At 44.1% G+C, this 267,538-nt stretch overlaps 1 protein-coding gene, 3 long non-coding RNA genes and 1 other non-coding gene across 11 annotated transcripts; 3 read left to right on the top strand and 2 right to left on the bottom strand.

The window, feature by feature from the left end:
• Window positions 1-22,869: 22,869 nt before the first annotated feature.
• LOC102550601 (uncharacterized) lies at window positions 22,870-27,660 on the bottom strand. The gene is made up of 3 exons (XR_597393.4): window positions 25,903-27,660; window positions 25,398-25,510; window positions 22,870-23,023 (listed from the first exon to the last, which is right to left on the bottom strand). It is a non-coding gene; the product is annotated as an uncharacterized LOC102550601 (long non-coding RNA).
• On the top strand, window positions 26,103-34,023 carry LOC108349057 (uncharacterized). The gene is made up of 3 exons (XR_001842454.3): window positions 26,103-26,321; window positions 31,964-32,069; window positions 33,510-34,023. It is a non-coding gene; the product is annotated as an uncharacterized LOC108349057 (long non-coding RNA).
• An 11,099-nt stretch (window positions 34,024-45,122) lies between these two features.
• Window positions 45,123-229,119, bottom strand: Arid5b (AT-rich interaction domain 5B). 7 transcript variants are annotated; one of them, XM_063279167.1, is made up of 10 exons: window positions 228,071-229,119; window positions 227,353-227,607; window positions 197,286-197,511; window positions 140,921-141,151; window positions 88,833-88,945; window positions 82,651-82,855; window positions 80,544-80,572; window positions 72,492-72,589; window positions 55,071-55,269; window positions 45,123-51,296 (listed from the first exon to the last, which is right to left on the bottom strand). In XM_063279167.1, exons 1-10 carry the CDS (start codon window positions 228,089-228,091, stop codon window positions 49,143-49,145), a joined length of 3,531 nt encoding a protein of 1,176 aa, XP_063135237.1. In that variant the 5' UTR covers window positions 228,092-229,119; the 3' UTR covers window positions 45,123-49,142.
• LOC134483791 (uncharacterized) lies at window positions 149,373-153,658 on the top strand. The gene is made up of 2 exons (XR_010060803.1): window positions 149,373-152,974; window positions 153,490-153,658. It is a non-coding gene; the product is annotated as an uncharacterized LOC134483791 (long non-coding RNA).
• Window positions 229,120-251,616: 22,497 nt separating the features above from the next.
• Window positions 251,617-251,697, top strand: Trnaa-agc57 (transfer RNA alanine (anticodon AGC) 57). The gene has a single exon. It is a non-coding gene; the product is annotated as a tRNA-Ala (tRNA).
• Window positions 251,698-267,538: the final 15,841 nt, after the last annotated feature.

Below are 267,538 nucleotides of genomic sequence, written 5' to 3'. Positions count from 1 at the left end.
TTAGGGGAAGAGTTGTGTCCTTGTATCAAAATATCTACAGGAGAGAAAACGAATAGGGCTGAGGAGCTGGCTCAGTGGCCATGAGGACCGAGTTCAGTCCTCAGGACTCACCTAAGTGGCTGAACATAGCCATGTGTGCCTGTCACCACAACGTTTGGGACCAGAGACAAGATGATCCTGAGAACTCACTGGCCTGAGAACTGACTGAACTGTCTCCAGTTCAGTAGGCCCTATCTCAAGGGATTAGGGCAGGGGGCAGTAGAAGAAGACAAGATTTCATGCTCTGGCCCCCTAATGAGCAGATGTCTCACACACACACAGAGAAAGAGAGAGAGACAGAGAGAGACAGAGACAGACAGACAGACAGACAGAGAGAGAGAACAAGTTTCCCTTTGGTTTTATAGAGCTTGGTTATCTAGTTGAAAACATTTTTTAACTTAGGAAGTTTACCTCAAAAGAAGAAAAAGTCTTGAGAACGATCGGTCTAAACTCAAGTATTAAAATCAACGGATTGTGTATGTGTGGAATGTAGACCTGTAGGTAAGAACCCTAGGATTGGACAGTTACATTCTGTGATTGGTTTTATGTCCCTCAGTCATTAATATTTTTTAATTATGTATATGGGTATATGTGTCTGTGATGGTTTGTATGTGCTTGGCTAAGGAAGTGACACTATTAGAGGGTGTGACCCTGTTGGAGTAGGTGTGTCACTGTGGACGTGAGCTTTAAACCCTCATCCTAACTCCTGAAAGTCAGTATTCTGCTAGCAGCCCTCAAATGAAGATGTAGAACTCTCAGCCCCTCCTGCACCATGCCTGCCTGGATGCTGCCATGTTCCTGCCTTGATGATAATGGACTGAACCTCTGAACTGTAAGCCAGCCCCAATTAAATGGTGTCCTTATGAGCTGCTTTGGTCATGGTGTCTGTTCACAGCAGTAAAACCCTAACTAAGACAGTGTCTGAGCACATACATGAGCGAGTACACTGAAGGCCAGAAGAGGCCATGGGATCTCCTGGGGATGGAGTCACTGGTGGTTGAGAGCCACTGCTTGGTTGCTGGAAGCTGAACTCACGGCCATGGTCCCTGCAGAGGCAATGGGTGCTTCTCAGCTTCCCAAGTTCTCTCCTTCGTCAGGAAGTTCTTGCGAACTAGGAAAGGACACTCACCACTTTCAACAGGCCTTGTCTGAGCTCATTAAGCGCCTCCTTCAATCCTGTGAGTGGATCCAACACGTTCTCAATAAATCACCCATTTAATTCTCCTCTTTGGCTTCTTCAATCCTATCTGGTTTCTATCCAAAGTAACGAAGGCCACCTCACACTACAGGGGTCGGTTTAAACACCACTTCCTGTCCGTCCTCCCAGATGGTACCCAGGAGAGTGGATCTCCTAGCGATGTTTTCGGGAGCCCTGTGGTCAGGTCGGTTCTACCCAAATCCTCCCTGCGACAACACTGGGCAGAGCTTGGGTCATGTTACTATGAGGAGTTTGGAGGTGTGTCCAATGGGCTTGCTCAGGAAGTTTGTGTCCTATACGTCAAGGGGGTTCTCTGTAAAGGGGAGGGTGGCTGTCCACCACCCCACAGAGGTAAAGCACAATAATATACATGAACCTGAGCTGTTCCGCTGTGTCGGACGCTAGCAGAGGCTCACTTGCTGGGTCCTGTCCCAAGAACATCAAGATGGCTGCTGTGGGTTCTCCAGATCAGAGAGAGACATCGGTAGCCATTCCTGGCCTCTTACCAATTACGAAGCTGAGAAAGTAAATAAGTGGCTTGTCTGAGGCTGCGTGGCTTAGTGAAAAACAGGAACTAGAGTCTGGTTTCCTCCCGTCCTACATGGGTGGCTCTTTCCACTCACTCTGCCATGCGGGTGGCAATGCCAGCTTTTCCTAGAACGGACATCCAAGGCTCGTCATGTCCAACATGGAGTACCTTCCTTCTGCCGTGTGGGTCCTGTGGATTAAACTGAGGTCATCAGACTTGGTGGCGAACCTCTTTGCTCTCTGAGTGGTCTCACCAGCTGGTGCTGGCTTTTTTTTTTTTTTTTAAATAAAGGAGAATGGAGCATTAAGTTGTACCCACATTAGATCCCTCAGCAGGATTGAAGTGATTACTTCTCTTCTTTTGTAGGGAAGGCCTGAGGGCAAAAGGCGACCCACGGGAATGAGCTAATTGTAGAGCACAATGGGCAAGTACCCAGGGAAGATCTCAGGTCTCAGTCTCTCTCGATCTCTCTTGATCTCCCCCCTCCAGCCTTCCCCCCCCACCACCTATTCACATACCCCCATGCTGAAGTCTTTCTTAAGTAGCCTATTATGAGACAGTAAGCTTAGCCCACATTTCTTTAGGAGAAGTAGAAGTCGTGGGCTATCCTTCAACTATGCTGGACCATCCCACAGAAAGCAGCGGCCCAGGAATTAATATTCTGTAAACCGTAAAGAGAGGATTTCCCCTTTAGAATTATTTCAGTCCAAAGCAGTCACTCAGGAGCTATAGGATGTTGGAGGAGATGTATCGCACACGATTCTCAACATTAATGGAAAGACTTTAAGTTTTCTGCTATAGATCTTCTGAAAGTAACTCAGCATGACGCTCCTACTTGTTGCCGGGGCATTTGGAGATGGAGGCCAATCTCTAACCTCGTGTGATTGCAAATTAATTGGATTGATTGATCGTGGGGTTCTGTTTCAGTGTCAGAAAAAAAAAGCACTTTCTATGATCAACAACTGGCAGTAAAATCATTATCTTACAATGTGCTTTTGCCCCACCCCCGCAACCCAAAACTGTGATCCAAAATAAAATCTTTCTTAGACTTTCACTAAGTAAGATCTGCATCAGAGGAGGAAGTGAGCGAGGAGCGTGTGTCCATCCACCATGACGCTCCGCCCACCTTACTCTCCGACTTCCGGTTGTTTCTTCCGGTATGCCTTTTACATCTTTCAGAATAGTTTTAAAGATCACTGATTCAGCGTTTTCCTCAAGGACACACTATCTGGGAACCCGGGTGATGGTTTAATGGATAAGAATATTTGCTGTAGAAGTGTCAAGTCCTGCATCTGGATCCCCAGCTCATGTCAAAAGCTGGATGTGGCCAAACAGATCTGTAACCTATTACCGCAGCTTGTGTAACCACCAGCCTAGCCCTTCTGTGCTGCCTTCCACGTGTGTGCGCACACACCCGAACCCACATTCATGTTACACACACACACACACACACACACACACACACACACACACACACACACACACTAATTAAAAATAAAACCTTAAAGCTATTTCACTTCAGCGCTCAGGAAGGAGTATACACGTGTACCTGTGTGAGTGAAATGTCAGCCGAGGCCAGAAGAGGGCGTCCAATTCCCAGGAACTGTTATAGGTGGTTGTGAGCCACCATGAGGGTGCTGGGAATTGAACTTGGGTCCTTTGAAAGAGCTTGCGTTGCTTTTAGTTATGAAGGGCTTACAAGGGAAGGTACCAGAATCTAGAGTGTTAGGAGTAGCCGGATGGCGTCATTCCCCACTAGTCAGCCCCAGTGACACTGTGGGACTGCGAGTCATGGCTGGAGTACTTCCTTCAGCCCCACTTCCCCTCACTGCTTCTCTGTGGAAGGCTCTCCGTTGCCCTCCACATTCACTCCTTCCTAAGATCTAGAGTTTCCTCTGCCAGTGTCAATGCCAATTCTTCCATTCTTTGTCTTACCTATCCATAAAAAAGAGCGCAAGCAGGACCTGCTGAGGAGCAATTATTGTAGCGACCATTACCTGGGTTATGGAGAAAGGCGCCTGTTTTTCAACTCCTTGCTGTCCAACTGGCCCCATTCAGTGAAATCTTGAAATGGATTGTAGAAAACTCACAAATGCAAAATGATGAAAGATTAAAATATATGTATTAAGAGAAGGAGCGAGGAGGGCTCGGGGGAGGGGGGAGGGGTGGGGTCCAGAAGGATGACTGACAGCCCTGGGCTTTTTTTCATGCTTAGCACATCTTACAAGCATCAAGCATCCGCCACCAGCTGGCCCTCAGCTGGTCAACTTGAGCCTGTTAAGACCCAGATCATATAAAATGGTGCCCAGCATGTAATCAACTCTATATAAAAATCCCAAGAAAACCATGCTCAATAAATGATTGCTACTTTGGCTATGATTAGCGCCCCAACCCCAGTCATTGTCACGTGGACAAGACAGCAGATAGACTGTAGGAAACGTACAACTTAAGGTTGGTGGGGAGTTAGCGGCCATGTATCACAGTACCCTCAATTCGAAATAGTAGTTGTCTTAGTTAGGGTGTACTATTATTGCTGTGATGAACCACCGTGACCAAAAGCAACTTGGTGTAGATAGGGAAAGGGAGGGTTTATTCAATCACAGTTCCATCAAAAGCAGTGAGGGCAGGAACCTGGAGGCAGGAACTGACGCTGAGGCCACGGAGGGGTGCTGCTTACTGGCTTGCTCCTCATGGCTTGCTCAGCCTGCTTTCTTATAAAACCCAGAACCACCAGCCCAGGCATGGCGCCGCCCACAGTGGGCGGGGCTCTACCAAAGGAATCAGTGATTGAGCAAATGTGCCACAGGCTTGCCTACAGCCCGATCTAATGGAGGCATTTTCTCGACTGAGGCTCCCTCCTCTCTCATGAGTATAGCTAGTACCATAGTAAACTAGGTAAATAATATCATTTCCAGAAACTGGAATCTCCAGCCACTTCTTAAGCCCCGCCCACACTCCCCCACCCCCCACCCCGTTAAGTAGCACCTTAAGTACTACAAGGCTTTCCATACTGAATTTCCTGAAACAGCGTTAGTGAAGAGTGTGGCAGATTTTCTATTCAGTGTCGGCCAGAGACTCTCTTTCGATGTTTCAGTGTTATTTGGGCGGTCCTTTTGTGTTCAGTAGCCAACCGCCCTGGTAAGTATCTTGACCGGGGGGGGGGGGGGGGGGGAGGGGGGAGAGGGAGATTATAACAAACCATTATGGCATTCAACGCTGATATTCCGAACACTCAGCTAGCTAATCCACCCACCGATAGGGTGAACTTTGAATTGAATGCTTTGAAGACTAAAGTCAAGTAAATCTTGATACAAATCAAAGGTTACAGAAATCTTATTTGACAAGAGACATGGGCAGGAATGCTAAAATTGAGGCTGTTTGGGGCGGGAGGGAGAGAAATACTCATTCCACAGCGTCCTTTAATGAAGAGTGACTGATCAAAGTGCCTCCTGGTGAGGAGCAGAAACGGGTCTTTTACTATTCCAACACTCACGGTGTTCCACCCACAGGGACATCCATTTACCCGCTTTGGCCCCGCCCCAAAGTTCCTGTGTGCTGGGTAGGCGCTGAGAACACTCAGTGTGGTTTTCAATGTGAGTCAAGTGAATGCGAGGCTGTCCACACACTTCATATTTCACGGAAGCCTTCCTAGAAGTGGAGGGGAAAACTGCAGTGAGAGCCTCCTTTAGAGAAGTAGAGCTGCAGGGCCAAGTGGTGCACGCCTTTGATCCCATCTCTGTGAGTTCGAAACCAGCCTGGTCTACACAGTGAATTCCAGGCCAGGCAAAGTTATATAGTGAGACCCTATCTAGAAATAAAACTAGAGAGTAGAGTTCTGTGTGGCGGTGTACCTGTAACCACAGCACTCAGGAGACTGAGACAGGGGGATTGCTGCACCTGCAAGGCTAGCCTGAACTACAGTCATTTCCAGACCAGTCTGGGTACAGAATGAGTGGCTGCCTTAAGAAAAGAAGAAAAGTCTATTTTATTTCCCCTTCTGAGTGAGATTCAAGCATCCTCCCTTGTAGTCTCCTCGGTATTTGGCTTTCTCTGGGTCTGTGGATTATAGTCTGGTTACCTTGTACTTTATGGCTAATACTCACTTATAAGTGAGTACATACCATGCATGTCATTTGAGGACTGGGTTACCCCACTCAGGATGATATTTTCTAGTGCTATCATTTGCCTGCATGTTTTATGGTGTCCTTGTTTTTCATAGCTGAATAGTATTCCATCCTGTACATGAACCATGTTTTCTTCATCCATTTCTTCAGTTGAGGGACATCTGGATTGTTTCTGGTTTCTGGCTATTACAGATAAGGCCGCTCTGAACACAGAGCAGCAAGTGTGGGAGAGGGGATGGAGAGGGGTGTGGTATGGTGGGGAGGGTTGCATCTCTAGGACATGCCAGAGACCTGGGATGGGGGAGGCTCCAGGGTATCGATGGGGGTAACTCTAGCTGAGACTCCTAGCAGTGGGGGATATGGATCTTGAAGTGGCCACTTCCTGTAGCCAGTCAGGACTCCTGTAGAGGGATAAGGACGCCAAGCCACCCACAAAATCTTCACCCCAAAATGTGTCCTGTCTACAAGAAGTATGATGGAATGGCTGACCAATGACTGGCCCAACTTGAGACCCACCCCATGAGCAAGAGTCAGTTCCTGACACTGTAAATGATACTCTGTTGTGCTTGCAGACAGGAGCCTAGCATAACTGTCCTCTGAGAGGCTCCACTTAGCAGCTGACTGAAACAGATGCAGAGACCCACAGCCAAACATTAGATGGAGCTTGGGGAGTCTTGTAGAAGTGTTGGGGGAAGGATTGAAGGACCCAGAGGGGACAGGAACTTTACAGGAAGACCAACAGAGTCCACTAACCTGGAGACTTCCAGGGACTGAACCACCAACCAAAGGGCTGGACCTAGACCCCCACCCCTGCACACACATAGCAGATGTCCACTTGTCTTCATGTGGGTCCTCCAACAACTGGAGTGGGGGATGGCCCTGACTCTGTTGCCTGCCCGCAAATCCTGTTCCCCTGATTGGGCTGCCTTGTCCGACCTCAGTAGGAGAGGATGCATCTGCTCCTTCAGTGACCTGAGGTGCCAAGGTGGGTTGATACCTGGTAGGTGGGGGTTTGCCCCCCCCCTTTTCTGAGGAGAAGGGAATGGTGGAGAGGTGAGCTGCAATTAGGATATAAAATGAATAAATGAATTAAAGAAGAAAAGGAGTGAAATGAAAACAGTGTCACAGCCTAAGAGGATGCACTCACTACCTTGGCTCATTCGATACAGCCATGTAGTCACGTGACTCAAAGGTGTGTGAAGTATGAAGCACCAATCCCAAGGCACCTGTGGGAAAAGTGAAGGTTTAGAGATGCAGTAACCGTGGGACACACTGTGACACACCCCATCTTCCATGTCGGGATGTTTTCTAGTCTTTGTTCTATTTTGTTTATTTTTGCTCATACCGAGCTGGTCCAGAATGAAGCCAGGATGATCCCTTCCTCTAAAACCTGGGTGTCTGCCATTCTGCCATTGATTTGGAGTCAGGGTTACGTGTTATAACTACCTTGTTTGAGAATTTAAGTTCTTGCTATTGCAAACCTGCTTGCAGTTGCTTGAGCATCGAGAAGATGTCCCTTGAATTTTAAATCCTCTGTGATTTGGAGAATCACCATGCCTCAGAAGCTCAGGAAGTAGCCCCCAGTTCCTGCTAATTCATTGGTCAATAAAAAAAAAAAAAAAACCACAGCATTTACTGTTCTAAATATTCTTCCATTAGATGTTATATTTAACTCTGCTGTCTTTCAGGTTTTCTGACTTTTAACCCCCCACCCCAGACTTTTATTAGGAAGATGTAATTTATTCATAACTTTTAAAAAAATCTGATACTTTTTTTTTACGATGTATTATTGCTTTCCTTTTGACAAGCGATCAGAATAAATAATCAGATTTGGGTTTTGGGGATCATTTCAGTTTGTAATAATGTGTGTTTACAAGTGACTGTCAAGGTGGGCCTCAGCTTTTGGTGGTGGTGGGTGTGACCTTTGACAATATGTGTAGGCAAAATGATATAACAGGAATGCTAAAAAGATACTCTGGGACAGCCGTTAAGAGCACTGACTGCTCTTCCAGAGGTCCTGAACTCAATTCCCAGCAGCCACATGGTGGCTCACAACCATCTGTCATGAGATCCAATGCTCTCTTCTGGTGTGTCCGAAGACAGCTACAGTGTACTCATATACATAAAATAATCTTTTTTTTTTTAAAAAGATACCTTGCTTCATCACTGGGGTAACATTTGTCCTCAGGAGGGCCGGGGGAAGGTGTGGGACACAATTGTTGGTGGCTTAGTGGGCACCAGACTTTCCTAATGGCACTGTATTTCTTTTTTTTTTTTTTAATTTATTTTTATTTTTATTTTTTTATTTTTATTTTTTTATTTTTTTAACTTTTCTTTTTTTTTCGGAGCTGAGGACCGAACCCAGGGCCTTGCGCTTGCTAGGCAAGTGCTCTACCACTGAGCTAAATCCCCAACCCCGGCACTGAATTTCTTAACCTGGATCATTTAAAGGAGAGGAAAGGCATTAGGGGAGGGGAAAGAGGGGAGAGGAGAGAAAGGAGAAGGGAGGGGGAGAGACAGAAATGGGGGAATAAAGAGAGGGAGAAAGGGAAAAGAGGGGAGAGGAGGAGGGAGAAGGGAGAGGTTTTGACTCGTTTAATATCCCTAGGGTGCAGGTAGCAATTACCAATTTTATTAAGCATTGGCCCTTGATTACTATCATGTTTTTCTGTGTGATAAAAGAGGAGGCATAAACCGAAGCAAGATGAGTGTTATATGGTTATTTGAGCATCGAGTCCAGCCAGCCTCTTGCTTTTGTCTTTACTACATGAGTAAACAACTCGTAGGTTTAGCCTACAGTTTTCCCCAAACTGAACCAACCAGGTCAATCTGTCAGCAAGAGACACAGCCGAGAGTCTTTGTTGCTAGTGGGAGAACGGAAGCCTTCCAGGAAAACCGGAGACTTTGGAAAGCCTACTCTGTCACCTGCCACAAGAGGCTTCCCGGTGTTTACAGCTCCTCCAGTGAGTGGCAGCGAGATTGCAAAATTTGATTCTTTGTACTGCCTGATGAAATGTTCCAATCTTTGCAAAATCCCGTGTCAGCCAATCACATGCTCCAGATTGCCCGTACATGAAGTTACAAAATGCTACATGATGCAAAAGTTCAAGAGAGAGTCTTGGATACTATTGTGACAGGACAAACTGTTCATGAACGTGACCGCACTGCAACCACCACCCCTTGTCAGCTTTTGGATTATGACCAAAAGCAATGGACATGTCACAGGACCAGGCTACTAAAGAGCCCTCTCCCCCTTTTAAGCACAAAGCTGGGTAAGGCCTCTGCTCCACATGGACTTCAGCCAAGTCAGCTTACCGCAACAGATTAAGTGCAAAATCAGACACTGAGAATCTGCCTGTTGTTTATTTTTAATCAAGCCATACATTAAAAAGATTTGTAAAATATAGACAGACATACAATGATGTTATTCTTCTCACATATTTCCAAGTTATGGTTTTGGCATTTCATTTTAATTTTAAGACATGTTGCAACATTAACATAGCATAGGGGTGGGGTTTTTGTTGTTGTTGTTTTTAAAGATCGTTTTATTTTTAAATACATGTTTGTCCGTGTATGAGTAGGAGCACATGGGTGCAGTACCCATAGAGTCCAGAAGGGGCACCAGATCTCTTCTGGAGTCCCAGGAAGTTGCAAACTGCCCGAAGTGGGTGCTGGAAACCAAAATCTGATCCTTTGCAAGAACAGTATGAGCTCCTAACTGCTCAGCCGTCTCTCCAGTCCCAAAGGGAGTTGTTTTTTATATTTCTTTAAAGTGAGTTAAAAATATTTTTAGATATCTTTGTTTCAGTTTCTAATACAGTAAATTGTTGACAGCTATTCGCCAAATGAACAAACATTCTCTGGGGACCCTCAAAGGAATCCTGGGAACAATGTTTTAAGGAGCTGCTATTTCCCATTTCTCAGACACCCTAAGTCTGCCTCCCTGATTCCCAGCAGCCCTTCTGTCCTTGATAGTTGTTATTTTCCTAGACCATGATCCTTTGCTTCTTCTTAGATGGGTGTGTGGTGGGGCCAAAGGGTCAATGGAGTTTGGAAAGTTGATTTTGACTCCACCGAGACTTACCTATTTTCTCTGTCGATTTGAGTAGGGAAGATTGCTGTCACTCCACGTGTACCAGAAAGGGCTTAAAATCCCACTGTCAGGAAGAACAAGGAGTAAATGTTGGTTTTCAGATGAGAAGAGAAGAAAGCGGATATGTGAGAGGGGAGCCCCGAGAGTCAGAGAGAAAACACACACCACTCGCATCCCAGAGATCTCATATCCTTGACTCCAGTAGGGGCCCAACTCACATGCGAGCTCTAAGAGAGGACCCAGTACATTCGGCTAGAGTGGGTTTCCATTGGAATCCTCTATAGCTAAAAAATAGCGGGCAGCCATTCAGAATCACTGATTGCTACTAAAGTGGGACACGAATGGCCCATTATCAAACGTAGTAAGGTTTATGCTGTGCTATACACTTTAGGGTTGGATTAAATCAGAAATATAAAACGCGTGTTTCCGGAAAATATAAGAGGCTATATCTAAATTGAAGCTGAAAAAGAAGACTTACCATGGGCTACACACAAATTAATTACTATCTTCAAAGAATTACAATACTATCAAACATTCCTAGCACAAAATTATGCTGAACAAAATTTAATCTTTCTGTGACTGTTCAAAAGAATTTAGGATCTTGTAACCCTCCCGGGACACTACCATTTTATAAATCGTACCAAAAAAATTCTCATTATTTCTGCTCTCTGGTAGTTTGGATTGAGGAGAAATGGGAATTTACTGTAATACTTTGAATTATTGAGTTCTGGGAGCTCCCAGCACTTCAAATATACATGCATTATATCACTTATCTTGCTCATGAAATTTACAAATGGAAACAGTTAGTAATGGGGTGGATTTTTAGATACAGAGTCTGTTCCTTGGAGTTCTAATGAATAATTCTTCCATTTGGCATTTCTAAACCGACACTGCCTTGCTTTTCTATTGCAGCATATAATATAATATACACGTCAGCTGATGATCAAATGGGCCTAAGGCGAGAAGCAAAGAAATGTGAACTATCATTTTATTGTATTTTAAAGTATATAGTAATCTGATTCCAGATTTCAGCTCATAAATGTTCCAATGAACCTGGATGATGCGATTTCTTTTCATATCAACGAAAACTCCAGCCTGACACCCTAAAAGCCAATACATTTGCATGTACTCCTGGTTTCCGTCAGACTAAAAATATTATTCGAACTGTGCATGAAAGAGAATGTTTTAATTTAAAAGATGTTTTGTTCTCGCCTTCATTCTCAAACCTGGTGTAATTGCACTTTCTATTTATAGATTAACTGTGGCCAAATATAATAGATTTAATATATAAATGACTCTTGCCATGCTTGCAAATATCTCTCTCCCTTAAAATGTAATTAGTTTCTCTCTGCTGCTAAAAAATTTAATGCACTCAAAAGCCAGGACTTATTTCTGCATCTCCTGCTGTTTGGGGAGTATCTGTCCTCCTGCTACCAAGCACAGATAATCAACCATGATCTTGGAAAAGAATTCCTCCCGTTAGGAAACATGAGTCTGTACTAAGTCTGATGTAACACATTAATACAGAGCATTCGGGTACATTCAATAGGAAAATGGCATTTAAATATTAATACTAGATAAATATGCTCTTTCTTCTGTCCTTGATAATTTATAAGTCATATGCTTCTAGAAGGAAGTAAATCATTCTTCGTTTATACCGTTGCTAGGAAACAGGCAGCAACACGTAAAACAAGGCCCGGCTTTCCTCCTTAGTTCTGACAGGGTCCAGTTTCAACCTCATTCTCTTGCTGCCTTCATCTGGGTCCTGACTGGTGCTCGATCCTACCGTGGTTTCCCGTATTAAATGTATATTTCTCCAACCAATATCTGAGGTGGTAATGTTCCAACAGTCCAAATGTCGATTACGAAAACAAACATTTGTTTCTCGAGCAAATGTTTTCACACAAAGGCATTTGATTCCCCCGTACTGAAGCAAACAAACATTTGCTCTAGGCGCTTAAGGCAGCCAAAAGTTCCCGCTGAAACATTTTGCAGGCTGGCTGGCTTTCGTCCCTGGAGCAGGGCTCGCTGATGTCCAAGGATGCCTGCGGGGCCAGTCGCTCGCCTTCGGAACCCTTCCCGGCACACGGAGCCCATTAAGAAGCTTAAACATTTTTAAAACACGGTTTGGAAGGCAGCGTGTGCTTAGTTGTGATGTCTTCATTAGAATATGTCTCGGGAATACTTCATGTGTTAGAACAAATTCAGCCCTGGACCTTGTGGTTCCAGGACCGAGTTCTTTGGAAGATTCACAAAGTCAGTTCACACATAAAACCTCTCGGGCAATTCGACGATCATCATTTATGCAGCGGCCCGTGAGGGCTCACTCGGTGAACGGTCCTGCCACTGCATTAACATTTATTTCCTTGACTATCTTGTAAATACATTTTATTTAAGTGCACATCCGCTTCTCTGTCGAGATGTGGCTTTCACAGAAAAAAAAAATCCTCTTGTTTCCGTATTATTTAATGCTTTTTTTTTTAAATGAATCAATATTTCTAGGGAAGTAATTTACTTAAATACATGTTCTTTAAGGCGCAGGGAAATTGATTCCTTACTTCTGCTCCAAAGACAGAGTATCCTAGCAACTGAGTCGAGATTGATTCTCTGGCTAGTTTTTCTAAACTGGAAATAGTTCCTAGCTCATTTAAAAACAAACCACCACGAAATCGTCTTAAGAGGAATGAATAAATGAATGAGGGAGTGAATGAATGAATGAGTACAGTGAACAAGGAGCATGCAAATACAAGGTGTCATTTTAGGAGTACTTAGTAGAACCTAGGACATTTTTGGATCTCTACCTGGTTAACTTACAGGAGGAATCTGTTGAATCTGAGGCCAGCTGGGGCTACACTGTGAGTTTCTAGGTCACTCTGGGAGAAAGGGTGAGACCCTGCCTCACAACACACACAAAAAAAAAAAAAAAAAAAAAAAAAAAAAAAAAAAAACAACCCAAGAATGCCGAACTGGGCTGGTTTGTTTGTTTGTTTGTTGTCAACGTGATATAAGCTAGAGTCATCTGAGATGAGGGAGCTCAGCTCAGAAAATGTCCCCATCCCCCTCAGATTACCCACAGGCAAGCCTTTGGGTGCTTTTCCTGGTTGATGACTGATGTGAATGGGCTCAACCCACTTCTCTGGGGACATATTAGAAGGCCAAGTATGCAAGCCATGAAAAACAAGCCAGTAAGCAGCCTTTCTGCACGCCTCTGCTTTAGTTCCTGCCTCCAGGTTCCTGCCTATGTTCCTGCCTGGCTTTGTTTTGTTTGTTTTTTTAAGGTTTATTTTGATGTCCTTTAGTTTTTAGCCTGCATGTATGTCTCTGTGAGAATACCAAAAGCCCTGGAAATGGAGTTACAGACAGTTGTGAGCTGTGGTGTCATGGCTGGGTATTGAACCTGGGTCTTCTAGAAGCTCAGCCAGTGCTCTTAACCACTGGGCCACATCTCCAGCCTCTGCCCTACTCTTTTAATTAAGTGCTTTTCATGATGAACTGCAACCTGTGACTTCCTCACCTAGTTGGTTTTGGTCGTGGTGTTTAGCAAACCAGTAGGAACCCTGAAAAGAACCCTTGTATGGGTTCCTTGCCTAGGCTTTATGTGAACAGGTAGATGCTGGTGGCCATTCTTGTGATGGTGGGTTTGACCTATATTGTGGCCAATGGCTTCCAGTAAAATAACTTCAAACAGAAACGGGACACTGAGGGCCAGGCAGGGCCCCTGAGATGCTCGAGCTTGCCTTTAGACTGAGTCCAAAGTATGCTTTGTTTTCCTGAAACTCCCAACCAAGAACAAAGAAGCTGAAGCCAGTGAAGGAGGGATCCACTGGAGAGAGTAGATACAAGTGTCAGCATTAGTCTTGTTCAAACTTTCAATGACATGGAGAAGACAGAGTTTAGTCTGAGCTGTGTGCAGGTGAGGGAGGGGCAATCAAGAAGCTCTTAAATCCTTTGGAGACACCTGAGCCTCTCACCCCACTATCCATCCATGGTCTTTATCTTGAAGGAGCTGCAGAAGGAAACCCATCTCTCTTGTGATTAGAGATCTAGGGAAGCCAAGAGTTCTAAGACCTCATTTTGTGAAGATGCTACTACTCACAGTGGCCACCAGGCAGCACCCAGCACACGCTGCACGGTAAGTAGTGACATTTAAAAGTAGAGATGGTTCAGCAGTTAAGAGCACTGGCTGCTTTTCCAGAGGACTTGGGTTCAATTCCCAGGAGATCTGAAGTCCTCTTCTGACCTGTGGTGTGCAAAGGTATCCACCCATACACATAAAATAAAAATGGAATTAAATCCCCCCAAGTCCCAAAATTTTGCCCTGCACTAACAAAATTTATACCCAGAGCATAAATGTAATGTTACCATCAATCATTTCAATATAGATACATATGGGAAAAATTGTATTTGATGCTAATTTTATTGCTTTTTCTTTGAGATCTCAGGTTTTACTTTCTCTTATCCTACAAAATTTTATCCTAATATAATTAATACTTGATTTTAAGTCTTTTTAGACTCACTCTAGTGGAACTTCCTGTTACTATAAATAAAAACAGAAACTGGTATTTCATTTCCTGTAACCAGTAAAGCTCTGGGTGTCTTAGAAAACTTTTCTTCAGAAGAGACTGATCAAGGCAACTCAAAAATACTTTTAAGGTTTTGTTATGAATGACAAAGAAAGTGAAGTTTGGAAATTTATTAAAAGCACACACGTGGGGTTGGGCATTTGGCTCAGTGGTAGAGCACTTGCCTAGCAAGCTCAAGGCCCTGGGTTCCATCCCCAGCTGGGGGGGGGGGTGGGGGGGGGTGGGGGGGGGAAGCACACACGTGTAATTGGAGGAGGCTTTGTGCATATAATCAGTGAGTCAGAATCAGCATGAATAATCTTATCCCCAAGCCCAGCCCATCCCAAGCACAGATCGGATGGACTGACCCCCAGAATTACATTTTCCCATTTTCTGTGCATGGCTGTGATTCAACTGACCCCGTTCATTTACATTTCCCATATAATCACCAACCATCAGGGGCATTTTAGAGGACAAAGGAGGCCCCACCCTGATGCTGGCCTGATTGGAGAGGGACAAGATGTCCCCGTCCCTGGTGAGCTTCTGAGAGTTCTACGGACAGCAATTTTGTTTTCTTTTACTAAAGCTTGTCTGTGACAAAGTTGCAACTTCCATTTCCGGCTGCAGCTTCTTGGCTTTCGGCTGTTTGCTTATTTAAGAGTGGCTTAAAAGCAAAGCTTTTGGTTTGCTGGGGAAACAACAGGAACAAACAAATGTTCTGTTTGCAGGGTTTAGCTGATGGAAATTATAACGCTGATTCTAGATCTCTCCGTCCATTTCTCTCTCCTAATTAAAATCAACCCAACTCACTAACAAAATAAATAAATATATTTTTTAAAGCGAGGCAATGGGGGAAGATGAACACAATTTGACAGTAGCAGGAAGCACACTGTTTCATCAGGCAGTGAGGTAGAAAATCTAGTCTCTGGTTACCAACACGTCCCATGAAAAAACAGCAAAGGAAAAACAATTTAGTAAATTCTATTTATTTTTCACAGCCAGAGTCACGATGTTCTTCCCACGGAATCGAGCCTTTAGAATCTTGATATCAAATTTAATAATACCAGAATCTTTCTTTTTCCAGAATAAATAGATTTGGGGACTCGGCCAGTGGAATTTTCCACTTCAATTAGCCACAGTGGGGAGTTTGCATTGTTACACAATTGTAATGAAGTTTAGTAACAAGCATCACAATGGAAAATTAATAAAAGCTCAGCGTAGCCCAGCCCATTCAAGTAATTGTCAATTAAGGCTACAATCAATATGGAGGCAATAGCTCATGAACACGGATGCTTGAGTATTTACTTCATTAGCGTCGCAAATCAATGTGACCATTTGGCATAAGCGCAGAAGAACGATCTCATAGATTGGAGGTACTCATAGTTGGAGAACAGGCAATCAGAAACAACTACGGGATCTGAGTTTGCATGTATGCAAATGCCAGGGAACAGCTCACTCCCATCCAGAGAAGAGGTTTCTAGAAGGCAGAGTTTCGTTCCAACCTGGAAGCTGGAGTCCTTGGAAATTATGGTGGTTTCCCTTTCTGCATGTGGGACAGATTATTTCTGTCTTCCTATTTGCCTCAAGTCCCCCGTAGATTGTAGATAATTGTTTCTGTTTTGTTTTGTTTGTTTTTCTGTTAAGGACATGGTTATAGAGCCAGTTAAGTTGGCTCCGTGTGCAATGCACTTGCAGCGGAAGGCTGACCCCTTGAGTTCAATCCCTAGAACTCATGTAAAGGTAGAAAGAGAACACACTCCATGAAGTCTCTGAGCTACACACACACACACACAGCCAAACATGATTGCTTTACCTGTCACCTCATATGTGAACCATCAGTCAGGAGTGATATTTTACAGTTCTGTTGGAGAGCCAGGAAATGGGGCATCCCAAAAGGAGGAGCAAACAGTCCCTGGATGAGTCCACCAGAGCCTGCACACATTTGGTAAGGCTGCCTGCTATGAGATGCTTTCTTCTTGGGCTTAAAATACAGATTGTTTGCTAGCACTTCATGAGGTCTCTCCCTCCACAAACGGTCCTCTCGGAGTCCCCCTCATCCAGCTCTAAGCAAGTTGCTTCCTTTTGAAGGTGTGTCAGATGCAGATGCTCACTGCGTCCATGATCTTCGGTTCTTTTTTTTTTTTTTTTTTTTTTTTTCTCGGAGCTGGGGACCGAACCCAGGGCCTTGCGCTTCCTAGGCAAGCGCTCTACCACTGAGCTAAATCCCCAGCCCATGATCTTCAAACCTCACCGGACACCTGTCAGCCCCATCTTGTCCAGGGTCCCTCTGGTGCCTCTCCACTTGCGAGCTACCATCATCAGTGAGCTGCTGGACAGAATTCGTCCTCAAGGTCTGCCCTTTGGCCCAGTCGCCTTGAAGGAGTGATGCTTAGACAGGCCGAGCTAACACTCTCAGGAGGGGTATATCAAGAAAGAGCCACTTGGAAGCCATGACTGCATTACTTTAGGGAGATTGTTCTTACTATATCACAGGCAATCCTTTTATGAGGACTACTAAAGACAAAGTCTTTGATGTAGCGTTAGAAAGACCTAGGCTTTTCCTGAGCCACTGGCTTCTTGTTATTCTTGTTTTCTCTCTCTCTCTGTGTGTGTGTGTGTGTGTGTGTGTGTGTGTGTGTGTGTGTGTGTTTTCTTTTTCTGAGACTCTAGCAAATGACTTTTTTCCCCGTCTTCACTGGGATGTAAGAGACTTTGGATTTTACCTTAACTGAAAAACCATTCACTGAGGGTCTTGTACAGATTCGTTTATTTTACTTCATGCATTATGAGTATTTTGACTAGATGTTTGTACGTGCCTGAGTGCCACAAAGGTCAAAGGAGACATGGAATCTCCTGGAACTCCGGCTGTGAATGCTTGTGAGCCACCATGTGGGTGCTGGGAGCCCAACCTGAGTCCTCTGCAAGAGCAGCCAGTGCTCTTAACCGCTGAGCCATCTGTCCGGCCCCTACCTGAGTATTTTACCCCCCATCTTAAAACCCGGGTTTACTGTATTTTCACATTTTCTTGATGAAATTTCATTAATTTTTTAAAAAAAGGTTTGTAGTTATGTTTGCAACACCAAACCGTCTTGGAGTCAGTCGGAGTATAAAGAACCATTTGCTCTAACGTTCACTAGGTGCTCTCTGCCCAGGAGTGGGTTGGTGGTGAGGTCCTCTAGACAAACCCAACAGAGAAGGTGTCTCTGGGCAGTCAAGAGCTCCTGGAGAGCCTGCTGCTGCAGCCTGTGGACCTCTAAGACGCAAACATCACCCGGAACACTAGACATTTGGAAGTGTGGAAAACACACACACACACACACACACACACACACACACACACACACACACACACACACACAGAGCGAGACAGAGCTAGCGGCTGTGGGGCAAGGGGTGGTCCCTGCTTCTCTTTCCATACTTCCGGTAATGGGCGGGGCTTCCTTTTGCGCTAAATCACCAGCTGCAGTGGCTTCCCACAAACGCCAGACAAGGGAAGGGCATGGAGGACAGACAGGGAGAGGGATCTTGACTCTCTGCCTACCATCTAGCTTTTTACATCACACTAAATTCCTCGTGTGGGTCTAGAGTGAACTGAACCTTCTGGCGACCCTTATTCCTACCTCCGTGGTCTTCTTGGCCTTGCTTCCCTCGGTCGGCCCAGATCGGAGCATAGTGGTTAAAATTCAAAGATTAAACAAACTCTTTGTGTTTGAGTCAGAAGACAACTTGAAGGAGCGAATTCTCTCCTCCTACGTGGGTCCTGGGTCAGCCGGCCTTGCCAACAAGCACTTTGACCCACTCACCAGCCCTACCTGGACATCTCAGTTCCAGGTCTTTAGCTCGCAGCTATCACTTCTTACCACCCCACTGGATGAATGGCGTACAGCTGAAAACGTCAACACTGCCAGCCATGGCTAATCACGGATCCAACAGCCCCAGTTTTTGCTTTGTATCACTTTTGGGGACAGCCATTACAAAACTGATCGCAAAGAGCTGAGGTTCTTGCCGAGTATAGTAAGTGGAATCTTAGAAGCATCTCGTGGGTTGGGGATAGCAAGGGTAGGAGGGTGATAAGATTTTGTCGGTCTCGTTTTGGGTGTTTTTCGTTTGTTTTTGTTTGTTTGTTGTTGTTTGTTTTTTTCTGTGCTGTGGAGATTAATTGGAATTGAAGTTTATTGTTGTGAAATATTGCAAGAGGTAATTTAGGGAAGCCCATACCTGTCCAGGAATTCCATTGCGATAGGAAAGGAATAGAAGAAGGCAGGCAGGGGCCAGCTAGTCAGGTTGCATTCAGTCAGGAAGCAATGAGTAGACAGGACTTGGGGCTAAGTTTATTTAAAAGAGTCAAGGCCTATCCCCAGTGACCCACCTCCGGTTCACCACAACAGGAGCTGTATTAAAGGGTCACAGTATTAGAAAGGTTGAGAGGTAAAAACATCACAACCTTTTTTTTTATTTTTAAGATTTATTTTATATAGATGAGTACACTGTAGCTGTCTTCAGACACACCAGAAGAGGGCATCAGATCCCATTACAGATGGTTGTGAGCCACCATGTGGTTGCTGGGAATTGAACTCAGGACCTCTGGAAGAGCAGTCAGTGCTCTTAACCACTGAGCCATCTCTCCAGCCCACATCACAACCACTTTAAGCAGTGTCACCAGCTGGGGACCAAGTGTTCAAACCCATGAGCCCATGGGGAACACTCCTCACTGAAATCACCATTTTAGAACTGCATCAACACCGTCTGGTAAGGACTTCTTAGACCAGTTGGTAATTTTGAAGAAGGTGCTGACCGTCGGGTGAGGCTTAGGTAAAGAGTCTCTCATTCAGATACAAAGTGATGTCCAGAATGCCCTGTGAACACAGCGCTAGTATTTGCAGCCTTGTCTCCCTAAGGGCAGAATTTCATTGTTTGTGTGCCCGTGAGAGTGCTGACATGGTTTGGGGTCTCCTTCATGAAACTCCCATGTTTATTATATACTCCTCTTTTTAACAGCTATTATCGATTGCTACCACCACTACAGACAAATCTAAATTTCATCTGTACATGATTTCTGGGTCTTGTTCATCTCTGTGTTCAGAGCGCACGTGCGCACACACACACACACACACACACACACACACACACACACACACAGAGTGAGGCTTGAACCCAAAGCTAAAGGCTTTATCAACTTGTTGCTGAAAATCCAGACAGATGTGCTTCCTACAGGAGGAGCCCAATGAGAAAGCAGGGGTAGTGTCTGCATTCTGGGACTCCCAGGCCTGAGAGAGATCGGTCTTTCCCTCCTTTTCTTCATCCTCAGGTGTTCATGGACCCTTGTATGGGTGTGGAGTGGGGCTGGGTAGCTGTCATGTCAAACATTTAATCACTGTCAGGGAAGAGCAGGTCGTCTCTTGCCTCTCCATGAATGCATGGAAAAAGAGTCAACGTCAACATTCACGAAGGTCTACCGAGAAAGGGTCAAAGCGACTTTCAGGCTGGGCAGAGTGGCAGAAGACCTCTAATGGCAGCACTTGGGAGGCAGAGGCCAGTGGATCACTGTGAGGTTGAGGCCAGCCTGGTCTACAGAGTGAGCTTAGGAATGACTCCCTGAAGGGTTACAGACTAAGACCCCTATCTCAAAAAAAAAAACAAAAAAACAAAAAACAACAACAACAACAACAAAAACCCCAAAAAACAAAAAACAAAAAAAACAAACAAAAAAAACAAAAAAGAAAAGACATATAAAACATTAGTACATTAATAATCACGTGAAATAAAAGACAGTATCAAAGATGTTTGATAGCATACATTTTCTTATATGCAGCACATATTTTTTTAAAAGTTCTCTTGCCTGCACATATCAAAGTGCACGACACGAATGCCTGACATCCATGGAAGCCAGAAGAGGGTGAACGAGCCCATGGAACTGAAGTTGGGGCATGTTATGAACTGTCGTGTGGGTCCTGGGAACCCCGAGAACCCAGGTCTTCTGCAAGAGCAGAGAGTACTCTTGACTGCTGAGTCAGTGATTTAGCACTAGAACATATATGTATATATATGCATGTGTGTATATATGTGTATATGAATATGTGCATAAATGTATGCATGTGTGTGTATATTGTATATATGTATATATGAGTATGCATGCATATACCTATGTGTACATGTGTATGTTTATAAATGTACACATGTATTATATATGCACATGTGTGTATATGCGTATATGTGCATGTGTACGTGTGTGTTTATGTGCTTATGTTTATATGCATATATGTATATATGATGTTACAGATGAAAATATAATATGAAACTATATGTTTGCACCAGTATAAATTTATAAGCACATGGTTCTTACTAAAACACACTCATATACACACATTGAGAGAGAGAGAGAGAATGGACACACTGAATGACAAGGGTCGGTAAACATTAACACCTGTTAACTCTGGGTGGCAAAATGGTGCCTGGGTTTTATTTCTATTTTCCATACTTCTCTATAATTTTGACACTGAATGTATGGTTTTCTTAGAATGGTATTTTAAAATATCACTTTTCTGTTTGAGGGTGGGGGTGGGGGCGGAAGAGTACCAGATAAGTACACAATGCTCAGTTAAATTTGAATTTCAGATAAATAACATTAGTTTTTAAAAAGTATACTCCCAGTATCATGTAACAGCAAATACTAAAAAGTATTCATTGTTGTCTAAAATTTGCAGTTTGCCTGGTGTTCAGGGTTTTTTGTTTCGTTTCGTTTTGTTTTTCTGGATCTAGCTACGCTAAATCCTGACAACTTTAGGGCCAGGGCAGCTCCTCAGGTCTTGGGAGAATTTTTCCATCCGTATGCTCTGTTCCCACCTCCGGGGAAGCTGTGGTATGTGTCTACCCCCTCCTTAGCAACCTCCAGGGTCTCATACTTCCTCCAAAGCTACTCTAGATTCTGGGGACCATGGACTGTGTAGCAGCCGGGTGCCAGCTGTCATGCTGTGGTAGGGGATACTCATGTCCCCATTGTGCTTATCATGACTGTCCTGCCCTCCTTGGTGAGGATAGCTCTCCTGGAAGCTGTCCAAATGCCCTCCTCACTGCTGGGCCTCTGTATGTACATAAGCTTTGTTTCTGAGGTACAGTCATGGACTCTCCTCCCCATCAGTGAGGTTCTAGCACACAACAAACACACAGGCAAGATGGAGGCTTTCTAAAATGCCTGAAGTCTCAGGATCAGGCTTTCTTACTCTGCGTCTCTGTGTCTCTGTCAGAGCCTGGGCTAAGACAGGAAGGTCTCTTTGTCTATTGAGAACCATGGAATGGAGAAAGCCACAAAGCTGACAGAATTCTCCTTGCTTCTGAGAGACTGTTCTTTGGCCTCACATTTCTGTCAGAACACATGTACATCCAGAGTGACCTTCTTTGAAGACCCTGGCCAGCGGCCAAGCACCAGTGTGATCCCTGAGGATCTTAATTCACTCACTGCCTTGCCCTCTGGAATAGCCGACGCCCTGGGATGACCCCAAGTAGAGACACCTGGGAGGTAACAACTGGCTGTGTAGTTGGCAACCCATTTGCCAGGATGCGTAAACGTGAACTTCCAAAGTGTCGGTGACTAACCAGAGTTAGAACATTGGGCTTTGAACATGCCCCTCAACTCTCCAGGCCTCTGTTCATCTTGGTGGCTTCAACCAGTGCCAAGAGAAAGGGTCTTTGAATGTGAGAGTCTCCTGATGTGAACTTTAGGGGTTTGTTGGTTGGGGGTTCCATTTTCTGAGCCACCGCCAGAGAAGCAGAAAGGTGACTTCATTGGCTGACTCTGGGGCGATATGGGAAGAAGACTGGAGTCAGCCTTCCCTAACACCTGGAGCAGCCGTTATATGCACTGCTATTCCTGTGTTTTGGAACCGCTCTCTACATCCAGGAAAATGGAGCTCCCAAGGGGTTAAGGGGTTATTCTTTTCTAAAGGGTTAATTCAGGTAGCAAGGGTAAAGCCAGAACAGGGAATGTCATCCAAGGAACTTGGCTACAGTATCATGAAGTTCTTTGTGATTAACTCGGAGCTGGAGCAGGTGAGGACTGTGATCTGTACGCGTGCGTGCGTGTGTGTGTGTGTGTGTGTGTGTGTGTGTGTGTGTGTGTGTGTGTGTGTATGAGGGGGAGGGTCTCTATTCTTTTGCTGTGACTGATCTACAGGCTAGGAATGTGAGGAAAAGCCCAACATCCACTTACTGAAGACAAATACCAGACCATCTCCAGGATTGTGTGTTCCAGTAGTCTCCTCACATCCCTGAAATACCTTCAAGGGCCTTCCCTCTGCCGCCAAGGTAAGAAAAGTAAAAGTTGAACATTTCAGCTACTCAACCAATTTAATCATTTCCTCAAGAACAGGATGTGGCAGGATGGTCAGGAGTGGGGAGACACGAGTACCATGTTTGCCTCTGTGAAGCCATTGAGAGATAAGCGGTATTGTGAATGGAGGAGACAGGAAGCATGAGTCAAGTCTGGAATGGAAAGAACAATCAAATAAATCAATTTCCTGTCTACAGTGGGCTCTTGCCATGTTGGGGCTTCTGAAGAACAGTCACAAGGAGAGTATTATGATTAAGAAATTATATTGGAAACAATGAATAGCTAGAGTCTTGTTAGGATATATATGTGTGTATAATTAGTATATATATATTAGTACATATTAGGAATATATGTATATTTTATATATTTCTATTTGTATGGACGTCTGGCATTTAAATGGTATTAGCTGTTCTGTTTGGAGACACCAAATCAATTTGGAGCCGAGAATTGTTCATGAAATGCATCCACAGAAGCCTTGACCTGTTTGGATAGTGTCAGGTTGGAGATCCCAGGAAGACTATGAGCTGAGGGTCGTGAACAAGTGCTTGGTTGAGGAAATGCCTCCTGAGGAAAACAGGTAAGGTTGTGGGTAGAGCAGAACAAGATCACCAAACAAAGATGCGAACCAAGAGATGGTCTGGTCCCATAGAAGAAATACGAGAAGTCCAACCTCTGGTGGGAGACCGCAGTGATGACCTTGATAAGGGATATGGATGGAAATCCGAAGTGGCTTCCAGCTTTGTCCAAATGCAGCCCTGGGTTAGGTTCCTAAAGGTCCCCATTGCCCCTCTCTTCATCCCTCAAAACACACATGCAACCTCTCTCTGGAGAGAGAGCAAGTGGATGACCCCAGTGGGACCAAGCCTGTTCTCTCCCATTCTTGAGACGAGCAGAGGAGTCCAAGAGGAGCCCAAGGCCGGGTTGAGAGAGAGAATTCTCCCTGAAGACAGAATAGGAGTTTGCAGAGGTTCCGTGAGCTTCTCTTCCCTGCACAGTGGGTCTGTCTCACTCTGAGGGCAGAGCTCACGCAGAGGAGCTGAAGTCTGACCTGGGGATGACTCAAGGCAGTGGTGGGCAGAGATACCTGGAGCTTACAGGGCACGGCTCTTCAGGGACAGCACGGCCTACAGCAGTCACTGCCTAGGTAAAAATGCCAAGCAGCAAAGGCTGAATGGAACTCAGTTGAAGAGTTCTTGCTTAGCATCCCTGAGGCCCTGGGTCCTATCTCACTACATACATGCACATGTATGCCTGTGCCTGCACACAACACACACACACACACACACACACACACACACACACACACACACACGACTACTACCACTATGGCCAAACTTCAAAACAGCAGGAGATGAAAAGGGATATTATTATTATTATTATTATTATTATTATTATTATTATTATTATTACATCGTTAGTAAAGAGCACAGGGCTCATTAATAGAGGACTTCTCCACAGCATAGCCAGAGGTTCTAAGACATAGCCACACTTTAGTTTTCCTGCTAAAACAAACACATGGTGAGAAAGAGAGAGAGAGAGAGAGAGAGAGAGAGAGAGAGAGAGAGAGAGAGAGAGAGCTCACACTCTGTAGATGAGGTATTCCAATATTGCCCGGGCTGACCCCCAACTCCTAGACTGGAGCAATCCTCCTGCTCCAGTCTTCTGAGTAACTGACATGACAGATGTGTGCCTAGTTAATTAAACGTATTTGCGAGTATGATGAACAGCCAAGCCGGAAGAAAATGGAATAAGATGAGATGCTCAGTTAAAACCAGAGAAGGTAGAAAACAAAATAAATCAGTAGAAGGAAAAGGGCCGTAATAGAAAACAGTTAGATATATGGTAGCCATTACGCCAACTATGTCACTAGTCACTTTAAATGCCATTAATCTAAATCCAAAAAAATAACCAAAAAAAAAAAAACGCCAGAGATTCTCAGATGGCGAATAAGAAATAAGACCCGGATACTGTAGGCTGCCATCAGGAACTACACTTTCAAATTTAAAAACACGCAGGTACATGTAAAAATACCAAAAGAGGGGTTGGGGATTTAGCTCAGTGGTAGAGCGCTTGCCTAGCAAGCGCAAGGCCCTGGGTTCGGTCCCCAGCTCCGAAAAAAAGAAAAAAGAGAAAAAAAAATACCAAAAGAGGGGCTGGAGCGATGACTCGGTGGTTTAGAACGCCTGCTGTTCTTGCTCAGGACCTGGGTTCGGTTCCCAGCACCCACATGGTAGCTTGCAACCTTCCCCAGCCCAATGTCAGGGGATTCAACGCTCTCTTCTGGTTTCTGAGGGCACCAAGCATGTAGGCAGTACTTGTACATACATACAGGCATACGCACATAAAATAACTTTTTATAAAAAGAGCAGAAGAATTGAGAAAGACGATTAAAAATAATCCACCCTCACCCCACCCCCAAATCTGCAGTAGACGCATTCATTTCTGGAAAAGCGAGATTGGAAACAGGGAGTTTATTATCTAAAATGGTCCCTTGTATGACATTCTTGAGCTTTCCCGTGAACATACCTGCTGTGTGTTTCTGAAACCGATTACCCAGAACTGGCACAGACTCCACGTTAGAAAGCAGGATCCACTACAGCCCCAGAAGACCAGACACCAGCAGCCGCTCCTCCTACTTCCTACCAAAGGCCACAAATCCAGAGCTTCCCACAGTCCTGTCCCACATTTATTTACCCCGCCCCTCCCCTACTTTGCATATAAAGAAGTATTCAACCTTCTGGTAGAATGGCTTGCCCCCTAAATGGTGACTTCGAAATTCAAACCCAGCTCTTCTATTTCAGAATTTATGACTTCTAACCGCTCGAAACAGGTTCTCCAGAGCTGATGCCCGCTCTCAGAGGCCTCCTCTTAGGGACTTTCCATCTCAGTGATGGAGTCACCCCCACCCCCACCCCCAGGACCCCTCACTCCGCGGCTTCTACCTTTGTCCTCTAGATCTAGCTTAGTTCTGTTGAAGAGGAGCTAAGCCTCAGTGAATGCAAATAGAGCCGGAGCTAGAGTCCGAACTGACCATGCTCTGTGTGAGGGGATGAGGGCCACGCTGACGAGCAGTTTCCCTGGCTCCAGGAGCCTGCAGCTCCCCCGACTCTTGTGAAGCTTGCCTGGGAATGAGCGCTGTGTAGGACCCCTTCTCTCCTGTGACTCACTGCCTTGTCCCCTGGCTCGTATACCCTTCACCTCTTGAGTTAATGCTTACATATTAAGTGAGGAGGGGGTGGGGCCTCGTTCTTTTGCCCCGGCAACAATTGTGACGTCTGTTTTAGTTACTGTTTCATTGCTACGGAGCAAATTATCTCACAAAAGCAACTTGAAGAAGGAAGGGTTTACTCTGACTCACGGTTCAAAGGATGCAGTCCATCGGCTGAGAAGGTTTAGTGGCAGAGGCTGGTCACATTGTATCTATTGTCTGGAGGCAAAGAAGAGATAAATGTTGGTGCTCCATTCTTTCTTCTTCTTTTCTTATTGAGTGGGAGACCCTAGTCCTTAGGATGGCACCACCTACATCAGAAATGGGGCTTTCTTTCTCTGTGGAAGCGCTCTCATAGACAAATCCAGAGCTGTGTCTCCCGATAATTCCGAATCCAGTCAGGCTGACAGGATTAGGCATCACGCTCAGGTTGAACTGTTGCAGGTGCCCTTATTAAAACTTAGCTGAGTGCAGGTGTGTATTTCTGGGTTCCCATGTTCTGTGCCATTGACTTTGGTGTCTAGCCTTGTGTCAGCCATCTTGTTCTCTTGATTATAGAACATATGGTAAGTTTTGAAGTTGAGCAAAGGAATAAGTCCTCCATCTTTTGTTATTGTGGTTGGTCTCCACTTCTTCCTCCTCCCTTGTTCCCCCTCTTCTTCCTCCCCCTCCTCTTCCTCTACTCCTCCTCCTTTCTTCCTCCTCTCCCTCCTTGTTTTAACTGTTCAGACTCCCTTGCCTTTTCCTTCTCAGCTGGGATCCCTCTGTCACTCCTACAGGGCTCCTTAGCTTACACTGTACTAGCTCAGAAAGTAAGTCTGGATCCAAACATCTCTGAGGAGAGGCCTCCTCAAGCGAAGAGCTATATCGTCTTTGGCCAGAAACATCAACGTTAAATTCTTAGTCCTTGAAATCAGAAACTTCTGAAGGACTACAGAAGTCAGTCAAGTTGACTGGAGATTCCTGGGCACAGGGTTCAGAGATCTGTTGAGCACCTCTGCTACATGTTTGCTGGGTGTGGGTGGAGTGAGAATAGGCCCCTTAGGCTCTTATATTTGAATGTCTGGTCCTTTGTTGGCATTCTTTTGGGGCTGCTTTATTGGGTTTTATTGTCTATTACCCTTCCAGCCTTTATTCCACTGCAATACCCTCCAATCCCCCACCCACCCAACACTATGTAAGAGAGAAAGAAGGTTAGAGCGTAAAGGGGTTGTAGATCTTTTTGGATTATATCCTGCTAATTAAGGATGCCAGGTTCTTTGGGGGCAAGTCCAGTATCCATCGTCAGGATATCTTCAACTAGTAATCCACAACAGCAAAAGGAGCAGCAGCTGCCACAGGCCCTTTCAGGCATCTGTCACTCGTACTCTCTCAAGAGTCCCCAGAATTCCAAACAGAAGCCATCTACTGCTGGCAGAAATCACACCTGTCTTAGATCTCGAGACAATCCTAGTTAGAGGCTGGGGACAATCTGAAGCCTCCCCAAATCCCACACCCGGGATTAAAATGGAAACATACTCACATAATATAACTGGGTTTTTAAAGAACCCCAAATCCTCACTGTTAGCATTCTGTCTAAGCTCCACCCCCACAGTTACCTGGCAACAGCCAGGTATGCCCGACACTGTAAAAGGGGCTGCTTTTCCTCTCCTCATTCCCTTGCCTCTTGCTCTTGCCCTTTCCCCCTCTTCCCCTTTGTCCCTTCTCTCGTCATTCCCCTCCCCCTTCCTTCCACGTGCTCATGGCTGGCCTCTAATCCTCTCCTCTTCTACTCTTCTTCTCTCATTAAACCTTTCCACATGGAACCATGTTGGCCCATTCTGGACGCGAGCCGAGATTTCTACCCCAACACTGACTACGGTCCCTAGTTGATCAAACTGTGAAAAGGATTAGGAGGTATGGCCTTTTGGAAAGAGGTGTGTCCCTAAAGATGAGCCTTAAATTTTCAAAAAGCCCACCCCAGGTTCAGGCTCTCTTTCTCTCTGCCTCCTGCTGGTGGATAAGATGGACGCTCTCTGCTGCTGCTCGAGCACCATTCCTGTCTGCCTGCTTCTTCCTGGTCACCCCCCAGGAAGCCCCTGATTAAATGTAAGCATTTAATTGTATAAGTTGCCTCGGTCATGGTGTCCCCGCACAGCCATAGAAAAGTAACTGAGACCCTGGTTGAGTTCAGGTTGGATAGCCAAGATTATTTCTTCATTTATAAAATAGATTTAGTATTATCTACTTTGGAGGTTTAATAAGACGGTGAAAAGGATTATATATTCAAAGTGTTTGCCAGAGAAGAGACGAGCTCTTAGTTGTATTGTTTTTAAAACATAGACTCCCCCAAAAGGCCCAGAAATCAGGAAGTGGGACTTCCGAGTATCGTAGAAGCCAGCATCTACTCAGGGCTGTTTGCTGTGAGAGGTTTCTACCACAGGGTTGGGTGCCAGAGACACTAGAGAACCAGAGGCAGGGTGAGCAAAGGAAAAGAGATAGGGCGTACTAGAAAGTTCTCAGTACGGAGAGATGTGGAGATGAGAAGATGTCATGTGCAGGCTTCAGAGTCGAGTCGGAGCTTAGCAGCAGTGAAGAGGAAACCAGCGCACTATCTTCCACAATCTGAGTGGTAACCCAAGTGACACCCGGGGAGGCTTGTGCCAGCACACAGCAGGGACACGAAGGTTTGGGTATCTCCCTTGAACCCTGTATTATCTAATCTCACACAAACTAGGACAGGAAAACCAGGTTTCTGTTGAGTTTTTATTACCACCTTCATTGATTTCTTGGTGCTTGAAACCGAGAGATCTGGCTATGGTTCAGCCTACCTTTGAATTTTTATATGGCCACTGCTGTGTGACTTTTTTCCCAGCAAGACACGAACAAAGTATTTATTCACCCTGGACAGGGCACCAACCGCCAACAAAAGAAATTATTCCACCCAAGTCTTCCCTGAAAAACCAGTGAGTTTATTTGGGGGTAACCCGCAGGAGATTGGTGGCAGTTTGAATACGAATGGTCCCCACAGACTCATGTGTTTGAATGCTTGGTTATGGGAAGTGGCACTGTTCAGAAGTGTGGTCTTGTTGAAGAAAGTCTGTCACTGTGGAGATGGATCTCCAGGTCTCCTATGCTCAAACTAGTCCCAGTGTGGCTCGACCTCTCCTGCTGTCACTTGTGGCTTGAGATATAGAACTCTCAGCTCCTTCTTTAGCCCTGCATCTGCCTGTATGCCTCCATGTTTCCTATCATGATGATAATGGACTAAATCCCTCTGAAACTGTATGCCAGCTCCGATTAAATGACAGTTTATAACAGTTGCTTTGGTCATGGTGTCTCATCATGGCAATAAAACCCTAATTTAGATAAGACGGGTGACAAAATAAGGCAGCAGCATCATCAAAACCCCTACCCCAGCCTGGGTGATAACTTAACAAACGCTGCATTGTCTCTGAACCTCTTCTCACTGCATTTGTGACCTCCAAGAGGGGCCTGGGCACCTCATAAGCTTCTGCACTTCCTGGGTCCTGTGAAGTTATAAGAGCTCATGCCCTCCCTCAAGGGGGTAATTTTTCTGGCTGGAGAGATGGCTCTTGATCATTGACTGCTCTTCCAGAGGTCCTGAGTTCAATTCCCAGCAACCACATGGTGGCTCAAACCATCTAACTGGGATTCGATGCCCTCTTCTGGTGTGTCTGAAGACAGCAACACTGAACTCATATGCACACAATAAATAAATCTTTTTAAAAAGGGGGTAGGGTGGTAATTTTTCCATTAGGAAAAAATGACTGCATTTCCCACATGAGCAATCTTTACACACTGGATACAGTAAGCTGTCAGCTACAATCCCTCCTCCTCTAGCATTTTATAGCTCTCGATACCAAAGCTGCCTAGGGTTTCAGTGTACCGCTAGTCTAAAAAGTCCCCATCCCTGGTGAAGGCTAAGCACATGGTGACTCATGCAGTACTGACTTACTTGTATTTCAATTGCAAATTGAATTGACACATTCAATTTCAATGTGTCAAGAAGGATTCTGAGTCTGTTATCTGTTACCTTCTGCAATAGTTGTAAGGAGACAATTGTGGAGGTCTTATTTTGGGCCATTTCTGAACTGAGTAAGAAAAATGTTCAGAGAATCAATAAACTAGCATACTTTTGGTCTCCTGGATAGAAGGGACACAAAGGGCAAAGACAGTTTAATCTCCAGGTGGTATGTCCCAAGAGACCCATCCAAGAGACAGGAGACTTCTCAGCAAGAGGGAGAGATTCTTGGTCCATATTCTCTAGACCGTGAGAAAATCCTTCGTGTCTTCCACTTAATTTCTGTAAAAAGTTCAGTGAGAAACGTATGCTCATTGTGATGGTTTGAATGAAAATGCCCCCCCCCCACTCCCCCCCCCCCCCCCCCCCCCCGCTCAACCCCAGGCTCAGAGGGAATGGCACTACTAGGAGGTGTGACCTTGTTGGAGGAAGTATGGTCATATTGGAGGAAGTGTGTCACCGGGGGTGGGGTTTGCGGTTTCAGAGTCTCAAGCCAGGCCCAGTATCTTTCTGTCTTTCTGCTGCCGGTTGATCCAGATGTAGAACCCTCAGCTCCTTCTCCAGCACCATGTCTGCCTGGATGCTGCCATGGTGATAACTCCAAGCCAGGCCCAATTTAATGTTTTCCTTTATAAGATATTGCTGTATCTATTGGGCGTCTCTCCAAAGCATTAAGACCCTAACTAAGACACTCACTTAGTCCTCTCTTGAAGTTGAGAGCGGAGAAACATTTGAGACCAGTCTGGTAACAGCAAGTCCACATCTCAAGCAACAACAACCATAAAGGGTAACAAGTAAAACGTTAAAAAGTCTTCAATTCATTAGACACGTTTAGTGACAAAATTACATATCTGCAATTTGTTTTTTGCAACACCATCACCTCTTTCTTCCACCTCATGCAGAACAATGATTGGTAACATTAAATGGAGCACTTCAATAGTTTTAAAGTCTTAAGTCCAGTGACATTTTCTGAAGAACCCTCACCGTCCACCTCCAGGACCTTGGTCATTTTCTACCATCTCCACTCATTTACAAACCTTTGAAGGTGAACTTCTGAGGAGCCACAATCTTAAGAACAAGCAAATGATTGACATGAAAGGTCACACAGCACAATGGTTAAAAGAAATGACGGGGTTTCCGACGGCCCGTCTCCATCTCTGCCACCCTGCGCTTGGTCAGCCCACTCTCTGGATTGGGTCTGTGGTCTTCCCCTTGGAAAAATGGGGGTGGCATCAGCATGTGCCGAGGAATTACCATGGATGTTAAATGAGCTCGCACACGGTGAACTGTGACCAAGGGCTAAGCAAAATTCACTGTTTACCATTGTTAGTCCGACGACAGGCTATTTTCGTTCTGAGGAACACCTGCCCCTGCCATACACACACACGCGCACGCACAGGCACTGAAAAAGATCAGAAGTAGGTGAAATGAGCACAAACTGCCCCAACACCTCCTGGATTGACCTGTCCAGATGCGAGCCTCCTCCCTGTATCTTTCTTCCCTAGACTCGACAGCATCTGCTACCCCGATGGTTTCCACGGGCCAAGAAGACCCCAGAGTGTGGGTCCGTCATGATGGAATTGTGGGTCTAAGGGGTTGGTTGGGAGCCAAGCGATTTTAGGAACTATGTTTGCAGCATTGTTGAGTCCCGGATAAGGGCTTAGTCGGGAGTCCTGCTGTGAGGGAAGCAGCTGGTTCCTCTGTTGTGCTGAGGATGAAGCCCCTCCTGTGCAGAACAGGGCACCCCTATCTTTCGGTTCGCTTTCTCCGTTGAACTCTCATCTTTTTAGCCACAGCCTCTCTCGCTTTCTAAAAATTAACGGCTACTTTTCTCACCTATTGTCCGACCCCCCCCTTCAGGAAGTCGAATGTCCTCTGTTTCAGTCGTGATGGTATTACCAGTGGTTAAGCCTGTGCCTGGTGTAGGAGGGTCTCCACAAATCCTTCCTGTGTCACACAAACACGTGTAAGTCTCTCCCCTCCTACCTCCTGCCCCTCCCACACAGTCCAGCATTAAAAATGAGAAAACTGGAGTGTGGAGAGGTTAATGTGGTGGTCAATATTGACAGCTGGATGCCTAGGAAGTGGCTCTCAGGACATACCTGTGAGGGGTCGTCTACACGACGGCTAATTGTCTCGGCTGCATTGACTGACATGGGAAGGCCCATCTTCATTGTGGGTGGACCATTCTCAGGGTGTGGGGTCCTTTGCTGGATTCAATGGAGAAAGCAAGTCAGGCCCTAACGGGTCTTCACCCATTCTTTGCTCTCTGTATCTGATTATGGATGTGTTGTGACCAGCTCCCTCAAGTCCCCATTGCTGTCACTTCTCCCAGGCATGGAACCAAACAGTCCTCCATTAAGTTGCTTTGCTGAGGGTGTTTTATCATAGCGTCAGGAAAACAAGCTAAGACATCAGGAGACCGTCTGTGAGTCAGCCTCAGGCGCGACCAAGGGCTCCTGAATTCTAGACGTCCAATGTGTACACTGGGATACGTTTACTATTCCGGAGAATGCAGGCATTTTCTTCCCAGGTTCCATAGATGAAATCCTCGAGAAGGCAGGCCCTAGCACCCCCATGCTCTGAGTCGGGCCAAGTTATACCCGTTCTTCACAGCACAGTTAGGAAAGTTTTGCTCTACCGAAGGAAGATGGACAGTAAGGAGGGTGTTAATGAGGTTGGTTCTTTGCTTTTCCATTTCTCAGACCAGGACATTCTTTTCCGACTCACCTAGGCCAATTCCATTTGGCCCAGGATTTTTGTCGCAGTCTGGTTGTAGGCCTGTATCCGGAAGTAAAAGGATTGCCTATGGTCCCTTCTGTTACCATTTACTGATGTCTCCCATGTGTCCTAAACGAGACTCAGCCTCATCTTGTTCTGTTCCAACTAAGACCCGTATCTTCCACGTCTTCTACATTTTCTCTCTTTGTTTAAAAGATCTATTTATTTATTCTATGTGAGCACACTGTATCTGTCTTCAGACACACCCAGAGAGGGCATCGGATCGCATTACAGATGGTTGTGAGCCACCATGTGGTTGCTGGGATTTGAACTCAGGACCTCTGGAAAAGCAGTCAGTGCTCTCAACCACTGAGCCATCTCTCCAGCCTGTCGTCTACATTCTCAATGAAAGAGTTCTCGAGTGCTACTGAGTTTGGGGGATTTCCTATTTATGTTCACTCTTCTGGAGAACTCAAATGTATGTGGGAGAAGATGTGGGGACCACTGTTTTTCCTCATGAAGACACAGATATACAGTTATGGGAAGGTGCCAGGTACACGTACAGTCCCAGTGCTGGGGAATCAGACACACGCAGGAACATGCCTTGCAGTGTGATAATGGGGTCTGTACTAATTCGTCAGCATCTGTTCCTTCTCAAATTCTGGGTTGATTTTTTTCCCTTCAGCTTCCTCTTTTCATGCAGTTGCTTAGCTGCTGTCTGAGGGTCCTGGAAACAGCTGGCAGCTTCGCTGAGTGTAGCGACTGCGTAGGACCCCACGTAGTACACTGAACTGGTACAGGAGCATGACCCAGTGTGAACTGGACAGAATCACCTTCCCTGGAAACAACACAAAGATCCTACGATGCAGGCAATGGAAGGGAGAAGACCCAGGTAGGATCATAAAACACATGCCTGGTGATCTGCCCAAAGCCTGAGGTGTTTAGGACCCTGGAGCTTGCCTGAGTGGAGGAAGGATGGGGTAGTGTGAGCCATCACCATCAGCCCTGATCAACAGATGGGGAAGAAGGCAGGAGGTGAGCCTGTATCTGGCTTTGTCATCTCCCTCAGTTTTATCTGTGGAGAGGAAATGCGTGTACAAACTGTCACGATACTCTTTTTAAAGCCTGATTTCCTTTTGTTTGTTTTAACTTTCCTGATGCTGAAGCCATGTTCTCTGATTGCTGTGCATGGGGCAAGGTGGGGGTGGGTGGGTGGTGGGGGTGGGGGAAGGTAAACTGGGGTGAGGAGCATCTCCCAGGAAAGTGGGGAAATCTTTAAGATTCGAGAAACTCTCCTGCTCTAGAAATGGCTGAGGGACCCTGGAAAGGTCCTCAGGGCTATTTCAATGTTATTTCTCTTAGTCAATATATTCCTGATATCTCTTTTAAAGTAGTGTGTGTGTGTGTATGAGAGAGAGAGAGCACACGTGCACTAGCACGCCTACCCATGAACACGCATGCTTTCATATGTATGGACATGTGTGTGTGTGTGTGTGTGTGTGTGTGTGTGTGTGTGTGTGTGCATGAATGTAGGTGCCTATGGATGTCAGAAAAAGCTAGAGTTGCATATGGGTGCTGGAGACCAAGCTTGGGTCCTCTGAAGGAGCAGTACACATTCGGTACTACCAAGCCATCTCTCCAGCCCCCCACCTCAACGCGTTATAAGCTTTGGGGATTTATTTAAAGAAAGAAAAGTACATCACTCCACTATATAGGCAATTTATTTTCATATGCTTCTTTTGCATGTGTTTCCATGTATATGGACTCACCTGCATATGTGTGTGTGTGTGAGCATGCACTCATGTTTGTTTGTATGTATATATGGATGTGTGTGTGTGATCATGCATGCATGTTTCCCTGTGTATGTACTCGTGTGTGTGCATGTGTGTCTATGTGTGTGACCGTACATGCATGTTTACATGTGTATGGACTCGTGTGTGTGTGTGTGCACGCATGTGTGTTTGTGTCTGTGCATGTGCATTCTTGCATGTGTGTGAACTCATCTGTATGTGTGGGTGTGTCAGCATATACATGTCTGTATCGTGGAGCCAAACTTGACACCAAAAGTCTTCTTGGAGCAAATCTTCCTTAAATATCGAGGCAGGATCTTTCGGTTGAACCCTGAGCTTGCCACATTGGCTAACACACCGAGCCAGATTCTCGGGGACCTTCTCTGCTTCTCAAGTGATTAGAGGCTGGTGGCTGTGCCTACCCGGCACTTACACTGGTACCAAAGAGATGAACTCAGGTCCTCAGCTTGCGTGGCCGGTGCTATACTCACTGAGCCATCTCCAACAACCCCATCCATTCTCATGTTTCAAGAAGTGACAAATTTATACAATAGTGGGGACTGAAAGATGCCTAGGCAGTTGCAAGCACTCGCTAGTCTGGCCCAAGACGTGGGTTTGGTTCTCAGCACCCAGCTATCTGTAGCTGTAGTTCTGGGTGATCTAATTCCTTCTTCTGTCCTACAAGGGCACCAGACACACACGAGGCAAAACACATACAATAAAAACAATAGCAAAATACCCAGTGATAGAACAAAGACTAGAATAGATATAAAAATGACAGCTCTGTGGCCAATGGAACCCACTGATAGGTTTTCATGATTTTCTGAACAATTGTCCTGACATATCTATGTGCGTGTGACTATCTGTCTACTGCTTCCTATAATCCTGACTGGGAAGGGAGAAGTCCGCATGCACGGTCATACCCTTCTTTTCCCCCTCTCTGTGCACAAAAACACTTCATTCCTTTTCCCGTCTGAATAGTAACACTTGAAAAACTGCTTTGAAGATTTATTTTATAAACATGAACGTTTTGCCTGCATGTATGTTTGTGTTTCATGACTTGGCCTGGTGCCTGAAGAGGTCAGAAGAGGGTGTTGGATTCCCTGGAACTGGGGCCACCCTGTAGGAGCTGGGAACCAGTCGTGGGTTCTCCCGCAAGAGAAACAAATGACTCTTAGATGACAATGCTAACTCTCCGTAAGGGAGCATTCTCCATCATGCAACCAGTGTCTTCTTGTGATTTGCTTTTCTTTGGGTTTAGACCAGCAGCACTTCCGTGCACACACATGTACATATCTCTTGATCAGCATCAGAATCTGTATAGGAAAGTTCCCAGTAGAGTAAGCGCTACCGAAATGGGGTCCTTTAAAATTAGATGAACTTTCTCCGATTTCCTTCCAGTAATGACCCTGTCTGTCATTTTGGCTTCAGCTAAGTTAAATTGTTCTTCATTGAGAAAAGGGCCTGTCACTTACTTTCTTGAAGTCTGAGGGTTTTTTGTTTTGTTTTGTTTTGCTTTGTTTTGTTTTGAAGTCTCTGATTGCTGTTTGCTGGCTTCTGTAATTACCGGTTGCTTTTTATTCTTACCATTTAGCAATCTGCTGTCTGACACCTCATCCCGTCCTTCCGAATTGGACTTTTGACCAATTCTCTATGTTATTTGCATGCATTCTTTTCTTAAGAGGAAGACAATCTTCCCCCTCTCCTGTCACATGACTTATGAAGTTTCCCCACCAGTCACTTTTCATTTCTCTTGGTTTAGGGCATAAGGATCACAACTCCAAGAGCGGTTTTTAATGTAATAGAATATTGATCTTTGTTTTTGAGGTGTCTATGTGTCCAGCCTCTCCTAAAAAATATTCCTTATTCCAGGAGCATAAAAACAGCCATTTGCTTTTCTCAGAACTGAATTTCTAGGGTTTTTTTTTTTTTTTGTTCCTTCGATGCTTTTTGTATTTAAATCTTTGATCCACTGGGAATCAATGTTAGTACATTGAATGAATAAGAAATCCAACTTAATTTTTCCTCTCCTAATGAGTTATTGATCCGGCCTCGTTAACTGAGAAATCTCCTTTTCCTACTGTTTAAAATGTCTCTCTTTCTCATATTAATCCTCAGATGGACCTGCTTTCATTACATGGAGCCTTTTTTCTAATATTTCTCACTCTATTTTTTTTCTAATCTAAACTATTTTCATGATTGGAGCTTTAAACCGACCGTAGCTGTCAAGCTGGGATAACTCTTTATATTACATTTCATTTTCAAGAATGTTCCAGATTAATCTTCATAATTGGTTTTATAAATGAACTTAATATTATTTTAACTCACACCAAGATGTGAAAAATTGCTATCTCTATTGGAATTTCATTCAACTTAAACATTAATTTATGGGGAAACAGTGTTTCCCCATTGGTCTGCAGTTTGTCCTTCAACTGAAGGCATTCAGGGGTCTGTTTATACTTTATGAAAGTCTTTACAATGAGTACTCTTCAAGTTATGTCTTACATTTGGCCCCTGGATTCTTTTAGTAGGTATATTGGGCAAGATCTTTTGCACAGTTTTGTGATTTAAGAAAGCCACTGATCTGTGTGAGTGCACACATGTATGTATTTGTGTATGTGTGTGTATGTGTATGCACATGTGTATATGTGTGTGTATGTGTGCATGTGTATGTGAGTGTGTATCTGTGTGTATGTGTGTGCACATGTGTGTATGTGTGAGTATGTGAGTGTGTGTATATTTATGTGTGCTTGTGTATGTGTGTGAATGTGTGTATGTGTGCATGTGTATATGAGTGTGTATGTGTGTATATATGTGTGCATGTGTGTGCATGTGTGTGCATGTGTGTGTGAGTGTGTATGTGTGTGTATGGTGCATGTGTATGTGAATGTGTATGTATTTGTGTAAGTGTGTGCATATGTGAGAGTATGTGTGTATATGTGTATGCATGTGTGCATGTGTATGTGAGTGTGTATGTATCTGTGTATGTGCGTGTATATCTCTGTGTGTGTATGTTTATGTGTGTGTATGTATGTGTGAATGAGTGTATGTCTGTGCTTATGTGTGTGCTTATGTGTGCTTATGTGTAAGTGTTAGTATGTGTGTGAGTATGTGTATGTGCATGTTTTGTATGTGTGCTTATGTGTGAGTATATATGTGTATGTGTGTGCCATGTGTGTGTATGTATATGAGTATGTATGTGCATGTGTGAGTATGTGTATGTGCATGTTTTGTATGTGTGCTTATGTGTGAGTATATATGTGTATGTGTGTGCCATGTGTGTGTATGTATATGAGTATGTATGTGCATGTGTGAGTATGTGTATGTGTGCTTATGTGTGCTTGTGTGTGTGTATGTATGAGTGTGTGTGTGTGCACGTGTGTGTATGTGTGTATATGTGTGAGTATGTGTATGTGTATTTATGTGTGCTTGTGTATGTGTGTGTATATATGAGTGTGTGTGTATGTGTATGTATGAATGTGTGTATGTATGTGTGTATGTGTACTTTTCCAATGTGTCTCCTCTTTTAGTGTTCTGATTGTTCCTCACTGCTTGTCTTGTGGCCCTCTTGTGTTTCCTAGGCTTAGCATACTCCATTAAATGATCCTGTAAGAGTGAGAATTGTCAAGTCATTGCATTTTGCCCAGCAACTCTGTTCTTCTGGAAGCCCTGCTTCCCCTTCCTGACCACAGCCCTGTGGGTTCTCAGTTCCTAGAACACCATGCTCTATCTTGTCTGTGGGACTTCATGGACCTTCTTTGTCTAGTCATCAGTTTCCTAGTCTCTGCTGAATAGTCACAGCCTTCAAAGAGTCATCCCTGAGCCCCAACTGACATGGAGGTCTCCCCTTGCTCTGTGTGACTGCCCTCATTGGTTGTACGCTTTGGTCACACTCATATCTTTAGACTCCAGAGTCCAGAGTATATAAGTAGGCAAAATACCCCTACATAAAGGAGAATTAAAGTATTAGTTATATATTTATATACCCACACATAACTATTAAATATTAATATTAAATATTAACAGTGAATATTAAATATTAAGATTAAAATACTGATGACTGTAGTGCTTTTAGCTACCCACCACAGCTAAAGTGATATTTTAATTTTTTCCCATTGAGGACAGCAATAAGACTAAAGTGTATCTATAAATTAAATCTAACAAAATAATTTTGAAAGTAATTTGGCAAAATGGAGTGCAGATGTGCCTCATGTGTCTGGAATCTGAGAAAGAACACGTTTAGGTCCCACTAAGCCATCACACTCCTGAGGACTGTGGGATTGTGTATGGATATCAGTTATCAGTTACTGTGTATATGTATATATGTGTGTGTATGAGTGTGTGTATATGTGTATATGCGTGTGCATACATACATATGTATCCACATGTATTCATATATGTGTATATGAATATGTGTATATATTCATACATTTATGTGTATGTATGTATATGAATTATATCTAGATGTATATAAATATCCATATATGTGTATATATATTACCTTTTCTTCCACAAGAATCTCCTCCATTCCTCTTGGACTACTCTTTCTTGTCTGTACCATATCTTTCTTTCTATGTTTATATATTTTCCTTAAACATATCCACAGACAGTATCTCTGTAACACATATCTCATTACTTTGTTTTTATCTCTCTTTTTTAATGTGTGTGTGTGCATGCGTGTGTATGTGTGTGTGCATGTGTGTATGTGTGTGTGTGCGTGTGCATGTGTGTATGTGTGTGTGCATGTGTGTGCGTATGTGTGTGTACATGTGTGTGTGCTTATGTATGCGTGCACACCCTACAAGGGTACACGGAGTCCAGATGACGACTCTGTGTGTCTTTCTTTGTCACCCTCCACATTATTCCTTCTAGGCGGGGTCTCTCACTGAACCTTGCTCGTTTGCTCCCCACCATGTTACAGGCATTTGTGGCCACGCCTCTCTTTTTAATAAAGGTGCCGGGGATTTGAACTCAGGTCCTCTGGCTTTCACAGCCGGCTCACTTAGCCCTGTGTTATGACTTCTTACTGACACTCTGCGAATGTTCTGGCAATGCATCTTTATTCATTGCACACTAACTTCTTGACAGTTTCTCAGAGTGGTGCATGGCTATTTTAAAACTCTTGGCTATTGCCTGTTACTGCACTTGCTTGCTGGTTTCCACTGTGCATTGAGAAGCTTTTGTGTTATTCTCTGTCCGATTTCCCCAGTGTGGAGAGCCATATTGCAACCGACACCCATAAACACACCTCGGGAGTGTTAGGGCTCAGCAGAATCCAAACGTGTTCTTTCTCAGATTCCAGACACATGAGGCACATCTGCACTCTATTTTGCCAAATTACTTTCAAACTCATTTTGTTAGATTTAATTCAGAGAAACATTTTAGTCTTATTGCTGTCCTTAATGGAAAAAAAATATATCACTTTAGCTGTGGTTGGCAGCTAAAAGTATTACAGACATTTTAATCTTAAATTACTCAAGTGTACTAAGTCTTCTTGTTCCTTACAGTAATTTATCTGCAAATACTTTTGCATTTTTTTCAGATGAGTAATCATATTATTCAAAAATACTCTTTCTTCATTTCTAAGCATTCTAAAAAGATTTAGTTTTGTTTTTATTAATGTGCACTTTTAACAAATGGGTTTTAAAGTATTTGCAAAGAAAACCAATAAGCCTCTACCAGACATGAAGTTATTATTATTATTATTATTATTATTATTATTAATTATTATTATTATGTATTTTTCCCTAAGTAACACAGCATAACGGTTATTTTATATGGTTATAGCATTATATTGTATGTGATATTATAAGTAATCTAGATGGGCTGGCAAGATGGCTCAGCAATTAAGAGCACTTGAGGTTGCTTCCCAACATTCAGGTCACACAGCTTACAACGACCTGTGTGACTCCAGCTCCAGGGGAACCAGATGCCCTCTGCTGGCCTCCGTGGGTACTGGCACTCACATGTAAACACTCTTTACACACACACACACACACACACACACACACACACACACACACACACACACACACAGAATTAAAGATGCATATATTTAAAAAGTAATTTAATGATTATTTCAAGGGTGCAGGAAGGCACATTCAATGACTACAGCTTGAGCTGTTTGTATTTGACTCTTACCTGTTCCTGGGGCGGGGAGGGGCGGGGTCCCAAAACCCTGGTTATACCGAGGGTTAAGCCATATTTGTCAAAGCTCATTCAGCTGTATGCTCTCAGTCTGTGCTTATCTCCTCTGCCTGCTTCCTTTGTGATCCCTAGGAGCCCTTTGTTAAAGAAACGAAGCCTTGGGGCTGGGGATTTGGCTCAGTGGTAGAGCGCTTACCTAGGAAGCGCAAGGCCCTGGGTTCGGTCCCCAGCTCAGAAAAAAAGAACCAAAAAAAAAAAAAAAAAAAAAAAAACGAAGCCTTCCGGTGAAGGTGCTTGTGCTTATTTTCCCAATAAAATTCACACTTGGAATTCGCTTTTCCAAATGGAGACTGCAGAGAGCAAGCTGACCCAGGGTGTAAATCATGAGTGGTGGTTAGGGTGCCTTTTCTCCTAGGAGGGTTAGGAATTTACCCTAGTGTTGTCTGTAAGATCTTCAGCCTGAAATCTTTAATTCCATAGGCGTTCATTGGTCCATTGATTGACATATGGGCTCAACCTAATTTTATTCCAGACGGAATTTCGTTTAGCATGATATTTCGTTAGTAAAATTTCTAGCTTTTACTATACTGGCATGTCTGGAATGAGCTCTCTTCAGTCACAATTTAATATTATTCCAATATACTTTGAATAAATAATTTTACATGTATGTAGTCACATGTTTAGGTACACATGCATGCGTGCATCTGTCTGAACGTATGTACATGGGAAAACATCTAGTTTCTAGTTTGCCGGTATCTTGCTAAGATTTCTGCCTCTTGGCAATGAGATGACAGAGGGGTCATAAAGAATGGTCTACCCATCGCGATTCCTCTGTTCTTTGAGACGGTTCTAAACCTATCCAAACCTGGTGCTTTTTGGTCAGGAAATATTTGCATGCTAACTAAATCTTTAATTCTACGAGCTTCACAGCCCTTGAGGAAATTTTGTTAGACTTTTTCCCCCCTTGGAAACAATATTTTTTAAAAATCCCAGTTCTCTCTCTGAGCTTAAGATTCTAATAAATTAAACCATCCACTGGTTCTGCTTTCTTTGCTAACACTGTTTATTGAGAGTCTCTCCTTTTATTGTTTTTCCTCTTCTTGTCTCATTAATTCTCAAATTGCCTTAGGACGATGAGACTTGGTGGTTTTTTGTTTTGTTTTGTTTTGTTTTTCTTGATTCAATTTGGGGAATTTTAGGACCGAAGACGGGGATGAGGCTTGGCCACCACCACAGGGCCGTGTGTCTCATCCTGACAGGTTAGCAAGGTCTCAGTCGAGCCTCGTTTCCCTCAGTTGTCCAGTACTAATACATCGCATGCTTTTCGTTTGTTTATTTTCATCTTTGTGGAAATAAGTATCGCATTCATGTCTCGGATTTTTATATGAAGGTTGAAGGTGAGTGAAGACCACCTCTGCCCCTCCCCCAATAAAAAAAAACAAAAAACAAAAACGAACCCCACATTTTAAGCAGCGGCCGTGGCGTGCGTGTTCAGGTCCTTAATTACTGCAGTCATCAGACATCAGTGAAGTAACAGGCCCAGGCTTGAAGAAAATACCAAAACATGGCTGTCCATAGACTTACTCGTACATGATGCCCTGCCCCACCCTGCGGGCCTCGATCTAGCTCATGGTGATGGTTCGCCCAACTCCATAGCGAGTGATAAACTGTCATGGAACGAAGTAGGGTGACTTGAATGTGGCCATATCTCGCATGCCACCCTGAAGGTCGGGCTGGGTTGCCAGAGGCCATTCCCGTGAGAATCTCCTAGTGTTTTCTTGCTCAGTGACTGACTTACTCATTAAACGAGAATTTAACTCCTGCATTTCGCAAATCCACAATGAAATAGAGCATCACCATTAATTAATTTTTTCTTTTGCCAAAAAAAAAAAAAAGAAAGAAAAGAAAGAAAGAAAAAGAAAAAAGAAAAAAAGAGGCACGGTGTCCGTTGCTTCTGGTGTTAGCAGCGTGTAGACACGGAATAGCTGCAGTCTAGCCAAACACACATCGGTCAACTGGCTTTTCTAGATCCTCCTCGACCCATCGGATAGCCTGCTACATGCGGCTTCTCAGACGTAACGGACAGGATTCAGCAGTCAGTGCCCTTGTCACAGTGGGCACATTTTAGGGGCTCCGTTGCCACACCGGCTGCGAGATATGAGATCGGAAAAGATTTCCACACACATTTCTACCACCCGGGGAAGTTGTATTGCACAGCCGCACCCCACAGTGGGTCAGTAACAGTGACTGCGGTGGGGATTCTGAGAAGAGACCTGAGTGACCACGACGTGGCTGGCCCAATGCCTGTGACTCTGACCTATACGCAAGGCAGCTGGCTGCAGGCCTGTGGCTCTGGAAAACATGATTAAAAATAGTGTCCTATTTCAACAAATGCTTCACCATGCTAATTCTGGTCACTTGCCCAGAGGTCTTCGAATTCAGGAATTCTGAATCCATGGACCGCAAATTAATGCAATTTATTTATTTATTTTATTTTATTTTTTTTTTTGTAGGTCGACCTTAAGGCTCTCTTCTCTTACCCCCTCCCCCCAACCCCTGACCACTGGTCATTTCCAACTCTTCCTCTTCACTTACACTTACTGTAAATAACTACTCAGACCCTGATCGCTATCAGCTGTAAAACATTTGTTCTCTTTGGCCATTTTCCTGGAATGCAGCATTAGGTATTTTCATTGCTTTGTGCCCCGAGTGAATCTTTACCGAAGGTATTGTCCCATTCTGACAACATTTACCAAGCAAGCCCGATTTAAAAAAAAAAAAAAAATAGATAACTTATCGTGACATTTCCTGTTGTGCTTGAATCTCATCTACAAAGACCCGGCGTGCCACAGAGGGATAGATGTTCTGCTGTATGCAGCCAAGCCACAGTACATGACCAGCGAGATATGGGTCAGAGGACCATGGGGCTAGGGGTCTTTCCCATTAGAGAAGGGATGGCAGCCAACGAGGAGAGGGTGGGGAATGTTGTCACAACCCTTGCTGGCCCCGTAGTCCATTCTAATGGGTAAAAAGTGTTCTAGGTATTGTCTTTTTATCTAAATGGATGAAGCCAGAGACATGGCATGCTTGCCTCCAAATTGTTCTCTCCCGTCTACTCAAAGCCCATTTGGATGACATGGCATAATCTCAAGCTTAAACTGTCACCAGAGTCCTCCCTGATCCTGTTCCTGCCCCTCCTGCCCTATCTCCTCGGGAAAGGAATCCATAGATTCTGCCTTGCAGACACCTCCATTCAACTACTGGCAAGCTGAGGAGGACCAGGGCGAGCCCACAGGCTTCCCGGGAGAGACCCCGACATCTTTATCTATGATGTCTACCCAATGGATGCTAACGATACAGACTTCCGGACCTGTTTTCCTGCATTTTCAACCCCTGTGCTCTGTCTTCCAAGTCCCTCAGAAGGGTGGCCAACCAGACTACCACCTCAGGCGAAACGGAGGCCACTTCTCTATTAGGCTGCTCTCCACCTGCCTGTACACAGCAGCTCTTAAGAGAATGGTGTCAGTGGGGACAACCCAACCTGGTGGCCTCCCTGCTTAAACCTCTTCCTTTGGCCAGGACAATGACCACAGGCTCAGTCTGGCCTACTTAGATGGTCCCTGCCATATTTAAACCTCCCCTAATAACCACATTCTTTCAGTGATGCCTGTAATCATACCCTGTAAGCTAGTACCCCGAGACCCTGTTCAATTACTTTAACTTTCCAGCCTTTGGGTCTTTGCATACATGGTCCCTGATGCTTAAATTACCCTGTCCCAGTCCCCTCTTAGTTAACTCATGTTTGTCCGGTCAGTGGTGACTTCCTCTTAGGTACTACATTCGTCATCCGACTCTTTCCCATCCCCCCACCAGAATGAGGTCACCTCGGGCTGTTACCCTTATAAGGGTCAATGACTTTTTCCAGTGAGACTTTTAGGCTCCACAGGAAGTCTTTTTCCATTTCTATTGTGTTCCCAGGTAGAAACAGCAGGCAATAGAGGTATCAAGACACATTTGTTGATTAATCCGAGAAACAGTAACTTTCTGTGACTAGCCAGCACAGGAAATGCAGACTTTTAGGAGCCCCCTGCAGTCCCCTCTTCCCACACCTCCACCCACCTCCCTCCCTTGCCCAGTTCAAATCTTGTCTCCACCATTCGTTAGTCAGATACTCTCTGGCAAGTGAAGACCCTTCTAAACTATAGTTTTCTCATTCGTCAATCAGCCATTAACTGTACGTAGGCGAAGGAGGCTTCTAGTAGGTTCCCAGTAAGTTGCTGTCATCATCATCATCGCCATCTCCAATTTAGAGACCGCTGCTGCAGCCACAAAGCTCCCCAAGAGACAGACACTCCCAAAGGAAACAGATAGTAACATTTTTTATTAAATATTACAGTGGATCAAAAAGTACAAAATATCTCTTGCCTGCTATGTGACTGGGAAACTATTGGCACAGAATACAGTATCAAAAGCAGTAATAAGTACAATTTGGAAAACATACAAAGTTGAGTGTTTATTGTTGGCTCAGCATTCTTCTGGTAGTGTTTAAAACTAAACGCCAAGGCTACCCAATAACCTCTCCATTGGGAAATTATATAACATCACTGGGCCAGGTTGCTATATACAAATATCACCTTACAGAGCATCAAGGTTACAGAGCTGGGGTTACTCAGAGTGTACAATATTTACAGCATGGGGAGGTTTAAAAAAGTATAAACAGCCAAGAGATTACGCTGCTATTTTTTTTTTCAGAGTCCTTTCCGCCAAGGGGAGACGAGCAGAATATCAATACATCGACAGTCAACACCAGAGTGGAGGTGCTCAAAGTCCCTACTCCAGCGGTGTGGGTCTCACTGGGGCAAAACCATTCCCGTTACTTTCTCAGCTCGGGATAATGAGTCAGATCAGACCCCACAGGACTTGGCTGGCCACCACCAAATGTAACTTAGTGGGACAACACGAGAAGAGAGATAAATGGTTCTCTTTGAAGGCACACTACATAAAATATATTTGTGGGACCACCTTGAAACGTCCATCAGACACACCAACACAGTGAAATACAGTACCTAAGGAGTCATGCACGCACCAGGTCGCAAAGCTGTGTGAATTCAACACTGAGACAAACCCTTCTATAGATGCCCTGATGAACAAGCAAAAGTAGGAACTTCTAGCTAGGAAATAAACCAGTTTGTCCTGTGGCAAATACTACATGTTTAAATCAGACATGTTCAGACAAATATTTGAAGCCTAAAGTTTGCTTGGGCTGTTGCGGTAATTTTATTTTTACTTTCTGTTTTATTTTTGAGTTGAATTTCCAAAAGCAAGACCCCTGAAGTTGCCTGGAAATGACATCTTTTTAAATATTATTTGGAATCTTCAAATCCCCAATAATTCACGGGCTTGGTGCATTCCGAATTGCAACATTTCTCGGAAGCCACACTTGGTAAATGGATTTATGACTCCGGTGCCAATTGGTTTCCACAATTTCCTTTAGAGAACAACTAATAACAATGGTTTGCTTGCAAAAAAGAAAGGCTTGTGCAATGCCATTCAATAATAAGGCCCCTTGAACTCAAACAATGCAAACAAAGCCAGATTTAAGACTTTTAAAAAATGTCCTTCTCAGGCAATGAGAAATTCAATGGTCTTTTTGAAAGATTTCCAAGATCTCCGTTTGGAGTTTTAAAACAAATAACACACCACTTCTACTGGGAAAGTAACCCCCGCCCCCAGGTCTTCGCATCTGTCCTGATGTTTTTCGGGTGGGGGGGTGTGTGTGTGTCCCAGCTCCCTTCAACAGAAATAGTGAGAAAAACAATAGCTGGATTATGTTGACATTGTTTGAAAATGGTGTGACCGAATTCCTACTCGATGGACACATCTCCACACTGAATCACCACACTGAGGAAAACAATTGCCCCATCTTGCAAATGGGTGAGCTTGTGGTGGTGGGGTATTTTTGTGTGGGGGCAGACATGGCCGTTTTTTCTTTGAGAAATGAATTCACAGGGACCATGTATGGATCCAGCCCATTGTCTGCTACAGAATCCCCGGTTCCTTTTCTCCTCTTCTGATTCTGTGGCTATTCAATCTAGTGTAACTTTCTCAAACTGCGTCCTGGCCAGTCTCATGCTGGCTGGAATTGAGACCCACCTCCAACACACGCACACACACACACACACCCTTTCTTGTGCAACAGCAGAGCACTCTACATGTGCACATGTGTGAGCTAAGTTATACTAATCTATCTATGGTCCTATTAAATATATAGCGTATATTCATATATATATATATTATTCCACAGGAAGGTAAGTAATTAACTGAAGCAAATGGAACTCTTAACACTGGGTCGCTACATTCTTTTGTTTCCACCTTTGGATAGCATGTTACTACATGGACTATTTGGCTTCATATCATGAGGACATTTCAATAGGAACGAGAGGCATGCATGGCTTTGCGTTAGAGCCGCGGGTTCACGGTCACTGGTTTTGATTATTTTTGTAGCTGAGTTACCTATTGAGAGATGTTGAAAACCGTCATCAAGTTTCATAGACTTAAATATGTCGGAGGTAAAGAGAGAGAGAGAGAGAGAGAGAGAGAGGGAGAGAGAGAGAGAGAGAGAGAGAGACTGAGACTTGGTTAACTATGGTCCTATAGTCTACTGGTGTCGGTTGGGGAAGAAGAGGACAGAGGGCTGGGGACCTCATCAAAGAAGCTTTCGGCAGGGCTGGACACAGATGGGAAGGACAATGTGTGCTAAGGCTCCACTCACTATGCGTAGCAGATTTTGTGCTTTGGGAGCAGACAGAATCGGTTGTCAAAGAGTGCCAGTCAAAAGACCCCCAAAGCTGACAGTATGGCCACATGGTGAAAAACTTGATACAAACCACCTTGTGGGTACAAATACTCATCAAACCCAGGCCCTAGGCACCCAACGAGGATGGCTCTCTTAATCACTCCTCAAAGATGTTACCCGAGAGAATCTTGACGATGACAATCGCCCTGTCCCTTGACAGGCCAAGGCCTGGCTGGGATGCCCAGTGGTCAGACCTTGGGTAGCCCCTCCCCCCTGCGGAAGAGTCACACACTATCCTTCCCAAGCCCCCTCTCTGCAGACCGTTTAAAAGGTGCAGTTCCAGCACCGGCATGAGTTCCTCTGGCTCTTGCCCTAAGTTTTGAAATTCCTAAAACCTCTCCTCAGCCCGTAAGTGGGTCCACTCAGTGGCTTTTCAGCTAACAAGGTTTTTGTGTTGTGAGTTCTCTGGTATGTAGGACGGGTTCACAGCCTAGATAAGGTGAGTGCAGTGCTTAAAGGTTTTCACATAATCCAATACTTCAAAGGAAAGCCTTTGGCTGCAGAAGCAAGCAAGCAACTCCTTCCACTATCCCACCAGGGAGGGACAGAATCCTCGAGGCGCAGACCCACAAAGGCACAGGCTTGAAACCAGCTTGTGTTCGCCAGGGGTTCCTTACAGTCTGTTCCACTAAAATCAGTTGCTTCAACTTGTAAACAATAACTTGACCACCCAAAAGCTGCTCAAAAGAAGATGCGGTGGGGGGAGGGGGGGAGGGGAAGGGGTTGATAAAATACACATGGACAACCAGGAGAGAGTCAGTCAGCCTTGCAAACAGAACAGAACAAAACGAACCAAAACGAAAACAGAGGGACCTGCGAACAGAAGGGATTCTGTTTAATTTAAAAAAACAAAACAAAAAAAACAAAAGAAAAAACAAAACAAAACCCAGATAAACAAACAAACAAACAGATACACAAACCGAAAATACCCCAGGGCAGGAACAAGAAGGGACCGGGAGAAAACACAACTACCTGTATATAAGTTAGGGAGCGAACAGTGATACGGGTAGCTTAGAGAAGCGAGTATATACAGTTTAACAGTGTTTCCTTCTCTGGATTGTTTAATAGTGTCAGAATGAAAGGTCTCTTTAAGTTTTACTGTACATTGCATTGATTGAACTTGGCGAGTTTGATGAAAAAAGACGGGCGTCCCCTGGTTATTACTTGCCAGTCTTTCTTGACCTTGCCTTTGAAAAGCCTGCCTCCCCAACTTTACTCTCCAGTCGCTTCCTTACCACCCAAATCTGATGGGGTCCTCTGCGTTCTTCTAGGATAGACCACAGATCCCTTCATAAGACCAATGTGAAAAGACAAGGACCTGGAGGCCCGAGGCCATCTGTGTTGGAAGGGAGGTCACAACTGGCCAGCCAGCCTAGGGTTGTCCCCGAAAAGGTAGGTACGTTCACCTCTATGGCTGGGACGAAACCTTTTTAGAAGGGATACTGACTTCCAACTTTGCAACCAGCCCTCCAGGCAGGCTCGGTGCATGGACCACACCGTTTGGGGATGCTGGGCGCGGCGAGGCTTACAGTTTTGTGCTGGGGTGTACGGATGACAGCTGAGAAGACGGGAAGGCGGCCTGAGGGTTGATAGCAGCTAAAGGGTAGATGCTATTGTGTAACAGGTCCCCGTAGGAACTTCCTACCGGGGTGGCTGCGGCCAAGTGTCTGTACAGCTGCTGAGAATTTGTTGGCGATGTAAAAATTCCTCTTTGCATCACAAGCGAGTGGAAAGCCAGGGGCTGCATGAGAGGAGAAAGCACCGTCTGGTTCTTCAAGTACTGCAGAGAATGGGAGTACCCGGCCGGGAGCCTGGAGTTGAGGCCTGAGTTACACAGGCTACCAGAATACAAACCTGGGAAGATAGGGGAGGAGAGGGGGACCTTGTGACCTTCCGATGCAGCCCCAGAATGCCCACTGTAGGCTGCTTTGTTGCCCTCGCTCTCCTGTTCGGAGGCCTTTTCTTTCCCAGAAGCCTCCTTGGCTGGGTCCAAGGGAGACACAGCCCTGGCTTTTTTCCCGGCGATCACAAGATCTAAATCCTCCAGACTGCGCTTTATGGGGCGAGCAGCTCCAATGTTCTGTGGGCTCATCTTCCGGTGCAGGATGGGATGGACCATGCCTTCCATTTTCCGGAAGTTCTCCAGTCTCACGTGGTGAGGCTTTCCTGACCTCGCAAGTGACTCGGGGTATTTTTTAGGGGCCGACATGGTCATGGGTGATACCCGGCAGGCTTTGGGATGACAGTCTCGGCTCTGGCTGCTGATGACCTGGAACTGGGAGGTGCCTTTGATCTCCTGGGATCCTGAGGCTGAGTGGGCCAGGCCCAGGACTTTGCTGGTCAGTTTATGTGGGTTCTTGGGAAGGCTCAGATCTGTTGGTTGCTCATCGGTAGAGGCTTCTGCCGCAGCCAGCTTCTTATCTTGCAGATGGAGAGATGCGAGATAATTGACGTGTATCTTCTCTGGGTGCTTGTGAGAAAGAAAGGCGCCGTTTTCCGATTCCTGGTACACGTCCCTAGCGGCATACTTAGCGGACTGTTCGTTATGAAGATGGTGTTCCGTGTGCCGGTAGAGGCTGTGCAGATGCGGGGAGGAGTAGAAATCGGCCAGCAAACTGGGCACGTGGGCGTGGGAGACTGCTCTTTTCTCCAACAGTTTATCCTTGCTCTCCTGTGCCTCTTGTTTCAGGATGTAGGAGTCCGCCAGGGAGCCGAGTTGGTGCTTGGAGAAGCCACAGCGGTGGGCGTCAGACCGGCTCAGTTTGTCATGCTTGAAGATGTCGTTGATGCTCTTCCTGTCTTCAGAGGCCTTGTTTTTGAAGCTCTGGACATGTTGGATTACGGATGGCCGGCTGATGGCCATGTGATCAGAGCTTTGGCTGTGGTGGGCCTGGGACTGGTCGTCCCTGGCGATAAGTTTCTTTTTGCTGATCAAGGGGGGTGGGGAGCCATAGGGATAGCTGCTGGAGAGGCTGGCCCCACTCACCTGAGACAAAAGCTTTTTCTTGGCCAGTGGGGACATGATACCAGGGTTGCCCCGGGAGTAAAGCAGGGGTGTGTAGTTAAGTCCGTGGTTCTCATTCATGGGGCCGGTCAAGTCTTTGTCTTTGAACATGTCAAATGATTGGACCACGAGGACCTTCGGGGTCTGCTTGAGGGCAGTGTGGATGTCGTCGCTGCCCAGCTGGTCCACTTTCACAGTGCAGTTGGCGATGTAATTAGCCATGGCAGGAAGCTTCTCTTCCTCGGCTTCAGGCTGGACGGCCAGTGGTTGCTCGGTGGTGGGGAGGCTGGAGAACGGTGCTCCCTGGAGGTCATTCTCAGGGCTCTCTGGAAAGCAGCAGGGTTTGGCTTCTTGCTTTGAGTCCATTTGGGCACTGGGAGAGGCAAGGGGCTGTTTGCCAGCCCCAGGGGTAGGAGCCGAACCTTTTTCGGGGGGCAAGGGAGGGCTTGGGAGCAGAGGGGCAAGGCCCTTATCTCCCACCTCCTCAGCTTCTTTCTCGCAGTTGGAACCTTGGTCAGTTTCATTGCCCTTTTCTGGGTCTGCTCTGGACACTGGGGCCCTCACTACAAGATCCTTGTGCCCTTCTGGTTTCTTCTTTACTTCTGGAGCTGGGAGAGGCTCTGGGACACTTTTCTGGCTTAACGTTTCTTCTTCCTTTCTTTGCTCTGATGAGACCTGGAAAAACATGGAAGGAGACAGTAAGAAGAGAACTATGCACACTGACACACTTCATTAGGAAACAAAGTATCATACACAGCAGTTATCCTTGAAGTCAGGCTTGTCAATCAATTTACCAAGTTTCTGTAAGGTTTTATTACTCCCCAATCATGGCTCTAAACAAAGAAATCTAAATTACAGAGACATTCAGGGAAATAAGCTTACTCGCTTCAGCCCCTTATGAGACACCTATCAAAACAGCAGAGTGACGTACTGACACATCAGATCACTGTTCTGATATTTAGTTTAATTCTAAGGTTGTCTTCTTGTCAAATCAGTCAATTACCCAAATAGGTTTTAAATTACATGTTGCATTTTATGATGCTTCTTATAAAGTTTTTTTTTTTTTTTGGTTCTTTTTTTCGGAGCTGGGGACCAAACCCAGGGCCTCGCGCTTCCTAGGTAAGCGCTCTACCACTGAGCTAAATCCCCAGCCCCAGTTTTTTTTTTTTTTTTTTTAACATCTTTCATTCAAAAATTGAAACCCCATGTCAATAACAAACAGGCTTACTCCTGGCCTTTCCTTAAGAGCCGTCCCTTCCTAAGGAGTTCAGTGGGATCCACTGGAAACCAGCTAAGGTTACATACATGGATTGTTTTTTAGAACAACACAGTGTGTTGGTCTTTTTAAAAGACCAAAGACATATGCAGATGGAAATGTGTACATCCAGGGATAGGGGATATTCTAAGTCCTTCTATGGTACACCAAACTCATTGCTATCAAAGTCACACACGAAATGAACACAATTCAGGGTAGCCGTGTCCCCTCCAATTCAGCTTTTCTATTTATTGAAACAAACTGTAGCCAATGGGATGGATACTTCCTGTTTATCATAGGCCTGGGCACAATTTCAGCCATTTACTATCGAGTCATATAAGCGATAGCTTTTATAAGCATTGTGATACAGCTGAAGAGCAAGGCTGGGCATAATAATGTCATGAAACATCTGAAGTGAGTTGGTCCCTACTCTTTGGCCCAGTCACATCACTAGAATGTTTTCTGCTGTGACAAAACCACCAACTGAATCATACCTTTGAGAAAGATTTAAAAACGTTGGTTTGGGGGATAGTTAGGAAAAGTACTTTCAAGGACTCATACCGGTTTTGTGGATGTTTTTTCTCAAATTTACATGAAGATAACCCTGCTTGCCAGGCATATGTAATACCCGACAGTCAGACCCTCTTCTCGCACAGGAACTATCTTTTTAAGTACTGACTCCATTCTAAGCTTATGCATTAAGAGACATAAAAATAAGAGGCTGAAAAAGATTGAACTGTGCTCAATCCTTCAAAGTTCTGTGACCTTGGCCTGGTACGTTGGAGTCTTGCATGTTTGTCTATAAACCTGGTTTAGGGAGGGATTTGAAAGTTAGGCCAACAAAAGAAAAAGCATTTGTTTCTTTCCCCCAAAGACTATGCTTTGTGAACTACCTGGGTCTCACTCTGTACTTTGTAAACCCCGAGGAGAGTGGATTTGACTAGACTCCTACCTTCCTCTTCACTGACTTCAGCATCTCAGGTAGAGAACATAAAAGCTACAATGTGGCATTAAATGCAACTCCCAAACCTGGCTCGTGGGTCCGCTGAATTCCCAACATAGTTCTGTGGAGTTGGTGGGCCTGGTTCCTACTGAATGTTTGCTTTCAAAGAGGTGGAGACAGCAAGACTTCATTCACGTGACAGAACCCACTTCAGGAAAGGGGATGATTGGCACTGGAATAGTTTTCCTTGTGGAGAACAGGGAGACCCACAGCTTTCAGAGGTCTGAGGGATTCTTTATAGCCAGACTGCTCACTCTGCTCTCGGAAATTGTCACCTCTTGAGCTAAGGGGCTCCATGGGTGGACTAAAAATCCTTCCTACAGTTCACAAACTCAGTTTTAAAGTTTGCCCACCCAGCTGGAGCCATTCAAAGGTCAGCTGGCCTCATGATCCTCCAAGCATCCGCTGGTGCTTTGGCTGTATTCTGTGCATGTGGTATCTCATAGAACCGACCAATCCAAAGCCCCGTGATAAATCACCAGAATCAAGGAGGAATGGAATGTAAGCCTTAACTTGGAATTTCCTTGCTTTGGGCCATTTCTGTTGCAAGCTTGCAGATGTTTACAATTCTGCAACATCTTGTGTTTTATTCCTCTTAGAGTTGCTAGAGCTTAAAAATCACGAAACTTAATAAAGTTCTGCCTGGCCCAGGCTAAGCCGGGTGGATGTGAGTTCAAGTCCTACCTGTGCTACAGCATGAGTTCAAGGCCAGGGTCAGCAACTTACAGAGACCCTGTCTCCGACCACAAAGTGAACAACCAGGCATGATTGTACCTGTAGAACTCTTTACTAGTAGGTGCAAAACCTGAGGTTCAAGGGTCAGTCTCCAGTAAAGTAAGGTATTAATATCATCTTTTTTTTTTTAAGATTTGTTTATTATATATAAGTACACTGTAGCTGTCTTCAGACACACCAGAAGAGGGCATCAGATCGCATTACAGATGTCTGTGAGTCACCATGTGGTTGCTGGGATTTGAACTCAGGACCTCTGGAAGAGCCGTTGGTACTCTTGACTTCTGAACCATCTCTCCAGCCCCTAATATCATCTTTTAAAGAAGGAAGCATCTGGGGTGATGTGTGTCTCTCTGTGTGTGTATGTATATGTCTGTGCTTTGAACTGGTATTTAATGAAGCTGTCTCTTACATGCTCATTATAAGCCTGATTTTTAGAGACTGTTAAAGATTAGTACCCAAATTCCCTCAGGGGTTGAATCCTAGAACACACTGTCTCCGAACGTAACTGCTGGTTTTTTTTGTTTTTTGTTTTTTTTTTTTTGTTTTTTGTTTTAAATGGGCAGCTGGATGTTTGATTATTCACATTGAAACAGAGCCCAGATCAGTCTCCTTGGCTGGCTGGCTGCTACCAGGCATGATTTCCACTGAAAAACAGGGGTTGAGGCTTCATTTCAAAGGTCCAGAAACTACCTATCCATATGAGAGATTCTGGGGAATCACTTTGTAATTTCCCCATAACCAGTATAGACTAAAGTTGTTGATAAATTGATCTCAACCCGAGGCTGTTGAATGAGAAGCGACCGTTCCTAAAATTTTGGAGAGAAATCCCAAGGAGACACCCAGAGATTTTTATTAGCCCTTGTTCTCTGATACCTACTTGCTCCCCTCTCACCCATTTCCCCCAAGCCACACCGAGTTCTTACATAATCTGGCTATGAAATGGACAAGAAGCTACATTGACTTGGAGGGAACCCAGAGTTTCGGGAGGCTTTAGTCCTGCTCCTTTGGTCTCCAGTTCTAAGCTGTTGCTGCAGGTTTTCTACAGGGAATTCTCATCTTTCTAGACACTTGTCATGGCCATAGTCACTCCAAGCCATGTACTGCGCCATTGCATCTAAGTTCTCAAGGGAAGGAAACGCTTTGGGTTTCTAAAAAGATTTATTTTAATTAATTGATAGATTAGAGTTAAAATTAATTAAGTGTGCATGCGTGTGCGTGTGTGTGTGTACACGTGTGTGCTGGCCAGAGTACAACTTTCCAGACAGAATCAGTTCTCTCCTTTTAAACCTAGGTTATTAGGCTTGGCTGCCCTCTATCCCTCCCAGAGGCTTTGAGTGTGATTTCTCAGACCAGCCATGAGGTTTTCAAAGAGCAGGCTGGAGATTTTAGGATCTGGACACCATGGAGGCAGAGTGTGTTCCCCAGGGCTGGCATACCAAAGGGTACAGAAACTCACCTCAGACGGATCTTGGGGTTTGGGGGTATTCTCTTTTTCTTTCTTGTTTTTGGCCATTTCCTGTTTGATGCGTTTGTTTCCCGAGACTTTTGTTTTATTCTCATTTTCCTGTGCATTATTTTCCTGTTTCCGAGGTTTGATTGGAGGCAGAGGCTTATCTTCTTCCCCCTTAATAAATCTTTCATACGGCAGGATTAACCTAGACAGAAGGCAGAAGAGATGCGTCATTAGTTGGCCAATTCTAGTGACATTATCTTATGGAGTTCAGTGACATCATCTCTGTGGAACTTAGTAACATCACTGCTATGCAGCTTAGTGACATCACTGCTATGGAGCTTAGTGACATCATCTCTATGGAGCTTAGTGACATCATCTCTATGGGGCTTAGTGACATCACTGCTATGGAGCTTAGTGACATCATCTCTATGGGGCTTAGTGACATCACTGCTATGGGGCTTGCTTCCTCTTATATAGTAGCTCCACCCTCGATCTATAGCCATGCATTCTAAGACCCCTCATGGCTGCTGACTGCCATTAGTACCAAGCTCTCTCTGTATCTTATACTTTCCCTAAGCTTAAAAACCTAATAATGCTTACTTCATAAATTGAGTAGAGTTAGAGATTAGTAGCCATAATTAATATCAATTAGAACAATTAGAACAACCGACTGCAGTAGTAAAAGTTACATACACATACGTAACTGTCCAACACGTCAAGAGGAATATTGGTTTTCAATGGTGGCTGACCACGAGTAGCTGAAAGTCACACGTAAGTAACTTGTTGGGTGGCCTCATCCCTATGTTGTGTATATACCCCAGAGACTCACTCGATGTAATCTACTCTATTAGTGAAGCTTGGTGATCTGGTCTCCTAAATACTCCCCTGAAAGACTTCTATCCTTTTGGTTCTGTGAGCTGACATGCCAAGAACACCAACGGAGGTAGCCAAGGTTGACATTGTCACAATGGTCCCTAGCACTTGGCTGAATGCCGGTGACATCAGGAAAAATAGTGACAGCTGCTGTTCATTTACAGTTAAGTCAAATGCTTATCAAGTATCCACCCTGTGCCAGGCACTGCTCCAGATACTGAAATCCAGCCATGAACCAAATATTCTGAGCCTCTGACCTCATCCAGCTTCTATTCTAAGACAGGCTAGGCAGACAGTAAAAACCATTCCGTATGATCTACACTACATCTTCTTGGATCATTGTCATCCTCACTACCACCACCACCACCACTACCACCACCACCACCACCACCATCATCACCATCATCACCCTCACTACCACTTTCCCAAGATTAAACAATGAGTCTAAAAGTCACGGCCCCTCTTAGACCTGGAGCTTGAATGTGCTTGCACCTCTGGTCAGAGTTTTCATTTTTATTTACCTTAACACGGACCCAGGAGAAAGGAATTGCTTTCATGAAACCCAACCCTAGGTTCAACAAATAGGTACCACTGGGGGAAAAGTACAATATATTATACTGGCTTTGACACCTCACCACTGCCACACTTTGCAGACCAGCACTTGAGATCGAAGGTCAAGAGGAGGCCTGCTCAGTTTGGCCAAGACAGATGGATTCTCTGGCCCTGGAGGGGCAGGTAATCCCATCCAGGAGATGGTCTGTTTTTTTGGGGGGGCGCGTGCCAAGTTAGAAAGGGCCTTAGCAAGAAGGAAGCCAGCTAACCACCAAAGCAAGGAAAATCAGAGGGCTGAAAAATTCCGAACATTTTAATTACATAACTTTTAAAAACAAAGTGCATAAAATTGCTCTAAAAAGAGAAACATCAAACAGCTCTGTTTTTAATCTGTTCCCTTTGCAACGCAGCTCTTGATCTGAACTGGGAAAGGGCTGATGTAATTAAAAGGCATGGGTTGCATTACAATCCGAGTTTTCGACTCCAGTGATTAAAGTTCTTCTAATGCATTTGGTATGATTAATGACTCGCCGTGGGATTAATACAAGGCTCGGCCTTAAAAATATGAACCTTAATACAGCAAACATAATTTGTTTTAAATACGACAAGTTGACTCAATGAAGAAAATGTACTTGGCTTGGAGACAACAGCAATCTGCTCAAATATTGGGAATCCTTTATTTTTAAACTAAGACACTCGAACCTCCTCCTCCCCCCACCCCACCCCTAAGAATACTGATTTGCAATATTTGTCGAGTATCTCAGAATTGGTTTCTGATTACGCAATTTGTCTCTTAGCTACTTAAATATACACCACCGTTCTGGGTTTCTCAGTAAGGACTTGGGGACATCTGAGACACCGACAACAAAATGCAAGGACATTGTGGAAAAAAAAAAAGTCAAATGCGGATTTACGGTATTTTAGGGCCCAGGTCTGTTTACCGAACATGCACAGACAAGGTATGTGCTGCAAAGAGGCACGGGTAATACTTTGGAGGCCTCTGTCGGGCAGCGGGCCAGCCACGAAGATCAGCATAACCCGTGGGGGAGAGTTCTCTTCAGATCCCATTACAGCCCGGGTTTAAACACGTTACAACTGCTAAAACTGGAAACAGCTCTCTTCATGTAAGACTCACTAAAATAACGTATGGTTGCCAAGTACCTGCTTCCCACCATAATATTACAGTGTGTTTATATAATAAAAGCAGAACTGCACAGAAGAGAAAGAAAAGGCAGTCTTGTTCATACTTGAATCTACTCTGTCTCATCTCTAAAGTCTCCAATTCCCCCCCTAACTCCCCCTCCCACTCCCCCCAACACACACCAATTCTCTCTTCTGCATTGTTCAGGCTGGGACATGATCTCTTTTTTAATATCGAAAAGTAAGGGATCTTTTTTTTTTCCCTCTCCCCAAACCAGGAGCAAAATGCATTGAATATTTTGAGCTGGAAAAAAAATGTTTTAAATTGATTTTAATGAAAACACATTTTATTGTTGGGACAGATAGGTTTGTTGTGCTTTTGTTTTGTTGCCATGGGAACCAAGGAGCTCAGAGGCCCTGGTATTCCAACGTTTGCCATTTGTGGTACCTCCCTTCCTCCGGCTCCCTTGTCTAATGGAGATGGTGACATCACGAGAGAGAGACTCTCTTTCTTGAGAATGGTGGTACAGAGTGTGAAGAGAAGGAGGAGGAGGAAGGAAGGAACACAGATTACAGGATTGGGGAGCCCAGAAAGACCCTCACTCTGGGTTCTGACAGTCTCGTGCTAACCCAGATCTCTAGTGTACACCAAGGGACAACTTGATTTTATCTCATAATTTTGCGAGTTCATGAGACTGGGCAGGATTGTCATCCCCGCCCACCTCCCATCATCTTTTCTCATTTAGACTCAAATAAGCAGTGGGCAAGCCTCCAGCAATACAAAATATATCTTCACTTTGCTGGTCAGAAGCCTGAAGCCAGAAGGCAGGAAATTAGGAATTAAATGTTTCTCGTATCTGGGAAGAGGCATGACTAAGGGTAAAACTGAATCCAAACGCAAGCTCTACTTGTTCAAGGCTTCCCGAGGGTGTGTGTGTGTGTGTGTGTGTGTGTGTGTGTGTGTGTGTGTAGATCAATTGAATGCATGTTTTTTTCCCCATTTCTAAATCATTGAAATATAATCAGAGTTGCTCAGAAGGAGAAAAAAAAAAGAGCTCCCAAAATAAAACAAGAAAGGCAGCAGTTAAACAGAAAAATGGATGAAATATGAGTTCTGAGGAGCAGGGCACATTCCCACACAGTCCATAAACAAGCCCTGCTTCGTACAGTGACTTCCACTTGTTGGGACTTCCTTGAGTGGGTTTTTTTGGAAAGTTCTTCTTCAGTCACGGGGCAGCACAATTACCCCACAGGATACGATCTTATCATCATCGGATTATTAGAAGTTTTCTTTACCGCGCCAGAGGACGAAAGCTACGATAGGTTTCTGAGTGTTTCAACATTCCACACACACACGTAATCATTAAAAACACATTAGCTACTCTGAGATCAGCATTGCCCAATACAGGAAGCTGCGTAGGCCTGTATCCTATAAAAGGATATAGGGTAAGGCCACATGCCTGTGCCTCTTGGAGGATCGGTTCTCAAATATTTGTAGCACAGCGAAGATTTAATCAGCTTCGAAAGAGTCCAGATAAAAAGCAAACATGTATGCGCCCCCCGCCCCCAAGAAAAATGTATCTATTACACAGAAGAAATATTTTCATTGTGCTTCAACTCAAAGAATGTAGGCTGAGTCTTGGGTGGGTAGGAGCAGAGAGAACGTGAAGAAATACACTCATTAGTAAATCTGTACAGACACGCGTCTCTGTTTGCATTGAGGTTAGAGATTGAAAGCTGGGGAGATAAATGGGTCTTTCTTGTTGTCCAGATTTCCTATTTCAGATTAGTAAATTGCTTATTTACGGTGCCGTTAATGGATGTGCACTAGGTAAGCCATCACGTATTAAAGGGGAAAAAAAAACCCCAGCTTTTCCTAGGCATAAGATTTGGAACAGCATGAGATTTTATTTTATTTTTTTCCCCAGGAATAATACAAGAATAACATTTTTCCACCTCAAAGCAGAAACAGTAGGGGAGCCTTTTGCTATCACAGAGATCCTTATTAAATTCAGTCACTGTGAAAAGACAGATTCCCACACCCCCTTGTTCTTCTTTAAAAGAAAAAAAAATAATAAGGAAGACCTAAAAAAAATCAACCCAAGTTAAAATTAACAAATCAATGGCATTATAACCTTGACTTATTAATGTCTGAGCCGGTAAATTATCATCATACAAGAAATTGCCGGCTGGAAAATAGCGTGGCTTCGCTAAATCTCAAGTTGAATAATGGCGCTCGGCACACTAGGTTTTTAGATGTGCCCCGTCTGATATTATAAAATATTCAATACATTGCTCTACAGCAGACGTCAGGGGTCAGCAAATCTATTACTGTAATGTAAGGAATCTGGCAAGTTGCCAACTCTCTCCCTTTTATTATTATTTTTTTAAACACTGAAGTGAGTAATTTTATATTTACTATGTCTGCAATCTTCACGGGCCTTACCTCACTCTTTCTCAAGACAGAAAGTGGCAGGCTGACATCAGAGAAGTATATATTGCAGGCCTTGTCATTTACCCTTTACACAAAAGAAGAAAAAGCCTTCATGTTTATTAAGTGACAAGCCCTACCTTCCCTGTCAGCCGAGGGACAGAAACAATGCCTGGCCTATCTCATCCTAACAAGTAGCCGTGACGTCCCCTGAATTGGAGCATATGTGCATGGACGGGCTGAACTTTTGGGCCAAAACATTTAGCAAATGGTGCTTAAGAGGAGAAATAAATGGCAAGCTGTCTATTTATAGAGAGCTCTGAGAAGGATGTTATAATAATGTCCGGAACTGATTCAATTTAGAGAATTAAGAAAGAGAGTGGGGAGTCTTTAGGGTGTGTCTGCATCTCAAACCTACCCCAGCTGGCTCAGGGACATGCTCGCAGTATTAAACCAGCCTTTTAAAAACTCAAATTTGAATAATTCGCTATGAATTTTGGAGCAGACCAGGTAAGGGGCAGCGGTGACAAAGCTGGCATGTACGGTAGGTTAAAGACATGATCGTCATTCCTCCATTAGCAGGGCTTCTTTGTGGCAGTAGAAAAGAAACAACATGTTTACTCCACTGGGGCTTTGGAACTGATCTGACCCCCAAATGGCCTCATTACATCTCTGAGTTGACGCTGCGCTTGATAAATTCTAAGCCTTGGCCAGACATTTCCCTTCTGAGCCAGAAATTGAAAATATAACTCTGCTGTGAAATATGGGAGGCAATCTTTCATCAAATATGGACCGGGAAAATTGCCTTTGCTTTGGGAAAGATCGAGGGTATACACTTGCTAAGGCACAAACGAGTACAGAGGCGCTGACCACAGGCACACCCTGCCCACCTCCTTGCCACGCGTGAGACCACACCTGAGGAAACGCCAAAACAGCAGTGTAGGCACCCGAGAAACAAACCGGACGTATGCACGTGCGCTCTGGGACCTTGCAGAGGATGGAGATTGTCCCTTCGATGGGGACAACACATTTGAAGAAGGATCAGGTCCTGACCAGGATTTTCATATTATGGTGTTCATTTTAGTAAGAAAGAAAAAAAGTTACTGTGTGTGTGTATATACAGGGGGGTTTGGAGTGAAACAGCAGATGCCTTTGACCTGGAGGAGACCTGCCAACACCCCCAGAAACGGCTGGAGTGTTCAGTCCCTGATAGGAGTCAACCGAGTGGGGATATGAATGTTGGGAATACAATATGCAACACCGGAGGGAGTTTGCCTAAGTTACTAAGAGCAGGCAGTGCTGCACTGGCTGAAAGGAAGTCCTTACGAATGACCAGACTGGGGTCCATGAGGAGACACCAAAAAGATACAGGGTCCATTATCTTCCCGGACAGAGCGTTAGCATTTGTCAGAAAGGGTCTTTTTCCTGGGAAGGACCAGAATGGGAGGGCTGGCCGGGACCCTTCAGGACCCTCCAGTCTCTCCTGGAACAGTAAGAGAGCTTTGTTCTCGGGCCCACTGTTATTTATGATACCCTAGGCATCGTCCTAGAGTGCCCGTGAACCAGAGTGAGCAGGAGGTAAAAAAAAAAATGTGTCATTCAGAGACCCTGCAAGAGGACGGCTTGGCTCCTGTCAAGGTGAGCCAGTGTGGAAGAGGTAGGTAAATGGCAGGTGCTCTGAAGTGGAGTTGTAGAGGCAGGATGGAAAGGCAGAGAAAAGATCAGATATGCTGTCTATGTATAGAACACAGGTCCTAGTCCATACCAATAATTACGTGCTGTACCACCGAGTTATACCCAGCTACAGGTATATATTATTAATTTAGTCATTAGAGTAGCAATAGCAGCCACCATATTAAGTTGCTATTGATACGAGCAGTTTTCATGGCTTCCCTTCAAACCTTACAGACAGAGCTACTCACGTGTGTATTATTTTGCCTTCATTTAATGCGTGGCAAAAATGAGGATCAGAACTGGATCAAGGTGTCTGACCGGTGGGCCATGAGCAATACACATCCGAGGATAACGAGGAATGTAGCCCAACACATTTGTAGATGACAAGGTCATGTTGTACCGTCCTTGGGTTGGACAGTCCTCAACTAGACAGTGGTACACAGGTCCGCTAGGCAGAGCTACCTGCCCCGACATCTAGATGGCCATCTTCATAGATTGAAAAATAATCTCTTTAGGAGATAGCCTAATTGATTGCACCTGCCCATGTTCAGAAAGTTCTAGGCTGCTATGAGATTGTCTAAGAGATCAGGGAGAGCCTTCTTGTCTCAGAGGCAACGGGCCCATGGAATCCACAGGGCCATCCCACAAAGGGTCAACATCTCACATCAGAGGCAACCCCATAGCTTGAGGGGAGAGCACATTCCTTCTCTGACATACAGCAAAACAGGCACACACACAAGGATGTTCCAGGATGGGTTGAGCTTGTTTATGCAGCCCAATCTGCTATAAACAGTAAGAGAGACACTGACGTATTGCTTCTCCACAAAATTTTCCCTCCATGACTTAACGTTAGTGGAGCCATATTTCCCATGGTTTCTCTAATAAGAGCTCTTCTCAGCTCAGTTTACGAGGCTTGCTCAATACTTCTGAGGAGTTCTCTGTCTAGACTGATATCATACCCGTGCCCGTCAAATGAAGACCACTCTGAAGGAACCTAGAACGGGATTCATGGTTGACTCCATGCCCCAGAGATTATAATATACACTCACGACAGAAGATGGACAGACTATAACAACCCTACACAGTGCCAGACAACAGAAAAGATGGTAATAATGATTCCTCTCAATGACTAGCTCTGACTGGCGTGGCATGGATCCATTTCAAGGGCAGGGGACACCATTTCATGCATCTATGAGCATCACTGGAGTTCTCAACATCATATGCATCCCACAAGTGATGGCAGGCAGAGTCCATAGGGCTATCACACTGCATCCCAGTGAGGGCTATCACACTGACTCCCAGTGAGGGCTATCACACTGACTCCCAGTGAGGGCTATCACACTGACTCCCAGTGAGGGCTATCACACTGACTCCCAGTGAGGGCTATCACACTGACTCCCAGTGAGGGCTATCACACTGACTCCCAGTGAGGGCTATCACACTGACTCCCAGTGAGGGCTATCACACTGACTCCCAGTGAGGGCTATCACACTGACTCCCAGTGAGGACTGTCACACTAATTCCCAGTCACACTAGAAGCCACCACCAGCTCCAGGGCTTCTGTAATCTTCACTGGTCTCTCCAGCATTCATGGACAAACTTTGTAACAACTTGTACCAAAACACAAGGTTCCAAGAGATTTTCAGTGTCCAAGCTAAAGATACATTTTAATGGTAAACAATTACATTCTTTTTGTCACCTGAGCCTTCCTTGCCTTCCGCCCCCAACCCCCACACCCCAGCTTTCTCTCTTGGAAACATGTTTTCTGGATTTTCAATAGTTCCTTTGTGAAGGCTTGTGTCTGTTAGTCTCAAAATTGAAAAGATGTTTGTACAGTGGCAGGCTTGAGAATACGGTTACTTAATCTTCATGATAAAACCCCTGGAGGAGAGAGAAATCATAAGCCTCTTGTTGTTTATTAAAAAAAGGAAAGAGGCTAAGACACATCATCTATTATCAATTTAAATTCACGGTTGATGGGAACTATCAGGAAAGTTTGGGTAGGCCTGGAAGAGTTTCTCGAGCCTTACCATTTAAGTCCAAATGGCAGGGTGGTGGGAAAAAGAGACAACAAATGGACAGAAAGGAGACAATAAAGACTTGGGGAAGAAGAAAGTGCTGTTTGGCAAGTCTTTCTTGAGGAGGAGGGCAGCAAAGGAAGTGGCCATTGCTTCCAGCACAGCAGACAGACAGGCTTGAAGAGTGAGTGCCTGCGGCTGTTTCTACAGTCAGCAGTGTAAACTCCAACTTCTAGTCATTACAGCTCAAACCCAGAGGCAAATTTAAGAATTTTTAAACAGACACTTTTCAGATGCTGTTGCTTATGCTTACCAAAAAAAAAAATTTTTTTTTTAAACTATGGGATCTGTTTTAGTTTCCAGGCATTGGGAAGTTACCAGGACATTTTAGGCTTGCTTTGAAATCTAAAGAGTGAGGCTCTTGGGAGGAAATGACCTGAATGGCCTGTGTGGAGAAATTCTTTACGGATGATAAAAGGTTACTCCAGTGAGGGAGGTGGACACTCACCACATTCTGGTCTGTCCAGGGAGCAAGCCTAGGGGACACAGGCAGGCCAAGAGCAGCTATGCTAACACAGAAACAAGTTGAGTTTGGCTCTTTGGGCTACTGTGTCAGTAAGGACCAGCTGGACCTCTAGTATTGAGGGGACAAGGAAAGCTTGCTTGGTGGCAGTTTTGCAGAGAGAGGAAAAGAAAGCGTCTGCCTACAAGGGATTCCCGTGAACAAGATGGTGGCCAGGAGGCAAATGCAGGTCCTCGGAATGGCAGCTCCACTCTGGGTGAGGAATGGGGCAATCTACCTGTTGAATCAAATCTCTGAGGGGCTCGAGGACAAAGGATCATTATATGACACTGAGTCACAGGCCTTAGAAATCACAACCTCACTCTCTACTCCTTAGGTGTGTTCTAAAAGGGACCGCCTCTATAAAGTTTAAATTCATTTTATCATCATGCCCATGGTGCAGAATTGGGAGTTACGGGAAATTTCGAGGGAGGTGATGTCCCACGGTCCTTGCCCAGAAAACAGTTTAGTTTGATGATGGACTCAAGTCCTAACTCTACCTCTCTAAGGTCCAGCTCAAATCCTAGGTCCCACAAGAAGACATCTTGCTGTGGGTGGAAACCTCTCCCCTCTCTGCTGCCTCTTTGCCTTTCTATAACACATCTGATTTCTAACGTCTTAACTATCTAAGTGTCTCCCCTGGCCCATGAGTCAGACCTCTTGATACTTTAGACAAACCGGGAGTTTCTGAAGCTTTTTAGTGGTTACTGGAGGCTGCTGTCCAGTGGGAGATCAGAAGCTATGCCTGCGTTTCAGGAAACCCGTGCTTCCTTAGCAATCTCTGCTGCCAATGAGACACTGTATCAAAGCCACCCGAGTCTGTGACCATGGTGGGAACCAGCACATATCCAGTGACCAGAGGACAGGGCTACTCTTCCAATTGCCCAACCTGTGCCTTGATGCTGCTTTGGGAAAATATACTAAAAATGAGTTATTACGGAAAATAAAAGTTCAAAAGACACATGCAATGCAAGCCCTCACTTTTCTTCTTCTTTCTTTCTTTTTCCTTTTTTAGCATATTCAGTGAAAATAAAATTACTCTGCTCCGAGCCAAAGTGAGTTCACAGAGCTTACCTGCAGCTGGCCTGGTTCACTAAGCTTTCTCGTGGGCTGGTAACAAATAGTTCACAGACTAAATGTCACACACTAAAGCAGCTTAGGAACCACATATACATATACTACATATATGTACACCACATATACATACACTACATATACATATACAAAGTTCTAGGGTCCCGTCTGTGACTTTCTCAACTGTGTGTTTCTTGGCCTGAAGGGTGTCAAGGATACACAGACCCATGTCTCAGGCATGAATGGAATGGGAACTCGCCTTGACTTCCTTTCCCTTGGCTTCTTGCCCAGTTATGATTAGCTGAGGTATTTTAGAACCTGAAAGATCTAGGGGTCTGATTTTGAGCACAGTGCTTACTTATCTTACTCAGAGCACAAAGCTTCCCCCCACCTTGTCCACCACACCTTCAGAACAGCACGGCAGACCCCGTAGGCTGCCATTCATTTTCTGCCCCTGACCTCTGGGTTGGGTGTGGCTCACCCTAAGTCACTCTACAGTAAGCATTTTGAGCTGCTTGGAGTAACTGAGTCTTGACCAAGGAACTCTTGGGGGGGGGGGGGAGGAAGCAGAAGGTTAGAATTTGAAATTGGACATTATGCATGCAAGACGGATGAAGTGTAAACGTTCATTTCCCTCACAGACAAATACATTTGCTTCGGATTTTGATTTTCCAAATACTCGGAAAAGCACACCACGAAGTACTTTAGCCTTGATGCTCCTTTTTAAAATCCCTAATAACGACTTCATGTGTTCCACACAAACAGAGCATGTAATTTATTCAAGAAAATTAAAACCAGTAATCTAGTATTTTGTATAAAGATCCCCCTTTCTTGTGCTTCAAAAAAACATTATAAAAAAACCAAGAAAATTTGCATATGAAAACAGCCTTTAAAATGAATTACTATTCCAGGAAAAAAAAAATCATGCTATGAAAAAAAAGCCCACAGAAGCAGCCATTTTGTTTTTGTTTCTTACCCGATTTAAAAGAGGAAAGCGATTTAAGGCATCTTTAGGGTTGGACAAGAAAGAAAAACATGGTCCTCAGAAGAGCCCTTTGCCCAGGAGAACACAGACATTTCCTGGCGTCCTCATCAACAGTAACTTAATCTATAAATCCCAGCAAGAAATGTCGAGAGCAGCCTTATTTCATAAGCTTTGCTGAGTTTGCGACAGCTACATAGCAACAGCTTCGCGCTGGGAAAACACGAAGCCTTTTTACATTGGTAATCATCTGTAACATGAACAATTAAATACAGTACTAATGGACTATGGCCAGGAGCCTGGCACTAATATTAAACACTGACAGAGATGAATAGGTTTAGAAGCAAAACCAGGCTGACAAAGACATTTTTATGAAGTGCTTGGACCTATTTTATTTTAAACCAATCAGAGACAGGTTTGGACGAGCAGGGCCCTAGTGACAGGGAGGCATTCACGGCCACTGTACGGCCTCTGCTCTGCCTTAAATAAAAACACCCACTGATTCATTTCCACGGCCCCTACTTTTATTATTGCACTCATTAATAAACCCAAAGTGCCCAGCTAATAATATACAAGTAACGTTTAATGAGGAACCGGGGTTTGGGGTCCCCCCCCCCTTTCTTGTAGTAAAACAAAAACATTTACTGGAATCGTGAGCCGCACTGCATAAGAAATACATCAGCAGTAGATAATGTGATGTGGAGCCCTCGCTCCCTTATCATTGTCCAGGGAAGCAGAGCAGGAGGGAGGAAGTGGGAGCATGGTACTCCCTATATCAGAATGGAAAGAATATAATTCTTGCCCAGGGAAGCAGCTGGGGAGATGGCTCAGCAAATATCAGGTCCTGAGCTCGAAACCCAGCAACCATGTAAAACCTGGTAGTAGCAGTGTACTAAGGACCTCGGCACTGTGGGTCAGAGACAGATCCTTGGGGTTGGCTGGCCAGCCAGCCGAGCCTGATGGATGACAAGACCCTGTCTCAAAGAATAATGTAGGGACCAATGGGATGGTAAGGCCACCACTCACTATCAACCCTGAGGACCTGAGTTTGATCCCCAAAACTGTCCTCTGACCTTCACACACACTTGTTGTACTTGAACAGGAACGAGTGCATGCATGCATGCAGACATGTATACATGTGCATGTAACACACAAACACAGACAGACAGACAGACAGACACACACACACACACCCACACACACACACACTCAGATAAGAAACGAGAGGCTTTCTGGAAGGCTTCAGAAAAGTCACCACAAAGTTCAGAGCTCTCTCGACTGCCCCAGCTTCTTGAAAATGGTGGCTGTGCACCAAAGCGGCCAGCCATTTTCTGTGTGGCCACGCAACTTGTTACTGATAAGGATGAATGGATCTGATAGTATGTATGGCTTTAGCAACAGGCCAGCCTCTTCTTTGCTTAAAGTCCCTGATCTGATCAGAGTACTCCCTCTGGAGTACTATCCTCTGGGAGAACCAGTGAAAGAGCAGACATTTGTAGAACTATGGCCCAGCCTTATTTCCACTCTATGGTCCTTGGGATTATTGGTGATTCCCTGAAGGAACTTTTCATGGTTTCTTTTTTATTGTTGTGATAAAAAGTCCTAATTAGAAGTCACCTGGGGTGGGGCGGGGGAGGGCTGGAGAGATGGTTCAGGGGTTAAGAACACTGACTGTTTTTCCAGAGGTCCTGAGTTCAAATCCCAGCAACTGCATGGTAGCTCACAACCATCTGCAATGGGACCCGAGGCCCTCTTCTGGTGTGTCTGAAGAGAGTGACAGTGTACTCATAAAAAAGCAACCTGGGGAGAAAAGAGTCTATTTGTCTTGCACATTTCGATCACAGTCTATCAGCCAGGAAAGCCAAAGCGAGCACTCCTCAGGAGTGGGCAGCCTCTGTGGCCTGAGTCCTCCTCATGAGTCATTAATAAAGAAAACTCCCTGCAGATTTGCCCACGGACAATCTACTGAGGGCAATTCTTGAAAAGAGGTCCCTATTTCCCCAGATACCTAATCTGTGTCAAGTTGCCAAAAATCAACCAGTACAATCATGATTGGTTTAAAAGAGTGGTCTGAATGCATGCATAGTCTACATTAAAAATGTTCTGCACAGTCTATATTAAAAACAATAAAACCACGATCTTTAAGTATTGGTAGCTAATGGTTATTAATTACTAATTGTTTGTAGCATTCTGACCAGAAGGCTGAAGCAGTCTAGAGAGCAAAACTTGGCTACTGAAGAAAGGTCAAGGGCTTGTTATCAGTGCAGAATTACCCCAGTCTTTAAGCTCTGCGCACTCCTGACGGTGTGTCCAGACAACAGTGTCACCCGACAACAGCAGAGCCACGGGTTCTAAGCTTTCAGCTGTCCCAGAAGCCTGTGAGCACTTCAGTGTCCCTCAGTGCCTCATACTAACACTTTAAGCCATCCCCTAACTACTGAAGCCACCCCCTTCTTCTCAAGACATGTCCTACAGTTGACAATTTAACATGGCTTCCAGTCTACTACTTGCCATCCCCTAACTCAAATGCTGACCAAGAAATCCCAGAACTGGAAGATTATATTATACCTCTTGAAAACTATAATCCAATGGGAGACCAAAAAGTTACAGAATGTCTAGTCTTCTCCTACAAATTCAGAAAATGAAAAGAAAAATGTAAAACCTTTTAATAATGGGTTGTCGTTGCTAGGGCTTCCAAAATTGACAGTTTTACATCGTTTGGGAATCTACTTTTCTTTAGAACAGGAAAATCATTCAGTGAAGTACATTAAAAGTATCTGGGCATTCCGGTCAAGACTGTGGCACTGACAAAACCTCTTAAGGAAAACACACCCAGGGGCTGGAGACACACTCAGCATTTAACAACACCAGCTGTTCTTCCAGAAGTTGTTCAGATGCCAGCACTCACATGATAACATTTAACTATCCATAACTGCTGTTCCAGGGGACCCAACTCTGTCTTCTGGCCTCTGTAGGATCCTACACACACACCAGAGGCAAAATACCCATGTACCTCATTAAAGAAAAATGAAACACACACACACACACACACACACACACACACACACACACACACAGACACACAGACACACACACACACACACACACACACACACACTATACTCAATCCTTCTCTCTAACCCCGTTCTTTCCTGCTCTTGATCGTGTGAGGCTCTGTAAAATCTACTTAATGACTGTGCCCATTTGCCAAAGCAGTGAGCAGGCTGCAGCCTTGTGACTCCTTTCGCCAGTTTTGTTTGTCACTGGGTCCCCTTAAGATGAATGGTTCCGAGTGCTGGGAACTTTTGAAGAGGAGAGAGTATGTTTTTATGCCTTTCATGCCATGATTTGATTAGAGGCTCCTAAGCCAAAGATATAAGTAGGTTATGGTAGCCTCCAGCACCGTGGGCAGAGCCCTGACTGGTGAGATATTGTACTGGGGATCAGCTGTCCAATACAGTAGGTAACAAGAATGCGTGAGCTTTGATGCTAAGTACTGAGAGAAATCACAGTCACATTTATATATGTGAAAAACAGTGCTGCCAACAGCGGTAATTTGAACATCTCTTACTGACGTTTAGAATCTTTCCAGATTACAATAGGGCCAGGGCAATCTCTTGGGAATACTCCATGGGAAATTTTCATGAAGTACTAAACCCAACTGGATTTACTTCAATTGTTCTAAAACAAACATTCTCACTTTTGTTAACTGGCTGCTTAGTTAAAAATGAGGAACTGCTAGACGCCCTTAGACGTCAAGGGGACATAACGAACACATACCGTGTCAAGAAGAGTTATGAAGGATGCTGTATATGACCCACAGTGGGTGTCATGAACGTAGGTCAAAGTCGGATTATCAATGGACCATGAGAAAAATAATCAGCAACTTGAGTATTATCATTTTAACTATTTTACCAGCATGCTCTGTTCCACTAGCCAGGTGTATCTTGCTTTCAGTGTATGCACGAACACTATGAAGGCACACACATGTATGCACAGCACACAACCACACAGTCTCTCTCTTCCTCTCCTTTTCCCTCTCCCTCCCTCCTTTCTGTTTGAACTCTCCAGCCCTGGATTTGAACCCACCATCCTTCATGAGTCAGATACACCTTTTCTCACTTATGTTCTTTAGTAAGGATACTTTATTACAACAACGAGATCCGTAATTAAGTGCAGTAGAGGATGAATTCTGAACTGGCCTCCAACACCAAGGACATACATGTGTGCACATGTATTCTTGACACCCACAGGCATGTACACACACCATTACTAACCCCCTCTCCACTACCATAGGGCAGTGCTGGCTGTAAGGAAGCTGGTAGAACCTAAATAAACATTATGTATGGACTCGTCACGCAAAGCACGCCCCACTCAGGAATTTGCTGCCACTCCTCAGCTTCACAGTCAGTGCCAGGCACACAGTCAGTATAAGCACACAGTCAGTCAGTGCAGGCACACAGTCAGTCAGTGCAGGCACACAGTCAGTCAGTGTAGGCACACAATCAGTCAGTGTAGGCACACAATCAGTCAGTGCAGCACACAGTCAGTCAGTGTAGGCACACAGTCAGTCAGAGCAGGCACACAGTCAGCGCAGGCACACAGTCAGTCAGTGCAGGCACACAGTCAATCAGTGCAGCCACACAGTCAGTCAGTGCAGGCACACAGTCAGTCAGTGCAGGCACACAGTCAGTGTAAACACACAGTCAGTCAGTGCAGGCACACAGTCAGTCAGTGTAGGCACACAGTCAGTCAGAGCAGGCACACAGTCAGTCAGAGCAGGCACACAGTCAGTCAGTGCAGGCACACAGTGTAGGCACACAGTCAGTCAGTGTAGGCACACAGTCAGTCAGTGTAGGCACACAGTCAGTGTAAGCACACAGTCAGTCAGTGCAGGCACACAGTCAGTCAGTGTAAGCACACAGTCAGTCAGTGCAGGCACACAGTCAGTGCAGGCACACAGTCAGTGCAGGCACACAGTCAGTGTAAGCACACAGTCAGTCAGTGTAGGCACACAGTCAGTCAGTGCAGGCACACAGTCAGTCAGTGTAGGCACACAATCAGTCAGTGCAGCACACAATCAGTCAGAGCAGGCACACAGTCAGTCAGTGCAGGCACACAGTCAGTGTAGGCACACAGTCAGTCAGTGCAGGCACACAGTCAGTCAGTGTAGGCACACAGTCAGGTCAGTGTAGGCACACAGTCAGTGTAAGCACACAGTCAGTCAGTGCAGGCACACAGTCAGTCAGTGTAAGCACACAGTCAGTCAGTGCAGGCACACAGTCAGTGTAGGCACACAGTCAGTCAGTGCAGGCACACAGTCAGTCAGTGTAGGCACACAGTCAGTCAGTGTAGGCACACAGTCAGTGTAGGCACATGGTCCTTAACACAACTTGGGGGATGGAGGAGGTGCACGGGAAGCGGGCAGATGGGACGGGACATGACTCCAGCCCACAGAGCCTTCCCCAGAGGCCCTGATGTATTCTTTCTTGGTTGTATCATCAGCGCTTTCCTGACACAGGTGGGCCTTATTAGAAAACCAAGCCATGCAGAATTTGGCCCGAGATTTCCTTGATGGAAAGAAAGCGGATCTATCAGTGAAGAAATCCTCACAAGGTATGGAAAAGCAGACCACGTAGACATAACCCCAGGCAGTGCTGCTGGGTTAAGGAATGCCTGGTTTCCAGGGCTCAGGCACACGGGAACCTCATGGCAACATTCCCCATCTTTGATTTCCAGAAGCCCAAATGGTTCCTGATAAATGGGCCTCCTGAGAACATCCCTAGCAAGACACACTTGCAGAGGCAGGGGCATTGCCAGACAGGTGGCCACAAGACAAAAACCTAAGTAAAGGCACACCTAATTTTAGTCTGGGTGACCAGAGAGCATGCTATGTAGAGGAGAATACCGGGTGTGTGAGGAGAGAGGAAGTTGGGGGATGGGCATGAGTGGGGGGGAGGTGAGGGAGTGGGGGGAGGTGAGGGAGTGGGGGAGTGGGTGAGGGTATTTTGTCTTCCTAATGGTCCTTTAGATTTCCCCCATCTTGTCTTTATCCCGAACCGTCTTCCAACGACGCAGTTTTAGTTAGGCCAGGCTTTTGCAGGCAATGGCTCCTTACCTTTCGTAGTGTCTGCGGGTACAAGTGGCCGCACTGGTGCTCCCAGGATTACCGCCTAACTCGTCGTAAATGTGTTTCCACTGACGGCGGGCTGTTATCTGAAAAGACGGCAACGAGAGATTCAATCTAGCATCGAGAGTGAGCTGTAGCGCCAGGGTCATTCATTATACACAACATTCAGAAGAGAACAGACAGCCCTGGACACCCGGAAACAGAGCTGGTGAGTTTAAGGGGGGAGAGGCAATGGCTTTAACAGAAGATCTCTCGCTTCACAATAAAACATGGCTTCCGACTTCTGATACTGCGTGCCAGCCTTGGCTAACTTTATCTAAGGCACCGTCTCCCTAGTTATTCAAACAGCGGTTGGCCCCCAAGGTCCCAAACACACACACCCTGCTCCTTCTATGTTATGTGACACAGTACAAAATAAAGTTACATTTCCACTGAACTGTATGCTAGTTCCCCAACTTAAATGGATCACAGTTGACACTGGCTGCCGGAAGCGGGAGGAGGTGGATGGCCAGCCACACTACTTAAAGAAAATGTTTCCCTCAAACACGTTTGTTTATGCATCTTCTGACCCTTTGGGCCATACAACGTGTTTCCTGCTTTATAACAAAACAGGGCACTAATAAAGCGATCATATAGATTAATGAAAGTGATAAGCAGTGGAAGAATTCACAGCCGTCCGGACAGTCTATCATCACTAAAAGGAAGCCTGAGTTCGAGGTGTGCCTATCCAATCTGTTTGTCTCTATTCACACAGAGCAGGGAAATGGGATATTAATCAGATCTCATGAAAACACACATATTCCCAAGGTGAAATGCTCACCGTGTACCTTATCGAGTTGGGTGTATAATATCAAAACAATAAACAATACCCTGCCCTGTACGACGTGGTCTCTTTTTATTTTTGCCCATAAGTTTTACTGTTGTGCATAGATTGGGATTTTGCAAAATGACAGATGCTAAGATCTGGACATTGATTATTTGGGGTGTGGGGGGGTGGGGAATCACATGGCTCGCCTACCGAACCTGAGCATGTCTGAGGCTAGGACAGGTTCTGACAACCATGTGCACATTTCTAAACAGTTTACGGCCATAAACCAAAAATAAAGAGGCACAATTTCTTTCCTCAAAAACTCCTCATGCCTGATACCAAGGCCCCTTTATTTAGACATCGCCCAGCAAGGTCTTCATTTAGATAAGGGGAGGTCACAAGGTGCACAGTAGGACTGCAGGAACAGCTAAGCACATCCCTGTAACCACTGCAGAAGCAGTTCCCACTCTGGTCATCTGTGCAAACAGCACATTCTATTTTACACTACACAGCTTGCATTTCTGTTGACTCTTGCCATCTCTCAGGGGACAGACACGGTTGGGACATGAAGAGACCGAGACTCAGGAAGGACCCATCACTTGTCTAAGGATACACAGTACAGTAGGAGCAAACCCTCATCTACCCAGTTGCCTTCCAGTACCCAGAGCTGATGTCTCTGTGCTGTTATCAAAGCTACCTCCCATCAGATTGATCTGAAAATACAGGCCACACCAGGCATGAAGGCTTTTTCCCCTGAGTTCTCAGCCTTTTGGGTTTGGGTCAGCAAGACTCGGAGAGTAAACTGAAAAAGTGCTTTCTGATTTGTCAGTCTCTCACATTCTGAAGCTAAAGGGTTCCTCTGTGCTGACCCTTTGTCTCTAGGTAGAACACAGGGGCTCTGCTATGCTGTTCACTACAGAGTCCTTTTTCTTGAGCTGTATTTCCCTGCCATCCCTTCTAGGAAGTCACATCAGATGCTAGAGATTTGGGACATGGCCATCTACCTATACTTCATCTCATTTTAGGACAGAGTTGGGTACAGAGAGTGATGGAGGTGGGAAGGAGGTGGGCAGAGGTCAGAGGTCAGAGGTCAGAGGTCAGAGGACAGAGGTCAGAGGTCAGAGGACAGAGGTCAGAGGTCAGGTGAGAAAGAAACAGATAAGGCTTTCAAGGCTCCTAGCTTAATGGACATCACAACTCCAGACAACCGCAAAGACTGAGCAGACTGCACTCAGGTGCGAGAACCAATCAGGATACACGTGACAAGCTCACTCTGAAGACCACTGAGAATCACTTTTTTCCTAGCATAGGTAAAATTAAAGGGTCTCCAAAAATCACAGCATGCCCCTTAGGTCCAGCACACATGCTCATGTTTTCCAAGTGACCTTTAGAATCCAGATGACATTTCAGAGGGGCACCAAACAAGTTGTCTATACCGCTGTTTGTATGAGAAAACGGCAGTAATGAGCAGAAATAAACCCAAGTCCCTCCGTAGTTTCACTGATGAAACTATTGCTTCAAGAGTATTTTGGGGAGGTGGTGGTATACAGAGATATAGCACAGTCAGTAGGACCCTTGAGTATAAACATGAGAACCCAGGTTTCATCTCCAGAACTTTCACGGAAAAGCCACCACAGGTGGTGGTTTATGCTTGGAACTCTAACACTGGGGACTTAGAGATGGGTGGCGCTGTGGGGCTCAGTGGCCAGACAGTCTAGCCTACTTGGTGATGTATAGGCCAATGAGAGGCCATGTCTCCGAAACAACAATGAGATCCCTCAGAACACCCAAGGACAAAGAGCCAGTCATCTGGTCATAAATGTGACCATGGCACTCACTCAGGGGCTCACAGCAGCTCTGGTCCCAGCACAAGACCAGTCCAGGATGAAGCCAAGCCGGCAAGATCGGCAGTGTTCTCAGACAGGTCACTGCACTCAGCGAGAGTTATAAGACAAAAACCCACCACCAGCAAAACAGAGCAAGCTAAACCAAAATAAAACACAAAACAGAAGGCGTGAAGTAGGGAGGGAGAGAGAGGAATGTTGGGGACACCTGTGGAAAGGAGGGGGGTTGGGGGGCCTGCGGGAAGTGGAAGTTGAAGTTGAAGTTAGGGGGTGGAAACATCGTGACCCATCATTTACATGTATGGGTCTGTGAGCGAGTAAATATATTATGTTCTCTTTGAAAAAAGGCGCAGGGCAACTAAGGACACACGCGCACACGCACGCGACTGCAGGACGGCCACTTGAAAGCCTTGGAGACTTTAATTTATCTACTTTTTAGATTACGAGGATAAAATCATACTGGGGTCTGGGGGGTCTAGTGAAACAGACGGAACTAGGAGCTTTTGTGGACTTGAGTTTTTCCCGGTGGCTTAAGAATGGGAAGTCAACACAAAGTCAAGGGATGCGCATGCGCGGGCGAGCTCCTAACGTAGCTCAGGCTGCCTGGGAAACAGAGCTTTGTCTGGGCACCTTGAGGTGGGGCTGAATTCAAGGAAGATGACTTTTTTATTCCTGGTAGTACTCCAGGAACTGAAGCCGTTCAAGACTACATGACATCATCTTTGGCCTGGACCATTCTGAAATAAGCCAAACGCTTGGTATGTTCAAGAATGCTAGGGACAGAGCCGGAGGATGTCTTCAAATTGATGTCAGAGCCAGAGTCTGACGTCAGAGCATAATCCGGCAGGCAGCCAAGTGCCTTGTCCCAGATGAACACATCATGGCGCTGCCTCATTGGTGGGGCTAGAGGGGTCTGGGAGCACAATGCTGTCGGTGCCTCCTTCTGTGCTCTGATAAATTTCTCTCGGCACCCGTTGTGCTAATACCACTTTCTCTCAGAATACTGCACGGGGCTTTCCACCAGGTGGTCAGTGAAGTTACCTTAAAAAACTACAGCTGATGTGCTCCCTCACGCTTCAGAGACTCCCCTGGTAGTTACTGCTTCCCCAGATGCACAGGAAGGACCCTAGCTCAGGGGCAAAGCGATATCCCTTTCTGGATTAGAAAGAAAAGACTGGGTAGAGGAGTGTCTAGCTGGAAGTCTGCAAAGAGCAAGCCGTTGCCAGCAGCCAATCAAAAACCCTCAAGATGCAGTGTTTTAGGGAATCAAATCTGTTAGATACATTTATGATCCCCAAACCTCAAAGCAGAGAGAAACTTGCTGTATTTCCAGTAAAGGCAGAAGAGACTGAGAGAATGGTACATCGCCAGCCAACATTACAGACTTAAAATGAAACTTCTGCCTCTCTCTCTCTCTCTCTCTCTCTCTCTCTCTCTCTCTCTCTCTCTCTCTCTCTCTCAAATTGAAATTGGAGGATTGTGAAGAACAAAAATGAAACAATCCATAATCCACAATTCAAACCAGAAGGTTTGGAATAGTTCATAACCACAAACAAAAACAAGCCAATTAAGATGTTCTTGTTCATAACCAGAGGGAACTCCAGAGACCTGGTTTTGGACAGTCATACAGTAACACGTCTGCAAGCTTGATGCTTGAATTTTGGACTGGTCCTGAGTATTTATATTATCAAATATCTACATATCAAGTATCTGCATTATCTATCCATTTAAACCTTTCTCCTAAATTCTTACATTTTTCCCCCTTAAGAATGAGATGTTATCTCAGGTTGTAACTGGTTGGTTACTAGGAAAGGTTAGCATTCTGACATGTATATGGGGTGGTAACTTGAAAGGGCTGGGGACGTATCTCAGTACTACAGTACTATGAATTCATTAGCCATGGTGAGAACAAACAAATAAGCAAACAACAAAAAACTTTAAGGACAAATTTCCAGTCTTTGATATGTGATTTTGATAGAGGACGTAATTGAAGACAGGTTCCATTTGGGACTATACTACAGCTGGTATTCATGGGCTGAAAGATGATATCAACATCACTCCTAAATATGAAGAAAATATCCTAGATATATGAGAAACTGCCAGGAATGGAAGGCACAAGAGACAGTAATTTATAAGTGTCTCCTCTCACCTATACTACTACAGACACTGTATCTTGGGGACATCCTGCAGGCAAGAATATGAAGAAAATACCACGATGGGGAATGCCACTAAGTTAAAATCTGAAAAATACAGTGGCAATTACCAGCAAGCTAGAACCGGAAGACCACCACCACAATGGTCTTAGAAACTATGCCTTAGTTTCCTTCTTTGTATGACAAAGGACATAAACAGAACAAGGATTCTTTTCCATGAAGAGGTCAAGTCATGACAAAAACGTTTTGTCAAGGTGCTATAATTCCTTTTACTCAAAATGGAAAGCTGCATCCAGATTTACCAGGAACTTTTCCCAGCATGAAAAGAAAATAACAGAAACATGGTGCCTGTTCTTGAGCCAAGGGAAGACTGACATTCGAAGATGTTCTAGGCTGCCAAACTAAAACCTCACTGAAAAAAAATCTAAGATTCGAAGTCAAAATACTCCAAGAAAAAAAAATGTATTGTGTACCTACCTAGCAGGGCCAAAAGTTTAGATGTAGATAGTAGAAACATAGTTAGGTGCCAACAGAAAGCCGGAAGTTAGGGAGAGAGGGAGGGAGGGGGATTTAAAAATTCCATTCCTAAGTAGACGGAGGGAGGACTCCCATTGGGTCCTTCGTGTATCCTCCAGATTATGCATCTCCCACCCATGCTACTTGGACATAAGGATTTAAGCTGAAGGCAGTTGAGAACACACACAAAGAGAGTCCCCACTCTTCCTTGTCCATCTGTCATTGGTACAGATTGCCTATGGAAAAGGTATCTTCCACAGTAAGAGAGAGAAGAGAAACTCATTCTTAAATGGGGTGACATCCTTTACCCTTGCTCCCTTCCCCAGCCTACTAAACAGTCCCCAACCCCTGCATCCAACTCCTGTTCTCTCCTGGGCTCGTTTTCTTGTCTTCATCTATCAAGAACTCTCTACTCAGTCTCTTGTCCCAGGCACTGGCCACTCTAGTTGCCCGACCTTGCTGTGACCAAGTTTATCCTATCTCTATGTTGGAATGCTCTCCCTAAGAAAGCCATGGCAAGGTGGATCCAACCCCTCACCTGCTTCTGAAGGTCACCTCAGAGCCGCTTTCGTCCAACACACTTATCCTGCAGGTCTCGTCAGCACATCTGAGCCTTGAAGGCTCCTTCCCTCATTTCTTTTTTTTTTTTTTTTTTTCTTTTTCTTTTTTTCGGAGCTGGGGACTGAACCCAGGGCCTTGTGCTTCCTAGGCAAGCGCTCTACCACTGAGCTAAATCCCCAACCCCCCTTCCCTCATTTCTATCAGGGAGATCACTTTGTTTCTACAGGGTGATGGTCTTTTCAATTTTTTTCCACCCATAATTTAATGACTGATTCTCTTTAAAGTAAGTGCCTTAAGGATCAGGATGGCGAACCTAGATCTTTCCTTTCTCCCGTGGTGTCTAACCTATGTCTCACATGCATATGATGGCCAGTAAACATGGTCAGGTAATCTGCTGATTTATGTTCATTTATTCATTCAACAAAAGAATCAATTCTATGAGTCCAAAAGTACTGCAAATGCGCCCCCAAATTTATCAGAAGTTTCTTCTATTTGTTCCACACCAACTTGGGAGTCTTGTAAAGATACAAGAGATATGAAGACAGGAAACACTGAATTCTGTGAAATCTGCTGGACTCTTCCTATCAGTTCACGGCATGAAGCTCTGGAGTTTGAAAACCATATTTCACAACGCTGTGCAAATATCATGTAACCAACCTCGGTCACAGTTCACCAGAGTGCAGCCCCATATTCTTCACGTTGTAAGATCAGCTTACAAGTAGAGGCTGAGAGGCTGACTGGTGAGCTCAGGAGACTAAGTTTCCATCCTTTCACACAGAGGAGACCTATAATTAGCTCAAGATTTTGCAGAACCATGAGCTATAACTGTGGCAGGGAGTCCATATCTTAATCCATCAACAGATTTCGCCAAGTTAAAAAAAAAAGCTATTTATTTTTGCACAGGGTACTTTTATAAAACAAATCTTGCAAATGAACTTGCATCTATGAAATGAACATTTTACATGTGTTCATGGGCTGGGTTTCTTTATAAACACATTTGCCCCCATATAGCAACCAGTTCACATATGCACGTCAAACCCTTTTTTAGCCAGAATTCCTAGCAGATATCTCAATGGTAAATATCAGATTATCTGACTCAAATAGCACTTTCTACAATTTCCTGTGCCCAGACTCCTACATCAAAACATTCTATTAGTTTCTGGAACAATATACGTTATATGGCAAGGATCACTGGATTGCGGGGTTGGGGTAAAATAAATATAATTTTCTTGACTTTGTGTCTGTTGCTTTCATTTTACTACAGTACAGAGGTCTCTCAGATTACTTCTTAAAGGAAGAAAAGAAATAATTTTCCACTCAATTGCCAGAGGAACTATACAACTTAATCTGATTATCGTGTGGGAGAGAAAAACATTCCCAATGACGCCATCTTCCTATGTCAATTAATTTTATTACAGATGTCGTCTCTCTGAGCTACGTTAATGCAGATCTTTCTCCCCCCCTCCGTATTTCAAGATCTTAATCTCCGTTTGTCCCTCTGATATTTTATTGGCTCAGAAATACACGCTGTAAAAATCCATGGCCATCAAATTTTCCCGTGGGCTAAAAATAACTCACTCCTGTCAGTTAGAATTAGCTGATAAAGAATGTCAGAGCCTGTTCTGAATAAATTTGATAACTTCCTGTTTATGTAGCAGTGACCCTTGTCTAATAAAGCTTCTTTTGCCCTAGAATGAGAGGAGGCTGTCCTCTATTCTATTCCTTAATGGCCAATCCTGATGACTTCTGAAAGCCTTTAATACATTTCCCATATTAGACATGAACAGATGTCAGGTAGGTTGCCAAGGGAGATTTCTTTTATGCAATCTTGGCTTGTCGGACAATCATAGACCTTTCTCAACATGGGAAAAAATTACAGACCCAACTAATTTCCCTGACAGGGGAGAGTTACATATGTTTTCCACTTGTAGTGTTTTACGACAAGTTTACAGTTTTGCCAAACCTGGAACTAATTGGGACCATTTCCAAATCTGGCCCAATAAACCCCCCAAAGTGTAAGAGCCATTGGGAAAGGCAGCCAATGATGGTGTGCTTGCTTTTCAGTTCTCCTCCATTTTGGCCAGAGACAGAGGGGTTGGGGGCGGGGGGAGAGAGTCAGATTGTGAAATCATTTCATTTAAGTTGCTTAAACACTTACTGTTTCATATCCTCCCAGTTTTTGAGCAGCTTGAAACATAGTCCAAAGGTTAACTGTTAGAGGGACAATAAGTATTTAGATAAGCATTGCATTAACACACTTTCAAGAAACGTCAATTCAAACATTTTGTTTTGTTTCTCAATGAGAAAGAGAAGAAAAAAAAAACAGTAACAACAACAAAAAAACCCAATCACCTCTATCAACAACAATAACAACAACAAAACGCAATCACCTGCACCCCATAGAGCTAAATTTCTGGGAAATAATTCACTCGAGGGGCGTTCAACATTATAGGATCTACTATGTTTAACCCTTAAAAAGTATTTCTTGAGAGAGGGTCGCAACACTACAGTGCCTGTGGACTTTAAAAACAAATAGCATCGTCTTGTTTGTCTTTTCATCTGCAAAGGAAGAGAAGACATTGGCAGGACCTTGGGGAATGTGTGGGAATTCAGAACAGGGGTGTGGGTCTTGCTCAGTTCTCAGAGAGAAGGCCTTGATGGCCACGCTTCCTCCAGATAAGATTTCTCTGTGATCAGTAAACAGTCACTTTAATATACAATTACTTTCTTAGACTGCTTGATAACGAAGCTGTATTAAAGGATTTGGCTGTATTTTTGCCAACATGTGTCTGGCATGTGAGTGTAGAAAACAGGCAGGTCACATGCCAGGCCTGAGTCACACAGTAAGGGGAAATAGCCGTTCACAGAGAAATGGAGTCATGGACCCACTTAGCTCCCTATCTGTGCCTGAGATAGCTGTGTGATGTTTGGAATAACTGTAACTTAAAAAAAAACAAAAAAACAAAAAACAACAAAAAACAAAAAACAAATCCCGAGTTTAGGGTTTGCGTGGTTATGCTGCCAAACGAGCTTGGCTCAACTGGTATCGAGATATTTTTGGTGTTCATTTTGTACTTGATACCTTGGAATGTGAGAATACTGGACTTCAAGTAATCCCTTGGTAAGGGAAAAGAACCAAATGGGGAATTAAACTGTCAAACGGCTCTTTGACACACCATTCTCGAGAAGCCATAGCGAGCCTTGTCCTGTTTCAAGGCTGAAAGAGCCTAGCCTTGGCCTTGCTCAGAAACATTGATAACGGGACAGAGCTCTTCACAGAACATTGATTTTACTTCTATTCCAAGCAGCTAGTTTTCAGGCAAACATTGTAATCATCTGCCGTTATGTAAGTTTATAATGGCTTCGAGTGCTCTCTTGTAATCAGCGCCAGCTGCTATTAGCTGTGTAAATTGTTAGGTAGAACATACAGGTTTGACTCTCTTCATCGGAATGACATGTGGCTTTAATGGGAAGATGCATTTGGAGAAAATACTATTTCAAGCTGGAGGGTCCCATGGCTTTGTGCACCAGTAAATCCAGACAAGAGCAAAATATACACTTGGCTGTGAACTCTGGGGGCAAGATCTTTTCTTTTTTGTTTTCAATGGAATTCTGCTCAAGCTATGAGTTGTGTCTATGCATGAAGACGTCTAGATGCACCATCCAGCTCAAAGTTGCTCCAAACTGGGATTTCCCTTTGGGTTTTTATCCCACATTTGCTGTGAATTCAGACTTAAAAAAACAAAACAAAAACCAACAGGTTTAGGACTAAAGAGGTTTTCCCCCCCTCTTTATTGGTCCACTTCTAAACATCTCCCTTTTAGAAGCTGTCCCTGAATAGGCAACATCTGTGCCTGATAAGGCGACATCATCGTCATTATCTCATAAGAAAGGAGTTGCAGACACTCTAGATTGACAAAACAGAAAACAAGAATCTTTCAGCACGGTCTATTTCCAGTCACCGTCCTCGGACGCCTGCCTATAAATATCGCTGCAATTGTCCCAGAAGGCAACAATGCAGCGGAAAGAGGCAGGGAGAAAATTCTTGGCTTGGACAATTTGTGGATCTACTATAAACAGAAAACACCCTGCCTAGATTAGGGTTTCAACATAATCACTAGTAGAAAAGAAAGAAAAAAAAAAAACAAAAAAAAAACAAAAACACATTTTTTCCCACTCCCCCCCCCGCCCCCGCCCGATGCCTTGCAATTTCAAAGAATCCGAGCAACTTTTGATATTTCAGAAACAAAAACAAGTATACTTACTCTGTTTGAAACCCAAGTAGGGAATTCGCTCGATGGGCGTTTTTCTTTCTTTCATGTATTTGTACAGGGCCACTAAGAAGGCTTGTTCATCTGCCCTGCACTCTTCGCCAATGGACAACTTTGGCTTTTCTTCACTCGAGGATTTTTTACAGTTATTGTGGTTATTTTTCGGCTTGGTCAAGGCTGACCTGGCCTCCCCTTTCACCTGGAAAAAAGTAGGAACCACAGTATAAACAAATCAAGCCCGGCCTCAGAAGGCTTGCAAAGACATATTTAAGGGACACTTGGAAGACAGCCTTGGGTAAGAACGGTCCTAGACAATTAGTCAACAGGCACAAAGCTCTATAAAGGAGCACACAGTGGGCCTTTGTGCCCTGTGGACTTGATGGCAAGTACTTGAGTCTACCAAGGGTGTGCTCTGAATGCCAATAAAACTTTATTGACAAACAGGTGTCCAGAGGGCCACACTTGGCCAGGTTGTACCAGGGCCCTTTGTATTCTTCATAGTACATTCATGTCAAACCAGAAGAAACAGTGTTGATGTTTGGTGAGAAAACTGCTTTGCCTCTCGACACATTTTTATCTTCCCGAAGGGCACCATCATTAATGTCACTGATGAAACCTTTCTTTCATAACAGCAGCCCGATACTTTATATATATTATATATACTATATATAACATAGTATAATATATTAGATAGACTTATTTCTTTGTGTAGATTTATCCTCTTCCTCTTTCTAGACACCTGGAAGAGCTCTCCATGCTGGGATATACCAGCAACGTCATTGCCATGTGTCATCTGAGGTTGATGACCTCATATGACCATGAATATTATATCTAAAAACAGACTCTTTAATGAGGACTTGATAGCTTTTCCATCAGCTTAGGATGGGATAGGAAATGTCTCCTTGCCAGAAAAGAAAGAACAGAGAGCAGCTAAAACCCCAAGTAGAACAAATGGCCCACCCTCTCAAACTAAGACATAAATAGAGGCAGATACTCCACGGTTCTTCTGCGCCGCAGGCAGACTCTGGAGCTTGGCTAACCTAATGTTCCCTGCTCTCGGCCATGTTGTACAGCGGCCTTTGATGGCTGTTAAATATAACACTGAGTCGCTGAGTTATTTTAATTGTAAAAGGGGGAAGTACAAAGGGTCAGACTTCGGGTTCAAATGCACCCGTGGGGAATGTGTACATTCCAGTGTTCTTTACGTCTCCTGGCTGACATCAGGCAGGAAGAGGGCAAGGGCCGGGGAACGTTGTGAATAAAAACGTCCCACAGATTCTACCCTGTTCTCTCTCTCTCTCTCTCTCAGACTTTTCAGCCTCCACCAATCCTAAGCAGATGAAAAGGTTTCTGTTTATTTATTGAGGGGGAGCACATCCTCTCTGAGAGGGCTTCGTTACCGCTTGTTCTCTCTCTTGAGAGCGCACACTGCTTTAATTTCTTCAGACTGGTCTCACAAGAATAACACTTTCTGGGCAAATCAGTGGGGCCACCAGAGATAATTCTGATATTTTTAAGGGGCTGTGGAAATGGGGTGAAGACGTTTTCCCATATAGGATTTTTACTGACAATGTCGTCCAACTTGTGCACTCTGTGACGTCATAGGAAGGCAGACATCCTGTGACTCTTGACGCCATTATCAATTTTCAGTGCCAAGCTTTAGGTTGATGATGTATGTCCTAATTGTTTTGGCTCCTGACACCGTGAAGCATCCTAGTGTTCATCTGTATTGCCTTATTGGTTTACGTTAGTACCTAAGCCCTGCTGTAATACCACCGACAGGTACTGCATTCTCTCGCTGGCCAGCCTTGCAGAGTAGCAGGCTTGCCAGCAAGCTCCAAGGAACCGCTTGTCTCTCCCCATGTCCCCAGCACTGGGGTTAGAAGCACATAGAACCGGACCAGCTTTCTTTTTTCTTTTAACATGCATACTCCAGATTGAACTGAGGTCTTCGCGCTTGTAGGACAAGCATTTTAAACACCTGAGCTATCCCCCTGAACTTTATGTGCACACCTCTCATGCAGTAAGTTATTATTGTCATAAGAACCTAGAAACTGAGGCACAGGCAGAAGAACAGGTTTAAATGTGTACGATGAACTTAAATGGTGGTCAAAACAAACAAACTTTCAAGTAAAAGGCACATCACATTTCCAGGCATGACACCTAGGGCCGAGAAATACGATTTAGCATATTTATATGTAACCCGGACATGATGACATCTCCTACTGAGAACTATGATTCCTCAAGTCACATAAAAAATCAAAACTAGATGGTATATAAAGCGTAAGGGCTTCTTTTCTTCTATTGGGCACCCAGCCAATCAAGAGCAAGAACCCTAGGCCCATGTGGTGCCTTTAATGAATGATGTAACCTTATGTGCTTCATTGATGCTGTGCCAGCCACAGGCACTGCGAAAGGTACTTGACTAGACCCATTTTACAGGAGAGAAAACTGAAGCTAACTGAGGCTCAAGATCTTTGATCCGTGGCTACTGAACACCTAAGTTTGGAGTTCTGGTCTACCTTACCTCCAAACCTCAACTATGTTCAGAGAAGTAGAGCACAAAGCCGTGTGCGAAACAGGCCGAGGTCTAAGTCTGTGGTGATAACAGACGGAGCATCACTGTTATTAGACAGAGGCGTCTCGGTTAGGGGACTTCGAGGTTTGCAGATAGATAGACAAGCCCTCTGCTTGTGTGTGTAAGAAGAGAAATACTAGAAATGGAAGGAAAGTACATGTGGTAAGAGCCACGGCTGAAGTAGCTCACCCTCTCTGTTTATGACAAAGACTCCAAGAAAGACCATGCTGTCACCTGCTGAACTCCATCCTGTATCCCAGGGGCCCCTTAGGGGAGGAAGGAAGCTCAGCAGGAGGGTAACAAATGGGCAGTGGCTTGCATCTCAAACTACCTTGATAACTTTCTCAGTGCAAGCAAGCTTTCTGTGTCCCCTCCCCCCCACGCCTCCGTAAGACTCAGTCAAGCTATTGTCTGCCTGTTTTGCCCACATTTACTCAAAAAACATTCCCAGCATTCTAGACAGCTGAATTACTGCAATTCAAGTATTAAAATGGAAATACCATCTAGTGCTCATGTTGACCTTAAGAAAGCATGACCTTTAAGGGTGGCAGTCAGGTTCCTGACCTGAGCCACACACACCTGATGAATTCACTAGAAGCTCTGGGGGGTTTTCAGAGTGATTGACAGCATGTTAATCAGAGAAACGATGTTTAATGTTCTCAATGAAGCCACGTGTCTATTTGACACTATCCTCATTCTTCTATGCAATTGAGTTGTAACCACTCTCTTGGTTATTAGCAGGGCTACCCGGCTGGGCTGAACCAGCAACAAGCAGGCTAGACTTCTAATCCTGATTTGGTCAACAACTGGGGACAATACCCTTGGATTCTTGGTAATAATTCTTAGGGATAGTTTGGATGGCCAAAAGAGATGATGATATTGAAACTATCGCGAGCATCACACTTGCAACACACAGCAAAGCAAGGATGTGATTTAAGAGGGCACCCAGCATAACATACTTTGCCTCTCTATGTTTCTTTCTACATGGGAACCACCTGTTACATGTCTAATCTTTAGAAAATGCTTAATGCACGTGTGCGTGCATACACACACACACACACACACACACACAAACACACACACACACACACACAAACACACACATGCACTACCACACAAAATCATTTACTTTCCATCACTAAAGATCTAAGCCAAGTATAGTTGATCAAGCCTCAGTTATGGGCCTGCTGCTATAAATGGCTCCATCAAGTGACAGGACTGGAACTGATCCTCACGACCCCTTCCTAGGGCCAGGTGTTCTTTCTCCTCACGAGACATGCGTTGCCTTCAGAAAGCCACGGAATTTCTCCAGGGGAAAAAAAGTGCTGTCCTATTAACGCCGAGAGCCTGCAAACTTCCAAAGGTGATGTCACGACCAGAGAAAATCCCATGCCTCTCTTCCGGAAGGTTTGTCGTGTGGAGCTGCAGGTGGCTGGCATTTATCCACGGTTAGAAATGGTCTGTTTGAGGCGCTCTGAAAACACAACGCAGGTCTACGAACCAAGTGGCTCACCAACACTTAAAACACTGGTTCAAGTTCCCGAAATAAGCAGATGGTCATAGACTTAACATTTTTACTGCAACGTTTCACGGCAAAAGACCACTTTAGGACTCAGATGTCTTTTAAAATGGCTCTCCTGGCCCCAAGCATGGGCATTTGTTCCAAGCATTTGTTCCTCCTGCAGGATTTTCCAGACAGGTGCCAACAGATACACTCACCACGCTTTAAAAATTAATCTTTCCCAGTTAGTGGGTTTCTCCAAGCCCATTAGAAATATTTCAAGGCAAGACTGTAATCCAAAGGTTCCAAAAGCTAAGACGTCCGACTAGTTCCCAGGAGCTGACCACAGCGCAAGAACATTGGAAGGATGGCGTGTCTCATGGTGACCAATTTCAGTGGCAGCGTTAGTGAAAGGAGAGGTGAGGAGAACCGAGACTTGGCTGTCATCCCTCGTAAAAAGAGTAAAGTCAGCAAACACTGAACACAGTCCATGATTTCAATAGCCGTCAGCTTCTTCTGCTCTCTGAGTCACAGTATGAGTTTTGTAGTCCCCACACATGAGTAGTAATTCCAAATAACAAGGATGAGCGCTTTGTCCCAGTGCGCTCAGGTTTAGAATGTTCTCAAAGAGATGCAACGTAGGCTCTGCATTCTCTGTTGAACGTCGCCATTGTAAAACCCCAACTCCCTATGTATGACCTTGCAGGACTCCTCGGGTCGCACTTCAGGGAAAGGACAGATCCTTCATTCAAGGACATAGAAACCAAGGTCCTAGGTAGTGGGTCCAGGGCTAAGATTCTCAACTCATGAGAAAATATCCTTCATGGTATCCATATGACTTCACTTGCACAGAGTTAAATGGACAGAGACTAAGCAATAGCAGAGAATACTGGGCTTGCATTTAGCCAGCAAACTTAAAAAAATACACACTGTTGGAGATTGGCTTTAAAATTAAAAACGAAAAGAAAAGAAAAGAGAAGAGAAGAGAAGAGAAGAGAAGAAAAGAAAAGAAAAGAAAAGAAAAGAAAAGAAAAGAAAAGGCTTCCGGTGAGACCTTGGGAGCTTGACAAATCCCTAACAAAAGAGCCTTCAGAACTTTGTGGTTAGGAGTCATAGATAAGATTTACAGAATGTAGACATCCATGGTTCCCTTCGACACACTGGGAAGGGGAGAGAGGATCCAGAACAAGCAACAGCCGGCCAGCCACGTCAATTCAAGCCATTTTCTTCTACGTCAGAATCTTCATCAATGATCAACATGCCCCCACATTCAAAGCTCTAGCACTTAGATCTGGAAAGGCTTCCTCAAGTCTAATCTGCCCTTTGTTTCTGATCTAGATGGATGAGAACTGTCTTTGGCCTAGAAGCAAAACACCAAACACAAACATCCAAGAACCAGAATGCGGAACCGTGACCCAGCCTCATAGAAGTCCAAAAGACAAGTCTAAAAATATGAAGCTAAATAGTTCACGAAACACTTCAGGAACACACTGCAAAGATTCCAAAGAATGCTCATTCAAAATGGGCCAACAAGCCTCTACAGTGGACGCCTTCCTTCTGTATCCAGAGACATCTTTAAAAAACACACATTCGCCTTTTTTTTTGCATGCATATTCTTTCTCGTGTATCTCTGATTTGCTCTAATATGAGTTAGAGGTGACCTTGGGTGGGGGAAAAACATGACCAAAAAAGATTAATTCTAGCCACTTCTAATTTCATCTCCAGTTAATCTCTGAAGCACATTTAGATGTGTCCACTCAGAGAGAGGATGGTTCAGCTGGTCTATTTTTGATCCGAGCAGAGTAAACTATGTCATTGTGTCATCTGGTATAAGATCTCAGGCTGAGTGACGTGCGCACTTAATCATGTCCTTTCCTGAACAAGCCAAACTGGGAGGTGAGAAGTCTTTCTGTTGACTAATCAAAACGCCGCTGGCCTCCTACCAGATCCTCCCCACCCACTAGGGAAGTGTCCAGTAGCCGAGAGAGCCAAAGACAGATTCTGAATTGAACTCGGACGGTCACCGAGACATCAGATATCAGAGAGGTCAAAGTGGAAACTCAGTCAGGACGAGTCCCAGTGGACGACCCACCTTACCTTGCTGATGACTTTACCGTCACAGTTATTGTTGGGGTCCTTTGAGCCACTGAAGGAGTCTCTTCTCTGGGGACATGTTTTCTTTTTGCGTGGTCTGCCTTTGAGATTTGGCGCTGAAAACAAATGGAGAGCAATTTGTCAGACCTCTTCTGGGGAAAAGACCCAGAAACTTTACTATAGAGTGCTCTGCTCTGATAGCTGAAACACGCAGGTCAGCCACCAACTTTTATTGGATACTCCTGTCTTTGAAGGGTCCTTGGTAGATGCAGGAGTTTGTCTCTCACAGATAAAGTATCACCTTTCCCATGTCTAATTAATATAAATAAGATGAGGGAGATATGGGAAATATAACCCCCCCTCCTGCCCTCCCACATCTGTACCCTCCCTCCTTCCCCACACCCCCCCCCCCCAGTGCCAACTGTCAGAATAGAAGTACCCCTGGTCAGACTTGGAGATCTCTCCTCCTGTTTGTTTGATATCTCGGTTTTAGAAACCCAAAAGCCACGCCAGCCTGTGATGTCATCACAGGAAAGGAACATCTGAAAACATCACTCTTCTGAAGAGTTTTGAGACAGCAGCATTTTCTCAAATCACCATAGCAAGGAGAGAAAGAGAGAGACTAGAGAAAGGGGCTCACAGTAACAAGCTGCCATTCCACGCATTTTCTCCCGAATACTACTGTAGCCAGCCTGTCTCAAATCTCAGCAAATCTGGCCAAGACACTGAGTCAGCGTGTTCTCTTTCCCTCCTCAATATATTTTTATGAAGATCTGGAGGGTTATTTAAAATAAATTCCAAAGCTTACACTGGGGTTAGCCTGACTCCTGTGGAGGTGTGTGTGTGTGTGTGTGTGTGTGTGTGTGTGTGTGATTAAAGCCATAGTTACAAATGACACAGGTGATGCTGAGCTTGGGCTGTTTATGGGGTGTCCTGACTGCCCCCCTACCAGCTTTCACATTCAAATGCCATCGGTCATGGTCATGCAATTCTCAAAAAAAAAAAAAAAATCTAAAACCTACTAACTCACGGAGCTGCCGTTAACCAACTCCAGACGAATGCCTCCCCCCCCACCCCGCCCCCAAGCAATCTCTCCAGAGCTCTCAAAGCACCTATATTTTTATTACTTTGAAGGACAGTTAGAGGGGAAAAAAAAGTCTGAACAGCAGGGAGCCTCTTAATTGTTATTTATCTCTTGACACACAGGGTTAGCCGGTGCCTTTAGGACATTTTATATTGGACTCAATTTACATACACACGGACTGCCTACTAGTTTGTTTTTCTGCCGCGGTTAGGAGCTTTACTGTCAGTGAAACTCAGCTAAGGCAACAGTGTCTTTCCTGTCAAAGTGGGGAGTGTGGGTTATGAAGCCATTTCGGGAGGCTCGGGCTCCCCTTCCCAAACGACCGTTCTCATTTCATTCTCAAAAAAACAAAACAAAAAAACAAAACAAAAAAAAAAAAAAAAAAAAAAACGCTGGTCTCAAAGTCCATCCCAGAAAACCTGCCTGGAATTTTCGAAGGTAAAGTCGGAAGGAAAATCAATCGAAAACAGACATTACCCATTCCAGTCGCCAAACATCTGCCTGATTGACGCCTGTGCTCAGGAAAGCTCCGGCAGGGGACTGTTCCCCAGTCTCATCCCTGGAAGTCTGGTCTTGGTGTGAACGCAGCTTCCTAGCTGCGAGGAGGCTCAGCGCTGCTCACAAGTCCCCTCCCCCGGCAGCTCCATTACTCATGTAAACACACAGCAGTGACTAGCACGGGTGTGTGGGATGGGCTCTGAGCTCTGAGCACTTAGAGGGAGCTGCCAGACTAGCAAGGAAGACTCTGCTCTCTCCTCCTCCCTGGCTCGCTGGCGACTCGCTGACTGCGCCCAGCCTGTTTGGTGGCTCCTGACCTCTCTCTGGTGGGAGCTCGGGAGCTCAGAGCCCAGTTCGGAGAACTTGCTACGGTCCACAGCCTGGAGCCAGGGTGTGGACTGTTTTGTTTAAAGGACTTTGTGTAGCTCGGAAGCTCTTCCACAAGGACCAAAGTGCCAGGCTTTAATGACTGCTAGGGTAGGACTTACTCTCAAGTCCCCTTATCAAAATAACTGCTCTGCACTGAGCAGGCAGAAGCAAACCGGACTTGAGAGAGAAGCTCTGAGAGATCCCATCAGCCTTCAGTCGGAACAGAACAATATGGCCTCTGTTCTGAGACTTGTCAAAGCCATCTTTCCCCTCCTCATATTTTTGAAAAGCACTTAAAACCTAATAGGCATTTATTTCCAGAGAAGCTTTCAAAGCCCAAAGGCCCTGTCTAAAGACAGAGCTTTGCACTGAACCCCAAGTTTTAAAAACAGCAAGGCAAAGGTTCTGAGAACCTGTAAGAGCCACCCTGAAACCCAGTCGATTTCCTTCATCTTTGGGGATGTTTTCAGAACCCAGATACTCAGCGGATTCTGAGAACTACAAAGTTAGAATGGAGGAAACCAGTGCACTGATCACAGAACTCTAAATATGGGGTCTTTGATTCTTAATTGGTCAAGAACATGCTAATGCAAATCCTTCTTTTACTCCCAATTAGGATCTCTCTCTCTCTCTCTCTCTCTCCCCCCCTCCCCCCACCCCCCTCTGTTTAGTCATTGTATTCTTTGTACAGAAGGAGAGGCACAATATTATTATCCGTGACTGGACCATCTTTAAGGGTAGGGCCATTGACTTTGAATCTTATTTGCATAACATTAGGGAGGTAGCGTTGTGTCAAGGTGTTTGTTGAATGACTAATGGAAACACAGATAACTCATCACATCCTCCTAAGTAAGTGGGACCTGCCAACTGGATCACGTGATACATGTGTCACGCTGGGAACCTTTACCCCTTTACATCCGATGCTTTGGTCACCTAACCTGGAAGCTTGAGGTAACAGCGGAACAAGGAAGAGAGGCTTTTGGCTTCCTGGCTGCTGCCAAACCTTTGCCTTCACCACAGCCTTGTGCTCCGTATCAGTCACAAACCATCTATGTGCCAGGGGCGGTGACCAAGAAGAACTGGTGACCAGTCCCCCATAATGCAACAGGAGACCTTTTCTATCTAAGACCCTCAGTGGAGCTTTGTGACCGAGGGGGAGGAAGATAACAAATATTCCACCCCTGGATTATGCCTAACTTGCCCCCAGGGCAGAGAAACAAATCTTTCTGTTCACCTCTGATTAAAAAGTGAATGCCCATGGTGCGGTGGTTGGGACAGAGTAGGGCTTTGAGGCTTATTTTCTCACAAGAGAAACATCCTCATACCTTCCAGCCATCCTGGATACTGTACTTACTCCCCCCTGGAAAGCAAATGCCAAATCCAAGGTCCTGAGTCTCAACCTGGAGCCGCAGGCTCCTGCTCTAGGGAAGAGTGACCTCTCATGTCCAAGCTCTGCTCTCACAAGTGACAACTCTGTCATCAGAGAGGCTTCCTCTGGCCACAGACGGAAACATAAGCAGAGACCCACAGCCACACATCACACACACACACACACACACACACACACACACACACACAGTCTACATTAGAGGTCTCCATCAGATTCCTGACCCCACAACCCGACCCACCCTGGCCCTAGAGCTCAGGGAATCCCTTGGAAGAGTAAGAAGAAAGGGAGTCGGAGGGGACGCAAGGCATCAGGAGGACATGGCCCTGTGAATTAACTGAGCAAGGTAGAAATGAGCTCACACAGACTGAAGCAGCAATCTCGGGACCGACAGGTGTCTGCGCAGGTCCTCTGAGTATATATTAGAGCTATTAGCTTGTATGTTTATGGGTGACTCTGAGGAGGAATGGGTATGTGGCTCTTGTGCCTGCTCTTGGACTCCTTTCCTTCTCTGGGTTGCTACGTCCAACTTCAGTAGGATGGTTTTTGCTTCACCGCACTATATTTTATTTTCTCATGTTTGGTCAGCTATCTCTTCCCTTTCTTCTTCTTATCTTTTTTTCTCTTCTAAGGAGAGGCTGGAGAGGGAGTGGATGCAGACGGGAAGCAAAGTAGGGAGGAACTGGGAGGAGGAGAGGGAGAGGAAACCAACATGAGAAAAGAATCTACTTTCAGTAAAAGAAAAAATTGAAAAGAATAAATTAAAAAAAAAACTGAAGACAAAACAAATGAACAAACAGAACCCCACAAAAACCCAAATGATATTGTAAAGCCATTCTTTTTTTTTTTTTTTTTTTTTTTGGTTCTTTTTTTCGGAGCTGGGGACCGAACCCAGGGCCTTGTGCTTCCTAGGCAAGCGCTCTACCACTGAGCTAAATCCCCAACCCTTGTAAAGCCATTCTTATTATAACTCCTTTCACTTGTATATATAACTCATAACCCAGTGTAGTCCAGTGTGTATGTGTTTAAGTCCTCCTTCTCCCCCTCCTCCTCCTCCCCCACCTTCTCCCCCCCCCCCTCCTTCTAGGTTTTATTTTGATGCTGGAAAGATATCTCAACAGCTAAGAGTGCATACTCCTCTTATAGCGGACCTAAGTTCAGTTCTCAACACCCAGCCCCAACGGCTTAACCCTCCTTTAGCTCCAACTCCAGGGCGTCTGTTGCTGTCTTCTGGTCTCTGAGGGCACTTGGGGCTCCCTCCCACAACCACACATGGGTGATTCTCTGGTAGAACAGTAAGGCCTCTTAACCATGGACCTGCTGTCTCTCCTGCCCCTCAGTAACCACGCTTTGCACAGGTTCCCTCAGTGTTACACTCGGAAGACAATAGTGCCTCATCCTTCTTGAGAACATCTTAAGTGCCCGCCATAGCTCTGTCTTCCAATGATAACTCCACTAAACCTCGCAGCAAACCCAGGAGGTCAGCACTGTTCTTATTCTCCCCATTCTACAGATCAGCAAGCTGAGGCAGATGAAGTCGGCTGTCTCAGACCACATGACTGATTATCGGAATGGGATTGCTGCCCGGGCAATTGCTTTTTAGTCAGGGTCCTCCTGCTTGCCCACACACAGAGTCATCTCACTTCTTGATGAGTACACAGATGTCAACCCCTCTGGCAGTCCACAGTGAGCTTCCGCCAAACCAAAACACCAGTCAACTCTAACCTGTTTCTGTGAGCCTAGCATGCCCAGCCTCTCCTGGACTCACTGAGAGCAGGGCTCCCCTCCAGTTGTGACTTAGCAGTTGGCGACTGGGCTTCTGCTCAATGCCTTAAAGTCAGTTAAACTTGGTCAAAGCGCTACGCCTGTGACCCCTTTACAGTGTGTGTGTGGGGGGGGGGGGAGGAATCACTGGCTGATGAGTGAGAGATTTCTCTGACTGAAACAAACAAAACTTTTCTCTTCAGTTGTCCATCTGTCCATCTTCCTCTGCCAACTAACACGGGCTCACATTTGCACAGCAGCTGCTGGTTTTGCAGACATTAACCCTCTAAGAAGCACGCTACCTCTATGTTCAGGACACCCTGACTTCTGAGGCCTGCTTAGGCCATTCTTTCCCCTTGTTAACATAGTCTATCTTCTTGACAACAGCCCCGCACTTTGTTGTTACTCTGTTTCTCTTAAAGGGACGGTTTATTCAAAAAGAGAAAAGAAAAAAAAGTGGGGGTCTGTGTGTATCCACTTAAGCTATAGGTTCAGACACGCTACTCTGTCAGGTGTGGGAAACTCATCTCAGTCCAGATTCTTGAAATAATAATAGGACAGAGGAAATGTAACCAGTTACTGGCAAGAGCCAGGCTTTTGCTTAAATGTTGCTTTCCCCCACCTCCCTTCTCTCTGCTATGCTCTCCCTGTCATGGCCGTCATTTTATTTATTTATTTATTTATTTATTTATTTTTAATACCATTTATGCTCTTGGAAATCCTACAAAGAAAAACGGCTGTAAAAGCTGGATTGACTCATCAGCAAGCAAAGAACCCCTTCTTCCCATTTTGGAGAGGTCTTTTCTCCCTGCCCTCTATGACCGCGCTAGGTATCCATTAGAGAAGTTCTTTGTGTCTACTCATAACATAGAGAGGGTCTTACTTGCTGAGAGGACCTAGAAATTGAGGAGTGGAAAAAAACCTAAACATCGTCTTCCTAAGAGTTGACCGTGTGTGTGTGTGTGTGTGTGTGTGTGTGTGTGTGTGTGTGTGTGTGTCTTTGTCTACAGGGGTTAAGCAGAGCATTAAGTCATTGAATTTTCAAACTGTATTTTAAATATGAGCCGGAGAGCAAAATCCTTATTCCTGGTGATATGTTACATTTCTGTAATGCCTTTCCTCTGAGGAGAGTGAAATGCTGGGAATTTTTCTTTACAGACAATAATCTTAAAATACTCTGGCAAGTTTCAGCTCAGAGTACTGCTCTTTCTGGGGAAGAAAAAAAAAGGAAAAAAAAAAAAAGAAAAAAGAAAAAAAGAAAAAAGAAATCTACCCTAATTTAGTTATCATTACCACGTTCTATTTTCAATATTTCCCCTTTGACTATTTACAAACTTCCTCTTTCAGTCTAGCAAGAATAGGATGAATGTTTTTAGTTATTAATGTATGAGTCAAAGATTTAGAAATCGAGAATGACAGAGGCTTGATCAAAGCCACTCCTAAAATTTATGGGCGTAATAAAAGAAAGGCATTTCGCAGATAATCTCTTACAGAATTCCAGTTTTTAAATACTTGGGGGAAAAACAAAAACAGCCTAAAAGCTCCCAAACCTTCTTGGTGGCTTCACCACCAAGCCAACATTTTAACATAAGAACTCATAAATGATTCCCTGCGTGTTTGTAGCCAATGGATATTTACGTGGTTGAAGCTCTCTGTGAATTCACAAAACATGATTCCCACATAAGTTAAGACTCTGAGTTTATTTTTATTCTGTTTTTCTATAAACAGTCCTCCCCACCCAGCAGAAAACACTTGAGAGGCACATGCACTGCCTGATCTGTGAGAGCCCAGAGCCATTCACAGGTCCAACTTGGTCTTACGGAAGCACTCTAACCTTAATTGATGGATAGAGAACAGTAAGTAGATACAGCGGCACAGCATTGCAAGGGCTTTAGGACATGATAATTGCATTGACAATTGCATTTAAAATCTATTCTCTCAAATAAAGGTATTAGAAAGAGGAACCCAGAGATAAGGGCCCAGATTCTAGGGCCAGATTTAAAAGCTATCTAAAAGCCTTCGCGTTTAAATGCCACCAAGATCATATCTCTGGGAACAACCGCAGGTCACATGCCCGGGATGAATTGTCACATGGTCACACTGCGTATTACTGGTCTCCTGGAGAACCAGGCTGAGAGTTCCTAGATGCTGTAGCCCAAGGCCAGTTCCTCTGTTTCTGGTACCACTTGCTTCAATGTAGCATTTCCACTGAACCATGGGTTCTCACAAGATCCCCGTTGTTCTGCTTCCCCAAAAGGATGAGCAGTTGTTTTGTTAGAAAGAGGATGGTAAACAAATAAATAAGAAGATGGTATTAGGAGGCTCAGATCACCCTCGCTACCTGTCACTAATGAGAAGAGAGTGTAAGACCATGCTTCCTCTACCTAGATAGAATGGGCAGCTTTAGTCCCAAACAGCCATAGACTTCACTGACTGCTCAACAAACTGTGTAAGTAAACACCCTTGTGATCTCGTTCAAAACAGGCCTGGTCTTACTCACTCCTGGTTCACACTCCTGAATGCTGGGGCATTGTTAATGCCTCTGATCAACGGATTAGTAATTTCACAGGCATGCGATTTGCATAGCTCTTTCCTGATTACGCCCTCTCCTCTCTCTCTCTCTCTCTCTCTCTCTCTCTCTCTCTGTCCCCGAGGTCTTCATTTCTCGGAAACACTTTAAAAATACACGTTATTTCCCTCTGCTCTTCCCCCACCCCATAAATGGAACAGGGCTTGGAGTTCATCTGTATTGCTAATTGGTTTGAGAGCACGTGACTCCATGTACTTCTGCATTAAAAACAAGCAAGCCTTTTCTGTAGTCAGGGCTTATCCTAAGAAATAAGCTGATTTCTAGCCTCGTTTCCCTGGGAGACAGAAATTATCAAATACCACTCAGAAATGATTTAAAGTCATAGTGTGGATTCTCCGGTCGCCGAGGGTACTCTGTAGAAAGAGGCTCACCGGACACTGTCGAAGAGGAAAGAGATCGTGGAAGCTTCTGACTATCTTTACAGGAAGTCAAAGAAGCTCTGAGATCTACCTGGGTATAGAGCTGGGGAGGATTCTGGGCTGTTTGAAGATAGACCCTTTAGAAAGAAGGTTTTGGAAATAGGAAAGGCGTTTGAAAGCTAAGCCAGGCCTTGCATGGTCTCACACCCTCCCTCTGACCTGCGTTGACTATTCAGAGGTCCTGGAGAGGAAACAGACTCCTGGTGGAGGACTCAGTAGGTGCTCTCAGGGGTGGTGGGTGTGTCCCATAGTTGTTTGTGGAAAAAGTGTTCAACTCTCAGGTAACAGGGTGGTTCACCATGGCCTGGATGTGACCCAGGCCCTTGGTTTTCCAACAATGACAAAAGTGTTCTCTAAAAGGACTACAGTGGCTCCAACCTCTGTGATCACATGTACTTGAAACTGTTTCTCCCTCCACATGTCAGGGATCCTGTGGGCCACTTCCAGGCCTATGTGACAGTCTAGGCTCCCCAGGGGAGAAAAATCACACACACACACACACACACACACACACACACACACACACACACAACTGCACAGTTAGAAAAAAAATATGCCATTTCAACTCCGCATTGTACTTTTTCAAAGAAGTCAGTTCTTTCCCATCTTCTGAAAAACATTAAGCAAATGCAGACTTAGCCTATCTTGCCATGTTACCATTAACAGGGATGAATTACAATTTATTATTATTGTCTGTTTATTGTTTAAGGCTATTTAAGTATCTATTGTGGACATGTTTTTGAAGGATATTTTAATTCCTACCATTTCTGAAGGTCATAAAAACAGGACCTCATGAACAGAGAACAAGTATTTCTCTCTCTCTCTCTCTCTTTTTCTCTCCTTTTTCTGTGACAACCAATAAACTTGCTCATTCCAGTCTATGATTGATACCCTCCGAGGTGCCCCTACTGAACACAACTGCAGCGAACTGAAAGCTACATTTTTACGTCAAATGGTTTCAGAAGGACACGGTAAGTAGCATTTAGACTTGCATTAAAACACAGCGTCTGTGTTTAGCCATCTCTCCAGCTTTGGAAATGAGATTGTCTAGTTTCAATACCGAAGGTATTCGATTTGCCAATTTGACAAAGAAAATGTTCCCCACTGGATCTAAGTAAATAGTTTTTATGGTTTGGTTTGGTTGGTTGTGCATACATAGATTAGCATGGCTATGCTTAACTCATTACAGACATGGATGAACATTCTAGGAGACACAGTTTGGTTCTTAAATCCACACCGAATAAAAACAATCGAATAAGGTCCTAATTTGTTTTAAAAGATGTACAGAAGGAGTTTGTGCAGAAAGTCCAGTTACTAATTTCTTTATTCCATCCAAAAGAACAATCTAGGATATAGTGTCCTTCCTTCTTTAAAAGTAAGAGCCCAAGGTCCTACTAATCTACAGTGCTAGCTTCCAAAACGGGGTGACCTGAATTCCATCCCTAGAACCGGCATGGTGGAAAGAGAGAATTAGAGAATTGACCTCTGACTTCTACAAGTGCTTGGTGGCACATGACCCCACAAATAAAAATGTAACTTTTTTTTTTTAACTAAGAAGGGAGCTGGCGATGACTCAGTTTATAAAGTGTTTTCTACATAATCATGGAGGCCTGGGCTCAATCCTCAGACTCCCGTCCCTGAGCCTCTCAGTGGTGCGCAGATGTAGTTTCCTACCGATGAGGCAGAGGCGGGCAGATCTCTGGGCGAGCTGCCGGTTGGCTAGCCAAATTTCAGCAGGAAGCCCAAGCCTCAAAACACAAACAGACACCCCCAATGCCTGAAGATGACACAGCTCTCCTCTGGCCTCAGCATGGACACATGCACGCCGGCTTCTACACACGGAACACGTGCACACACCCGCCCGTAACATCTCTGCCCATCTCCGCCCATAACGGCTTTTCTTAAAATGCTTTGCTAAAACTCGCTCACGTTCCCTGAGCTTCCCCTGAGGAGCTGCAGGAGCCGCCGTACTGCAAAGGCACTTCACAACCCTTCTGCGGTCCCATGGCTCTCTGACTGTAAAGAAGAGAGTAGAAAATGTAGTCTGGAGGGGTCCAGAGAAGAAGAGAAAGGAGCCTGGGGTGTGGTGTGTGGGCAGAGGCAGCAACAAAGTTCCTGACCCCCACAGGCATACATTAACTAGGGACCAGTGGTTGATTGTGACAAGCTCATGTGCTCCGTCATTGGAAACATGAGTTTGTGTCACAGAGAACAGCAGGGCAGATGTTAGTGGAAACCACTCCATGGATCTCATAATAATACTAGTAATAATTAATAACAGTGATAGAGAAGGGTGAAGCTTCACGCTGTCAGTTAAGAGAAAACATTTCTCTTCCTGTTTAAAGTCGCTGCATCCAGTGCGGTCACGGTACCCACAGGAGTCTGCAGAGCTCTTGAAACCCCACGTCCGAGACGAGGTGCACTTTACGTGCGAAACACCGACTGGTTTTCAACATGTGGGATGGAGAGCAAACGATCTCACAGAGCGCATCTTAAATCAAGTCCACACTGAGATAATGGCAATATTTTGGCTATAATGGATTGGATAAATATATCATTAAAATTAATTCCACATTTTCCTTTTTCAATGGCAGACGGCTTGTGTCATCTTCCGTATGGGTGATGCTGGTTTGGACGACAACATAATGTTAGGATCAGAGATGTCCTTGGTTGGGACTCAAAGGGTAAGCAAAACAGACCGACGTCTGAAGCTAGAACACAGTTATCGAAGATCACAACTCAAATGGTCCAATACAATGTAGGGTCCTATCTGCTGTAATGTCTGCTGTCACGAACACATGTTATTACCCCAGAATTTGCTGATGTGGGGTCTCAAAAAAGTTCAAATCTAGTAATATTGACTCGAGGTTACTAAACGTCCCGATAAGGCTGTTAGAACATTAAGTTCCTTAACTAAGGTACCAAGTGAAAACATGTTGGAGGAGGGAGAGAGGGAAAGAGGGAGGGAGGGAGGGAGAGAAGGAGGGAGGGAGGGAAGAAGGGAGGGGGAGAGGGAGAGAGGGAGGGAAAGAGGGAGAGAGGGAGGGAGGGAAAGAGGGAGAGAGGGAGAGAGGAGCTCTGACTCCTCCTGAGCTATTTTGACATGTTGATGACATGAGTTGGGTGTAGTGTTTTAATCATTTGGTGCAGACATGAGCATGAGAAAATGGAATTTGAGTGAGTTTGGCTAATCCCAAGTAGAAGTTTCCTGACCACAAATTGCCGAAAAAGTTTACAGTCTAACTGCGTTTGCCTTTTAGAGATTTCACTTGAAAGTAAGGAGAGGGGTCAGATACAGTCAGCCCTCAAGGCAAGAACATGACCTTCTTGGCATGGTCCAGCTGCCTCAGGTCCCACAATTTCACACGACACATTGCCAAGAAGCCCGGAGAAGTTGGATGAAAGAAAGAGGTTTCAGTTCTGGGAACTGTAGAGGAGACGAGCACTTTATCCAGTCATCCTTAGCATCCAAAGGACCAGCAAGAAAACAGGGTGACAGAAGAGGGACCTTGCTATGCACGCCTAGGGACAGGGGTTTGATTCCTGGAACCCACGCCAAGCTCTATGGAGAGAACCAGTTCTACGAAGTTGTTCTCTGATCTCCGTCTTCAGACCCACAATGCACATGCGTACACATATGCACTTGATAAAAAATAAATGTAGAAAGACCACCGGACATTGTGATGATAGTGGCTACTTAATACCGGGTCAGCCTAGCGTCTTGTTCTCCCGCATAGCCAGTCACAGGGTCTGAAATAAGAGTCCATTCCCTCTGGCTCCTCCACTTTGGTTTCTATGACGATGGCCATGAAGCACAGGAGCTAAGCAACCTATCAAAAGCCAAGCTCTCCTCCGCTGAACCCCTTCCTTTTATCTTCAAATGACCTGGATTATAACACACGAGAGCAGTAATGGTGGCTCCGGAAATAAATTCAGGCTAGACAGCGAGAGCTGCAGCTCAAGCACCTCAGGTTTTAGGCTGAGAGATGAAAACGATCACTGCAGCGTGAACAAGACATGCGACGGGTATTTTACTGTAGGATACTTATAAGGTGATCATTTTTAATGACATTTTTGGATGGGTTCAACCTACATGCAATGAAGCGCCCCGTCTGTGTGCCTCTGGTATGTTGGTGATAGCTGTAAAGGTTTTTTTTTTTTTTTTGGTCTTCCACCCAAGCGCTTTCATAGCATATGGTATACATATTTTAGCATCCGACCTTATAAACTCATGACCAACTGTCAGTAGACAGTTATCTAACACATGGGGTCGCCATAAAAAGCCTCCTTATTTGGGCAAAAGTCCTCGTCTGCACCGGTATCTCTGTATTTCCTCTCAGAAGAAATGTCTTTGGATTATTGGCTGTTCAGGAAACCCAGAGGCTTGCAAGTGTGGCGATTGAAAGGCCGCGAAATAAATCCTTAGCAAGTTAAAACACTTAGCTCGTCATTAGAACCATTTCTGGCTTTGTTAGCCTTAAGCAAACTCTCTATTGCCCTCTTGTGGTAAATCAGGGTGATGCACAGGGATGACCACAAAAACCCCAGGAACTAACAAGGTTTACTCAAACACAGGTAGGGCATTGATCTCGGAGGGACGCAAGTGTGAACCACAACTTTAGGCTGTTTCAATATGCATTTTAATTTACATTTAGTAGGCCTCCTTCAGGATGCCAGGAGTTGTGAGGTGAGGTTGGTGGGGCTTGTATAGGAGGTGTAGAACAATGTATCCCAGGAAGGTAACAGAGTCACTGTATCTGTGGCTATAGCTGTTCTATTTTTGTGGCCAATTGATTTTAACGAGTTTTATAACCGTAAAAAAGATCATGCCCACATTTTAAAAGTTCCTTCATAACCAAAAATAGGCTGATACTCCAATTGGCTTGGAATTACAGGAACCAAGGAAAGATGTCTGAATAACTCCCTAATAAGGAAGAAAAGCCACTAAAAACAAAAAAGGCCAGTTCATTTGTTTCTAACAATAGGCAGTATAGAGAAACTTGGAATTTATAAGACCAAGGAAAGGACTAAGCTGTATCATTCCATGAATAATAATAATAATAATAATAATAATAATAATAATAATAATTCTAAATCCTATAATCAGTTGTGCAATTGGTGCTTAATTTGATTTTTAAATTTCATTTCCAATCTATGTGGTGTAATTTTGGACAATTTCCTACTGAATGGGCCTGTTCGCCCCCAAAAGCAAATAAACTTGGTATTAAAACAAACCAAGCAGCTAAAAAAAGAAGTTGGGGGGATCCAAAACTGCAGAGCCCAGGACACAAAAAGCAAACCCTCTCTCCTCCAATTACCAGCCAAGGCACTGGCTTTTTAAATAAAGCTACTTCCCCCTGCCCAGCGTGAACCCAAATGTTCTGTAATTCCAAGATGATTTTAGGAGCGGATTTATCTTGACTTGGCCTCGACTCCAGTTTTGCAGCAACAGTTGTTTGGCTTTCGACTTTGAATTGACAAAGTCCTTAAAGTAACTCTACCATAAAATTAAACAGCTGTGTCTTCTTTAGCAAAACATGACTGACTGCTCTTATGTGTGCGCTGCGGCGCAAGCTCAAAAAGTGCCCTTTCTTTCATGTCCTTTTACTAAAAAAAAAAAAAAAAAAAAAAAAAATTCCAAAATAATTTCTCTAGTTAGCCTTGTTTCTCTTTAAAAGACAACAACAACAACAATGGAGGGGCCTCTGATGTGCATCTACTTCTAAGCACAGGCGTTTACACACCGGACTCTCGCTCAAAGGGCTTTTGTTTAATTCCTATTATGGTAGGAAATATGATATGCTGCCCCCCCAGTAGAATAACAAGCCCGCATGGCAGAAAGACAGACATGTTTGTTGCTTTCACAGATGGGAAGACTGAACTTTAAATGGCGGACGGTAGAGGAAAAAGCGTTTACAGAGGCTACGATTAAATTTAGAATTTGACTCCTGGCCCAGGTCTTGAACCAGAACCGTGTGAAGGCTCCCATTCTTTGGGATCAACAGAAGAACAATTCGAAAACATTCTTTTGGGGTTATTAAGTATTGCTTCAGGCTCCGGGAAGTAAGGGTGTGGGCGGGGCCTGGACACAATACCACGCTTCTAGGTGCCACTCCTTGCAACATAACTCCAGGGAGGGATGGCTTGGTTTCGCTGCCAGTATTCTAGGATCACCCAGAGGCTCCTAGCACAGAGGCTAGGATTAAATTGACAATCTGACACCTGGCCCAGGTCTCGAACCAGAACCGTGTGAGGTCTGTCATTCTTTGAGATGAACAGAACGATTTGTTCTAGATTTGAGGGTTCTTTAAACACTGCACTGAAATGCAGAGTGGGAGAGCTGGTAAGACACGAAGTGTGGGGAGACACGCTTGGGAGACCAAGTGGATCGAAACAGAAGACCGTGGTGGGGAGTTGGAGTGTTACGAGCTCTGACTGCTGAGTTCTGGGTCATTTACAGAGCAATGCCGTGCGCAGCTCAAAGAGCTGGGGAGATGGTTCCGTTGGTAAAGGGGTTACTGCAGAAGCACAAGGACCTGAGATCAGATCTCCAGAAATCAGGCGAAAAGTAGGGCGTCATAGGTGCAGACATGACCTACCCTGCGATTCTTCAGGCCCTTCTCCAGCTGTGTGTGGGGTGCCTTTGTCCACAGACACTCGCTCTGGTTTCTTGTACCCACCACAGATTGCGTGTGTCTCAGCGAACTCTTGAAGTGATGCTAGGTGCTTTACATACAGCGAGGGGGACACAGAACTCTGTATCAGGTTTTGAAACCAATGCCTGTCACTTAATATGCCTGCATGCGTGTGTACGTGTAGGTGTGTGGGGTGCCCTCATAGGTCAGAGGGCATCTGGATCCTCTGGGGCTGGAGTAGTAACAGGTGGTTGTTAGCTGGTCATGGGTGCCAGGAACTGAACTCAGGTCCTCTGTAAGACCAGTAACTTCTTTTAACCACCCAGCCATCTTTCCATCCTCCAGCATAGAGCGGTCTTTGTTAAATCGCTCGGATTGCTACCGTACAAACACCTCTAAAGAGGGAAGGCGGCTGGGCTACGTCGGCTGCTTATCTTTGTGCCTGCAGCACTTGCCCTCCATTGTGATTGCTATTAAGTAGGGGAAGTGTGAGTAGCGCCTACAGAGATGCCTACTGGTCTCGGGAGCTTCTAGCCCAAGAAGAGTCAGAACACCTAAGAGAAAACAAAATGTTTTCGTGGGGAAGATGTTCTACCTTGTGGGCTTTTTAAAGACCTCCATCACTACAAAGCTGCATTTAAAAAACCAAAAAACCAAACCAAACCAAAACAAAACAAAACAAAAAAAAAAAAAAAAAACCAACAAAAACATTCTTGCAGATGTCAATCTGGGCACATCGATAACACAGAGACGAAATTGAATCTCCAATAAAGATTTCGAAAACAGCAATCAATAAAATAGGAGACTAATCTGCAGTTAAAAGTTCCCGGTAATGGGATAGTCTAGAAATTTCCTAAATAATGCTTTTATCTTGATTGCCAAATAATCCCCTGTCACAAAAACAAGGCGGCGGAATCAAGGTGCAGAACCGTTCAGTGGGAATTAAAATGTCATGCTTTACACGGAATAGAGCACTGCAGTCACCAGAGAAACACACATCGCAAATGTGTTAACACAAAATTACATACATCACTTAATTATGGAAGCGCAGAGCTCCCGAGTAACCCATTAGCTAAACATGTCGGGCTGTGGTTGGCTATACACGTGCAGTGCGTTTAGCGTAGAAGGCACTGGAATTACGTTGGGTCTGGCTCTGTAAAGCCTTGGCTGGAAAGTGCTATTAAATTGAGAGGCAATCACACTGAGAAGGAAACATTAGCAAACAGTAGACAATTGAGAAAAGAAAGTACAGTGAGCCCCTGTTCTGTCACATACAGTCCCCAAACCTTATATAACCATCCACTGTTTGCTTCATCTGGCTCCCTTCCCAGGTGTGTCCCATGCTATCTGAATTTTACAATGAGAAAACTGCTACACCCACCTTATGAACACACACACACACACACACACACACACACACACACACACACACACACACACGACAGAGAGGAGCGTACATCTGATTATGTTCACAGGCGAGGACACTTTCCTGAAATTAAAACATCTTTTCCTTCATGTATCTCACATTGGTGACTTTGGGAAGATTGCCATTGGCTACCCAAGTCTCACCAGAAAGCAAGGAGGGGGCAGGTATGGGTGCAGGTGGTCCTGTAGGTTCACTGTGTTAGTTCAGGCATCTGTATAGTCATGGGCAAACAGTCATCTCTCTCTGGGCTAAGTTTGCCCATTCCCTAAAAGGGAGGGCTTGCTACTCTATCCTCACAGGTTACGAGGTTGAAAGAATGTGAATGAGACAGTCCTAGACAGCGGGCCACAGACTCAAGGCCCCAGTGAATGGTGGAGGGTGTTATTATCACAGAGATATGTAGAGACACGTTGGAAGGAACACATCCAGTTGGGCAGTCCAGAAGCCAAGAGCTGGCTGAGGGAAGAGGCATAGATGATCTGGCAATCCCTGAGCCCTCAGCAGATGTGAGCGCCTCGCTGAGCTCAGGAATTAAAATTAAGAACAGAGAGGCATGGTATCGCTTAATCAACAGGCCTTCCAGGAGGCTGCCATGTCATGGTGTCTACAGAATAAGACATTACTTCTAATGACTAGGCTGATTATATTTGGCGAAGGAAAAGGATGGTCATGTAGGTAAGCATTGCTTTAGTAAGACTGTGTTGGGGGAGGAATCACAACACAACGGCTCTGAGTATAGCAGGAGACCAATAAACAGACAACGAACATAACGAGCTTGGTCAAGATGGGCAACAATCTGCTGGCTGCAGGGTCTTAGTTGAGGCAGATCCTTCAGGAAGGCTGAACTCCAGTTAAGGGTCAAAGTTCTCTGTGATCTTTCTCTGGAACATTCCTATTAGTCACATCCCAAACTTGTCTATGGCAGAAGAGAAGATAAGTCAGGACAAGTCAGATGGCAGAAAAGGAGAAAGGGCCTTCATTTCTGCTCACTAATCAGATGCTTGATTCTCATTCTAAGTTCAGCTTTTTTTTTTTTTTTCTTTTTTTCGGAGCTGGGGACCGAACCTAGGGCCTTGCGCTTGCTAGGCAAGTGCTCTACTGCTGAGCTAAATTCCCAACCCCTAAGTTCCAGCTTTTATTGAGTTGTTGTCTACTGGGTTGGATTGTCAGCCTACGGCCGACTGTGCTATTCCAGCTGGGGATAAAAGAATGTCGTCAATGTGTGATTTAAGGCCATGGTACTTCTATTGGTTTTGATTAAGTATTTACTCACCAGGCCTCTGTTCTGATATCTGGGAAGTGACAACTTCATCAAATAAGAAGGGAATTCATTCATTCACCGGACATGTCTAGTGGGTTTATTCATGTTGCACAGTAAAACACAGAATGCCAGTTGAGGGGTTGGGGAATGAATGATTCAGTTGGTAAAGTGCTCGCCATACAAATATGGAAACCTGAGTGGATCCCCAGAGCTGGGCACTGTGGCTCACATCTGCAATCCTAACGCTGGGCGGTGAGGTGGGTGGAGACAGAAGATCTCTAAGCTAAGCTAGACAGTCTAGTTAAATGGTGAACTCCAGTTTCATCGAGACACCATCTCAAAAAAGTTGAGAGAAAAGCACTTCAGGCCACTCACTTGCTGGATTACTCAGACACACACAGACATAGAGGCACCCATACACAGAAAGAGAGACAGACACACACACAAACAGACAGATAGACAGACAGACATACACACAGAGCCAAACATAACCCCCATACCATACCACAACACACACACACACAGACATACACACAGATACACACACACACACACACACACACATACACACACACACACACACCACACAGCCAATGTCAACTGCAAACTACGAGATTTGTCTGGGTTTTCTAAAAATCTCACAAATATGTTGATTCAGGGCTTAATTTATGTTCTTTTAGAAATTAAAAAAAGGCTTATTTTTTTTATTGGGGTGGGCATACATGTCATGGCACATATGGGTATCAGATTAGAACTTGTCAGGATCAACTCTCCCTCTACTTTGTGGGTCCTGGGAATCAAACGGTGAAGACCCAGGCTTCCCTTCCTCCTGCTCCTCTTCTGTCCAGTGTCATGGCTACCTTAGTTCATGCTTGCTGATCTAGAGGATCGAAGGTTCTTTCCATTTCTTAGGATGTGGCGGTGAGAGCCCCAGATACGTAGATACTTTCCTTCAGGGATGGACACTCTTTGATTGACACACAGTCCTTACCTACTTAGCTCAAGGCTGCAAGATCCTAAACCTAGCTCCCAGAGACGCCATTGAATCCATCTTGGAGAGTTCTAGAACACTCTTAGCTCCTTTGTTAGCAATGTTTCTCCTTGCGATGACAAAATCCCCAACAAAAGAAACTTAAGGAAGCAAGGGAGGGTTTACATCCAGGCCCAGTGGAAGGGTACAGTCTGTCCAGGTGGCAAGAGAGTTAGGCAGCTGGTCACTTCGTAGACTCAGTCAGGAAGTAGAGAGAGATGAATGCTCTCCTTTTATACAGTTTAGGACCCCAGTCCAAGGACCAGCATGGTGCACCCACATCTAGGGTTGGTCTTCCCGTCTACCGAATTTAGAAACACCTTCAAGGTCATCTCTTAACGGTTGTCCCCGAGGCGGGTTCTAGACCCGGTTGAGGTGACAGTTTTAACTGCGCACACACCCATCCATTAGGGATTGCATAAGCAGATTACTAGAAGGGAGAAACATCGGTCAGCTGACATTCAGAGAACCTTCTGGTACGTCTATTGTCCAAGACATGCAGGCCATTTTCATGCACCTCTTCTACAGGTGCTAGACCAGATGGCCCCTTGCTTGGCCGCTGGGGGCTACGCTTTGAAACTGGTATCAGAAACTTGTCCGTTACCGCTACAGCTTGAGTCATGTTCTCTCTTCATTCAATTTCAGACCCTTTGCCTTCTAAATAGACTGCTTGGTGGTTGCTAGGCAACTATTGTTGAGTACATGCGAGAGGCATTAATTGTGAGAACATTTAAAACAAAACCAAACAGGGGGGAAATCGTTTAAAACCAAGGACCCTACCACACTTCAAAAAGGACATTTTACTTCTTAGATCCCTGTCCAGAATAGGGTAGCCACAGGCAGTCACAGGAAATCACAGAAATATCTCTCTCTCTCTCTCTCTCTCTCTCTCTCTCTCTCTCTCTCTCACACACACACACACACACACACACACACACAATGACTGTCCTCCACCACTGTGTCTCCTCTGAGCTCCTTCACTCACACCGGTAAGTAACCTTGTTACATAACAAAGCCTCACACAAAAAGGCAGGGGACTCCTTTTACTGAGTCCATTCTGCTTTTCCTGCAGTGTGGCACCTCTCTCCCCCACACTCATGTGTCCGCACATGTGTTTCATCCTGGTACATCCTCCGGGGGCAGGACAACGCATGGTTCATCGATTGTTACACCGAGCCTCAGAACCCACTGAACTTATCACAGAGCGATCATCTCTTTCTCCAACCCAAATGGAAACAAAAAGAACTTGTCTATGTTCTACATCAAAGACTCAGCTTTTCCGCTGATGCCAAATGTTCTCTGCTTCTTACCAGTAAACATACATTCTATTTTATAGCACAGCCCTCCCCCACACACTTTCATTCTTTTCTTTCTTTCTTTCTTTCTTCTTCTTTTTTTTTTTTTTTTGACATCCCAACATCATGACTGGCCACAAAACCATCTATAAACCAAAGCCAAGTATTTAAAAGTGAGCAAAGCTAAGGGTCTGTGACAGGCAGATCTCAGTCATCTGTTTATATTAAGTGGAGAGCCCTGGGTGAAGCCACAGATAATGGGTCGGGGAGACTAATCTCAATCTCCAATCCTTTCTCACGTGGGGCTCACATGGACGATGCGTTTCCTCATGTATAAGAGATTCGGTGCTCCGGTCAGTGCCCATCCTGTAATCACTACCAGTCAGGATGCTTTTCTGACTCCTAGGCCTCACACCTCACACGTCCATTTACACTCTTCATGACTACTCTGTCATCTTGGTTTCGTCTTCCCTCAGAAATTAATTTGGAGAAAAACACCTAGGATAACTGAACCTCACACACAAAAGGAGGTTATAAGTTTCCGGGGAGGATAATGCATAAAGAAGTGTAACCCTCAATTTCACTATAGCTCCTGACAGCAGACAGAGAGTGAGAGAGCACACGGGTTCCCTAGAGTAGAGAGCAGTCTGTGTGATGTGTGTAAGGGTTAGGGAGGGAGGAAGGAAGGAAGGGAGGAAGGGAATAAAAACTCAGAGCTCAGGAATATTCTGGAAAGATAGACCCTAGTTCTCTTTGTGTACCTACAGCTATATATGAGAGGTACCTTCCCCCAGCCCTGGCTCTGTGCGTCCTGGCTCTGCACAGTAGCCTGACTGGATACACAAGCCAGCTGGGTCTATTTAAAGCAGAGTGCAGGGGCAACTGTCGTATACTTCCCACCCCGTTGCTCCATGAATAATATCAACTAGTATTCCAGGTTCAAGATAGACTAAGTTCAACGTATTCTCCATTACCTTGGATCGGTGAGCTACACACGGAGGACCTCAAGTATCCCAGTTTATCTCCAGTAAGATATAAGTGGTATAAAGGAACGACTAAGGGTTCTTGGGGTGTCACAGAGGCACTGACCTCATGGGAGGCATCAGGGAAGAGTGATGCTCCAATTAAAGTCTGAACGAAGAAGTCGCCACCAGACTGGTGGGTCAGAAGGGTGAGTTTCTTTTTCGGAAGCATGCATGCATAGGTTCTTGCCTAATGGAAGACGACGTACATTCAAGACTTCAACAGAGGTCCTGACTTTTTAGTCTGTACAGAATCCAAGAGAGGCACGCCTATCCTCTTACTGAGAGAGCACACCAGCTACAGAAGAATGGAGTTCAGGGATGGAGCAAGCTGTCCCCTTGTGGGTGGGTGTGGGGGAGAAGAAGAAACTCGGTGCATTGGCTACTCTGGAAGGAAAAGCTCATTCTGGTTCCTGGTTTCAGAAGGATTCAGCCTATCATCACTGTGGGAACGGGTCAAGGGTCAATTCATGGCAGTGGGGCTGTATGATAGAAGCGTTTACATGAGGACAGACCAGCAAACAAGGAGCAAGACCAGGGCGAGTGATAACCTTCAAAAACCCATCCCCAGTGACCTACTTCTGCTACCTAGGTTGTGTCTCCTAGGGAGCCCCAACTTTCGAAGAACAGCGCCACCAGTCGGGAACAATCAATCCAAGCATGAACTTCCGGGGGCGGGGAAGGGGCACTTCCGGTGTAAAACATAACACTGTTTCTGATCCCTTTTGCCTCCCTATCGTGGACACTAACCCTGGTTGCCCATCCCGCCACATGTCTCCTCCCCCCTGTGCCTTGTCAGGGTGACATAACCCCTCATTTGCACATGTCATCGCGGAGCATTAAAAAGCTCACAATTATTTCTTTCATTCCCCCTAGCCCACATCCGGCGTCTTCTGCCAAAGGAGGTTGCTGATCTTAATATATGGCTCTTCATTTGTCCATTTTCAGGCAGCAAACAATTTTTAATTAGCCCGCTCTTTATTAAGGATACGGAACAGGTTATTAGCGAGGTGCATCTTTGGGTCTTTAAGAAGAGCGAAAAAGGCATCTTCAATTTGTGTGCGATGTTCTGGGGTTTAATTGATATTAGTCAACAGATCCAGAGCAAATCTCCCCCAAGTCCCATTTTTAAACCTTGACTCAACTGACAATCCCACACAGCTAAGGGGAGAGTGGGATTAATATATTACTCACTGGGTAAAATGTGCCAGGCCCTGTTACGTGAGTTCCAGTAAACTATGCAAGAGGATAATAAAAGAAAAAAAATTAAAACTATATTCTCTGTCTGCCGAATCTGACAGGAAGGATTCACTTTGCTCCAGGACGGTATTTATTCACTTTTATCACGGTGGTGATTTACAAGTCTCCACCCTGGAATGCTGAGTGCCCGGAAATAACACCATGCTGTGTTCTTTAGTGTGCTATCCCGCCTCCTTCCACACAATGACATAGCTGTTAACCGATAAGTCGATATGTCTCAAGCGGACAAACTGTCCTTGTCACTTTTTTTTTTTTCTTTTTTTCTTTTTTCTTTTTTTCGGAGCTGGGGACCGAACCCAGGGCCTTGCGCTTGTTAGGCAAGCGCTCTACCACTGAGCTAAATCCCCAACCCCTCCTTGTCACTTCTTATTGGCTCACAAGTCATGTGCTCAATCTGCGAGGGAGGGAAGGCCTAGGCTACTTACTCTCTTTGGAGTTCTGCCTGGCTAGGTGGTCCACAGGCTTGGTTGGGGGAATGGAAGGAAAAAAATGCAGCAAGAGGTGACTCAGCCAGCTAGTGTCTGCCCCTCTCTGAGGTACTGAGAAGGAAGTCCGTGAGAGGCCTTATTAGGCAGCCAACTTGTTGCTTCTCAGCTGTTTCCCAAGGAACATGAGGAGGATTTACAAGGCCTGCACCATAAATGCAAATAGACATCTCGGGCTTCTATTTAATGAAAGCCGTTTTGGAATATGTTTATCAACTATCTTAGAAAAATGTTTCCAATTTGCCATTTAAATGCAAATAAGCTTCCCCTGTGCTTTGGCTCGGTTGGCCCCGGGGGTCAGGCTGCATGAGATGGCTTGTTTCCTTAGACAGAGACAACTTCAGGGCTTTGTGTAAATACGGGAGCTGTGGTGTGGTTCCTCCGCTTTGCAACGTGCAGTGGCATGCTCGAGAGACATCTGTCTTTGGTATGTTCTTTTAATTACTCCTCTGTTGTAACATCCGGCTGCTCTTGCAGGAGACGCGGCAATGCAGGTCACCTAGCCCTTTTTAGGCCACAGACACAAACGGGGTTGAATAGTCACTAATGACCAAGCTTGTGGAGAAACTGAAAATGAATCAAGGCAGCCAGACAAATCCGGATCCCCTTCCCTAAAGAGCTGTTAGAAAAATGACCCCAAATCTCCCCATTTCAAACCCCTTTTAAAGATGGCCACGTGAATCTGACCAGGACAGGGCCACTGAATTCAACCGGGATGATAAATGGTCCCTTTACAGTGAGGTAGGCTGGAGGAAAAGGCACAGTGGGGAGGAATCACGTGATGTAAAGTCTCGAGACCTGTGTGCGGAAAATACCGTTGGATGACACATTTTATGTGGCCGGCCATTGTATTGCCCGTTTAATTGATTTATACACCCCTTCGGAAGGTGTTTACTGTTCGGAACGTAATACACTCTCTAATTGCGCGGGTACATAGTAACAGCGCTCAGGGTCACTTCAGTGCAGAGTGGTTATCTCCTGTCCTCCCGCCCTTTAAAACGATGTCCCAACAGCAGTTTCCTGCAGGGCCTTTACTTACGCCATGCGCCTGCCTGTTCTTTAGGTACCCTGTATTCCTGAGTGCGTTGATACAGGGCCATGCTCAATATTTTGAAAGGTCTGTCTGAGCGGTTTCAGAACAAGGGATGTAAGATCCTTGAAGCTTATTTGCATGCTGTGGGGACAGAGTCAATATCTACCTGTGGAAACTTTCTAGATTTTCTTCAATTCAATGGTTTGAATGGCTTGGTAGCTTTTGTACTCTTTAATAAGAACAATGGGAAGTTAATCCCCCCCCCCTCTCTGGGGAAAAATCAGAAAACATAATTTTGTCAAATCTCCTTCAAAGGAATTTCTTCCCTCGCCTCTTATCTGTTCAGGGCTGCTTAAGATATGGGAGTCAATATCAATCAGGAAACATTTGACCCAAAAAGATAAAAGTCCGGAGGTATGGTCGCTTGATGAATGGTCTGCTCTTATCAGTTTGTAATTGCTATTATAAACTCAACAGAAAGGTCCCTTCTACCCTGCTTTCTGAAATAAGTCTCAAAAAGAAAAGGGCTGGAGGCGCCACCATTAAATGTCAGCCACGGACAGCCACAAAGACAACGGGTGGTGTGCTCGTCAGATGGGTTGAACCGTGCTCCACAATTCAACCAATCACCTCCTAAAAACACCACACACTCTTATACAACACACACTACACCGCCCACTCACCATACACACTCACGTAACACACATCTGCCCCCAAACCCTCCCAAACAGGCACACACTTGTTTACACACTCATGTATATACATACAAATGCACAAGCACACTTGTGTGAGCACACATGTGCGTGCACACACGCACACACACACACACACACACCTGTGTAAGTACTTGCTTACTCTGCACATACTCGGAATCTAGAACTCATGATTTTAAGCCTATTGAATTCACTGTGGTTGAAGGGCTCCTGAGGTATCTGGCATAGACCAAGTTCTCCTTAAGCACTTACTGAATAGAAGAAGTACATGGACTTGGGTGAACAGATGGGGAAGTCCACACCGAGGGGCTTATCCTAAGGGAACCAGGTTAAGAAGTAAAGCATTAGGGGTTGGGGATTTAGCTCAGAGGTAGAGCGCTTGCCTAGTAAGCGCAAGGCCCTGGGTTCGGTCCCCAGCTCCGGAAAAAAAAAAAAAAAGAAAGAAAAAAGAAGTAAAGCATTAGTGTTCTTACTTAGGTTGTCATTTAAATTGGTATCTTCCCTATCTTAAAAAAGAAATGCCTACTTATAGAAAATAACTTTAAAACGGTGCTAAAATTCCTCTCGTGTTTATCTAAAACTCTAAACTCTAGGGTCGAAAGGGTGGAAACGGGAGAGAGAACGGAGCTGGTTTCAACCCTCTGACTTTGAGCACAAATGGAACTCTCTCGTCTCAAAGACCATAGGGCCAAAGGGTGGCCCCGTGCACTGTTTCCCACACACTATATAATCTTGGCCAGCCCTACCTCGGCCATGGGAAGAGCAGGTGTTTCGACTCTTCTGGGAGATAAGAGAACTTGAAAAAGTTAAGCAACTTAGAAATGGCAACACAAACAAGGAAGGGGAGCAAATGGTAGCACAGCCTGAGGTGAATTACAGAACCAGGTGCCCCCTCTTTCTGAGTTTACAAAGGCAGCGTTGATAGGAAGACCTGCTTCCAAGGGTACGGTTAGACTAAAGCCCAGCATCCCGTTGCAATGCTCAAAGAGGTCCAGTGGTTCAAGAAAGTGTTGATCCCTTCCAGACTCTTCCATGGGATTTAACTCCATGAGTTCCAGCAACAGTTGTGTGCCCAATCATAACGGGCTCTTGGTTTCCCCCTCCTACCACTTAAGAGGCTCTTGGAGGAATGGGGAGGATCGAGATTGCCAAGTAGATACTGCTGTGGTAACACAAACAGGAAGCAGGGCATTGGTGTGAAGATTACCCACAGAGCTTCACGATCCCCAGCCAAAGACTTGGCCACAGTTTTGGGAAGAACACTTTACCCCCAGCTTCTTTATCCCACAGTCTTGATGATGAAGGATGCTTTCCTGAGGACGGTTTGTCAGGGTTAAAGCTACACACAACAAAATGCACCTACTAAGTGTGAGTCTTCCCTGTCCTCCTTGAAGCTGAAGATCTGAGGGAAGCTGCCCTAACTAGTGTGGACACCGGCATTATCTTTGATCAGCTACATAATGTCATTTATCATCACACAAAATTTATATTAGGAAGCGGTCGGGAGATTGACTTAGCCTCCCCAGCTGGCTACGTCCTCTAATGTGTCTAAGAAATCCTTCAGGCAACAGACTGTGTTTGTTAGATATTTGTGGCTGTGGTAGAAGACCAGAAATAAACTCAACTTTCCTCCATAAGAATTACTCTTCTTTTGAAAGATTTATTTTATGAATATGAGCACACCGTAACTGTCTTCAGACACAAACCAGAAAAGGGCATCAGATCCCGTTACAGATGGTTGTGAGCCACCGTGTGGTTGCTGGGAATTGAACTCAGGACCTCTGGAAGAGCAGTCAGTGCTCTTAACCGCTGAGCCATCTCTCCAGCCTGAATTACTCTTCTTAACTGTACAGGTAAGACTTCAGGAAGTTGATTGATGGCCCCACTTGTCATATTCAAAGGGGCAACTATTTACTCTGTTTTATTGTTTGGTTTTTCTGACGAGATCAGCTGTTCTAAACCCTTGGCCTATGTACCTTCTCAAATCTACTTTAAATTGGAAGACCTCGTCAACATTGAGGTACATATTCTTCTGATCTCAGACTACGACCCAACATGGGAGCAGGAACAGGTCCGCACGTCCCTCAACACGCCTTTTGTTTAGTGCGACAGGCGTGAAAGGGACCCTATGTCACTTTGCATGCGACTCTGAAGAGAGGGGCTCTCTTTGCAGGACACGTGAATTACTACTACACGGTATGGATGGTGACTGCTAGAAGCCTTAGTGAGAAAGGTGCCCCAAACATACAGTTAAGGAAGAAAAATATGGAATTCTAAGAGCTTGTTACCTTCAAATTCCTTCTGATTCTTTGGTAATGAGGGTTTGCCCAGTGGTTCTCAACCTGCGAGTCAAGACCCCCGCCTCGGCAACCCTCTACCTACAGAACTATTTACAACATGATTCATAGCTGCAGCAAAACTGACTGTTAAGAAGTAACAACAAAAATAATTTTATGGTTGGGAGGGCCACCATAACACAAGGAACTGTATTAAAAAAGTCTCAGCAGGGCTGGAGAGATGGCTCAGCAGTTAAGAGCACTGACTGCTCTTCCAGAGGTCCTGAGTTCAATTCCCAGCACCCACACGGGGGCTCACAACCATCTGTAATGGAATCCTACGCCCTCTTCTGGTGTGTCTGAAGACAGTGACAGTGTACTCATATAAATAAAAGTAAATAAATAAATCTTAAAACTGTCTCAGCGTGGATTTCAGTGGTGTTAGAACTAGAGAGAACAGACTGGTTATATATACATATAGGAAGTCCATCTACAATCCTTTATAAAGGTACTAATCACACAAACCTAAAATTAGTTTGTTTTAATCTTATACTCATTAAGGTGTGTTTTTTTTCTTTCTTTTTTAATTAGAATCAATCCATGATGCTTATAAGTAATAAATAAGGAAACTAACCTAATTGAAGACATGGCCATACTGTAATGGGATTTTTGTTTCTCTATCAAACATAATCGGATGATTACAGAAAAAACAAACATCAGTTGTTCCAAGGTAGTAACCAGATAGTCCATACACACAAACATGGACTATTGCTCTGTTAAATTAAGGGATAGCATTTCAAAGATATTCTGAGTAATCAGGTCAGTTGTTGGTCTCTGGTAGGTAGAAAAGTTTATCCTTATGCTTTGAAATTTTGTAGGAAGGTGACTTAATACCAGTGTTTGTGTGCGATACGATTAAATATGTTCTTGATTTCTCAGATAGTTATTTTTACCTATGTAAAACTTTAATTACTCCAATTGGACTTTGCTTTGATAGCTCTTACAATTCACTACTGTTTTGAGCAAGTGCTGTACATTATATTTCCGCCAGTCTTCTGTTTTGTCCTTAGTACATTTTTAACTTGGACAAAAATTATCCTAGTTAAGCCATAAGTGTCAATGTGTAAATTGTTTTAATTAAAAGGTTTTTCTACCAAAAAAAAAAAAAAACAAAAAACAAAACAAAACAAAAAAAAAACTGTCTCAGCGTTAGGAAGGTTGAGAACCAATGGGTCACCGGAAAAATGATGTTACTGTACTGAACAGGTAAAACTTGGCCACATCAAGGGTTAAATGGTGTCTTCCAACCACTAAGTATTTCTGCCACACTTTGCATGTATAGGGAAGGGACAGGGGACTGACCTCAAGATGCAGAAGCCCACACTAGAAGAAAGAGAGAGGGTCATCTTTTTGATTTATTTCTAGTATTTTGTTGATCCAGAAACAATCATCAAGCTGTAACTAATCAATCGATCAATCAATAAATAAATGGGGTAACACTCTGGCTCTATGGGTTATTGTACAAACCGACCCTCAAATCTGCAGTTTTAGATCCTCGTGGGGGTTCTCCTTTGAAATCAGTTGCCTAGAGTTCACATTCCCATCCATTTCCTTGCCAGGTAATAGCCTCTTAGTTCTTTTCTGTCATTTCAGTTCCCGTGGCCTCTTATCCTGTGTGTGTGCTTGTGTACGTGCAGAAGCCGGACATCAACTGCAGAGGTCTTCCTCCATGGCTCGCCACCTACTTTTTTCTTTAAAAATTTATGGGGCTGGGGATTTAGCTCAGTGGTAGAGCGCTTACCTAGGAAGCGCAAGGCCCTGGGTTCAGTCCCCAGCTCCGAAAAAAAGAACCAAAAAAAAAAAAAAAATTTATGTGTGTGTGTGTGTGTGTGTGTGTGTGTGTGTGTGTGTGTGTAATTTTACTTATTCACTCATTCACGTATTATTGTGTGTGTGCATCTGTGCATGTGTATGTGCACGTGTGGGGGGGTTCATGCAATTCTGTTCGTATGTGCATACATGTGTGTAGGCCTCGGCATGGTGTGGACAGACATCAGAAGACAATTTGCATAACCGTCAGGAGTCAGTTCTCAGCTTTTACAGCATGGGTTCTAGGAACCAAACTCAGGTTTCCAGGTTTGGCAGAAAGGACCCGCCCCCCAATTCACCGCACCTCTACCTCATTTTTGGAGACAAGTCAAGAGCTTTCTTATGGGTGTTGGGCATCCAAACTCAGATCTCCACAGTGTGGGCAACCAACATTTACCAGTAAACTATTGCTCCAGACCCACCATGTTTCTGTTCTTTAGAAGGCCCAGGTGGATATCTGCCTAAGGAGAGCACTCAATTTTTATCTTTTTTTGATGATGGCCTCCTAATTATATAGTCATAAGTGAGTAGTTATGGAAGCCATAAGCAAAGGAGCCAGGGACCCAGTATGGCGTGATAGGCCAGTAGGATGACTCGCCGAATAAAGTTGCCTCTCATTTTAACTCAGTGATCTGAGTTGAACCCTGGTCGGTTTCCTGAAACTCACATGAAGGTGAAGGACCAACTCCACAAACGTGGGCTCTGATCCCTACACAGGTGCCATGGTGCTCGCAGACTCCTTCCAACACTAATAAATCTTAAGAATCAAGTGAATGTATGATGTCAGGGCTGATCACTTGGTATTTGATAGCCAATTAGGGATGCTCTTCTCTGGGGAAGACTGGATTTTTCCACTCTCAGTGTTCTTTAGTTGCTTCTTGTTCCTTGTTTGGGGTTGGGTCTGTCATGCGCCCCGCCCCTCTCCCATGTTAACAGGGCCCAACAGACACCAGAGAGGAGGCATGAGGCTGTGAATCTGAGAGAGAGCCATGGGGTGAGGGTACATGGTAAAGGTTCAAGAGAGGAAATGGGAAGAGGAAAGTGATGAAATTATATCGTCATTTTAAAATGAAATTTTAAAAATGCCTTAACTCTGAAGCACCCAACATGGACCAGAACCGTCCCCACCACAAAAAGACCTGTGCCCTACGAGAGAGACGGCTATTCCTCTAGTCGGGCTCTTCAGATCTCAGCTGCACCTTGTCTGGAGAATCCTAAAACTTTTGGAGTCCAGCCTGGTCTACACTGCAAAGCTCGTGCCCACATCACAAAGAACAATTCAGAGTGGGCTTCGAGTCTATAGGTAGCCCTCGGTCTGAGCACTATCAAAAGAGACACACACACACAATGTTAAATGTCGACCGGAAAACTCTGCAATTATGGTCTTTCTTGTTTGTACTTTCCCAGTGGAGGGAATTTGTGAGGCGTTAATAATGACTTCGTCTTTCTCATCCCTACACTGTACCATCTCCTAAATACCACAGTTGTGCCAATGGGATCAGTGTCTTAAAGGCTGGACTCTGAAGTATACAGGCTAGGGGTGGCATTAACAGTTAAGAACACACACAAGGGAACCGTACTTCAGTTCCTAGCAGCCACACTGGGCAGCTGAGAGTCCCTGGTCATCTAGACCCAGAAGGTCTGATGCCCTCTTCTGGCCTCTACAGGCATGTACAGCCACATGGCACTTGTGCATAGAGTGAGAGGGCCGGAGGGTTGGGGAGGAGGGAGGGAGGGAGGGAGGGAGGGAGGGAGGGAGAGAGAGAGGAGCACACATATAAATATAAATGAAAAAAGATCTTTAAAACATATGGGTTAATTATCGGCTAGAACCAAAGGCCGTTAGCACTGCAGTGTGCAGGCATGGCTGTACTCCAGTTTGTCTATGCAATTGGCGAGCGCGGCGAGCACAACTCCAACCGTATCCTAGAGTGCTGAAATAAACCAACTCTTTACTTTTTAAAGGCATAAACATCACATCTCATACCCAGAAGGGGCCAGAATGGGGGCTTTTCTGGTTCATGCATATGGTGCAAGGCATGGGGAGATATTTCTCTGTTAACAGCCCTGATCATAACCTGGATTTCTCTAACCCTAGAAGCGTATCTTTCCGGCAGAGTAGCGTTTATAGAAAACGAAATTTAGGTTTTCAATTAGGCCCGACTTTCTCTTTCATATTCAAATGCTGCACATATCCTCCAACATGTTTACAGAGTTTTCCCAGATTTCTAAATAAATACAGCTAAAGAAATTCTGAAATATACACATTTTAAAGATGGCTTCACGTGCACCGAGCTATGCCCAGATGTTGAGCATTCCAAGTTTCTCAATAAATGAACACCACGCCAGGAAGGCAAACGTGAGCTGACAGTATTTAGTCTAAGTTCCTTTAAGTGGTTTAACATGTTCAATAACAGTATTTCATTATCAGCTGTTATCAAGGCATTCAGAGAGGAGGTTTGTGGGATGTGGGGCTGAGCAGCATAAATGTGGTTATTGCAGTGATTGTTTGGGGTTTTCATGATCTGCTGTGGCAACAAGTCTTGTCTTCTGTCTTCTGAACCCCATACATATATATACATATATACACATATGTATATATACATACACACATGCATACATACACACATATAAGTATATATACACACACATATATGTATATATACACATACACATATATACATACACATATATACACACATATGTGTATGTATATACACATATATGTATGTATACACACATACATATGTATATACACACATATATATACATATACATATATACACACATATGTATATATACACATATATGTATATATACCCACATACATATGTATGTACACACACATATATTTATATATACATATACACATATAATGTATATATACATACACACATATATACACACACATATATACACGCACACATATGTGTATATATACACACATATGTATATATATACACACATATACATACACATATATGTATATATACACACATACATATGTATACACACATATATACATACACATATGTATATATGTATATATATACAAGCACACATATATGTATACATGAATTTCATATACATATACAAATATACGCATGTGAATATATCTGAATACATCTATTCATAACAAATCCATGATCCTAGCGCACTGCCGTGAGTGCTCATTAACAACCACCACAACCCCACAGTCGGTTCTGTGAGCTTTGAACCGGTTCCAGAACGAGGCCTGCAGCAAATGGCAGCTTGGCCTTTTCGCTTCTCTGAAAAAAAAAAATTTTTTTTTAACAGTTAAAAAAAGGATTGCAGAAAATTCCCCGTAACCACTCCCTTCGCACCTTTTATCTCCTTCTCTAAATCCGTAATATTCACTCACTAAATCTCCAAGGTTGCTGTGCTCTTATGTAATACTTAATTCTCTCCCTCTCTGGTGTTGGCTTGTGAAATGTCTTTAATTAAAAAAGCTAAAAGCTCTCTAAATCTGGATGGCAGACTCATTTCCAGGGCACTCAGGCATGTTGTCTAATTTTAAAACTCTGACAGGATACATGTAAATTTATGCAAGTTTCACAAAAGTCACAATTTCCTCCTTGAATTCAAGCTAAAGAAAATGGCCCCAAGCTCTTTCCAGAACTGTTTACTTGACTGGAGAGCTTTTTTTTTTTTTTTTTCCCATTGTGTCAGAGGTGATTATTGCGGAAGATATCCCCAGTCAGCATCCTGTAGATCTGGTCAGAAGGAAGGAGTTAAATTTCCCTGATTATTGATCAAACAGACTCTTTGATCCCCAAGCTCAAACTGGGAAACACCACTGGCGAGGAGGGGCTTGAGGATATTATCATGCAAATTATTTTGGTTGACGGTAATTAAGAAATTATAGGTTAAGAAAATCAGTAATTGTTCACATGAGTCATTAATGTGTTTTCGTTCCTGGTAGAATGCTCTGGCACGCCCTTCCTCTCTTGCTTTAAATAAGCAAGGAGGGGAATGCGCAGTATTTGCAGCTCAGCAGAGCGACGTATTAATAGAAAGTTTGCTTGGAAGGGCAGCTTTGTAGAACCACGAAACTGGTTCTCTGCCTCTCTCCATATAATGTCCTTCACCCAGGAACCATCTTTAGAAAGCAGGGGTAGCCTATTTGAGTATCTGAGGCAGGGTCATCCCTGAGTGGGAACTGTTTCCCCCTCCCACCCTTCAGAAGTCCTAATCATTGGTCCCAATGCTTAGGAAATCTACACAGAAAAACCACACACTCAGGGACTCAGAACTAGCCTAGCCACGGGCCATTAAGCAGTTCCAGCTAATTCCGTGACTCCCTAGAAACAAATCTTGGCCTGGAACTCAACCTTTGCCAACATTTGCTTTGGAGAGATTTTTTTTTTTTTTTTTTTTTTAGATCCACAGGAAAGAGACTCCAAGTGGATGATGGGAGGTTTGAGACAGGCTCACGAATGATGGGCACACCGGTTAGCTTATAAATCACTGATCCATGAAGGAACACAAATGAAAATTATGCTTTTGTTTTTTTTTTTTTTGAAAGGCAGCCTCAAGTACTGACATGTGATACATGATACATAATAATGCTCTTAAACTGGCTCTGACATAATTTCTCTGGCAGCTCTAATAACCACAAATGATTGCTTTAGTTAAGAACTAGCCAGAAGCAAAATAGAGCCATGTAAAAGTAGTTTGAGCCATAAATACCTCAACAATATTTTATGTCACTTTGTAAAAAGTTAAAGGAGTTTTATAATAATTAACAACAACAACCCCCCCCCAAGGAAAAAAAAAACCCTACGCCGCGACGGACACTATGAAAGCTTATTTCATAGTCCCAAGGCTGCCAGCGTGGTAAATTATGTAGGCACCAGAGAAGCATTAAGGAGAAATAATAGCAACTTAAATGAAGGCTGACGTAATTCATGATAAACAGTCATTGGAAAATATTACAGTGTTGTCTTTTTTTTTTTTTTTTGAGTGGGTTTAATCAGGAGAATATGACCATACTCTAACACAAACCACTTCCCTTTTCCACCGTTAGTAGTTGGGAATTCTGGCATTCACCCTCCCTAGCTGCAAGGTTTTTATTCACCATAATTGCTGGATCCCGGGACCCTCAACACCTCCGGGGACCTTAACGACGTCAATTTGGAATTCTGATTGATGGAGGAGCTTCCAAGACAAAGCCCCAAATCTCTGAGCTGCCTGGTTGGTCCAAAAGTGGGGCTGAAATGGGAGGGTGGTATAGCCAGAGTGCTATAAGGAATACATATCAGCAAGGGTGGTTAAGGACTGCCAACACTGAAGAATGTCCCTTCTAATAGGTTCGGAGATGTGTCAACCAGGCACCTATCCTGATAAGAGCGAAGCTTGGCTCTGGATGGTAGTGGGTGAACTCTAAGTCTAGTAACACACAAAGAGGTAAACACAGTCACAGCCTAACCTGCCAATCTCATTAACGCCGAATGTCACCAGGTCATGGCTGGAAGATGTGAAATACCATAGAGTTGTCATGGAGATGGTTTAAGTCTGAAGGTGAATTAAGAGTTGTCACCTGCTGTGTGGAACCCCTGATTAGGAGCATTGGCCATAGAGAGAGCTTCCTTCAGATATGGAGGCTGGGTGCTATTTAACGCCCTAGCACTCACCCCACTTCTGTGAGTTTAAAGGGAAGACATAATACACAATTATGTCTGCAAGGCCTTCCAGTGTCAAGTTCCTTCAAATGTCTTTAAGTCCTATATTGATGACCTGTGCTGGGGAAGGACAGGGAGCCTAAAACAGAAAGCAGAAAATCCTACATTTTCTTCTCTCCACTGGCTTCTCTCTCAGCCCGAGCTGGCCTTTTGCAAGGACTGTTAAGAGCAACAGAAGTGAGTCTTTTTTTTTTTTTTCTTTCTTCCTCTATTTTCTTTACCAGCCTTGGGGTGGAGGTGTTAATGAGCTGGAATAGGATTCAAAGGCGGGAGAAGAGGCCTTGGCTTGGGTGATCTTATACAGAGGAGCCTCTGTCCCAGATGACCAGGCACTAAGTGACATCTTTGGGAGATGACTTACATTATCCAATATATACCAGAACGGACTATTTTAGACATGGAAGCCTCCCTCCTCCCCCACCCCCGATAGAATCTATTTAAATCATTTCAGAGGTCAACTATCTGGCCACTCCTTTAAAACTATTTCAAAATAAGATGGATGGCTTTCTCTGACATTTACACTCATAAAAATGTATTTTATCTCCTCTTAACACAGCAAGCCTTACTTTCTTGAAATAGCTCATCTTCAGCTTTATCAGCGCCTTTTGCTCGGTGTACAAATATTTTTTTGTATCACAATGGAGCAGCAGAAATGCAAACCTTGCAAATACTTATTTTTAGACATATGGGAAAAAAGCACTTAGAGCTAAAAATAAAGAGTGGAGCAGTCACTTATCGGCGACGCCATTGGACACGCAAAAGCTTCTGCCATTGGACTCTTTCTTCAGATGCTGCGTGCGGAGCCCAGCAAGAAACATCACTCCGAACACACAGAAGAAAATATGATTTCACAATCGAAAACATCCAATCACTAAAAACAACATCTGGGTGTCATTAATAACTTACTCTGCCATTGAACTAGCCAAGTAATCTGTAGCCTGACTCAGAACTTCTGAGTTTCTATTTTTGAAAGGAGGTGGGATCAGGGAAAGAACCCAACAGTAGGCCTTCCTTTTGCAGACGTACACGCCCTGGGCAGTTTCTGAATTTCTAGAAACGTGTGCACACATACTAATGAACATGTGTCCACATGGGAAGCACAGGCTGTTCATGTGATTATGGCCACTACCCATGACAGCCCTGTTTTTGTTTTGAGGAAGTTTCTACAGTAATATTGAGTTTGCTCTCTCCCTCTCAGAGCCTTTGTGTGTAATTAGCATACTTTGTAGACTGGTGAGAATCTGACCATAAGTAACATCTGAGAGAAGACGCTTCCCATTTCAAACTTCAACAAAGCCTTTTGTATATCGCCTCTTAACACATTTCAAGAACAGGCACACTGTTCCAACAGTCCAGCCCTGAGATAAAAGAGCTAATGATGTGCTTGCCACACAATTCACTGCACTAAAACACCCTAAATATTTATACTAACGGGAGTTGAAAATAGTATCAAGGAAAATGCCAAAATATTTCTACATGTTATTGGTAACAGTCGCTGGGAAGACAGATGCCAAAATCCAGCGTGGCTCTAATTCACTGGGTCCTGTCACATGGCCTGTTCAAGGCTTGGTGAAATGTCAACTAACTTATAAACTGCAGAAAATTGTCTTTGGGAAAATCTATATTTACAGGGTTTTCCCCCCCTTTATCTACCCCTAGAAGGTTACCAGACAAGATAACTGAATTTCAATGCACATTTTCTCCCCTTTGTCTCTAGAGTCATTGACAACAATGTGAGGTTTCATCCGTACATTTACAACGATACAATTACAATGCAATTGTATCAGTCACGATACATGTAACAATGTTGTCTCTACAGGAAGAGGTGTTAGGATTGATGAAGGTAATACTCCATCGGTCTACATGAGGGGGCTGGTGCATCCCTCCACACCCCCAGGACAGCATCCCTCCACACCCCCAGGACAGAACAGTGCTAGGGGCCACACCAAGTCAGCCACTATTGCAAAAAGGTCCAAGCTCTTAAGTGTGGTCACGTCTCAACAGGAAGCTGCAAGCAGGCTGAACCAGGCCATGCCTGAGAGTTCGTCCTCCCTGTACTGACCCTGAGCACCTAGGGAGGGAATCTCAGTGAGCGGAAGACATCCTACCATTCTCTCAACTTTCTGACTCAGCCTCTCACCTCAGGAAGGTGTTCAGGTGTTGGATGAGGGGAGGAGAAAGATTATATTTGAAGTCACAAGAAGGGATGCGGGTACATTTGAGGAGCACTCCTGGCTTCCCTATAGGGGAGCACTGCTGTACTACTGCACAAAACTCCCAGATATGCTGGGTATAAGTCAGATTCTTGAACTCACTGTTTAATGGATTAGAGTAGTTAGCAGAATGCTAAAAAGAACAGTATAGCATGAATTCCAGCACCTAGTTAATTAGCATGTGGGATGACTTCCTTCAACAGCACTGTGTTTTTCGTTCCCTCTCTCTAAGACTGCTGGGAGAGTCAGTGGAGTTAATGACCACAGTAGGTGCTCACTAAAGGTAATGACCACAGTAGGCGCTCACTAAAGGTAATGACCACAGTAGGCGCTCACTAAAGGTAATGACCACAGTAGGCGCTCACTAAAGGTAATGACCACAGTAGGCGCTCACTAAAGGTAATGACCACAGTAGGTGCTCACTAAAGGTAATGACCACAGTAGGCGCTCACTAGAGGTAATGACCACAGTAGGCGCTCACTAAGGGTAATGACCACAGTAGGCGCTCACTAAAGGTAATGACCACAGTAGGCGCTCACTAAGGGTAATGACCACAGTAGGCGCTCACTAAAGGTAATGACCACAGTAGGCGCTCACTAAGGGTAATGAACACAGTAGGCGCTCATTAAAGGTAATGACCACAGTAGGCGCTCACTAAAGGTAATGACCACAGTAGGCGCTCACTAAGGGTAATGACCACAGTAGGCGCTCACTAAGGGTAATGAACACAGTAGGCGCTCACTAGAGGTAATGACCACAGTAGGCGCTCACTAAGGGTAATGACCACAGTAGGCGCTCACTAAAGGTAATGACCACAGTAGGCGCTCACTAAGGGTAATGACCACAGTAGGCGCTCACTAAGGGTAATGACCACAGTAGGCGCTCACTAAAGGTAATGACCACAGTAGGCGCTCACTAAGGGTAATGACCACAGTAGGCGCTCACTAAAGGTAATGACCACAGTAGGCGCTCACTAAAGGTAATGACCACAGTAGGCGCTCACTAAAGGTAATGACCACAGTAGGCGCTCACTAAAGGTAATGAACACAGTAGGCGCTCACTAAGGGTAATGACCACAGTAGGCGCTCACTAAGGGTAATGACCACAGTAGGCGCTCATTAAAGGTAATGACCACAGTAGGCGCTCATTAAAGGTAATGACCACAGTAGGCGCTCACTAAAGGTAATGACCACCATAGGCGCTCACTAAGGGTAATGAACACAGTAGGCGCTCACTAAAGGTAATGACCACAGTAGGCGCTCACTAAGGGTAATGAACACAGTAGGCGCTCACTAAGGGTAATGACCACAGTAGGTGCTCACTAAGGGTAATGAACACAGTAGGCGCTCACTAAAGGTAATGAACACAGTAGGCGCTCACTAAAGGTAATGAACACAGTAGGTGCTCACTAAAGTTTAGGTAAGGTTAGTTTCACTACACTTTCAACTAATGAAATACACACCATTTCTTAGGTAGACACCACACTAACTTTATCAAGCATATAACTCACTCTGTGACATGTGTTAAACTCTCAATAAGAGGTATGAGCTACTGTTGTTATCATTCTCTTTTGATTAATCAGAATTCTAATGGTGTTGAACTCTTGTGGAGAATTGTTAGAAATGTCCGTTGTTGTTTCACCAATAGCGAGCAGGTAGGTGAGGCCAGAGAATCATCTGGAAGGCCACTGACTCGGGGTTTCTCAACTCAGGTATCATAAAACTCCTTCAGTTCTGAAAAGTACACCCAGGATGGACTACATGGGCTCATTGTATTAATTTTTGCAAGTAACCCTGTTCAAAGCCATTATTGTAATAATTATGTTGGCACATCTATTTTTAGGAGATGACTTGAAGCTTCTATCAGAGTCTCAAAGGGACTGGAGGTCCCCAAAACCGTTCAAAACATGTCCGACATTTCATCTTCTAGATGAGATGTGAAGACTGAGTGAGAACAGTGGACGGAGTTGATGAGGCTTCTTGCTTGGTATGTTCATGGTGAATGCCCAGAAAAGTGTCCTTTCTGGACCTCTGTAGCTTTTTCTTAATTTCTCTGTAAGTTACAAACATAGCTTCTAGCTCTCTGTGATGTTGGCTATGGAAGTGTACCCAGGCAAAACCGTTTAATGGAACCCGTAGTCGCTGAAGGAACTCTTCCAGCTTCTATTGCCACCTTCCACCAAGTGCCTGCTCTCACCAAAACTGCACCTCCTCCATGTCTCTGAACAAGGGCCGATTAGGAAGGAGGCTATGGTTTGTCAGCTGCGTTCTCTTTTTCCCTTTGTGAAGGGAGCAGCTCTAGGTGTTTCTCCAGCGCTGTCTGCATCTTAAGGGGGCAGAGGATGTGATGGAAATGTTGGTCACAGGGGGAATGTAAGTCTGTCCAGTCGTTATGAGGAACACTGTAGGAGTTTCCTCAAAAAGTTACAAACAGGACTGTTACAGAGTCCATTACTGGGTCTACGTAAAGAAAATGAAATCATTATGTTCAAGAGAGACCCACACTGCCAAGCTCTCTGTTACAGTATGCACAATAATACATAATTGATACCTATCAATGCTGATCAACCAATGATGGATGGATAACAAAGAGTGCGGGGTGTGTACATAAATAATATTGGGCTTTAAAAACAAGAAAGTCCTCACGTTTGCAGCAACGTGGGTGAACTTGGAGGATATCGAGCTAAGTGAAATGAGCCAGGCACAGACAATCAGATGATATTCCTGGCAGAATCTAGCAAAAACTACACTAAGAAATACCGAGTAGGGTGATGGGTACCAAGGATGGGTGATGACGGGAAGCGAGGAGGAGATATGGGACAACACAGAATTTCAACCAGATGGGAGGACTATGTCCAAGACATGTACCGCAGACACACTGACTAAGGAGATGGTTCTTTTATTTCTGAAATTTGATGAAAGTAGATATTTATGTTCTCATCATGAAAAAAATTGAGTATACAAGGAAGTGCATATATTAATTTGCCTTAGTCCTTCCATAATGCCTATTTTTTTTTTTTTTTGGTTCTATTTTTCGGAGCTGGGGACCGAACCCTGGGCCTTGCGCTTCCTAGGCAAGCGCTCTACCACTGAGCTAAATCCCCAACCCCGATAATGCCTATTTTTAAAACAGCACTTTGCTTGCAATAAGTGCATTACAAATATATTGCACCTTGACAAATAAAACATTTCAATAGCAAGATTATTACTCATCTAAACTCTGAGAGGTCAGAGACAGACTGTCAAGAGCCACAGGTCTAATGGGTGCCCTAGGACACGGGGTTGTCAATCTATGTGTCGAAACCCTTTCTGGAAGGTGGAAAACCCTTTCACAGGACTCTCCTAAGATCTTTGGAAAACACAGATATTATAGTTATGAAGTAGCAACAAAAGCAGTGTTATGGTTGGGGCACAACATGAGGCACTGTATTCAAGGGTCGCAGCATTAGGAGAACCATGGCTCTAAGAAACATGCTCCCTTTTTGTCTGCACTCGTCTTCCTGCTCAAGGCTACAGCAAACCCAAACCCATAGCTGACTAGCTGACATCTATGGCTTCACTTATGGGAAAGTAATCCTCTCAATAGAAATCCTTGGGGTTTCTCCTGAGGAAGTCATCTCGATGTTGACATTTTTATGCTTAAAGAACGTCAGGACAGTGTTAAGTGCACATAACACATCGTAATACTACCAAAGCCACAGAGGAAGGGATCGAAACTTCAAATAGAAAGGTCATGTGAACTTCAATAAACTCATTTTACGCAATATTGAGCGACCATTAAAACGGTACTCGCAAAGTGTTTAACACGGGCGAATGTTTATTTTATAATAAGGAAAATTTAAGGATAGCAAAATGGCATACAGGATGTTCTCAAGTTACTGGAAATGCTTCCAACCCCCGCTGCCCCAACTGAGAGCCAAAACAAAAGAAAACAGCTACACACGAAGGACGACATCTGGGGACTATTGATGGCTTTTGGGAAGCGGAGTTGAGATACTGATGGGACTGTAAATGACATTTGTAAAGGCAAGAACATGGGAGTTTTGATGAGTCAGAATGCAAACTGACCACTTCTTAACTCCTTGTGACCGGCGTCTTTTCCCACTTTGAAGGGCTTAGTGGGAGTTTCCTTGGAGTAAAGCTTTATGGGTTCAGCCATCAGATACATGGAAAGGCCTTCACATACAGACCAGCATATGGTGCGCACTCACAGAAGACCGGCAGTTGTTATAATGCTTCTCTTTTCATAATAGAAATAAGTTCCCACAATAAGAACAGTGTTTTGAAAGGCATGTGAGCTGTTCCTGTCTCTTTTTCTTTTCCTCACTAAGTTATTATGATTTGGAGATGGGGGGTGGGGGTGTTATGTGGCTAGTGGAAAACTCTGGTTGTCTCTGTAAGACATGGCCACTGTGTTGACCATGGCATGTCCTCAAGCCCCAAAGTGAGAGTTGGGGCTGACATTAACAGTACGGGCTGAAGTCAGGCATGGTGGCTCCCATGTAACAATCCCAGCGTTGGAGCTAAGACCAGAGAATTAGGAGTTCAAGGCTAGTCTGGGTTTCACAGTAACACCCTGTCAAAATAGACAAGAACCCACTGCTGGTGTTGGGAAATGACAGGGTCATGGCAAGCGGACAATCCTCAGCGAAAGACAGTGGTCAACTTGTGAAGAACACTTCTGGGCTTAGAAGAGATAAATAAATGTTGGGGGGAGGGAATCCCTTGGAGCTAACATTTTCCCTAGAGAACTCAGTCCACCAGGAGCTACAGTTGAGAAAAGGGAGGTCAATAAATACTTGACTTATCTACCAAAGGAGATAAGAATGGTGGGGGCCTGAGACCTTCTGGAATCCAGTCCTGCTTTCTCTGTCATTTCAACAAACATGTTGTCCCAAACACTGAAGGACCTTAGAATCCAATGGGGAAAAAAATACATGTAAGCCTGTTAAGTTTTTTAACAGGCCAATTGTTTAATCGGGGTGAGTGGCCTAGGGAGATAGGGAAAGCCATGTGCTATCAACCTCAGTTTGGTTCCAGAACCTATGTGGTACATGGAGTAAAAGTTTCTTGCTAGTTGTCCTCTGACCAGGACACGTGGGCAGGGGCATGTGTATGGCTTCCCACAAGTCAATACATAGTGTTTTATTCTTAGCAAAGACAGGAGTAGGCTCGCAAGCACCGTGTTTGGTCTCAGTAGTCAAGGAAGAAGCTGAGGATAGTGGTGTGCTCTTAGAATCCTGGAGCTGGGCTGGGGGTTGGAGGCAGGTGGACCCCTGGGGTTCACTAGTCAACCAGCCTAGCCTGCTAGGAGAGACCTATGCCCCGGGAAGAGACCTTAACTCAAAAAAGTCACATGTCCACTTCTGGCCGCCACACGTGCATATATGGCGCGATCACAGAGCTATGTCTGCACTCACGCACACACAGGGGGACACTCAAATTGGGAAAAAGAAAAGTGTTGCGAAAGTGTTGAGAAACAAGGAACAGGGGGACATAGAGTACAATGTTAGAAATAGTTACTCCGAAATCATCGTCCATCCCGGAACCCTCCCTTTGAGGAGGCAGTACAGCAAGAGAGCCTTCCATTAACCCAACAGCCTCCCTTCCGCCCTTCTTGGAGATCTGAGGAAGGGCCTAAGCTAATAAGAGACAAGTCAGGTTTTCTTGTAAGAGGCCTCTCTGAGGCTTTAACCACAGCGGGGTCTCAAAGAAAGACTAAGTAAGGTGACACATGTCCTTCTCAGGGGAAGATGACATCTCTTAGCGGGAAAAGTTTGCTTGTAAGAATTGCTTTTAGTGGGGCTGGGGATTTAGCTCAGCGGTAGAGCGCTTACCTAGGAAGCGCAAGGCCCTGGGTTCGGTCCCCAGCTCCGAAAAAAAGAACCAAAAAAAAAAAAAAAAAAAAAAAAAAAAAAAAAAGAATTGCTTTTAGTTTTGACTAAAAGCTAAAAAAAAAGAAATGGTAGAGAAAACGAACTCTTTGAACTTCAAGTCTAGGGCCCTTTCTTGTTCCTCCCCTGAAATAGCATCCTCTGTGAATCCTTCCAGGACTCACCAGAGATCCGCCTCCCCTAGAAGCTTCACCAACACCAGAGCCCTGTTTCAGGTATCATCTGTGAACCCTGACATAAGGTCTTCCGTTCACCAGCAGAGTGTCCTGCAAAGGTTGCTACCTGACGAAAAGCTTTCACTCAGCAAGCTTGGCTCGTCTCTCCTCCTTTGGCCCTCAAAGTAAGAGTCTCTCAACAATTCTTGTTCTACAGTCAAAGTGTGTTGTCAGACACGTGTGTGTGCGCGTGTGCATTGAGGGTGAACAGGCCGGAGTGTGGGTGCTGGCTGGGGCTGATTGAGCAGAGGTCTCCATGTTAGCGCTCTGAGTCTGTGTGCTGGTTGGGAACAGTCAACAAAGCTACTTCAGCACTGGGCTTGTGACCCCATGAAAATTGCTCAGTCTCTGAGGCCACTCAGAGGTAGAACTCGAGTCTACAGAGAGGATATGAAGTGGTATTTGCAGTGGGCCATCGCTCTGTCTCTCACGTGACATAGCCTAAGTTTTAAGTGCTTTGCCAATAGAGCCTCGTGTCCCAGCAATGCCTAGAACCCTGCTTTGAACGCAGTTGGTGCTCAGTGAGAGAATGGGTGAGTAACAAGGACCACGAGAATGTCCTGGTCTTTTCTGTCCATCTTGCCTGTTCTCCAGTCCCCCAAGATGATTACTGGAAAGCAATGGAGGCCGTGAGAGAAAAGGCTGTTAGGAAGGGTGTTTCTATGCACCTTCTAAAGGGGGTAGAGAGCCCAGAGAGAGGAACTGAGGCCCATGCCAGCCACCAATAAGAAGATGGCCTGAATAGGCAAACCCAAGCAGCCCCTTTGCCAAAAGCTTGAAGACTCTGCCTCCTTCCAAAAAAACCCCATTACCAAATCATGGTAAGCTAAATTTAATTTTAAAAAGGGAAATGATTTATGTGCTGCAGGAATAAAGCAGCTATGGAATCAGAAAGCTTGCATACATTTCATTTCTTTCTCTCTCTTTTTTTTTTAAATTAGGGCTATAATTTTTTCATTAAAGATCGGTGCCAAGTTGAGAAAGCTGAGACACTCTAAGCAGAAAATTACAAAGAGGTGTATGGGGCAAGCCCCGGTGGTCTGGCAGCCTGGGTCTCAGAGTCCAGGAAAATACAGGGTTCTTATTCTCCTCCCCCTGCAACCTCGGAACCGGAAACTGCTCCATCTCTTAAAGGGCCCTTGCATAGCTTCCTCTCAGGTGAGAAGGAAGTTCTGAGGCCTCCACAAAGTCAAGAAAACACTGGGTCACCAGTGGGACAGGGGCAGTCACCTGGAGGGGAGGGTGGTAGTTGGCACCAAAGCTTCTTGATTCTAAATCAATGCTCTTCAGACTTTGAATCTTCCAGATCATTCTGCGTCTACCTATCCCCACTTCTATCAATCTCTGCCACTGACACCACTAGATAGATGGCGGTCAGCTATCTGTTTCCAGTTGTCCTAATGTCAAGTGGTTGACACACTGTTCCTAACCAGGGTCTGGACTCATAGGCAGTCAGGCGGGAGGGGAAAGAGACACCACAGGACCAGAATCAAGCGATCTAGGTTCAAATCCTGGTCTACCCACTTGTGGGCTGTGTACCACTGCTGTACTGTGATGTCTCTATTCATAACATGCGGAAGAACAATGGCCACAGTGCTTGTGTGTCCGTTCACCCATTTAACCAGAGTTTATTACACCAGGATTGCATGCAACTACTCTCCTGGTCCCTAAGCATGCAGCTGTGAACAAGACAGAAAGCGTGTTGTTTCTGTGAGCAAGGGCTTCCAGTAGTGTGTTTGGGGAATGGGAAGAAAGACAGCCGATAAACGGGTAAATAAACAATTACAGAAGTAATTGCAGATAATGATGAGTTGTGGGACGATAATAACATGCTGGTTGAAGGATTGAGCTGGACTTGGGATGGCCAGATTCTGTCTCTCCTGGAAGGAGAGAGTAGGTCAGAGGCCTGAATGATGAGGAGGAGACTCACGGTGCCTGGGAGGGACACATTCCAAGCAGACAGCAAAACAAGTATTTCTGGCTAGAACAGATGTTGAATGACCTTTAGTACCACCTCAGACCTCATCTTCCCGAGTAGCTGCCACAGAAATAAAACGATTCTGTGGGTCTTTTCACTGAGGCTCCGGTGAGTGGCTGTGGTTGTGTTGGGTGAGACAAGAGGTAGAAGGTTCTAGTAACCAGGAAGAGTTCAGCAGTCCATGTTCATCTTCACAGCAACCTAGGGTGGTCTACTCCCATAAGGCGTGGTCCCTACCTATGCTATACCTTGTTATTCTCCTGTCATAATTTTATGATTAAAAATAAAATAGGTCTTTAAAAGTAAGATTTACATTTTTTCAATTTCACATGTATGTGTGTCTTGCCTGCATGTATGTACGTGTGCCATCTGTGTGCCACGGGGGCCAGAAAAGGGCGTTCGGTCCCCTGGAACTGGAATTATATAGACAAGCTGCTTTGGGGGTGCTGAGAACTGAATCTGGATCCTCTGCAAAAGCAGCCAATGTTCTTAACCACTGAGCCATCTCTCCAGCCCTCCAAGAAGAACTTTAAACAGAGCAAAGATAGCTTTACATTAAAATCCATTCCAACACCCTCACTTTTAACCAAATCTAGTTGCCTCTTATTTCTCTTTCAATAGTTCTTTTTTTGGTGTGTGTGTGTGTGTGTGTGTGTGTGTGTGTGTGTGTGTGTAAAATTGACTATTGTCAATGTTCTGCAAGCTGACTTCAACCTTTTGACGAAGTCAAAGATGATCTCGAACTCCTACCTGGGCCTCTAGCTTCCAAATGCTGGCATCAGAGGCAAGCGACACTACTCCCAGACCACGTGATGCTGAAGACTGACTCAGAGCTTCAAGTATGCTACCAACTGAGCTGCAGCACAAACATGTATTTTTTTTAATTTAAAAAACCTGGTTATAGTGGGGGAATATATGGATCTTGGCTTTGTTGTGGAGAATCAGTTATTTTCTAGATGAAATACTAGGTCAAGGGTTAGTCAACACGGAGTCTCTTCCTTCTGGGGTAAAGGTGAATTTATCACACCCATGAGTCCTAACTGGTTAGTAACTTGCTGAGTCCTTTCGGCTACAAAAAGCATTCAAGTTGTTTTAAAATATCCTTTCAAGTTCTCCCCAAAGAAAAGACATGTGCTAATTCTCAACATTCCTTAGGTGCTGACTCTAAATCAATTCATAGCAGCACGATAAAATATCTTTCCCTAAATCCCTACGTGGGCCAGGATCCAGACTACCAGTGCCTCTGACCAGGGTGGTCCCCTCTCAAGCCCCCTTTCTACCCAGAGCCCAGGGGGTGGAGCCTTCTGTGGAATGCATCTGATGTGTCTCTACCCACAGACTTCTGGGGATTTGCTTCACTATCAGAACTTAAACATTTTCTTTACCTCTTGTCTGAGAGCACAGACCATAAGGGTGACTTGCTTTGACTTTACTCTAGGGATAAACAGACTCCAGGAAAGTTCCAGGAGGGCACAGGGGGGTTCCTGAAGGTGGAGGTCTTCTACACAAACAGCAGCATGCATGAAGCCCAGTTCTTTTCCTAATCACTTTCAATTAAAGACAAAAAACGGTTTTATTGTCCTTTGGGAGATTGGTGACCACCACACACAGTGGACTCCCAAATGTGGACAGGGGCCAGGAGCAAAGACATTTGATCATCGGAATCCACTGTGACCATGGAAACTACTTTGCTAAGGGAGGAAAAAAAAAAAAAAACAACCCAAAAAACAGTTTACTGGCAAATTTCCAGGATCCTTAAGACAAGAACTGCCTTCCTTTAATTTCTAGGAAAGCACGTGATCAGATCACGTGATCTTTAGAGGGGAAGAAGCTCTCCCTTATGATTCATACTGACTTTGCATGCTTTGAATTGCTTTTCATAGAAATTCAATGTTTCATCCAGGCCATGGTGGCACACACTTTTAATCCCAGCACGTAGGAGGCAGAGGCAGGCAGATCTCTGAGTTCAAGGTCAGCCTGGTCTACAGAGTGAGTTCGAGCACAGCCTGGGAAAACCAAATTAATTAATTAATTAATAATTGATTGATTAATTAAAATCAAGGTTCATCTCGCCTATTGTCTTTTCCCTTTGCTCTTACTTCATTTGTCTATAACATCACCATTTCAACTAGCAAGAAATGGGAAAGGACAAAGTTCAACTGAGAAGGGCATCTTTAAAACGTTCTGTGATCTGTGGACAACTTTACATGCACATTCATTCCCTTGGAAAGCCCCCAGGACCCCTAGGGGCTGGATCCTTTAGGACTCAACAAACACAATGATTTCCTATGAACACACACTGTCGAAGACCTGAGACTCCAGTAGAAGCAGGTTGATTTCACATGTGTGAAGTGTTAGCAAGCCAGAGAGTCAACAGAGGCACACACAGTGAGGCAGAAGAAGACATCCTGAGACTGAGCCTTCCTCATTCAAACAGACACCTCTTAGCAAGATAATTGGTCTATTGTTTTTCAGTGACCAGTTCTTCTCTGGTGTGTGTGTGTGTGCGCGTGCGTGTGTGTGTGTGTGTGTGTGTGTATGTGTGTATAACAGGGGTGACTTATTCTGAACCTGGCAAGATGGCTGAGAATGCCTGAATTTACTGACAGAACAAGTAAGGGAGCTTGTCACATTTGCTGTAGGGGATCCAATAGTTGAGCCCTGATCACATGATCTCTTTGCATGTGAGCTTAGCACTCTTTTTACTACAGTTTGCAGCCCTTTCCACACCTCATCCCCAGTGGAATGTCTGCCTTAGTATAAACACAGCCAAGTTCTTCTCCCTGTAGGCCAGAACTCACGGTGTCCGCACAAGGACCAAATACCTAATGACAGCCCAACTCATCTCTTAGCTCCGTACAGGGTCGACCAAAGCCGTGCTTCACCCTGCCCCATACTCTTTGTCAAGAAACACACAGACATCTCAACTGCCAAAAAACTAAAAAAAAAGTGTGACTTCTGCTTCTTATGCCTCTGCAATTCAAAAAACAGAGACACACACAGACACACAGACACACTTATTTCAAAGTAAACCATTTCTCTCTCTCCATATTATTGGCATAAACGGGGCTACCTTTGCAGTCCTCTAATGGGAGCCAGTGCCTCACTCCTGTGTTGGTCTGGCTGTGCCTCTGTTTGAATTTAGTTTGTCCACCCTTCACACATGTGAAGTCAATTGGCATGATAGTAGTGTAAACACTGTTCATTTCCAAGTGCCGGACCTTTTATTGTTCTAACAGCAAAGAACAGACACAGTGTTTGCCCCCCCCCCCCCCGCCTCTACTGCATACACAATATAGACGACAGAGTGCATTTGTACAAAACAGAAGTCATTACATAACCAGGTAAGAGACAGAAGGGGAGCTGTGGGGGAAATGTCTGTGTCGGGAGAGGGACACAGGGCAGTGGGAGCAGGAACCACGCTTACGGTAAAGATATTTCGGAAGAAAACGAAATGCTATTCACAACACACTCCCGTCCCTGTTATTAAAAAAAAAAAAAAAAAAAACCTCATCCCTTAATTGTATGTGCGATACAATGAATTTTCATAATGCTTCAATGGGGAGTCTAATGTGTTAGGCTTTTTTTTTAAATAGTCAATTATCTTGTGCTAAGAAAGCACACTACAGCAGAGCTGTGTCGCTGACAAGATGGACGAATATAGGCAGTATGTCGGAGCTGAAGCTGTTCAATCACCTACCATTAATATGATTCAATTTATGCTCAAGTCATAGGTTTAGACATTACACAGCAAGAGAAGGACTTGCATAATACAGACAAGAAAGCAGATGGCATGTTATCAAAACCTTTCAAGCCTAAAATAACCTTCCCAAGTAAGGAGGCTAGTTAATTAAAACCAGGATATATTTACTCGATTCCGAATATCTCAATGTAAATAAAAATTAAAATGGTACTACTGTAACATTGGATTAAACGATGAAATTTCATCCATTTTATTTTTCTTTAATAGTTTCTAATCAAACTTTTCATTAAGCGGCTTCATAAAATTCCACAGAGAATTTATTTATAGAGACTGGTTGTAGATTTAAAGGGCTTACTTTTATTGTCCAATTAAAGCTGTTATTCGGTGGACAACATTAAAAATAGCAGGGAGGGGGCAAAGCCGCCTGACGGGGGGCTTTCATTTCAGAGACGTATTTTGATTATGCAGGTAAGCCGTATTGGTGGGCCCCAGAGGAAATGTGGGCTCATCGCTGTCTCAAAGAGCTCATTCTTGTTTCAAAGCCACTCGCTGGCTTCTTACCAGTCAGGCGACCAGCTCTCCTTCAAGTTTTCTTACAACCCACGCTGAGGTTGACTATGGGTAGAATGACTTAAGAGGGACCAATCGTAGACCCCAGCCAAGAGCGACTCAGGGATTGAATCAATAACAATCGCCATGTTTCTAACGGGTTTCTGAAACACACACCTCCATATTTTAAAACTAGACCAAGGAAGGGAAATGGGGAGAGGGCTCATTGGTGGGCATGCAGCTCGGTGGGGTATGCGTTGTAACCAGGGGAGCAGAGATAGGACAATCCCGCCTCCTGGCTAGCCAATCCTACAGGGCAAAGTTCTGGACCAATGAGAGACCCTGTCTCAAACAAAAAGGTGGCAGGTATTTGAGACAGACACCCGAGGTTGTCTGCTGGCTTCTCTATGTACATACGTGCAGTTGCGTTCTCACGTACAAACGTGCACCCACACACTTAGAAAACCCTGGACCACGTTCTAATGCAAGGCTTCTCTTGTCCTCGCATCCTGACTCTCATCTCAGGCATCCACTCTCCCCTCCCCCCTCCCCAGCCACTGCCGCATGCATTCCTAGCAAAATCACTTTCTGTGACACTGATTGCTGATTTTCTTGTAACATAGTTAGGTTTCCAAGTATGTGAAGCCTGTCTTCCCCGTTTAGATTCTTGATCCTCAAAATAAGCAAGGACCAGATTGTATTTCTCTTTTGTGTCCCCCTCTGCTGTCCATGTCACAGAGGAAAGCAGTAGGTCAGTTAATAAATTAATCATCATCAGCCATAGACAATTAGATACTGTCCTTCGGAGAATAAACTTGGAGGAATTATTATTATTGTTATTGTTGTTGTTATTATTATTATTATTATTATTATTATTATTATTATTATTATTATTATTTTGCGGTTTGGAATTCCCTGTATCAAAGACGTAGTTGTTAAGTGCTCTAAATTCTTTGCCATCAGCTCCACGATCCGTCCACCTGGTGATACGAACAGGCTAATAAAAACAGATTTTTATAGCCTAGGCATACTGTTACCTAAATTATATTTGACCAATTACTCAAGTTACTGACTGTGCAGCATGGAAGATTCATCTGTGGGCCCCCTGGCACTCTGGGTTATCTGAAAGAAGCATTTCAGTCATCTGGCAGCTCTTGGTATTAGGAACATTTGTTTAATGCCACTCACTAATTAAATCTATGTTCTTCCACCAACTGTTCGTTGGTTGGAGAAACCCAATACCGCATTTTTAACAAACACTTTAACCCATGTCACTGGCGTGTACTATCAGCTGGGGGAGGGGGACTCGAGTTAAAAAGTTGTTGTCTGGAACTTTTAGGTGTGTACCCAAGGCGGTGGGGGACACATGGAGGAAAAGGGCTCAAACGGGGGCCAAGGGAAGCCACATGGTTTATGTGTTAGCATGGGCTACTTTCGAAAAGAATGGGCCATTTGAGGAGTGAGGGACTTGTAACAGTCCGATGTTCTCCTCATTTAATTTGCTTTCTAGAAGCTCATTTAAGTACTATTTCCAGAGGTTAGAGGAGAAAGGCAGGGTTAAAAGAAGGTACGCCAGAAGAAATTGCAGGAGTACATTTACCAGGAGATGCTCATGTTTGCAAGAACATTAAAAACATTAGCAATGCTTCAACAACCACCATAATCGCTGGACAGGAGCATCTGTTTCCAACTTTAGACAGGACAGCATTGAAACGCAGTGCCTAAGAACCCCTAAATTAGACAAAAAATTTAAAACTTTTTTTTTCATTTTATTACGTTGTTAAACACTAACTTTGAATATTCTTTTTAAAAAAGATTTATCTATTTATTTTATGTATGTGAATACACTGTAGCTGTCTTCAGACACACCAGAAGAGGGCATTGAATCTCATTACAGATGGTTGTGAGCCACCATGGGGTTGCTGGGACTTGAGCTCTGAGCCATCTCTCCAGCCCATTGAATATTCTTTTTTTTTTTTTTTTTTTTTGGTTCTTCTTTTTCCGGAGCTGGGGACCGAACCCAGGGCCTTGCGCTTCCTAGGCAAGCGCTCTACCACTGAGCTAAATCCCCAGCCCCCCATTGAATATTCTTAAGTAGGGAAAACATTCACTCAGCTTTAACCTGTGTTAGGAATTTAGAGACCTTTGGATCAGGTATTAGTAAGTCATGGGGCTTGGGAGCAAGGAATGTGGGTGGTTTTTTTTTTTTTCCCTCAAGTTTGAAAAGTATTGTAAATGTTCACCTGCAAGGAAAGGGTATTTAATAATTGTATTGATATTTATATTAATAATTGTATTTAATAATTGGTCTGCAGTAATGAAAAGACCATCTGACTATTAAAAGTATGACAATATCCGCTTCCGTGTAGGAGGAATTTAGCATGCACACACACACACCCATGCTCACACAGTCTGTGCCTTTGGACTCCAGTGAGCTTCGACTTACAGAGTCCTTTGTAGTAGCCAAAGAGCTCCCGAAGTCACAGACTGTGAAATCCGAAAGACCACAGTAGGCTCACAAAGTCAAGTAGAAGTGTCTCAAAGATCACTGGGACCATTTGGATTTAAATAGTATGCAAACGAGGTTTCCTTGAGGGACAAGGCAAGACAACAGAATCAGGCAGAGAACCAGCTTGAAGAAAGTCTGTGTGTGTACTCTCCAGGCCTTTGGTGGGGGGGAGTCTTAACCTCTTCTCTTCCTTGGCCTCAATGATGAATTGAACAGGGTACCATTATACCATTGATGGAGAATCACTGACATGATGTAACGTCTTCTCAATCGGATGCAGGAGGCATGGTATAAGATGATAGTGTCTTAGCTTGCCTTCTGCACATTGTACATTGCACTGAATAATGCAAGGTTTCCCAAGGTAAGACATGGTGTCCGACAGCCCCACTGCTGACTACTCATAAGCCAGGAATCTCTATGTGCGAAAATTTAAAGCAGTCAGCACATCTTCAATGTGTGTGTGTGTGTATGTGTGTGTGTGTGTGTGTGTGTGTGTGTGTGTGTAACAGTCCATTTGATCAATCTATTATCTCTCTCCACCATGCTATTGAATGGTTGTGATCTATGCCTTCTTATAGTACTTCATAAAATCAGAAAATTAAAAAAAAATATTTAAGTAACCCAAGCTTTCAAAGAAAGATCATGAAGACTTCCAATCACAAAGTCCACCTTCAAGATCAACCAAGCAATTACTAATTACTAGTTATATATTGAACAATGAACACAAAATATCCATCGTTCACCTGTGGTAAACTGAGAGTGCGAAGAAGACGCCTTGTGTTGCAGAACTATGGCGTCTGGGGGGAGGCGGGTGCTCACACTAAGCCCTGACCCCAGCACTGTTCACTCTGGGAACTGAGAATGGCTTCTCATGCGAACACGTTTCGAACAGAGTAAAAGACAAGACACTTACCAAACTCATCACACACGCTCTCGTTCTCGATGAGAGTGGGGTGATCAAAGGTGTCCCGGCAGTACAGGATCTGGGGGTTTCTGCTGACCACCGCGATGCCCCCCAGGGCTAACGCGAACTGGTCCGTGAGGATGGACGATGGCTTATCCTGGATGCGTTTAAGCATGGACCGGTACCGACAGTACTGAGGGTAACTGAGCACAATCACGTTGTTTTCTTCCTCATCTTCCCCTAGACAGAGGGGAAAACAAAACATATCAATTACCCTCTTCCCACCAAAGAGAGAACATTCACATCCGCAACTTAATTTCAACGGACACTTTGGATTCGGAAATAGAGACATCTTCTGCAAAGTCCTTATTTTTTATCACAGTCTGGAAATGCCACAATCTTCCAGAATCCCCTTCCCAATGTAGCTTCCCACCCTCAAAGCCTGAGGCCAGCCCTGAGTAAGATTGCTTTGTGGCCACACGGACATACAAAATAAGCGTTGTCTGAGTCACTTGGCAGCAGTCAAACTAAAATACTCCTTCCCTGAGACTTCAGTGTATTTCTTAGTCATTGGTGTCACAGTGATAGGGAAAACTTGGTTGAGTGTCTATATAATTATTGCTTGGCTTAGATTGATTACACAGTGTGTGTGTGTGTGTGTGTGTGTGTGTGTGTGTGTGTGTTGGCAAAATTGTCATGGAACCCTAGAGCAGCGCCCATAGACCTAAGGAACGTTGCCACCTGCTCTGGAGTGCAGCCAACAATATTCTGGGTTCTCTTTATGGGCCCTGAGAAAGGTTTGTGCTTCCCACTCTTTTCCACTCTTGGGAGTCCAGGAGCCTCTGGACTCGTTTTGGCCAATGTGACAGAAGGTGTTGGTTGCTTTAAGAGCCGGTGTGCCATGGACCACAGTGTCTCTTTGTCTTTGCTGGGGCCATCTGTGATGTTCAGACAGCGGCTCCTCTGCCAGTCTGGGTCTTGGAGTTGAGACATCAGGGGTCTTGGTTGATCCAAAATAGAGGCAAACACAGCAGAAACAATGCCCTCACCGTTTATAAGGACACAATTTGGGGGTCACTTGTTATTACAGCACGATTTACCCTAACTTCATTGATACCGATAACTCCGCCTCCCCCCACACCCATACTACCTGTGGTTCTCATCTCCACAAGGTAGCCAGCCTAGCACACCTCAGAGAATCTTGCTGAGAAGGCTCCCCGAGCATCCCAGAAAATCGGTCCCGTCAGGACTATCTTTACTCAGAACACTCCAGAAAACGTAGGCAGCCATCCTCTCAAATGACCTTGAGGTTAAGGATAACCTATGTGTTCTGGATATTTGCAAAATCCAGATTCAGCAGTGGTGGACAAACCCTTCCTTCATTTGAAGCTTGAGAAACGGCAGGCGCTCCCTTGGGTAGCCCGTCGCCTGTCACTGTGTCACACTGAACTTGGGTTTCATGACCCACACCAGCAACATGATGGTCAGCAGCTCCCAGGTTTGTCATTTGGATGTCAAATGGCTAAACACTCAACGTTTTGAGCAGAGGACTGTGTGAGACGGTTGGTAAGTTGTCTATGGTGGCCATCTGGTAACCAGTGGGAGATGAACTGGGACAGAACGGGATAACGGGACATAACCAGGAGTAATGCAAGGTGTGCCTGCGACCTTTGCACACGGGAGGCTGACACCCAGATGTATCGCTAATTACGTTCACTTAGCTCTTCAGCCCGGAGGCTTCTCCATGAACGGAGATGCTTAGCTGCTTCTAGCATGATGTCTTTACACGCCTTACGCTTCTTAGACTCCTGCCACGTTGTCAGCTGGCACCGTTAGAGGCCAGCGACATGGAAAAAAAACCTACCAATGAACAGTAGCCCGGAGTTTCTGCAAAGTGTGCCACAACAGGGCAAGTTGAGATTCCCAAGGTAGACTGACCTCAAACACTTCACCGTGTTTGTTCAAGACGTGAATTTGAGACAATCCAGCCAGAAACTGTCAGAGCTTACTCTGTGGTGCATGCCCAGAACCTACACTACTCTCTCTATGTAGAAAACCTCACACAAATACCTTGTGGTCCCTGAGTCTACTTGAGTAGTGCCTTTGGCTTTGTGGGAAGACAAGAAAACCATACCCGTCTTTCTAAGTGTCTTAGAAATAAAAATGGAAGACGCTGTGCTTTCCTGGGATGGAGGCTGAAGGAAACACTGCTTCTGATGTCTTGAGCGATGTCTTGAGCTACGAGTCTACCTCATTGCTGTTCTATCATTCTCCCGACATCCCGTGAGTACTTTCTCATGATGGTGCTCCCTCTGCCCTCTTCCCTAATTCTCTGTTTGGGATACATCGCTCAGGCAAACTTGTGTGCTGAAACATGGCCTCCTTCTCTCCGTACTTCATCCGGATTCCCAACAAGGACACTGCCCTCATTACAGTTCCTGGCTTCTTCTCTTAATCTTTGGAAGAGCATGTCCTCCTGCCACTTCAAGAAGAGGTGACCTACAGGTGTCTGGTTTGTCAAAGAACAATGTTCTTAAGGGTTGTCCTGGGAACATTATCCAAGATCTCACGGGATGCTTGAAATGGGGTTGGTTCTGTGTGCCACCCAAAAGGACTCTGAACCATAGGAATGCATATTTTTACATGCACTCGGCCAAGTTCATGCATTGGAGACTTCCAAGCAAGTAATTCTGAGCCTGATGTTTTTTCTTATTGTTTTGCATAGACTTAGTGACTTACTTAGCTTGGGTTTTAAAATACATGCATTTAAAGAAGAATTGTATTATATGTAATACTTAAAGATTTATATTTATAGGCTGCATATGTATTTATGACTTATACATAATATATGCTATATATTAAAATGTTATATATGGCATGCATATCATGTTACAATATAAAAAATCTCAAAAGACATCCATGGTTATGTTGACATTATATGTAAATTTGGTATATAATAGTACACATGTATATTTGCTAGGTTACACACAACATATTGCATACCAACATAGAAGAACATATATATCTATATATATATATATAGTCCTCCTCCATATATAATTATAACAGTTATATGTGTGTTTTTATTCTTATTTCTCTTTTCAAATCAATTAAGGCCCAGAATAAAATCCAGGACTACATCTGCCTGCCTCTGCTACTTTTTCGTGATTGTTGGCAGGTATCACAGAAGACACCACATTAAAACAAGCCAACAGACAAACCTTTCACTCAAAGCAGAGAGGGGCAGGCACAGTTGATGTGTTCAAGATTAGAAGGAGCACTGGCACTATTTCTGGTACTGAGAGTAAAATAGTACAGTTTAGGGAAAATTTTTCTTTCAGATAATGAGTCCTTTGTTCCTCACAAAGACCCTATAAACAGCATTACAATTTGTGACTATTCCCCAAAGTAGAGGTGACAATACTTGAGTTGTAACCCACAGGATTATCTCCCTGACACTGGAAGCCCAACCTTTTTTTTTTTTTTTTTTTTTTGGTTCTTTTTTCGGAGCTGGGGATCGAACCCAGGGCCTTGCGCTTCCTAGGCAAGCGCTCTGCCACTGAGCCAAATCCCCAACCCCGAAGCCCAACCTTTTAACCTTTTAATTCTTGTTTGGTTAACTCTGCATCATGACGAAATGCCTCGAGTTACTAGTAGTAGTAGTAGTGATAACTAATTTATAGTACTAGGATGGAGATACTAAGGTTTGGTCAGGTAAAACCAGAGAACTGATAACTTCACCCACCTACTAACCAGAATGATTCCACTCTGGCTAAGTGCGTGCGTGTGTGTGTGTGTGTGTGTGTGGTGTGTGAGTGGTGTGTGTGGTGTGTGTGTGTGAGTGGTGTGTGAGTGGTGTGTGGTGTGTGTGTGTGTGTGTGTGTGTGGTGTGTGAGTGGTGTGTGTGGTGTGTGTGTGTGAGTGGTGTGTGAGTGGTGTGTGGTGTGTGTGTGTGTGTGTGTGTGTGGTGTGTGAGTGGTGTGTGTGTGTGGTGTGTGTGGTGTGTGTGTGTGTGTGTGTGTGTGGTGTGTGAGTGGTGTGTGAGTGGTGTGTGAGTGGTGTGTGTGTGTGTGTGTGTGTGTGTATGTGATTTAAGGCCCGTGTTGCTCACTGTAGACACTTCAACTATCAATGTGATTTTCACATAGCGACTTCCCAATCAGGAGATGGGAAGAAGGCTGAATCCTACATTTACTAGCCTAATGCTCCTGTCTCCTCTTCCCTCATTAAACTCTCTCTACACCAGGAGGCCAAAGGCACAGCTGGGGTCTGGTCTAATGTGGCAACCCTCGGTGATGCCAAAACAAAAATTATGCTAACTCCATTGCTTGTGAACAGAACCACCCATTTGGACCAGAATTTTGGCATTGTTCGGACGGGGGCAAATTTCCAACCTTGTAATTAGACATTCCCCAAGGGATTGCTTTCATATTTATAAAAACTATAGAAAGCCCAAGAGACCCTCAGCCCTTATAGACGTGAATAGAGACTGCCAGGGAGGAGAGAGGAAGGAAGGAGAAGCGTATAAACTGGTATGGATGTGAAGACTTTGCAAGAGCCTTGCAGATCTTAAGTTCTATGATCCTTTAACTGCCTCCTAAGCCTCTCCATTAAATCAGCTTCCTCCTGACACAGCCATAAGAATATTAAACTCTTCAGTGGCTGGCATGTTCTGTTTCACAACAGCACAAAGAGAAACAAATGAAGGCAAACAGCCCCTTCAAGAATTCTTAGAGAAATCCTGCAGCTAGACCCAGTCCTCCTTTCTCCTTTCAGAGACTCATAAATACTCAGATACATGAAACAAGGGCCACCAATAAACGCGGTCCCCCCTTTTCTGTTTCACAAGAGACTTTAGTAGAGAAATCTGCGAACAAAGAATGGATAAATTGCACATTTGTTTAGCAAAAGACAAACAAAGTGTTCTCGGAACAATGATTTTCTTTCAACCACACCCACATCAGACAAGAAACTTCGGAACTAACCGTACAGAGTATTTTTCTAGAACATTCTAGTTTCTTGGGCTATATATACTTTTTTATTTGATTTTGATTTTACTCAGTAGAATATAACCAGCCAAAAAAATTAAGTAAAAGAAAAAAAAAAAAAGATCGGTACTCAAGGTTGGTATTGTAAACAACGGTTATGATATTCTATTAAAATGTCATCCCATCTCTGGAGTCACTCCTCCCCAGCAAAAAAATGTGAACATGCTTAGCTTTAAATTAAATATTCAAAGGGAATAAGAGTCCCACAATGACGAAACCTCATTTCAACTTCAATAAAGAGAACTTTAACTCGGCCTATTAAAAGTTAATACCTAAAGTACAGAGCATGTACTTCTCCACTGAAATGGCTCTAATCCTGTACTTATATCATAATTACACGTTTTGTTAACCTCTCTCAATGTCATTTTTTTTCACTTATTTATATATTTTTCAAACTCCCAAACAGAATTCCACAGAGAAACTGTAATTATAATCTGAAACTCCACCTCGACTTGTCAAACAGTAACTGTACACCATGGCTCTCATGGAGTCGGGGGGGGGGGGAGGGGGGGGAGGGGCGGGGCGAGCATTCATCCTGTGAGTTGCTCAAATTGTCTTTGTATAAAGAGATGCATGAAATGGCAAGCACAATAAATTACTGGAGCGTAGACTTTCAAATATCCATAATGCTTTTCTTCTTCTGTCCTTTCTTTTCTTTCTTTCTCTCTTTCTTTCTTTCTTTCTCTCTCTCTTTCTTTCTTTCTTTCTTTCTTTCTTTCTTTCTTTCTTTCTTTCTTTCTTCCTTTTTTAATAGTTAATGGTGGCCAAATGTGCAGGAGGTTCAAAACATCCATTCTGGAGGAGAAATTTGCTCTCATCTCTTACATAACATTGCAGAAACATAATTTTATCCCCCAGGCGGGGTTGGGGGTGGGGTGGGGGGGCTGTTTAGGAAACATCACACGGTATGTTTACTGAAAACCACCATCTAACATCAGAAAGCCTGAAACAAACAAACAAACAAAAAAAACCCCTTCATAAAAACCCTTCACACTAGGACTTTATAGAGCTTTGTGGAAAAAATAGGCATGTCCTTTCCTGTGCCTAATTACCTCAACTGAAAATTCTGCCAAGTATTTAGCCCTTTCCTTCTTGTAATCGTATTAGGGCAAATGCGTCTGGACGCCAACAGAAACAAACATTTAAAGATTTTTCACTTAAAAGATTCCAAATCTGTATGGAGGCTCAGTTTGAAACACAATGTCCTTGAGGCTTGCTGCACGGAGAACCTACAGCTTCCTTTCTTTGGTCCCCTCCCCCAAGCAGAGATGAATTTGCTAGAGTTAAAAAACAAAACAAAAAACCCGATGTCTACTTTTGAAACAATTTAAGCAACATCATGTCAATAGAAAGGGCTTGCCCAGTGATCTATGCAGCCTGCTGTCCCTTTCCTACAGGACACATTCCTTTCTCAAACCTTTATACTTTTTGCCTGCTCCTAGCAACCAACTAAGGGCGAGCCCTCAACTTTGTGTACCTGGCAGCCTTCCAGCCGTTAGTGCAATTGACAATTACACCGTCTCCATTTAATAGCTGTTCTGTTGTGACAGAATATTTGTCATAATTAGGCATTTCCTATCTTCTGTCCATTCATCTTTGATTATTACTGAACATGATTTTTTTTTTAATCTCAGAAAACCCAAGCACAAAAATCCTACAAATAAGAGTAGTTACAGCTGTTACTCTCCTTACCAACATTGTAACATGCAGGGTAGAGAGAGAGGGGGGAAAAAAAGACGGAATATAATTTCTTGGAAGGTAATTTTCCTTTCAGTGTTAAGTGCTTTTATTCGTCTTACAGTTACTCGATGACTTCCTGTTCTAATTACAAGACATTATACAGAAAAGGCGTTTGTAAAAGGGGGAAAAATATGCAGTCAGGGTATGTGACTAAATAGCCTGAATGGGTTTGAACCGTTTTAAAATTCCAAAGTCATCCGTCAACTTTATCAGTCCCTGGTTGTGGCTGCGTGTTGATGTGGGGTGCACTCACTGTATTTCCAAATCTCTCTCAAGGCTTCTGAGTTATTTCTCCAAGTCCAGACACATCAAAGGAGAAAACACATTCGTAGTGAAACCATTGTTGAGGGAGGAAGAGGTTTTTTTAATTTTATTTTTTCTCAACCTCCTTCCCCCCCAACCCCCCCTCCCATCAAAGCTGTTTTACTGGAGGCAGGCCAAGACATGTAGTGGAAAATATTAATAATAAAAACAAATTAAACGCCTGATTAAAAGGGACCAAGAGCAAGATTCTATCAGGGATAGAAATGAAAAGGCCAACAAAACGATTTCAGGAAAACACTGTGTGACGTAAATGGCCCATCAGGCCTGGACTGTTGTGGTTATTTTGAGAATGGCTGGTACAGTAAGTCAGCTGACCTGCCCTTAACCATTTTGTAATTCTCCACACAGTGAGTGAGCGAGTGAGTCAGTGAGTGAGTGAGTGAGCGAGTGAGTGGGGCAGCCTGAGATTGCTACGAAGGAAAACAGACCCAGGCCCACAGAACTGGCAATAAAAAAGATAATGCACTTTTAACATAACAGAGCAAGGAGATTGGCTTTATTAACTAAGAAAACGACTTTAAATGGTCCCTGGTTTACCATTTGTTTTGATAAAAGGAAAAACAGATCTTCCCAGGGTAGGCAACCAAAACATCACTGGAAAACTTAAAAAGGGAAGAAAGAAAGAAAGAAAGAAAGAAAGAAAGAAAGAAAGAAGAAAGAAAGGAAGGAAGGAAGAAAGGAAGGAAGGAAGAAAGAAAGAAAGAAAGGAAGAGAGAAAAGAGACCTCGTGGGGAAACACATCATTACAAGGTTGCAGACAGAACAAAGGACATTTTAACCCAGGGTTTTTAGCCAGCTGTATCAAAAGGCATAGCTTCGACAGACACAGGAACATAAAATTACATACTGCCGTGTGACTATTGGCTTTTTACCCTTGACACTGCTTTGTCTCTCAAGCAAGAAAACAAATTCAAACCAAATGCAGACATCACTCTTAAGTAGCAAATGAAGCCCCCCCCCCACCCGAGAGGGTGCCAGCCAGCTCTACCTCCTTGGTCCTCCCAAAAGGCCACCACTGTGAGCAAGCCACATTCAGGAGGCTCTTTTGAATTCCATCTTGAGAATTTTTTGCATCTCATTTACATACGATCATCTTAGCCAAATCTAAATGTCATACAAGACAGGGATTACACACTTGGTACAAGCACTGGGAGATCACGTGCTCGGACCGTGCTGGAACCCAGGGGTCTGACCTACCTCGAATTTGTCTCCCTTTCAAACAAGTTAACCTCTTACTGAACACGTGTCCGCCATTTTCACTTATTTATCTGTGTGCACACACACTGGCACCCGTGCACCGGTATCTTCAGAGGCCGGAAGAGGACATCGGGTTGCCTGGAGCTCAAGTCACTAGCAGATGGGCGCTGTCTAGTGTGGCTGCTGGGAACCCAACTCCGGTCCCTGTCGAAGAGGAGCAAGTCCTCTGAACTGCCGAGTCTTCTTTTCAGACCCCCAAACAGGTTAATCTTGAACCTATTGTGAGTCATTCATTCTTAGTATAAGTGAGTTTGAAGAACTCATTGAAGAGGGGAATAGAATGTATCTATAGCACTTCGGGTTGCCAAGTTCTGGGCATGAATTTGTCCCAATCCAAGGTCATGCCTGCAATTGTTTTCAGAGGTTAACTTAAGCATCCGTTTACTTCCTAGCAACCCAAGTAAGGCTGCTGTTCTGTCACATCCGGACTTAGTTAAAGTCAACTCTCTTAGTTTACAAAGGGTTGTTACCGCTTCGAGACCCAATGGGCCTTGCATTTGCCGATGACCACGTTCTTATAGAGGAGGAATCCAAGCCTCCATTAGCCGAACCAGCATCCAAAATGAAGACAGCTTCTGTAACCTTTACCCTTGCTCCACACCGCACACACTCATATCCCCTGGGACCAGCCACACGGTGTTTTCATTTTCCCAGTTGTGTCTTACATCAGCTGTCGCTGCAAAGATCACCGTTCCGTGTCTATGGCAGCTGGAGAGACCCGCGATGTTGGGGGTGCTCTGCCGAGTAAACCCAAGCAAGGTACAATCAGGACAGATCGATAGCTGCTATCGACATTTCCGTGAAAGTTTCCTGTGGATTTACACTTCTGTTTTTCCTGGAGGATACGTGTAGCAGAGCTGCTGGCTAGTGTCATGGTTTTGCTTTCTTCTTTTTGAATTATCCAGATATGGAAGTGAAGGCCCTTCATTCGATCCCCCGAGCCTAGCAATGTAGGAGGGTTCTTTGATATCACAAATGCAGTTGTGTTTTTAGCCAAAATGGCTAGAATGGCTGATTTTATATTACGCATGTTTTACACGATAAAGAAAGGTGAGTGTTACAGTTTCCATGCGAATAGACTATTAGTTATTATTTCCCTTTTTAGAACTGTATGAGTGGGTATGGAACAGTGTTGCACGGTCTTTTTAATATGTAAAGAAAATAATTAACAAAGGAGCATTGAGGATGTGAGATTTACCTGTCATTTTCTTTTAAAAGCTGTGTGAACGTCAACTGCATTTTAATATATGGACAGATATCTATTTGACTAAAATCCACTGTGTATTTATATATGTATACATGTATGTGTGTATAGATTATGTATGTATGAATGTATGGAGGGTGGATCAATCTAGTTCTATGTACTTATCCATTCTCTATCTATAACTAGACATCTATACTTTTGAAGGGACAGCAGAGACACAACTCGTCTTGAAAAGAAAGAAGAGGTTGGGAAGCCTTGCACTCCCAGATTTGAAAGTTAGTACAGACTTACTATCCTAAGAGAACACTGGAGCTGTGGAGATGAATTAGACGTGATTGGTGTTAGGATGATGCCAAGACTGGCGGGTCCTTGGAGCTCTCTGGCCAGCTGGTCTGACTGAAATGACAAGCTCTGGGTACACCGAGAGACACTGCTTCAAGAAATGAAATAGACGAAGACACTCAGGGTCCTTCTGTATATGAACTCTCTCTCTCTCTCTCTCCCTCTCCCTCTCCCTCTCCCTCTCCCTCTCCCTCTCTCTCTCTGCAGAAGTAAATAAAATAAGTGAATGCAGTACTGATTTTCTAATGGAAACAATGCATTAACAGCAAGGGACAGGAGCCTGGAAGAAACATTCATACATCCACAGCCACAGCCAACTGATTATTTTTCAAAAGTGGCACCAAGACCATTGAATGAGGAAGGGAGCTTCCCTTAAAAACAACAGTAAGAAAACTGGATCCACTCAGGCAAAAGAAAGCCATGAGACCCCTACTTCACATGGATTCACACGACAATGACAACTGGACCAAGCAGGGAAATGTCAGAGTTGGAACTCTAAAGCTGTTTGAAGAAGGCAGATGGAAAGATCTAGAAGACCCCAGCCCGCGTGCAGATTGTCAGCACCTCAACTGAAATAGACAAAAGGTTTGAGAAGTCTAAAACTTTTGTGCACTGCAGATGCTATCACAGAGCAGAAAGATAGATGTGGGATGGAAGAGAACATCTACAGATTTTATACATGCATGCATACATACGTACACACACACACATACATACATATTTGCATGTATATGTACATATATACAAACAAAATATACATGCATGCATTCATACACATATACATGCATAATATACATAATACATACATATTCACATGTATACATACATATATACTTGCATATATACAAACATAAATATATATGCATGCATTCATACACATATACATAACATATACATACATATGTGTGTAAGAGATTCATAGCCAGAATATATGAAGTCTTGAAAAGTCAATATCAAAAAGACAAAAAAAAAACCCATTTAATTTAAAATGCAAAAAGGAAATTAGTTGGCGTTGTACCACAGACTATACACAAACAGAACCAAGAAAAATGGTCAGAATCATATTACTCTTTAAGGAAAGTGATTTGAAACCATAGAGAGCAATTCTTTCACACTCATTAGAATGGCTACTGTATACGACACCAAAAGTACCAAGTGTTAGTGAGCTTGTGAAAAACCCTCATGTGTTGGTGTAAACTAGTGTAACTGTGGTAGAGAAGCCCCTGACTATTGCTTTCAAATACAGGATTGCTATATAGGCAGTAGTTAATTCCATTCCTCGGGACACATCCGTAGTTACTGAAAAACAAAACCAGGTATTAGCCAAAAAGTGGGAACAGTTCATGTGTCCATCAACAGAACAGGCTAACTGCATGCGATGTGACTGGGTGGTGGGGATGTGGTTGAGCCATAGAAAGAAGGCTGGGCTGTACACTCAATACTGATGAACCTTGGCTATTTCATGCTAAGTAATAATCCATGCCCAATGGGCAGATATCATACATTAATTCACGGAGACAGAGAGTAGAACAGAGGTTGTCAGGCCCTGGGAAGTGCCAGAGGTGGGACCGGATGAATGAAAAGCCATTGCTCAATCACTCAGAGCTTTGGAGGGACAAATGGGTTCCATTGATAAAGAGCAGAAATCATCACGCATTAAAGATGCTGTTAACGTTTCTAGCTAAAATGGCTAGAACGGCCGTTTTTATAGTAAGCATATTTTAAACGCTAAGAAAGGGCACTTCCGGTGAGTGTTACAGTTTCTGTGTGAATATGCTCTTGGTTGGTGTGTGTGTGTGTGTGTGTGTGTGTGTGTGTGTGTGTGTATGTGTGTTTGGTGTGAGGAAAGATGTGCCTCTCGATCAATAAGTAGAATGTACACTCCTGCAGGGCTCAGAATCAGTGTCCTGCTTCCTCGCTCCAGACCGTTGGGAGCGCTAACAAATTCAATTAACCAACAGACAGTTTGAGATAAATATATGACCCTCCCATCAGAGGATAAGCAGTCACGTGGCAGGTCACCCTGGGCTCTGAATCAACAGCTCTTCTTCCCAAGGAGCTAAAGGAATGGGAAGAGAGCTGTCTGTGGCTGGCAGACCTGCCCAGAGGAAGGCTCATGAATTTAAGCGGTTATATATCTGTGCACGCGTGCGTGCGGGCATGACTGTCTGTCTGTCTCCCTCTCTGTCTCTGTCTTTCTGTCTCACTCTGTATCCCCACTTGAAATCTGGGCTCTCTCCCTAAACTTGTAAGCCTTGTCCAGACTCCCGCACTGACTTCTGGGAGTTGTAACCTAAGGAAACGGGAGCACTGTGGTTGCATTTGTTCTTTCAAGTTATCACAGTCTCCCGAGATACAACACAGAAGGGAGGGCAAAGGTCTCTTTCTCACCCCAGTGACTCATTGGAAAACAGCGCTGGAGCTGGTGAATTCCTAACCAGAGGGTACCAGGGTTTCTGAGGGGAACCCACAGAGGACGACGGCGGATCCCTGGCAGCACCTTATCCCTCAGTTCATCTCCCTGACGAGACAGCATCCTACTAAGATGAGGATAGATTCAAATCCCAGCGCTGCTTCGGAGGGTTTCCTGCCTAGATATATTTCACACCTCAAGCCACAGACTCCTGATTTTTTTTATTCTTGTATATGTTTCTCTTAAGCAGAAATCATGGCGGTGCTTCGAACACGGCGCTCTGGTGTTGGGTGCTGTAAATCAGAAAAGTCAGAACAGAAAAGGCTAACGATGCTGATCGCTTCGAATGGGGCCAGAACGCTCTGCAAGCCTAGCGGAGTTTTTGACATGGATTGAATAAATTGATGGATTAAAATAAATGGTATACGATTTATTTGGGAACCTTTACGCTTTACTAAATGTGCACTTTTCAACGTAAACTCTTATCACATCATTGGTGACGTTTATTCTAATTATAGTTAACCACTGCCTCATTCCATTCTCTATCATGTTCAATGTTTGCAACACATACAGCACTGTTTCATATAACCACTTGAAAATGCGAAAAGGTATATACAGAATTTTTTAAAAAGCCTTTAGCAAACCACTACTCATTCTATGAATCAAATACATAATCAATATTAAGAAGATAAAGACTAGAAAGGTGAAATTAATTTGACGTTTATTTTATCTAGTTAGAAGTATCTGAAGTATTACTCCAATAAATCAAAACAGAAGGATCTGTGCTAGAGCTTACACTTTTTCATACGAAAATTCCGACATCTGGAGTGTATTTTATACTTAAAGCATCTTCTGATTTAGACAAGTCAAGATTCAAGGGATTAATAGAAACAGCCCATGGCTAGTGACTGCCATGTTGGACAGAAAACCTAAGCGCCTCCCAGAGAACAAATGGGAAGACTTTCATGCTAGACAACTTGACCCAAAAGGGGAACCACAGGAAAATAGGGCTGTTCTGGGAATAAGGCAGTCCTCAAGATACCTTTGGGTCTTAGAGCCCAAGAAAACAAGAGCTTCAGACACACAGCTGGGAGAAGAGCCTATAGCATAGAGGGGTAGAAAATGGCGAGATTGGTGTCTGGTACCAAGATCCCAAAGAAGCCAAGAGATAGCAACACCATTGCTCTTTCAAGGGACTCTTTCTGCTACCTTTTGCTTCCTATAATCTGGTGGTTCTCAACCAGTGGGTCACGACCCCCACAGGGATCAAGAGTGTTGCATGTCAGATATTTACATTCTGATTCACAACAGTAACAACATTACAGTTATGAAGTAGCAAGGAACTAATTTTATGGTTTGAGGTCACCAAAACATGGGGGACTGTATTAAACATGGGGTCGCAGCATTACAGAGGTTTACAGCACCACTGGTATAAAAGATATGACAGCTGTATCTGTTTGTTTATTTTTATTTACTTTTTAAATAAGGCTTCCTACCATCGAGCCTGCCAGAGCCCTGTGCTGTGTGCTAATCCCTCTGTCTTCTGGGACTTGCTGCAAATGGGCCTGGTGTCATTTCCAAAAGCTACCTACTGCTTCCTGTCATGACTGAGGGAGCACACCAGTCAGTCAGAATGAGTATTTATCTCCTTTTTCTAGGGTATGCAATGCTAATACTAGTTTATCATCTGAAGGAGGTACTTGTAAAACCTACTGAGAAACGAAACCAAGACTCAGGCTCACGGCGAGGTGACTGACCATGGAGAACACGTCACACCTTTAATACACTCTCAGGACTGTGAGAGGAGCATCACTGGGGTCTGATGACACAGGCAGGCTCCACTCGACTTCCTCTCTGTGCAGTTTTAGTCCTAGGTAAATTGAAGTCTGACAGGAAGGTGGCTGTGGGTCACTTCTGTCACCCATATAGCATCTCCCAGCCTCAGACACACTCATCTTTGATGTTTTCTTGGCTCCTAATAGCCAATACCCAAACCGACCCACCTTTACTGATCATCAAATAGCAGACGGGTGCAGATGAACTCCAGTCACGATATTGTGGCTTCATACCAACCGTTCCCATGGCGCCAATGGCTGTTTCGGGACTATCTCAGATTTTTCAGTGAGATGACTTAACGTGTGCAAGGCTAACAGACCGTGAGCCAAATCCAGCCCCAGGTCTGCTTTATGGATAAAGTTTTATTGCAACACGGCCATGCAGCTTAGCACGTCCGTGTTCGAGTCTGCATTCCAACAGCACAGTTGTGTGGCTATGAAGTTGAGGGGTTGTGGCAGACGATTATATGAACTGTAACTCTAAAATATTCACTGGCTGGCTTTTGGATTTCATTATTATATCCAGAAACACTACAGACCCTGTAAACACACAACTGTGCTTTTTTTTAAAAAAATTCGTTCAAGGTGGGCTCTCCTTTTCCGATTACTGACTGTCTGGAGGGCAGAAACGAAAGCGTCAGAGTGGTTGGATTTAAAGCATTCTGGAAACAAGTGTATTACACGACAAAGGGCCAGGAAGATAAATACTTCCCCTACAAGAATAAGAACCCGAGTTTGAGGCCCAGAACTCGTACACTTGTAACCTTACTGCTAAGGAATCATGGGACAGGAGGAGGGGCTCCCTGAAGCTGCCGCCCCTTTTCTAGAATGTACTATGGGAAGTTATTATCCAGAGCCCCGCTTTTCAGATGGAGAATACAGTGACCATAAGATGTGACTTGCCAACCGTCACACAACTATAGAGACCTCAAGGATGGGACCTGTGTACCTACGTGTGCTGCTGCTGCCACCTCAAGAGGAAAGTTAACGGGCGTGGGCACGTGAAGACGCCGACATCAAAGAGCTGTTGTTGTGGCCCAGACTGAGCACCAAGGAAAAGTGGCAGTGGACCTTGGAGGGGCGTGCGGTCACATTTTGGTTAAACCCCGGAAGGCAAGAAGCCAGGAGGCGATATTGAAGGAAAGGTAGGGGCCAAAGTCTCCAGGAAGAGGGCTCTTTCCACCTGGCAAGACATCTGATTATTCAATGTTACCTTTGCTCTTTTTATTAAACGGGATGGTTTCTAATTCGATCAGCAACAGATCACCTCAGCCGATTCCTTACTGAAAGCAAGTGTTAAAATCACTTGCGTAAAGAAAAACAAAAGCGATTCTTCCAAGCAGCACCCCCCCCAGGACCCTCAAAAACCTTTCTGTAACGATGTGCTGAGATAGTCTTCCCAGTCATAAACCAGTGAACGAAGCACCTCAATAACCTGTCTCCGCCATGTTGGCTTGGGTTAGAATGTTCTGTAAGTACTATGTGCTGAGTCATGGGGAACCATGACTGGACCGTGGTCTTCACCTACAAGAATCCTGATAATTGATTTTCATGTCTTCACTCACCAAGTTCTTAAAGCTATTTTTAAAAATGCCCAGAACCAATATACAAATATATCATTACTGGAAATAATAATGATAAAATAATGATAACATGATAGCTCTCTTTACATCGGACCTCGTGTATTCTTTCCAGAACTGAGAAGAGAATTGTTTGGTCTGCTCGGTCTAAGGTTTCTGCTTCTCTCAAGAATCCCATCAAACGGGGTTGGGGATTTAGCTCAGTGGTAGAGCGCTTGCCTAGGAAGCGCAAGGCCCTGGGTTCCGTCCCCAGCTCCAAAAAAAAGAACCAAAAAAAAAAAAAAAAAGAATCCCGTCAAATGACAGTCCTCTTATTTCTTCTACAATATAATTTGCTTAGAACAGACACAAAACCATCCCACTTCTATGGAGTGCTGGGAGATGTCAGAGGGCACGCAAGGAGGAGAGCTTGTGTGGAAACAAGCTGAATGCTCGCCCCCCGACTGTCTAGTTGTGACAGGAAGGACATCTCCCAACACAGGAAGAGGTGAGAATGATTACATTTTTGTCTAAAGTGTCCCATCACATCAGTTTAAATGAGATTTCTAAACCCGCAAAAAGAAAAAAAAAATCATAAAACACCATTTATTTCAAACAAGACGATAAAAAGACAGGTAGCGAAAGCCTTCAGAGATTCTAGTTAGCAAAGGGCGAAGCTTCCACTACTGTGGATGGCTGACAGGAGCATAATGGAGTTCAGCGACACCCGGGTCAGGTGTTTCTGCTTCTGCTTAATGCATCTTCGTACATCACGCATCCGATAACGGACAGGTGTTAAGAGACCTGGATAGCAGAATGTATATTGCGGGTGTTGGGATCTCCAGCTTGACAGACCTGTTTCATCTCCGACAACATTCAAGCACAACAGACTCAGAAACATTGCCTACGATCTCCCACACCTCGCCAGGTAAGATACGGGCTCTGTTCGTGAGATGCCAACCGCGATTCCTGGTGTTCATCCATGTGGCAGTCATCACGACGCTTGACACCAAACCTACAGACACAATGACAATCACGTCCCAGGCACCCGGCCAGAATGCTCAGTTATTGAGCACAGTCGTGCCAGGAAAACGATGCCTCTTGTCGAACATATGCTCCGGACAGCCGAGCGCTAAGCCTTCATTGAGTCTTTAATCTCCGTAGCAACCCCGGGGAGGGATACGTTTGCTGCTTCCGACTCAAGCACGAGGAAACTGAGGTTGAGAGAGATTACACCGCTCGTTCAAGGTAACCCTGCTCTAGACTCCAGGACTCTCTGATCCCACAGATCACTAAAGTAGCTATTCCTCACAGGTTCTGTGAGAAGCTTCTTCTAGTCAGGAAAACCTGTGATGTGAAGAGAGAAGGCGCAAGGAGGCTCACAATGGAGCCACTTGCTGGGGTGGGAGGCGCTCAGCGGAAGGATAACATTTGAGATCCAAGGATCATATGGAACAGAGGTCAGGAGTCATGACCCTGGAAAACCAAGATCCTCTCCCTTCTGGTGCTGTATCCGAAAAAAGCACCCACCTTGGAGGTTGCCAATTCTGGTTACTCGATTAATTCCTTAGCTGCCAGTTCAGTGAAAGCAGGTATTTACTGAGCCCACCAAATGCTTCTGAGTTTAAGGGAGACCACCGGAAACAGGAAGCCCCATGGGTTTATGGAATCAGCATCTATTTCTCCAAGACAGTCGGAGTAACAATCCATTTCCATTTGCAGATGGTTGAACGTGAACATTGTTTCAGAGAGATAACTAAACCAGGGTTCACATCTCCTGGCTTCTCTCCTCCCTAGCCCTCCCCTGGTCCCGCAGACATTTTTGTATTGATTAAAGTACAATTACATTATGGTTGGGGTAAAAGCCGCACTAGAATAAATCATTTCAAGAAGAACCGGAGGGGGCTCGCTCTTGGTGGCCTAGTAAAGTGGCACTGTCCATCATGACTGGAGAAGCTTCTTTTTGCAGTGAGCAATAATTAATATAGTGACTCATGACTGGTGACATGCTGAGAATGAATGACTGTTAAGTGCCCAGCCCTAAACGGTACGTCCGAATCAACCAATGTAAGACTCAGGAGGGTAGAGGGGTGGGGTGGGGTGGAAAGACCCTAAGAGCTGGAGGATGGAGAGGCTCCTATGAAATGTTGTCTTATCTATATGATCACGAACACACAACATACACACAAAAATAAGACATGAAGCAGCAGGGGGACCTAGTTGGGAAGAAGAGGAGGGATCTGTAAGATTGGGAGAGCAAGAAGAGAGAGAGAATACCAGAGGAAGTAAATAGTCACAGTACAAGTTATTCTTGAAAGAAATTATAAGAAGCTAAATTAAAATAATCGAAGAAAAGAGGCAGAAATAGAGATGGTATCCCGGGATGAAGCAACGTAGAAGGAGCTGTGAGGCCGGCATTGGCTTTGCAGGGATGTGCAAGCTCCTGCCCTGTCTGCACTTCCGGTTCCGGCTCGGTGCTCAGATAAGGAAGTGGAGCAGGGAAAGGCAACCGTGTTGTGACTTCCGGTAACCCAGAATCACCGTTGCCTTCCTTTGCTTCTCCTCCGTAGGAAAATCTTAACACTTCTGTAGGAGAAGTAGAAAGACAAATATGTAGTCAAACATTCTACGTGGATGCCTGAGGTGTGCGGCGTTCAGTGGGGCATGGGAACCGTTATGGTCAAAGTGAGCTCCTCCTTTTGGTCAAGTGTCTGAAATACTTCTGAGATACAGGCTTCCATGCACGCACAGAAGTGTTCGGAACACTTGGATACGGTAGAAAGCTGTCAAGGTCAAGAAGGAATTCTTCACAGCCAGGAAAGATGGCAGGGTAAGGGGTTGGGGATTTAGCTCAGTGGTAGAGCACTTGCCTAGCAAGCGCAAGGCCCTGGGTTCGGTCCCCAGCTCCGAAAAAAAGAAGAACCAAAAAAAAAAAAAAAAAAAAAAAAAAAGATGGCAGGGTAAGAAGACAGACGTACTGACCACGGGAATGGGACGCAATGACTGATGCTTCACGGCTGTCTACCATCTCCTGGTTTTGAGAGCCTACAATGGTCCCCGGGAAAAAAAGGAAGTGTGTCATCGCTAATGAGAAGAAGAGTTGGCTTCTATGAGGCTCAGAAGGACAAAACCACCCTCCTCTGTGGGGAGTTCCCTTAAGATAAATGTTGGGCTAGAGTTCTCTTGGCCATCAACTTCAACAGACAGCAATGTGGTTACTGTTGTCTGACTTTCTGACTTAAACCGGAAGAGGCACTGGAGTGTAGGCGTCAATAAAAAAAAAATGAAACAAAACAAAACAAAATATTGAATAAAAACAACAACTATAAAAAACAGTACATATTCAGAATTTTTTCCCTACTGACTTAAAGGTCATGGTATTTTCTTCTGATTTGAAAGGATGTGAAAGCATTGTTTGGTGGGACCTTAAAGTTACTGTGGGATTTAGCCACTCACTGTGCCTGCTAGGGCTCCTGGATAAAAAGGGTTAGGACCCTTGTAGCTAATGGCCCTGGAGCTGAAAGAGCACATTAGGATGGGCAGGGTCCCAGTCTAGAGGAGGGGCCCTGTGGAGAGAGAAAAGTCCAGAAGAAAGCCCGGGATGAGATGACAGAGAGAAGGAAGTTCTCAGGTGGGAATCTGACCTTTGTCTGTGTGTGAAGTGTGGTGTGAAACCATTCTTCCACTTGGTTTTCTGTTGATGCTTTTAAAATTCACTACAATCCACATTGTCTACCATTCTTGATAGAATTGTGGGATTATAATAAGTAAATAATAGGAATTCCATGGTAGAATTATAATAGAAAGAAAGAAAGAAAGATAGATAGATAGATAGATAGATAGATAGATAGATAGAAATTATATGATGTCTAATGGCCTTCTTTTCCCATTTGAATGTTACTTGGTGCCAAAGGCTGTTTCCCCTCTCAGAGGAGAGGTCTTGAATGTAGGAAGCCCAGTGGCTGGACTGTTGGTCTAATGCAGATATTCAAGGCAGCCCTTCCTGGGTCAGGCCCCACCCATGCTGGCTGTAGAACTCATGGCTACCATCTTGGTTAGGCACACTGTAGGCACAATATAGGTACAATGTAGGCCTACTATAGACACACTGTAGGCACACTATGGCACACAGTAGGCACACTATAGGCACACTGTAGTCATACTATAGGCACACAGTAGGCACACTATAGGCACACTGTAAGTACACTGTGGGCATACTATAGGCACACGGTAGGCACACTATAGGCACACTGTAGGCACACCGTAGGCATACTATAGGCACACTGTAGGCATGCTGTAGGCATACTATATGCATACTGTAAGCACAATGTAGGTATAATGCAGGCATACTGTAGGCACACTCTAGATACACTAGGCACACTGTAAACTATAGGCACACTGTAGGTATTCTGTAGGCACACTGTAGGCAAACTATAGGCCCACTTTCACACCTAGCACTTCTGGGAAGTTTCTAGGCCATACACATGACTGGATTTGAACCACTCCAAATGAAAATGCTTCATGCTGCATCAAGATTCCTTCAAACGGTGTGGATCCACTGGGCACATATGCACCTAAATCTCCTGCTATTCACCAAAGGAACATTCTGAGGCTGGTTTGGCAGGGACTTCCTTCCAGCCAGATGGGGAGGGGTGTCATTACTGCCAGCCTGATACACTGTTTCAACATGATCTTCGCTTATCACTGCTTACCAACCCGCTTCTAGACAACATGTATACTATAAAGCTATCCCTCTGTTTCTCCCCCAAGTGTGGTTCTCCAAACAATAACTTTTGGTATTTTGACATAGTATTTCCTTAAGGAGAATAGAAACTCTCACCAGTTTGTTCCCCAGACTTACAGAATACCCTCTTTACTTTCCTAGCCTGTAATTAAAGACAGGTGTTTTGACTTCCCTGGCTGCCACCCCATAATACCCGCTAGCTGTGTGTGGCTATTTAGATTAAATTAGTTCAAACAAAGGAGATCTAAGCATTCAACTCCTGAGTTGTAGTAGCCTTCACACCTCGGGATTTTGACAGCAACGTATAAGATTATCAAACAGGAGAGACCAGCATAGGAAAACCATGGGTCAAGGAAGTTCTATGGGCAAATGCCACACGAACATCCCATAAAGCTATGGCTGCGTTCCTTTTGCCACTGGGTCCCTGGAGCCTCCACTTGAAATGTAGTGAATGCTCCGATAAATGCCTAAGAGCTGCAAATTTTCCTCTCTAAATATGGGAATAAAATGGGATCCTCCAAAAAAAAAAATTGTTGAGTTAAACAAGGAATAAAAAATACAGAAAAGGGAGGGGGGCTATATTGGACAAAGTGTTTCCATTTAACAAAACAAAAACAACCTATAAACTACTTTTAGCATAAAAGTTATTTCTGGGACCTCTGGCTGTGAAAGTGAGTGATTGTTTCTCAGAGTACACCCCTCCCACCGCCTCCAGTGCCCTCCCCCCCCCCATACCCTGTGAGCCATTCACAGTATCAGATAGGCAGTGAGCAAAGCCCATGTTGTGACCACACAGTAGCCTTGGGAATGCAAGGAGGGCAGTCAGTCAGCAGAGCACTTTATATCCATGAAATCCTCCCACATTTTGGTGAATCTCAAAACAATGTTTCAAACATCAATCTTCCACCTATTTTACTGATGGGGGAAAGAGGACCAAAGACACAGACTTGTCCAGGATGGTTGGGCAGGAGCATTAGCGGAACAGATGCCTGGCCTAAGGATGTCTAGTGTGGATGCCTGCTGTCTTCCATCTCATGGCAGACTCTCTTACTGGACCCCGAGCTCCCACATTCACTCAGCATCCTCTACTCAGCTTTCCCAAGTTCTGGCACTGCAGACACACACTGCTCTATCTGTCTGTCTGAGAGATACCTGGGACTGAACTCAGTCCTCATACTTAGTAAGCACTTTACCCACTACGCTACGGTGAGCCCCACCATGGCTACTCTTACCTTTCTGTATCATCTATTTCTGTCTGCCTATCTATCTATCTATCTATCTATCTATCTATCTATCTATCTATCATCTATTTACATATACATATGTATATTCATATATACCTATCTCTCTATCTTCTATTTTTGATCTATCTTTGGTTTTCTATTTATCTATCATGTATGTATTTATCCTCAATCATGTGTCTGTCTGTCTATCTATCTATCTATCTATCTATCTATCTATCTATTATCAATCATCTATGTATCTATTATCTACCATCCATCTATCCACATATCTATGTATCTATGTATCTATCTATCTATCTATCTATCTATCTATCTATCTATCTATCTATGTATCTATTATCAATCATCTATGTATCTCTCCATTATCTACCATCACTCTATCCATGTATCTATGTATCCATGTATCTATGTATCTATGTATTCATGTATCTATCTATGTATCTATCTATGTATCTATGTATCTATGTATCTATCTATCTATGTATCTATCTATCTATCCATCTATCATCTATTTACATATACATATGTATATTCATATTTACCTGTCTTCTATTTTTGATCTATCTTTGGTTTTCTATTTATCTATTATGTATGTATTTATCCTCAATCATGTGTCTGTCTGTCTATCTATCTATCTATCTATCTATCTATCTCTGTATCTATTATCAATCATCTATGTATCTATTATCTACCATCCATCTATCCACGTATCTATGTATCTATGTATCTATGTATGTATGTATGTATGTATGTATGTATGTATCTATCTATCTATCTATCTATCTATCTATCTATCTATCTATTCTCTAGTACCCCATTACTTGTCCCTCCACCAATGCCATCCAGCACTGAAATGCCTCAAAAAGGCCCAATCGCTCTTCTGGTGCTGTGGAAAGCCACTATCCGCTTTCCTCCTTGATAATAACTCTCGGCTCTGCAGCTCTGAAGGGCTAATCTTTGGTAACCATGGGCTCCAGAAACATGACTAATTTATCACCCACGAAACCATTTGTTCATGGGGTCCTCCATCTCAAACAGTGGTTGCGAAGCCAGAGCGTGGCACACTGTGCTCTGGGCTGCACAGCTGCCTTGCGTTTTGAATTCTTTATTTATAGAACTAGTCAAATTAATAACTCAAAGACGTTGTTTCAGGCAAAGTAATGGACATACAATAAAACCATTCATTTCCTAAAAGGTCACTCCAGGAGATGCATACATTGTTTAAAAGTCTACCAACAATGCTATTATTGCCTGGAAAACTGAAAATGTATAATAAGCACGTATCTGCCCTAGAGACCCCAGGCTCACTGAAAGTACAATCAGAAAGCAATCAATCACACCCTGAAATTACTTCATTCTCCAAACTGTTTACACTTTTTAAGTTACAAATCTACTTTCTGCTATTTCAACTCACGATTTACAGCGGCAGATTTCGACCTCTTGGCAAACAGCCAAGCGCTCTTCGTAATGATCTGAGCAGATCAGTGCTCTATACTGGAGGGACACGCATGTAAATTTCCAGTGTGTCTGCAAGTAATCAACCCTGCTGAGTACAAATGAGAACCGTCTCGGATTTATTTTAGGAGAAATATCTTAGAGCTGTACTTTTTTATCCAGGCCAAAAAAAAAAAAAAAAAAAAAAAAAGCCTTTAAGAGGAACTCTGAGATTACTCAAATTATTGTAAATAAATGGTTATGTGAACAATATGGGGTAAAAAAAAAAAAACCCAGAAATACAAACGTTATTCCAAAGTGGATACTTCAGCATTCCTGTCCCACATTCTCTTGTGGTGGGGGGAGGGAGAAAGGGAACTGCCACAGCCCCCCCCCCATCTTCCCTTCCCCCACCTTCCACCCTTTAAGATGCTGTTATCGACCAAAAATATCCAGAACGTAATGGAAGATCCCGGGGGGATGGTCTTTAAAATTAAATATGACCTTTTATTGTTCCGTAGCAAATAATCACTTTATGTTATTTGTACAAACAATGTTGTACATTCGTTTTCTTGGGGAAATAATTACTCTACTCTATCATATCCTGCTCGTCATCAGAACCTCCCTCTCTGCTGTCACCAAACATGTGCGTTAGAGTCAGGAGACTAAATTTAGCCAGAGTTTACGTTCTTACATGTTAAGGAAGAGAGCCGGGTAACCATATTCACATGTGCGGTTGCCTCGAAGGGAGATGCTCCAAACGGCCTCCCCGTATAAATGTGGAGAAAGCCGGCTTGCAGTGATCGATATTTTAGTTAGGGCAGCATTACATGACTAAACTCAATTTTATAATTGGATAAGGCCAGATACAATAAACTGGCCGCGTGCTTGCTACAGAAGCATCCCCATTCTCCAAGCTATCCATTATCATAAATCAGGCTAATTATTTGAAATACTGTCACGAACTGGAAAAGAAAAGAAATTAAAATAAACTAGCTGCCCGAATATCTCATCTGATTTTCAAAAGACAAGCCTAAGCTGTTTATGAGCCTAAAAATCCAGTCCCACAGTGGCTGCTAACTCATACTTCTATTTTCCACCTCCACCTCCCAGTCCTCCCCACTCTCCCTCCTCCCTCAACATTATCCTCGACGTCGTTGTCATTATCGTCTTCTTCTTCATCATCTATACATCACCATCGTTATGTTTGATTTTTGAGTCAGGGTCTTTTCGCATAGTTCAGGTTGGACCGGAACTCACTGTGTTGCCGAGGTTAGCCTGGAATTTGTGATCCTTCTGCCTCAGCCTCACAAGCACTGGGATTACAAGGGTGTGTCTATAAATTATAATTTTTGGACTAAATTGTACGTACAGAAAGTCAGTAGTAAAGTTTAAAAGTCTCCTGTGCCCTGTATTTCGTTCTGATATATGGAGTGTGTGTGTGTGTAAGTGAATTTCATCTAACTGTAGCTTAAAAAAAAAGACAATTTTTTTTTAGGACCCTGAAGCAACACAAGCGTCCTCATTTTATTGAAACTCCACCTTATCCTCACATGAAGTGCTGTGCTAAAAAGCAGAAGGAATGTTTTCAGTTCTGAGTATTTCGTAAGGAATAGCCCGGAGCCTCTGATGTCGTGGTGGTGACATCATCGGGATAAACAACCATTGGCTGAAACAGTGATTAACCCTTCCGCTTGAGTCCCAACCTATCACGCTGGGTCAATTCTGCTTCTGTCCACCAGGCGTGCTCAGAGACAACACAGGAGCCTTCCCTCCACACACCCAAAACCTGGAGCTAGACCATTCTAAAGGGCGGGGCATCACTCTAAAAGGGGGCGGGGCTTCTGGCAGGAAGAGAAGGGACTTAACTGGGAACTGCATGGAAAGGCAGGGCTATCTTTTCTCAGGGTCAGACTTCTGGAGTCATCGTTCTAGGACCTGGTACCCTCAGGTTCACTCCACGCAGCACACACGATGGCCCAACTTCTCGGTCACTCTGCTTCTTTTGAAACTCGAAGACCAACTTGTTTATGTTTCACTGGCTTTAGGGATGGTTTCAGGACACACAGTATCTACCGAAAATGATGTGTGTATTTAACCATCCCTTAGCGGAGGCCTCAGAATTCTACTTTGACCTTTGAACTTACGAGTCCCCCGTTGTAGGCATTTTTCATTGAGGACATACAATGATATGTGCGACAGGCATCTCTGAAATTTACACAGCTTAAAAGCTGGGGGTGGGGGTGGGGAAAAATCAAATCTACAGGAATCGTTAACTAAATTACGTCATAGTGAAGACAGTTGAGCCAGAAATTCGAAGATGCTGCTCACGGAAGTATCGGTGTCAGCTGCGCACAGACGTGTGCTGTAGCGTGTGGGAAGATGATATATAAGTAGGGAGATAATAGAAGAAAATCTCACACACAGGCAGACACACCTGAACCCCCAGATGTAAGTATCAATGTCAGAAGACACCCGGGAGTTCAACTCTCTTTTTTTCTCCACCACAGTATTTCTTTTAACACATTAAGTGGTCGTTAGTGTTATTATGACGAAATAGGCGTAATTAAAGCAAATTAAGAAAAAAAACCTGGACAAAAAAAGAAGGAAAATATCCCTCCCGCAGATTCCCTAATATTTCACTGTTCAAATATTTAGTCACATGGTTTTGAGTAAGAGGGCCAACTTTTATGGATTGTAGCTGATTAAATCCCACACACAACATGCCTTGTCAGGGAGTTACAAGCCAGTGAATCTATTCAGCTCTATTCAGCTCGTAACAATAATGACAATACTGTGCCAACTTAAAGGGGAAAATAATGATTTAGATTTATGGGTTGCTGGTATCTTTTTTTTTTTTTAACAAAACCTTTTAAGCATCTTGTATTATCACTGGCAAAATAACATCCCATTTCTACCAACGCAGTACCTTATAGGAGGTTCACATTTTATATCATACAGTTTTAATTGGTGTTGCCACAAGCATAATTGTGTGTGTGTGTGTGTGTGTGTGTGTGTTAGGTGTATCATATAGAATACCTTCAATACACATTTTTCTCAAACTGTAGATTGAAATACTTTCCTTCAAATTACCCACATCGACTGAATTATTAGAATAGGCACAAGCACACCAACTCTCTCAGTACAGTTCAAGGTTCAAGGGCAGCTACAGAGTTTCAGCAAAATCAAACATTCACTACTTTTGGATGCCAGTTCAAAGGGGGAAAGAGTTGTAGATGAGATACGACCTGGGTATGGGATCTATTTCTCTGCAATATCAGGGGTGCAGGAGAGAGGAAGGGGAGGATGGGACAGAGGATAAGGGGAAGAAGGAGGGGGAGGAGGGGGAGGAGGAAGGAGAGGAGGAAGAAGATGAGGGGAAGAAGGAAGGGGAGGAAGAGAGAGGAGAGGGAGCAGGAGGAAGAGGAAGATGAGGGGGAGGGGAAGAAGGAAGAGGAGGAAAAGGAGGAGGAAAAAGAAGATAAGAAGGGGGAGGAGGAGGAGGAAGAAGGAGGGGGAGAAGGAGGAAGAGGAGGGGAGGAGAAGGAGCTTGAATTTTCTTTCTTTCCAAGCTAGGTCCAGAATTTGCTATTGAATTACAAGACAGAATGTCAAGATGCAATAAAGTTGAACTGAACAAGGGAAGAGAAAACATGGTCTTTTTCCCTTACAAAAGAAGCTCAGAGCTTTTTGCCCATTAAAGTACGCCGAATACGGTTCTCTCCTACATTCCAGCCAAAAGGCAGGACGCCAAACACACTTAACAGATAAATCACTGTCCCTGGGTCTCTGCTTACGCTCCCCCCACTCCTCTCTTACTTCTTTCTTTTGTTTTACACACACACACACACACACACACACACACACACACACACACACACTTTAAAAGTCCTGTGTGCCCTCCCCGTCCCCCACGGACCCATAAAACAAAGGAAACAATTAGTTTTGTTGAAGAAAGTGTTCCTCCTCCTCCTATTGTTCAGAGCCACATCTACATCACTCCTCCGGCCTCCCTGAGATTAGCATACCCTATCTGGGGTCATGCCATTGTCCCCCACACTACCTATAAATTATTACAGCCTGCTTATCGCGGAACTCCTTGTAAACCGGGAGGAAATTTGTAAACACAACTGAGTCACAGGTCTCGGTTTTCTTTTTTTCTTTTGTATCCTTTTCAAGCTGGAAGACCTGGAGGTATCCCGGTCCAACATACAAAAATCGTACCGCTTCTATGACCCTCTGTGGCTCTTGCCAACGGTTTCCATTTAATTAAACTGACAGCAAAACAGAGCCCTGGCTAATGGGATCCAGACCATTTTTTCCTTCAGTGTAAATTTTCAGGCATGAAATTACATCTGAAGCAGACACAATGATCCTTCTATAGACATGCATTTAATCTGTAGGAACAATTCCTTTGCCCACATTACAGGGTGTTTTACACTGCGCAGAACTCCACTCTGAGTGGGATTCTCCAACATTATCCCATCTGAATTCACCTGAACATTCCTCCACAGTCCTGGCTCCGTCTCATGTACATTATGCTCAACAACAACAACAACAATCCCAGTGCCAGTCAGTTACAAAGGAAGTGAGTCCAGGTTCTTTTCACATCCTCATTCTCATAGATAATTTAAGGATGAGCTTTTTCATCGATTATTGACTCTAGATAAAAGCTATTGGCACGTGAGATCTCGAGTATTTCAATATGGAATCAGGGAAGAATGTGTTGATTAAATACATCTTACACACATGATCATCTGAACATACACAATGAGCTGACTAACTATTTTGGTCTGTGTGGATATTAGTCATTTTTTTTCTGGTGGGGACAAGTCACCATATGTTTCTTTCTCACGCTTTAAAAGTAATGTTTAAAAAAACGTCCCTTTTGGAATTATCAGTTATAACGATGGAATCTTTGGCGGTCTACCACAGAAATCACAACCTATGGGGAGTCAATAAAATCTCACTGAACCACAGAGCAATTTATAAACAAAATTAAGGTATTTAGTAAACAGAGAAGAGGAAAAGGTTCAGTTTTTCAGAGGAAAAAAATATAGAAAAGTAGTGATTCTTAAGTGAAAAATCTGTTGGCTCAAGATGTAGATTTGGGCCTGGAAAGAGAGTTCAGCAGATAAAACATGTTAGGCCTGCAACCTCGAAGACTCTAGAAACTTTGTAAAACGTCAGCTCCTATGGTGCACATCTATAATTCCAGCACTCCCACTTGGAGACAGGAGGTGAAGACTTGGAAAACTTTCTGTTGAGCAGCTTGGAGTGCACAGCGGGCAAAGGAAATGAGAGCGATATTTCTAACAAGGTGGAAGGTGGGAACTGGGTCCCAAAATTGTCCCCTGGCCTCCACACACATCTCCTACCTCTGTGAGTGCTCACAAATGCCTACGCACATCATTCGCACAACACACACACCACACACACACACACACACACACACACACACACACACACACACACACATTTCCAGGTTGGTTCAGACATGGAGCATTGGGTCCAACCTCTCCATTACCACAACATAGCGTCAGCGACAAAGCCTTATCCTGTCTAGAGTTAGCACACCTGGTGTCTGAAATCCTAAACAATTTGAAAATGCCCAACCCAAGGGACAAGAAAGGATGGTTAGTAACCTGGTGGCCCACCTCCTCATCACCTCCCTAAAATTGCAAGGACTTTTGGTACAGCTGACCCAGCTGTCAATAATAGACCTGCTTATTTCAGCAAAAGAAAACACTGTTGTAGATATTTCTTATTCCAAACATATACATACATACATATGAACGTACATACATTCATATTACATATTATATAAAATAGTTCTTTCTCCACATGACCACTGTCCCATTTGACCATCCCACAAAAATGGCAGCCCTTAGAGTTTGTGAATCACAAACAACTTCACGGAAACAGGAATCAAAGAAACTGCTAAGATGTAAGCAGGTTAGGAGTTGCAGAAAATCGCTTCTCGGCCTTTTGGCTAAGATCAAGTGTAGGAGTTGCAGAAAAGCCTGTCTTCCAATAAGAGTAACAATGTCATTGTTGTCTTGGAAAACACAGAGCAGAAGAACACTTTGTGTTTAAGGGGGCAGCACTGTTGCAGGGCGGCAAAGGAACCATCTTCAGGAAAACCGTCACTATCTCTTGGAAAATGAAACATTTCATTTATAGAGCAGTAGACAGTTGGGACAAGATTAGAAATCATTTCAAGTCTCCCAGGCAATCCACATGTAGTCTTTCTTGTGAGGACAGAAGATCTCCCGTTTTACAGAAAATGCTAAATAAACAATTCTACGGGCAGAAACTCAAAGGCGATTTATTATTGTTCTTTTTTCCTTTGGTTAAAACTCAAGGAACCTCGGGTCTATAAATAGAAACTTCTCTCTATCTTTGGGATGTTGAAGGCAGTTTCCATTAGGTTCAGAGCAAAGAGGCAGGAAATGACCGCTCCTTCTCCTTTAAGGAGGAATATCCCAACTCATACAATGCCTACAAGACGGATACCTTCAAAACACAGCCCATGGGAAGAGCCGACCTGTCCGGGTTTTGAAAACTCAAGGGCATTCATTGTACCATATGTGGACTGCCTTTCTGCTTCAGACACGGGCAGCTTAATAACACTTAACTCTTTTCAGTTTGATTAACAAGAGAACACAAGCTTCAGTTCTACAGCACCTTGGAAGCAGGGGGTCTCAGAAGGGTCTAAGCCTTTTAGAAAACACGTCAGTTCTGCCTGTATTGCTACGGGGTACGAGCGAGCAATAATTAGTTAACTTTAGACCCCAAAACATTGAGTGCTTTCCGGGAAAAAGGACAGCAGGACAACAGGACTACATGATTTCATCGAGGTCTGTGTTTCCAACAGGATGTTTGAAGCTCATAGTAGGACTACAAACCCCGTGAGGAGATCTGTATCTGGGACCTTTTTTTCTAAGCAATGAGATAGAATGAAAAATAATGTCAGGGTTCCCCACTTATAGTGGAGGTAAGTATTCTTTAGTGAAACTACTTGCTGTTTGTGTGTTTGTGTGCACGCATACATACGTGTGTTTGGGGCGTGGCTATGTCTCCTTGCCATGGTAAATTTATTTTTGTTGTGAAACATTAGGTAAATTTATAAAGATACTTAAAAGTCTTGTTTTCTTCTAAAAATAAAAAATCTTTTAAAATTACTTGTGTATGTTTCTGGGTGTGTGCGCACATGGATGCAGATGCCCACAGAGTTGGGAAGAGGGAGGTAGATTCCCTGGAGCCGTAATAAGAAACGAATTGTCTGACACCGGAACTGGAACTTGGGTCTTCTACAAGAGCAGCGCATGCTCTGTTCGCTCAGCCGTGTCTCCAGTGCTATGCGCCATACCTAGCTGAACTCAAGGTGCCGTCTCACACCGTGTGTTCCTTTTTGGTCAGATACAGAGCATTGAGGTGGTGTAGCAAGTAAGGTAGAGGCACGAGTCACCAACGCCAATGGATTTATTCAGACTTGCTCTGAGTTGTGCACACCGCATAATACAAAGACTTTTTGACTGGTAAGAAAAGCTTCCTCTAGGGGCTGGAGAGATGGCTCAGGGGTTAAGAGCACTGACTGCTCTTCCAGAGGTTCTGAGTTCAATTCCCAGCAACCACGTGGTGGCTCCCAACCGCCTGTTATAGGATCTGATGCCCTCTTCTGGTGTGTCTGAAGACAGCTACAGTGTGCTCATATACATTAAATAAGTAGTATTTTTAAAAAGAAAAATTTCCTTTAAAATATTTGGGAAAATAAACCTTAGGAAGAAATGCAAATAGAAATGGAATACTGTGAAATAGACAGCAGCCAACTGTGTGGGGTAGTTGCTGTGTGTTAATCAACTTGATTGAGTAAAGACTAGGAGAGTTTTCATACTTGCAAATGTCACGGTTGGCAGATAGAATCTAAACCCATGTGGTCAAAGACAAAAAGCTCTTAAAAGGCTGAAGAATGGCCCGAAGCTAATAGAACTAAATCTAATAAAAGAAAATGCAGTTTTCACTTTGTTTTTGTGAAAGCCGATGTCTCTAGCTCACTATAATTCATATAAGAGCCAACAGAGTGTACTGCTACTGAGAAACTATGAGACATGGCTGGCAAATGGACACAAGACAAAATAGCTTTTGCCACGCCACGAGGGTCAGATGGCGTTTTGACAGTGAGCATTGAGCTGAATCACCTGAGTGGAAGGGGAGTGTACAGAGGAAGAGACATAGCTGAGAACAGCAGGGAGCTTAACCTAGACATTAGAGGGTTCTAAAAAGATCTCAAGAACTGACAGCAACAAGTGTTAGAGAGAGGTCGCTGTTTTACTGAATTTGATCTATTATGACTGGTGAGGCAGCTCAGTTCATAGAGTGCATGTCTAGCATGCATGAATCCCTGGGTTCAATCCCCACCACAGCATAGACAGGCTTAATGATGTACAACTATAAATTCCAGCATTCACAAGATAGAGGCACAATTAAGAAATAAAAATAAATAAATAAATAAATAAATAAATAAATAAATAAATAAATAATAAAGGTCATCCTCCACTACATAGTGAGGTTGAAGCTACCTAGGTTACATAAAATACTGTCTCAAAGAACAATCAATAAATAAAATCAATATGAAAATAATAAAATTCAGAGCATGTGAAAAAAAAAACCTATAGTTGTGTAAATGTAGGGAAGGCATCCCTGGGAGAGCAATTAAGGATACTTGTGCTGGGTATAGAATGGAACCAGCTTGAATTTTGCGGTTCTTTATAGTTTTAAGGGTATGGGAATGTTACACAGGGAACTTGGGAACTCCAGGAAGAATTATGGCTCTGAGAAGGAAAGTCCAGGCCTGGCTTTTTTTTTTTTTTTTTTTTTTTTTTGGTTCTTTTTTTCGGAGCTGGGGACCGAACCCAGGGCCTTGCGCTTCCTAGGCAAGCGCTCTACCACTGAGCTAAATCCCCAACCCCCAGGCCTGGCTTTTTAAAATAGATTTTACAGGACTGGAAATATGGCTTAGCACTTAGAGAGCTTGCTGTCCAAGTCTGGGGGTTGATGTTTGGATCTCTAGTAAATGCCTGGTGGGCGTGGCCCAGTTGCAATTCTACCCCTTGCAGACAGAGATGGGGGATTCTAAGAGCAACCTGGCTCATGACTCTAGGTTTATAGGCCAGTTCTTGGTTTCACTGAGAGACCTGCATTGAGAAATAAGATGCAAAAGGATGATTCTGAACATCAACTTTGGGCTTCCAGGTGCATGTGCACTTGTACCCACTACACATTTATCCATACACAGGAAGAGTATGCGTACACCACCACCACCACCATCATCACCACCACCACCATCATCACCACCACCACCATCATCACCACCACCACCATCATCACCACCACCACCATCATCACCATCACCATCACCACCATCATCACCATCACCACCACCACCATCATCACCACCACCATCACCACCACCATCATCATCACTACCACCACCACCACCACCACCACCATCATCACCACCACCACCATCATCATCACCACCATCATCATCACTACCACCACCACCACCACCACCACCACCATCATCACCACCACCACCACCATCACCACCACCAAGTATGGGAAAACACATAGTTTGTAACACTATCATTGTCTTTTTTTGTTGTAATATGAAATCACTGTATGTCTTAAGTAGCTTTGTTGTTTCCTGTTCCCCCAAAGCTGTTCTGAAGACGATAATACATCTCTACAGTCAGGAACACCCCTGTATCAGGAAAAAGAACAGGCTGGGATCGAACGTTTGACAGTGCTAGTCTCTGGGCTTGGGGACCATGAATGACTTTTACTCCTTTCCCTGTCTCCACTTCCTGCGATACAAATTGATGATATTCACGATAGGGAAAACATTTCGTAAAGACAATTTAGAACGAGATTAGATTTTCATCTGAAAATGTTCCGCTGGTGAAAATGGAAGTGGTCTCTGAATGAAGATATCGCAGTGTTTAGCAGAGAACACGCATAACTCCAGTTCAGTGGGAGCATTTGTTTTGGTGGGCCATGAAAAACAAACCCCTGGCTGACCTCTCTGAGATGACGGCCCCAAATCTAATTTTTACATAGATGACAAAGAAAAAAAAGAAAGAAAAGGAAAAGAAAAAAAGAAGCCCGAATGACTCTGCTTCTTCAAACACAGCTATATGTTGACAAGTTTTTGACCGGTGATCTGCTGATATTCATTTCTTCACACACAAAAAAAGTTAATCTGCAAGGACCCACTTCTCACCATCCAATTTTTCTTCATGCACTCCTAAAACGATCAAAATGCTGCCTTTGTTTGTTTTGTAAGTTAATGAATGTAAGCTATAAACCTAGGGTCCTTGAGTACTCCAAACAGCCAATTTGGTTGTGTATATGAAAACAAGTCTTTTTCTTGCTCCTCTTCCTCCTCCTATTCTTCCTCCTCCTTTTCCTCCTTCCTTCCATCTTCCTCTAACCTTTCCTGCCTCTTCTCCCCGACCCCTTCCCAAATTGACCTATATGCATAGAAGCCATTTACTTCACAGAGACACACATCTAGACTGTCTTTCAGTGAAGGACTGAACGAACCTGAGAGTGATTGAACCTGTATTAATTTTCAGGATGGTTGAGATAGGAGCTTGGGGTTCCTGATGTGTCATTATTATACCTCATGCTGTGGGTCCATGAATTGGATTTTTTAAAGTCTCCTCTGATTTCTTTTGTATAACACTAAAATCCATATAAATTGGAAAAGCAATCTTTCTTCCTCCTCTTCTCCCTCTCTTCCCCACCCTTCTCCCTTACCCTCTCCCCCTCTGTGAAACAGGACTATTTCCTATTATCTTTGAAGAAGAATGTTCAAAGGACATATGGACTTGAAATGTGTAACTGTCGTTATACAGTATCTTTCAGTAAAGGCTGGGCAAGGGTCATAAAACTATTTTTTAAAAAACCCTGCCCCTTTGGACTGTAACAGCTAACTATTATCCAGCTATCCATTTGTAATGTTTACCTTTCAATTTGTGACTTTCATGGTTTTCTTCGTGAGGACTAACCATTAGTAGCCCCCCCCCAAAACTAACAAAGGTGCATTCCTTGCCTGCCACCAAATGATTTCTGACCCCCAAACGTCTCTGGTGGAGAGGCGAAGTGGACATAGAATTATGTTTCTATTATCGTTGGGTATTAGAAGTGGTATGAATTCTTTGGCTCCCAAAACTTTCATTTTTTAACTGGATTTACATAGGATGATCTAGAAGAGACTCCAAGCTCACACGTGACTTATGTGCATTCGAATCGAATTTAGGAAAATCCTAAATTTTAAATACGGTAGACAATTCAGAAATACCTCACTAAATGCATGCGTCTTAAATATTCTCTGCAGCTGTCCCTACTACACCACACACACACACACACACACACACACACACACACACACACACACACACCAAAAAAAAAAACCCTAAAGCATAATTGATTTCCAAATTAATATTCTTCTTCATTTTCAAAGGGGGAAAGCTTGTTTATAGTTAAACAGGGTTGTGTAAACAAGGTATTTGGCTGGGAGACATTTTCAGGGCTGAGTACTCCAGAGCGGGGTGAAGCTATTTAAAGAATGGAGTACTGGATTCCATAGGCCAGATGCTCGTATAAACGTGAAACTCTGCTCCCACCGCAGATGAAACTATTTTTAGTCAGTGCACATGAAGAGCATCATTCGCTTAAGCATTATGGGGTGGGATTCCAGTTAAACTACATACAGATTCTAGATGGACATGACCTCCTGCGCTCACTCAGGGAGACCAGGCTTGCAGCGAGGACTGTCCTCCTCCTGTCCCACACTGGTAGGACCTCATGGAGTGGAAATGGCAAAGGCTTCAGTGCATCTGAGTAAATCACCATTGCCTCATCTCCTCCAGGCCGGCCTCGCTGTGTGCTCTCTAGAGAGATGAGGTCCAGCCACTGAAGGGCTAGTTCCTGGCACACACCACCGCTCCCCAGGTGACAAAATGCCCACCTGTGACCCCCATGGGTGTGCTGATTATTCTATAGCCTTCGTGGCCTCCCATGCTTCCTCCACCATGCTGGTTACTCTGCAAACTGGAATCTACTTTGAACCCAGATTCCAAAACCAGGAAGGAAGCAAATCTGAAAGTGACGGGAGAGGCACACAAGTCTGCAAACTCGAACGACCCTGGAGTAGACTCTCGAAGGGTTTCTGGCACCAGTCACGAGAATCCTGGCATATACATTCCTTTACCTGACCACTACGAATGCCACCAAAGCTGTTGCTAGCTGCACAGGTCATAGGTCATTTTGTTTCCAGTTTTGTGTGCGTGTTACATATTCCCATATAGTAATTGTGTGCAGAAGAGGCTTAAGGAGGTTTGACATCTCCCGAGATTCCCAGGGAGTGAGGTCAAGGCACAGGAAGCAGTAGTGAAAACAAAACAACGCTTAGCTTGTATGTCTTTCTGGGGGGACATTCTGGAGAATTCACAGGCATCACGAGGAATTACTTTACTCCTTATTTGGATAAGAGATGGTCTACCAGGCTGACCTATAGGCAGTGACTCTAGGCCAGAGCACACCTGCATGTCTGGATCTTTACCTGAGGCAAGGCTATGACATCCTAGATTTTGGCCACAGTCTTGAAGTTGCCACCTCAGTGACAGGCCACTCATGCCGTGAGGCTCACGTCAAGTTTAGTAGGCCAGTGCGGGCTGTTGCTCCCTTGTTTAACCTCTCTGTAACAGACCACGGTGGATCAAGTAGAGATACTAAAGAACTCAAGAGAATGTGTAGCATTTAACTTTTTTAGATGTGGATACAGAATCAAACCAGCTAATCTGAGGATGAGGCCTGAAGCTCTGCCATGGGGTCTTTTCTCCCTGGCAGAGAACTCATTGGGAACTCTAAGAATGAAGATAGAGACAGGAAGGGATGATTTCCATCGTGCCTACTTTCTCTTTCGTGAGGTAAAGATGTGCTGTACAAGCAGGGAGCCTCATCCAAACCCTCTCCTTGGTGCTAATGAAAACAGGGTGCACCATTTTTCTTTTTGTTTTTTAACTTTTAGCAAAAATGCAGTCATCGGCTAACCCCTCCTGAAAACACCAGAAACAAGGCTAATGTTACAAACGTGCATGCATCGCTCATGGTTCTGCGAACATTAGAAGCTACACTAGCTTCTCCCTTGGTCTCTTACGGCGTCACCAGATCCCCCAACTCCGCCCCATGCATTTGTGGACAGCCTTGTAAGTTACAATTATTAACCACTCACTCTAAGATCATATGTAAGTCTTGGCGATGAGACATGAGTCACTCCGGTTCAATGGATTTAACATCTCGATCACAGGTAGGAAAAATTATATTCCAGTACATTCTTCTAATGACTCCTTTAACGTTAGACTGTCTTGGTCTTGCGTTTGTTTTGAGTCCATGGTGGTTTACTTGGCTGGCATGCAGCTTGCTTTCACCGGAGAGCAGGATGGCATACAGTCGATTTGAAGACTTGACTTCAGAACCAGGCCAGAGTCCAAATGCCTACATCGACATCTACATCTATTTCTCGAGCCGCACATCACGCTCAGACTCCCAAGGGTCTCAACTGAGTCCTAAAGCTTCCTAAAGCATGTGTACTTAAATAACTAGTGACAACAGCAGGACCTTGAGGCTACACAGCGGACCTTGTGCTTTTATCAATTATGCAACAAGAGCATTATGCAATGTGAGCCTCACGTGTGTGTGTGTGTGTGTGTGTGTGTGTGTGTGTGCACTGCTAAAATACCCTTGTGTCTAAATCTGTGTTTATTTCCTTTTCCTTAGATTAAGACCCACGCTTAGGCAAGTAAGTTGTTCTAATTCAGCCAATTTGGGGAATTCAAGGTCAGCAAGTGACCCTTGGCTAGCAAAATTGTATAGAAACAAGTTATAGCCAGGAATAGTGCTCTCGAGGACAGAGTCATGCAGTAGCTGTAATTAACTCTATGTAAGCTGTAAGGGAGGAAGGATTTATGTCAGCTCACAGTTTCTGTGGCTTCGGTCCATGATACCCTGACCCTATGTTTATGGGTAGAGTGTCACTACAGTGGGACCATGTAGCTGGAGAGGGTCTTCATTTTTTGGTGTTTGGAATGTAGAGGACAAGGAAGGAAACAGGAGTGAGGTATAGCCTTCAAAGACTTGGCCTGGCAACTTGAGATTTCCTCCCACTAGTTTCTGGCTACTAAAGTTTACAGAATGTTCCAAAATAGCTTACCAGTCGGCAACTCAGTGTTCTACGTTTGAGGCTGTGTGGAAACACTTCACATTCAAACCACAACAGGTAACCACAATGATTAGCCTTTACTCACCCCAAGATGTAAACAGTCTAGAGTTTGAGATTCTTCTATTTCCTAGTCCCACTCAGGAACTAGGGATGAACAGAGCCATAAAATGCAGGTATTAAGAAGGTAAGATTCCTATTTCACTGTTTCTACAGCATTGCATCTAGCCTTCTGCTCCTTAAGATATAGGACAACTGATCCACAAAGGATTAGGTGTAAGCTTGAATGTTGCTTGTTTTTTAACCTTCCCACCTTGGGAGCAGTTATGCCTCTGAGCTAATAGATCGGTATGAGAGAGAATCACGGAATACAGAATGTGTAACTTGCTGCTGACAGGCTTGCATGTGGCCTTCCTTGCAATCAACAATCTAGGTTAGGCTTTTGTGCATGAGGAAAGCCTCAGAGAGGCAGGGTGGGAGTGGGAGGGAGAGAAGTATACACCTGTTGTAGCCTAGAGTCCTGATTTGCATATGAAATGTTGCCCCCTGGGCTTCAAGTGTTTGAACAGGTGCTTCGCAGTGTTTGGCACTGTTTAAAAAATTATAGAAGCTTTAAGGGGCAGAGTCTTGCTGGAGGAAGGACATCTTTGGGAGTGGGCTTTGGAATTTTACAGCCTTACCTCACTTCCTGTTCTGGCTGTCTACTTCCTGTGTGGGGATGAAATGTGACCTCTCTGTTTCCTGCTTACCATTTTGACCTCACACTCTTGCTGTCACACCTTCCCCCACATCGATGAACTCTATATCTGGTTGGAACTAAGGCCAAATAAACTCTTTGCTCCCGAAATTTGTGTTTTGGTTCAAATATTCTATCGTACCAACAGAGATGTAATTAGGACAGGTCAATCTTATGTGGTACAGGGATACACATGTCTATTTATCCTTATTGCTAATTGCGGAAAATTATCTGGATCTTTCTATTAACAGCAGTAATGTCAAGTTTCCCATTTAATATCACGATTTAAGTAAAAATAAGCAAGTTACATGAAGGGAATTAATAGTAAAATCACCAGTCATTAGTATCACAAAAGATAGGGAGGTTGGTTTAAAAATGGTGGGATTCTAGGATTTCCTAACCTAAGACCTCAGTCTCTGATAACACTTGTTATATACTTTACCAAACCCTCTGCCGAACCTGACAGTCCACGCTCGCTCACACCTACACACCTGCACCCACTCACACCCACTCAGGCACTCTCTCACACATTCACACACACACACACAGGCTCATATATTCTCTCTCTCTCTCTCTCTCTCTCTCTCTCACTAACACACACACTCACACACACCACACACACACTCATATACTCTCTCATACACACACTCACTCACACACACTCATATATACTCTCTCATACACACACACACTCTCACACACACATATGTACTCTCTCATACACACATATACACACACTCATATATACTTTGTCATACACACACACACACATACTCGCTCACTCACACGTATATTTTGAAATTTATTTTAAAGAGATGAAGGTGGGGCAGGGTCGATGTTCATTTCTTTCCTTGACAGTATTTTAATTACGTCATTGGCAGATTGACCCTGATGTGAGGAAAGAAGTAAAGAAAAGGTTTCTCATCACGAGCTTTAAAATCATGCTCACAGGAAACGAGCCAAGTTTCGAGGAAAAACTATATGCAGATCTCCCTACGTAAAAGACAAAACCTCACTGTTTTATAAATATTTAGAGTATTTATTGAATGGGTCAAGTACTAAATGCATTTCCACCAGAAGAGGAAAGATCACTTCAAAGGAACATGTAAGTGAGCTTATAAAACCCAATATATCAAAAATTAAGCCCTAAAAAATAGATGTCCACAGCCAAAGGTACTCTGCTAAAAGGTGTTTTCAAAGGCTTGCCACGATAGTAAGACTCCTTCAGACATTCTAAAATGAGCTGAGGAGACAACATGGCCACTGTACGTTTATCATGGGACAGTGGAACAATGTTAACTACAGCCCGTTCCTGCTGACAGTGTCCACCTCTGGAAATAAAGAAGAAATGAGGTGGGAAAGCACACTTTGCCTTTCACCTACACATCTTGCCCTAGGGTTTGTTCTTAAGTGAATGGTGGCTTTGTACTTTTAGAGGAAGTCAATCCAACGGTCTTTGTCAAATATATGAGCACTGATCAACCTTCTTTCAGGGTTCCTTAACTCCTCAAAGTGCCCGAGTCACTTTCGGAAGGAGACATTCACGAGGGCTGGCTGACTCTACTGGCTGTACTGTGCCATGGGATTTGCATGGGACGCTGGGAAATATTTTTTTTTTTGCCGGAGTAGTTTTTTGAAGTAGCTGATTTACAATAACTTTTGTAGAACAGAATCATTGCAGGTACTTTCCAGAGGCAAGGGAAAGATACCATCGACTTCCCATGAAAACACATATTACACTTTCTATTTGGAGCTCTAGACCCGAGTCTGGGAAAGGACCACATCCCTATGAAAATCTATGTGTCAGTTCTTAGGGAAGAACCCTGGGCTTGGGTTCTATTCCAGAAGCACATGCAGACACTCGATTTATAGACTAAGTTATATTTTCCCAATATACATATTATATACAATACATTGGAATATTGACTAATACACGTATATGCATATACACATTATTACGTTGTGATAGGGGGCCGGCATGTGACTATGGAGATTAGAGGTCAAGTTTGAGGAGCCAATTTTCTTTTTTACCCTTGATTGGTACCCAAGTATCAAACTCTCGTCTCCAGGCGTCCTTCACCGGCTATGCCATCTTGCCTGCTCGGTACGGAATAAGGATGTCGGTCATTTGCTTCATTCTGACATTAGTGTATTATAGACTCCGACCCGTTCCTACTGTCACTCTCAGGACAGTGGTGGGATAGGAATCTTATTCATCCAGAAAGTTCTGCCGGAGGTGAATTCCATGCCCTTTATGAACTTCACCACTAGAACTGCCTTGTCTTATATGAGCTGGCTTGATTAACCACATTGTCTCTATCTGTGACCACGAACGGTGTAACTAGGCAGAGAGTTGACATCTCGTGAAAAAAGTCCTATTGTTTGTGATTTAAAATTGCCAGCCCTCTTTTCGGCTTGTGGGCTATACTCTAAGAATACAATATGAAAATATTCCTGCGATAAGCCAGGGACACCCAATGAGAAGATGAAAGGCTCGGTGCCTTGAGGTGGAACGGATGGCCGTTTGTTGCCAGAACTCACTCACATCAGCATGAGAAATCTCATAGTTTTGCAACAATTCAAAACCCCCAAAATCCAAATGAATAAATCACAAATGAGCCTTAAGCTAAATTATTATCATTTCCGCATCTCAGCAGACGCTCGTAGTCTGAGCCGTTCAAGGAGAAGCGAAGAGCATGCGTCGTCTCCGCCAGCTCTTGATAGGAAACATCCCGTAGTTCTTCTCAACCTTGTTTTTATTTATTTATTCCAAAGAGCAGGGTGAACTCGGAGCCTCGGGTATGCCCCTCAAGCCCTTTACCACTTAGCTCCACCCCCAGCTCGCCGTGATGTATTTTTCAGAACCCAGAGAGGTCACGCTGAACAGGAAATACAGCATTTCCATCTGGGGAAAAAAACGAGTCAGATCCAAGTCCACACCCCTTCAATAAAATCCACGTCAGAAGTGACCATGACACCTTCTACTGATGGCGATATCCTGACAGCAGAAAGGACCCACAGGATGGAAGGACCACTTATTAAACTATCAGGATCCTGCTCTGAGCAGGGATACCTTTCCTTATGGGTGTAGCCTGTTTTAGACTCTTCTTTCCCCGTCACAGTCACAGTCTGACTACAGGCCGCCTTACAACTGTACCTGTGTGCCGTACTCTACCGTGAGACTCTTCTCCCCAGAAAAGAGAGTGACACCTGAGCCTCATAAAAAGTTGGTTCTGCTTCAAAATAAAAAGCCTGGGTGGCCAACCGCCACGCCTGTCCAAACTCTCTCGCCCAGTCACATAACTTTGAAGCGTTTCCCTAAGGTCATCAAAAGTGGAACAGGTCAAAATAGCTGGGATAATACATTTAGTAAAGTCAATTTATGAAGCTATTTCAACGTGTGCCTGATGTAAAATTATTAGTGGGATGTATGTTTTAGGCCGTGTTTTTGGAAGCCGAGTCTTGGAAACTGGAGTATCTGAGTTTCTCGTTGCTGACATATTTAATCTGTACGCTAAAGGTTGAACAGTGATATGTGGTCTCCTATAACAACAACCACAACCACAGCAACAACAACAACAACAACAGGCTGCTCTAGCTTTTAATTTAAGATTAGAGGAAGCCAGGTCAGGCAGCACACGTTGTTCAACACCTGGAAGACAGAAGTGGGAGGCTCAGGAGATCAAGGTCATCTTCGATGGGTGGTGAGTTCAAGGGCAGCCCGGAAGATGAAAGACTATTTGTTTTCTCAGGAAAACAAATACATTTGGTGTAAATTAAATAATTCACTGGGATGCTGTAGTTTTTCTGGAACCTTCTTTTCACATTCACAGCCGTGTTCCACAGGGGTCTTGGAATGGAGGTTCCTGTTCCACTCTTGGCTGCAAAGTGACGCAGGAAAACAAGTTTCTACTTCTGACCAACGAACGCACACCACACACACAGCAGAGGCAGCGTCTGCCATCCATGACCAACTCGCTGCTTCCAGAAGGAACCAAAGTAGACAAGGGGGAAAAAGTTTTTAATTCTTGTTCATTCTACAGGCTTGCTTTGTGTGTGTGCGCGTGTGTGTGTGCGTGCGTGCGTGTGTGTGCACATGCTTTGGGGGAAATGTGTAAAAGTACAGGAAAACAGACAGACGAATTTTTTTTCTTTCAGTTTCCTGGAACTGTTTCACCAGGTAGCCCTGGATAGCCCTGACTCAAGCTCTTCCTCAGGGCACTAATTTGCATCTAACCCTCCTCCACCTGCCCATTACGTAGAAACTAAAGCAGATGCAATTTAAGTGGGACAGAGGCAACTCCTCAGGCAAAAGCCACCAGGAAGTACTGAGGGATGGGGCAGAGGTGGAATTTGTCCCCACAGGTAAAAGAGCACAATTAAAAAAAAAAAAAAAAAAGCTGAATTCTTTTCAGACATTTGAAACACCAACCTGGGTATATTTGATCCGTTCTGTGTGAGTTTGTTATGGGAATAGAAATAGCAGGATGATGCTAGCCGGTGGACACCGTGGCTTATCTGTGCACTCGAATTTTAATTTACAAAAGGTAACAATTTCTTTTAAAGTAATGGAGCGAAGTTAAAATTGGCCTCTTTTGTAAAACCGTGAATTTCCACTCATTGGAAAATAATAAAATGTGAACCAGTAGGGATTTCTGTGGAGGACACAGAAGTCGCTGTAGGCATTAGAAATAAGTCCTAATTAGCCTCTTATAAGCAGAAAAGCTGTGGTTCTTTTCAATCCGGAGACTTTATGTCGCTCTAATACTCATCATTATCCTAAACGCATGGCTGAAACATTATTAATCCTAGCATCCAATTCCACTTCTTCCAAGAAAATTCTAGAACCTTACTCTCCACGGCCTTGAAGACATGGACGCAAAAACACAGCACTTAATTAATGAGTGAGGCATGGAAATGGCGCCAACCTACTGCACACGAGTTTCTTGAGCAAGCTTTTCACTGCTCAGCCCTTCTGGTCTTTCGCCATCTTGCCTTGAGCATAGAATCCCATGTGGCAAGGGTGGTCCCCCCCCCCCCCGACGAGGTGACCACAAAGAAAGTCTCTTCTGAAGAATTCTGCCTACGCCACACAGAACGGCGGCTAAGTAAGACACCCCTCTGTTGTTCGACGCCCTCAAATTTTTGAGACGCCTGCCACCACAACCCCATACGGGTTATTTTAACCCGCATGGAGAATTCTTGCTCATTCCCTCCGATTTAAATAGCACCCCCAAACCGGGGCCAAGTTAGCATGATGATATCCATTCTTTTGGAATCATTAGACACCTCATGGATGCGAGATTTCCGCCTGGGACTGTGTCTAACTGCTGCTAGCCCACAAGCTTATCCACACAGTCACCCTACAGTCATCCACTAAGGCCCAGGAACTGTCTGCTCCCTCTCAGAGCAACACCAGAGGAGGCCAGTGATACGTGAGTACTGATCGGATCCCGCCAGAGTACACTCTGAGTTCCGGGCAGCTAGAGTTCTGACCAAGTAGGATCCACTGCTCTTTACGATCAAAGAGAGGTCAGGGAAAGGTCAAGGCAGGTGGCTTGCAAGGCAACACCTACTTGGGTAAATTTTAGAATCTGAAGATTCAAAACATATTAAAAAGCACTTCAAAAGAACTCTCAAGGCTTTCTGCGGCCCTTAGAGAACCTTAGATATGGCTCACGCAGTCCCGAGTCTGTCTGTCTGAATGCCTTGTAATAGATAACCTGGTGTCTGGGAGTTAAGAATTAAATCGCTCCCTGCTGTTACCTATTAATACCTCTTCACATTCTTACTCACAACCTTCTGCTAGCCTTGGGGAGAGGGGAGGAAACAGTTTTGAAGGTTTGTTTTTTTTTTCTGAAGGAAACACAAAAGGAAACTGCTATTGTTAGCTAAGAGCACCTACTGTGTGCTGATGCCTGCAAAAAAAACGAGGTCTAACCAGATTCTCACTCAATTCCCCAATCCCGTGACACCAGCATTGTTCACCTGGCTTTCCAGATAAGCAATCAAGGTGCACTTAAAATGTCAGGACCTTATATTGTCTGAAACAAAGAATGCAATACCAATCCGACTTTAAAGGTCTACTCCAGGGTGGGGCGCTGGAGGGAGCTGGGTACCCTGCACAGTTCTGGGAAAGAAGCTACTTTGTATCGGCCTATTCTGCCAAATCTTTGATGGAAAACACTGATACAGAACAATGGGAACAAAGTGAAGTGAACATTGTCGTTTTTAAAACAGCAGAAGAAGAAAGGATGAAAGAAGGGCACACAGATTCCACATGTATAAAAGCCTGTATGTATACACACAGCCATCACGTGATGGGGTAAATTAGCCAGGTAACCATAGTTTGGTTTTTTTCCACCCTACTAGTAAAGTATACATTTCGTCACGCTTTGAACTCTCCTTTATTATCAACATGACTATGAAAACAATGTTTTATTTCTTATGGAGAGAATAGGCCAGGCCCAGAGCTTCATTTCTGCAAGGCCTCATAGAATGCCATCTTTGTGAGCTAAAGGAGTCCACTGGGTGGTTGGAAGGTGGGGCCTCTGTTCCTCAACCATTAGCAAGAAACTGGTTTTTTTTTAAGGGAGCTGAGAATTACAACAGGGTAGTTGCCTAGGAAAAGAAATATTACACGTGCAGCTAAAGCCATTGCCTTAATAACCTGCCGCCTAAGAAGAAAAATAAATAAATAAATAAAGGCAGGTTACAAACTAGCTGCTAATTTAAAAAAAAAAAAAGGTAAGGCTGAATGACTTCGTCTGGACTTGTTTACCAACCTGAACCCTTTATGCCTCTGCTATAAACCTATAGCAAGATAAATATTCCCTTGAGGAATTAACAACATTAACGACTGCCAATATTAATATATAAAGTTGGTCACCCACACGTGCGCGCGTGCGCGCGTGCGCGCACACACGCACACACACACACACACACACACACACACACATTAATGCCACCACCACCACCACCACCACCACTGATCCTCAGATAGCCTAGATTGTATTTAGAGCTCCCTCAAAAAGTGTTTCCAGAATGAGAGACAGATACTTGCTGCTAATTAGCCTCCCTTTCTCAAAAGTTCACCTCAAAACACCCCCAAGGAGAGAGCCCCTCCGCCACAGCAGGGTGTGTCGGGAAGTGCTGTAACAAAATGAAGTCAACCTTTGAATGTACATAGACGGCTCAGGTGGACTGAAAGGAGTGATTTCAGGAGGGGCCGATTATAAAAGCCAAATGTTTGCTCAGCCTACTGGATACAGCTTTGAAGTCGGGGCCCAACCTTGTAGAGCTCAGATTATTCCTAGGAAGATTAGACAGAAGCATCTGCATACACTTAGGTGCTCAGCAAGGTGGTAGAGACTACACCGTGTGATTAGAGGCCAGTCAGGCGAGGTAAATTATCAAGAACTCAATGACCAAGGGTTATAAGAGCTAGGAGAATTCTCCCACGTACAGCTCTTGGAAGGGCCATTCCTACAGTAGAAAGGCAGAAGCGAGTCAAAAGCACATTGGAGAATTTGGGGAGCGTGGGGAGTGGTCAGGTTTGAAGTTTACACAAGCAGGGATAGGGTTACATAAGGAAAAATCACAGGCTGGTTTAACAGTCTGTGCGTTCTGGGGGCCAGAGATCCTTCCCCTCTGCAGATGTATGAACAGCTAGGGAAGAGCACAGAGCTGGTGAGGACCAGAAACCACTGGGAAGTCCAACAATAAGATGTCAGAGAACGAACCACCTCAATAGAGAACCACTCCCCGGCCAGATAAAAGTTGATTACGTCACAAAGATATAGTCACATCATTCTTTATAAAATCCGGGATGAGGCGGGGTTCCCCAACAGTATATTTTATTTTGATTGGAGGTGGGGGGGGGTGTGTCTGACTACAAATCCCTGCCTCTCCACACAGAAACATACATGTAAATGCCAGCCGGCTTCCCTCAATGTGGGAAGAGAATCGGCAATTGCTTTTTTCCATTTTACCTACAACATCTGTGTGTTATCCAGTAGTGATGGGTTTATCAAGGAAAGGGGTGGCTGGGCTGGAGAGATGGCTCTGTGGTTAAGAGCACCGACTGCTCTTCCCGAGGTCCTGAGTTCAAATCCCAGCAACCACATGGTGGCTCACAACCATCTGTGGTGAGATCTGATGCCCTCTTCTGGTGTCTGAAGACAGCTACAGTGTACATATATAAATAAAATAAATACTCAGCTCCAAAATAAATAAATAAATAAAATATTAAAAAAAAAAAGGAAAGGGGTGGCTACGAAATGTATTGTCAAATGATTCAGAAGAATAAAAATGTATACTTATTAAATTATTTAATGTACAATTATCAAAGATCTAAGTGAAGGAGGAGACTCACAGAAAGAACATGCTAGGGCTGGAGGGAATGGCTCAGTGGTTAAGAGCACTGACTGCTCTCCCAGACGTCCTGAGTTCAATTCCCAGCAACCACATGGTGGCTCACAACCACTGTAATGAGATCTGATGCCCTTTTCGGGTGTGTCTGAAGACAGCTACAGTGTACTTCTATATAATAAATAATTTTTTAAAGGCAAATAAAAGAATGGAACTAAAAGAGAGCAAGGCTGAGTCAAGCCTCAAAAAAAAAAAAAAAAAAAAAGTACCTGAAGAAGGGCCAGGGCTGCATTTCTTTTTTAAGAGGTGTTTAACAGATTACAATAGGCCAACTGAATCCATCATGAGCTGAATAGGAACTGTCCTACAGAGGACCGAGGTTTCAGTGTTCGGTCCCCACACATTGGCATTATATTAGGAGGCTGTGGGAAGTTCAAAGGCGTAAGGGTGAGGTGAAAGATGTAGGTCACTCAGGGGGACACCTCCTTGGGTTTGTACTGTCTTTGGCTGCTTCCTATGCGGACTTCTGCTTCCTGGTTGGCTGTGACGTCATTGCCAAAGGGGAGAACTGAAGTTGGAGGTAACCCTCCCGAAACCGGGAGCCAAATAGATCTCTCTACCCTTATATTTTGTCCTAGAGACAAGACTAAAATGCCGTCACCAAAGGAAACTGGCAATCACCACTCCTAGTTTGGAGGTTTGTCTTTGATCCTAGAGATGCATGATCTCGTATGAAGCCAACGGTTTCCCCAAAGTAGATAGAGGAGACAAAGGGAGTCGAGAGACAGGAGTTCAAGGCCAGCCGGATCTTTCTTTCATTTTCTCATCAGCTTGCCAGCCCATAGAGTCATGTCTCACGAATGAAGCCTGAGGGAAAGCATAAGCCGGTTTCCATACCCATCGTGGATGTACGGAAAAAATAGCCACAAAGAATTTGATTCGTGGAAAGTAAAAGCCAGAAACCCCCGACAGGTTGGACAAAGCGTAAATGCAAGGACATCGGAATTCAGAAGGGCGCTGTGAGCTAAACCTGCCTCACGTGGTAAGACGAAGAGGACCCACCACACTCCATGGGCTCTGTTGGAGCAGGGTGAAATAAGCCAGACGTCCGTCCGGCTGCCCTTCGCACAGGATCCTTACTGAGGCAAAACCCAGTTTATCCAGGTCACACCTCACACCACACCCAGGGACGCCAGCCATTGGAAAGGCAAAGCCTCACCGGCAGTGTTTTCCAAAAGGCCTATTCAGGATTCATAAATGGTGATGTTCCTTTAGTAATAGCCTGTAGTTGGTATTACATAGAAAGAAGAACTCAACTCAAAAGTAGACGGGTGAACGGGGGGGGGGGGGCGGTGGGGGCAATAATGTTTATTTCTCAGAGGTTTCGAAAAGGCAAGACTGAGAAGAGGCATGGAGGAGCCTAAGCCTCACTGGGGTTACATCATCGCTGGAAGCACCAGGGCGTCGCCAGCTGTTGGCTATCTGACTGGACATGATGAACTGTACTGTGGTCTCTATACCCCTGGAAGCCGCTTTGACTCTGGCCGTAGGATTCTTTGCAAAACAGTACCTCACAATATAAATGAATAAACCACTGTAGTGTAAACACTGGAGAGGCATCCTCAAATGAATAACCAGGAGGGTGAGGGAGCTTAAAAACCACATCCGGGGAAAGAATTGAAAACATTGGGGTTGTTTAGCTAAATAAAGAGAGAACTCTTAAGACCATCACTAGCGAAGAGAGAAGAAATGTTAACTGGACCAATGTCCCCAGAGGCCCCTTCCGTCTGGACAACCTTACAAAGAGCTCCAAAAAAGCCGCCCCAAGGCTCGCTCCTGTGTTAGATTTCAGAAGGGAAAACCCTTGCGGATCTAATGTCACCTCTTTTTTTTCTAATTCTCAAACTCAGAAACTCCCAGGTTCTGTGAACTTCTCTCTAGCCGGCTGCCGGTCTTCAAAGGATGTATCAACGTAGAACATGTTGGAGACCTTTCGGGTCCATGGGAATTCAAACAAAAGGATCTTGGACAGGAACGCTCTGCATATGGGATGGTGATGTATGTGGAAAGCAGCATCAACCAATGCCTGCCAATCAACTCAAGCCCTAGGAAACTTGGCAAAGACTTCCTTCCCAACTGAGTTCGGGAAACGTAGATGAGTATTTCTCATTGGAAAACTGGACCTTTCCATCACGGTTTCAGGATAATTTCGACTATTTAGTGAGAGAGGCAAGTTGAATTTTCGATTTCAAATAAAATAAGTCATTTTTGCCTCCCTTTTGAGTTGCAAGCTTGTGGGTTCTGATTATTCTTAGATCATATTCTAAACATCTTGGTGGTCAATTTATGCATGTTTGAGTTACTTGGTGTGTGTGTATGTGTGTGTGTGTGTGTGTGTGTGTGTGTGTGTGTGTGTGTACAGAAAAAAAATATTCAGTTCTCTCTTTTCACCATATTCCGGGGATTGAACTCAGCTCCTCGGGCTTGGCAGCAAGCCCCCTCAACTTTGCTGAGCTATCTTGCAACCCCTTCAGTTTCTTTAGTGAGACAGAATCATCTTATATAGTTCAGAACACCCTTGTATTCACTCTGAGTCTAGATTGAACTTGAACTCTCGACTTTCCTACATTAACCAAAAGGGCCTCTGGGTTATCACTCTACAATGTCAAGAGACAACTCCTGGAGGGGCCATATTGATCCTGTAGCAGCATGCTTCTTGGGAATTAACTGTGCTATGATCAGATTCTGCACAGAGTCATAGTGAGCACAGACCGCTGTCAAACCCTCATAAGAGAATCCCTCAGAAGGGTCTTTCTGGTTGGAAAGTAAGGACATTAGAAAGGCCAAAGTGTCTTGAGTGGTCCTGTAGGGCTTCTCAAATTATTCACAAATAGAATATTGCAAGCATACATCATCTATGAAAATTCTCCCGTTTCAGTTGGAAACAGTTCAGCCAAGCAACTGAGAATATGACACATTCTGTTGGGAGTAGTTTCTTTCCCCAATAAACTCGTATGAAAAACACACAGCCAGTTAATTGTATTTATACGCTATATGCCTAGATTGGGCTGATCGATCACTATGCTAAGTTATTCCCCAGCCATGAGACCCCTTGCTACTCCAGGCCATCTCGATCTGCTCCATTTTTCCCCGCCTTCTCTTCCTCTCTCTCCTCTAACCCCAGCTTTCCCTTACCCTGCCCAATCATCGGCTCTAGCCTTCATTTCAAGGACTAGAATGGGGAGATGTCTCAGTGAGATCACTAGGGAAGGTAATCTACTTCTTGTGGGGCAGTCCCTCTTGAGGAAGCAGGATTAACATCAATATACAAACAGCACCAGGGATACCCAAGGCACATTCAATAAGCCTTTTCAGAAGACCCCTTCCTACTGGCAGAGAGAAGAAAGAAGGCGGGATGGGGTGGGTTCTTCACGAGGAGCCTCCAATCCTAATGAGTTGATTGGACAACTCGTGTTAGTAATGTATTTCGAATGGGAAACCCTAGTGCTCGTTCTTTAAAGCAGAGTAGTAGTCTTGGCCTTGAGTACTCCAGGAAGCCCCCGACACTCCACACTCGAGGTGACTAAGAGGAGCCATTTGTATTACCAAGCAAGCCTCAAGGATTTCTAAGCAACAATGCCAGTCAATTTTTAACAAAGAACTTGAGAGATTCCTCACATTACTGGCCATGGATGGCTCGGCTTGCTTTAATACAAATTGTTTAATTTGTGATATGAAGAAAAGCGAATGTGTGTCACATACCTCAATTACAGATTACATATTAGGTATTACTACGAGTAATATTGTCAGTTTAAGCATGTAAATACTACAGTGATTAACCATATATACTACATTACATAGATAGGTTTGTGGCTAGGGTAAAGGGTAAGCAGGAACATTATATTATATATTACACATCAGATACAATATATTATACATCATATATTATATTTATATTATGCCACATGTCATACATAAATATATAATTTATATATAGGAGTATACATACACTTCGGTGTATCTTCTTTTGGGAGAGGCAGTGTGGAGAGAAACCCTACTCCTGGTCCCCAGAAACTGTGATTAGGGGCATCAGAAACAAACCATGGTGCTCACAGAGTTCTACATAGCTCCTGGTCAGACACAACTTCCATCCAATGGCGCTAACATGGACAAAAGTAACTTAGACTCCAGGGTCACAAATGCTCCTTAAGACCAGGGGAGTCCGTCCTGGGTTGATCTCCTCCCAAATCCAAGATCTCAAAGCAAGGTGTATATTATTATTCATTTTAACAACCAAGAACTTGAAGGCATGAGCATGTGCTGAGCTCAGGGGTTTTCCAGAGAGCAGCAGATCTTAAAGATCTTAAAGGCAACATCCTCTTATGGTACCATCTACTACCCAAAGTATAGAGGAAGCCCCTGCTAGGGCAGAGAAAGGGGAGGTCACTCTCTGCCTGGTGGGATGCACGAGTAGACACTTAGGGAATATTAAATTCAGGCAGTTTTTGCCACATGTGCGCGCTCTCTCTCTCTCTCTCTCTCTCTCTCTCTCTCTCTCTCTCTCTCTTGTTCTCTCATTCAGCCTCCCCTCTTTCTTCATACATTAATTTATTTACTTTACATCTAGAGTTCAGCTTCCCCTCCTTCCTCTCCTCCCAGCCCCTCCCTTTCCCCTTCACCCATCCCCCTTTCTTTCTCCTCAGAGAAGGGATGGCCTCCCCTCTTTTTAATATTTTTCTTCTAAAGTCATACTTAAGAGACGAGACCATTCATAACCGCCCATCCGCAGACAGTTAGCAGCATGATAATTGACACTGAGTTTGTTACAAAAAAAGGGGGGTGGGGGGAGAAAAGGCTGTTTTAATAACCTTGGCCTAAAACACATTTTGCTGTATGCCTCAAAGGGTTTCAATAAAAAAAAAAAAAAAAGTCAACCTGTAGAGACATATTTTCTTGGCTTAAACAACAATCCGAAGCATATAAATGTAGTCCAACTATAATGACATATTTATAGGCCAATAAAGCTTACATTGCGGCTTTCATACCTCGCTTAAAGGAACTCTGTGAGAAACAGTGTTGTATAAAATAATTTGATTTTTTTCCCCCCAAACGATAGCCCAAGGAATAAAAAATGCAACTTTGCTGTGTTTAACTGATAGTTTTTATTCTCCTAAGTTGCTAAAATTTTTGTAAAATGAAATAAGTCTTCATTTGACTCCCCTCAACGGCCATACCAAATATGGGTATCAGGTCCACTTTAATACAAAGCTAAGTACTGTAATTCTGAAGACAAAAAAATAAATAACTAGAGGCTTGTGTAGTGAATGATTTAATCAGTCTGATTCTTCTGGAAGAACAGGTTTTGTGTTCGTTATGCTTATGAATAACACATTCCTTTAACCCTCTGTTCTCACAGAGCTATTTTTCTTGACTTCAAAAACCAAAAAAAAAAAAAAAAAAAAAAGAAAGAAAGAAAGAAAGAAAAAAAGAAAAAGAAACCACCCTCCAGTATGAAATGAGCTGAAGGAGTAACCCCCACCCCAGGACAGCCCGATTGGTGTTGGTCTCATGCGGAACTTTATTTTAAGGGGAAAAGGAGGTGGGGGGGATAATAAATGTGCTGCATCACATGGAAGAAATGTTTATTGTTTTAATGATTAGCCTTTTCACTAGCTGCATCTGTAGTTGTTGTCAGCAGCCATTTAAGATTAAATGAAGACTCTGGAAGATTTAAAAAAAAAAACAAAAAACAAAAAAAAACCAAACAGGCTGCCCTCAAGGGGAAAGGTGATTTAAAGACAAGAAAACCGGCCAGGGTGGTGAAGAAAGTTGGAGTGGCCATTGGGAGGTACCACTGGGCAGAGTTTTTCTTTGTGCAGCATTAATTTGTTGCCAGACAGACACTTGTGTTGTTTTAATTCTGTTCTTTCACTATTCACAGAGAGACGGGAAATGACACAAACTGCCAGAGGAGGAAACTTACTAACTCTGAGCAAGAGGAGCACTTTCATTTACTTGGTTTTTATATTGTAAAAAAAAAAAAAGTCTGTCTTTGAGAGTCAACCTAATTCTTTCGTTATTATTGATGTTTTTAACAGGCCAGAGGAACTGGGCTTTTTTTTTTTTTTTTTTTAAGAAAAAAAAAATAGCACACTCAAAGTTTGACTTTCTCCATGGAGAGGTGAGTTTTTCCATTCTTTGCTCGTTTCCTGGCTAGTAGGAGGGTCCTTAAGCAATCTCAAAAGTTCATCTTTCTTTGATGAAAACAATGAGGAAGGTTCTACAGAAGGAAAGACCCAGCGAGCTGAGAGCTTCCACTAATAGTGTGGTATTGGGGTGGTTTTGGTGTGGCAGAGAGAGAGAGACAGAGAGAGAGAGACAGAGAGAGAGAGACAAAGACAGAGGGAAAAAGACAGACAGAGACAGAGACAGACAGAGACACAGAGAGAGATAGAGACAAAGAGAGGCAGACAGAGAGAAAGAAAGAAATAGAGACATACAGAGAGACAGAAATAGAGAGAAACAGAGACACAGAGAGACTGAAAGTGAGCTAGAAAGAGAACACTGAGGTAGAAAGAAAGGTCAACAAATCCTTTGATGTGATAGCCAGAGAAAGGAAGAGTAGAAAGATCTCTGGGACCCAACTGTGTGCGGCCAATGACTTCCGGCAGCGTTCCTGGTCTAAAAGTCCCCACTGTCAATCCCAACTATGTGGATTCACAAACTTCAGATCAGACAAATAATGGAAACTCATTACATTAAGGAAAGTTTTTGTTTCTCTTTGCACATTATTACAACACAGTGTACATTCCAATTACGAAAGCTATTTGTCTCAAATTCCCCACAGTTCATACCAACCCAGTTGAATTTCAAGGCCTTACATTCTGTCCTTAAAGGGGTACTTACATTTACAGAAAGAAAAGGTATGTAGTCTCTCTTGCTCCCCCAAGGGGTCTCTCACTCAATTTCCTGTTGAATATATCCCTTCCCAAGCTAACCTCACAAATGGATCCCAAGTCTGACACACAAACACACACACACACACACACACACACACACACACACACACACACACACCCCAAATCATCTGGGAAGTCTTTTATCAGTCTACACTTTTTGGCTTTATCTCAGTCCCACAAAGAAGGTTCTAAGGCAGCTACACTTAGCCATTAACCAAGTTCTCCTTAGTAAATGTAAATGCAATTTGATTTCAAAGCCACTAATCTGCATTTTCAAGACCAAACCCTCTGCAAGTGCTTTGAATAGTCAGGCAAACCAGTTTCTTCAGGAACCACTTGAGGTGAGGGTAGAGAGGGAGGGTGGGGGCGGGAGCTACAAAAATTATGGACTTTTTTTTTTCTTTTAAAGAATCTAAGATTCTCAAACTCTCCTTAGATGGAGTTAAGAAACTGGTGTGTGTGTGTGTGTGTGTGTGTGTGTGTGTGTGTGTGTGTGTGTGTGCGCTCATTAATAAACTATCCCTTTGAAACACAAAACAACCCTGCTATAAATACTCTTGTTTACATGTGTGACATCAAGCTTAACCATTTACATAGCCTTTTGTCCCCCAAGGGTTTCCTGTTTAATGTTTTATCAGTAACACTATATTCTATAACTCAAGAAAAATGAAAAAAAGAAATGGTTTAATGTGAAGGTAAAAAGCAGGACCAGGGAGACAGGACAGTGATAACACATGAAGAGGGCAAACCACCAGATTCTAAACATTCTCACACATCATAAAAGTAGTCAGGACCTGTGAACAGGAAATACGTAAAGACTATTTTTGAAAGTTCCTCGGCTGAGAGGAAAGAATTCTACCTTAATAATCTTTTTTCTAATTGCTCACATGACAAGTGGGGCCATATGTCTAAAATGCCACCGTCCGACATCTATCAAAGAGCTGCCAGGCAACAGTTGATATTAAACTGCAGGATGGTCTTGACGGTATTGCTCAAACTGCACGCCTTACCACAAACCAGAGTCACATGAAAGAGAGTCAGTTCCCTGATGTTATTCAGTCTGTGTCAGTTAAAAGAAATCATCAAGGTTTCTTGTAAAAGTTAAGTTCTAGGTTTAAAAACAAAACAAAAAAAAAAAAAAAAAAAAGAAAAGAAAAGAAAAAAAAAAACCAGGAAGTTGTCACACTGAGGCATCAACCAGGTCCCTGAAAAATCGGCATTGTGGTCTAATGAAAGAAAAGACACCTCACTCTGTTAAGGACGAAGTTCCTCTTTGCGTGAAGAGGAAACAGGCAGCCTAAAGCTGAGGTCAATAGCTTTGGTCTTGAGCAACACCAGAAGAGTCGGCCCAAGAAGGCCACTGAGGATACAAACAAGTCCACACAAAAGGTGGTCAGGGTCACACAGTCATGGGAGGAGTGACTGCTGAGGCAGGAGAATGCCTTCACCATGTGAGACCTCTCATGTCCCTGTTTGTATGGGAGGATGGAAAATCAGACCATACATGTTTACCTAAGGCCCCGGGACGGAGGGGCAGAGTTGATGTTAAGATATGGCCAGAACACTCAAAGCTGGACAGAAGAGGAATCTAAAGTCCAGACACTCCTTTGTAGGAGACAAGAAGGAGGGATAAACACATAGCCGAGGGGGTGGGGGAGGCCAAGGACACCCACCCCAGCAGTTTCTAGCTTGTTTTATTGGCCCTGAGGTAAATGAATCACCATTGCACTTTGGGCTGCTACATTCCTTCCATGGAATTCTGACTTGAAACCCTAGTTGTTTTAGTACCCACTTACAGCAAACATTTTAAGTCGCCATTAATTCACTGTTAGCCCTAATTAAGTCTTAGATCTTGACGGCACATAGACCATTATTTGAGGTCACATGCTATGTCACCCAGTAAGAGGCTATACACGAAAGAGACCCTGTAAATACAACAGGCCACACGTTTCCTTTCCTGCCCCGGCATTTCCCAGGCCATAGTCTTGAGCCCCATTAGAGTGAATCAATCATATATACACACATATGTATTGTACATACTTACACTTTTTAATAAAAATTACATACTCTAATGTTATGCGATATGTAATTTTATAAGATATGAATTCTTTGTGTGTGTGTATTTCTAGGTACACTTTGTGTTTGTTCCTGTCCTGTGTCTACCCGTGGAGGTCAGAGGATAGCATTTAGTATTACTCTTTAGAAGCCACACATCTTGGCTTCCCGTCCCCCACCTCCATTGGCTTAGAAATCATCTCTTTGGTTAGGTGGGGTAGCTTCAGCTGTTCTTTTGACTCAGACCCCCCAGTTCTGGGATTAAACACATATATCATTGTGCCTGACTTTGTAATGTGGGTCTTGGGGCTCACATATCGGTCCTAAGGGTTATAAAGCAAGGGTTTTCCTATCTGAACCATCTCTCTAGATCCTAAATATGTCATTATATACATGATATATATTTTTTTGAAAACTCATATTTATTATTTCTATTGTGTGTATGTGTGTGCATATATGCACCTATGTGTGCCATGCGCACGTGAGTGTAGGTATCATCAGAGACCAGAGACATCTGATGTCCGTAATGCTTTCAGGGGACTTGGAGGTGCTCAGTATAGGTGCTGGACCCTGAACTGAAATTTTTCTAAAAGAACGATACGTTCTTAAATAATGCTGAGCCAGCTCTCCAGCCCCATAAGCTAAAATTATGCTATATGGTTCTTAAATAATACACAACTCTTAGATACCACACCGTTCTTACACGCATGGTTCTTACACTGTTTCGTGTAAATGATTGATAGTAAGGGTTTCAGGCTACAAGGGGAGTGTAGCCCGTCGCACATCCCAGTACATTGCGTTTAGAAGCAGGAGCCGAGCTTACCGAGATCAGCCTTTTCCTTGAGAACGTCTTTGAAGTTGAGCCCACTGTTAAGGGTTGACTGCCTGTACCTGAGCAGAGCCTCCTTCTGGCCATTTCTCCCAAAGCCCTCGGTCTTCACCGGAGTGGCTCGGAGCCCACACCTCCACTTGGAGAAATCAGAATGCGCCCATTTGACGAGGTCCTCGAGCTTTACAATCACCTTTTCAGAGACGGCGATGACCTCGTCCTACGAGAGGTGGGGAGAACAGACAATGTTACTTGGGGTCCGAAGGAAAATATCCATCCTTAGCAAAGCTCACCTGGATGCCACAGGGACAGCCTCACCTTCCAGCAAGGGGCCTAACCTGGGACAAGTAGCTTTTAGGGTGAGAAGAATCCTACGAACTCGTTTGAGCTCAGTGACTTTCCAGGCTTCTTTATTTTAAAGAATAATTTATACGATGCGTTTGCTGGGAGGTAGGAAGTTTCCAGAAACAGGACAGTAATTCTCACAGACATTTTTAATGCTAGACACAAAGCCCCATCTACCAATCCAACTCCTTGGGTGAAAGCTAATTTTTAGAATGCAATTAATTGCAAATGAAAAAAGCGTAAGGCTGGATGACTAATGGTTAGCCTGTCTTCATATAAATGGCCTAAGTAAATCTAGAATTCTTGGAACTCTGACTCACCCCCAAATTCCTATGTTTATGGTACATTTTCCCTTGGCTTGGACACAAATATTGAATTTAACTTTTGTCCTAAAAAAATTAAATAAAACCGTGATGTAATCCCCAAAGAAATACTTTATAAATGTTATGTGCTTCCCACTGAAAGCAGCTTACACGTTCTCGTGTTTCTGAAAAACTTTGCAAGCTGAGAGATGAGTGGACTTTTTTCTCTTTTAATACATTTGGGGGGTAGGGGGCGGGAGGGCGCCGAGGAGGCCTTTGAATCTAAGAAAAGTCGTTGAAGCTTCAGTTCCTCCCAAGGATCATAAATTTGAATTTTGAGCATCTCTAATTGCTTCCAGGAAACAAGTTTTCTGCCTCAGAATTAACCCAGCAAGATATTTAGTAGATATCTCTATGAGGAACAAAGAGGGGGCCCCCTGGCCCAGAGATTCTCTGGAAAAGACTTATGGATACCTCTCCCTGGGCTCTAAATGAACTGATTTGAAGCGTTTGACATTTTAACTTGAGCTGACTCTCATTCCCTTTCTTTGACTGAACATTTCTGACGAAGGCTTAGCTGTGAAAAACCCCTAAAGCTTACAGAAAAAAAAATTTCAAAATAGTTCTGACAAAACAACAGGAAGATGTCTCTGAACTATTAGACAGAAAGGAATTCACAACGGAACTTGGCTAATTTTGCTGTTAGATACAACTCTCTCTTCCTTACCCTTCCTACACACACACACACACACACACACACACACACACACAGACACACAGACACACACACACACACACACACACACACACACCACATGTACTCCTCCATACAAATACCACACACTACATACACACAACACACACCTCACACATAAACCACCCATACACACACACACACACACACACACACACACACACACACACACCCTAACGCACACACTGTTCCAACTCAAACAAAAAGGGTTTTATTACGATGATGTTTACACAGCAAGAAGGTCTCAGTTTTGTTCTTTTGAATGTTTTAAGGTAAGAGGAAAATTTTGCTTTTCCTTGTCCGGTTCATGACTGCTTCTGAGAAAGCGAAGGTTGTTACAAAGAACAGTCACAAGAACTCTCTCAAGAATATAACACAAGCCTGGGTAACGGGATCCCCTCCCTTATCTTGATCAAATATGAACTTCTCGTAAAGGCAGACAAAGTGGAAATTGTGTTTTACCCTCTTCTCAAGAAAATACCTCGAGACTTTATAAGCTGTGGGCACATTACAAAATACCATTTGCAGGGGCTGATTTCACCCACATTCAACTCTACTATTTCATCAACTTCTTGAAATAGAAGACCTCTGCTCATCCTGCATTTTATAGCTATTACATGATGATTATGAAATGTCAGAATTTAAAAAAAAAAAAATCCAGGCTGGGTATTGTTTCAAAGCATATGGGGACAGCTTCTGGGGTGGGGGAGGGGGCATAGCAGCAACAGCATTTAGAATGTTCTGGAAAATAATTAAGTAGCATGGTATATTAGCCTCCACACTAGCACAGATGGAATTTGGCAACGTTTTGACCAAATAAGGCTTCCTAGAATAGACAACTTTGGAGATGAGTGTTATTCTCAAATAGATCAAATGATTATTATCATTTCAATTACCAGTTGCTTCAGATCTTTTCCGAGAAATGGCATGACTAGCCCTGGCTGCCTTACAGCAGCCGTCAAACAAACAGTTTATTAACCAAGAGAAAAATACAATCCTTATGATGTCATTAATGAATAAACTTGTCTTTCAAGATTATCTCTGTAGATTTGCCCTAGACAATCCCTTCACTCACTTAGATACATACACACACACACACACACACACACACACACACACACACGGACAGAGAGACAGAGACAGAGACAGAGAGACAGACACAGACACAGACAGAGAGACAGAGGCATGAGCAGGGATTCACACAAACATATAAACTGTAATGGGGTTGATTGTGAACACAGCCTTGCATTTTACTGTGGATTTAGAGAGACCGAATCTCTTCACCACTGTTAAATGGATTTTTAAAGGAAATCTGATAAGAACTGGAAACAGCACACAACTCTGTGAAACAAAACGACCCACGTGTACATGGAAAATGTGTCGGGAAACCCTACTTTGAGCACACAATGGCATCTGTCACATGTCCATACTTATTATTCTGAGTCAGGGCTGACTAACTTTCTCATAGTGGCCGTTCTTGGGCAAGTCTCTCTGTGTCTATGAAAAGAATTCCAATAAGCTCATGCCATGATTCCATGAGCTCTCAGCAAACTGAGAATTAGTGCTGAGTAAATACTGAGTAATATCCCCGATTCACTCTCAGACAACGCAGAAGGATCACAAAGAAATACACGTTGTTATTTTGTTAATGGACCCTGACTTTTCAATTAACCCAGCGTTTAATCAATATTTATGTAGGACATGTTAAGAAGCTCACTAAGTTCTTCTTTCTCTTCATCATTGCTTTAAATTGTTCCTGTAATTGGGATTTGATTTCTACCACTGTACAAAAACCAGTTCACTGGAGCACGAATCCTCTAAGTCAGAAAAGATAATCCAGGCCAGAAGTCATAGAGCAGCCTACCCCAAGGCCATGGCTGGCTCTTCTGGAAGTGACGGATGTAGGAAAATTTATACACAAAAAACCTAGACTTCAATCTTATAAAACAAAATAAGGAAGGAGATGAAAAAAAAAAGGAACAAGCAAGACCAAAACTAACAACAGAAACTGAACAGTACATGCTTTCTTTCTTTTTTTTTTCAAGATGTGAAATCCCCTGTAGGTTAGGAGTTTCATCTAGGCTCCCCAACCTGCTCTGCTCAGCGCTGACACCAGCTCTTTCAGTGGACACACCACGATTTGATCAGTCTCCATTTGTGTCCCTGATGAGGGCCCTGCAGGTCAGTGACACACCCTAGTGCTGACTCACGGCCAGGCTCCGATAGCAATCTAGGTTTCCTATCTGGTGACTTTGCGGCCTAGCTGCCTGGGTTCAAATCCCAGGCCTGGATTTTGTTGCTATGAACTGCGGAGCAACTTCTCTAACCTTCATGTGCTGTAATTATTTTGACAGGTATTTTCTTTTCTTTTAAAGGATAATGATTCCAGCTACCGACCACAGTCTTGGCTAGGTTGGCCCAAAAGGTTTATCAGAGTTAGTGATGCCTTTATATCTTCCAAAGTCTGTTATGCAGAGATGGATTTAGATGATTCATAGGAAAACACACACCCGCACGCACACTTACACACACATATGCACGTGTGTGCATGCCCACCCACAGTACATGCATTGTTCGAGACAAGGGTTAAGAACACAGAGTGTCAATGAGGTTCACATATGCATTAATTAAATACTAGGTTAATTGCAAAGTCATGGGATACTTGTACATATACATTATGTGTGTGTGTCTATTATATATGTGTACACAAACACATACAATAAGCAAGGAGTGATGTATTTCATATATCGTATAATTCCTGGCTTAATTATCTTATAGTTATTTGAATGACTGAAAACTGATGCTTTTTTCTAGTTGTATGAAATATAGTTTCTTCTTTAAATAAATGTAATGTTTAAAAAGGATCAATTTGAGCAAAGTCATGAAGCCAACACAGGAGACAGGTGGATACAGAAAAGAAAAAGGATGAGTTAGAAGATAACTAAAATATGGCACAGTACATTCTGAGATACTCAAAGGACAGTCCAGGAGCCTTTGGGAATGCCTGGACTGCTCCAGGGGATCCACAGGGCCCAATCTAAAAATCAAAATTCATGAAGTTATTTTTGGACTTTTTTCACTCATTCTCCTTCAAGAGCATGGAAGGGGTTCCCTGAGCCCGCAGCCCACTGAGTGAGGACGGAAGCAGATCTAACACCATGAAGCTAGATGATAAAGAGACTTATCCGTTATATCTGAGAATGTATTTCATCACCTATGACTTCCATGAAAATGTTACATGCTCACCAAATTCTTTACCAACTCTTACAGCCACCGATACGTAATTGCCAGACAAGAAATGTTCCTTCTAAAAACACTTCAGAAGCCCCTATCATGGTCATCCTATCCCACCCACTTCCGGCAAACACTGATCTATCATCCTGTCTTCAAGTGTCACATACTTTGAATCTACTGTACTTTGAATCATACCCTTCTGTGATAGCTTTTTTCATACAGCACAGTGCCTTGTGAGCCAGCCATGTTCTGCCTGAGTAGACAGCTTGAATCTCGGGTGAGCAGGTGTCCTCTGGGTAGACAGATACAAAGTTATGCTCAACCATTCTCAGTCACCCCGACTCCTGGGCTGTTCCAGTTTAGGTAATTACAAACAGAACTGATACAATGTATCTTCCATGCCCTGGTCTTTCTCAGGTCTCTAAACACCTGGGTGAAGGATCGCTACTGCCCAGATGCTTTCTGGGATAGCTCTACCATTTTGCATTCAGACAGTCTCTCCTAGTCCCTTCCATTGCTAGACAATGTCACTGCTAATTAACTGTGTGCACTGTGGTTTCTCGCCTCTTGACAGTTTCCAGTTCCATGTCACCACATGACTAGCGATGCCAAAATATTAGTTTTCAGGTGTTAGGTTTTTTTTCGTTTTTGTTTTGTTTTGTTTTTGGTTTTTTTTTTTTTTGATTATATATTTAAATCTCACAGTCTTAAAATTTGGTTGTTTCCTTACCCTTAAGCTTGGAGTGGTTTCATTAACTTCTGGACTCTGGTCAGGTTTGTTGATTGAAAATACACCCTCTCGGGACCAGGAAGTTTGCTCAGCAGTTACAATGAGTGCCTGGTGTTCTTCCGTTATAGAGAGTTTGGTTCCCAGCACTGCCATTAGACACCTCACAAACACTTGGAGGTCCAGCTCTGGGCAACACCATACCTTTCCTAGCTTCTGTGGGTACCTGGCCACCAACATGTGAGCATTTGTACGTAGACATAAGCAAGCACACACACAAATATAGAATGATACAAATCTTTGGAAAAATATTGTCTTCTTGCCGTAGCAGAACATTTTGTAGAAGAATTCATAGATTCATGTGTGTCTCACTAGCTCAAATTTTTTCTGTTATGAATTGTGAGTTCTTTTATTTCATTTATTTTATTTTGCTTTTTGCCTCTGAATACTTCGCCTAATCCCGGGTCACAAAAAAAAAAAAAAAATCAGTGTGGGCTGGAGAGATGGCTCAGCGGTTAAGAGCACTGACTGCTCTTCCAGAGGTCCTGAGTTCAAATCCCAGCAACCACATGGTGGCTCACAACCATCTGTAATGAGATCAGATACCCTCTTCTGGTGTGTCTGAAGACAGTTATAGTGTACTTATACATAAAATAAATAAATATTTTTTTTAAAAAAAATCAGTGTTTGCATCCAAACGTTTTGTACTTTTTACATTCACCTATCCAACTTAATTTTGTGTTCTGTGGTGAGATTTCACACGACAGTCAATGCCTTCACCTACGGGTACTGCACTATTATTTTGCAATGAATGCTATATTTCAATAATTTATGTTTCGTTTTCTTTGTTTGTTTGTTTGCTTGTTTTGTTTCAAGACAGGGTTTCTCTGCATAGCCTTGGCTGTCCTGGAACTCGCTATGTAGACCAGGCTGGCCTTAAACCCACAGAGATCTGCTAGCCTCTGCCTCCTGAGTGCTGGGATCAAAGGTGCGTGCCATCACTGGCTGGCCTGTTTCACTTTAGTCTAATAAGAACCAACAACTGATCTCACGTAAACAGATTCTCAGTGAGTCCTGTATAATTTTACCACGGAGGATTCTTAGTTAATAAAACAGTCAGTGAGACAAACAAATGCTAAAAAAATATTCTGTATCATACCACTGAGGCATAGTATTTTCATATTCTTTACATTCTTTTTGACTTAAATTACCCTGGAAGTAAAATCTTTGCGTTAAGAAGAACCTAGTGGAGTCTGCACCCCTCACACGGGTCCACTTTCTCTGTGGCAGCGTCTCCAAGATCCACCTCCTTGAGGGGAACACGTAAGGACAGAGCTGCCCACACTCTTGGGGCGCCTCACTGAGAAGAGACAAGCTTAGGGAGCCCAGGTATCTGGTGCTGGACCTGTTTATTTTGGTTTGGAGTCAAATACTGTCTTTGAGTCCCAAGGCTGTTAACTGTGTGGACATCTTTGAGAAGAGAGTTCGGTTTGGACGGAAGGCAATCGGCTCACAGATACAATGGGGAAGCCCGAGGACAGCTGCCCGCACAGCTGCCTGATACCTGAGGGCTCCACACTGATTTGCTGGCTCCTGTTTGTCTACTTCCTCATTCCAAACCTCCGCAGAAGGTGGAGGAGACATATTCCTAAGTACAATCAGGGCCTAGGTTTTCTTTTACCGTTTTAATCTTCGAAGAAGACACTCCCCGTGGAGTTTCACCCGTCCACCTTGAAAGCCTGTGACAACATCCTAAAGTTTGATTCCAAACTTTCAGCTGGGCTCCAGCTTTCGGGGTAATGAGCATCAACTCTAGTGGACTATTAACTGAGTTTTCTAATGTACCCTCCTGTGAGGTATCAACAATACGACCCTTGGTTTGAGGGGAATTACACACACTCCAGCTACGGCTAACTTTTCCTCAATAGGTACTCTCCGTTTCCTTCCCATAGTTAGCCTACAAGGCACAGACCCGTCTCTCCGCTTCCCTTACAGCATGCATGTGACCAAGCCATGAGCAAGTGGCACATGGACGTGAAATTCAAACCTCCCAGTTCTTGTCCACAGAACAAATGAGCAGGGCTTCAGATTTTAATATTGAAAAATGAAAGTGGAAGCCTGATACCTCACCACACTCATAGCCTGGGACCATCTACAGGCGTAGACAAGAGAGAGATTTTGAACTCTCCACGCATTGAAACGGTTACAATGCATTTTTGATACACATAGCTAAGCCTACGTCTTTCTGTGTCAATGGAGAGCCCCCGCATCCCCCAGCACCACGTGGTGCCAAACAACAGACCACAGCAGAACAGAGCTGTAGTCAGCTAAGCCCCAAGGGCACAGTCATGCAAATCGCAGCCAAGGGTGCGTCAGGGACAGGCAGGTGAGGGGATAAGGGCTGAGACATTCCTCTCAAACTGCCATGAACAACTCAGCTTTCACAACGGGGCTCCCACGTAGCGCTTAAAACATGGCAGAACTTGGCGACACAGAACGGTAACTCATGGTGGTAAGCAAATAAATTGAAAGACCAAACTCTTAGTCCATTGGGTTCCACAAGAATGGGTCAACGGGCTGAGAACCAGAGACCAGTGTACTCTGGCTTGAAAGGAAACACACACACCACGCCCTTCCCCCTCCCCATTCCCCACTCCTCACCCTCAAGGCTCAGGGATAATTGCAGAAGAGAGGGAGTTGGGAAGATTATGGGCCAGAAGTGGTAGATAACATCAAGGAAACTGTTTTTCTGGACACAACAGGGCGGCTGCCCATAAGACCGCATAGCAACTGTAACTGTAACAAACTCAAGCCAAAGAAAATCCCTGCATAAAGGTGGGGGCATGGAAAAGGGTGATTGGCATTTCATAGCTGCAGGGGGAGGCAGGGGTCCATTCGCTCTAATAATGTGATCCCTGGTAGACTGACTACCTGCCAGGACAGGCCCCACTCCCCAAACTAGTTGAGCAACACAAACTGGACTTGATGGGAGAGAAAACTCAAAAGCTGGGTGGCAGGAAGAGAGAATGGTTTAAGGGAAGGACTAGGAGAGGGGATGAACCAATGTTCAAAACACATCTCGAAATTCTCAAAAAAAAAAGTATTATTATTTTGATAAAGAATCAAACGTTTTCATCCATACGGAATCCAATGAAGAGAACGATCATGTCAACTCTTAGAATGCACTGTGCTTGGGCAAGCGTACATCAGATGTGCAGTGGTGTCTGCCAGTAAAGGGGAGAGCGTGTCACCCAAGTGCCCAGCTCTGTTGGCACCCCCTGATTTACAAGGCTCCCTTCAAATTTCTATGGCATGAGGCCCTTCCAACTTGGTTCACCCGCTGTCCCTGTCACTCATGTTTGTGATGTGCTCATAGGACACTCACGGGGGAGCACAAACGTGCACATACCAGGTAAATGGGCAGAGATAAGGGAGGTTTTATAAGTCAGTGATGGAGAGGGAAGAAGATGAGGGAAACCCACTGGGCTTCATCACGCTGATTTCAAAGACTGCCCTTGTAGCTCTCAGGACCCTAGTGAGAGATAGGATACTCGGTCAAGATAACCCAATGGGTTACAAAGGAAAAAAACAGGGGTTGGGGATTTAGCTCAGTGGTAGAGCGCTTGCCTAGCAAGCGCAAGGCCCTGGGTTCGGTCCCCAGCTCCGAAAAAAAGAAAAGAAAAAAAAAAAAACAAAGGAAAAAAACAAAAACTGAATCTGTGAGGTGGTGGGCCATAATGGAAACACAAGAGACCTCGAACACAGGAACCTAGGCCTGTACGGACTCAGTAGCACCTTCTAGAAGGTCACAGAGGGCAAGGTTAGTGACCAGGATGGGACAGACCCTTCCACCATCAACTTAGATAATCAAAGGAAGAACAAAAGAAAACACAGCTGCTTTTAGACACCCCTTATTCCAACCCTAGGAGGGCACCGATTTGGCTAAAATCCCTGGAACCACAAGGGCTCATGGGCGATGATGGTGAAGTCTACGGAGGCCGATAGAGAGGAGAAATGAGCAGCCTAGACAAGGATCGACCCCACAGACATATTCTACTCAAGTCCTTATCTTTGCTCTGGATTAATATCATCCTCTCCGATACAAGGATGGCAATAGGTGGTAACTACCATTTCCTAGTGGCCCTAGGAAGCAAAATCAGAAGCTATTGGCTCTAAGTTGGTGCCCTCAGTGGGAATCGCTCCTATTGTTGCCTGAAACATGCTACTAAGCCTTCCTTTGGCGTCAGCATTTGCTGCTGAACTGCACGATTCTGTCGCCTTCAGTAAGAACTCAGGTTGTAAACGTTTTTGGTGGAACCACAGCTGTACCCTTGCTTAACTCTCTTGTCCTCCCCAAAGAGCCGGGTGACATCCTTGTGTCTCTTGGGATCCCTCTCAGGTCTCAGGACCGTATACGTAAGGAGCACAGGCATGATTTGAAAAATATTTTCATGAAAATATTTTTCTACTTTGTGTGTATATGAAAGGGGGTGGAAGAGAGAGAGAGAGAGAGAGAGAGAGAGAGAGAGAGAGAGAGAGAGAATGTAAGTACAGCATGTATGTAGAAGTCAGAGAAAAAACTTGTGGAAATTTATTCTTTGGGGATCAAACTCTGATGGTCAGCCTGTAGACAAGAGCCAGAGTCACCTTGCCATCCCTTTAAAAATGTTTATTTGCATATTATGCATCTATCTATGTATTTATGTATCATTCCTTCTTTTTTAAAAAAAGATTTATTTATTTTTACTTATATGAGTACACTGCAGCTTTCTTCACACATACAGGTGGGATCCCATTACAGATGGTTGTGAGCCACCATGTGGTTGCTGGGATTTGAACTCAGGACCTCTGGAAGAGCAGTCAGTGCTCTTAATCTCTGAGCAATCTCTCCAACTTGCCTTTCTTCCTTTCTTTCTCTCTCTCTCCCTCTCTCTCTCCCTTCCTTCCTTTCTTTCTTTCTATCCATCCATCCATTGACTTTTTCCTGAGATATCTCATTTGCCTCCAAAGTAAGTCAGACATTGCTACTCAAGTTTCAGTTAAAAATACAGAGAGCTTCCTCTCCGGGAGGTGATGATAGCTCTTCATCTATGCTAGGGTTTATCTTAACCTTTGAACTCCATGGAAAAAATTCACCAAGGAGGTTTCTTGGCCACTGAGTTCTGGTTTTCCATCCAGCCCCTCCCCTTCCAGCATCTTCATTACCCTCGACAGTCACTCAGGTCAAGCCTGAAGCTCCAGGAACTAAGGGAATCTGTCCTAGCACAATCACGCTAAGGAACAATGCTTGAGGTGTCACGTGTTTGGTGTGACCAGTAAAGTGACCAGCCTTCAGGGTAAGGCCCACAGCACTTCACTTGCATATCAAACAAGCAAACAAAAACAACAACAACAAAACCTTAAGTATTATGTGTTCCTAACTACATCTAAAGGTGAGCTAAACTAAAACCTATTAGGTGAGGCTGTTCCCATGAGCAGGGGAACATTTTTCTCTCCCCAACCCCCTCCGCCAGAGAAAGTGTCAAGGGGAAGAAACCTCCCCAAATAGCCTCCAATTAATTTCCATTTCTTCTCTTTTGTTTTGCCTCCTTAAAGTTAAGGGCAATTTTCACAGAGAGCAAGGGATTGTATCCCACTGAGGAAAACTGAGTTGAGACCCGAGCTTGGCTGGGCTTCCTTCAGACAAATTGATGGACTGTTAACGCCACCATCTACTTTTTTTAACCGCTTTCAGATTCCTTTATCTAGCTTGGCACGCATATGCTGGACACTAAACCAGCAGCAAAACAAAGAAGAGAAATGGGGATGATTCTCAGTGTGCGAGCTCACCTGAGCTATCGATAAGAGTATTCTCGGTGTGCGTGCATGAGTGAGTGCGTGAGTGTGTGTGTGTGTGTGTGTGTGTGTGTGTGTGCTTGTGTGTACACATGTGGAGGCATTACCAGCTTTCTTCCTAAATCACCTTCTACTTAGTTTTTAAGATCCACTGTCCAACTGAACGTACCCCCTTCCTGATTCACCCAGATTGGCTGACCTGTGACCTGTGACCTGTGACCTGTGACCCGTGACCCGGGTCTGTCTCGCCAGTGCCGAGATTATAGGCACAGCTCTGTGGTGGATACCAAGAACTAAGCTCAGGTCCTCATAACTGTACAATGAAAACTTTACCAATGTACCTGTCTTGCCTGCCTTCCATAAGGACATTCTGTTGAAGCTAACTGGTTACACTGACTCCAAAATTCAGCCACCGCGCATGCCAGATCTGCTATGTGGAATAACTGAAAACCATTTATTACTCTTTTTTTTTTTTTTTTTTGGTTCTTTTTTTCGGAGCTGGGGACCGAACCCAGGGCCTTGCGCTTCCTAGGTAAGCGCTCTACCACTGAGCTAAATCCCCAGCCCACCATTTATTACTCTTAAAGCTCCCGTTTTTGTGGTCTGTTTGTTTGTTAAATCAATACGTGGCCCTCCCTCTAGTCTCATATATGGTTCAGCAGGCCAACATTGCCCAAGCTCTCCAAGGAATGGGCGGACTTTGTGCCTCGTTTGGTAGCTTGCTTGCCTGGTGGTCATGAAGCCCTGTGTTCTATCCTAGAACCTCATTCACTGGGCATGGTGACTCCCAGCACTCAGGGAGGAGAGGCCAAGAGTCAGCAGTTCAAGGTCACCTTTGGCCATACAGTAAGTTTGAAGCCGGCCTGGGCTATATGAAAGCCTCTGAGTATACGGACTGGGGTTGGGGGTGTGGGGAATAGAGCCGAAGAGCCCGAAAGTAAACAAAATCACAAACAAGGAACAAGAGGGGGCAGTACTGGGGGAGGGACAGTGAGCGTCAGTGGAGGGCAAGGGCGAGGACCTAGGGTAGCCAGGGAAGGTCTTGGTAAACAGAAAAAAAGGGAACAATGGCAGGTGGTCCAAGGTCAACCTCAAAGACAGAGGAAGACCTTGAGAGGAGCATCCAGCATACCCATGTCCTTTAGAGTTGAGGTGGGCTCCCTGTTTGAGTCTAGACCCATTTGGTCAATGTTCCGCTAGGTTTTGCACAAAAACTTCCCCAGGAGTCACTATCGGTATTAAACGTTGATCAGGGGCTGCCGAGATGGTTTAGTGGGTAAAGGTTCCTCCTGACCTTCAGGCGCCTCCTGAACCCATATGGTAGAAGGGGTGAACTGAGTCCCAGGAGCTGTCTCCTCTGACCTTCCGGTGGATGTTGTGACACCTATACGCACAGCCCTGAGACAAAATAAATAAATAAAACGTACCTAGTTGTTGCCGTTGGTTTTACGTTGGCAGAAATCTGCTATCTTTTCTTCAAACATTTAGAAGAACACATTGCTGAAAATCAACTCACATTATTCCTTAAAGAGAAACAGGTCATTCCCCGCACGGGAGAGACCAGCTAATTTCTATGGAATTCAGGGGACAGAAGGCCGGCAGTTTCTCTGAGTTGGTGCACGAAGGTTGAAGGGCATGGGGAGAGGGTTCATTTCGCTCATCTTTCCTTAATGATCTTGCTAATTAGAAACACAAACCCAAGGAACAATGCCTTTTATCTAGATTTTTAGAAGTCTCTCAGAACAATCTTGACTTATCTTGACTTAAGGCTCCATCTCAAAGACTATACCAGACAGATTCCTCTTTCTTATGGAGTGTGGTACCTGCTTCTATCCGCTACTGGCTTTCCGTCCTTCTCACTAGATTTACCCACATCAGATCCAATGCCATTTTGAGCTAAACTCCTCAAACGCATTGATCAAGACATTAGGTTTTAAAAAAGACTCAATATGGCTTGTTGACACGTTGTAAGACTAACAAATCTTTAAAAGATTAAAGCAATCTGCTGTCTGGTGTGTATGTCATCTATAATTACATGCCTACAAGAGGGAGGAGGTGTTTGAGGAAAGAGCTGCCCAAGGAGGCTGCCTAATGAGAGGAGAACAAGAAATAAAAGGACGAGGCAGAGCAAGAACATCTTTCAACCCACAGCAGACCAGCTGTCCGTGATGAAAGTCAGCTCTGTTGCTGACGGCCATAGGAGGCCGCTTAGAGGTCTCATCAACACCCACCTCTCTTCCCTCCACATCTATGTCTGAGTGTGGATGACACATGACTTCTCATCAACAGAATTAAGCCAAGAAGAATGGGATGCCACTTCTGAAAAGGGCTTACCATGTGTGTGATGGGATACACACGGGTGTCCATGTGTCATAGCAAGAGACCACTTGATATCCAGGTCAACAGCCCTTGGGATGTCAGACCTTCCGGGGGACAAGAGAATGAACCTGGAGACTGATTCAATTCCAGCAGAATTTTGTGGTAGCAGAAGTTTGAGCTCACACTGTGGTTGTAGTTCTGAGAGACGTCCAGTCAGAGACGTCCAGGTAACCTCCACTCAGGCACCTGACCCACAGAAACTGGGAAGGGTAAGGGTTGGCTGAGATGGCAAAACTAGAATGATTAACTTCGTGAGGAATTGGTAAGCAAAACCCCAATCCGTGACACAGGACACACTGTATGCTACCATACGATGACCAAGATGAGACCTGTGCAGTAGGGTGCTAAACTCCAGTTTCAACTGTCTTTGGAGAGTAGATGGCTTTTGTCTAAGCAGATGATGAGCCAATGGGAAAGCACTTCATGCCTCTGCCTGCATCCTGGATCAGGGGACGATATCTCTGGACATTTTTAAGGACTCCATAATAATGCCATCATACGTTTCAAGATAGGAGGGGAAAAGAAATCTAATATTGCCAATGAAAGAAGCACCCAGGGGAAAATGGGCTGATATCATTCTTATCTTGAACCCTGAATGATCCCCTCATAATACTAATTAATACTAATTAGGTTTAATTAAGTAGAAGTCAAAGATTTATAGCTGAAAATAGAAATGAGATACTTTTCTAGAGTGATACTGGATTATGTCCTTAGCTACCCCAGAAGGACTCGATGGCTCATGGCTTTTGTCTTCTTTCTAGCCTGTCAATCAAATATCATTTTCTAAAGACCGCTGGTCCAGCTGAGCAGGTGGCAATGTATTGGCTTCACATGAGATCTGTAAGACCATGAGCACAAAACCTTACAAGATTTCTGCCCAAAATCTAGACAAGATTGCTCTTTTTGTCTTAAAGAGAAAGAGGGGAGAGAGAGGCAACACACACACACACACACACACACACACACACACACACACAACTTGATTAATTAAGACAACCAAGGCATGTTTCTATTCGGGCATAGTGGGAATATCTTTCACTCTGCCAATCAAGAGGTTCTTTAAGGGACTCTGGGCCTAGGAGCACTCTGAGTACCTGGTTGGCTATTAAATTACTGATGTAGTAACATAAAAAATGTGAAAGAACAGAACATATACTGTAACGAAACCGGAAACGGAGCCCACAAATAATTATAAAAGATATCACCATTTATGTAACTCATAAAACTTGTATTAGAAAAAACATACTCAGCTTCTCTTACCAGAACCTTCTTTTTGCTTGCCCCAAGAGTCCAGGATAGATATTTTATAACCCAATACATGATTGCTGATGCCATATTCAACTTTTAGGAGCACAAAACACAATCCTATGGTGAATATTCACTCAAAACAGAAACGGGACACATAATTTCACCTAAGGCACAGTAAATCTGGTGACCTTTTAGTATGTGTGACCCATATATTTTGGAATAATTTGACAAGGAGTCCTACAACAGTGTTTTCAACTGAATTCTAGTAACCTGATATACACCGTGGGATTAGCCCAAAGCAAAAGGACCTCATGTCCCAGCTGGCAGGCACTCTATTTAGAACAGTGGTTCTCAACCTTCCTAATACTGACACCCTTCAGTGCAGCTCCTCATGTCGTGGTGACCCCCAACCATAACATTTCCTTCACTGCTACTTCATAACTATAATTCTGCTAATGCTATGAATCGTAATGTGAATATCTGTGTTTCCCTGATGATCTGTGAAAAGTCATGTGACCTCCAAATGGTTCAAGACTCCCAGGTTGAGAATCGCTGTTTTAGAGAATCCTTTCCCTAAGGTGCACCCAAGGTATTCTGGCCTGGATGTATCCTTCCACTGTGTTTGCGTCTTTGAAAGGAATGGACCAGCTTATAGCCTTTTACCCCATGACCAAGAAAAGTCATGAAGGAAGAGGAGGAGGAGGAGAAAAATAAGAAAAAGGAGGAAAAAAAAGAAGGGAGGAAGAGAAAGAGAAACAGGAAACAGAGAAGGCGAAACAAGAAGAGACGAGGAAAGAAAAGAGAGGAGGAAGAGGGAGACAAGGAACCGAACAAAATTTCAAATGAAGAAGCAGCAAGTGGCAGAGGCTTGCTTTGAGTAGAGGGAAAGTGGGTATATTTAAAATAAATGCCTGCTCCGAGCTCAGTGGACAGCAGGTTTCCTGGCGATTGCATCATGGAGCAGGGTGGGGGTTGGAACGTGAGAAGCTGCAGGTATGACCTTTGGCCCACTGAGGAGGAAGCTCTGGGGCACTGCTGGTGTCTCATGACTCTGTCATCCTCTGGTCCTATTGGATGTTGTTACAGCTCGTGCAGAGATGCTCACTTCAGCACCTTCAATGCCTCGAGTAGCCAGGGGAGAGTGGATCTGAGTGCGCCCACTTCAGAATCCAGAAATCTCAAACACAGACGAAAACCTTTGAACTCGTATCTCTGGGGACAGGTGAAACCCCAGGAAGCTAAGCTTATTTAGCGTCATGGGTTTCTCGGTTATTGTTTTTCAAACAATAGCCCAGTGACTCAAACCAATAAATTACTTATTAAGGGGCTGTTAACAGGATGTCTAACACCATGGCAGACTTCAAAAAGCTAGGATTAGTCCAGGACTAGGAAGAGCGGAGCTCACGCCAAATACCACGCCAAATATCTACCACAAGCTCCGGAGGATAAGCCAGGTCTTAGTTTGGTTCTGCCCGCCTTGTGATTTTATTAGATATTTCCAGTCGAGTTCCGGTCACCCCTTTCAGTGAAGAGACTCAGATGCCAGAGACACGAGGCCAGCCGGCCAGGAGAACACACTGAGTGACCGACAAAGTAAATATTCACTATTTTACCGGGAGCCCACACTGATGGTTTGTATTTTAACCTCAAAGAAGAAAACACGTCTGAGGAATTATTAATCAGCGCTGGCTTCAGACTTAAGTCCCAATGACATACTGGGACGCTTAGCTTCAGTCTCCCCGGTTTCTGGCCTAGGCACTGGACTCAAGACCTCTAACCACATGTGACACATACCCAGCATGGCCGTGCTGTTTCTTGCCTGTGGCTTTTCTTCTGCCTCAATTTCCCTTTTCCGCAGTGTCTATCAGAAACCTCTACCCACCAAAGCCCTAGTGTTTTTCGAGGTTCTTGTATCAACAGCCTCTTGCTCCCTGATGCCTAGGATCCCCGCCCCCTTCCCGTGGCCTTAGAGTAGGTGTGAGGGAGAAGACAGACTCACTACGCACAGCCCTACTATTCCTCAGTGTCCCTGCCTTCGCTCCGGATGCTGGAAGCCGGCTTAGATCTGAGTGACCGCTCAACTCGCTCCTACCACCCCCATTTCCTGCTGCCCCCCCCCCTTTAAACCAACAGGTTCCTTCTGGGTTAATTACAGAAAATGAACCAAATCTGATAACATAATTTAAGGCTCTAGGGACACTGCAGGATGGGTCACAGCTAGGCTAAAAGTCGTGTTTTGTTTGGCCCACGGAGCATGTCACAAAGTGGATTGAATGGTCAATGGACATCATGCAGAATTCTAGCCTTTCATACGAAATTGACGACTTGGCAAAATTGAGACGATTCCTGCCTGGCAGTGACAGGTAGGGCCTGAGGAGCAATGGTTTAGAGCCACACAGCAAGTGAACTTTACAGTTCCCAGCTCTCCACTGAACACCATATTGTCCCTTAGATGTGTCTGTCTGCCTTAGATGGTTGGTTCCCACATGGGCCTGTGTGTGCTCCACAGGGGTCCCTTTCCTCTGGACAGCCACGGAAGGCTTCCTGGAGGAAGATGGAAAGACAGACGCCGTCTGTGTGGTGTTTCTGTCATAGTGAAGCCTCAACTCATTAAAGCATTCCTCTCTCTCTCCGCTCATAACCAGAGCAGACCAAGGTTTCTCTGTCTAGACCATCAGCACCTTGGAGTCAGAATAACTCAGTTTCCTTTCAGTCCTTGTCACTTTCCTGATGGATGACCTTAGAATCCTGGAGCGTTCAGACAGGTGCTCAAATTATCCTTTCACAAAATGGGAGGCGACAGGAGAACCTTCTAGAGCCTTATGCTATGAGACGTATACACAGAAGTAGCATCTAAAGCCATCAGCAGGGAGTTTTAAGATGAACTCAGGTAACAATATCTTTGACCAGGATTTGGCAAGCATTTTCAGGAATGGTTCGGGCATGAAATATTTTAATCTCAGCGAGTCTTTGTCATAACTTCTCAGCCACTATAATGTGAACACTGTCAGTAAACATTATGGGATGTTGTGTACTAGTAAAACTTTATCAATTTTTTTAAGCAGGCAATGATTTTGGCATATGGGCGTTAAGTTTCCATCATCCACACAGCCAGACATTTTAGTCATTAAAAATGATGTTTGTTAGGTGATTGGTTTAGGCACAGATGTCCCCACATGGCATCTGTAGTATTGAGAACTGGGTCACTAGACTCCCAAGGCCATGTCTTTTCCCATCATCCTCCAGCAATGCTGCTTTTGTCTTCCTTCGTCAATAAACGTCTTAGGCTTCCCCTTGAAACCTCATTAGACTTCTCCCACAGTGTCATTGCAGGCCTTTCAAAGATGGCCAGTCACCCATGTCATGGGAACCTCTATTTTTTCCTTCATTACTCTGACCAGGACACAGGATTTGGGGTAATTTGATGAACCGTGTGTCTACTCTCTAGCTGCCTGTATGTTCCCGTGTTGGGTCTGTGTTCCCTAGACTACTCAGAAGACATCCTGGAGGCACTGAGGCTAAGACTTCTCTCCTGTGACAATGGACTTCAGGTGGGCTCTAAGGAGCTTTTAAATTCCAGTATAGAGCATGTGACACTACCATAGATGTGTATGGGTATCAATCAGTCACCAACCTAACTACCGATTTCTAGAGGTTCAAATAAATACCAAGTCAGTGCTCAGTAAAGGTCCCAATATTTGGAGTCGTTAGTGCATCCTAAAGTTATAGGGATTCACATCGAAAAAATGAAACTGCTTACCCTTCGTCTTCGGAAGAATTAGGGAAAGCCTAGAGTTCAGTCTTAGGTCTAAGTCTCACCTCTGTGTGAACTTGGGCATGTTACTTAGCCCCACTACATCTATTTTGTTAGTAGTGAAGTAGTAACAAGTTACTCCAAACCTTAAAGAATCCCCACCATAATTACATGAGCCGCTCTATGGACGATTGATAGATAAATGCCAAGGTGCTGCCACATAAGGGCTCGGCTGTGGGAAATGTTGCAACTTTGATTTGAGTGGTAACAATGTGGGGAAACTGGACTCCCTGCCTCAGAGTTCCTGCTACCTGAGAGTCTATCTTAATGTCCAGGGAAATTAGACAAGGGCCTTTATCTTAAGGAACCCTGGCAATCAGTAATGCCAAGAGACCCCGGGACTACTCATGTCTAAACCCACAAATGTCTGTTGATGGCAACAGAGCCAAAGAATGGGCCTGACCAATGGACAGCCATTGATCCTTCCAACCAGAGAAAGTCAGAGAGAACTTTAACTTTCTAGGCGCGGTTTCCATCGGTATGATATTTGGAGACACAACAGGTAGGTCCAACCTAAACTTGACCAAAGTTAGGGCACCATCTTATCAAATCAGCAAGATGGAAGCCCCCAACCGAAGCTTTTTGGAAACTATAAGGTTACTCACTTTTCTCCTACAGAAGAGGGCTAATTTGTTTTTCTCCCAAATGGTTCCCTGAGCTGAGTCCCAGTCAGTCAACAAATCAAGGTTGGACCAAAGATTTGGTCAAAACCACTTGTGTCTGACATGCCTTAGGAAGACTACAGTGAACCCAGCTTACAAATAACAAGATGGGGACTTGGCCGATCACCTCTGCGGTGCATCAGCTTTCCTCATAGAGGCCCTGAAGCCATACATATGTGTCCACACGTACATAAGCATGTATATGTTATTTTCACTGGTAACGTCTCTAGATTCATTAAATTGTGGTTAGCACATAGAATTATGTATTTAAGGGGTAGATGGCAGCAATCTGATGCATGCATACCACACAAAACATTGCCGTCCACCACCTCACAGAGCCTCCACTTAGAGCCCATGAGTACTTTTAAGGACTTCAATTCTCTTACCATTCACATGTACCATGCTGTCCAGGAGCACCTCAGACCTTAGCCATCTTCCGACTGAGACTCTGTGCCTTCTACTCGCTCTCACCCTCTATAAACACAGTTTTAGGGCACGTTTCTCAGGCCACCGAGATGACTCGGTGAGTCAAGACACTTGCCGCCAACCCTGACAACCTGAGTTCAGTCCTCAGGACCCACATGGTGGAAGGAGAGAACTGACTCCTGAGAGTTGACCTCTGACCTGCACAATAGCCACTTGTCCTCACTCACAAAATAAGGAAATAAATGTAAAATAAAATTTTATGTATATAATATATACATATTATATATATAAATCTGTACACACGCACATATATACATATACATACATATTTCTTCCTTAAGAGTACACAGAATTAGCATGACTGAAATATTTGCACTAAGCCCTTTGTCTCCAGTTAGACTGTGCTCTTTTGTCCTGGCTAACTGTGCTTTAATTAGCAAATATCTGTAAATAATTTACTTGCTTTTCAAACACAATAGAACAATGGGGTCAGCTTCCACATACATTTACCAAGCCTGTATCTGGATCTTAAGCTAGGCTCTCCCATTGTTCAACAACTGTATTAAGCCGCCTCCTTCTTGCTGCCTTCCTTGGTGGAGGTTGGGGGTGGGGTGGGTCTAGAAACCCAAGTTCCAGTAACAACGCCATATTCTACTGGACCCCAGAAGCCCAGTACACAAGGTTCAGGCTTGTTCAAGCCCTAAAACCCCCCCCCAATGAAAAATAAGAACGTATCCCAAGAATAGGCCATGGAAGCAGTTGTTCTAGGATGAGGGTGCCCATCAAATCCCTTCATCCCGTGAAACCCTTACAGTGTGAGCCTGACCCCCCAAAACCCCAGACATGAGACACCCGAGGAATCCCAGCACCTCATCTGGGCTCCGCAGGGGTTAAAACTGCTCCATGCATGCAGTGCAAAGCAAGACGTTAAATCAAATCAGAGAGACTGCTCCGGGACCAGAGGCATATTATTTTGAATAAGATTGAAAAGGCCAGAAAAAGCAATTCAAAAACATTTCAATTATGTATTTCCCAGAACTACATCTTTGAGCAAGTAATGCAAATGCTACCACCACAATAAAACTTCTTCCCGAATAAAAGCATATAAAGCAGGTTGAGCAGCATATACTTTATAGATCATATGCATATTTCGGACTATTAATAAAAAAATGCAAAAAAATCTATGTGTGCCTTACTCTCCGAAGCAATACAGTAATTATGATTAAGGGACACACGGCACGGAGAGAGCCAATTTATCTTCCCGGTGCTCAGGAATATACTATTGTGTAACTAAGCAACTAAAGACAAAATATGGTGTAATTAATTCACTCCTATGCTTATTTAAAAGACACAATTAGAACATTTTTATTTTCCAGCTTGCCCAGTAGCTCACCATGCTTGAGGCCGTAGAAAGGAAAGCCTAATTCGCAAAGACAGGAGTTTAATGTTTAAGCCAAGCATGGGCTTTAGAATTGAACAGGAGAGAACCAGGACACTGGGAGTCATGAGAAAGGAAGGTGGGGGAGGGGTCAAGAGATGGGCTAGCAACACGTGGCCTCTGCTGTCTGTTTCCTCGGTCGGATGTAAGGGCTGAGCATGGCTGTGGGCTGGATTGTCCTGCGCACGAAAATGTAGGCTGCTGTACCCATAAGGCACAAGGGGTCTAAAGAAAATTCACGTCATCAAGCCACCATCCTAGTCTGAGTGACAATGTCAAGTCTCCGTCTTTCCCGCTGCGGGTACGCGTCTGCTGTGGGCTGGATCCATCGGCTTGACTTCAGAGCCCTCTTTTTAATAATAGTTTTCCGCATGTTTTCCAGTGGGTTTATATGGCGCATAGACATTACATGCGTGTGTGAGGGGCGGGGCGTTCGCGCTTCCCCGTATGAGTGTTCGTGCTTGTGTGGGCCAGAGGTTGAATTCAGACGCCCTCCTAAACAATCCTGTACTTTACTATTTGAGACGGGGGTCTTCTACTGGACCCAGAGCTCATTAGTTTGTTAGAATAGCTGCTCACTAAACCCCAGGGATCCCCGGTCTTCCCCTCCTAGCCTTGGGATTAAAGGCATGGATACCTGGATGCCTAACTCTCGGGTCCTCTGATATCCACCGAGCCAGCCCCGAACCCACATAATTTGAAAAGTGTTGCCAATATGATGCTCAGAGTCCAGGATTTGCATGGACATGCTCTAAGGGCCAAGGCCTAGGTTCTGGTCTATGGAAACACGGGTGAGGATTATACTACGCCCTGAACGAGTCCACGTTACACAAGGACTCAGGGACAGATGCTTCCAGAAACAAAGGATCCATGACCACATCGCTTAGAGCTGAACGAAATCTCTTAGGCAGCAATCGATAGGTTTGTTTTAAATACCCTTAAAAGCAGAGTCACCAAGTAATCATTAGTTACAATATTATTCTGAGTAGAGGATGGCAAATATCCAACTGCCCTGCTATAAAAAATGACAAGCGAACGCATTGGATTCAAGCAATTATATGCTGGATATCGGTTAAAACAAGACTTTGATAAATGAGCCCAAGTTGCGCGTTACCAGATGCCACTATGAACAACGGCGTGCTTTATTAATAATTAATAACCAAGTATTTACATGCGTGGACTCTTGTACTTCATAAAAAAAAAATAACATTTCCTGAGTACGGGCCTGACCGTTTAAATGTCAAGAGAGGTTTTAATTGCTTTCGGTACGGAGTCACTATTAAACCTTGGTTAAGGTCACCCATCTGAGAAAAATGCTATCTTTTGTGAACTGCCACAGGACTAGGCTGGAGACTGACTCTTCCTCTCTCCAGAAGTCTCGGTTTCAGTTTTGTCACTACAAAGTCCCTAATTTCAACGAGCTGACTGTTGAAGATCAGAAGGTACCCGGAGAGACCATCATGGCGGTTCCAGGCTGAACCCTGGATCTAAAACATTGGCTTATTTCTTTGGACAGTCCAACTCACAACATCCGTTCACATGTTTTGTCATCCACTGGGGTGATGTGGGTTTTAGTAGAAGAGGAGAAAGTGTGAGATGGGGTCCTGAGGTAAGCTAACAAACTGGTGACCAGCCAATGGGCCATGCTGAACGACATCATTTCTAAAAAGATTTACTTAGTTATTTGTTATGTATGTGTGCGTGTGAGCCCGCAAGAGTGCATGTATATCCCATGTGTGCGGAAATCCACAGAGGTTAGAAATGGGCATCAGATCCCCGACATGGGAGTCACACACAGTTGGAGAGCCATCGGACGTGGGTACTGGCAATCAAACCCAGATTATCTGCAAGAACAGAATGCACTCTGAAAGGCTAAACCAGGTATTTTGAAGTTTTTTTAAAAGTTAAATCAGCTGTCTGCATGTGTTTATGTGTGCAAACATGAGTGGGACACTCCTGGGGTCCAGAAGTGGGTCACAGATCTCCTGGGTTTGGAGTTACAGGTGGCTCAGTCTTTGTAAGATAAATAGAGGATCTGAAATGACTGAGCTATCTTTTCAGCCCCACCCTCCCAAGTGTTGTCATTTCATGCTCAGCCTTTCTGAACTCAGTGAACTCCAAGGAAGAGGGGAACCGTGCTAGCTATGTTACCTCACACAAAGAGAGAGCCCTGAGACGCACCAAACTAAAGCACCATCAGCTCACGAGTTCTTGAGAAGGGGATTCATGACCCTGAGGAGAAACGCCTCTAGCACATAGTGGGTACTTTATAAATGGGCATGCGGCCCTAGCACACAGTAGGTATTCTGTAAAAGTGTATCTGGCAATTGAGACTCCCAAGATAAAGATCTCGCTTTCTACTTTCTAGAAAGAGCATGAAACATCCAGGGAGACCTTAGCTCATTTGGACTTCAACTCGGGACGGCAGCTGGAAAGTCTGACGATATTTGTTTGACCAGAATCTGTCAATCAGGGTGGGATAGTCTGTGAGGTTCCCCAAAGGGGCGGTTCCCTTCCACCTCCGCTGTGCTTAAGGGCTCAGTGCACACTAGTGCACATAGACGCCATGTTTTCCAGTTTACTCATGTGACAGGATATCTCCGATTGTGTCTGTCTGTATGTCTTTAAGCGTATTGAACTCACCGCTTTGTTAAGATTGATCAGCTTCTGGAGAAAAGGGGTCAGTTTGTCAAGTGTTTTCTAGTCATCTTGTTACCACCTACGAGGTTAACCCTCAGCAAGTAGGAATATATATATATCTGATGAACATAAGCCAGACAATACCTATATTGCCTGGAACTTGGATCTCAGCCATTCAAAATATACTTTAATGTGAATTGTATTTATTCACAAAAAAATGAATGTCTTAGACTCCATATTAAAACACGTCCATGGGGTTGGAGATTTAGCTCAGTGGTAGAGCACTTGGCTAGCAAGCGCAAGGCCCTGGGTTCGGTCCCCAGCTCCGAAAAAAAGAAAAAAAAAAAAAAAAAAACCACGTCCACATCTGTAAACGATAATGACATTATACTGATACCAATTATCTTATAATACGAGATCCTGTTCTGAGCCAAGTAGGAAAGAGGAATAGGGACTGAGGAAATAGCTCGTACCAAGAGCATGTGCTAAACAAGTGCCAACCAACTGAGTTCAGTTCCCAATACTGAAGAATAGAAACGTTCCGTCTTCTACATCGACCTTATGGGTCAAGGGTCAGAAGACTCTTTCTGGAAAGGAGCAGGCCAGATAACAAATTTTTCTACTATGTTGTTGATCATGTGGTAGCCGTCAAAAGTATTAGCTGTGTTGTCCCAGCTAAAGAGTTTCAAATACTATATAAATAAATGACTTTGGCTACGTCCCAATAAAACTTTATTTACAAACTATCAGAGGGCCAGATTTGGCCTTCAAGTTTTAGCTGGCTGGCCCTTAGCAGAGTCCAGTTGAGTGGCCCCCATGCAGTGCTTTACTTCTTGTTCTAAACATGGTTAGAGATGTCCCTTCATTTAGTTTTAAAGAATGACTATGAACAGACAGTAGCCAGGGTAACTGAAGTCATCAGTCGCTGAGTTCCCATGGGTCCTGATTCCAGATGAAAATCACCTCTACCACAAGAGGCTGAGTTTACCTAAGTCCTGTGCTGGCTGCCCCACCCCCACCCCACCCCACTCCCTTTTTTTTGTAATCATTGTCTCTGATTTTCTCAGTAGAATTAAGATCAGCAGTTCCATTGTACAGATGAAAAAATGGAGTCTTGGGCGAGGCAGAGCACCATTTAAGGACAGAAAAACAAGTCAAGGAGACTCAGAAATCTCTAAAATCAGCTTACGGGCTTTGCAAAAACAAAGACAGCCCAAGGCAGAACCGTCTAGATTCCAGAATGCATCTGCCTGGCCCCCAGGTATGACCAAATCAGGTAATCTTTTGAAAAATGTTGCCGGTCCGGTTTGCAACATTTTTCAGTAGCAAAATAAAAATTCTTAAGAAAGCTTCTGTTCTGATGACACAGCTAAACTCAACACACAGAGGAAAAACAGCCCCAGTGGAAGGAACCAGAGTCACCAGGGACTTTTAGCAAAGTAACCCAGGAGTTGCTAGGAACGATTCAAATTCCAATGAGAAAAGCACATACCAGTATTCAGGATAACAAACACAGACAATCACTACTGACTTATCCACTGAGTACCTTTCCACCACATAGTAGTAGCTCATTTAGTCCATAAAACAATCCCAGGAAGTAGATACCACATGCCCATATATGGATGAAAATATTGAGACACAGAATGCTTGAGAAATCCTTCAGGATTCTATCACTAGATTGAGACCATTGAAAGTCTTCAATGTCTTGGATTCAACTCCAACTTATACTGCTCTCATTAGAATAGGCATCTCTGAAGCGGTTTCTAAACGGATCGCCACTTACGGTGTATCCTGGACGGTGACAACTACATACTGTTAGAAATCCTGAAAGCAAGCTGGAGTCCAAAACATCCAGGCATGCTTGGTCTTGACTCCATGACATCATTAGCTTAACTTTCCCCATCCCTAGTTCCAGGCCATCAACAAACCTTCATGTAAAAACCCAAGCCTGCACATGCATGCATTCTGAAAGTCAACCGCCGATAAATTAAGTCCTTGGCAATTTGAGAATGAGCATGATCAGAGGTTGCCCAGTATTGGGATCAATTACCCACCAACTCTGCCATGTCCTCCCCTGAAGAGCTACTGGGCACATGTGCCAATCGAGGGTGATTACCAAAGGCACTCCCTCCTTCCCCGGGCCCTGTTCTTCCTCTTGTGCTGAGTCAAGACAGCATCACGATTAAATCCAACAAAATCCAATAAACGTCACTATGACATTTTATTATTTATATATAAAAAAAGTTTATAACATTCTTACCCTGAGTCCTTTTTATTTTAAGCATCTTGAAATATCTAAAGTGCTTTCCCCTACATAAGAATGTCTCTCGATCCCTCAAATTTTTCAGTAGTTCTCGTTATTATTCCCATTTGATGGGAGAAGAGACTGAGGCTCAGATCTTTATGGTTATTTAAGGTCGAACTGAGACTAAGTTGCAGAATAGAAATCTCTCTGTGTGTGTGTGTGTGTGTGTGTGTGTGTGTGTGTGTGTGTGTGTGTGTGTGTGTGAGAGAGAGAGAGAGAGAGAGAGAGAGAGAGGTACTTGTATGCATGGGGTACTAACATGTTTGTGGAAGTGAAGAGACAACCTCAAGTGCTAACATCTACCTTGTCTAAAGTCCTGTTCACTGCTGTGTTCCATCTCCAGCTAGGATCACTGCTTCCAGTTTATGAGGCACTGAGGATTTGAACCCGGCTCCCTATGCTTGCCCAGTAGATGCTTTATCCACTGAGCCATCATCTCCTTAGCCTCAAACATCTTTTGCAAAACGCCTTTCCTCACTGCAGATCACCAGCCCTGGCCATGTCTGATGTCACTATCGCCCTGGAAACCAATCAATAGCTAATTATTAATAACTATGAAAATAATTTCGCTCTATGGCTTCGGTTGGGATTACTTGAACTACGTAAGATAAAGTCTTCTAACCCTGAATGTCCGAGCCCTGAGGGCTGATTGGGTAGCCTCATTTTAAAATGATCAAGAGATCGCCTTTAACGGCTCATGCTTGGAGAATCTACTACCATGTGCTTTCTTGTTTCAAGAATAGGTTTTCGGGGGTGGGGATTTAGCTTAGTGGTAGAGAGCTTGTGTAGCAAGCGCAAGGCCCTGGGTTCAGTCCCCAGCTCCAGAAAAAAAAAGAAAAGGAAAAAAAAAAAAAGAATAGGTTTTCATTGGAGGACACAAGCTTAAAGTTCAGGAAGGACTGGGTGAGACTGGCCACATTTGACAGGCAACATGACCTTGGTATGTTCCTGTCTCCATCTATAAAATGGGTAGGCACAATCCTGCATCACCCGGGTCTCCTGCAGTGACTGCAAAGATTCATGTGGAATTAAAAAAAAAAAAAAATCTGCTGCAAATCACAGCGAACCACACAGGGACGCTATTTCTAAACTCACACAATGATCATGTTTCTGCTTTTAGAACTGACGTCTTCCCATTTCAAGAAATCAGAAAAAGGCAGAACAACTCTTTTTCAGCAGAGAATACTGAGTCCTGGTTGTCCTTTTCAGATAGGTGCCGATGTCAGCTCAATCAGGAAATTATTAACCTCCATTTGGTTACTTAAAATAAACTCTACTGGCTGATTAAATGTTCTTGAACACCAAGAAAACATTCCCCTGCATTTACCAACGGCAAAGGCATCCTTCAAAACTATTTAAAATCAATAATAAAAACCATTTCAATGTATATAAACAAGTTAATGGAGTAGGCGAAAACAAAGCAAATTTCTTAATGAGAGGCCCTGTTGCCCCCTCTAGGCGCCTGCAGTAAATGCTGGTCTGTGATTCTCCTCCCCAGGAGCCTGGCTGCTGCTGTTCTGCTAACGTCTGACTTAGGCCAGGGGGGAAATGACATCACCGGGGTGGAAAAGCGATCCTGCACCGGGAAACTTTCTACCTGGTTTCCATTTGTCATAATTATTTTGCACAATGCAGCTTCCATTTGCATAATTTTGAGGCGTGTCATTATCTCAATTGAAAATTGTTTTAATATGGCTGAATAACTCACAATGACATCAGCCGAAGTCCTAATGAAATATACAAGTATAATCATACAGCTAATTACCAGCCGTGTTAGCATTAAAAAACAAATCATGCATAATATTAGACTATGCATAAGCAGCTGAGGATTATAAATAGAGCCGCCCTCTCTCCACAAACCCCCTAGAGTTTACTTTTAAATGGCAAGATTAATTTTCTGAGGTATGGCTCATACAGTAGATACGAAATGCCTAGATCATTACAGCTCCCCATAAGGAACAATTAAAAAGAGATCGTGTGTTTAAAAACGTATCTACTCATTGTCAACAGCTCTGACAGACAGATGGGATCGTCTGTGGATTTTAGTCTTAAATCAGAATTCGCCATTTAGTTACACCAACAGAAATTAAAGAGGATCTAGTGGGGTCAACCCGGGGTCTTTTCAACAAATATTCCAATTTCAATTAAAAAAAAAGAGAGAGAGGAGAGAGAGAGAGAGTGACCACAAATATCCCATAAAACACTGAATGATTTCCTCCTGGGTTTAGTCCGAAGTCTGTTAGGCACCAGCTCTTTTCTGGATATTTAATCCTTCCCTTCTCCAGATCACAGGCCATGTTGAAGTAATAAATTTGAAAAGCAAATAATAAGAAATCAGGAAGGGGGAGGGAGAAGGAAGACAGCTGCGCAGCAAAGTTGGGTCGGGGGAGGGGCTTGAGCCCGGGGGAAGTCGCTCAACCTGTTGGTGGGCTGCAGGGGTCCCACTCTGCATCCACACAGCACCTTAGTCAGGCTGCAGGCGGAGCCCGGGAAACCGAATGCTTACACCCTAGGCTAGTCGGGGAGGGCGGGGGAGGGGTGTGTGCAGGGAGGAGGGCGGAGCTTATTTCCGAAAAGGCAGATTCCTGGGCCGAGGTTCTGACGAACTCCCTTAATTAACCAGCCGCGGACCACTGAGGGGTAATTCGATCCGGGGGAGAGGGAGTGAGCTAGCAAGGCCAAAAGTGCAATCAACTCCATCAGCTCCAGGAATTTCTGCCTGGGCTGGCAGCTCCAGGGCCCCGGAGGAGTTCAGCACCGAACCATTCATTTAACAACAGACCTACCTCGAAAGCTCGCGAGCCTGGCGCCGAGCTAGCTGCCCTCAAAAGTCTCAGTCTGATCACCCTGCTCTCTCTCGGGAGACACAAAGCCTGACCAGGGGGGCCGTGCGCCCTCCCTCCCGCCGCGCCCTGAGCGCAGACTCCCCAAAATAGTTCCCGTGTGTGTGTGTGTGTGTGTGTGTGTGTGTGTGTGTGTGTGTGTGTGTGTGTGTAAGGGGTGGGGGTAGCTATCGCTTCACCGAGCTCGGCCCTCGGACCCGGGGTGCCGGTAGAGGTGCGGTCACACCCGCAGTGACAGAGCCCGAGGGAGGTGGCCCGGTGGCTGCGCCGCGGGGTCCCCTCCGCGTCCACCCGGCGCGCAGCCTCGCACCTCACCGCAGAGGCCCCTGCACCCAGCCCCACACCCCACTGGAAGACGTCCACTTCGCGTGGAGTCACTGGAAACCAGAACATCAAATGGCTCCGGGAGGAGGGGGAGTGGGCGCGAGATAGTTCTTAATGCCGAACGTGTTTGTGCCGGTTACACGACCGCTTTGAAATCCGCCCGGGCAGATGCGCAAGTTATTTGAATGTATTATCCCAGTACCTGTCATTTATCACTTCAGTCAACACGCCTTTGCCAACTCAATTGCTTTTGATCTCATTCTGCCTCCGTTTCGTAATTTCCGCCCTCTTAAACATATCAAATACTTAAAAGAAAAAAAAAAAACGCGAACAATATCAAAACCCACTAAAAGAAAGCTACCAAGCCTAGGAGCCAGGCATGAAGGTACAACTAAAAAAAAAAAAAGCAAAAAAATATGTATATTAAAATATGTATATTAAAGCATGGGATATTAATCTTCAAGAGGAGGTAGCTAAACACACACACACACACACACACACACACACACACACACACACACACACCCTGGAACAAAACCCTTCTCGACAAGTTATTTGATCTTGACTAAAATCAGCAGTTGGACGGTCTTTGTAAAGCTGACAGCCAAACTCTGACAATGGTAAAATACTCCAGCCCCAGTTAGTGGCGCTACCCCTTTAAAAAACGAGCGGATCCTGCTCACCGCAGAACTGAATACAGTATTTTCAAGCTTGCCTTATAATACGCATTACTGGAGGGGGGGTGGATAATAAAGAAGGAAGAGAGGGAGAGATAGGTTTACCACCTCGCCATGGTCGCTATTTCGGCCTTGGGGAGTGTCTTCGGGAAGGAAATAAAGTTTCGAGCTGGATAAAAGTTGCCGGCTGGTCCTTTCTTCCCACAACAGCTGGAGCTCCGCTATGCAAATCGGATCCTTTGGCGTACATCTTACAAAGAAAAAGTCGCCAAGGGACAAGATTCTTGGTTTTCCTTCAAGGTGGAATTGAAAAGCCTTATAGAAAATATAAGGTCCGTGTAAGCCACACGGTGAGCCGACCCACTGCAGGAGGGGGAGAGAGAGGGAGAGGAGAAAAAAAAAAAAAAGCACCACGTAAATAATGTAGCCATCAAGCACAAATATCTATTCCTAGGCACATTCACACACAAGACTCTCAATACAGACCGACCCACAGATAGAACGTTGGGTGAAAAATATTACAAAACCCACTAATTTTCTACCTCCCCTAAAAAAAAAAAAAAAAAAAAAAAAAAAAACCCTCCGGGTCCTCACCACCACCCCTTCCCAGTTCCCCATATGAGGCGATAAAATTACATTATGTAGGTATGATCAGCGTAGGGATTTTTTAAAAAAACAATAAAAATGATTTTGGGGGGATGCAGAGGGTAAAAGTTTGGTAAAAAGTTTGTGGGGGGTGTGGGGGGGTGTGAGGGGGTGGGTGAGCTGGGGGGTTGGGGGCTGCCGGGGGGCGGCGGGACCGCAGGAGCGGAGGAGAGCGAAATACCTGGAGTGAGTTGGGCTCCATCTCGACGTTCTGAATTGATTGAACTCAACATTCTCTCCAAACTTGTTGGCTTGAATGGATTGCATCAGGTCCTGGCAGGGGAAAGCATTCTCTGCTTGCAGCCGGCGTGATGTCTCAATATAAAACTAAGCTCTAGCCTCCCCCTCGACACCAAAATGATTGAAAATATATCCTAATATTTCTTCGAAGACTCAATTTTCATCTCCTGTCAAAAAGATGTGGGTTTGCTGCCAAAGATGGGTTGATCAAATTCGAAATAGGGAGAAGGGCTCAGTCCGACCTCGGCGGGAAGAGAATGGATCAAGGCAAAAAGCAGACAGGAAGATGTAAAAAAAATTGAAACCCACCCTAAAACCAAGTAATGAGGGTACGTTTATCTACCCCGTTTCTGTGTCTGTGGCTAACGTCGGCTGAGATTTTTGGAGCAGACCACGTCTCCCGAGCTGCGTTGTGCATCTGACAGGACCTGCTTGTATATGTCTAATATAAAGAACATTTCCTGCAGAGATTCCGGGGCGCCGCTCCTCTTTCTAATGCTCCTTAGCAGATTTGCTGTTATTAGACATGTAGATTTGTTTGATAGTTAAATTACGTTTCCTCACTGCCATGTTTGAGAGAACTAATCTGTTAAATTATCTTCCGATGCCTATTTACACGGAAGGGAAAAGTGGGTTATCGATTATATAAACATATAAATATTAATGCATTTGTTCGCTTCGCAAAAAAAAATACTCAGCAGGGGAAAAAAAGGAAGAAGAAGAGCAGAAAGACAAGTGAGCAGTGCACACACGTCTCGTGATTTTGCAACAATATTGAACGGACAGCAACTGCATTTAGGGAGAGGAACAATAAACCGTGCATGATAAATCAATACATGCGAGCCGCGAGTCTGCTCGGAATATGAATTCGGGCTCCGGGTTCTGCGTGTGCATTCTTTAATTTTGAAGTATATACACTCGTACGTGTTTACAATGCTGATGGGCGCCAAGGGCTCTCTCAAATGATAATGTGTTTATATAACCCGGCGCTACAGGAATAATATACCGACTTCTACCCCACCCCCAATCCTTCCCGTGCCCCCCTCCTCCAAAAAAAGGGAGGGGGAGCTTTCTCGGTAATAGTTTGAAACTGAAAAAAATAATCCATTTGCAAACTAGTTAAATATCATCAGAAATTAAGCTGTTAGAAACGGGGGGGGGGTGGTTAACACATCGTAAGACAATAAAGGTTTTAAATGTGTATATTTATTGTTCTAGAGCCCTGGAGCATTGCGCGGTTTGCATGCACGGCTATTATGCAAACAGAGAAACTTAAGAGCCACAGAACAAGGAACAAGCAGGGACTGCAAAGCCCTCGCTCGCTGCGACCCAGCTGCCGGTCCTCCGCCTGGCTCGCTTGCATTTTCGCAGCGTTGATGTAAAATGGTGTACTCACTTCCCCCACCCCTTCCCGGCTCTCCTCCCACTCTTTCCAGCACCCCCCAACCTCCCCAGCGATTTTATTATATTGGCACCAATCTTTCCAGAGTGGGTCTGGCAGGCTAAAAAAGTAAACATGTACTATATGGGGGATAAGGTTTGTATAGTACGACAGTTGAAACTCGATCCGCGATAAAATTACAGGATGTTGAAATTACTAGCAAGCTATTTTTAACGCTTTCGCAACGTTTCACCTCTACCCGCAGCATCGAGTTGAGACAGGATTACTTTAATGAAAATTATATTCACATGGCTGAAGTTAATACACCCAGCAGAGCACAAACGCCTCGTCTTCGGTGATCTGGCGGTGGAAGGACCCTCTGTGTGTGTTTTGACGCTTTTTTTCCATAACGTCTGCCTCCGCTGCAGTAAGAATTAGGGCGCTGAACATTATCTAAAACACATTTTTTGATTCGGAACATGGAGAAGTCATAAAAAAAAAGGCAAGATGTATCTTGTTTCTATATACACAGAGATAAACGAAAGAAAATGGCAGATCCTCCAATTACAATAAGTAATAAAAGCCCATGCCAAAAAGCCCGTATTCTGGAAGCTGTCGAAAAGCTATTTTAATAATTTAAAGTAATATTCCAACTCCGCACCGTGGGGGAGGACAGTGTACCAATTTACAGTCTTCCATCTTTTGCATTAGCCAAATTATGACTTGCACATCACTCCTTAATTATCTTCCTTGAAATTTCATCTGATCTTACCATTTCATAAACATGGGTTAGAGAGAGAAATTACAGCCCTTTCGCCCTCTCTTTTTAACTTTATGGTGCACACTGCAGACGTTTGATTAGAATAACCCATTTTGTTCATTTTTAACATATGAATGGATTTGACTGAAGGGCATTTTACATATTTAAAAAAAATATTCATGAGCTGCCTCAGGCTTCCGTTAGCCTCTGTCCTGTTAGTGTAAATATATACATTCAATTCAAAAGATGATATATTAAAAAAAAAAAGACTTGAGTTGCTGTATTTTGACAAGATTTTCTTTGAGATCATCTATGAGTCAGTTTCCTGCCTGACCAAGGCGGCTGCATTTATGCAGGAAACCTCGACACAGTGCCTGAGGGTATCCCTGGGTTGTGTATTAAACCTCTCTTAAAAACACACAGCTTTCTACAGCATTTGAGCAACTTGGGTAGTCTTTAAGTGTCTGTAAATGACTTCGCCTAATTAGAACCCATCTTCTACGTCTCCTGAAGGTAGGCATGACACCAGGCAGCACTGCCTCATCTCCCCTGATAAGGTCTTCCAAACCCAGAGTCTTTTTGAATATTTGCATTTTTATAATCAGATTCCCTGCTAAACTGCAAACTGGATTTCTCCACCCCTCCCCTTCCTCCAGCACCACGAGCTCCACTCCCATGAACATAATAAATCTACTAAATCAATGGTCTATCCGATACTGAGAAAGGCCTTTAAAATTACAGATCACCATGTTAAGTCCCCCCACCTCAAAAAAAAAAAAAAATCTGTTCTTACCTCTTTAATGTGATGTTTGGTAGACACCTGTAAATTATCTGCTAGCAACTATCCCTACAAAGAAAGTTTCAATTAAGATAAGGAGATTGTATTGAAACAGTTCTTTGAAGTAATGTAGTTAATAGCCTGTTTGATTTCTGCTTGTGAGAGAGTAATAACGTGGATTCGGTCTCCATCAATCACAGAGCAGATGTAAGACTTGAGACACCAACACCCAGGGGAATAGAAGCAAACTCCAGCAGTGCGGGGTCCCTGGGCTAATGTAAAGTAAATACTCATAAACAGATTGAATGTTGTAAGAAGACAATCCATTCACAACAGTTATAATCAGGAAAGCAACTGCTTTATTTATCTATAAAAAAGGCTTGTAGCGGTGACTGGCTGGCTCTAAGAAGAGGAGGAGGAGGGTGGAGCGGTGTATGTTCACATGAACCAATATTTTTTTTCTTTCTTTTTTTTCCCCCTTGTACTGAAATACAGTAACCTCCATCCACACATCTATATCCCTGTTATCCCTGTTGCTTTATGAGCTCCCAATTCAACTAAGTTACCTAATATATTTAAAAGTATATATATGCATATATACATATATGTATACACACACACACACACACACACACACACACACACACACACACACACACACCCTGGGCCTCAAGGGGTTGGGGGGAGAGACACATTATTCGATGTGTGTGAATCGTTCCATAAAGGATCAGGAGGATTAAGTTAGCTGCAAAACCCAGCAGTGACATAACTAGGTAGCTCGGGCTATAATAAACAGGATCATAAAAAAAAAAAAAAAGTACAGTTTGTAGAAAGAAGGCGTCCATTTCGAAACCTCCAATCTCTCCACTCACCTCTGGGCCTCCTCTCCCCGCCCTCCCCCCACACCCCAATTGCAAAAGGCAACTGAAGCATTTTTGACCTTGGCTACAATAATACTTCATGTTTTAGCACTTTAGTCAGCATTGTATCTACTAATTGCTACACACTACCGCGTGTGGCTCGAATCTGCCACTGCAGCATTGGTGAGCGAATTGCTTGATAAAAACTGGGAACTCAACCTGGCTATTTCCTTTCTGGCTCCCCCTCGACTCCCCCTCCTCCTCCTTTTTTTTTTTTTTTTTAATTTTTTTTTTCTCTTACAGCTAGACGACACTATTTTTCTAGAAACCTCCCACACGGATAAAAACAGGGGCAGTGAATGGAACCCCAGTGTCCTTCCACAGGGCAGGGGTTGGGAGAAGGAAGAGTGTGGGGAGCTTTGGGAAAGGGTTGGGGAGAGGGGCAAAACAGGGAGGTGGATCCCTGCCTGCTGAGGGACCTGATGCCAGGTGACTCAGAACGCCTAGACCTTGGCTAGTCTTGGGCAGTGTGACAGAAGGGTACCAGCTGCCCACCTGGGGTTCTCCCCTTACTTGATTGGCCAAAAGTGGGGATCCAGAGGTAACCCCCACGAGACCATGAGGATTGAATCGTGACTTTAAGAGTCAGCCCGGTGTGATGGTCAGTCACTGCCTGGCCCATCCCCCTGCTAGGCTGGCGCCACGGCGAGCCAGGACTGGTTGGCGACCGTCAGAAGGCGGCCTCCAGCAGAGCGGGCTCGCCGGGCTATGCAACAAGTCTACGGTTAGGATGATAAACAGGGTTATACGGGTCAGTGCTTTCCCGGAGACCTCTAGTGGTCAAAGGTTGAGCTACACCTTAAATGTGGGATTCCTGGCTGCAGAAGCGGGTCTTCAGGGCTGGGGTGGGTGTGGGATGCCAGCCCTGAACCAGGCTGGGGAGAGGTTTCTGAACGGATTTCGAATGGGATGCAGGAATGACGTGGGAAACTTGGAGAAAGATATCCTTGGGCAAAGGTCCCATAATAGTCTTTGTGGACAGGGGAGGCACCAAGGTCCCTTCTTAACCTCGAATGAGTAGCATATTTTCAGGGAAACTGGGTTAAAGGAGCAAATCATTGCCATCCCTAGGATCAGTGACGAACCTTTCGTTTTTTGTAATGTTTGTAAGCTAAATTTGAGTCCTAACTTACCCCCAAACACTTTATTTTAACTGCCCATCACCTTTAAATGCCTCTGACTTTGGTGACTTACTTAGCATACGAACACCATTTTTTAAGATGTTGCCTGCTCTGCAGGGATGCATATAACAGAACTAACTCTTAGCTGACTCACAAGCTCCTTTCATTATGGGATGTCTTGCTGCCAGAAAGGGCCACTCACAGACCCCTGGCTCTTTAGATTCATTTGTGACCCAGTTGGCCCTGGCTGTCTTGGAACTTCAGAGACTGGCCTGCCTCTGCCTTCCAAGTGCTGACATTTTTGACACGAGGCACCACATCTGACCTTAATAAGATTTCTTTTTATTTTTTTAAATATTTATTTATTATATATACATCATACAGCTTTCTGCCTGCATGTGTGCCTCCAGGCCAGAAGAGGGCACCAGATCTGATTATAGATGGTTGTGAGTCACCATGTGGTCGCTGGGAATTGAACTCAGGACCTCTGGAAGAGCTGACAGTGCTCTTAACCTCTGAGCCATCTCTCCAGCCCAAGATTTTTTTTAAATCTAGGAAAATTATTTTAGCTTATAAAAAACTAGAAGTCCTAGGCATATGAGGTTATCAAAAATCTTGCAACCTATCTGTCCATACACACCATAACACACACACACACACACACACACACACGCACATGCACACACACATCACACACATACCACCACAGTCACACACATCACACACTCACATACACACACACACACTTATACCACACACACTCTCTCACACACTTACACCATACACATACAAACACACTGAGCACACACACTCACACACACACTATACTCATACTCACACACTCACACCTGTACACACACACCACATATCACACATCACACACACCACGAACACATACACACACATACCACACACACAGTCACACACACCACACACACTCACACATACCACATACACACACACTTATACCACACACACACACACTCACACACTTACACCCCACACACTCACACACACTGAGCACACATACTTACACACACATCACACTCATACTCACACACTTATATCACACACACTCGTATACACTAAGCACACACACTCACACTTACACCACATATATACATTCACAGACACTAAGCACACACACACACACATATACACACACGGAGTCTTTGCTTCACTTGGGGGTGATGATGACAGTGACCATACATTGTTTATAGAAATTTCCTCTGTGTGGTTTCAAATGGACATTACTTGTGCCTTGAATTTGGCGATTTACAACTTGAATTCACTTGACAAGCATTCAGCAAGTTCTGATGGAGAAAGCACAGTGGGTTTGGGAGACAAATCACCACTCTGAAAGTCAAGGAATGAACCTTTACATATTTCTGGGTCTCTGTGTCCATTGCTATAATTATGTGCTAGAAGAAAAGCCTATTTCTGAATTTGCCGAGGTCTCTCAGATAATTGTGGTGCAATTATCTAGACTGGTCATCTGTGTTCCGTGTTCACCTAGGCTAAGGGTTGTCAACCAAACTCATGGGAGTGCCAGTACCCACCCACATTCGAAGTGCTACGGATTGACAAAGCTAAGGCTTCTGGGGGGGAAGGCTCACATATGTAAATGTGTCTCATCCCTAAGAGCAGAAAAAGATCAGTGTCCTTGGCCAAGAATAGCCCAGAGGTCGTTCCAATCCCCTTTGTCAATGACTTCAGATCAAAATAGACCTTGGTAAGCTTCCACCAAGTAACAGAATTAGATGGGTCTTCAGAGAATTGCCCAATTCGGTCTTTAAATTAGGAGATTATGTTATTTTATTTTTGTGTGTGTTTGTGTATGTGTGCATGTGTATACGTTCGTGTGTGTGTGTGTGTGTGTGTGTGTTTGCACGTGCTAGCACGTGCATATATGAAAGTTCATGCTCACACTGGGTATCTTCCTCCATTTTTTTTTTTTTTTTTTTTTTTTTTATTGACACAAGGGTTTCCTGCTGAACCTGGAGCTAGCCAATTCTAGCTTGGCTGTTTATCACCCTCCTCCCCCACACATCCCTCCCCCACAATTCCCTATCTGTCCTCTGGAGTTCTGGAATTACTGACATGCCTGCCTGGCATTTGTATAGGTGCTGAAATTTTGAAGTTCAGTACTCAAGGCCTGCGTGCCAAGCGCTTCCCCCATCGAGCCAACTCCCTACCCTGGTGACACCACCTTAATGGCGAACTAACACTAATTCCCCCCCAGGACCCCAGAGTTCATCATGACATTTTGGGCAAATGTTGCAAGCGGGCTATTAAACGCATCCACTATGAAACCTTAACTTACATGCGTCCCGCCGTTAACTAAGTTATACTAATAAACAATGAAACATACTCAAACCCCACTGCATTCCGTTCTGCTGGACTTCACTCGCGTCTATGTTCTTGAGGCTAATTCTACCTCCTATTTTCCTGTTCCCAATGCTGGGCGAGGACACCCTTACTACTCTGTACCCCCTGGCACCTTGAAACCAGAAAGAATGACAGCAGTTGTACTATGGGACTCAACAAAGATTATAAGTCAGGTTATAACTTGTTCCTTATTGACAGGTGAGAGAGAGAGAGAGAGAGAGAGAGAGAGAGAGAGAGAGAGAGAGAGAGAGAGAGAGAGAGAGGGCTGTTATTTTACTCTGAACTATCCTTTAAGGGCAGGAAGTGACTGGGTTTTAACTCCGTCCATAGTTTGCTTTCTTTAATCTCTTGCGGGGTGGTTGTAGAGACTAGGAAATGGAGGTCCGTCTCAGAGTGAAGCAACTGTGTGCTTGCCTTTAATGGTATGCTCGCCCTCAGCGATTCTCCGCCTCTGTGTTTCCTATAGCCAGGAAGTGAGGCTCTTTGCTCCACCACATGCTGGTTGTTTGTTAAGACCTTTGCCTCCCCTTCAGGCCCAAAGTGACAGGAACTTTGTGACCCTGAACTGAGACCCGCAAAGCTGTGAACTCCAATAAATCTTCCTCCCTTCAAGCATCTGTCCCAGTAAGAGAACACTTAACTCAGCAGGTTAAGGACAGAGGTGATTTGGTAGATGATGATAGATAATTTTAGGTGTTGACTGGGTCACGGGGTGAGACCATTTATGGCCAAAAGTTACCTTGGGTGTGTTTGGAAGGAAGTCACTGAATGGGATTCACATTCTCCTCAGTTAAATGGACTGTGTCCCTTAACATGGATGGAAAAGTAGTCAAAGCCATGATTAGCACAGACAGGTTAAGGAAAGGGAGCATCCCTACCCACTTGAGCTGAGATTTTGGTCTTCCTTGAACTTCAGAGTGAACCCAAAACACTGACTTCATGCCTTCTTAGTATCTGGTAGTGTCCGTTAGCCGCCACATACATTGATGCTTTATAATACAATAGTTCTCTCTCTCTCTCTCTCTCTCTCTCTCTCTCTCTCTCTCTCTCTCTCTCTCTCGCCCACTCACGTACTTTACTGGTTCTCGTCCCCTGGAGACCCTTGACTAATCCGCAAATTAAACTTAAAAGTAAGAATGCTAAAATCTGTTTCCAATTACTTTGTGACTAACACGAAAATCGAGGAAGTATTCGAAACCCATCATTTAATATCAGTATGAAGCTGCTTGTATTATTAAAGAAGAAAAAATGAAATTCAGGGATGCCTCCTTATTTTATTTATTTATTTATTACTTCTGTTTGACTCTTTGGGAGAGATAGAAGTGTAAATCAGCGTTCTCTCTGAGTCTTGGCTCTGGGTAGAGTTAGCGAATAAGTACAAAAGATACAGGGGGAATAGATTGTTGTCTTTAATGAGTAGAATTGCTAATTTTGGTTCCTGTTTTGGCCTGTCTTTCATGTCAGTAGTAATGTATGTATTAGTACTTTCTCCGCTGATGTAATAAGATGTCTGACAAAAAAAAAAAAAGCCTTTGAAGAGACGTATCATCATTAACATCACCATCAGTGTTTTTGCTGGTGTTCTGAAAGGGATGTGGTTTGTCGTGGTTGCAAAAGCAAGGGTCAGGGGAGGGAATAAGACAATTGATCACGTTGCATCTGCAGGCTGGAAGCAAAAACCAAGCAGAAAATGGGGCTGGGCGGTTAGTGATTCACTTCCTCTAGGGAGGCTCTCTCTCCTAAAGGTTCCACAACCTTCCCAGCTGGGGACCAATATTCAAACACATGAGCCCGTGGGGGACATTTTACATTCAAATCACAACAGTGTGTAGCAAATGTATGTCCCCCATGTATGTATAGAATTAGATATAAATACACCCATAGATGTCAAGAAATCTATATAGTATGAGCATGCGCACGTATATAAGTGCACACATATTTATGTATACATGGACATGTGCATGTTTTTCGAGCTGGAGGAAGAACTGGTTGTTATATGCTTAGAAGTCCATGGCTACCTGAACAGGACATGCTGCTTTAGATTTCAGCACAGGACTCAGCTTCCCCCATTTTAAAGGATTCAAAGTTCATTTGGAGAACGGTAGGATGTGCCACATGGTAGTGACATGAAATTTGAATTTTGGAGTTCTAGAAACAAACTTTATTGTGGGACCCCCGTGCTGGTTTAGTGATGTAAACATCTGCGGCTGTTTCAGGGCTGATGTGGTATGATGCGAGACAGTGATGGAGACTGAGTGCTCCTTACAGTCTTTGCCCTCTGTAGTAGGGGCTGGAGGACCCCATTGCAGGGCTCAGTGTTGCATTCCCAGGCTAGGAAGAGTACACTCAGTCAGGTGACCTTCTAGAGGTATTCCTTGTCAAGAGCTCTAGGAAAACTTTCCCTGTAAACAGAGGCGGTAAACATCCACAGTTTTGAGAGATGCAGCTCAATGGCTGGATGCCAAGGACCTTGCTAATGCCCCCCAAAGACATAGGAGCAGAAGACTGCTTGGGTTTAGTTCTACACAGTGGATGACAGGGACTTTCCTCCTTGGTGTTTGTCCTAAAGCACTGTCCACTTTTGCTGGACATTGTTAAAATATCTATTGAGTTGTCTTGCCCAACGTAGTTCAGTTACTGCCCACGTGAACGGACGCTTCAGAATGAAAGATGCTATATAAAAAAACAAACAGTATTGTCTTATGAATTTTTGCGAGCCACAATATGGAGATGTGGTAACTCGCTAATGCTGTATCAGCCCCTACATCTGGGAACCAGTCTTACCCCACCCTACCATTTGAATCTAACACCATTCATACCTTTTTTTTTAAAAATGTCCAATCAATTTTTTTTAACGAGGAAAAGCAAGAGAGAGAGAGAGAGAGAGAGAGAGAGAGAGAGAGAGAGAGAGAGAAACTCCTTTAATTCAATGCTTCAGCTGAAAGTTTAATGACACAAAAGGCAGGCAATTCAAACTTACAGTTCCCACAGCAACTGTAATTCTGCTATATAGCACATTTAGGCATAGATTTCACAGCATGTACCTTGGTACAAAATACTCCTCACTGGGCATGCAAGGGGGCAGAGTTATGGTTGCTATGGGTACCATGACTTTGAATTTCCAGATTTTTTTTTTTTTGGAGAGTTTAAATTCTCAACCAGAACAGCACATTAATAGTTCAATTTTTTTTTTTTTTGCACTGAAAATAATAAAGGCTACACCGTTGTTTTCTCTGTCAAACCCATCCCCAGTTCGGTACTCACTGCTCAGTATAAATACCTCCCCAAACACACTCACCCTACTTGCTAAAATTAAACATATGACCTCAGCCAAGGGAATATTTTAGTTTGCAAATTTATACGCGATGACTTTCCCTGGATTAACTAAATCTGCTCTCTCATCCTTTCTTGAAATCACCAATAAATTCAGGTTAACTCTTTCGGAATTTGGACATATTTTATCTCTGGTGTTCATAGCCGAGAGGATATGATAATCATATTCATTGTATATGAAATATGCAATGTGTGTATTTATAATTTATACTCTGTCTACTTCCAAAAGAAACCAGAGCCAGCTAACTGCCGGTGTTCACGTATTCATTTATTCCTTGAGCACACCATGCAACTTTATGCCTTTGTATTGATGGACTTGCGATCTCTCTTCACTTTGGACCGTCACCGGGGACACCAGAGTCTTTGTTTATGGTGAAGATGTCGATGTGTATCTAACTGGAAACGCATATGTAAATACATAACCACATGCAGACCCCAATCTTGGAGATTAAAGTGGAGATAGCCACAATTATTTACTCACTAAGTTTAAAGTAATAAATTCATGAGAAAAACTTTTTTTTTTTTTAATGAAAATTACTGTCCTTCCCAAAATAAGCCGCGATGGAAAAAGATACTATTAAAGTCGGGCACGAGCCGCAAGGTTGCTGGGAAAGTCCATGGCAGTTTTGTGACAGGAAAATAGTGAAGAGAAGCAAATGATGTCTGGGTGTCGTGGTGATTATTATTTGGACCTAAAAGACCTTTTGGAAGTGCCTCAGATCCCTGCGCCATACCTGGAGAGCTAGCCTTGTGTCTATTTGCCTGAGCTGTTCCACCAAGCTTTATGGTTCTCCTCTGCCTACCGAAAGCTCCTGTTTGTACCTCAAAGCATGAGGGCGGATGATCTATTGATAGCTCTTTTAGCTGTACTCTGATAGAACTTTCTGCATACTCCAACCAGACTCTATTCTGTAGCACCGACTACACGTTTAATTATCTGCTCACTGTGGATCTTAAGCTCGACCCTCGTTTAAGGAGGAGCCACCTCTCCTACTCCCTTTTGTCTCCTGACAAGGACGCCCCAGCATCCCATATACACGGGAAGGTGAGAATTTAATCCAACCTGCGACAAACACAACTCCCAGTCACTGAGCCCCGAAGATGTCCTTCGTAACTTTGTACGACACTCTCGAAATTTCATCCACACCAGCTCGGTGAACGTGGCGCTCTTGTTTCCAATAGTCTGGGTGCTCTTGTTTCCAATAGTCTGGGTGAGGAGACTGAGGCATTTTAATAGCCAGCAAGGGGCAGAGTTGGAGGGGTCCTAGCACCGCGCTAAGAGGGAGAGGGGCCAAAGCAGGAAGCCGATCTCTGCCTGTAAGACATTTGTAGCCTACCTTGGGAGATAAGACGTAGAGCACAAATAAAAGGTACATAAAATATAGAAGCCGGTGCATAGACGGCCATAATTAAAGCAGTGCCTACTTTGCAGAAATAACTGTTGCCCTAATAAGATATTTAGGGTCAAGTTTTTGAAGCCTCGCTCACCAGACCCTTGACTGAGAATACGTATCAGATAGACATATAGTTATTTATAAGTTCATGTTTACTTTTGCCCTGCATCATAGGGGTTTTTTTGCAGTTATACATATATTCCATATATTAATGTGCTCAAAGCTGTTAATCACAAGTAGAATAATCACTACAGAACTGAAGCAGATATATTTACTTATATATGGATACAATCTGATTTTTTTCAGAGTGTTGGTTAATTATACACTCTACGTTCCTGTAGACGTCTACGGCGTTATATAGGCCATAAATATGCTCCTCCGGGGTCCCCTTTTAGGGCTGTCGCCCATCAGTAGTTGGACCACTGAAGACTGGGTGTCGTGTAGAGGTGGGTAGACTGAGGCTAGAGTAGACAAGGTTGAAATCCACCTTGATATCTTGAAGTTGAAACATCAACAATTTATGTCTTGTAAACTAGGGAATCCCTTTTTTACATCCAATGTTCCTGTCAGTACATTACTTGACCTAATGAAGCAGCCTCCATTTTGGCCTGTCAAAGTCTGGGAATGAAATGTCTTCAGTTGTATGTTTCAGGATATTGGGTCAAACCGTGAACCCTAGGACTGCGGGTTTTTTTTAATGGACGACTCTGTGTCTAGTTGTGATGTGGTTCAGCCTTACCACACACTTAAATCCTCTGGCTGGAATACAGACCTTTAATTCCAAACAATGAAGGTAAAGTTAGTTTATAGAAGGAAGCAGTCATATTTGAAAGTGATGTCTAATTGTGTGGCAGACAAAGTGATGAGTCAGTGAAAGATTTGACCAAATAGGATATGCCTAACTCTCACGAACAGAAAGGGAAGCTACTTGAGAGGCAGCGGAGAGAGACAGAGAGAGAGAGAGAGAGAGAGAGAGAGAGAGAGAGAGAGAGAGAGAGAGAGGAGATAATTTTACCAGAAGAGTTTTTGAGAGACGGATTGAAGAGAGACAAGATTAGATCTGACTCCCAAAGATAATATGTGGCCAAGAAAACCAATTCAGCAGAAGCGGAGAGAAACCAGAATGAATCAGTCAGCTTGGAGAGGAGTTTCAGCCAGAACAGCTGTGTTATGCCGGTGAATCAGAGGTCAGAAAGAACTAGAAAGCGCCCTTTCAGCAGTAAGTCTCGAAGGCTGAAAGCATTCTAGGCTTAGATTAACTTGTACAGAGACTAGAAGTTTTCTGGACTAGGCCTAGGATTGCGGACTGAGGCAGTAAGCCTTCAAGATGACAATTACCTTAGGTGAATTAAAGTTGATGGCACAACGGTTAAGAGCACTGACTGTTCTTCCAAAGGTCCTGAGTTCAAATCCCAGCAACCACAACCATCTGTAATGAGGTCTGATGTCCTCTTTTGATGTGTCTGAAGACAGCTACAGTGTACTTATGTATAATAAATAAATAAATCCTTTTAAAGGAGCTGCTTTTACAGTTGTATCTTGCCCCCCACGTGTGTGTGTGTGTGTGTGTGTGTGTGTGTGTACACGCATGTGCGCACTCGTGCATGTGCACACATGCTCATACATAGATGCTAAAGGAGGACATTGGATATCCTGACCCTGGAGCTAGGCTGGTGGCCAGAACAATCTCAGTCATATTTCTCTTCCTCCCCCCACAGCATCCCGTTTAAAACCTGGGTGCTGGGATTAGAGCTCAGATCCTTGTGCCTGAGGAGGAAGTGCCCTTACCTACCGAGCCCTGTGCTCTTAGCAACACCCTTCATCGTCTCTTTGATGACAACGTCCTGGATGTTACAAAAGAAAACGGAAGCTCGCACACTTGATGAATGGATGCATTAGAAATTCCCATCCCTCCATCTGATAAAAAATTTAAATTAAAATATGAAATTACATTAATAACCTATCAACTTGGCAAAGATTTTCAATAGTAGTCAGAGCTGGGGTGGAAGTGAGAATATGGAATTCGCTCGGCTGGTGGGACTGGTGGGACTTCAAATTCACACAGTGCCCTGCAGCCCAACTTGGCGACACAGACTTACGAGAGGTCTCCTGGATACAGCGGACCATCAGAGTCAAGATTTCATCTCTATGAAGTTCTCCATTTGTACTCAAAAATAAAAATGATGTGCAAAATTTACAGAACACTTTAAAATGGAAGGAAAGAACGTCGGGAAGAAGCATGAATAATGGATAATTAATGTGAATAATTAACAATCATCTAAATAGTTCATGGTATCTCCCCAAGAAGGAAATGTTCACAGGTATTAAGGAAACACATTTATTGACCTGGACAGATGTTTAAAATAGTGTTCAATTTAAAAGGGAATTTTTAAAAATGTTTAAAATATAAATTTTGACAATATAAGTCATGTGAGTACAAGTATCTATATTTTGGTAGCCCTCCACTCACCCCCTCCAACCCCAAAGCGTTGCCTAGGGCATGCACAAAGGACGAAGGCAATGCTTGACCTCCCTGCCTCTACCATTAGAAAGTTTCTCCATGTGTGCAATGATTCTAGCCAGGGTATGTTTAAAGGCAAATTAGTAGCTATAGTTGACAGAGTGCTCATCCCTCATCGTGGCTGAGGAGAACTGCTAGAAGCTTTGTGTTATCTCTTTTCATCCTCACGGCCCTTTGGATATGAGTGTCCCTCACTCATGCTTCTCTTCCTTGAGGAAGCCTGAGCACCAAGAGACTGAATAACTTGCCCAGGTTTGCTGAGGAGAAAGCTTCTAAGTGGCTGTGAATAACTTGGAGGGTTTAGAGATAAAGGAAAGGTGTTGACCCTGGGGTGTTAAGCCACTGGTTCTTGGGGGGAAAGAACATTTGTTGGTTACCCCAACACAGAGCATCAGTTTTGTCTGACTAAAAATAAAATCATCCTTTCCATAGATGGAAGACCCCAGGAGACTAAGAGGAATAAATAATAATTCTCATGTCTGCCAGGCACCACTTCTTCTTCTTCTTCTTCTTCTTCTTCTTCTTCTTCTTCTTCTTCTTCTTCTTCTTCTTCTTCTTCTTCTTCTTCTTCTACTACTACTACTACTACTACTACTACTACTACTACTAGCAGCATTAGTATCAGGCAGATGTAATACAAGGGGCATTTTTATCTGAAAAGGTGCCTCAAAATAGTCAATTCAATTTGACTTTGGTAACTTGGGAATTTTGCTTGGATTGTCCCTCCCCCACCCCTTTCCCGTATTTTTTCTTTGTGATCATTGATCTCCCTGATCTTGGGGTTTTCCAGCTTTGGCACCGGCGTTTCTCCATCCCTTAAAATCTGGGAAGCATAGACACAAAAGTTCCATGTGCTGAGAGAACGCTAGAGCTTTTACGAGCTAGGTCCTCCTCCGTGGAGAGGGAGTGCAGTTGGCTGGAAGGCTGTGCAAGCCTTGATTTTGCAGAGTACTTAGCATCAAAATGACATTAATTGTGTTAAATGGAAAGAATGGGTCAGTGAATAAGGGACCTAGCCCCTAGGACAAGTAGGGGGTCAGTGAGCAGTCTACAGAGAACCCTGCGCAGTGGCCTCTTAGGTCTCTGCTGAGCCTAAGGCATTTTCTGACGAGAGAATGCTTGCTCACCTCTGTGCGCATGCTCTCTTCGAGGGTTTCTAGCGTGTTGGCCACTAGTGTTTCCATAGGATGGGAAAATCTTAGCGATTGCCATGCCTCGTTTATAATTTTGGTTTCTCTAAATGTCTCTACTTCCCCTCCTCTTCGTTCAAGGAACCAACTCCAAGTCCCCATCCTCTGTAAAGGATTCTCTGTTGCTACCAGGGGACAAGGCTCTCTGTCTGCCAAAGACTCCAAGAGAAGCTTGTTTTCTTGGCTGGGGCTTTACAATGGCTTACTGCTAGACCTACTAAGAAACCACAGGGATAGGACAGCATTGGCTACCGAAAGAGTTTGGACTGATTTATTCCAATAGAATGAAGCACGATGTCTTAAAGGTACCCCCCAGTCCACCAGGTTTTTGTGGATTGAAAAATTCACGCCAAGAACCTGACCCAAGCCCCAGAGTGGGAGGCATGGCTAGAGTCTTGGCTACTTCACAAGCACGAAACATTCTCAGCTGCTTTTAAGAGCTTCAGTTTCCTCATAGGTGGATGGGACAGATGGCGCGTGTCAGGCTACGTTGTATGTCACGAAAGAGGCAAAAAAACAAAAACAAAAACAAAAACAAAAAAAAACCCTACTCTTATTGGAAATACTTTCAGAGCAAACTACGTTAATAGGTGTGAACAGGTCTACAATGGTTTAAGGCACTGGCAGAACCACCGAATCTTTTAGTATTGTTGAAAACCAACAACAAAACTGCCCAGTCCCAGTCCTGTGGGCCGGGCCGAGTGGAAGGCAATGGACACTGGTGCCTAGCACCCTAGAAACCCTTGGAGGTGGTAGGGGCAGGAGGTGGCCCTTCCTAGGGACTTGGTTGTGATCAATGAGAGTACCTCTCCCTCTTGTTGGACTTTCCAACCCTAATACGTCCATATAAAACCCACACAACCCAGTTATTATAATTATAAGTTCTATGCCTAGATTGGGCAGATCTAACCCTCTATTAACTTGTTCCCCAGCTGTGAGACCCCTTGCTACTTGTGGTTTCTCTGGGCCACACAGTTCTGATCCCATAGTGGCTTCTCCTCCTTTTCCTCCATCCTTTCCCTCTTCTGTTCTCCTCTCTCCTCTCTATCTGCCCTCACTCTCGAATCTCCAGTCTTACCTTTCTCCTCCACAGCCTAATTACAGACTCTAGCTTTTTATTGACCAGTTAAAATGGGAAGAAGGTTCACATGACATCGCCTGATGTCTGTGGACTGCTCCTGGGGGCAACCTGTCCTGAGGAAGAAGCTGTATTAATATCAGAATACAAACAACACCAGGCTAACCCACTGAGTCTCCCGGAAGATGTCATCCAGTTTGGAGAAAGCCCAAGTGGATGAGACAGTTGTAGGACAATGGGGACAGATCATCTTCAGTCTAGGGAGGGGATTACTGCTGTTGAAAGAGGAGACACCTGGATAGTCAGTGCTGTGACTCAGTGGGTAAAACCCTCGCCGCTGAAGCCCTGCCGCCTGAAGTCAGTCCGTGGAATGAGGTCAATCAGGGGGAAAAGGTAGAGGGAAGAACCAACTCCACAAAGTTGCCCTTGGACCTCTATTCATGTCGCTACTCCTCACACGCCACACGTACACGTGGAAGTAACAAGAAATAAATATAATTTTTTTTTAAAGAAAATTAGCTTTGTCCATTTTTGTTTCTCAAGCAGTCTCTGAAATCTTATCTGTAGTTCAGGTTTCTTGGGGAGAGAAATGGGCCAAGTAAGTCTGAGTAGAAATGAAATCGGATGTGCACTTGGCCTTTGGAATGCTAACAGAGTACTTCAGAAGGCCCTTCGTAAGGGCAGTGACCCCGAGTTAAAACTTGAATGAAGACGGTCTTTGTTCGCGACGTGCTTTGGGCATTCTGAATTGAGAAGCAGGATGGAAATCCTGAATGACATTCATCTCTTACCTCAAAAGTTAAGGGTACTGGACAGGTGGCTCTGCAGTTAAGAGCACTGGCTGCTCTTGTAGAGGACCTGGGTTCAGTTCCCAGCTCCCACCTTGCAGCTCACAATCATTTGTAACTCCAGTTCTGGGAGATCTGACTCCTCTTCCAAGTGTGTGTGTGTGTGTGTGTGTGTGTGTGTGTGTGTGTGTGTGTGTGTATTCAACCATATATAAGCACATATATACACATACCCATATAAACACATATATGTATATAGTAAATATGTATTATACCATTTTTCTTGACTACATATAGGACATATCTATATATATACATACACATATACATCATACACATACACACACATATATATCATAAACATACACATAGACAATCAAGGATATTGGTTCCCTCAGCCATGGCCATCTTGGGCTTGCAATAGGATGGAGAGGTTTACAGGACGTGCACAGGGCCTGCAGAAGCTGTTCTCCAGACTGCTTGGGTCCCAGGCCTATCTTCTGCCACCCTTTGTGTCACCTGTTCAGCTTCTAGGCTCAGTGACAGGAGCACCCTAAATGACATCAGAGCAGCATCTAAGGGGGAAAAAAGACTATGAATTAATATGGCAACAGCAGTGTTCATCTTTTATTAATTATTAGCTATAAAATTACAACCGGTTCATCTAACATTTGAGATGGGAGAAATGCAGAATTATAGGTAGGTATTTCTTTCCCTCCTATCTCCATCTCATTCACTGAGACACAATACAATACACTTAATTCAAAACGCAAACCACTAGAATCCGAGTCATAATATTCACAGCTATTTAAACAGCTCTCCATGGCTTGGGATTTAGAGAGTGTCAATTTTCCCATCATTACAATAGGTATTGCAGTGAGCTTGGGCATTTATTTTTGTGCAAACATCGCCTGTGAGATAGATCCACAGAAGTGGAATTTCCATGACAACGTGTAAGTAAATTTACAATGTGGCTGTACTGTCAAATTAGCCCCATGAAAGGTGGTATCAATTTACATCTCTGCCAGGAGTGTGTATCTATAAGGAGTCTGGATCGTGAGATTTACCCATTGGATAAGTTGCCTGGGATGGATTAAGTCTGCACTTAAGACAAAAGTGATTTCCTCTGGAGTCGTAGGTTTTTGATTACAGGAGGGCTTTTCTTATGCCCTGTCGTCAGATCACCCTTATCAGCACTGATGTCACAGACCTTTGTAGCTATAAACAAAACCACGTTATAGCTCGAGAGAGGTACTAGGGTTCCCAAAATCCTAATCGATAGCTAAAGGGAATAGGATTTAGCGACTTCAAAATATCTTCCTTCTTCTCTGGCCCCAAATCTGAATCTGTTTAAGCAAGGAAGTAGCCAAGAGAAGACACTGCATTTGCTATGATTACAATGTCGATCTGTTTGCTACATAAGTAGACCTCCTTATTTTTAACACTGCTAATCTGAGAGCCTCACTGAAACTTAAGGTAGGACCATACTGTTCCTCTCCCTAAAGGTCAAGGAGAAAATTCGCCGAAAAGCTCGCCGAGAGGCATTGGAACGATAGAAGCACATGCTTTATAAACTAATGTGCCTTCTCCCAAAAGGAACATGTTGCCAACTCATGGGTGGCTTCCTTTCGAAACTCACCAATAAGATTAGGTCTCTTGTGTCCATCAGGGTAACAAACAAGGAAACGTTAGGAGACTCTGAATACTTGCTCTTAAGAGAAGAAAATGTCAGTGTCTGTTAAGAATGCTTAGTCTGACCGAGTTCCTTGATTGATTGATTACTCACGTCTGCTGTGGGTGTGAGTGGGTGGGGGAACTCGTGGCACATTTATTATACATTTTGCAATAACTATGAAATTAGTGATAGGCAGATAGTATAAAAGTTAATCCCACTTGGATCTCCTGAATTCTAAAGGGTTTAGGGCAGACCAACCAACTTCTTACACTTTCTGTCTCTATTTGCTGAACAGTGGAAGTCTCTTAGTAGAATGCAAAGTTCATCTGTGACGTCCCAACAGCTCATGTCTGTTAGACTTCTTTGGGGGGGGGGTTGGGGGGAGGCTATTCCCAGTACAGGGGCTGTCATTCTTGTTCTAATAGTTCATAATTAACAACTACTTTATCCAAATTTCCAGTTGTACACAGGGGCAGGAGAGGCAGAAAAGTAAAAGAAAGCCAATGTTTTCCAAGTAGCCAAGAAAAGACTTAACAGTGGAAAACAAGAATAGATTTCAGGCTATTAAGAATTTATTGCTAACCCTGGAGCATTTAACTACACTGGAGCTGTATGTGTCATGGCACACAAATGGGCCTTCCGCCCTGGGCTCTTTGTGCTTTTCTTTAAGGTGATCTTGGCTGATCCATTTCGCTTACTGAGTCGTTGGTATTCTTTTTTTTTTTAATATTTTATTTATTATATAGGAGTACACTGAAGCTGTCTTCAGACACACCAGAAGAGGGCATCAGATCTCATTACAGATGGTTGTGAGCCACCATGTGGTTGCTGGGATTTGAACTCAGGACCTTGGGAAGAGCAGTCGGTGCTCTTAACCACTGAACCATCTCTCCAGCTCCCGTCGTTGGTATTCTTATGATTTGATTGGTTGACTTCGGTGCTAAAGTGATTCACTAGATGTGGGAGTGACTAATTAGGCTTACCGTGAAGATAGTGAGCTTCGTACCAGAGAAACGGGGATTCGGATGGGATGGACTCAGACAACAGGAGTGGGCTGGCCATATATTAAGGAGACAGCATGGAGAAGGTGTAAGAAGATCTTGTCTGTGTGGCTAACACATTTCCTTGTTTCTGACCCCTTTCCGTGTTCAGAGTCCACCAAAATGGCTCTGCCTGGGATGGGACTTAATCAATATGGAGGCAGGATTACTGATGGGCATTCTGACCTTCCTCATTTGGGTTGGTGTTCCTGGAACTTTAGATGGTGCCATGTCTTCTTGCTGACTTTTGCCTTGTTCATGTGGGCTGGAGAGATGGCTCATCCGGTAGAGGAGTTCATTCCCAAGCATGAGAACCCAGGTTTGGATCGGCAGCACCCGTGTGAAAAGCCAGGCATATTATTATCCTGGAGTCTCAGAGCTGGAAAATGGAGATGAGGATCCTGGGCTTGCTGTCCATCTGCTTGAACCAAATTGGTGAGCTCCAGGCTCAGGGAGAGACTCTGCCTCAAAAGCTAAGGTGGGGAGAGATTGAGAAAGACAGTGATATTTACCACTGGCCTCTCCATAGACATACACACACACACAATTTCTGAATGAGTCTGAGTGAGCAAAACCAATATTAATGTGCAATAGAAAATTGTAGCCTTAAAAGTAAGTACAATGAAAACAAAGTATTATTTAGAAGTTTTGTTTTTTTTTTTTAAATTGTCACGGTTATTGCTGTTTGTAGCCAAGATTGGTCCCATACCTAACCTACGACTGTCCTCTCACCAAGTATTGAAATTATAGGGCACACACTTACTTTAAATCATCATCAACAGCTGCTTCTTCTTCTTCTTCTTCTTCTTCTTCTTCTTCTTCTTCTTCTTCTTCTTCTTCTTCTTCTTCTTCTTCTTCTTCCTCTTCCTCTTCCTCTTCCTCTTCCTCTTCTTCTTTTTTTCTTCCTCCTCCTCCCCCTTCTTTTCCTCTTCCCCCTTCTCCTCCTTCTCTTTCCTCCTGTTCCTTTTCCTTTTCTTCCTCCTCCTCCTCTTCAAGTAAAATTCAACAACGTAAGGTTTAGAAGGCTGGGATGTAGCTTAGTTGGTAGAGTAAGTGCTTTCCTGTTATACACAAGACCCTAGGTTCCATCCCCAGCACCCAATAGACCAGGAATACCTATCATCTTAGTACCTGTAGGGTAGAGTCAGGAGGACTGAGTATTTGGGCTCATTTTGTGGATTCAAACTCGGCCTGGGAGATGTGAGATCCCATCTCAACAAACAGACAGACAGACAGACAGACAGCAAACAAACAGTCACTAAAGATAAACAGGAGACAGGAACACACATCTATGCATCAAACAAGCCCCCCCCCCCCCATGAGAATAGCCTCTTTTATTCACAGACAGTAATGGAGAAATATTTAACATAGTGTCTGCTTCCACCCAGTTTGAGAAACTGACTTTTTTTTTCTTTTTTTTTCCAGAGTTGGGGACCGAACCCAGGGCCTTGTGCTTGTTAGGCAAGCGCTCTACCGCTGAGCTAAATCCGCAACCCGAGAAACTGACTTTTCAAGGAGGCAGTGAGGCATAGTAGGAAGTACTTGGCATCTGACTCAGACCATATCGAGCTTGGTTTTTCATTCCTGTTGTTGCAAGCTTTAGTTTCATCCTCTCTATTTGATAGAGCCATCACGAAGCCACAATTTAATTGTATTAGAAAGCATGTAGGGCGCATGCAGACAATTTCGGTTTTATTCTTACCACCCATACGATATTTTTAGGATACCTTTGCCTTAGCAGTATTTTTGTTCTGGGTGGAGAGAGATACGCAAAACACAGACTCACGGAATTTGAGAAATAGCAAGCAGTGTTCAGAAAATATAAACAACGTTTATGGGGTATATTTATTCCCCGTTCAAAATAAAAATAGCTTTATTGAATCCCCTGGGAAAAAAACGTACCATCTTACAACTTATATTATCCACTCCATTGACTAGAAGAACAGCCTTGATGTATTGTCAGTTTATAGTCACCCAACGCTGATATCAGGGTGACTCTGAGAAGCCACAGGTTGGGTAACATTCAAGCCTCTCCACCCTCAGTTCAAAGCCAGGTCAGCCGGCAGCACACAGCCTGCCTTCATCATTCCCTCACTGACTGTGGAGGAAACCGAGTCCCAGAGCGCTAACGTCTCCATGATGTTAGAGCGTAAGCACCACAGAGTCATGACTCAGTCTGACCGAGTGCTCACCTTCATTAAATGCCTTTAGTGACTTAACCACTTGTTAACAGCACATGCAACTTCCAAGGAAGAGCAAGGGCAGTTTGGAAGGTAAATGGACACCATTTATTTCCCAGGTTAGGGAGCTGATATTAAGGAAGTATGTGGGTCTGAAGGATCTGGACTCAAGGCAATAATGACATCTGGAGACACGTAGCCTTAACTGAAGAAACCTTTGACCCTCAGATACCAGATCCAGCTGCAGACTTTTGAATTTACCTGGGGTGCAGTTTGAACATGAAATGCTCCCCCCAGGTTCATGGGTCGGTCCCCAGCTGATGACGACTCATTAGAAGGTAGCACCTTGTTGGAGATGTATGTCACCTGGGGCAGACTTTGGGTTTGCAGCCTGACCTCACCTTTTGTTTATAATTTGCCTATTTGGTGCTACTGTGATGGTTCAGGCCCATGTTGTGGTCCTATTTCAATGCATTTCCCACTGTGATGGGCAGAATATTCTCTAGAACAATGAGGCAAAATAGATTAGTTCTCATTTTTATCACAGCATCAGGAAGGCAATGGAGACACTGGGGTTTGGATGTGGTAAGCCCCCTCAAGGTTCATTAGCTGCCTGCAGTTATTATGCAATTGACAGGAGGTGGTCCTTAAAAAGTTTTAATGAAGAATTAACTACATCAGGTTGGGCTACAGGCAAGTCTGTGGAAGATTGTCTTGATCATTAATTTATATAAGATCTGGCCCACTAAGGGTAGCACTATTCCCTAAGAAGGGAATCCTGAACAGTGTTAGACAAAGGCAGTGTTAGACAAGCAATCAAGAATGCATTTATTAGGGGGCTGGGGATTTAGCTCAGTGGTAGAGCGCTTACCTAGGAAGCGCAAGGCCCTGGGTTCGGTCCCCAGCTCCGGAAAAAAAAAAAAAAAAAAGAATGCATTTATTCGGGGTTGGAGATTTAGCTCAGTGGTAGAGCGTTTGCCTAGCAAGCGCAAGGCCCTGGGTTCGGTCCCCAGCTCCGAAAAAAAAAAGAAAAAAAAAAAAGAATGCATTTATTCTTTCTTTGTTATTTGTCTTAATTAGGGTTTCTATTGCTGTGATAAAACACCATGACCAAAATGCAAGTTGAGGAGGAAAGGGTTTATTTGTCTTATACTTTTACATTGCAGTCCATCACTGAAGGAAGTCTTGACTAGAACGCAAATAGACCAGGAACCTGGAGGTAGGAGCTGATGCAGAAGCTATGAAGGAGTGTTGCTTACTGGCTTGCTCCCTATAGCCTACTCATTCTGATTTCTCCTACAATCCAGGACTATCATCCCAGGGATGGCACCACCCACCATGAGCTGCCCCCACCCCACACTCATCAATCACTAATTAAGAAAATGCTCTATGGCTGGCCCACAGCCCAATGGTATTGAGGCATTTCCTTAGTCGAGGTTTCCTCCTTTCAGATGACTACAGTCTGTGTCAAGGTGACATAAATCAAGCCAGCACACTTTATTAGGGATGTGCTGTGACTTGCTGTTGAATCTCTGCCTTAACTTCTCTGAAATGATGAACTATAATTTGGAATTGTAAGCCAAATAATACTTTTCCTGCCTACATTGCTTTTGTTCGGGATGTTTTGTAGAACTGTTATAGCAAAATTCCTGAGACAGGCTTAAACTTTATTAAAAAAATAAACAAGTTTACTTAGCTCATAATTTGGAGGCTGATAAGGCCAAACAGCATGCACAGGGTTGGATGAGGGACCCTTTTGACTGTGTAACCTTAGTTAGGCACACAACAATAAACAGGGAGGGAAGAGAAATTTGCTCCCAGTAACTTAAGGACCTCCTCAACTTTCTTCCTCAACTTGCATTTTGGTCATGGTGTTTTATCACAGCAATAGAAACCCTAATTAAGACAAAGAACAAAGAAAGAATAAATGCATGCTTCATTGCTTGTTCATATCTGGCTTTGTCTTACACTGTTCAGGATTCCCTTCTTTCTTTTTTTTTTTTTTCTTTTCTTTTTTTTTTTCGGAGCTGGGGACAGAACCCAGGGCCTTGCGCTTGCTAGGCAAGCGCTCTACCACTGAGCTAAATCCCCAACCCCTCAGGATTCCCTTCTTAGGGCCGGATCTTATATAAATTAATAATCAAGACAATCCTCCACAGATGTGCCTGTAGCCCAACCCGATGTAGTTAATTCCTCATTAAAACTTTTCCCCCAGGTTATTCTAGGTTGTGGCAAGTTAACAGTTAAAACTAACCTGTGTGTGTGTGTGTGTGTGTGTGTGTGTGTGTGTGTATTGATTCCTTTAAATAGCAACAATATATCATCACTGTATCCCCTTTCCTTCAAATATTTTACTATCCATACCCACAGAGAAACACAGACTCCCCTGTGCACATCGAATAAGATACATCAATAATCTTCATATTTGTGCCTCTGACCAAGCATAACTCTGTTCTGTCTTATTGTGAAACATCTCAGAAAGGAGAAAGGGCTCGTATCAGAAAGCCCTCTTCTAAATGAGCACTACAAAATGTTGGTAAGGGAGGGTTTGAAATTGCACTGGAATGTTTCTGGGTAAACATTCACCTAGAGGTGAATTCCTGGCCCTTAACCGTGAACCAGCATTTAATGTATGGAGATAGATACCCTCTAGTGAATTACCCAAAGTCCAGAGCTAAAGTAGACTGAGACAATAAATATTATTTGTAATTCCATGGAAGAAAAGCCCATTCATATTGGTGGCCGTCTTTGAGGATGGATAGATGCTTATTCATTTAATAATGTCACAAGTTCTGACTGACCTCTTACTATGATGTAGTCTTGCTTCAAACATTGGGGAATTGGGTGTGAACAAGGAAAAAAAATACTGTGTCAAGCTTGGACTGTAGCGAGTCGATCTGAGCTGTTGAAGCACCGAGCTACATAGAAAACAGAAAATTCACGGTGGTTGAGTCTGGGTCAGAATGGCTACTGTCCTGCTCCTAGACCAACAGTTGCTTCTATCTGAGCTACTGAGAGGGAAGAGGATTCATATCAGTTTTCTGATTTTCTGCTTCTACCTTGATTAAACAAACAAACAAACAAACAAACAACAAACAAACCCTGAAAGCAAGCACAGGATAGGACTGTAGTGGTTTGAATATACTTGGCCTAGGGAGTGGTACTATTTGGAGGTGTGGCCTTGTTGGAGTGGATGTGGCCTTGTTGGAGTGGATGTGGCCTTGTGGGCATAGGCCCTCATCCTAGGTTCCGGGAAGCCAGTCTTCTAGCAGACTTTGAAAAGAGAGGTGGAATTCGCTGCTCTTCCTGCACCATGCCTGCCTGGATGCTGCCGTGCTCCCATCTTGACGATACCGGACTGAACCTCTGAACCTGTAAGCCAGCCCCAATTATATGTTGTCCTTATAAGAGTTGCCTTAGTCATGGTGTCTGTTCACGGCAATAAAACCCTTACTAAGACAAGGGCATACACACCTTGTTGTGGATAGACACACTGCTGCAAGCGATTGTCTTCTGTCCTGTTGGCGCTGGCAGGGTTATGGGTTCTTATGCGTTTGCATGCAAATTATTCCGAAGAATCTGTTTATTACCTAGACACCGCTTCCTCTTCCCAATCCCCATCTGATGTGTTCGTCTGTCATCTCCCAGCCCAGATTTTTTTTTTTTAATAACCAAGTAATTGTTGAAATTGTAAGAAAAATCCAGTTCATGGTGGAAGTTTCCATTCCACAGCATCCCTCTTTGCGGAGAAAGTTGGCTGAGGACTGTGCTGTGAATTCCTGAAGTTGGGGCTGGCTCCCCCTTCAGCTGGTGTCATCATGGCACAACAACACTGCCCTATCTGGCTGCTTCTGCTTTCTTCCTAGAATGGACAAAGGGGGACTTGGCTAGAGCTCCTTATTCCTTACCCTCCCTCTAGTAGCAGCTGCTGCTAGGAGCAAAATCAGTAGAGAGCTAAAGGGAAGAGGGCAGATGGGTTAATCTTCCCAGGCCTGTCACCCATCGACCGGATGATTTTGTGACTGTACACAGGACGTTTATTGAACTTAATCAACTACCTGACAGCGAGGAGACTTGGAAGTTATCGTGGGTCACACTTTGTGACTCCTTTTGACGCTATGGCACCGCACTCAACTATGCAGAATGAACCTACAATAAAGCGTTTGTCAAGGGTGGCTACCACCCTTACAAGTGTCAGCTGAGAGCAAACAGGGACTTCTTATAACTTGCTTCATTGCAGAAAAGTCCCTTCTGGTTTGCGGTAAGCTGAGTTTGGGAGTTGGAGCACTGAATTGTGTGCCCAGATTGAGAGTGAGCCCTGCCCACTGATGGAGCTCCCTCAGTGAGTGAAATTCCAAATTGGAAGGTGATTAGGCCTGGCACTGCAGCCCTGGCTGAGCCTCCTGCCCATCATTGTTGAATCCTTGCCTATTAAATGCAACTGAGTGCGTGATACAGTCTGTAAAGGAGGCAGAGGGTTGGATTGGAGAGTTGGTTCCGCGGGTAAAATGTTTGCGCGTATGAATTCCTGATTGGAATTCCAGCACCCATTTGCAAGCCTGGCATTACAAGGGGTGTCTGTAGCAAAAGAGTAAGAAGGTGAGGGGTAATAGAAGACAACACTGAGATACCAACTTCAGTAGTACCCCACCCCCACTGTGTGTGTCATATGCACACACACATGCATTGAAATAAGAAATAGATGTAGAGGGCTGGAGAGATGGCTCAGTGGTTAAGAGCACCGACTGCTCTTCCAAAGGTCCTGAGTTCAAATCCCAGCAACCATATGGTGACTCATGACCATCTGTAATGAGATCTGATGCCCTCTTCTGGTGTGTCTGACGACAGCTACAATGTATATAATAAATAAATAAACCTTAAAAAAAAAAGAAATAGATGTACAGAACCAGTGTTGGTGATGTACTCACGGAAGGGAAGAGAATGGAAGCCGCAATGTTAGGTTGAAGAAATGCTAAAAGGGGCACCTAGGTCAGGTGTTCCCCTTTATGAAATGCATTTTCAGTGCTGAGGAGATGGCTCAGCAGTTACGAGCACTTGCAGCTCTTGTAGAGGATCTACACTCCATTCCCAGCATCTGCATGCAGCTTACATCTATCTGCCTGTAACTCCAGTTCCTCTGGCCTCCTTGGAGGATCTGCATTCACAAGAACAGTGCACATTCCCCAGCCCTGCTTCCACGCACGCATAATCACAGTAATAATATGAATACATTTTTTTATTAAAGTCAACATTTTTAAGTACTGTCCACGTTAAAATGGTATCTTCATCAGCAGCGTGGCTTGGAGAAAGGGCTTAAAATCAGGTGATTCTCAGTTTATGTTTCTGCTTCATCACCTTACCGCTTGTGGCGCTTGGAAGGAGAATGTCCCCCACAGGATTGTGCATTTGGACACTTGGTCCCCAGTGGGTGGTGCTGTTTGGGAAAGCTATGGAGCTTTTAGAAGGCGGAGCTTCGGTGAACTGCCCTCATGAACTCCCTCACTGTTGCCATGCCTTCCTCCTGAGATGGGCTACCTTCCTTCAGGAGCTAGAAGCTAAAACAACCCTGTCTTCTCTTGCTTGCTTCTGTTGGAACATTGTATCACCATGAAACTGGTAAAAGGCAAGTAGCGCAGGTGTTCGGCTTTATCAAACCCTTCCTCACTCTCTCCAAGTTAAAATACCCTAATTAAGAGACGCACTAACAGTCTGGGTAAGAGAAAGGGTGTAGAATCAAGTGGTCCTAAGTTAATATTTCTGCATTATCATCTTATTGTTTTCGGACATTGAAGGAGTTTCTAAAACTCTTGCATGCTGGCTGTCCTGGGAGCAGAGGAAAAAAAATGTCCACATAACACATAACCGATTGTCCCCAAGATAAAGCAGATGATGGGTGTGAGTATGTTGAAAACAGTGCCCTGACATCTGCGAGCTCTCAATGAAAGGTATTTCTTACTCACTGTATAAAGTCAAATTATAGAGTATTTTAAGCAAACGCATTTTTAATTAAGAGAACTCAGTTAACAAAATCTTCATGAAGGGCCCTTATGGGACTTGAATAACAAAGAGATAAGAATAATTTAGAATTGCTTTATTACCACTTATTTACAGGAAGAAGGTGCTTTGGAAATGAAAAGAAATTATTATGCCTATTTATGTGTGTGTGTGTGTGTGTGCGCGCGCGCGCGTGTGGGGAGACAAGTGTGTGTGTGTGAGTGTGTGTATGTGTGAATGTGTGTGTGAGTGGGTGTGTGAGAATGTGTGTTACCTGCTGTGTGTGTGTCTCCGAGGGAGTGTGTATGAGTGTATGTATTGCTGTGTGTCTGAGTATGTTACCATGTATGTTATTGTGTGTTACCCTGTAGGTGCCTGTGCGTGTGTGTGTGTGTGTCTGTGCGCGCGCGCGTGCACGTGTGTTAGAGGACAGCTTGTGGGAGCTGTACCTTTCCACTCACCATGTACATCCCAGAGATCAAACATAGGTTGTCAGACTTGGCAGCGAGTACTTGTACCCTGTAGACTATCTCTTTGACCACGGACACTTTTTTTGACGTTCTGAGAAAAGTATTTTGAAGACTTACTTAAGAGAAGGGTCCATGCTCCCCATGAAGTCTTATCGATATGGAGCCTACATTAACATATTTTAACTTTATGCCTTCCTCTAAAAGGTCTGTTTTGAATTGCCACACCTGGATTCCCATGACTTCATTTTTTGAGGCTTTAATTTGAAGACATCTATACTACTTTCTTTTCTTTTCTTTCTTTTTTTTTTTTTTTTTTTTTTCCGGAGCTGGGGACATGTGTCTCCCAAGTTGGTTCTTTTTTTTTTTTTTTCGGAGCTGGGGACCGAACCCAGGGCCTTGCGCTTCCTAGGCAAGCGCTCTACCACTGAGCTAAATCCCCAACCCCTTCTTTCTTTTTTTTAAAAAAAAGATTTATTTATTTATTGTATATAAGTACACTGTCGCTGTCTTCAGACACACCAGAAGGGGGCATCAGATCCCATTACAGATGGTTGTGAGCCACCATGTGGTTGCTGGGATTTGAACTCAGGACCTTTGGAAGAGCAGTCAGCGCTCTTAACTGCTGAGCCATCTCTTCTGCCCATCTATACAACTTTCAACCTGAAATAGTACTCTCGTAACCTCCAGGATGGCTGACTAAAAATTTGTCCTGTCACTGAGGTGAGTTTGAGGTGCAGGTCTTGGTGCTGTTTTTGAGAAGTTGAGTTAATCATAAAGATAATGGTACTGAGACTACCTCAGGCATCTCTCCACACAGGAATGGATTTCACCAGTGTGTCACTGCAGTCCCCAGGGGACTGAAGGATCGAATACTGTTTTGAACATTTTACAGTGGAGAAAAATTAAGATCTGTCACTTTTCCCTTGGAACTTGTTTTAGGGGTACACATGCCACCGAGTAGCGATTTGGTTGTAGAGATCTTTCACAGGTTTAAATGAGCTCTGGAAGAGAGGGACAAAAGGAAGCAGGCAAGAGCCTAGGACACTTGCTTGTCTTTATATAGTCTGGTTCCAAGTCTAGGATAGGCTAGCTAGCACAAAGTCTCCTTTGACAACAGCCAGGGTCGCATGACAAGTAGTTCATACACGGAAAAAGAGCGAAGCTCTCTCTGGATTTGTCCCGTGACTTCTAGAGCTCAGGAGATTGGAGAGTTGAGCTCAGCCTACTGATCAAGAGACAAGGTGCATCTGTCCACCCATAAAGCCGACTTCTTGAGTGAAACGCAGACTTCAAATGAGATCAGGCACTACACTACTACACTGCAGATACAGTTTCCTGTCTAGCATGGTTACAAATCCAAATTCTTGCCTATTTGTTGCAAATGGGGACGGACAGTCTATAAAAGAGACAGTCTCCCAGTGTTCCCAATGCTGGTGCCGGCAAAGGGGAGAAGGGAGTTAGACCTGGTATTACTACGTTGAGGAAATAGTGAAGTGACAAATGGGTGAGGCACTCAACACTTTAAATACTTTTTTTGGGACTCTCCAAGATAGAAGATAATTGTTTGAATAAAATGATATTAAGCAACTCAGTCCTCTCTTGTTGATTCCAAGCATGGATACACATTAGCAGGAGTCCAGCTAGCTGGAAACATTCCAGTCGGCTCTTGTTAGCTGGTGTATTTGTTACTTTTCTGTTGCCCAGATAAAACACTCCAAGAAAAGGCAAGTGGGGGTGGGGGGTGGGAGGTGAGGGCTGGAGGGTTGGGGGGGTGGGGGTTATTAATTCAGATTACAACTCCAGAGGGATACAATCCATCATGGCGGTCAGGCAAAGCAACAGTGAGAGACAATAGGAACCAGAATGGCAGGAGCCGGCAGTGGACCAATCACAGTTCATCCACACCCAGGATGAAAACAGACAGCTAGAACAGGAAATTGGGCAAAGCTCTAAACCCTTAAAGCCCACTCCAAACCAGTCACTTCCTTCAGCAAAGTTGTACTTTCTAAAGGTTCTGTAACCTTCCCAAAGAGTAGCACCACGCTGGGGACCAAGTGTCCAAACAGAGGTATTCCCAGGCAACCTCTCATTCAAATCAACACAGTTTACCGAAGACTCTGAGACACACTTTCCGTTTTCTCTCTGGTACTATAATATCCTTGGTGCCTTCCTGACAGTTGAGTAAGTGAAGGATGGAGTCCTAAACCCTAAGTTCTGTAAGCAGCATCCTTCCTTCCAAATGAGGACACTGGGGGAGTAGACAATGCATCTGACGGGCAGGCCGCTGGGCTAAGTTCATCTGACCCGGAAGCTGGCAACCTTTCTGTTTCAGTGCCTGCTTCCAGGGACAACCTGGTCCCCACATTACGGTAGCAGATGCTTCATGCTCCACAGGGGGTTAACGTGAGTCTAGCCTATGTTCTCAATCTGTAAAGAAAATGGGGCCCTGAGGACTTTCAGAGACATCTACTCGGAAACACGATCTCTTCCTCGGAAGACACTCGGGTTGAAGCTCATTAACAGCTACTCTCGAGAATTATTCCATTTCTAATGTGTAAAAACGTAAAGAGTTGGACAAAAAGTGCCAGCAAAAATATGAAAGTATTTAAGAGAGGCAAGGGAAGCTAGGCTGTGGTGGCGCACACCTTTAGTCTCAGCACTCAGGAGGCAGAGGTAGGCGGATCTCTGTGAGTTCAAGGGCAGCCTGGTCTGTAGAGTGAGTTCCAATAAATAAACGCTGGGGGACGCTGGCTGGTCAAGAGCTCTTGCTTCTTTCCAGAGGCCCTGAGTTTAGTTCTTAGCACCCAAATCTGTTGGCTCACAACTGCCCATAACTCCAGCTTCAGTGAATCTGATGACATCTTCTGACCTTTGAGGGCACCCACACGTATGTGAACATACTAAAAAAATAAAAATAAAAAATACATATTTGAAAATTTCTTTTTAAACCCTCCTGAAATAGTGGAGGTTTGAAGATCATGCGTTTTTATTTTTTTGAAGTCCAGAGAGCTGTCTCTTCTTAGGAAGTGGTTCTAGGCGGTCAGTCACTGATCTTGGTGAATAGAAGCTCCGCCATATTATCTTCCGCATGTTGCCTCTCAGCCCAAGTCATGCTTTTCTTTTTTCTTTTTCTTTTTTTTTTTTTTTCAGAGCTGGGGACCGAACCCAGGGCCTTGCGCTTGCTAGGCAAGCGCTCTACCACTGAGCCAAATCCCCAACCCCAGCCCAAGTCATGCTAATGTCCATGTTTAGCAGGCAAAATGGATGGGGTTGGGGGGTGGGGACAGGGTCGGGGGATGAGGGATCAGAAGTCAATTGACTTCTCAGACATCACTTTTTATTACCTTTGTTGAAATCTGGTCACATGACTGCCTCTGCTGAAGAGGAGGCTGGGAAATGCAGTACGTTCAGAGGAGGATCCGTTAGGTAAAGGAAGGAAGCGGGAACTCTTTAAGGTTTAGTGGTCACATAGTTGGGATGAACCAGTTCCCTTCTGCCTACTCTTTACTCAACCTTCCCAGTCCGGCGACACTTTTTTTTTTTTTTTAAAGATTTATTTATTTATTGTATACAAGTACACTGTAGCTGTCTTCAGACACACCAGAAGAGGGCATCAGATTCCATTACAGATGGTTGTGAGCCACCATGTGGTTGCTGGGAATTGAACTCAGGACCTCTGGAAGAGCAGTCAGTGCTCTTAACTGCTGAGCCATCTCTCCAGCCCCCGGCGACACTTTAACACAGTTTCACGTGTTGTGGTGGTGACCTACAGCCGTAAAATGATCTTGTTGCCGTTTCAAAACTAGAATTTCACTACCGTTGTGAGTTGCCATGGTAAATATCTGTATCTGCCGATGGTCTTAAGTGACCTCTGTGAAAGGGTTGGTCAATCCTGAAAGGGTCGGGACCCACAGGTTGAGAACCTCTGTGTTAGCTGGAGCTGGCTAAGCATTACCATTTAAATAGGGTCTTAGCCAAGGAAGAGGGAGGGTGCGGAGGAGAGAACATTTACACTGTCTAAGTCTTCGTATCAGGGTCACAAAGATTTTCCACATTAGCTCAGCCCAGAGTCGTGCGCCCTTGTCTTCATCCACAGGTTTGGCTTCCATTCCCACCACCTTCTGTGCACTATTTGACTTTTACAATTCCCCTCAGCTGTTTGTTTCCCTGTGTTCTATTATCTTGGACCAGTGGCTACTCATAAAACATTCTCCAGCCCTAATTCATGACTTGGAGCTCAGCATATGATTTCACTAACAAAATAGTTGATGTTTGAAATCTGGAGGATGCACTAATCTTTAAAACTCCTCTAAGCTCCATCCAGTCTACTATTACGTCACCCTAACATGACCTGGATTTACAGGGTTATTTTCAAGTTATCGCTTGAACCACTTATCCTTGGACAGAGGTTTTGAGCCAGAAGTTGGAAAAACAAAAACGTAAAACAAACGAAATATTAAAAAAAAAATGATAACCAGCTCCGAAAAAAAGAAAAAGGAAAAAAAAATGATAAAAGTAAATGACTTGAGTGTGAGAGGAGGGCAAAATTCAACTGAACTTATTGAAATCGACTCCACTCTTCCAGAAATGACTCAAGCACCAAGAGCCAGCTTTAAATTACCGTTTCCCACAGTAAACTAGGAAATGGACCCCCTTCATGGGCTGTATCTGTCTCTTGTAAAATGACTCTAATTCACTCTGTCACGTGGGTACAAAACAGCACCCAGCATTTTGAACCACATCAAACTGAATTCTACTGCTATCTAACCAACCCTTAATTTTCAGTCTATCGGTGTTTAAGTATACGCTTTTTTTTTTTTTTTGCTATCTCTGAATTTGCATAAACTCCAGCAATCTTTCTTCCTTTCTCCTTCGCTTTTTGCTGATAATGGAATTCGTGTCGCAAACCTCCTTTCTTTCTCTTCTTTCTTTTCTTCCTTTCTTCCTTTTTTCCTTCCTTTCTTCCTTCCTTCCTTCCTTCCTTTCTTTCTTTCTTCCTTTCTTTCTCTCTTCCTTTTTTTTGATTTCTGACATGCGTATAGCCTTTTTTTGTTTATGGACATAAGTGCCTTTATCTTGTACTGCAATCAGCCACAACTAGGGGGGTGGAGGCAGGGACTACTTGGCACGATATTTTTCTACGTAAACAATTTCAATGTAAGGGGACCAATATGGCTCTAATTTTGATGTATGATCAATTTAGAAATATGCAAACACGTTTGGATATACATCCTGTACATGACAACAGTCATGTGGAACTGGATACACAAAAGAGGTTTTTTTTCCCCCTCTCCCTCTAGTGATTTCCCCAGCTTCCTTCCAACCAGATGATATCAGCCTTATTTCCAAGCTTTTAAGTGAAAATGCCTGCTTTGATTGCTTTCCCAAATTGACAAAAAATATACGTCGTCAAATAGAATCTTTTTAATGGTCAAGTTGTTCCTGGCACACACTCGATCTTAGTCTGAATACAAATAAAAGCAAACTAAATTGAAGAGGGTTAATGTTTTTCCGACGTAGCTGTGAGGGGAATATTGGAAGTGGCAGTGCTAGATACATGGCCCAGGGATATTCAAGGCACATTTGTTCTGTGTAAGAAAAAAAAAAACAAAAACCTGCTTGGACCTTTAGCTTCTACTTGGAAATGCTAGGTTGGAGGCGAACCTTTTTCTTTCTTTTTGTCTTTTTCCTCTTCATTACAAGCTGCCCAGAGGTGGTTGGGCAGCCCAGTAGCAAGGATTTCTTGACCTTGGAGTCGAGCCACAGTCATGCCCCGGATGTTCCCATGAACTGGCTACTCACATGCCCTGTGAACACAGAGGGGTCCATTCCTGAAAGGTGAGCATATTAGTCATCTCCCCACCATCCTGAAGTCAGGTGTTGCAAACTTGCTGAACGAGGAAAACCAAGCCAACCTTTGAGGTCCATATCCATGATTTTCATTAAGCCTCCATCTTTCTGGAAAGGAAAGAGAGGCTTTGCGAGGGGATCTACGTTGGCTAAACTGGACATTGGGGAAGTGATCCCACTAGGATTAAATCGGTGCTCAGTACTTTCAAAATGATAATGTTCTTGAGCCAGGGAAAAGGCTCTGGGTTAAGAGAGCTTGTTGCTCTTCCAGAGGACCAGCGGTCAGTTCCCAGAGTCCACATTGGGTGGCTTCCAGTTTCCTGTAACTCTAACCCTATAGAATCTAACTCTTCTGGATTCTAAGAGCAGTGAAACACACACACACACACACACACACACACACACACACACACACACACACACTATACTGCCTGGTTTTGTGTGTCAACTTGACACAAGCTGGAGTTGTCACAGAGATAGGAGCCTCCCTTGAGGAAATGCCTCCATGAGATCCCTCTATAAGGTGTTCTCTCAATTAGTGATCAAGGCGGGAGGGCCCAGTCCATTGTGGGTGGTCCCGTCCCTGGGCTGGTGGTCCTGGGTTCTATAAGAAAGCAGGCTGAGCAAGCCAGGGGAAGCAAGCCATTAAGTAACATCCCTCCATGGCCTCTGCATCAGCTCCTGCTTCCTACACTGTGTGAGTTCCAGTCCTGACTTCCTCTAGTGATGAACAGCGATGTGAATGTGTAAGCTGAATAAACCCTTTCCTTCCCAACTTGCTTCTTGGTCATTATGTTTTGTGCAGAAATAGAAACCCTGCCGACTATAACACACACACACACACACACACACACACACACACACACACACACACACACACACACAAAGAACAAATAAATAAATAAAAATATTCTTTACCCAGACTTGAGACAGCCCCAGAACTAACACAACCAATGTTTTCCATAGTTTCATGTTTCTTTTAAAACTTCTGCCCGTAAACATGCTTACTTATCTGATTAAATACATAATGGCACACCTCTGACAGAAGGAACATTTTAGGATGCGTCAACCCACTTTCTCTTCATTCATAAACACGATTGGCAAGTCATAAGCCTTAGGGTAACTCGCCCCAAATCTAACGTCTCATCAGAGGTTGGGCAGGACAGAGAGTTAATTCTGTGGTACATTCTGGATTTTTCCTGGTATCCTATGTCTGCTTCTGTTCTCTTGTGGGTACTTAATGTTTCCTCGGGCGGGACCTGTCCAAGTGCCCTAAGGTGGTGTCAGGAAATGAGGTCCTAAGGAGAAGATTAGGTGGTAGATAGTCTCTCTCTGTAGCCCTCTCTGGTGGACTTTGGGAATGTCTATCAGATGAGGATGCTGTGAGAAGGTATCTTATACCAGATTGTGTACCTTTCCTGAAGGTCTACTGACATCTTGACTTGGAGTTGATTGCTAAACCACAAGAATGGCATAGAATAGATTCCTCTTGTTTTCTGAGTTGCCCAGTCTACCGTGTTTTGCTAACACATCCTGACTGGAGTAAGCGAACCAGTAAGGCATTTATCGTACACACGGTAGACGAAGGTAACAGGGAGTGGAGCTTTCTTCTCTGTCACAGCTCAAATGGACAATGTGGGCAGCGTATATGTTTGGATGGGCGTTCTGATGATTTTAGTGACTTTGGACTGATCTAGTGCGACCTAGCAACCTGAGGGAGGGGTGTGGTTCAGTAGGAAAGTAGATTAGCATTTACATTGTTCTGGATTGGACTCCTAGTACAGCATAAGCAAATGAATAAAATACCCAATCTAATCTAAAACAGACCCAGCCACATGTTAACAAAAGTATCCCGGTGAGATCTTCCTAGGTACAGGAAGGTATTAGATGGCTCCTCCCCCAACAGTAAACACTGAGCTTGGTAAACCCTTCCTCACCTCCTACCTAGGCACCCCCATTCCTTTTTTTTTTTTTTTTCTTTTTTTCCGGAGCTGGGGACCGAACCCAGGGCCTTGCGCTTGCTAGGCAAACGCTCTACCACTGAGCTAAATCCCCAACCCACCCCATTCCCTTTTTAGTTTCTTCTGTTTTAAAACCAGTGGTTCCCTAAGATTGTGGTGGGACTGCCTAGTGGAATAGCTGAATTAATTTTTGGAGTCTTTAGATGAATATTTATATTACTAGCTTTATGCTTACTTTAATGAATCTTGGAGAAAAGCACAGCTTGAATATCCATCACCGATATATAGTTTTTTTTTTTTAAACCCACATTTTTATTTAGACTGAAACTAAACTAGAGCAAAATTAAATTATTATCAAATGGAAAGTATTAAATAAATAATACCATACAGGGCATTAGGTCATCCAGACATCTTGAAGGGGCTTGTGCGTGAGGAGTTTGGAGAACACTCCTTCAAGGGTCTTTCTTTCTCTTCTTTTTCTCTCCATGCCTAGATTAGGTTCTGATTCTAATGTACAACTTCCTGGTACATGTGGCTGGAATTCTGCCCTGCTTGCTGTGGGAACCCACTGTATCCTTACCCCAGCATTGACATAGTGCCCAGCACATAGTAGGAAGCTGGGTTTGTCCCTCAGCTTCTCCATTTGTCTAATGCCTGAGGCCAACTGTCTCCTACCTCTGGGCCCTGCCCCTTAGCAACAAGCTTGGCGCTCCAAAGTCTGATCCTCAAACTAAGAGGAGGAAACAGGGGACAGAAATAGAACAAGAAATCTTGAACACAGATAAAAGGCTTTTTGATATTTGCATGAAATATGCTACTTAAAAAGGAACTATTTTTACAGTATTATCTATAAGAGATTATAGGCAGAAATTAATTTTCTAAGTCTTTCTAGTTAAAACAGTCTGTGCACAGGAGGCATTTAAATTCCTCTTTTAATAAAAACCCATGTATTGTCCTGCAGGCAAAGGGCTTGGTTTCTTTGTACGATTATTTTGCCGTCTCCGAGGCCAAGAGAAATTTGTGAAACGCCATGAAATCTTCTCTGCTTACTTCACCACATTCCAGACGTGGTCTCTCTTCCTCATGAAGGATTACTAGGGGTGGGGGGTAGGAACAGGGCAGAAATATCATAATATAGCACTCCAATTAAGTATTATCAAGCCATAAAATTCAGCAGTGGTAGAAAACAATGCTCGTTGAATGAAGAGAGGTAGGACTTCTTGTCAGAACTCGGTGACCAACAGGGGCTGGTACCCAGACACAGACAGACCGGGGTACTCCCGAGCAACTGAAGTGTTAATTTATTAAATAACCCTTGATATCCAGGGCTTACAATAGAAAGTATCTGTGGTTAGGAAGGTGAGAAAACGTGAAACACGTCTTCTAAGCCCGTTTTTGTGCTTGGAATAAAACCACCCCTTTATCCAGGCCTGAACCCTATGTGTTTATCTGAAAGCACATGGAGAGAGAAAAAGAGGGTGCTTTATTTCTATTTAAAGTGCTTCTCTCTTCCTCACGGGTGTTGGTGCCAACAGGGAGCCTTCCTGTGGTGCCCGGGGACCCTGCTGTCCTTCGTGTCTGTCTTCTGCCTTGATCTGCAACATCTACCCTGGGCTGATGAGTGTTCCCTGGCTCAGTTTCCCTGCTTTGCTCAAAACTCACAGGGAAGTGGGAAACGGTTTCATGATCAAAGCTGAACTTGATCTCTATCAAAGAAGCGTTACCGTCCTGGAAATCCGAGCCACTTGAAAATGTAGTTTAGATCCAAGAGGGAAACTACTCAACTGTCCCTGCAGGGCCAGCTTGAAAGAAGAAAGGGGCAGGTCCCCAAATAGGATCTGCCTTTAATGTGATTTCCCCAGAACGGTGTGTTTGACCTGAGCCTCTGTCTTTGGGTTTCGTTTCCGTGGGCTGTGGCCTGTCTAGTTCCAGTAAAGGTTAGCATGGGAAAGACCAGAAAGAGAGCGGGAATACTCAGACGAAGAAACCACCACCACGGGAAAGCCTTACCATGGCTTCTTACCTTGTGCAAAGGTAAAAGAAGCCTGATCCCGGGTTGAAAGTCACTTCAGGAGCTGGAGACGTGGCTCAGTGGTTGAGAGCAGTGTCTGCTCCTCCAGAGGATCCGGGTTCAGTTCCCAGCACCCACATGGTGAGTCACAGCCTTCTGTACAGCCAGGGAATCTGACACCCCACTGTAGGCGCTTCAGGCATGCAGTGCGTGAACATACGCGCAGGCAAAACATTCCTACACCTAAAATAAATTCTAAAAAAGAAAATGATTTGGGCCAGAGGCTTAAACCTCAGTTTCCCCGACCTTGCTGTAGGATTAAGGACAGTTGGTTGTCCTTGCTTCTAGTTAAATGTCTGTTCTTGGGTTGGGGATTTAGCTCAGTGGTAGAGCGCTTGCCTAGCAAGCGCAAGGCCCTGGGTTCAGTCCCCAGCTCCAATAAAAAGAAAAAAGGAAAAAAAAAAATGTCTGTTCTTGACTCTACCTACAGGGTACCTTCTCTTGCGCCATATTCTTTACAAATTACCATTTCTTTGAGCAGGAATGCTCGTATATTCAACATTGTCTGCTTGTTTA

The sequence above is a fragment of the Rattus norvegicus genome, chromosome 20, assembly GCF_036323735.1.
Source record: "Rattus norvegicus strain BN/NHsdMcwi chromosome 20, GRCr8, whole genome shotgun sequence".
Lineage (NCBI taxonomy): Eukaryota > Metazoa > Chordata > Mammalia > Rodentia > Muridae > Rattus > Rattus norvegicus.
Note: the sequence above shows the minus strand (reverse complement) of the source record. Positions and strands in the feature narration are given on the sequence as shown.

Coding starts and splice junctions, on each gene's coding strand:
- Arid5b (XM_039098745.2), bottom strand. CDS start 226,636: ATGTTCTGGTTTCCAGTGACTCCACGCGAAGTGGACGTCTTCCAGTGG. Junction 197,512..226,186: donor CAGGCTCGCGAGCTTTCGAG/GTAGGTCTGTTG, acceptor CACCTCTCGTAG/GACGAGGTCATCGCCGTCTC. Junction 82,856..88,832: donor ACGGTAAAGTCATCAGCAAG/GTAAGGTGGGTC, acceptor ACTTTTTTCCAG/GTGAAAGGGGAGGCCAGGTC.